The sequence below is a fragment of the Vicugna pacos genome, chromosome 1 (assembly GCF_048564905.1).
Source record: "Vicugna pacos chromosome 1, VicPac4, whole genome shotgun sequence".
Classification (NCBI taxonomy): domain Eukaryota; kingdom Metazoa; phylum Chordata; class Mammalia; order Artiodactyla; family Camelidae; genus Vicugna; species Vicugna pacos.
Window position 1 is genome coordinate 55,076,622 of NC_132987.1, and position 210,469 is coordinate 55,287,090.

The 210,469-nt window shown below is 43.9% G+C and overlaps 1 protein-coding gene, 2 long non-coding RNA genes and 1 other non-coding gene across 7 annotated transcripts; 2 read left to right on the forward strand and 2 right to left on the reverse strand.

Annotated features, from left to right (window-relative positions):
* Positions 1-16,757: 16,757 nt before the first annotated feature.
* LOC107033257 (uncharacterized) lies at positions 16,758-33,148 on the reverse strand. Its single transcript, XR_012073351.1, has 3 exons — positions 32,929-33,148; positions 30,575-31,104; positions 16,758-20,424 (listed from the first exon to the last, which is right to left on the reverse strand). It is a non-coding gene; the product is annotated as an uncharacterized lncRNA (long non-coding RNA).
* On the forward strand, positions 18,466-18,538 carry TRNAV-CAC (transfer RNA valine (anticodon CAC)). Its single transcript has one exon. It is a non-coding gene; the product is annotated as a tRNA-Val (tRNA).
* Positions 33,149-70,656: 37,508 nt separating the features above from the next.
* Positions 70,657-149,270, forward strand: ST6GAL1 (ST6 beta-galactoside alpha-2,6-sialyltransferase 1). Of its 2 annotated transcripts, none has more exons than XM_031682701.2 (7): positions 70,657-70,758; positions 71,301-71,410; positions 117,071-117,707; positions 124,599-124,696; positions 143,003-143,101; positions 144,295-144,469; positions 146,508-149,270. In XM_031682701.2, the coding sequence occupies exons 1-7, from the start codon at positions 70,689-70,691 to the stop codon at positions 146,753-146,755; spliced, it is 1,437 nt and encodes a 478-aa protein (XP_031538561.2). In that variant the 5' UTR covers positions 70,657-70,688; the 3' UTR covers positions 146,756-149,270. The 2 variants fall into 2 exon arrangements, with proteins under 2 accessions (XP_031538561.2, XP_072818669.1); XM_072962568.1 differs by having other exon boundaries at positions 146,570-146,757.
* Positions 137,278-186,215, reverse strand: LOC107033258 (uncharacterized). Of its 3 annotated transcripts, XR_012073349.1 has the most exons (6): positions 186,015-186,215; positions 185,050-185,133; positions 179,385-179,548; positions 149,428-149,532; positions 145,310-145,403; positions 142,239-144,956 (listed from the first exon to the last, which is right to left on the reverse strand). It is a non-coding gene; the product is annotated as an uncharacterized lncRNA (long non-coding RNA). The 3 variants fall into 3 exon arrangements; XR_012073350.1 differs by lacking the exons at positions 142,239-144,956; positions 179,385-179,548 and adding an exon at positions 137,278-137,736; XR_012073346.1 differs by lacking the exon at positions 179,385-179,548.
* Between the last annotated feature and the right edge of the window lie 24,254 nt (positions 186,216-210,469).

Below are 210,469 nucleotides of genomic sequence, written 5' to 3' on the forward strand. Positions count from 1 at the left end.
CTTTGCTGGTCTTCATTATCTCTCTGGGACATGAGCTTCTCCCCTGGCTAAGTATTATCCATTGTCTAAAGATGGATATTATTTCTTCAATATAGCCACTGACACAAGCCAACTATTTTGGATCTACTCAAAATTCTTAAAAAAGGATTGTAAAGGGTAATTTTGATGAATTTGGCTATTGCCTTAAGCACTGTGACAGAGACTACTGGAACTCACTAATATCTGCATGCTTCTCCATATCTCCCAGTCTCCTTGTAGTTACCTTGGACCCATGACTAGGTCTGGCCAGTGGAATGTAAGCACAAATGGGTGCCACTTCCAGGCTGAAGTAATTAAGTATCTCATGTGCCTTCCCACACACTGTGTTCCCCTCCATAGTGAGAGCAGAGGCCAAAGGGTTAATGATGAATGATGATAGTCACAGGATGAAGGATTCTGTATCCCAGAGCCACCTTTTGGAAGACAGCCTCTATGGAGAGATCCCCAACTTACATCAGACTATGACATGAGTAAGTGATAAAGCTTTATTAAGATTTATCATGCTATGAAATTTTAGGGGTGATTTATTACTGCTGCTGACATTTTTTATTCCTTTAGTCTCCCACTTCCCACCTCCACTGTCACTCCCAGGTAAACTCAATACTCCAACCACGTTTCCTAAAGATGAAACACAGCAGGTCCCTGAATGCAGTCCTGGAAACAAACATGTAATCATCAAATACCTGATACCAAGGTTTTTTGTTCAAACGATCAGTTTCAACTTTCTCATTAATTTGGTAAAAAGATTTATCCTGATAAAATGTGATCTTTAAAATACTCTATGTATTATTTGGGGGATCTAATATGATAATATTTTCTGATTCCTGATTTATAAACCTAAATTAAATATATCAATTTCATTGTGTTCTGAAATTAGTACTATGGTTTTTGGATGTCTCTTAGATATATTTGAGAAACCTTGTGTTCTTCCTAGGCTAGAAGGCGTATATAACAACTATACATGTTACATAGTCCTGAAGTATAAAACAGTGACATTATGTCCACTCATCCATTTATCCACTCAACAAAAATGTATTGACCATCAACTATTATGCAGGAACTGTGCTGTCCAATTTAGCAGCCACTAGCCATGTGTGGCTTTAAAATTTTTTTTTAATTTAGATTACTCTAAATAAAATAAAAATAAATCAAAAATTCAGTTCTTTAGTAATATTAATCACATTTCAAGTGCTTAATAGCTACATGTAACTAGTAGCTATCTTATTGGACAACACAGAAGAACATTACCATCATCCAGAAAGCATTTATCTAGAAAAAAGGTAGATACAACACACATAATTTTCCTTAATGTAATAATTGTTCCCATAAAATTAATAAAATATGCTTTAGGTTGCCAGAGAGCTAAGGAATTCTGTGTTTTGGAGATAACATTTGAACTTGGTCTTAAAAGATAAGAAGGAACTTGCTACATTCCAGTAAGAGTTTCGAGCAGGTACAAAGTTGAAAAAGGATAAATGGGCTGAAAAGGCAAGGTTTAATATGATTGGGGAGAAACATACGTAAGAGAAAAGAGCAGAGATGAGGTTAGATATGGCAAGAGCTGGTGGAGTGTTTGAATGTCCTCTTTTGGTGATGGGAGGCCAAAAAATCTTCAAAGCATGTAGAATAACATCAGCCTGGCACTGTATGAAGGTCACTTGCTGGCATTATTGATGTTGAAAGACCAGACTGGAGATCATGAGTCCCAGAAGGTGAAGACAAAAGCAGTAGTAACTGAGCTGAAGAAGAAAGATTCAGTTTTAGAGATATTTTTATATTAGATTTATTAAGTTTGGCTATACCTAATTATAGACTAACTTCTCCTGCTTAACCGTCTGGAGCCTTGGAAGGAGCCAGGTGAAAGAAGAGTATGAGTGTGTGTTGGGTGTGGGTGGGTGTCTCACCTCTATTCACAGAGGATAAGCAATCATTGGGTTTGGCACACTTATCTATCCTGACACATTCAGGCTGTGCTCTTGAGGGAGTGGTGTGTATATCAGTTTATTCAGGGAAATCCTCTGTGTCCTTCTTAACATTGGGACGTTTGAAGTTGCAATAAGGCCACTTCCTCCTAGGAATTCTCTTTTACTAAGGAGAATCTTCGGATGTCGCCTCTGTGTTGAGAATTACTACCTCTTGATGCATTTATTTGTTTATCTTAAATTTCCATAGTATACTCTGAGTTATTTTAACACAGGGCTATCTATATGTCGAGGGATGATGATATGAGTAGTAGCGAGTGAGGAATTTAGAATTTATGGAAGCATGAGCCTGATAAAAATGTCTTCTAAGGCTGATGGGTGCTGGTTGGTGAAGCACTTTGCGGGTAGATCACTGCTGCTAAGAGCCTTGATCCCCAGTTGTGATGAGATTTCTGATTCACTTTTCAGTCTATCCAAGTAAATTTTCAGGTTAATTATGGTTTCTCAGAAAAGGGCAGGAAGTGTTTATGGCAAAGTCAGTTGGCCAGATTAACCAGAGGCACCATTTCCCTTTGTCAGTTTATCACTGAGCCTGGTTTCCTCCTCTACTGGGTAAACATCCTTTTCTTATCCCTGTTTTCCTTCCAAGTCAGCACTTTCCTAATGGTTTCCTTTTTCCGAGCAAAACCCTCAGAGATCAATATGAAATTAAACAGCAGGAGAAATCAGTAAGGCCTACTGTGACAAGAGATTTTGAAGTTTGGGGATATGTGTGGGTTATGGGAGGTTCAAGATTTGAAGAAGGGGGACCATCCCGAGCCATCGGTCTGCTCTCCATCCACTCCCTGCAAGACTACCCGTAGTAAAAGGAGACACTGAGTTCTCCATGTAAAGTTTCTGCATACAGCCTTGTGGAAAAACAGCACGTTACCCTCTCTTCTTAAATGGAGGAGGATTAAAATCATAAATAAACATTTCTCATTTCAGAATGTTAGGCAGCTCCTAATTAGTATAGTGATCATCTCCAAGCTTGAAGACTAAAAATGCTCCGAAGTGAATACGCTTCTGTTGCTTCCTTTATGTTGTAATTTTTCCTAAGCCATTAACAGTTTTAATAGGGGGAGAGCGTTCTCTTAAGTGATCATACATTTGACAGCTTCTTTTTCTGATATGCAGATTGTCTGGGTTTTTTTTTGTTTTTTTAATGCTTTTGTTACATTGTTCATGTCATAAACCAGAGTCTAGTAGGAAAATTCATAGTGAGTTCAAACTATTTATTGACACAAAATGTTAAGCAGTAAGTTTACTAATCCGTTCTTAAAGCTTCACTGTATTAAAACCTGTAAAAACTCAATTTGTCACGGGGTTAAGGTGAACACTTTTCTTGGTTACCTTCTTACCGGAGTAGAAATAAAGTGATTCTATCAGTTTTCCTGAATATTAATCACAGTGGATGACTTCCACTTTGTTTAAAATGGTTTTGACAGTACCTCCTCCCCCACCATCATCCTTTCCTCTGTTAATATTAAACACACAGTGATTGAACTGGTTGTGCCTGCTGAGACGGGTTGTGCTGCATAGATAACGCACAAAGCCCAGCTGGGGGTAGTCAACAAACGCTGTATTGCAACAAACTTCTGTGGGCATCACCTGGAAACCCTCACCCTCGCCTTTCCTCCTGCCTTGTGTCTGTTCTCTGGGTCACTAAACCCCTGTTAGGAAATCTTGGAGATATTTCATTGCAAATAAGACTGTCTGGTAGGAATGCAGTGGCGAAGAGCTCCCAGAGATTCCCAGGTAGGTTTACCCCACTCAACAATTAATCAAGCCATTCAACAGAATATGTTGAATTTCTCCTCTGGGCCTGATGGCTTGCTTGATGAAGAGCAGAAGATGAGATTGGAAATAAGACATGGTTAATGGACAGAAAGACTCACTCTTATAAACAAGTCAATTATTCCCAAAATAACCTATAAAGTCAATGTTATTCCAGTCAAATCCCAACAAGGTTTTCATGGAACTTGACAGGCTGATTCTAACATTTTTATGGAAGAGCAAAGAGCTGAGAAGAGCTAAGATTCTTTGAAAGAAGAACATAGTTAGAAAAGTTGTTCTAGATAATAAGACTTATTATAAAGCTATAGTAATTAAGACAATGTAGTTTAGTTCAGGAATAAAAAAACAAATACAATCAGATATGAATCCATGAATACAGGAAAATTTTATTCACAACGAAGTCTACTTCACAGATCAGTGGAACAACGGTGGCTAATTCAATAAATGATGCTGGAATAATTGGTTATACAGATTTTTAAACTATGAAATTGAATTCTTTCTTTGTACCATATACATGAGTTAATTCCAAGAAAGTTAAGGACTTAAATATGAAAGAGAAAACATAAACATTTTAGGAGAAAATACAAGGAAAGGAAGAATTTTATAAACAAGACTCAAAAGGCATAAACAATAAAGGAAAGATATTTATATCATATTATAGTGACATTAAAAACTTCTATTAACCAGATAATACCCCCAAAGAAAGTGAAAGGAAGAAGCCACAGATTGGAAGATGTTATTTGTACCACATATCACTGATGATAAAAAAATTAGTATTCAGAAAATACAAAGAACTAAAATAGCTCTATAAAAATTGATCAAAATATGAAAGAATACATAATTGGTCAAAAACATATGAAAAGGTGATTATTCTTATTAGCAATCTAGGAAGTTAAAACTAAAATCACAATGAGATGTCATTTAAAAAATAGAATGTGTAATAACATCAAACTATTTAAAATCTCCATATTGAAAATGACAAAACAAACAAACAAACAAAACATAAATACAAAACAGAAACAGATTCATAGACATAGAATACAAACTTATGGTTGCCAAGGGGTGGGGGGTGGGAAGGGACAGACTGGGATTTCAAACTGTAGACTAGATAAACAAGATTATAATGCATAGCATAGGGAAATATATACAAGATCTTATGCTAGCTCACAGAGAAAAAAATGTGACAATGAATATATATATGTTCATGTAGAACTGAAAAATTGTGCTCTACACTGGAATTTGACACAACATTGTAAAATGATTATAACTCAATAAAAAAATGTTAAAAAAATGACAAAACATGCTGATAAATTAGAAAAAAATCGGAGTTCATGGACAGGAAGTTTCATTATTATTAAGATGGCAATTCTTCCCAAATTTATCTATAGATTTGATTCAACCACAGTCAAAACCCCACCAGGCCATTTTGTGGAATTTGACAAGCTGTTTCTAAAGTTTATTTGGAAATATAAAAGACCTTGAATAGCCAAAGCAATTTTGGCAAAAAAAGAACAAAATTGGAGACTTAAACTACTTGATTTCAAGACATATTTGACTACAAAAATCAAGGCAGTGTGGTCTTGGCAGGAGGTTAGTCATATGAGTCAGTAGGTCAGAATAGAAAATGCAGAATTAGATCCACACGTCAGTACACTAACAACTCAAGATTAAGAAGACAATCTTATTTTGTTTAAAGGGAGAAATATGAACAGATACTTCACAAAGGTATATGAATGTTCAATAAACTCATGAAATTATACTCAGCATCATTAATAATAAGGGAAATAAAAATTAAATCATGGAGAACACCACTTCATAAACACCGGAATGGCTACATGGTGTGAGAACATTCCTACTTTGTTGTTAGAGATGGAAAATGGCACAACTACATTAGAAAAGCAGTGGTTTCTTATCAAGTAAAACATACGTTTATCATATAACTTAGAGAAATGAAAACAGCTGTCTACAAAAAGTTCTGTATATGAACATTCATAGCTATTTTATTCACAATTCATAAGAGCCACAAACTGAAAACAGCCCAAATCTTCATCTACAGATAAATGGATAAACAAATTGTTGTATATTCATTCATGCAGTAGACGACCACTCAGCAAGTAAAAGGAACAAATTTCTGATACTTGCAACAGCATAGATCAATCTAAAAAAAGGTTGAGTGAATAAAAGGTTACACTCATAATTGTAAATACTATGTGATTCCATTTATTTTGAGGTGTAGATCTATGTTATAGTAATAGAAATAAGGTCAGTGGTCGCTGCATAAGGTGGTGGTAAGGAGTGACTGACTGCAAAGGGACATGAAGAAAATTTACATTTTGATGCATTGGTGGTTACATGGGAGTATGTATTTTTCAAAACTAATTCCATCATACGTATGTGTACAATTTACACACAAAAAAGTGCATTTTTTTGTATATTAATTTTACCTTAATATAAATTCGATTAAGAACACAATGAGATATACAACACTGTGGATGTACTTAATGCCACTTAACTGTACACTTTAAAATAGTTAAATCATCAATTTTATGTTATGCATATTTTACTACAATAAAAAATGCAATGAGGTACATTTTTTACAAATTTTAAGCTCACACAAAAATGGAAAGAAGAGTGTAATTATTCCTTCTATATTCTCCACATATGATCTAGATATAACCATTACTAAAGCAAATGTGGCAAAATGATTATGTACATACAAGCACACTGGAATAAATTATTAAATTATACTTATTATGATGATGATTACATTTATTATTTATTATTCATTTCTAAATGAGCAATAATTCATTAATATTGGCTTTTATTCAATGTTCAAATTTTCCCAATCATCCTCAAATTTCTCTTTTATATTCTTTTATTCCAAGTAAGAGTTAATCAAGATGTATGTCTTAATAAACCATCTTATGTTTACCAGAGGAAAGGGAGTGCAAAGGGATAAATTTGGGAGTTTGAGATTTGCAAATGTTAACCTCCATATATAAAAATAGATAAAAGACAAATTTCTTCTGTATAGCACAGGGAACTATATTCAGTATCTTGCAATAACCTTTAATAAAAAAGAATATGAAAGCAAATATGTGTGTTTGTGTGTATGTGTGTATGACTGGGACATTATGCTGTACACCAGAAACTGACACATTAAACTCACTATATAATAATAATAATAATAATAATAATAATAATAATAATAATAATAAGTGTATGTCTTATTATGTCCTTTTAGTCTCATTTAATCAAAAACAGTTATCTTCCTTCCACATGATATTGACTTGCTAAAAGCACCAAGCCATATGTAGAGAGTTTCCCATTCTGGATTCATCTACATCCTCAGAGCAAAATTTCCCTTGTTACTCAATCCCCTGGCATTGCCATGCTGGAGAATGTAGGTGTAGGCACTCTGGTAGACAGTGCCAGCTAAGCCCAGCTTTCCAGCCATCCCAGCCAAGGGGCCAGGCATATTAATTGAGAAATCATCTTGCAAGTGGGTTCTTCACCCCAACCTGTTGCAGCCCTCAGCCATTTGAGTCATTCCCAGACATCTGAGTCATCTCAACTGAGACCCCAGACATCATGGAGCAGAGCAGAGCCATTCTGTACCCTCTGTTAAACTCATAACCCACAGAATCTGTGAGCATAATAAAATGTTTAATGCCACTAAGTTTTAGAGAAGTGTGTTATACAGCGTTAGCTAACCGGAACAGCCATCAGGCTTGTCAGGATGTGATACAACTTGTCAACAAATGACAGCCAAAGTTCAAGTCAGGACTACGTGCAAAACTAGTGGAGACCAGGTCCCATGAGAGAGGTAGGTAGTGAAAGTAAATGGAAGAGTCTGAGGGAGCAGGGAAATCAAACCCTGGCAGAATCAACCTTTTGTTTCTTGCAAGTCAGAACTGGCTTTTAGTTTTGTAAAGTGATTGACACTTTGAGAAGGGTGGTGGCATATGAAATCTTAAGAATCGGAATTCCATATCCTTTGTAATTTATAACTTTATCCTAAGCTCTCCTTCCTGGAGCCTTCATTTCTGAGTGTACTGTACGCTTTTTAATACGAAATATGGTAACATCAATATAAACACCCATCATCTCCTGTCAGATCTGTCTCTTCCTGTTGGGCACTGCCATATCCAGGTTCCTCTGTGGGAGGAACTTCATTTGTGTGACTGCATTCTAGCCCAATCACGCAGGAGAGTCCACTGAGTATGGGGCAGGATGGAAAGAGACTGACAATTCAAATACAGCCAGGGTGATCTGGGGACAGAGTACTGAAGTGAAGAGCCCAGGGAACCTGAAACCTTGCGGATGTAACTAGAGACAGGATTCAGGGTAAAATTTCTTCTTTGTAAATAGGCTGAGGCTGACATTTCCTCGCCACCTCTTACCTCTTCAATACCTGTCTCCTCAGAGCTTCCTTCAGCTGTGCTGTTGTCATAATTACTCCAGATGTCCTTGTGACACTTCTCTCTCTGTGGTCCTGAGCTGTTAGTGAGCTCACACCAATTTATAGCTCTGATTTCCAATTAAGCCATAGGAAGTTTGCCCTCAAGTAACATGCTTATCCATTTGTTTAGCTGAGTCCATTCATTTTTATGGCCTTAAGTGTAATAGGGACTTCAGGAATCTTCTTGCCCAAACTTCTTCATGTACAGATGAGGAAATTGAGGCTCAACTGCAATGACATACAATAGGATCTACAGGGGGAGATCTTGGTACCCAGCAAAATGCCAATTACTGATGACATTGAATGGACTTGACACTCTCAGTGACTAGATGACACATTCGATGTTACCTTCTTCAATGACAAGAATCCATTGTACGACACAGTAACCTCAATATGTATATGCAGTCGGTTACGTGGAGTGGCAGGTGAAAGGGGCTACAAGCCTCAGGTGTTTGGGAGCTCAGGGTGAAATGTCTCTGTTTCTAAGAAACAGCCCAGGGAGAATATTTCAGGTCGTAACAACATCACAAAAGCTCAGAGAGGGAAGGAAAAGGTACCAGTTATAATTTCAACGATATCCCCGTTGTTACCCACTGAGAGGGTGATGTTGCCCAGTCGGCCCAGGACAAACCTGGGAGACTTGGGGATGAGGATGAGACGAGGAAAAAATTTCTTATGTTGAAAATTGTGCCAGGACAGAGGGAGGTAAATGGGTCCAATAGGCAATGACTACATGTCCTTTCTCAGGAAGAGCTGGTCACCCTGAGGTTAGTTCAACAGTCAACTGATTAATCAAAATGTACCATTCCACTAAAAATATGTTAACCTTGATGTACATAAATATGCAAGGTTGTTCACTGTAGCAATGATTGGATAATAGCCTAAATGCCCAAAATAGAGAAATAGTTCATAATTTCTAGTAGCTCTAACAAAACAGAGTACGATGTAAGCAGTAATCAGGATAATGTGGTTCTATAGTCACTGACATGAAAAATTTCTGTAAGTATTTTTAGTGAAAATGTTATATCATTTACATGAAATATATAGATATTACACTTATATGGAGTATGTGCATATTCTCTCTATATACACATGTAAAATTTTAATATGTATATTATAAAATTAACATTATGTGCATGTGTTTAGGGAGATCTTTGTAAAGATTTCCAACAAAATATTAGCAGTGGTTAATATTTTTTCTTTTTGCTTTCTTTTTTTTTAACATTTTTTATTGATTTATAATCATTTTACAATGTTGTGTCAAATTCCAGTGTTCAGCACAATTTTTCAGTCATTCATGGACATATACACACTCATTGTCACATTTTTTTCTCTGTGAGTTATCATAACATTTTGTGTCTATTTCCCTGTGCTATACAGTGTAATCTTGTTTATCTATTCTACAATTTTGAAATCCCAGTCTATCCCTTCCCACCCTCCACCCCCATGGCAACCACAAGTCTATTCTCTATGGGTCTATTTCTGTCCTGTATTTATGCTTTGTTTTTGTTTGTTTGTTTCTGTTTTTTAGATTCCACTTATGACCGATCTCATATGGTGTTTTTCTCTCTCTTTCTGGCTTACTTCACTTAGAATGACATCCTTCAGGAGCATCCATGTTGCTGCAAACTGCACCAGAAGGCTCCGAGCTGAGGGCTGTCCTATAGCTCTGGGGCTGCGCTCTCCCAGATGTCTAGTGATCTTCACCTTTGAGATTTTCTCCAACTCCCTTCTTCAAGGACACCTACCTACCTTGGCCATTGTATGTACATTTGCACCTGCCTCCCTCCCTCTACCCCAATTCACCCCCTCAGTCCTGATCCCCTTAATGCTCCACTTTTTGTTCTTTTTCTTTAGCAACTCATCATCTCTTCGTATACTGAATATTTCTATTGTTTGTCTTCTCCAGTAGAATATAAGCTCCATGAGGGCAAGAATCTTTGCTTGTCTTGTTCACTGAAGAATCCCAAGCACCTAGAATCATGCCTGGCACATAGTAGGCACTCAAAAAATATCTTGCATGAATGACTGAACAAATGAATGATGGGTCATCTTGGAGAGGACCTCTGTGTCCCAGGCTTCATGGCTCCTTCTCTCCTGCCAACCCCATTCTGTTACAAAACACGAGTCTCTATTTATTACCATAAACAACTATAGTAATCTCACTTCAGTGTCACTTTACCTGTTATCTCATTAATCCATACAGCACCTTCTGGTTTAGGTATTAAGAAGATGCTTATTGAACAGATGAAGATTTATAGATAATAAATAATGAACTCAGGGTCATCCACAATTAAACAAGAGCCCTGGGCTTTTCCATAAGACTTTCTGTCATAGGCTGAAATCAGAAACTACCTTTCTGGAAATGCCTCAGTCCTCCCCTCCTCTTCTCTCTCTCACTAGCTGCCTGCCTAGCCACTCTTCTAAAAATAAAATCTGCTTTCCCCTTTAACAGGAATTGAATGAACAGGGGTGGGGTGGTTAACTGAATACTGTGATCATCACCAATAGATTTTGTCAGATTTGTGCAGAAGTTTCATTCAACAAACATTTACAGAGCCCCTGCTAGGCACCTGGCCACATGCTGGTCTCTGGATTCTTAAGATGATCCTCCAGGAGACTTAAAAATAATCATATATACTATTCCTCAAACCCTACCTCTAATTTAATTCGAGTTTTCCTGGGCAAGGGCAAATCTGGTCAGATTTAGCCCAAAATCTGAAAAAGCGAGGGGATGTCCAAGGTGCAAGATGCCCCTATCTTCTTGATGGTCAGCTCTCTTGATTTTAGATTACTTCAAGTGGGGATAGGAGTCAGATACCACGGAGCACAGTAGAAAATCTTTAAAACGTCTCTTCCTGGAGAAGGTGTTATGCAATTTCTTTAGAAGTAAATTTACCTTCCTAATTATGGATGCCTGGAGCTACAATTACAGATAAATAGCATTTCTAAAGTCTAAAGATCTTCCTGCTTCCTTCTCCAAAGCCCTGCTGGCAAGCCTCCTGGGCTGTCAGATTGTGCAGAAGTGGGAGAGGCAGGCTGGAAAGAGCAGATTCGACCACAAAGCACCCAAAGCTGAAGCTAGGGGGTGGCTGGAGGGGAGTACGGGATGGTAGTCATGGAAATGCGTGGTCTAGATCCCTCTCCAAGGGGGGCCTGGCTGTCTGGCTGCAGGAATGTTCAGTGGACAGGCTCCAGTGGTCAGTGCTGTCAGCCTCGGCCTCAGCTGTAGAGTAACCTCATGGGTAGCCGTGTCCTTCCAGGGCAGCCTGTGTCCAGCGACTAAGTGAAGGAAGGTACAGAGCCCTGGACATCTGTGCCTGATCTGAGACAGAGACAGACAGTCCTGGACCCAGAGCTTCCCACCTTGGCGAGCAGGATACTCTGCTGTTTGCCTTTGACAGTTTAACAACCCCCCATCGCAGTTTAACTGGATTCTGCTTCCTCCCTCTTTCTTTCATAGGTGTCAATCCCCCCAGACATAGTGCATACCCAAATTCCATGTCAGTGTCTACTTCTGGAACACCCAGCCCGTGATGATGGGTTGGAGATGGGGAGGAACTTGAGATCTGGCCTGTTTACCTATCTAAGCTCATCTCTTGCAGCTCTAAGCTCAGCAAACACCTTTCCCACTTCCTACCAGGTATTTAACAGGTGGAGGGAGGCTTTTCCTGTTGCTTCAGGCACCAGGGACCACAGCTGAGAACAACAGGTGGTGGAAATCCCCCTTTCTAAAGAGAGCTGGGGATTTAGGTACAGCTGTCTTTCCAGGGCTTATTAAGAGGTAGGAGAACCAACCCTGCTGCCTCAGCAGCCACCACAAACACCCCCTCCCCCTACCAAGCCTGAGGAGGAGAGAGGGTGCTGGAGAGATGAGGGGTTGTCAAAGGGAGACAGCAGAGTATCCTGCTCGAGTTGGTGAAGGTCAAGTGGACGTGCCTGGCTGGCACCTTGCCTTGGAGGGCTGTGAGCTGGGCCAGGTTACCTAACAGAGGAGCAGGCTGCTGGGTGAGAGCAGTGGTGGGATGGATTAGTTGAGCGAAGCTGGGTCTCCCATCTGGGGGCCCTTGGAAGAGTTCCCACCTAAGCGCATGGCCGCCTGGCCCCAGATGCCTGCCACACAGAGGACAGGTGGGCCAGTCAGTGTCAGCCAGAGAGGCGGTGACCACACCAAGGATGACCCAAAAGCTGGTTACAGAGAGTGACCTTCTCCCTTCTCGCCCACCCTCCTGGCCACCCCTCACTGGAAGTATCTGCAGTCATCAGAATCCCAGTTCTGATACAGGTGAGTTTGAAGTTTTAAACTACCTTTTAATACACCAGAAAAAAGGACTTCAAAGAATGTGGTTGCAGAGAATAATTGAAAAAGAAAACAATTTTGTGTTTAAGTCCTACTGAATCATAATTTAGAATTACGCCAACTTCGTTAAATTTCAGCTGGACCATTCACCACCTTGTATGTACTCCAGAGAAGGTTGGGGACAACAGGCAGGAGCCAGCTCCACTCTGTCCCTCCAGCCCTTCTAGGAACTTTGCTGGACTGTGGATGCCAGCATTTCCCCTTTCTTCAGTCTCAGCAGTGATGGTCACGGGTCAAGCATTTCCCATTTGGCAGGCAGCAGAGTAAATCCTGGATGTGTATTAACTCGTGCTGGCTTCATAAACAACTCTTGAAGGTAGATGCTATTGCTCTCCGTATTTTGAGAAGAGGAAATTAGGGCACAGAGAACTTGAGCAGCTTGTCCAGTCCCTTTTCTAGAGCCTCAGTTAGCTCCTGCTGTGATAACAAAACGCCATAGACTGGGTGGCTTCAGCAGCACAGGTATGTTTCTCACAGTTCTGGGGCTAGGAAGTCCCAGGGCAGGGCGCTGGCACATTTGGCGTCTGTGAGGACCTGTCTCCTGGTTTGCCGACAGCTGTCTCCTCCTTGTGTCTTCACACGATGGAGGGAGGGAGCAGAGCAACCTCTCTTTCCTTAAAAAGGCGCTAATCCCATCATAAGGGCTCTACCCTCATTCATCATCTAATTATCTCCCCAAAGCCCTACCATCACATCAGGGATTAGAGGGGATTAGAGTTCCGAAATACAAATTTGGGGAGGACACAAACATTCAGTCTCTTGCACTTAGCAAATGGCAACAGCAAGACTGAATCAGACAGTTTGGTTCCAAAGCCCTTACCGGCTGGTCTTCTACACCCCACTGTCTCCTGAGCACTGGAAAATCCTACCCTATGGCCTTCTTGGGGGATCTTGTCCTATGGCTTATATGTCACTTCCCTGGATTTTGAATTTCTGCTTCTCCTCTGGCCGTCCTCCCACACACATATGACTCTCCTAACTTCCACCTGACCTCAAGCTCGTTAAAGAGCAGCCCATCCCTGCTGCTCCACGACTTCTCCTATTTCCTAGAACTGCTCGTAGCTGGTCAGTAACAACCCGGTGGGTATCTTTATACATTTGCTGCCATTGACCCCTTCCTTCTTGAAAATTCTGTCTTGCTCTCTTTCTCTGACATCCCTTTCTGCGAGGTTTCTCTTGCCCTTGGATGCTCTTTCTGACTCAGATTGGTTTCAAGCTGGCTCTCACGCTGTGTCTCAAATTGGGGTCAGCTTGGACTCCATCCTGGGCCCTCTTCTCAGGGCAATTCTTTCCTTTCGGAACACTGTTCTTTCCTGGGCCTTCAATTACGGCAGCTGTATGAACTCACTATATTCAGACAGCTGTATTCCAACCCACAGATCTTTGCTTAATGGTCTGTCCCACCACAGCACCCCTCAGGCAACCTAAACTCAGCATTTCCAAGACTGAACACACCATCGCTCCTTAAAAGCCTGCTCTTTTCTCCCCATCGGGAGAAAACTCTTCTCTCTCAATCCCCACCAATCATTTGCCAAATCCTATTGTTTCTACCTCTTAAACTAGTGACATTTTGGGGTCTCCAAATCCTTTTACACTCTTAAAAATCATTGAGGACCCCCAAAGTTTCTATGTCTATGAGCTGTATTTAGAGATAGTTAGTGTATTAGAAATTAAAACTGAGAAATTTTGAAATGTTTATTTAAAATAACAGTAGCCCCATCACATTAACATGAATAAAACATTTTTATGAAAATAATTCCATTTTCCGAAACAAACAAACAAAAAAACTAATGAGAAGAGTTGCATTGTTTTAGATTTTTGCAAATCTCTTTAACGTCTGGCGTAACAGAAGAGAGCTGGATTCCCGTATCTGCTTTTGTATTCAGTCTGTTGCAATGTATCATTTTAGTTGAAGTAGACGGAGAAAATCCAGCTTCACACTGGTAAGTAGATAGAAAAGTGAGGTTTTTTTGTGGGGGTTGAGGGTCTTAAAACAACATAAATGTACTCTCTCCCAGCTCTGGGGCCAGAATTCTGACATCAGGGTGTCACAGGGGCCAGGGGAGGGTCCTTTCTGCCTCTCCCAGCTGCTGGGGGCTCCAGACTTTCTTGGGCTTGTGGCCACATCACCCTAACCTCTACCTCCGCTGTCCTGCGGGGTCCTGAGTGTGTACGTGCCTTAATAACTTTTTCAGATAATTGTAGATAGTTTTCTTTGATACTACACCAGAGCACAACAGTTACTTTCTTAAAGGTTCACAGCAGTGTGAATTCTGAAACCTTACAGTAAACTTTTTGTACTGTTTTATTAAAATCTATTGGTTATTTTACACTTCAGATGTGTCTTTCAGCCATCCATGATTTTGTGACATTATACATCGAGCTTTCAGAAATATCGCTTCACTGAGTAATACACATCTTTCAGATGTTGACACATTTCCCTCTGCAATGCCAATAATCACATTTGATGTTAGGACCACTGTATTAGTTTCCTAGGGCTGCTGTAACAAAGCACTGCAACCTGGCTGCTGAACAGACGTTTCTCGGTTTGTACTTGCATCGCTTCAATCTCTCCCTCCATCTTCACGTGGCCTCCTTTCATGTGTTTGTCTGTGCCTGTTTATCCAAATTCTTTTTACTTAAGGACACCGGTCATCAGACTTAGAGCCCATCTTAATCCAGTATGACCTCCTCTTAACCTCACATCTGCAAAGGCCCTATTTCCAAAAAAGCTCATGTTCACAGGTACCAAGAATAGAACTTTAACATGTTTTTTTGGGGGGGGGGCGGGGGAACATTTCAACCCAGAGCAACAACTGCATCAGAAAAATCTTAAAGAATTGGGAAGCTGTCACATTCACAGTGGTGGAAACAAGTTTTCCAGAGTTCTAATTTTTGCCTGAAAACTCAAATTCCAGCATCAGCAATAAGCACACCTAGTAACAAATACTAAAACAAAAACAAGAAAAAGTTGTTTTCCCTGAAGTGGCAGTTTTACTTTGTTTATTTCAAGAAAATGTCTCCCCAGTATTCAAATCTGAATAACATGAGTTTACTAGTTTTTTTTGTTTTTTTTTTGTTTTTTTTTAGGTGGAAATAGTGTTCCATGAAAAAAGTGGTCAGTCTGGCTTGCAACTCACTTGCAAAAGTAATTTTCTTTGAGGCAACAATTATATTTCTTACTGCAACTGAAGTGGTTTATGTATGCTTCCTCTTGCATCACATGAGTGTTAATTAGAAAGGGGTGAACACAAAGGTCAAGAGTTAATGAAATCAGTAATGTTTATTGCTTCATCATGGACATTTTAAAGAGAAATTGACTTGTTCTTCTCTGTGGGTGCATGGTGGTGAAGAATGTGTGACTGTTAGTGGACTTCAGTGAAGTTTTGATTGTCCTAACACCAGCAGTTTTACCTATCCTTGCTTTTGTTTTATCAGTGCAAACGTCAACACAGTGAAAAAGCCAAATATTGCCTTAATGTTATTGTGAAAATAGTTTTGATCTCAAAATTTCCCCCGAAAGGGCTTCAGGGACCCCTACTGGTCTGTGGACCACACTTTGAGAAGCACGGCCCTGGACATCTCTCCACCAACTGCCACTGCCTTAGGGCCCGTCAGTTCTTCGGACTATTGCAATTACCATAACCAGCACCCAGTTTCTAGAGTTGTCTCTTCCAACCAGTCCTCCACATGGCAGCCAATACGGTCTTAGAAAGGCATATGTTACTGAGACATTCCTCTGCTTTGAACCCTTTAGGGGGTTCCCTTGGACTTTAAACAGTCCAAATTCCTAAGCATAGTGTGGCATAGGAGGTCATCTCTGATCTAACAGTGACTTACCTTTCCCACTTATTCTCCAGCCACATTTACACATGCCATTCAATCCAGCACCACCAGTTATTTTAATCCATCATGCTCTTCCCTTGCATGGAAGGCCCTGCTTTCCTCACCTCTTACCTGGCTAAGTCTTACTCTTTAAAAGTCACCTTCCATCACCTCTTCCAGGAAGCATTCCTTGACTACATTTTTGGGTTAGCAGGATTTTGCCCTCTACGTTTTCATACCATCATATACTTATTTCATTATAGCATTTATAATAAGGTACTATAGTAGCAGTGAATGATAATAATAATTACCATTATGATAACCACAAATATTTATTGACTATTTATTATTTGCTGGACACAGTGTCAGGCACTTCAAATACATCATCATTTCTAGTATATTTACCTATTACTCACATTAAGACTTTGAGTTCCTTTACTCCAGGGTGTGGGAGGTAAGAAAACAAAATGATTAACTGTGTGGTTCTTAAAGTGTAGGAGACATGAGTTCATATCCCAACTTCAAGCCATGTGAACTCACACAAGTTCTTCATTTTTTTTTTTTCAATTTTTTTTCTTTTTACCCAAGTGCTATATATTCTATAGAAAATTACCAGGAAGAAAGCAAAAAATGACCCAACTCCCACAGTTCAGAAAAGTAAATTACTTGTGAGCATGATTTATAGATATTTCCCAGTGGACCTATATGTCAGAATAATACACAAACAAACAAAAATAGCCATCAGGTTATATTCCATAATCTGTTGTTTATAAGGAAAACAACAACAGCAACAACAATAAATTTTTAAAAACCTAGCGTAATCTAAGGGACTGCTGATGTTCAGATGAATGTTGCTTCACCACAAGGGATGTTGGGATACTGGCTGCTTCCTTAAACCGCTCTAAAGCAGGGCCCAACCTGGGCCCAGCAGGCTGCACATTGACCCTCAAAGGGGCTCTACTTGGCTGCACTAAGTTTATTTAAAGAAATAGAAGCTCAATGCCTTGGTGGAGATAGGGGCGTCCCCACTCTCATTTTTGGGATTTCTGCTCATCCCTTATTATCTTGCCCTGGCCACTTCCCATGCTCATGAGCTGTAAGGAAGGGTGGGGTGAAGTACATGAGCTGGGAAGCCAGACAGCCTGGGTTTAAATTCTGATTTCATGACTTGCTGTCTTTGGGGCTTTGGGTAGTTAACTTCTGTGTTTCATTTCCTCTGTAAAATGGGGCTCATAATAGACTCTAGTTTATGGGGTTATGACAGGATTAAATAAATTGATATTTGTATAGAGCTTAGAACAGTAAGCTGGTAAATATGGTAAATATTCAGTAAATGTTTGCTCTTATTACTTGCTGTCTGGCTCCCATGTTAAGGTTAAGGAATTATAAAAACCATTAAATTGTAAAAACCAAAAAAAACCCAAAGGATTATAAAGCTGAATCAAGAAGAAATAGATAATTTGAACAGACCATTCACTAGAAATGAAATAGATTATGAAGTGAAGAAAACTCCCTGCAAACAAAAGTCCAGGACCAGATGGCTTCACTGGGGAATTCTAACAAACATACAAAGAAGAGCTCATACCAGTCCTTCTCAAACTCTTCCAAAAGATGAAAGAGGAGAGAACACTCCTAAAGGCGTTCTGTGAAGCCACCACCAGCCTGATATGAAAACCAGACAAAGATAATACCAAAAAAGAAAGCTACAGGCCAATATCTTCAATGAATATAGATGCAAAAATTCTCAACAAAAGATTAACAAACTGAATCCAACAACACATAAAAAAAATCATACACCATGATCAAGTTGAATTCATCCCAAGGTCACAAGGATGGTTCAACATAAGCAAATCAATCAGTGTTAGATATCACATTAACAAAAGAAAGCTTAAAACCACATGATCATTTCAATAGATGCAGAAAAAGCACTTGATAAAATTCAACATCCATTCATGATAAAAACTCTTACCAAAGTGAGTATAGAGGAAACATATGCCAACATAATTAAGGCTATTTATGGGGGAGGGTATAGCTCAGTGGTAGAGTGTGTGCCTCACATGCATGAGGTCCTGGGTTCAATCCCCAATACCTCCCTCAAAAAGTATAAATAAACCTAATTACCTCGCCCACCAAAAAAAAAAAACCTAAAAAGAAAAAAAAAGGCTATATATGAAAAACCCAGAGCCTGGCTGCTAAAATCTGGAACAAGACAAGGATGCCCACTCTCACCACTTCTATTCAACATAGTATTGCAAGTCCTAACCATAGAAATCAGACAAGAAAAAGAAGTAAAAGGTATCCAAATCAAAAGGGGTATATGCAGATGATTGATACTATATATAGAAAACTACTAGAACTGAGAAATGAATTCAGTAGGTAGCAGAAATCTGTTGTATTTCTTTACACTAACAATGAAATATCAGAAAGGGAAGGTAAATAAATAATCTCTTTTAAAAGTCACATTAAAAAATACTTAGGAATGAACCTGACCAAAGAGGTAAAAGAATTTTATGCTAAGAATTATAAAACATTAATAAAGAAAATTGGAGATGATTTAAAAAAATGGAAAGATATCCCATGCTCTTGGATTGGAAGAATTAATATTGTTTAAATGGCCATACTACCCAAAGCAATCTGCAGATTTAATGTGATCCCTATCAAGTTATCCAGGACATTTTTCACAGAACTAGAATAATTCTAAAATTCATATGGAACCATGAAAGACCCAGAATTGTCAAAGCAATCCTGAGGAAAAAGAACAAAGCTGGAGGCATAACCCTTCCAGACATCAAACAATACTATAAAGCTGCAATAATCAAAACAGCATGGTGTTGGCATAAAAACAGATATATTGTTCAATGTAACAGAATAGACCAGAAATAAACCCACACATCTATGGTCAATTAATCTTTGACAAAGGAGGCAAGAATATACAATGGAGAAAAGACAATCTCTTCAGCAAGTGGTGTTAGGAAAGCTGGACAGCTGCATGTAAATCATTGAAGTTAGAACGCTGTCTCACACCATACACAAAAATAAACTCAAAACGGCTTAAAGACTTAAACATAAGTCAAGACACCATAAAAATCCTAGAGGTGAACAAAGGCAAAACATTCTCTGACGTAAATCACAGCACTGTTTTCTTAGGTCAGTCTCCTTAGGTAATAGAAATAAAAGCAAAAATAAACAAATGGGACCTAATCAAATGTATAAGCTTTTGCCAGCAAAGGAAACCATAAACAAAATGAAAAGGCAGCCTACAGACTAGGAGAAAATATTTTCAAACAATGTGACCAACAAGGGCTTAATTTCCAGAATACACAAGAGCATGGATATAAGAAATGGCAGAATCACAGGAAAACTGAAGGGCCACCTCAAGGCTGGCATTTCCCCCTTGGACCTGGGCATGCAGCAGACACACAGGCCTGTGGCCAGGTAGTCTTCCCTCTGGCCAGGCTTCTGTTACACAAGGTGTTCTCTCTCCTTTGTGCGGTGATTCATTATGCAAGCTGCAGCATGAGGCCAAGCCTTCAGAACTAGGTGAAGAGTCTCCACATTCCTGCTTTTTATACTTTCCAGGAGGCACAAAGGAATTCCGGTCAGGGAAGGGGGTTCTGGAGCCCAAGAGGGACTCCACTGATTGGAGAGCTTTGGAAGCAATGCCTGAAAACCGTATTTGGTGGACCAGTGTCACAGACAAATTGAAGAGGATAGAGAATGGGGGAGGCCCCTCACTGTCCAGACATGACAAGCCAGTTCACACTCTGACTTGAGGGAAGAAAGATTCCCCACACTGGAGGACAAAAGTGCCAACCCTCAGCAGGCAGCTACATGCTCCAAAATCATGATGGTGTTTACCAGGGCAGAGGGGCTGGGTGTTTGGGCACAACAGAGGCCATGTTTCCATCCATGGTATTGATTGGGCTACCCCGAGATGATGGCTCTGCGGACAGGGTCCCAGGCCTGGGAACCTTCTTCACCTGAGAAAAATACCAGAAGACATGAAAAAAAAATTATTAATTGAACTGTACATAGCTCAGTGGTAGACTGCATGCCTAGCATGCACGAAGTCCTGGGTTCAATCCCCACTACCTCTGTTTAAAATAAATAGATGAACAAACAAATAAATCCTAAAATTACCTCCCTCCCATTAAAAAAAATTAAGAGAAACAAACTATAGACCTGAAAATGGTCAGAATGGTCGATTTTATATTCTCCATTACCACAGTTAAAAACAAAGTATTAAAATAATACATGCCCAGTGTAGACAATTTGAAAAATTAAAAAAGGTTGATTGAAACAAAATGATCCATAGTCCTTCCTTCTAACATTTTGGTAATTTCCTTTTCTTCTTTTTATATGCAAATTGCCTATAATGTGTGTGGTTTGGGGGGGTAACATTATTATTTGAGCATATTCGTCATTATGTATTGTTTGAAAGTATCATTTTAATGGAGTCAAAGTGGTTCATTTTATGAATTCATCAAATTGTATTTGATTGTCTTAGTGGCTATTTAGGCTGTTTCCAATATTTTGCAAACAAAAATAATAATTGGCGTTAAACATGTTTTTGTTCAATAGATCTTTTGAAAGTGTAAACATTTTTGTTTCTTCCTCTTTCATCCTAGTCAGAGCCTACACTTCCTTAAATGCTAGCTCAGGTCTGGCCTCTACTCTGAAACCTTCCCTGAGCTCATCAGCCTGCAAAACTCCCTTTATTCTCTCATTTCAGTTGCATTAATTCATCCATCCATTCATTCATCAAATATCATTTAATGGCATCAAGTAGGTATACATAAATGTTCATCAAATAATAATTTTTCTTTCATAGTGTGATTACTTATATAATAATTATGACTAACGTCCTCTGAGTACTTACTCTGTGCTGACATTTAGAAATATTAGTTTACACTGGGTTATCTGATTTCATCTTTTGCAATACTATTGATGCTTTACCTTTGGGAAGGTTGTGACTGGCACAGAGACACTAAGTAACTTGCCCAAGTTTGCTCAGCTATTCCTTGGGTGACCTGCGATTCAATTCCAGTTACTGTGGCTCCAGAGTCCATTAATTGTATTAAGAATTATATATGCTTCTCAGCCAGACTGTTGTAGGGGCTAGAGATGGAAGAGTGAGCAAAGCAAATACACCTCCTGTAGTATGGAGCTTACTTAGAGCCTGGGTGTCCCTCGAGTTTTGGATCATAAAGGTCTTGAGCTGTTCCTTTGTGGCTGTCTGTGGGTAACTCTTGCTTCTGCATCCTGTGAACCCCTGCAGGGCTGGGGCCCCTTCTCCTTCTGCCTTCCACCCTCAAGAAGCACATAGCTAGTGCCCAAGGGTTGCTCAGTAATGCCTTTAAACTGATGGATGGGAGGTAGCAAAAAGAGATCTGAGCATCTAGAGTCCAGATTTTCTTTGGGCTCCATCACTGTGCCACGCAGGGATGGTTTCTCTGGTGTCTCTTGAGGGAAAAAAGATCATCTTTGACATCCTGCGAGTGTAGTAAAATCTCCCAGGAATACCTTAGGTTTTTCTTACATGATGGACAGCAACCACTAGCACAAGACCTCCTGTGGCCTCCAGCTCTCTGATTCAGCCCGAGATTAATAATTTCAGGGCTAAACATGAGAAAGTTGTCTTCATGTTGCTTCTTTTTCAATATGCCTGGATGTGAGCAGGCGTCTTTAGAAGCTAAACAGCAGTGCTGATTTTCTCGCAGACCTGTGTCTGTTTTATAAAGTAGGTATCTGAGTCTGTTTGGGCTCCTGTAACAAAATACCATAGATCGGATGGCTTATTGAGAACAGAAATTTCTCATAGTTCTGGAGGCTGAGGTCCATGATCAAGGCACTGGCAGATTCAGTGTCTGATGTGGGCCCGCTGTCTGGTCCAACAATGTTCATCTTTTTGCCGTGTCTTTGTGTGGTAGAAGGGCCAAGGGAGCTATTCAAGCAGCTTTCTTAGGTGCACTGATCCCATTCATGATGACTGTACCCTCATGACCTAATCACCCTCCTCCCCAAGACCCCCTGATATCATCCCTTTGGGCATTCATAGGCTTTTTTTCAACATACGAATTTGGGTGGGGGACACAAGCATTCAAGCTGTAACAGCAGATAATCATAATTACAATGTTTACTTCTTAAAGGGATTAAAAGAAGAAAATGAAGGAAGAGGAGGAGGCCTCTTACATAAGACCATAAACATTTGTGTGCGTTTTTAAAATTGGCCATAGGTTAAAAAAAAGTTGGTTTTTCATATTTTTTATTGGGTTCACGTCTAATAATTATAATAGCTTCCATCTTTTGAGTACCCATTAGATGCCTGGCATAATAGCATTATTGCTGATCCTTCAAGGACCCCCATTTCATAGGCTCAGAGGGCTTAATGGCCTTTCTAAAGGCCACCTGCCTAGCAAAAAGGCAGCAAACTCTACTTTGCTCAGTCTCAAAGCCTGTCGAAGTGCCTCCACAGCGGAGTTAGCTACTGTTTTAATAGTTACTTAGGGAATGAGCTGCCTCATCAACACGGTGGAGAGGCACACCGCAGAGGCACGGCCCTTTTGGAATTTTATTAAAGACCTCAGAGGGGATCAGAGAGGAAAGTGTCAGCTAAGAGGAGCATGTCTATTTCCTGCCATGGATGGAGCCAGGAGGGACCCCCACTGCTTTATCCCTGTGATCTTGGATCCAAGTTTGGGAAATGGCTAAGTGAGGAGAAAGCTATCTGAACCGGTTCACATCACCTCTCTGAATCCATTACAGGAAAATTTGTCCTGATCTGTGGATTTATTTTTTTTAAGACAAAGAGGGTTTCTACAAAATACTGAATGCATTTAATTTGAAAGAGTATTCAGCTGTACATTTAATGAGTGAAAAAAAACATGGTTCAGGAAATTCTTCAAGTGTAATAAGACTTTAGAGAAGGAAGAGACTTTTTTTTTTTTTCTGTGGGATGAGGGTGGCAGGTAATTAGGTTTCTTTCTTTCTTCCTTTAAATGGAGGTACCGGGGATTGAACCCAGGACCTCAGCACCTACTCTACCACTGAGCTATATCCTCCCCCTCAGGAAGAGAACGTTTTGGACTCAAAGTTTCCTGGAGAAGCTTAGGATTGAATGAGACCTTAGAGGACATGTTGTGTTCATGCAGGCAGAGCGAGATGAAAGGGGCATTTCAAAGGAATGAAAAGGTATAAGCAAGTCCTAGTGGAAAGATAATGGGGAGATGAGTCAGGTCACCCTCACATCACTTTGCCTCCAAGGAAAAACTGATGAGCATAGTGGTTAAAGAGTGGCTTTGAAGTCATATACGTGTTGGTTCAATTCCCTGCTCTGCCAGTTACGAGACACATGGCCTTTGGCCAATTATTCAAACTCCTTAAGCCTCTGTTATCTCCTTTCCAAATACAGTTAATGATGCACACTGCACCGGGTCTTTGTGAGGATTTACTACCGTATGGTTTAGTTCCTGGTTCAGTAATTTGAGGAAGTCATTATTATCTCCCAGATCATTCTGGAATATCCAGATCCTAATCTTAACATGCTCTATTTCACCTCAGTAATCAAGAGGTAAGAACTACCATCTCTTCTATCTCCTGAGATGCAAGAAGCAGTAAAGCCTCCTTGTTAGAAAAAAAAAAAAAAAAAAGAAAAAAAAGAAGCAGTAAAGCCACCTCCCCCTCTTTGCCAAAACCCTGGGGTGAAGGAAATGTATTATCAGAGGTCTAGCTTCACACAAATCTATCTCAGAAGAGGGACTTCCTTCTTCCCAACCACAATAACATGCCACAGGCTTCTGGCCATTCTCTACAATCTCTGTTTATCACTTTATATGTTTTGCTTAGCCCTTTGAAGAGACAGGCTGAAAAGCCAGCCTAATGGTCCCTGACCACTGAGGGAAGGCAGGCGATAATGAGCGGCCCCGATCCCTCTCAGGGGCCTCTTTACGGGAGGCTGGACTACAGCCCTTCCTGCTTTTTCTCAAGTCTCTGGTTCTCTCTATGCTTTCTGGGCTGCCCTGTGTCCCCTTACTGGCATTTACAACAGAGTCAGAAGATGCGGATGTAGTCCAGCCCCTGCCACTTACTATCTGGGTGCTCCTGGGCAGGACATTTGGGTCTCCAGGTCTCAGTTGATTTATTTGTAAAATAGAGATCAATTGAAAGACGTATTAGGAAAGTGCCTTGGAAGTTCTCTAAGTGCGAAACGCCTATTTCAGTGGGTAGGTTAAAAATCAAACAGGGGCGCTGTGCCCCTTTCTCCTTAACCCAACCACCAGATGAGTCCCAGATTCTGCAAATAAAAATCCCTCCTGAATGTGGACTTGTGACTTTGCATCTCTTTTGGGCAAGGAAATGCGCTTCCTAGTATTCATACTTCCTGTAAGTTTGAGGAAGGCCTCCCAGAGGAGCTGCCAAAGAGAGATGATAGATGCTGTCCCTTGCCTCCCTGGAATTACAGTCCATTTGACGGGATCCCAAGCCAATGCTGATACAACACTTTGAATACAATAACGTGTACTTAATACAAATGCCTGTGTTACCCATCCCCAAATGCTCACACACACACACACACACACACACACGTCTTCTGCCTAGGTGGGCCTGCCCTGGCGTTGCTGCCTTCTGGATGGAGTCATTCTGAGTCCTTCAAGGTCACGGCCTTGTGATGCTCTAAGCCATTTAGGTTAGACAGGTGCAGGCTGTTATTAGCTTTATAGACCACCTGCTTGCTAATTAATGAACTAGACAGTCGAGAGCTTTATGACAGCCCCCAAGGCTGTGATGGCTAATGCTGCATCATTCAGAGGCTACTCCCCGCACTGAACTTTGTCAGTGTTCCCAACTGCTTATTAATTGCCCACACACTTAAACCTTAGCAGAGGTAGTTACCGGTTAATTCAGATCACCAATCTCCCCACTAGCTCCCAGTAGGGGAATGCTACAGCTCTACACTTAGGTTTCTCATGGGAAGCTGCTAAAGGTTTCGCACTGAACCCTATACAAAGAGGGGTTGGAAAACTGAAGGAGGTTCCCAGGAGGCATCTGAACATTAGGAACTACTCCAGCCATGGGGAAATATGAGCTGGGAAAGGTTATTGCCCAGCTAGTAATGATCAGTTAACTATTGGTGATGATGGTCAACGAGATAGTGGCTGAGGCTACACCAAGTCTCAGCAGTCTAAAGCTCATAATCCTTTGGCAAAGGGTTCCTTGCTTGAGGCTCCACCGGTCGTGGAGTGTTACATGCTCAGGCATGGTTGGTGGCTTTTTACCTGTGGAGGAGCTTCTCTGGGACAACCTAGAAAAAGCCTGAGAAGTAACCCAGTGATTTGTCGGCAAATCCTACTGATCATCGACATTGCCTGGGGAGCGTGCCAACAATTGCAGATACCCAGGATCCAACCCCAGCACCACTGGGGGAGAATAGAATTTGTACTTCATATGATTTCTGTAGGTGATTCCAAAGGTCAGCCGAGTTTGGAAATAACTTATTTAGTCCAATTGCCCTCATGTCATAAAAATAGTAAAGGGAAGTGTGTTGGCTGAGGTCTAGAAGCTAAATCGTGAGAACTGGGAGTAGAGTTCAGTCCGTTGATTCCTAGATTGGTGCCCTGTGTGTTGTGTAGCTTTTCTTTCATTGAACTTCAGCTGTCTTTGGGGAGAGATGCATAAAATACACGTGGCTGAATCACAACAAACAGTGGCATAACCCTTTGGGTGTCCGAGTCACCAGGACCTAACACTGGCCACTAGCCTGCTGTCAGGAATCAGACGCCTCTGTTAAGAATCCATCTTCACCATTTATTGTTTGTGTGACCCTGGTTGTTCCTTACTTCTTAGTTTCCTTGTCTACAAAATATGAATAATAAAATTAATAGTATCTCCCTAATAGGGTTACTGCACGAGTTCAATGACAGAATATTTGGAAAGTGCTTGATGTAACACCTGGCAGGTAAGTGCTCAGTAACCATTAGCTTTATTTTCTGAGCATTTACAGTGTGCTGACAGTATACGCAGAGCTCAGTGGCTCAGTGGCCGCCATTCCCAACGTCCCACCCTTCTGTGGGGCAGGCATTCTTTTTTAATGGAAGTACTGGAGATTGAACCCAGGACCTTGTGTATGCTAAGCATGCATGAAGCAGGCATTCTTGATCAAAGCCTTCCCAAGGAGGAGGTGAGGGAGGACCGACCGAGCTTGGACCTTCTGCTGCATTGGTCGTTTGAAATTAGGCATTCTGGAACCTCTGCCCACACGGGTGATAGGTAGAAATATATCATGGTGAAAGCATCCTCTCAGTGGTAACAATTGTGAAATTTTTGTAAATCTGACTAAAGCTCCTTGAGCATGGAACCTGTCCTTTTTTCATCTTGGTGTCTTCTATTCGTCTGGGTGTTCCCTGACCTAGTCTAGACACTTTCTTGGCCCAAAGGGCTCAATAAATGTTTGTCAAGTAGAATTAAATATCATCTCTTGAAGTTCATCAGATGCCACTTCCCAAGAAATATTTTTCTCCTGAATCATTTATCCTGACTTTCTTAATTCTTCATGCCTTATCTTGGCATTCAAGTCCCTTCACAATGGACTTTCAATCCACTTTTTCTCCTGTTATGCATGCAGTAAATGGTTTGTTGCAAGACTATTTATCAGAGTGGAAAAATTGAAAATGACCTTAACGTCCAGCGGCAGAAGAATGGTTGAATAATTCATGCTGCACTCATACATTGCTAATAGCTATCATTTACCTTGTGCTTACCATGTATTGTTCTAAGCATTTTTCATGCAATTAATTCGTTTAATCTTCAGAACCACTTTGTGAAGTAGATACTACTGTTCTTATTTTACAGGTAAGGTAACAGAGCCAGAGAGGTTAATTAATTTGTCCGAGGTCACACAGTTAGGAGCTGGCAGAGTCAGGATTCAAACAGGCAGCCTGACTCCAGAGTCACTACTCTCAAGCCACTAAACTAAACTGTCTTTGAGCCAACAAACAGTACAATAAGCCACTAATAACTTGCCTCAGAATATTTGCCTTGCACCTAGTAAGGGCTGAAGTGAATGAATACATTTATTGTTCGATCTACATAGGAGCTGCTTGGGATCTACTGTAAATAGGATACAAAAGCCGGATATCCCTTATATGCATTATGATCTCAACTCAATGGAAAGAAAATTGTACAGGAAACAACTGGGAGAAAACAGGTCAAAAGGTTAATTCTGCTTGTGGCTGATGGGATGACAATTTCCGCCCTGTCCCCAACCCTACCATCCCCACCTTTTGCCTCTTTATACTTGTCTGACTTTTCTAAATTTCCTAGAGCAAATTTTATCTTTAAAATCAGAAAAAAAAGCAACTATTAAAAATAGATGTTTAAAAACATGAGGCTGTACAGAGGCAGGTTTGGGACAAATCACCAATAGGCATCAATCACTGCTCCCCACACCCCCAAACTACTTGTTAATTTCAAAGACATTTCAGTGGCCCACAAGCTTTCTTGTGCAAAGCCTGACCATTCCTGTAGGTTATTCTGAAGGTCATTCTCAGGTCTTAAACACACAAGAAGCAGCTTCCACTTTGGTTCCGGTACAAGTCCCTTGGGAAAAACCAATTTTCTGGACCTTTTTGAGGGCATTCATTGCAAGCATCTTTGAGTCCTCAGAGTTCCTTTGCTCCTGTATTTCCTGCCATTGCCGGTGCATCTGGCCTCCTGGGCATAGTTTTTGAGTTTTGCCCCCAGGGCAGCAAGAGCAACAGTTTGGGCAGCTGCAGCCTATGAAGTGTCACTAATAGTTTGACAGGCTTGGCCAGTCTTTTGCAGCCTTGGGGACGGATGCAGTATGAAGGAAAGAGGCCTTGGTTTCAAGGCACAGCTCAACACTCACTAGTGGGCTTTAAGCATCTCATTTATCTCTGCGCCTCAGAGTTTTCATCTGTAAATGAGGATAATAAAGAGGCACACCGACCTCACAGGTCACTGGGAGCCTGAAGAGGCCTCTAGTGGGCGAATGCATATGCAAGCCACTTGCAGACGTAAAGGTCTATCGTCCTGTGAATTTTTCCTTCCTTCCTCCCTCCCTCCCTTCCTCTTTTTCTTTCTGGGGCTTCCTTCCCACTTTCTTATATCTTTTGGAGTCATTGAGAAAGGCTAATTAAAATTAATTACAGATTGAATTAATTAACATTAAAATTAAGGGTGGCATCTACAGAGGAGGACCTGGGAAGGGGGTAAGGGCTGGAAGAGCATCACAGGAGGGCGAGGGGTGTTGAGGAGGAGAGGATGACTGGCAGGAGCAGAACTTTGGGGAGAGGGGTGTTGTAAGCAAGTATCTAGAAAGTCTTGCCTCAAGATGTTTGGGTCACCATTTTGTCTCCTTAAGAAAACTTCTGTAAAGACGTCTCTCACTTTTTAATGTTCTTCGAGTGAGATTTGTAGACATTCCCTTACCTCCTAAGCATTAATCTCTTGCTAAGACTGGCCTTAAGGCAGGAACAGGAGAAGGAGCTCAAGATGACTTAGGCACTCTAGGGTTCTAGAATGATACTTCTTCCCAAAGTGAGGATTAAATGAGAACACACACAGGGACTGCCTTGCACACAGGAAATGGTCAGTACATGGCAATTATAATTATTATGAACCAAGAGAAAATTTGCTAAAACATAGGCAATTTAGAATAGAGACTTGGTTTCTCTTTTCATCTTCTAGGACAGAGCCAGACAGAAGCTGACCGGGTAATGTACAGTACAACCACCCATGTGCCCACACGTGTCCATTTCTCCCCTGTCCTGATCACACCAGGCCCGTTCCCCACTCTGAGGTCATGGAGCCACCAGGCCACTGCTTGCTGTACCAGCTGTTTCCTCGTCTTGTGGCTGCGGTCCTCTCACGAGGCCTGTCTCTAGTGTCCAGCCTCTGCCCTCTAGTGTTCTTTCCCCTGGCCCCATTGCCTGCTCCACTGGCCCATCCATGTAGGGACAGCAGGAGCAGTCCCTGGTGCTTAAAGTAGAGATGCTGTTACTCTAGTTCCATTTTCTGACTTGGGTTCTACAGACTTAGGTGTGTCTGAGTATCTTCATCTTTGAAATTGGCATCACTGAGGCCCAAGGCAGGGGATGCAGATAGACCACAGAGCAGTTCCTTTAACCTCGAGCACCTTTATAATGAACAATAGGTGCTGAAAGGTGCAGAGAAGAACTGGGAAGGCTAAGGGTCTTTTTTTTTTTCAATTGAAATATAGGCAATTTACAAGGTTGTGTTCGTTTCTGGTGTACAGCACAGAGATTCAGTTACATATATATATATATATATATATATATATTCTTTTCAATATGTTATTACAAGGTATTGAACATAGTTCTCTGTGCTCCACAGTAGGACTTTGTTATTTATCTATTTTATATATAGTAGTTAGTATCTGCAAACCCCAAACTCCCAATTTATCCCTCCTCTCCCCTCCCCCTGGTAACCATATGTCTGCTTTCTATGTCTGTAAGTCTGCTTCTGTTCTGTAAATAAGTTCACTTGTGTTTCCTTCCTTCCTTTCTTTCAAGGTTTCACATTAAGGGTATCTAAGGGTTTTGGTGAGTGTCTACAGTGGGGTGAATGAAGGGTTTAGAAGGGCATTTCCAACGGCCTGCATCTCTTTTCTTCCTCCCACCAGATTCTGTAATAACCTCCACTTCAAGAGTGCTATGAAAATATTCTTTGCAAGTGGATTGTTGTAAATGAACATTAAAAAGTAGGGCATTATTTGTATTAGCCAGTAAACTGCCTAAAGTGATGCGTGAGAAAGGCATCACCTAAAATATTATTCATGGGCAAAGGCTGAGGTCAGCGCAGGGCAGGGGGCTGAGGTGGCGTCTGCAGGGAAAGTTAGTATTCGTACTGCTAAGGAAAACCAGCTGTCAAGGCAGAGGCCTCAGTGACAATGGGTGAAGGAGGCTCATAAACAGGCTGAGGAGGACAGAATGGTCCCCCACACTGTTGTGAACAGGATGGTCCCCTACACTGTGGTCCAGCCTCCTGCCTCTGACTTCTAGGTTAGGAGGCCCCAACTGAAGACAGCCACCTTGAGCGAATAACCCACAGCAGCTCCCCATCTAGAAACTGGCCAGGGGTGCCCCTGCTTACCTGCTCATCTGCCTCGGAGCCCCAAGAACTTCTTGGGCTTATGTCATCCATGGTCACCTTGGTCCTGTGAGCCAAGAATCCAGAGTGAGCCTGTCCCTTGTCTTTCCCATCATTTGGCTGGAGTTCTTCTGGGGAAAAGAACTGTGGAGTGGGGACTAGACCACCTTCTAGAAAAACCTCTCCTCTGTTTCTTATTCTCGGTTCTTAAGTAGTGTTGACACACAAGTGATGCTGAGGACAGAAACGATTAAGGCTTTCAATGAACGCAGAAGAGGGTTCAAATTCTAGCTCTTCCATTTCCTAGGTGACTTCAAATTCCTCATCCATAAAGTGGGGTAAAGGCGACCATCTGTCTTATGACGAGGAGAGACAATAGAGTAAGCAAAGTGCTTCTGCTCCCCAGATGGTAGCCCTGGTTTGGACATTCTTCTTTCATTCCCTCTGGCCTTGCCACGGCGCCTGCTGTACTTTCACTGATGTCAGTGTCCATACTGGTCTCTGCTCCTGTCATCCATTTTCCAGGATGCTCGCTGTCAGAGGAATTGGTGTAAAACATAAAGAGGTCTGTCATGCCCCTGCACAAGATCTTAAGTTTCCAGTTTTCTCAGGATAAAGTCTGTGCAGCACCCTCCCGGAAACAGTCTTGTAAGAGTCTGTCTGCTTCTCCTCGTTAACTCACACATTTTACTGTTCTGAGCACCTTCTATTTGCCAGATCTACAGTGTGAGGCACTTACACAAGAACATACAGCTAGGTGGTCATGGAGATGTGAATTCACTCTGCTTTTCATCCTTTCCAATTGGAGCTCTTTGTACTGAGATTTCTTTGTACTATATATATATTAACTGTAATGCAACAGATAACCTTTCATTTATTTTTTTAAATGCTTGTTCTCATAGGGGTTTAGAGAGACTATTTTCAAACTAGTACAAATATTTAATAAATACCATCTGGCAGTTTCCTAATCAATAGACTATATTGCACAACAAATCACCTCACATCTTTCAGAAAGAAAAAACCATGAAATTCGATTAATAAAGACATCACTCTCTGAATTAGGACACAATTAAAATTTGCTTTAAATATTTCTTTTGGGGGAGGGGACATACTTCTACTCAATCCTCAGCAGCTGCAAAGGGCCATAAGTGGGAGCAAGAGGGGTCCAGGACTTGGAGTCGGGGGAAGCAGTGTTTGGAAGAAGGATGTTGGGGATGAGAGGAGGAATGCCACCTCCCCTTTCCCAGGATGGTGGTGGGGAGAGGCCACCTCGATTTGGAAAGAAAGCCCTGGGCCTGGGTTTGGAGCACTCCAGTGTGTACAGAACTTTGTGTTTCCAGGGGACTCAGACTACTTTCCATTTTCCCTGCCCCTCCCCTACCACACTCCCTTCCCTCCTATTACAGAGCCAGATGCCAAGTGGGCCCTCGATAGACCTTTGGGAGATTATTGTCTCTGGTAATCATATACTCTCTAAGAAGGACTGCAGTGGTGACCAAGGCAGCTTCTGGCCCTCCTACAGGGATGTTTTCTGTCTTAGGAAAGTGGTTCTGGGGCCACCAGCAACGGTCAGTGTGTGCGAGGGCTCTTGCTCAAAAAGTGGGTTTCCTCTCACCTTTTCCTGGGAGCCTCAGATCGGCCCCAGTGAAGGAAGCAACCTCGCTCCCTTTACCACCCTACTTGAGACCTCCCACCCACCAACCTGCAGACTGCTTGCTCTGGAAATCTCCATCGGTAGGGACTCTCCGACCCTCCTTCCCTTTTGTATCTGCGGTTTTTGAGCACGCCCAACTTTGGGAGGTTCTTACCATACCCTGTGAAATAGATTTTTTTTTTTTTTGGTTTCATATTCTACACGAGAATTCGAGGCTTCAGAGAGGTTAAGCTACTTGCTCAGGGTCACACAGCCAGTCAGTAGCAGAGGCAGGATTTATAGTCTCGGCTCACTAGGATGAACAGCCGGAGAGTGCTGGATTCAACCCTCCGGGACCTGTGCGCTTAGGTAGAGCCAGCATTTGAGGACACTTGCTCCACTGCGTCGCCCCTCCCTCTTGTCCCTCGGCCAGCTCTCCTGGGGGGTGGGGAGCAGGATCCCAGCATCACGCGGGGGTTAGGTGCACCACCTAACCAGGCACCCCTAATCCCGAGGCCCGCTTGTTAGCGACCTCCAGAGGACTGGGGCAGTTTGGGGCACGGTGTGGCGGGGGTTGTAGGGGGGGACCCACTTAGTCTTCCCGACTATTTGCATAACGGAGATGGTTAGGTTCCCCCGCCCCTCCGCCACACTCTTCTTTCCTCTTTCCCGCGTCCCCTCCACCCCGCGTCCCCCGTCCCCTGCTCCTCCCCAGCAGACCCACCTTCAGTTCAGAGACTCCCGGGTGGGACTCCCAGCTCCCGGGCTCTCCGGCCGCTGCCGAACGCGGAGTCTGGAGGCTTTCGGGGGAGGGGAGTCCTGGGCCGGGCCAGGCTGAGGAAGACGCCTGGGGCACCGCCTGGAGCTAACAAAGGGAACCCGCTGCCTGACGGCTGGGGCGCGGAGCGGGCGGAGCAGCCGCTTTCGGCGGCCGAGAATGCTGCGAGTGAGTAGGGCTGCGGCCGGCGGCGGCGCGGCGCGGGCCCCGGCGAGGCGCGGAGCGAAGGGGCGCAGGAGGGGAGCGGCGCGGCCCAGGGCGCGCCTAGGGTGCCGGGAATCCGCGTCCAGCACCCCTCAGCCGCCTTAGCCGCGTGGACCCGCCACCTTTTGACCGAGGGCATCTGTGGATTAATCTGGGTCGGTGGGTCGCCCTGGCTTCTCTCCGGCTCAGCCAGCTTGCGGACCACAACAAACCCACGTGCTGGCGGTCCCCGGGAACCCCACTTTCTCCACCCCGTCGTCAACAGGGGAGGGAGGTGCTTTGCAGGGTCCAGGTTCCTTCAGATCTTGCCTGCTGGGTTTACAGACAGACAAACGGAGGCCCAAGGCAGGGGTGGGGGCACAGGCACCATAACAAACGCACGTGCGCCCAGCCCTGGCATCTGGGCGCACCGCAAGCCCTTAGGAGCCGCCCTGCGGAACCCGGCCATTGTCTCAACTGCCGGGGAGGGAGCGGTGCTGGGGGCGCCACTTGCTGGAGGAGGACGACAGAGACATTTAAAAGGTACCACTTGGGCATCAGACCAAACTGCACGACTTAAAAAGGGAAATGTGAAACGAGAAGGAAGCTACAAAAAGATTACCTCGAGCTAAGAGTGTGTCCTCGGTGCATGATTTGATGTGACCTGGACAACCTCTCGCGTCCACCTCCCGGAGGTTTCTTAGAAATGGAGGTTGAATTAAGGGTCTGTGGGTCCCCCTCCAAAAAAAGACCGTGCCTAGCGCACCATTGTCCCTGCACCGCCTCTGCCGGGGACGGCGAGCGCCTCCTCAGCCTGCAGAAAGAACAGTCTGATTGAAACACCGCCCAGCGCGGTCTTGGGTTTCGCTTGAGCTTTTGCCCTGTAGGTCCCCGCGTCTAGCCTGCCCCGGTGTCATTGGCCCCTTTTGGCTTGTTGTGCGTTTTTACAAAAAAGGCCAGCCTAGGCCTCTTGTTCTAGGTGGGGACGCTATTATTTTTAGTTCTATCCGAGTTCATTTGAGAGAAATTCCTAGGTCCGGAGAGGCCTCTTGTTTGTTTTGCTTTTCCTTTGCGTACGTATGCTCAGCTCAGCTTTCCGTTCATCAGACCTGTTCAGGCAGCAGTGAGACTGGGGGTGGGGTGCGGTGGGCGGGTGATGAATTGGCCTCTTAGGTGATGGTGTGGGTGCAGAAGGAAGCCGGTCAGGTGGTGGGAGTGGGTGGTGTGCGCGAAAGCCGAGGAACCGCCGCCTAAGTGTGCTTGCGGAGAGGTCGGGCTGCGGCCAGCAGATTAACCTGCCCCTGGGGGTCCTCCAGCCCTGCACCTCGGTTGTTGAGGCTCTCAAGAGCATCCAGTGAGCCCCCTTATTTTACAGGCAAGGAAAGGGAGGCCAGGAGAGTTCAGCTACTTGTCCAAGTTTAAACCAAGTGAAATCAGCAACCGAGGGAGAATTGAATATGGGTCTCCAAACTCCCACACTGCACGCAGCTCTGCCGACAACCAAAGTCGGAACCCGGATTCCGTGGTTGGCTGGAAAGGCAGTGGCCTTAGGCAGAATAGAGTTAAACAAAGGAAGTAATTCAGATTGAAAGCTGCACCCTTCCATTATCCCTTTCAAGAGTTCTTTATTCATTTGAGAAAAGCTAGATTTAGTAATTCCTTACTCTCCCAGCCTTTCATAAGCCTCGTTATTTTTCTTTCCTGGCTGCCGGGTCCCCTCAAGATGGACCCGGGCCAGCTGTGGAGACTTAAATGTTCTGCGTCTCATCCCGGTGCCAGGAGGCCTTTGTTTGAGCCTAAGCAGGAGGGGAAGAAAGTGTCTCCCAGGGAGCTACTCCTGAGCCGCTTGTGGCAGAACAAAGCATTGTTTTCATTGATTTTGTTTAATTAAATTTTTAAAACGAGAATGCCTCAGAAGTAGCTACTTACTTTTGTATTTGGCAAAGGAAAAGTTGGAAAATCAAGAAAACACTTTGAGTCTTGAGTTTCCCCAAAGTCAACGTGCTGTTTCACTCTCTCCCTCTTATCTCCTAGTTACACTTGTTTCTTTTCTTAACGGTTTCCAGGGTGTTTTGTTTTTGTGATAATTACACTTGGCGCTTGGGTATAGTTCTCATCAGGATGCTTGTCCTGTAAGGAATTTCCGAAATCATCTGGCCAGATCCTTTGATTTTCTCAATGGAAAAAACTGAAGCTCAAAGAGAAATTACTTGCTTAAGGACACACAGCCAGGTGACTGCTTTCAGTGCCTCTCTTTTCATGAAAGGGAAACTGTTGCATCAAAAGAGTTTTTGTCTTTTGTCGGTACCCCAGAGTAAATTCAAAGTTATGATGGTTGTTATAACAACGCCCTTTAAGTCAGGGAATGAATTCCTTAAGGATTTAAATAAGTTTTGGTTACTAAACAAATCTGTGGATCCCAGTGGTAGATATAGTGAGGAATATTATTGTTATTGGGGGTGGGTTTTCCCTCCTGCCCAGTCTCTGCCCAGGATGTTCTGGTGGAGTGGGAGCTGCTCGGGCTTTAGAGGCAAAGGAGCATGTTTGGTTGACTCTCCTCTCTCCTGTGTTCCATGAGAGCCAGCAGGCTGCATCCACACTGACATAAGGGGAGGAACATGTAAGCATCTCCTGGGGTTGTAATGGGTATTAAGTCACATGACACAGGCTTCCGCCTGTTCGGACCTCTTGGCAGGGTTGGGTGCTCACCAGGTTTTTAGTGGTAGAGAATGATGGCGGGAGACTAACCCCATAGGGGAAGCCCTGTGCTCAAATGCAGAGACCCATCCTCGTCACAAAGAGGTGTGAATGTCTGCCCGACTGGAAAGGGGAGGTCTTTGGGTGGTTGTGAAGTGTGTGTGACTCCAAGGAAAATAAATCTAGTAAAAAATAAATAAAAAACAAACCCAGAAATTTCATATCCATGTGAGTGCTGTCTGAAGTCATTCATTCTGCAGTTACTGACAAATGTGCAGGTCGGGGTGCAGTTGGGGGTGGTTTCTGTGCTCAGCCTAGAGTTACACAGAATCAGACTCACTCTTTGCCCCACCACCCGTGCTGAGAACAAGCACATTTGGACCTCCCCTCAGAAACTGCCCTCAGAAGCTCACAGAAAACAGATTTAATTTATCTCAGTATTGAATTCTGGGGGCACAGTGTTGTCCCTTCAGGAGACAAATCAAGAGCAGGTTGTAAAAGAGCGAGTGAAAGAGGGAAGGCCACAAGGAGAATGTGGAGCTCTACAACTGGGAGTACGTGGTTGCATTAAAAAAAAAGACAGGAGTAATTCACTGCTGAAATTCACAGTAATCCTCTGGAACATTAGGGTCTTGAGGATTTGCTTAGACTTGGTATCAGTGATTTATTCAATTAGGGCTGAATTGGGGAAAAATACATTTTTCTTGTTTGTCTGCATGTATACTGAATATAGTCTGACTCCAACAGATGTACTTTTTAGAGTTTTTTATGTAATAGTAACATGGTAAGCAATGCAGTGTCATCACATTGAAATACTGGGGTGATTTTTCTAAGTCAGCACTAGAAAGGTCAGATTAGCCTTTATTATTTTTATTTTTATTTTTATTATTTTTTTACTAATAGACTTTTTTTTTTTGGAGCAGTTTCAGTTTCGCAGCAGAATTGAGCAGAAAATACAGAGAGTTCACATGTAGTCCTCCCCACCCACACATATATACTCCCCTACCCTCAACATCCCTCATCAGTGTGGCATATTTGGTACAATCGATGAATCAACATGGACACGTTATTATCAACCAAAGTCCACAGTTTACATTAGGGTTCACTCTTAATGTTGTACATTCTATGGGTTTTGACAAATGCATAATGACATGTAGCCACTACTACAGTATCATACAGAATAATTTCATTGCCCTAAAAATCCCTTGTGCTCCATCTGTTCATTCCTCCCTCCCTCCTTCCCTCTCCCCAAACCCCTGGAAACCACGATCTTTTTATCGTCTCTGTAGCTGTGCATTTTCCAGAATGTCATTTGGTTGGAATTGTACAGTTTGTTGCCTTTTCAGACTGGCTTCTTTCATTTAGTAATGTGTCTTTTAAGTTTCTTCCATGCCTTTCATGGCTTGATAGCTTTTTTTTTTTTTTACTGTATATGTATTTTTAAATTACATATATGTACTGTTCATTGTTTCTAAGAACATTTAGAGCTTCAGCTTTTAAACTTACATAGTTATCAAACGAATAAAGCCAACCACAAAATAAGAATTTATTCAAAAAGGTGTATACACCCTGCTATTAACAGCAACATTATTTATAATTGCCAAGATATGGAAGCATCCTAAGTGCACATCAATAGTTGAATAGATAATGAAGATGCAGCATACATATATGTAATGGCATAAGAAAGAAGGAGATTTTGCCATTTGCAGCCTTTCATTCACTTTTTTTTTTCACTTCAAAAACTGGAATTTTATAACTGGCATAAACATTTCCATTACATCAAAAACAACAAAATACCTAGAAATAAACCTAACCAAGGAAGTTACCTATACTCCGAAAACCAAAATGACACAAAGAAATGGAAGGATTTCTTGTGCTCTTGGATTGGAAGAATCAACACTATCAAAATGGCCACGTTACCCAAAGCAATCCACAGATCCATCGCAACCCCCGTCAAAATACTCACGACATTCCTCACAGAACTAGAACAAACAATTCCAAAATTTATAAGGAACCACAAAAGACCCTGGACAGCCAAAGCAATCTTTTATAGGTCTTTTTTTTTTCCTCTTTCTTCTTTTTGTTCTCTTTTCTTATGATTTGATGACTAGAGAAGTTCTTTAACATTTGTTATAAAGCTGATTTGGTGGTGCTGAATTCTTTTAGCTTTTGTTTATCTGTGAAGCTTTTGATTTCTCCATCAAGTCTGAATGAGAACCTTGCTGGATAGAGTATTCTTGGTTATAAGTTTCCTCCTTTCATTACTTTAAATCTATCGTGCCACTTCCTTCTGGCCTGGAGAGTTTCTGCTGAAAAATCAGCTGATAACCTTATGGGAGTTCCCTTGTATGTTATTTGTTGCTTTTCTCTTGCTAATTTTAATATTTCCTCCTTATCCTTAATTTTTGTCAGTTTGATGACTACGTGCCTTGGTGTGTTCCTCTTTGGGTTGATTCTGTGTGGAACTCTCTGTGCTTCCTGGACTTGGGCGACTGTTTCCTTCCACAAGTTGGGGAAGTTTTCAGTAATTATCTCTCCAAAAACTTTTTCAGGTCCTTTCTCTCTCTCTTCTTTTTCTGGGACCCCTATAATGTGAATATTAGTACACTTCTTGTTGTCACAGAGTTCTCTTAAACTATCCTCATTTCTTTTCATTCTTTTTTCTTTTTTCTGTTCTGCAGTAGTGATTTCCCCTAATCTGTCTTCTAGTTCATTGATCCATTCTTCTGCCTCATTTAGTCTATTTATATTTTCCAACTCTTTGCTAAAAACTTCACTTTGTGCATCTGTACTCCTCTTGAGTTCTCTGAACATCTTTGTCATCATTACTTTAAACTTTTTCTCAGATAAATTTCCTATCTCCTCATTAGTTACGTCTTCTCCTGGGATTTTATCTTGTGCCTTGGCCTGGGAGATACTTCTCTTGCCACCTCATATTGTCTATCTTTCTGTGTGTTTGTGGATTCCTTCCACAGGCTTTGGGATTGTTTCTTATTTCTAGTAAAAGCCCCGATGGATGAGGCTGAACTAGAGGCTTATGCAGGTTTCCTGGCAGGAGGAGCCAGTGCCTGCCCACTGCTGGATGAAGCTTGGTCCTGGACCAAGGGGTAGGTGGGCAGGGCTGTGTCTAGAGACCTTTGTGGCTTAGGAAGTCCGCTGATGGGTGTGGCTGTGTTCCCACCTGTTTGTTGTTTGGCCTGAGGCTTCCCTAGAGGCTGTTGGGTGGGGCTAGGGCTTGGTGCTAATGATCCAATCAAGATGTCAGCCTCCAGGAAAGCTCATATACATGAACACTCCCGGAAAGTCCGTCACCAACTTTTGTGTCCCCTGGGTGAGCTGCAGCCATCCCCCAGGTCCCCAGGAAACCCTTCAAATCCAGCAGGCAGGTCTGGCCCAGGTTCCTATGAAATCACTGCCTCTGTCCTTGGACCTGGTGCATCTGGGTTTCCATGTACGCTTCCCAAGCGAGCGGAGTCTCCGTTTCCCCCAGTCCCGTGGGGCTCCTGGAGCCAAGCTCCCCCGGCCTTCAAAACCAGATGTCCTGGGGTCTCCTCCTCTTCCCAGTGCTGGGACCCGAGCTAGGGAGCCTGATGTGGGGCTTAGAGCTCTCACTTATGGGAGAGCCTCTGCGACTTAACAAATCTTCAGCTGGGGTATGGGGCCCAATTATATTGTGAGCACACCCCTCTTATGGTCCTGCTGTTGTTCCCTCTTTATGTTTCCAGTTGCAGAAGCTCTTTTTTTTGCTAGGTTCCAGTCTTTTCTTTTAAGTGATTGTTTGGCATTCATTTGTGGTTTCGTTGTAGTCACATGGAGAGGCAAGCTCGTGGTCCTACCACTCTACCATCTTGACCGGAAAATCCTTAGCCTTTAGAATCAATTTGGTGACTTAAATTTTATTTATCATTGTGATTATAAAAATACAGCATGCCCATTGAGGACAATTTGGAAAGTAAAAAAAAGTATAGAGAAATAGAAAAAAATTCCGTTATTCAAAGGCACCACTGTTAACATTTGGCAACTTTCCTTCTTGACTTTTTTTTTTAAGTGGATTTGTTTTCTCTAAATGATAGAGAACATACTGTGTTTGCAGCTACTCTTGGCTTTCTTGCTTAACCTTGTCATATACACATGTCACAGTTTACATTCACATTAAGCTGTGCCTTTTCATTCATCACCATATCAGCATCTCCAAGGTCACGTGATCCCATGGGCTCTGATCACTCCAGTGATTGTTTCAGTGAAGGCCTGCAAAGAACGGCGCCTCTAGCTTCCCTTCCCTGCCTCATGTATCCAGATGCCAGCCTTTTTTTTTTTTTTTTAATTTTTATTTTTCATGTTAGAAGAAGCCTAAAGTCTAATGGGGAGAGAAGGGCCCTGCCTGGGGCCTTAGGTCCTAGTCCTGCCCCTGTGACTTCCAACAATTTACTTTCAACATTCTGGTTTTTAGTTTACATATGTGTTAAAATAAGCAACTTCAGGGTCATTTACTAATTCATTCCTCACGTACTCAAGTGCCCACTCTAAACCAAAGCTGTATAAGAAGAGCTCAGCTTTTCAGAAGCTCATAGTTCAGTGGAGGAGAGAGGGTAACAAGAGACTAGTGCAGGGTGTTGTGGGAACTTGGCAGGGAAGTGGAGGGCGGCCCGAACTGGAGCTGTGGGGAAGGCTTCCTGGACGAGGGTCACTGTGGGCTAGTCAAACCACTTCTACTTTTTCCCTATTTTAATTGACACCATGATTAACAGTGTTTGTGAATAAATCTCTTTCCATATTCCAGATAATTCCCATAAGATAACAATCCTAAAGTTGGAATTACTGGATCATACTGTAAAGGATATAATTTTTTTAAAACCTTTGTAGATTTAGGCCCAATGTGAAGTCTTAAAGTATCTAGTATTATGTATTGAGGGAACAGCAGAAATTAAAAGCACAAGTCAAATTCAGGATTTGAATGCTTGTTCACCAATTATTGCCAGTATAGAGTTGGACAAGCTACTTAAGCTCATGGAGCTTCAATTTCCTTCTCTGTAAAATGGGCATAACAGCCCTTACTTCACTGGACCACGGTAAGGATTAAATGCAGTCATAGGTAAAGGGTCCAGTACAGAGCCAGATACACAGGAAACACTCTGTGAGTGATAGCTCTTATAATTGGGATTTTCACAAGCTGCAGTAACTTTGAGTCCTAATATTTTTTCTTACCATGAGAGCAGGCAGGAAGTTAATTAAAATGGCACCTCTTACCAGGTGACAAATGGAGAGAGAAATGATCACTTGCACTGATGCGTTATTAAAGTCTTAAATTGTGGAAAATTTCAAACACACAAAAGTAGAAAAAATGGTGTAAATACCCTCTTCCCCCCATTTACAATCACTTACCTTCAACAGTTATCAGAACTCATAGCTGATCTATAACCCCACACTTCACCCCACATGACTTCAAAGTATATCCCAGACATCTTTTCAGCACAGCCCTAAATATTTCACTGAATTGCATGATGCATGTCTGAGGCGTTGAGTCGTGCTGTTCTTAGAGCCTGTCTGCTGTCACTGTTATGGAACCGTGTGTGCGTCTGTGTGAGATTGAGAGAAAACCAGCTTTATCCCATGTCCTGAAGAAATGAGTGAAAGCAGCACTGAATTTGGAGTCAAGAGACCTGATTTTGCATGAGAGCCCCGCCCTTTACCAGTTGTATACTTTTGGCAAATGACTTCCAGAGTTCTTTGAACACATTTATAAAAATTTGGTGAGTAGTGAATGAGGTAATCTGTGTGACAGCCCAAGTATCTCAGTGTTAGTTGGATCTGAATCAGACTTGAACCCAGCCTTCCCTCCCTGCGAGGCAGAGTGCCCATTTGGAATGAAGGTCAGAGACTGAAGGCCTGACCAGACCAGGATGCATTCAAGTCGTGTTGCCGCCTGTCTCATTCGAAGATGTGGTCATTGCTTAGATGAGCACCTGGCACCCAGGATACCCCATGCTTGTGAATCTCTCCCGTTCTCTTTCACTTAAACACTTCCCTCTGATTCATGGATGAGGGCAAGGAAACCCAGAGAAGGGAGGGCCCTGCCAGCCGCGCCTGAGAAACAGACCTTCTCTGATGCCTCTTTCCTCCAAGGGAAGACACGGGCTCCCCTTTGCCCTCCAATTTTGATGGGTCTCAGTCTCCTCACTTGCTGTTGCACTGAGAAGGAATTTTTGACTCAACTAAAAGGCAAAAGTTGATTTGATTTAATAATTAAATTTAAGTCCTCTCTTTAATCCACTGGGACTCCCATTATGTCTGGGCCTGCACTGTGACTTGTGGTCTCCAGCTGTGTGGCCTTGGGCAAGACACATGCCACCCTGGGCGTGCCACCGCAGGGACTCAACTCGCAGCTCCAGGCCTCTTTCAGCTCTGAGATCATCAGATGGGGAAAAAGTATAAGAGGGGGGAAACTATACATTAGGTTAGGGGGCTTCTTCACACAAATAATAAATGTAATCTGTTTTCTTTTCCAATGTCCAAATAGGGGAAAAAAATTAACCCCACATCTTTTGTCTTTTCCCCCAGTCACTTCTCTGCAGAGTGACTGCTGTTTGCAGTTTGTTGTGGGTCCTTCAGCCCCTTTTGGGTGCATTTACGTATGTATTCATGGTTACATGCAGATGCATTTTAAAAACCCAGCAAATGGGCTACAGTATAACTGCATCTTCGCAAACTTGTCCTTTTCACTTTACTATATGTACTGGATGTCTTTCCATATCAGTATATACAGATGATTTTTGCATAGTCACATCCTGTATCATGGATGTGTTTACTTAAGCAGCCTTCTGTTGATGGATATTTATTTATTTCCATTAAAAAAATATATTTTTGAGGGGGGGAGGTAATTAGGTTATTTATTTATTTATTTATTTATTTATTTATTTATTTATTTATTTAATGGAGGTTCTGGGGATTGAACCCAGGACCTCATGCATGCTAAGCATGCACTCTACCACTGAGTTATACCCTCCCTCACCATAAATATATATTTCTAAGTGTATTTTGATCTTGGACCTGTGAAATGATGGTTGCAAATGTCCTGGTTAAATGAAGTCAGGCCATCAAGCTCTGGAAAGGGTGGTGAGAAAATGGATGCAGAGACATTGAGAACCACACCCCAGAAAGCTGGAATGCAGGGCTCCCAGGAAGCTACTCAGAGGCACACTGGATGGAAGATTATTTCTGGAGAGAGCCTGCCTGGTTGGGGGCCCTAGGCTGCATGTGCAAGAAATTGAGCTGCGTCATCACCTTCTCCTCCTTGCACTCTCCGTGGCTCTTCCTAATTTGTTTCTCTTCCCAGGTCAGTGGGATCTGGTGGGAGGACTGGAACTTGAGTGATGGGGAGGGAGGAGAGAGACGTGAAGAAGAGGAGGAATTGACGTCAGGCTCTGGAGGAGGCAATGTGCCAGCTCTCCTCTGTCTGGCTGTGCTGTGTTTCCCTGGGTCCTACAGATCGTGATACAAGGAAGCACACCCCAAATGGGGCTGCTTGGAAGACAGAGGTTTAGGACACCACCGAGGAGGTGGAATAAAAGGAAACTGGGGCGTTCCAGCCTGCAGGAATGAAACAAGAGGCACTTTTTTCCTGTGGAAGAACGATCAGAGTTACACCGAGTGGCATTTGGGAAGGGGAAAACCAGTACAGAGCTGTAGAATGGCAGATAAGGAAGAACTTACTCAGCAGAACCGCCCAACCGTGGAGCGAGCTAGGTCACAAGGCAGTGAGCTCCCGGCCATGGTGTAACTAAGCGGAAGTCCCAAGTGAGCTTCTTTGCCGTCAGAGGATTTCTGCTCTGCAGAGAGGTTGGCCTAAATGCCTGGTAAGGCCCCTTCCAACTCTGAGAGTCTATGACTGTCAGGCCGGAAGCAGAAAGCTGCAAAATGGGACTGAGGGTGTGGGACAAGTTATGGATGACATGACTGGAGCTGTTTTCACCTGCCCTAAAGAGGTGGACTAAAATGGAGGCCTTCAAAGGAGGCTTAGACCATTGTTTCCCTGGGATCTTGGCAACCCTCCTCCTGCTCTGTCCTTGGCTACAGCTCTGCTTGACTTTATATTCATAAATTATTTCCACAGGAATAAATATATCACATACACTTTAGATGACCAGGAAATCTGGCAACCAGAAAAGAACTACATGTCCCAGGAGGATGATTGTACATTTTTTTTTATTATAGTCTTTCTAAATTTGCATCCGTCTCCTGGTTTCCCTAATACAGGACTGAGACGTCACTCAGCTTTAATTTTAGGAGCACTCTATCCTTTGCAGCCTCTCAAAGGTCCTCTGAGCTGGAGTTGACAGCACCCACCATGTTTAATGCTTGTCTCTTTCTTTCCTGTGGATGAGGAAGGAACTCTAGGACTTAAGTCTTGGCCAAGTCTTAGTGAGGGAAACATGGCAAGTTTGCCCTCTTCTGGGCTTTGGCTGTGCTCCTGGCCCTGATGAGACAATACGTGTGTTCTCTTATTCAGTCCTCGTGGCCTTGGTGTCTTGGTGTCATCAGCTCCATTTTGCAGATGAGAAAGCTGAGCTTCAGAGATGGGTAGAGAACCACCCGAAGATTCACTGCTGCCAAGTAGTGATGCTGGCATTGGGTGTAGCTCTTGCCCTACATCATTATGTTACAGATTTTTCCACTGCTAATCATTCCCTGTCCTTTGGGGCTGAGAAGTGCTTCATCCTTGCATTTCACTGGGGTCTTGGCTGAATTTCTCCCTATGGGACTGATGAAAGCTTTCTATCATTCCCCTAGGAATATGTGAATGAAAGAACTCATGGGACAGCCACGCCTGAATAGCTTGACATTTGGATCCAGCACACATTAGCTTCTTCCCTTTTTTGGTAAGAGTTGTTTTCATCAAGCCTGGTTTGCCTTTTTTTTTTCCTGACTTTTAAAGCTATGATATCCACCTGACTCATTATCTGGTTATGAGTGGAATAAACACACTGGTAGTGAGCATGACCACAGACTGATGGGTACCATTGCTCGGCCACCTTAAATGCCTTTAGCTGGTAAATGGAACTCAGTATTGGCATTGTTCAGGGCTTATCTTGCAGCTGTGCTTTTAGGCACTTGAATTTCTTCTTTTGTAAAATGTGTTCAGCATGTGTTTGTTCACCAAATATTCATTGAGTGCCTATTGTGTGCTCAGCTTTGGGAATTATCTACCTAAAGAGTGCACATTGTAGATAGAGACACATGTATTCGGTGTAACTAGCAGAGCCTTGGAAGTTAGAGACATACAAATTTTCTGTATCACCCTCTTCCTCTTTTCTCAGAGTCCTTGCTTTGTCCATTTATTCATTCAACAAACATTTGGTGCCTGCTGTAGCCCATGCACAATGCTCATTTTTAGAACATAGACCCCAATATTCCCACAGTTCTCTTCCTTTAAGAGCTTGGTTGGAGGTGGACATGCGGATATTAATAATATTGTGTGATGAATATTATGATTTGGGTGTGCACCGAGGTTGGGAAGAATGTACAAGTCTGGGAGGGCTTTCTGGAGGAGGTGATGCTTAAGTTGGGTCTTAGAGGGTAGGAGCTGTTAGTCTCTGCAAAAAGGGCATGTGAAGGAGAAGGGGTTGCAAGAGTGGAGGTGTGGGGTGAAAATGGCTCTTTGCATAGGTAGGGGAACCGCATGGCAGGTTGACATTCCTGGAGGGGAACACATAAGGCAGGAAGTGATGGAAGGTGAAACTGGAACCATTACTTGCATCACCAAATGTAATTCTCATAACCTCTCTATGGTAGCACTACTATTATCACCCCCATTTAATAGAAGAGGAAACAAAGGCTGAAGGAAGTTCAGTGACTTGTTCAAAATCAGACAGCAAGGAAGTTGAAGTGCTTGAACATGAATGTAGGCCTGCTCAGCCCTCACAACGGTGACTGCAGGGACAGGTTGAGAAGTTCTCGCTTGCTAAGGTGCTTGTTCACTCTCTATTCATCTTTCAAAGGTTATACTTTTGCTGAATCCTCTTCCTTCCACCTGTCTCGTGGTGTTCTCCAGCTTACAATTAATTGGGGACAAATGGGTCTGCTGCTGAAGGCACCTTCTGAGTCTCGGTTCTAGTATTTGTCCTCCTTTTCATTCAGAGAATCAGTAGCCCAGAAATCTTCAAAGAAAACCTTTATTGTCCCACCAGATGTAACAAGGGAGGAGTAGATACATCTCCTTTCTCAAAAGTTCCAAGCTCACTGAGTAGCCGAGGCATGACCTGTGAATCCTTTAGTTCAAAAAACCCCTTTGGGGGCTGGAGAGGGACAGAGTCGTGTGGGCTGGAAGAGTCTGGGGCAGGTGGGCCTTGAACTATCTGTCCCTTGAAGGACGAGGAGAATCAGGAAGGTGGAAGGCATGGCACATGGGTAATAGTATTTGGTCTCCCTCAGTGATAAATGGGATACCTTTAGCCTGTTCTCCCCATGTCCCAAGATAATTTCTGGGTTGGAGTTGGCTCTTGGGTTGAAGAGGCAGTAGGGGGATTCATTCATTAATTCTTCAAAATAAAGTTGATTGAAAACTAATCAATTGAGAACTTAGGGACAAAATGATGAAACTACAGAAGGAAATGGAAAAGGCAATTAAAGAGCGAAGGAAAAAATTGAGGATACAAACAACATCATTCGAGACAAAGTTAATAAAAGAACAAAGTGGAATCCACTGAAAAGTAAATTACTAACAGAGAAGGAAGGCTTGAGGAAAATCACAGTAGATGCTGAGAAAAAAGATGAAGAAACGAATCCGAGAAAATCAGAGATCTGAAGGTTGTAATGAGATGATCCCTCAGAAGGGTAATTGGGGTTAGCGGTAGAGCTCAGTGGTAGAGTGCGGGCTTAGCATGCAGGAGGACCTGGGTTCAATCCCCAGTACCTCCAATAACAACAACAACAACAATTTCCAGAAGGATAATTGGGCTATCTGTGGAGGCACACATCACTTCGCACGCTCCATTGACCAAAACATAGTCACATGGACACATCTGGCTGCAAAGGAAGCTGGGAAAACATCTCTGCCTGGGAGGCTGTGTGCCCTCTTAAAACTCAGTCTTGGGGAAGGTCTTCTGTTATCAAAAGGAAGATGAGGAAAATGGATTTTGGGAGCAGTTCATCTTTGCCCCTGGGAAGAAGCCATGTTGGTCTCAGACTTGATCTGTAGCAGAAGCAAAACTTGAGAACATGGAGAAGTATTTACAGAGTTGCGAGGGAAAGGTAGTGTGATTGGAGATTTTTCCACTCAATTAAATCCCTTTGCAAGGATAAAGCAGGTAGCCATCCTCACAAGTGCAAGGACTCAGGAAATACAACACAATGATCCCTTCTTGGGAAAACCTACTTGATGATGAAAAAGATTGGTCCAAAGCATACTTTGGAAGGCGTGGTAAAAGGTCATTGGGTGAGCCCTTCATCCACCAAATAGAGAAAAGCTCGGCATGGGTGGGTTGTAAGACTAAGGAACAGAATGTGAGGAAGTAAAAAGATATAATGGAAATGGAGAGCTGGGGGAGGGAGGGAGGAATGGTACGAGCTAACTTCCCCTCGCTCACACTGTCTAAATAGGGTGTTAGAGTCATGGCTCCAAACTTTCAATTGATTTTTTTTCTCTTAAACTTGGAGGGATCTTTAAGGAAATAACGTCTATTCTGATGGGGAAGCATTTATTAAAAGTTCAGCTTTTCCTTTATTTTATTTTTCTGTACTTTCCTTATTTTACTTAATTAAAAAAAAAAACCTAGCTACTTTATTAAGTAACCTCACCCATCCTTTCCTGCATTCTTCCATCCTCCACACTTCTGTTCGTATGTGGATGGAGAGACAGCTGATGAATGATATGAATCTATTTTTATTTTCCTGGGGATCTGGGGTGATTTGTAGCTCTGTATAATTTTGTGTACTGATTGATTTTAAAAAATAATGAGCTGGTCTTATATGAATCGAACCACTAAGGCTCATTTAAAAGGCATCCTTAAATACTAATGCTCAGGGAATGGGGAGTGGGGTGGCAGATACAAACAGATGAACAAGACATTGACTTTTCAGGGAGAAGTTGGTGAGTCAGGTATGTGAACACTGAACTCTAGGCAGAATAGGCAGAACAAAACACTTCGTAAAGCAGGTGAACCGTTGAGTGTTGGGGCTCCGAGGACAATGGGGAAGGTTTTGGAAAGGAGATAGAGTTTGAACTGGATGTTGAAGGATGAGAGGTGGAGAATGGGAGGTGGGGTGTTCCTGGCCGGGGGGCAGCAGGGCCACCTGCAGCGGCGGGAGGAGGGAAAGTCTGTGGCGTGTCTGGGTAACCCTGAGTGATCTGTTGTGGTTGGAGAACAAAGGATGAATGAAAGAATAGTTACTGTTCATTAAGTGCCCACAGCAGTCCAAGTAGGACACACAGCTGTCTAGGCTGACCAACAACACTGTAGAAAGGCTGTCATTGTTCTTGTTGGGCAGATGAGGAAACTGAAGCGGAGATGCGTCTGCCCAAAGTCACACAGCAGTGAGACAGTGAGGGAACCCCCAGCTGTCTGTGCTCCGGAGCCCGCGGTCTCTCTCCCATGCTGTGATTTGTAATGCACAGAAGATCGGAATCAGCCACCTTTGGGGAACATACAATATTAAAAATACAAATAAATATAAAAACATCTTAGCAGGTAAGCAAATATGTTTTGTGTATTTACATACACATAGACCCGTAACATAGCCATTGATTTTACATGTAAATTTTATAGGCGAATTCTTAGGTAAATATCAAAGCCTAAATTGTGGTTCAGACTCTGCTGTCCGGCAGCTGTGTGGTCCCAAGCGACTCAATCCTGACTCCAATTTCCTCATCCAAATAAGGGGATAATTCTTGTGGTGCTGCCAACCGGCAGATTTGTTTTTATGTTCCAGTTAGATCATAGCTGTGAAAAGATGAGAAAATATAGAGGAGCCACCCAGAGGGTTGGTTATTGCTGACACACTCCTTGCTCATCTGAGAGCTTACAGACATCTGTTGGAGCATCCACAGGTGTCTGTAAAAACTCCCACCATCACGGACACAGTCTCAGGTTTGCAACAAACAACTTGGTCAGCAGGCCAGAAGCTGTGCTCTCCTGACTCAGATACCCAGCCAGGGGCTGCGGGGGAGGCAGCGGGGAGGGGTGGGAAGGCAGGCTGTCTGCCTGGCTCCCCCACTGCCAGAGCTGGAATGCCCCTGCCTCCCTTCCTGGTTGCTGGGAAAGTCTGGGCCAGAGAGTGGATGGAGTCAGGCTGACTGTCAACAGCTTGGTGATTTATACGGGGCCAAGGAGTATGTTTCAGACATGCCAGGCTGCAGGAAGGAATGTTGGGGCTGCTAGGCGAGAAAGCCCGTGCCACGTCTGTCTGGTAGAGGCTCGTGGACTGGAAAAGGGACAGGAGGGACTGAGCTGTCAGGGGAATCTGGAGCAGCCTTTATTCTCCAGGAGTACTGATGAGGACATGGCGTGGCCCTGGCCCCAGAGAAACTGGCCTGGGACATGACACATCAGGATGGACAGGCAGCCAGTCCTCAGCCCGAGGCTACAGTGGCCCAAGGCGACTTACATTTGCTCCAGGAAGGATCGGATTGCTCAAAGATCTGGGCTGGGGCCTGGCATGCTCCCGGGGTCCAAAAGCCCTTTTGGGTGTGTTGTGTGTGTTGTGTGTGGGGCGGCGGTGGTGCCGGTTTTAGAGAGCCAAGCTACTCCCTACTGATGAAGAGATCAGTTCCTTCCTGCTGGTCTCTGCTCTGCCCAGACAGGCCTTGGAGCTCAGCCTTCAGCTCAGGGTGAGTCCCTCACTACAGGGCACCCAAAGCAAAGAGAAGACCTTTCATGTCCTACACTGTACTTACTATGTAACACGAAGTTAGCCATGTTAGACAGTGTCTTCCAGAAGGCAGGGACATGGACAGGGTTGTCTGCACAGCGCCCAGCCCTTAGGCGGCTTGGTGGACCAAGCTCAGCCCTCCTGATGCTGCCCCCACTTGCGCAGCTGAGACCAGGATGCATTTAGCCACCAGTGAGCGTGCACAGGTGCGCCCTAGGTAAGGCCAGGGTGTGAGAGCACCAGGGGTCAGCAGGAGCCCGGGGTCAGCAGGAGCCCGGGGTCCGGCGGAAACACCCTGGGGCTCTGGTGGGCCCTTCCACCCCCCCCCCCCGGACAGTCCTGTTTCTACCTGTCACCTCTGTCTTTGGAAGTGGGAGACAAGCAGCACGATGAAATAGGGAGTGCTCTCTGGGCTGATCCGTGGAGCTGAGCCCTGGTGGGGAGTCAGGTTTGGGACCCTGCTTTTCTGTTTCTTCTATTGGGAACCAGGGTCGTAGGATGCATCCCAGGTGAGAGAGGGAGGAAGGCAGTGAGGCAGCTCTCACAAAGGCAGTTGGGCTGAATCATTTTGTGTCTAAACAGACTGCGGGGTTGCCTTTGTCAATTGTGTGATGTTGGAGGATGCTGGCCCAGGGCCTGAGCTGGGGGTGGTTAATGACAGTTTGGGGAATAAATCCCCAGAGGGTGCTTTCTGCCAGAGGGCTTGTGGAGGTTCCTTTTTTGCTGTACACAATGAGCATCTTATTCTGGCTTGTAAATTTGGAGGAGATGAAATAACAGGTAGGGAGGAGATGGATGACAGCTGCCTTCCAGGGAAATGCTTCTGGGCTCGGAGAGTCCCACCCTTGTCTCCCAGCCGATCCAGTTGTGAGGCACCACCCTCACCATCTGTAGGGTCACTTTTCTCAGAAAGTTCTGGGGTTTGGAAAAAAATCACAGGCTTGGCAGCCAGACAGACTTGGGTTTAATTTCAGGTGTGCCACTTGTCAGCTGTGTGAACTTGGGGACTTAACTTCTCTGACCATCAGTTTCTCATCTGTGAATTATGTTAATATTCCTCCCTCATAGCATTGGTGTGAATACTATGTAGTGCTTAACCTAGTGCCAGCATGTGATTAGTGATGAATACATGGTGTCTCTTTTCAATATCACAGCACTTGTTAATGGTTACTCTCAGTGACTGGTCACCTGATGGGCCAGGTACGCTGTAGGCACTGTGGATATGAGGGCACATGAGACTCAGTTTCTCCTGAAGGAGCCTCTGTCTAGGGGGATAGACAGGCATGTGTGATCAGGACCAAATGGACGGGAGCTGCATATGGTGCTAGGGGAGCAGGAGGCAGGGGTGGGGGTCAGGGAAGAAGAGGTGAGACCCCAGCGGGAGGCAGTTAGAGTCGAGGGGACAGCAGCAGCAGATAGAGGGAGGTTTACAACTGGGATTTGGCAGTAGATTCACCCATAAGTGGGAAGCAGGAGCGGACAGTAGGGGCTCCCCCAGCAGGTGAGCCCACAAGGTTTCTGCCCTCTGCTGGCATTTAAGCCCATGCAGTCTGGTTCAGGATAGAGTCTGCAGGCTTTTTCCAGCAGCTGGGTGAACATGGACAGGGACCCAGCCAGGCTGGACTTGGGGAGAGGGTGTTGAGGTGGCACTTAACATCACAGAGATTTCTCCAGGCTCAGGCCTAGGACCGAGGGTGGATCTCCCTGGAGGGAGTAGAACAGATTACTGTCAGGAATTGCAAATGTGGAACCTACTGAAATATGTGCTCCCGGTGGTGTGGACTGGAGGGGGCTTCATGAAACACAGGCATAGAACTGTTATTATCAAATTGGGACACCGGGAGTATGGGTAGGAGCGGTGACCTGTGATTTCTGCAGTTGTTGGGAAGCTCAGTGACCCCATGTGCAGTGCTCAATATCTCAAGAACCAGAATCTTGATACCCAAAGATATCCATTTGTGATTTTACTTATTTACAAATGACTTCAAAATCCTGTGATACACACTAACTGGGTAAATCATTTGGATGAGATAAAAACTAAATTGTATTTGCCCCAAGGATGGTTTATGTCACTTTGCTGGTGATACAATAAACAGAGCAGGTTTCATTCACTGAACTCATACCACTGCGCTGACGGGTCCCACTCTAATTTATGACCATGACCCTTAAGTGGACTTTGGTGGTGATGCCAGGTCATCTTGCTCTCTTCCCTTGGTCCAGTGGTTCTCAGCTCTGGCTGCCATTAGTAGTACCTGGGGGAGATTTTTATAAAAACTACTGCTGCCTGGTTTCCACCCCAAACTAATGAAATAGAAATGTTTGTGCGGTGGATCCGGGTATTAGCATCCTTTTGTTAAAGCTCTCTCTATTCCAATGGGCAGCCTTGGTTGAGAACCACTGCCATCCTCTACAACCTAGATGACTGTTTCACACCTTTTTCTCTCTTTAAATTTTAACACCTCCTCTCCCATCCCTATTCTCAGCCGAGAAATTTATTTACTATGTACCTGAGAAAATAATGGCCAAGGAGAGCTTTTCACACCTTTCTACCCCAATCTATGCCCTTATAGTTTGCTTTCTGCCTTCTTTGTAAGACTAAACCCTTCCACTTGTGTATTGCATCCTGTTCCCTTCCTTAGTTAAAGACGTGACTCCAGCAATTCTCCCTTCTCTTTCCAGTGTTCCTTTCTCTGTGGACCATTCCTACATGCCTCCTCCCCACCCCCTCCCCCCCACCCCCCATCTCTCTGTGGTGGTTGTTTCTTGAACTGAAACCTGCCCCCCTACGCACACACATATGTACTCACATTTCTCCTGATGGCCTCTACCCCTCCAGCTACTGTCTCATTTCCCTGTTCCTTGAAAGAGTCATCTGCACTTGCTCCCTGCAGTTCCTCTTCTCTGATTTTCATCTAAACCCAGGCTAACCAGTGTTTTGTCTTCATCACTCCACAGAAACTTCACCTGTCAGGTTCACCAGTGACCTCCTCATGGCCAAATCCAGTAGTCAAATCTCAGTCCTTATCTTGATTGGCCAGTAGCATTTCATATAGTTGATCACCCTGTTCCTCCTTAAAAGTTTCTTCTCTCAGCTTTGGAACATCATTCTCTTGGCTTCTCCTCTTCTGTTACTGGCGTCTCCTTCTGTTTCTTCTTCTGGCTCATCTTCTCTCGTTCACTTTGGAACGTCCTAGGGAGCAGTCCTTGGACTTGGCCTCTTCTCTGTTCCCTCATTCCCTGCGGAGCTCCTACTGTCCAAATGCTGACCACTCTCAATTTGTAGTTCCATCCCAGACTGCTCCCCGAGATGCCACACTCATATTCAACCATCTACTCAACAAGTGTCCTTAGGTGACTAACAGACATCTCAGTGATGCCAAGTCCATGGCCGAACTGCTGCTGTTCTCTCTCAAACAGCCTTCCCCACTTCAGTAAATGACAGCTCCATCTTTGCAGGTGCTAGGGCTTAAAATGCACGGTCGCCCTTGAATTTGATCTCTGATGCCACATACAGTCTGTCAGCAAACCCCGTCAGCCATACTTGCAGAATCAATCAAGAAACCAACTGCATATTTGATCCACTAAACTCACACTGGTCCGTAGATCACTCTTTACTTCTAATTTTTAGAACAGTTTCATAACTGGGCTGCCAGAGGTAGCGTGTCATTTTTGCACTAAAAACCAACAAAGGCTTCCCATTTCACTTTGCAAAGCCAAAGTTCCTCCAAGGGCCTCCAGGGCTCTGCATGGTCCAGCCCGCAGGTCCTCTCACACTTCATTTCCTACTCTTCCCTACCTCTTAATTCTGCTTCACTCCACTGACCTTGTTCCTTAAACATCAAGCCCATTTTTGCCTCAGAGCCTGTGTCCTTGCTCTTCCCTCCAGCTGGAGCACCCTTCCTTCACATATTCCCATTGTTTTCTCCATCTCTTCCTTTAGGTTCTGTTTAAATGTCATCTTCTTAGAAAGGCTGTTCTGGTCACCTTAAATAAGATAGCAGTCTGGTGCCTGCCTCCTCCCTGTTACACCTGGCTCTGTCTTTCCCTTTTATCCTTCTTGGTGGTTCTTCCATGACATGTATGGTCATCTGACCCATTTATTCTGTGTCTCATCTCACTAGGAAGTTGTTTTGATGAGGGCAGGGACTTCATGTCTTTTGTTCATGATCATTTCCCTAGGACCTAGAGCAATGCCTTAGGAATAATAAGTACAATACCTAATTGTTGACTAAATTCAATCAAATCCACACAACGGCACTTCAAAATTAGTTGGAATAACCCACAATTTATAGATGAGGAACTTGAGGCTCAGAGAGGTGAAGTAACTTTTCCAGAGTAACACAGCTAGCTGGCAGAGAACTGGGACTCAAACCTTCCAAGTGACTATGTCATTAGATTCTCTCCCTGTTCAGACTGGCCTTCTCCCAGCATTCACATCTCAACTTGCCTCATTTTTTCCACAGCAAGCAGGTAGCCCCACAGAGTGACAGAAATCCCTGTGAAAATGCCCCAAATGTGTCTGGAGGTGAAGGAGATGCATAAGGATTGCATATGCAGTCCTTTATTTGCAATTCCCAAATCCCCAAATCTGTGAAAAATTTTATTCTTAACCTATCTGGTGGCAAAGCCTGATTTGGATTAAAGTGAGGTTACTAAATAAATCCTTATTTAACTGATTGAATTAAAATATTTATTTGTTTTGCTGTAGAAACATTAATCCATATAATTATGGAGAAATGCCCTGACCCTGCTGTGGGTGTTGTGTAATGTACGGTTTAGGCAAAATATTACTTTTCCAAAATATGAAGAATTCTGAACTCTGGCCCAGAGATTCCTGATATGTGGTTTATGACCCCGTGTTAATGCTTTCCTAAATGTCTGGCATTTGAAACTATGCCTAAAAAAAATTTTTTTTCCTCTTGTAACTAAAATTTCTTTTAAGGACATTTCTAGGAACAGCCTCAATTTTAAGAGCTGATTAAGATCAGGAACAGCAGGCCAAGCTGAGGAGGGCATGCGTGAGATTCCATTCTGAAACAGAGGGAATGAATAAAAGCCTACATACTGAACAGTGAGCCCACCCTTTCCCCAGCCTTCTTTTTCTGTTAGTTCCCACCATGTGTAAGCTTGGGTTATGAGATTTCCCTAGTCACGAGATGAGTGGAGTCTCTCTGATCAAATTTAACAGCCCAAGAGAAAAGGCCTATTAGGATATTGGTATTTATGGTTCTTCAAATAAAATGGACAGATTATTCTCAGTCCCCCTCAGTAAGATCTACCTGCCCAGCAGCTCTGCCCCAACACATGGAGCTTCTGGTCAACTTTTTAGCGTCTTACTTTTAAATTTAAAAAGACAGCTAAGGATCACCCAATGTTTAAGAAAGTTTGAAACATGAAAGACAGAAACCAAAAGAAACAAACAACAGCAACAACAACAACATAAAAAGAAACTCACAAGAAATAGAAAAAGTATAGGGAACAGAAGAAAATGTCACAAAAACAATTACGAGTGTCATAGAGACAAGTGAAGATATCCCATTAATAAAATATAGTGTGCAATAAAAATATTCAGAGAATAAAAAAGAACTCTTGGAAATTAAAAGTAGGATAGGAGAAAGAAATGAATTAGGAGAGGGTTTAGAATATAAAGTTGAAGAAATCTTTAAGGAAGTTAAAAAAAGGTGAGGGGGCTATGGAATGAAAAATAAGGAAGGATCATCCTACGAAGTTCAACATCTGAATATAGGACTTAACAAGAAAGGAGAACAGAGACAAAGGGAGGGAAGAATGATCAAAGAAACAATCAAGAAAAATTGCAAGAGCTGAAGGACAGAGGTGTCTAGATTGAAAACTGCATTCGAGTGCCCATGGGTAAGAATAAAAAAGGACACACGCCAAAGCATATCATTGTGGGGAGGGGAGAAAGAAGAAGGAAAGCCCATAAGCACAGGAAAACAAAAACAAAAACAAAAACCTACCCCAAACTGATGACATGCAAGAGGAGACATCTGATTCTTCAGCAACACAGGAAGCTGGAAGAAAAGGAAGCCATACCGTTAGAATTCTGAGACGAATTTCTTTTCAACAGAGAATTTACATTCAGACAAATCAGTAATCAAATGTAATGGCATTTTCCAGCATGAGAGGTATCAGTTATTTTACCTCCCTTTCTGAGCATCCTTTCTGAAATGAGGGAGTAAATTAAGACAGAAGAAATGGATTCTTCCTTTAAGGCCAGAGAGCAACCAGCTCAGACTGGAGTATGAGGACAGATTTCCAGAGGGAAAAGCTCCAAAAAATTTAAAAAAAAGAACTGTTGAAAGTTGAGGACTAAATTACTAATAGGTACATAGAAAATTAAGCAAATTAGCAAAAGAGGCAATAGTGGACTCTAGGAACAACTCAGGAATGTACACAAAAGGAATTAATCACCACACACCACAAGGCCCCACGGCTTAGCTGTGAACCATAACTTATCTGGCCGTAATATTGTAACTTCTAGTGCTGACTTAATAAAAAATGATATAAAGCTGTTAGGAGAATGTGGGAAGAAGAGGTATATCGGACGCAGTAAAAGAGAGCTCAGTCCTCATTTTCTGTAATAGGAAGGCAGTGGATAATACCTAACACTGAAAAAAAGGAGCCATGTGAGCACGGTATCTAGACTCACTGATGTAACTCCAGAAGTAGATGAAAGAGTTGAAAGTTGTTGCATCTGAGCAGCAGAAGTTAGGGGCATGGAGGGGTGGGGCAGGGCCTGAGTGTCTCCCCATGTATCCAGATTGGCACCTGAAATGAGCACAGTCTGAAAAGAGTGATTGTTTGCTGCAGAGAATATGTTAATAACACAGCTGAAGGAGTGAGCAGGAGCTCCATCCTTTGGCTAGTTTGCCTACGGCAGTGGCAGAAGAACTTCCTTTTTCTGGTCCTCTGAAAATAAACTCTCATGCCACTTCTCTTTTTGTCAGAGCCTGTGTGTGCTCAGTGCTCAACTCATATTTTTTTTTTTTCCATGGAGGTACTGGGGATTGAACCTAGGCCCTCATACATGCTAAGCTGGAGCTCTACCACTGAGCTAGTCCTACTTTAATTTTAGTTCTTTTATTTAAAGAGTTTGGCCCAGCTCTCTTCTAACACTGGGGGGAAGGCAGGCCAGCCGATGGAATTCTGGTTTAGTCACTCACCCGCTCTGGGCCTGGGCTAGTTACTGAAGCTCTGTTTCCTCCATTGGAAATGGAGACAGCATTCCTTGCCTCATAAAAGCCTGTGAAGAATAAATTAAGTAATTTAGTACATAAAGTGGTACGTAGTAATTGCTAAAAAATTGTAAAGAAAAAGAAAAAAAAAAGAAAGGAACACCAATGAACCCTTGGTCTAGGACAGGAATCCTGTAATGCTGGGGCCAGTTACCACAGATAAACCACAAGGGGCAGGGTGGAGTGGCCGGGGAGGAAATAATCCAGGAAGTCTCCTCGTTTTAGCGGAAGTTCTTACTGTATTTTGGGTGCCTTGTCTTCTGATCAGACTGCAGGGCTCAGCAAACTTGTAGAGACCCAGATGCTAGAATGTTTTATGCACAAGGATCGATGAGAGCTCTTAGCTTGCTTAGGTCCCATATCCAAATGCAGTCAGAAGAGTTGCTCATACCCCAGATAATGTGGAATAATGGATCCAGAGTTAACAGGATTATATTTTACCCCAAAGTTCCTGTGTGACTTGTGGTCATTGCTCATTTAAGCCAGAGACCTGGGGCCAGGGATAAGCTAACCCATTCTCTGACCTAAAACTGAGCCCTTTAGTGCTGGTGTTGCTAGGAGGATGTTTACATCTGGGGATGGTGGGGTATGGAGTTCTTAGGATATGTTCTTGCCTCATTTTATGAACTTCTTTGGTTCTTGATAGAATCTCTAAATCCTGGCTCTGGTCTGAGGTCAGGGCCTTATACATTGTATCTGAAGTAAATGCTTGCTGGAAGCACAATGGTGTTCATGAGGCCGAGGCAGCTTCTCATGTGTTTGTTCTCTTCCCTAGAGTCATATTCTGGTGCTTCTGGGGTTGGACTGAGCACGGAGGAGGGAGGGGATTAGCTGAGGAGCTGCCAGGGGCTCTATGGTGAGGGGACAGTGTGGGCAGGAGTGATGGCAGGGAGAGACCAAGCAGAGAATACAAGGAAAGAGCAGGGAGAAAGTAGTGAAACCACATCTTGATATCAAGCCAATGACCTTAGCTGGGTAGGCGGGAAGTCCGGGAGCAGAAGACACATAGATTACAGTGGAGTTCTGAATTAAATGGGTGCTGTATTAAAACTGCAAGGAAGTGGGGGAGGGTATAGCTCAGTGGTAGAGCCCATGCTTAGCACACATGAGGTCCTGGGTTCAATCTCCAGTTCCTCCATTTTAAAAATGATAAATAAATAAATCTAATTACCCCCATCCCCACAAAAATAATTAAAAAAATAAAATGAATAAATTCAACTTCAAAAAAAAACTGCAAAGAAGCACATTAGTATACGTGGCGCTCAGGGACAGGGGGGCTGCAAGGAGTCTCTGTGATCAGCTGAATGTTTAAGACTCATAGAGTGAAAGGAAGAGTTAGTATAAGCCACTTTAAAATTTTATTTATTTATTTTTTATTGAAGTATAATTGATTTACAATATTGTATTAGTTTCCGGTGTACAGCATAGTGATTCAGTTATATATATATATATATATATATATATTCTTTTCATCATAGGTTATTACTAGCTTTGAATATAGTTCCCTGTGCTATATGGTAGGACCTTGTTGTTTATCTATTCTGTATATAGTAGTTTGTATCACTAATCCCAAACTCCTAATTTAGCCACTTAATGGAAAAGTCTTGCAGTAGGAAAATGTGTAGTCTCTACAGCGCTGTTGTTTATTTCTCATGTTTCTGCAAAGTACAAGTTACACTTGCAGTCTAGGACTGTCCTTTCCAGTTGCTTCATCTATCAAAAACTCAGCCACAAACTTTGGAAGTTTAAAAAAAATGCTTTGGAGCAGGAACCATGGGTGGCTAGAGCCTGATCACAAAGCCGTGGGCTGGATCCGGGGAGGGGCCCCTCTAGTCTCACCGTCAGCTCCCTTGGGCTCCTGTGGGTTGGAGGTGGGTGGGGCCCCTGTAAACAGGGCTCTACAGGGTTTTATGGAGAGAATTCAGGGGCTGTCACAGGAATGAAAGCAGGAAGTGCAGGTGAGCCTCACAGCCACTGGAAAGCCACCAAACATCTGTCTTTTCTGGGGCTGCATGGTTTCCTGCCTGCCTCTCCCCAAGCCTCTGCCCTGTTCTCTGAGGAGACCAGCTTCCTCCCCTTCTGCAGGGCCCAGAGCCCCATCACATGATCTTGTCTCCGGCATTGGTTTCTCACGTTGTGCCCATTACCTTTCCTTTTCGCTCTCGGATCTACCAGCAGCTGACTACAGTTTTTTTTCATAGTTGCAGTAGTGAAAGTGTCTGATTGGTCCCACTCTCTTATTTATTGGTGAATTGCTTATAAGTCAAAGTTCCACCCTTTGTCCATCAGGAGAGGCCCAAGTGTGTGAGTGCATGGTAGGCAGGTAGAATGACTTGCTTATTTGAGTAATATGGGAGGTCCGCAAGCCATCTCCCAAAGGATTTAAAAAGGACTAATGGGACCCCGCATTTCCTCATTAGCCTGCAGATTGCTGTGGCTGGAGTGCAGGGTGCAAGGGGTGGAGTAGCTAGGGGGCTGGTCAGCTAGGAAGGGTCCCCAGGGTCTTTTGCTGGGTCACAGGGCCACAGAAATCCATTCAGTCTATTTAGACAGATTACTTGCTGAATTATCCATTCCTCACTGAAGCTTTGGCCTGGAGCAAAAGGCAGGTTGTGAGAGGCTGGCTAGGGAGAGATTGAGAGTGGGGGCTTCCTTCCTGTTACAAAGCAGGTGGGTCAGCAGCCCTGCAGTCCCGCTACCCCAGGGGCACGTGGCTCCTGTTCCCTGGCGAATGCTCCTTACTGGCAGGTTCCCAGGTGGCAATCAGCTCAGCTTCCATTTGCAGGTAGAGATCTCTTCCTGGCCTGGCCCACTTTCCCCACAGTGGCTCTGGCTCCTGGTGGTTTGTTGGCATTAATTATAGACAGCAGCAAAGTGCCCAGATGCCACAAGCGACTTTTTATTTTTCCATCTCACCTGATGCCTTTGTTGTTTGCATTGTTCTGCCCTGACTCTTTGTGAGACCTTGACATTTCCACCCCCTCAAATGGCTCGCTTCAGCTCCAGATTCATCTGATGTCATTTCCCATCAGCATCTGTGCTCTAACTGGACGGCTCTTGCTTCTCTTAGCATCTCAGGGCCTCTTTCTCCTGGACACTGTCCTTGTGCATTACCACTGTCCTTGTGTATTACCGCTCTGTCTCTCTTCCTTAGTGGATGTCTTGCTTTTTCCCCCTTTACCTGTTCTTCCTCAGGCACCACCCCTCCCCAAGCTTGATGAGCTCATTTTCTCACCATAGATCTTATCTTAGACTTGGGGCTGAGTGTGAGCATGAAACATGAAAACCCAGACTCCCAGAACTCTCTACCCTCACTTCCACTAGAAACGCATGGTGAGCAAGGGTGTGGGTGAAGGAGGGACTCGGGGAGGAGAGGAGTGTTAGAAGAATGGGCATAGTTCTCCGTTGCTGGGAGTTTATGTGGTACAGTAGTTCTAGAGAGCCCGCCAAGACTGTACAAAAGCCTGAGAAACTTGGAAACTCTTTGAGCCTGCTGTTTGACTTCTAAGACTGTGTCTTAAGGAAATAACCATGTATTTTCCGCACAGATTAATTTTAAGTACTATTTGTAATTTGCAAAAAAAGTTGAAGATGACTTAAGTGTCTAGGGCATATAATCTAGCCATGAAAATGATGCTGCAGAAGACCATGCCTAGCTGTATCGAATCTTCATAAAAAATCCGGATAACAAAATAAAACCAGGATGGGTGAGTTATCTGTAGTTATCTTGGTTAGTGAACAGTGGGTAATTTTTCCCCCTTTTTTTGACAATTATGTTTTCTAAAATTTCCATATTAAACAGAAGTTTCTTTGGCACTAGGAAAAACAATAATTACTTTAAAAACAAACACTATCCACCGAGGCAACTATAATATTATATAGGTTGAAAATTTAGGTTTAGTTAGAAGTGCTTCCCAAATAAAGTAGAAATTGTATTCACATTTGTAACATTATAAACAATATACAATAGGTGAAAGGGAGACTGTGAGCAAGCCTGATGTATTTGTTGATGGAAATCAGTTACCCACAAGCCTTAGCTAAACCCAAGACTTAGGGCTGGAACTGTTCCTTTCTTATTGCTTTTCTTAACCAATAATAGCAAGTGGCACAGGATTAAGTGATTGTAGTAGTTTGCTTTGCTTAATCTGCAGCTCACTCTGAAATTGCTCGGGCCCAGAAGGGGTAGGCCTGGGTGAACAGATGGCCAGGTTGAGCCCTGGGAAGGAGGCTGGGGTTCTGGAAGGGGCTCTGAAGTGGCAGGAGTGACCCAGGCCAGGAGTGGGAGGAGCAAGGGTGTTTACCCTTCTGCATGTATTAACATACATGCCTCTGGTGCTCAGCTGCCAACCTGGCTTTGTTGTTTTTTTTTTCTTTTTCCTGCAGGCAGAGTAGAGTGAATTGTGCTGAGATCTGCAGAGAGCAGCCCAGAGACAGAAGTGAAGTCATGGAGCCCAGCTGAAATGAACTGGCCCACCTGAGCCTGCCCAAGCCTTGGTGCAAGGTCTCTGTCCCAGCGCTGAGGTAAGAGCCCTGGAATGCCAGCTTGAGGACAGAGAGGGCAGAGTGCCTCCTGTTGTAGGGGGACAGAAACCTCCTCCTCTCAGGCTCAGGAGAGAAAAGGCAGTTGTTTCTGGTTTAAACCATCTGCTTCCATCTCCACCCAATCGGAGGCAAGGTCATTTAGTGGCCAAAGAGGCTTTGATTTTTCAGAGCGGGGCTTTTGGAATCTTAACAGGAAGTTGTATTTTCTCAATTGCTGATAAAACTTGAACTCCAAAGGGAATGTATTTATCCTCCAGGTAAGACTGCATCAGATTCAGATGACTACTTAATGCTGGTGTACGTGCTCTGTTCTGCAAGGGAAGTCGAGCTTTTAGGAAACATACACACACACTCTCTCTCTAACTGCAACCCAGGGAAGACAGAGTGAAAGAAATTCCTGTTGAGGGGAGGAGGTCATAGCTCAGTGGTAGAGGGTAGGTTTAACATGCACGCCAAGGTCCTGGGTTCAATTCCTAGTACCTCCATTAAAAAAAAAGAGAGAAAAAATTATGTGGGGAGGTAATTGCAAAACATTCCACTAAGTTCACTAAGAAATGACTTGTGGACTGAAATGCACAACCTAAAAGTTGAGAGTTATGGTTTATTCGGCATATTTCATTAGGACTCGAGCCTGGGACACAGCATCTCAGATCACTCTAAGAGGCTGTTCCGAAGTGACAAGATAGAAGCCAGGATATATGAGCTTTTGCAACAAAGCCTAGGTAGTCGGAATATCAAAAGATTACTGTTAACCAGATATCAAGTTAAGGAACTTAGTCCTTTTCTGTGTATGGGAAGGTGCAAAGGTCTGGGCTCATTGAAATCATTCCTTTGATATGCACCTAGCTATCTAGGGCCAGTATCCTGTTCTTCCACATCCTGAGTTCCCTGAGCTCACTGTCGGGGGTTGGGAGGGCTGGGGCTGGGTGGCTGTACCACAGCATCCTTTGTTAACTGATGTGGCTGGCAATATTTTTCATTCACAGACTTTACCTAGATATGTTCTGATTATAAAAGTAAAATGTGCTCACAGGACATTCGGAAAAACACTGGTGTAGCAGAAAAGAAAACGTGCCTGAAATCCCACTCCTGTTACCAGCGCTTTAGGTAGTTTTCAGTAAGTTTACTCTTTAAGCTTCCGCAGCATGTAGGCTCTTCCTGCGTGAAGGAAGAGAGGTGAGACAGAAAGAACACTCAAGTGGGAGCGGGGAGAACTCGCTTCTAGTCTGCAGGATTTCCAGAGCTGATGTTTAAATATTCAGGAATTTTGCAAACTGGTTGTTAAAAGTTGTTGGCAGCTTGAGTTGGCCATGGTGGGAAAACTGACACCACAGAAATTAGCCGATGCTCTGTACTAGGGCTTTTTTGTTTTGGAGATTCAAATTACCAGCACACCAGTGGTTCCAGTGCTAACTCTGCCACCGACAGGCTGCGAGGCATGAGGTGTGGGACGAGTCACTCCACCTGTGCATCCCTCCGCTTCCTCTCCTTTGAACAGGGGGTCCCACAAGACTGAAAATGAAATGTTTTGCATGTTGTGAATCTCCCTGCCTGTGGAAGGAAGGGCTTTGACTGATTGCTAAGCCTTTGGTTTATTGATGGAGAAAAGCTGGCTGGCATTTCTCCCTCTGGCTCTCCCTTCTTGGGGAATCTGTGAATTACTGACACCCTTTCACAAGGGCAGATGAAAACTCTCCATTTACTGACCGACATCTGGGGCAAATTTCCTTCCTGGAGAAATCAAGAAGTCAGAAAAGTGTGAAAAGGAAGCCCCCCCCCCCACCGCTGCTGCATGTGAAGCCAGGACTGAAATGGGAGCTTTTGACTCACAAGCACCAACTGGGGGAGGGGGGCACTGTCGGAGGGGTAGGGGCGCTTCCTGCCAAATGTGAACTTTAAACAAAAGCCTCTTTCTTCAAGGCTGTCAGCAGATTAGAGCTAATTAAATTAGCATCACGGAGCCCCAGCCTCTGCCCTCTTCCTCTGCTTTCTGAACCTTCTGGCTCCTTCTCCCCACCTCCTTTGTGTACCCTGAAGGAGGGGATGGGGAGAAGGCCAGGCATCAGCTAAATACTGGTCGACTGTGCAGATCTGGAGTTCAGAAAATTATAAAATTGGAAGGGGCCATCCGGTCTCACACTTGCATTTTAAGAAGCCAGGTCACACCTTGGTGATTATCGGTCCCTGAGGTGAAAGTGTGTTTCAGGGGAGGGAGGGACACAGGATGGCAGGATGGGCCCCGCTCCGAGGCCACCTGATCACTGAACCTTTGCGTGTGACTGGCTAGGGGACCTGGGAGTGTCCTCCAGGGGCCAGCCCTGCCTCCCCCTCCCCAGCCCCTGCCCTGTATCTGCTGCCTCCGCCCCAATGCACTTCATGACGGGCCCCTCTAGTGTGCTTGGAATTAAGTCCTCTTCCTCATCCAAGTCAGTGAAACCAGTGGAGAAGATCTTATCTGAGGACTTTCAGATATACTTCTGAGGAAGGGACGGGAAGGGCATTGATTGCATTCCGGGGCTGTGCTTGTGTTCCGCCTGCCTGAACTCATTTAATTCTGCAATGACCTAATAAGGTGGGTATTTCTATCTCCATGCGGCTGATGTGGAAATTGAGTCTCAGAGGTGAAAGAGACTTACTTGCCCAAGATTTCACAGTTCATGAGCAACAGAGATGCAAACTAAGCCTGTCTGTGACCTCCACAGCTTCTCAATGTTACTGAATGCTCTCTACAGCCAATCCTTGCCCCCGGAGCGAGAGTTCCCAAATCCAGCTCCCCCAGACAGGGCCCTTTCCCTCGGGGGAACATCCTTCCATCTCAGAAGCTGTGTGAACAGCTGCAGCTCAAAGTGCTTGGAGCTTTACAAAAGGCTGCACTGTTCCCTTCAAATCCCAAGGGCTGTTCCTCATTCAGTAAGACAGCTTCAGAGCGGGCAGCACCCATGGCATCCTTTCGAATAGTCCCCTCATTCACGGGATGCCCCAGGCGGAGAGGCCGCTGCTCCTGGCCCCAGGCCTCTCAGACAGTGAGAAGCAGAGGTCTTCTCAGTCTCTGCGTGCAGCGCTCTTTCCAGGGAAATGTGCAAGTTACATCTGTCTGGTTTTCCTTCATGTTTAAGTAAGAGATTTTTCCTTTGGTGGGAGGGGTTTAATTCAGTTTTATAGATATTTCCTGAAAGCCTACTCTGTACCCAGCCAAATATCCTGACCTGTTCGGGCAAGAGATTCTGGCCCAGCCTTGGGCATATGGATGTGACAGGGGACAAGGAGAGGAGCTGCCTAATCAGGGCTGTACACGACATAGCTTATCCTGTAAGCGCTCAGCTCCAGGCTTTCCTGCAAGAATTCTAAAGGGAGAAATTATGTCTCAAATTGCTCTCTGTGTCCCAGAGTTCCCAGATCCCTGAAAACAGGGGAACAAAGCAGCCAGTGGTGGTCAGGGTCTCTGGAAGACCCCTGCAGAGGGGTAGGGCCAGGAGAGGAGGCAGAGTGGCTGAGAGAGTGATCAGGGCAGGCACTACCAAGCGGAGTGGGTGTGTTCGCCTGTGGGGCTGGGGCTAACAGGGGAGCCGAGTGTACAGTTTTGGAGATAATCTAAAGTTGTTTACATCTGCGGCACCTGATCAACTTCAGAAGGAGAAAAAGCTCACTTTGGCAGGGCACTCAGAATGTGAATCAGGGCTGAAAGCTAGCTGGTTGGCCTTCGAGTCTTACGTCTGAGGGAAAGGAAGCCCAGGAAGGTGATGGGCTCTGTCTCCACACATGTGGAACTGGAGTCTGTTCTTCTGAATGTCTGGTCAGGGTCCTTCACACCAGCCACTCTGGCTGCGGGAGGAAGAATGTTCTGGGGAGAAGGTACAGTCCCCTCTCTGCCTTAGCCTGTCTGGCCCAGTACCCGTGATGGGCTGGGTTTGACTGTTGGAGGAATTTGTGGAATGGCAACCTGGAAGGGAGAGAGTGTCATCACAGTCATGCTGGAGATGCCTTAAAATCCCAGTGATGCCAGCCCTTTACCTCCTCCTTTCAGATCCTTCCTAGAGGTCTTGCCTGGGCCAGGGGCCATCACTTGTGGCTTTCATACTGGAAAGTCACTTTTGTGGGAAGGCGTCATGACACAGAGGAAAGAAAAGTGTGTTAGCTTTGAAGACATTTGATCTGAATTTGAGCCTGGCTTAACTGTAAATACATAGCCTTTCTGACTCAGTTTCCTTGTGTGTAAAATGGGTTGAATAATACCTCCCTTAAGTGAAGATTAATAATTATTTCTATAACATTCTCTCCACAGAGTTGATGCTTATTAAATGGTGCCCATTATTTTTTTTCCCATGCCGCTCTTGAGGTATAACTGACAGACAAAACCCTGCATATATTTAAATTGCACAACTTGATGAGTTTTGTCATATGTATACACTTACGGAATTCTCCCCGCTAGTCAAGTTGATGAACATAACCAGTATCCCACAAAGTTTCTTCCTTCACCTTATCCCTCCCTTCTGCCGCTAGCTGTGCCCTGCCTCCCGTCCCTAGGCAACCACTACTGTGCTTTATTGCTATAGATTGGTTTGCATTTTCTACAACTTTACATACATGGCATAGCACAGCGTATGCTCCTCCTATACTCAGCATAATCATTCTGATATTCACCCATGTTTGTGTATCAAAAGTTCATTCCTTTACTGCTGAATAATGTCCCACTGTATGGAAATACCGCTATTTGTTTACCTATTTATCTATTGACAGAGTTTTGTGGTTGTTCCCAATTTTGGCTGTTAAAAATAAAGTCACTATAAGCAGTTGTGAAAAAATTTTTGTGGGGACATATACATTCTTTTCAGTGAATACCTGGGTGGAGAATGGCTGGGTCATCTGACAGGTGTATTTTTATTTTTAAGAAGCTGCCAAACTTTTTCCTAGAGTGGTTGCACCAGTGTATATTCTCACCAAGAGCATATGACAGTTGCAGGTGCTCCACTTTCTTGCCAACACTTGGTGTGGTCCATCTTTTAAATTTTAACTATTCTAATAGATGTGTGGTGATATCTCATGGTTTTATTTGCATTTCCCTGAAGATTAGTAATGTTGACCATCTTCTCATTTGCTTATTTGACATGTGCAAATCTCCTTTGGTGAAGTGTCTGTTCAGAACTTTTACACATTAAAGAAAAAATTTGGATTGTCTTATGATTGGATTGTAAGAGTTCTTTATATATTCTACAGATAAATTTTTTGATTGGTGATTTTGCAAACATATTTTCCAATTCTGTGGCTTGCATGTGGTGGGAGACAGTAACACATAAGTTTAATCACTGCAGTTTAGTTGAACGAGTGCTGTGCACGGGAAGTACAAAGGAAGATCAGTAATCTTAGGATGGGAGTCAGGGAAGCTTCTTGGAGGTGATGGTATGTGAATTGGGTTTTAAAAAAAATTGTAAGTTAGCTAGGCAGGGGAAGGGCAGTCTAGGTAGAAATTTCTTTGTGCGAAGGCACAGAGATATAGAATATCTTGGTGCATGCCAAATTGTAAGTCATTTGATTGGAGCTTGGGATTTTGGAGAAGGATGTGGTCTGGGATCCCAGATGGCCTGCTTACTGGCTGTGCACCTCTTTTATTTATTTGTAACTTTTTATTTGAAAAAATTATAGATTCTTGGGGAGTTGCAAATATAGTGGAGAGGTCTGGAGTATCCTTCATTTAGTTTCTTCCAGTGGTTTCATCTTACACAGTTACAGTACAATATCAAAACCAGGACTCTGAGGTTGCTACGCTGTGTGTCAATTTCTATGTCATTTTCTCACATGTTTAGATTAGTGGAGCCACCATTGCAACAAAGATACGGAATATTCCATCCCCATGAAGGTCTCCCTCATCCTCCCATTCATTGTCACACAGCCCAGCCCTTTCCCCTTTTCCTCATCCCTATAATTTTGTCATTTTGAGAATGTTCTGTAAATAGAGCCATACAACATGCAACCTTCTGAGGCAGGGCTGTTTTCACTCATAATGCAGTTGAGTTGTTTTCACTCATCATAATGCACTTCAGGTCTAGCCAAGTTGTTGAGAATATCAATATTTGCTCTTTTTTTTTTTTAATTGCTGACGGATATGCCATGGTATGGCTGGACCACAGTTTCACTGCTGACCTATTGAAGGACATTTTGGTTGTTTCCAGTTTTTGACTGTTACAAATAAAGCTGCTATGAACAATCGTGTACAGGTTTTTGTGGGAACATAAAATTTTGTTTTTCCGGGCTAAATGCTCAGGAGTGCAATTGCTGAGTTATATGGCAAGTGTATTTTTAACTTTCAGAAACCGCCAGACTACTTTTTAGGGTGGCTGTACTGTTTCATGTTCCCACCAGCAATGTAGGAGAGATCTCCTTTCTCCTCCTCGCCAGGTTCGGGGTGCCGTAGTTTAATTTTAGCTGTTCTAATAGGTGGTCTTAATTTGCATTTCTCTAGTGGCTATTTGTGTGACTCTTACCCTGTCTGCTCTCAGGATGGCTGTATGAATCCAGACTCAGCCTGGACTTTGTAAGTGTGAGAAGCAGAAGGACCTCGTGCTGACAGCCCCCTCCCACTGTTTCTGGAGCTGCCTTGGAAGTCTGACTTCCCGTGTATTGGGGGATCCAGTTAGCCAGTTACATGATCTGTCTTCATTGTCCTGGGTCCAAAAAGTGGTATGTTATAGAGCCAAGTATTTTTCCAGGGGAGGTTTTTTTTTTTGTTTGCTTGTTTCCCATAGATGAGCAAATAACTTTTAAGTGTTGATGTTTTATGGGGTTGTTGGGTGAGTTCTCCACCCTGTCCTTCCCCGGTGCCAGTGTGCCAGCATCGGTACTTACTGGGAGCTGAGACAGAGACACCTCGGGAGCTGACCCAGGATGCCTGTCCTCAGTGTCTGGAGGTCTGAGGTGCCGAGGGAAGCTGCCATGGCCTCAAGCCCTCCCTACACTCAGGATCCTCTCTTCTTTTCACGTATAGTTGGAGAGACAGCTTTGACATGCTGGGGAAAATAATAATGGTAGCTAAGAATTATATAGTACTTTTTTTGTACCAGGTACTAAATGCTTTCTGTCTATTTATTCATTGAATCCCCACAACAATCCTCAGAGTTAAGTATTATGAATCTCTCCATCTTATGAAAGAGGAAACTGAAACAGTGAGATCTCATAGCTAGCATGTGGCTGCGTAAGTTGGGATTTGAACCCAGATGATCTGACATCCAAGACCGTCCCCTTGGTCATTAAACTATACTGTTTCAGTGCTGGGTGGGCAGAACCTGGCGTGCTACTCACCTTGCTATGTGAACTTGAAGGGCCTCAGACTCTCCCCTGAGGAGCCTGAGGGAGGAGAGGGAGGAGGGCTTGCCACGGGCGTTCTCTGGGGCATCAGCACTTTGTGATGCTGAGATGGGAGACTGAGTAGGTGGGAAGAGATTTCTAGGGGAAACAGGGAGGTTAGTTCCTTGGAGGCCGGCACTGGCATGGGCTGTCCAGGTGTAAGTGGGGCTCCGGCTCTGAAGGCGAAGTCCTGTTTTTTGAGCCTGCTGTGTACTAGGGACTGGCTCACCCACAGAATGGGAAGAGGCTGGAGGAGGACGATATGGAGACTCTGAACTTGGGGGACAGCACGTGACTGCACTGGCTCCCAGACTCTCAACCCCCTGCCTGTGCAGTAGTAACCTTGACCTTGCGCTGTAGGGAGTCCCACCCTACCCCACCCATCAGGGATGACTGGGAAAGAGTGTGGGCTTCCTGGCCTGACAGAGCTGGGTTCCAGGTACAGAGCCTCAGTTTCCTCACCTGTAAATCAGACAGTAACAACACCTAGTGTATAGTTGAGGGGTGGTGTAGTGAGGTCCTCCTGTCTCCAGGGGCCCTCTACAATCACGAACACCAACTACTGAAAGAAAACAAGGTATGTGTATACCATGCCCCAATTCAATCAAAGGAGAGTGTCCATCCACTCATTCAATCAGCTTTTAAAATGAGCACCTACTGTGTGCTTGCTGCTGTGCTAGGCACTGTGAGCACCAGAGCCACAGTCCTTGACCTCTTGCAGCACATGGTCTACAGCAAGAGACAAATATGAATTAGATAGTAACATAACCCAGTGTAAAATCCTGAACTGTGGGATTGCTGTGAAGGAAGTACTGTGCTGTTGTGTGAGTGAGCCACATTCAGCCTGAAAGGATGCTTCCTCCGGGAAGTAATTCTGGCTTAGAGTCTCATTCGTTAGCCTTGATCTACTGAAGAGGACTACATGGAATGGTCTGTAGGATCTTTCTTCTAGGACACTTTCTGCTGTGTCCTTACTATAGACTGACCTGATGCCTGGCAACCCCAGTGCTCTTCCCCTACCCCAGCAACCCAGCCTGTTCTGTGGGGTTACGCGTACCCAACCACTCAGCTGCTGCTGATCCCACGGGGACTGAAACTAAGGTCAGAACCACACCTCACAGGGCCAGGTCATCTTTTCTTGTTGTTATTTTGTTTCTGAATGTGTTCATGACTCAGTCAACTTATTACTCAGCCGAACACGGAACCACCATGGTGGTGGCATTCATCTCAAAGATTAAAAAAAAAAATCTTCATGGAGTTACAATTTATATTCCATGAAATTAACTTCTTTTAGGTATAAATTCAGTGATTTTTAGTACATTTACTGAGTTGTACAACCATCACCAAAATCCAGTTTTAGAACACTTACATCATGTGTTGGGTCATCTTCTAATGGAAAAGGCGAGAAATTATTTTTCCTGGAAATAGTTCCGTAATTATTTTTTGTGGGATTAGCTCTGTGCTCTCAGCAGGAGGATTTCATTAATTAATTCAATTAGTATTTACTGAGAGCCTGCTGGAGCCCACGGCTGGGCTAGGTGCAAAAGGGAATAAAGAGCTGTAAACAAGTGGAGAAGGTAGCTTCCCTGTGGCTGACAAGCCTCTTCCTGAAGACGCACTGTTAATGTAACGCATCTGCATCTGCATGTGTGGGTCTCCTCGCCCCTGCAGGGCAGGTGATTGTTTTCGACCCTGTGGCTCCTAATTGACGAGGCAGGGGCCTTGCTTTTGCAATACCTGATGTTGCACTGAAATTATTGGCCAGGCAGAGGGAGGGACGCGTACTCTCCACCATCTGCAATCAGCTCTAGGCTTTGACAAGCCTGGATGCAGGATCTGGGAAGAGAGGAGATTGGTGTGCTGTTTGCAGTGCAAAGATTCCATAGGCGGAATTGGGGTAAGGGGGCGCTGAAGGGGGCAGAGTTAGGGAGTAGAGGTTCATCAGGTAGCATACAGCTTCGGGGTGCATCTGTGAATGGCAGGGTGTTGCTCGGAGGCTTGGGGGGTGACATGGGCATGTAGGCTTGGAGGCTAGACTGAGGCGCTTGGTGGGGCAAACGTGGGAGATGCTATTTTAAGTCTCCGAGGAGGGGCGTGACTATGCAGAGTGGACTTGGGCGAGAAATCTCGCGTGAGCTGAGAGACGGGCCGTGGGCACAGGTTAGGAGGGCTTGATGTGGGCAGGGGCAGTGGGGCAAGGAAAGAAGTGGATCGGAAAGAAGTGGATCGGAGAGAATATTCTGCCAGACAGGGGAGAAAATCTCTGTCCCAGCGTCTTCTCCCGGGGTCTGTACCCGCCTTGCCCGTCTACCTATTGTCCTTCAACCAAGCCCTCAAACTGCCTGTCTGCAAAGCCAGACTCCACAGCCCCCTGCACCACGGCGTGCTTCCCCCTTGCCTGGCATGAGTTTCTCTCCCCGCCCCTCTCCGCTTGCCCAGGAGGGAGGAGAGACGCAAGAAAGAAGTGGAACACTGTCCTCGTGGAAGGCACTGCCAGAGAAGGTAGTGGTGAGAGATTTCCAGCGAGGGAGATGCCAAATGCAGAGGAGGTGAGTGAGTATGGGCACTGAAGAAGGGCTGGTACCTGCGTGAGGCAGGTGAGGTGCCTCGGGGGCAAAATTTAAGGAGGCACCGGGTGCCAACCCTGTGCTTGCAGAACCCTGAGAGCAAGGGTCCTAGACTAGGTTCCCGGGGAGAACTGGTAATTGGGAGGACGCTGGGGACTTTGGAGAAAGCATTAACTTTCAAAAGGTTAAGGACCGAGTGTGGAAGTGTTTTTTCAGAAGAAAGCCTTCTTAAGGAAGCTTCCTGAAGCTGCGTGGGGGCCCGCCCGGCTGTTTCCTCCCCATCCCAAGATAGCCTCTCACGATCTCCACGGACTCTCAAGGGTTTCTGGAGCACAGTGTGGAGACCACTGATTAGATCTAAGCCCCCACCTTAGCAGAGAATTCTGAGACCCGGGAAAGTACGTGACTTGTCCAAGGCCACGTGGGGCGGAGAGGGCGGCTCGTGACCTTAGGGGTCTTCCTTTCCTTTAATTTATCACCTTCAGTTGTTTTACATTCTCTTCTCATTGTTCCTCTCAATCTCCCCCTGCTTCTGCAACAATAATTGGCAACAGCTGGTACTCAAGTTCTCATCTACAGTAGATGACCGAGGTCTAATTCTGAGAAGTCCGTTGATTGAGTGCCTGCTACCTACTGAGCGTTCTTTTTAGGGGTTTTCCATGCATTATTTTATTCTTACAACAACCTGTCAAAGTACTGGTCATAATTCCATTCTCCTGACGAGAAGGCTGAGGCTCTGAGAGAACGGGTGGCTGGCTTCATTTGCATAGTTACTAACAGGGTGAAGCCCGTGCTCTCCCTCTGCCACCTGTGTCTTCAGTCATTCATACACTGGGTGCCTTGATGCCGGGCACTGGTTTTGTACTGGATACAATACAGTACAAGCAAAGGAGACAAAGGTCCTGCTGAGACCTGCTTGTCCGCTTGTCATCCTCCTTGTGCAGGGGTGGGCTTGCTCTTCCTAAGGCGTCCCTCCTGTCGCAGGTGTGTCTGGGCTGCCTGTGGCAGCTGCCGTGTTTGGGGGCTGTTGCTGAGATGCAGTCCAGAACTGAGTTCACTCCTCAGCCAGCAAGTCTCATGGACTCCTTTCTCTGTGCATCTGCATCCCTGAAACATTCCACTGAAACCACTCATAGGCAGTTTATTCTGCAAGGAACAGTTTCCCCTACATTTCTTAGCTTTTGTGTGTCAACCGTTTCCTTTGGCTACCACCCCTGAGCAGAACTCTGGCTCAGCCACGTAATTTAGCCCTGATAAAGTCAAGTTATTTTGGCCTCCTCTGCCCTTAGTCCCAGGGAGAATTTGGACTCGGTGTTTTTACTTGTCACTTTAGAATGTTTGCCAGAGTTTGTGGAAAAAGGCGTGTATTATTAATGCCCTTGCTGGGAACGGCTGTGCCCTGCCAGGTTGTCATGTGAGCCCTGGGCTGCAGGGCCCTGAGCTCTCCTGGGCCAAGGGGCTCCAGTGGGAAATGTAATCCTATCCTATGGAAACTGCAAACAGCCAACAACGGCAGAGAGAGACTTGGACAGGACGTATCAGAGTCTCACTCCGAAATTCACAACCTCCCAGTGAGTGTCTCATGGGGCTGATTCTAACCCGGTGCTTCAGTGGGACCTGATGTTTTTGAAAGTCTCTTAGCCTGATGGCCTCCTCCCCTGTAAGACAAAAATGAGCATATTAAAGTCAGTTTAGTAATATCTAGAGATCCATCTTGCAGTGAACACTATGCTGGCCACTTGAAATAAGTGATGTAGTTTGATTCTTAAGGACAAGTCTTTGAGGCAGGGCTTGTAATCTCCCTGTTGTGGATGAGAAAACAGCCTCTGAGAGGTCAAATGAATGACACAAGGTCATGCAGGTAGTAAAGAGTAGAGGTGGGATTCGAACCCAGGTCTATGTGGCCAAAAGCTCATGTTCCTTTCAGGACACTGAGCTCCCAGACACAGAATATTTCCCCACTCTCCTCTGGTTTATCCCTGCAGTTGGTCCTAGCTCCTCTGTCTCTCATCTTTTTCTCTTCCCATCGCTCTGGAAACATCTTCTGGAACTTGGTATTCCAGTGGGGACTTGACTGGAGTTCAGTGTCAGTTGGGTCGGGGGTTTGTGGGGTAGATAGTGGGGCTGGAGGCCAGTGCAGGGCTGAGGAGAAATGGTCCCTGGTGCCTTCTTCTCCGTCAACTGAAGTGGCTTCTCTCCACCACTTCATGCCCCATCAAAGCTCCTTTTTAGTGTCTGGAGCTCAACTATGAGTTTAGAGAAAATAATCTAACAACATCACTTGCTTGCTTAGGAACCCTCCATCAATCCTAGTTTCTTTCAGGATAAACTGGGGCAAGATACACTTACGTCTGGAGCAGATAATTCTGTTGAATCTCATTTCCCATCACTGCAGCTCTCATGCTCTCACCCTTCACAGCCTCTCACCATTCCTTGAGCACACAGTCCCGCTTTCATGACTGAGCCTTTGCATTGCCATTTTTTCTGTTGGGGATACTTTTCTCTGCCTGGTAAACTCCTATTCATCCTTCAAAACCCAGGATGAACATGATTGTTTCTGACTTCCCCTAGCAGAGTTAGCACCACCCCAGCCTTTGGTTCTTAATACCTTACATGACCTTTCCACCTATCAATTTATGTGTCTTCTCTTTTCACTAAAGCCTCAGTAATAGGGACTGAACCCTATTTATTTCTATATCACCTGTACTTGGGGCATATTTGTGTGAACAAATGAATGGGGGCTCACTAATAAAAAAACTATTACTTAAGTATGAGTCACAAGTGGCCCCACTTTAACTGAAATGCAAGTCACAGGATTCAGAGAAAGAGACGTGATAGGCTTAGGCCGTGGGGTTGTTGATTGCTGACAGGTGAGCCGGGCAGTGTGGTGAGAGCATTACTGCAAATGAGCCCCACTGCCGAGAGAGAGAGGGGGTCCCAGAGGAGTGAAATGATAAGGCCTTGTGGCTGGGGAGTGAAGCACTGCTTGCCCGGCTCCCCAGGCCAGCTGCTCAGACTCTCTCAGCAGCCTGCTTCCCAGGGGAGGAGCTCCTTAGGGCGGGGCTGGGTGCAGACCTAGAGAAAGAGTGGCCGTTCTGGACAGTCCCAAAAGGAAGGGGAGGGGGTAGCATGCAGGGAAGGAGTAGAAGCAGAGGCAGGAGGAAGTCCAAGGCAACCTTTCTTTGCATAATGTGGTGCTGGGGGCGTCTTGCTGGCCGGGGCGCCTGCCCAGTGGTGGCTCCTGAAGATGCAACGTGAGCTGCGTCCAAGCGTGAGTTTGGAGCCAGGACCTGGGTAGGTAGGTCATTCTGTGCCACTGGGCCTCCTGCCCATTTAATTCCTCCTTCTGTTGCTGCTGGGTACAGGCACTTAGACTTTAGAGATGGTCACATCTAAGTTTAAATCCTTGTCTCAGGCACTTCAGCTGCGAACTGTGTGGCACTGAGCAAGAATGACAGGGTTGCCATTTTTACGGAGTCGTTAGGATCAGCGATGATGACACTGTTGATGGGCCTTGGGCCAAGCGGCTTATGGCATTTCATTTACTCCTCTGAATACCCTATAGGTAGATGCTCTTGTCGTTCTGAAGTCACAGGTAATGGAACTGAGGTTCAGTTTTACAGGTAGTGGACCCAGCTTTGCCACACCTAGTCCACTAGGCCACCAGCCTCCAGTTCGCCTAATCTCAATCACCTGGAGCTCTTGTTAAGCATCTGATTCAGCCCAGGTGGTGCAGGGTCTGGGGAGCAGTGGCTAAAACAGGGACCCAGAATGATATTAAGATCTGGCAAGTTCAGGAAACACTATATTGTGCTTTCCTGCCTGTAAGGTGTGACTCACGGCTGGCCCTCAGTAAACATTAGCTGTGAGTGTGATGACATGAGTTGATTAAAAGGATACCTTATCGTGCAAAACTTTCCATCTTTTAAGAATTCAGTAGTCTTGGGGGAAGGTATAGTTTTCAGTGTTCCCTGGGTTCAATTCCCAGCACCTCCGTTAAAAAAAAATAAAGGATTCATTAATCCTAGAACTAGGTCTTAAAGGTAGACGTCAAAGGAAGTAGACTCTGGATCAGTGAGTCTACGTTCTAAAGCTGTAAACTCAGAACTCTCTGCAGATGGAGTGAACTGCCTTCAAAGATCCCTGTTTCTCGTGTTCAGAGCAGTCGGCGACACCACGTATCGGGTGTGCTTCAAGGGGTCTGCCCTCCTCACGCACACGCCGAGGAGGACTCGGGCTTGTGAAGGTTCCTGTGGAGGTGGCATTGGGCAGCTATGCAAAGTCAGAAAGGATCCCAACTCTGGGAGGGAAAGCAGGAAGGAGGGGTGGCAGAGGCTAAAGTGAATAGGTATTTTGGGGCCATCGCTCTCAGCGTCGTATCCTGGGCAGCCTGGGCTGGTCTGCTTGGTCGCTTCCGAGCCTCTAGACTCCCAGTGCTGCGACCAGGGCACTGAGCGCTTCGCGTTTCTCAGGGGCTGAAATGTGGGGGGGCAGATGTCTTTCTGTCTCATACCAGTATCCCTAGGTCATCTTGTCCTTGTAAGTTCTCAAGGCCCATCCTGGGAGCACATATGTGACAAAATGTAGGGGAATCTTGTCCCATCAGAGCCCAAAGGAAAGGCCTGGTCCATTGACCTTCTGTTTCCAATCTCAACCTTGATGATAAAACTCAGCATCAGCTTTCTTGGAGACTAAGAGCAGTCGATATGACCCTGCTGAAAGCTGAAGGAATCCTACTGAATGATTGCCTTGGATGCTTCTGTTTCTAAAAAACATGATAATAGCTGTCATCTTGAATACTGATCGTGAGCTGGGTGCTTCCTTTCCCCATTTAATTCTCCCCAGAACCTGTTAATATAGGGAAGAACACTATCCCTGTTGTACAGATGGATAAACCGAGGCCGCCAAAATTCAGCCAAGTTGCCCTAGGTGACAGAGCTAGCAAGCAATGTAGTTGGACTTCAAACCTAGCTCTACGTGACTCACAAGTTAGAACTTCTTATGCCTGTATAATTTTACCTTGTTGGAATAACAAAGTTTGGCTTCTCTTGATGAGGAAGAAACTTAGGGATTTGTTACCCGAGTGCTAGAGGGTAAAGCTGTGGACAGAGTAGCCCAGGGATGGCAGATCTCAGCGTTCATGTTTGAAGTCTTCCCTAACCTTTATGAATGTGGACTACTGGGACCTTTCTTGAGTCATCTGCCAGTGACTGCAGCCCAGATAGATTTCTAGCTACTAGTGACTCTCAGCGACGCTCCATTAGTCCTAAGGATGGTGGCCAGCTACGTGGGGGAATGCATGCCTGCGAGCGGCTGGGCTCTGTGGCATACATGTTGAGAGCCAGGAATTTGTTCGACAAGGAGTGAAAACAGGTGGGAAGATGCAGTGGGAGGAAGGGAGCAGGAGCTGCACATCATTAAATCAACCTTGCGCTTGAGAGCAGAGGCCACCTGTGTGTATTACCTTGGACAAGACATCTGAGACCCCGTCTCTGCCAACACAAAGAGATTGCCCCTTCTGATGGACAGGTCTGTTGTGTTAGAAAAACAAAAATCATCCAAGAGTGGTGAAAGCATTTGAGGGCTTGCTTTATTTCCCATAACTGAACAGATCTTATTTTTTGATTTTACATCATTCAAGTAGTCCAGTTAAGATGGAGAGTCCTCCACCACACTCTCCTTTCTGATTGCTTATCTGCCATCCTTTCTTCCAGCACTCAAGCCTCCGGTTTGAGCTGGGCACTCTTACTGCCATTCCTCCCCTCTGCTATCCCTGACCACTGATGCAGCCCCCAGTGGCCTGCCTCACTTCTCCATCTTCTATTAAAGAATCCTTTTTTTCAATGGAGGTGCTAGGGATTGAACCCAGGACCTTGTGCATGCTAAGCACACACTCTACCACTGAGCTCCACCCTCCCCCCACATCTCTTCCTTCTTGAGCTTCTGGTTATAGACAACCATTCCAACAACAGTACCTGTCTTATATTTCTAGCCAAGATGATATCTTTTTCTTGGGGCTTCTTGTGTTAAACATGGTCCATAGCTTGTTCTTTCATTAGCGTGATCTTATTACATTTAATTAGTTGTTTTGTTTTCTGCCTCAGGTGCACTAAGTTGGTCTCAAAACTCTTTGAGGGCAGGAACTTTGGTTTATTAGAGGTAGTAATGGTTGTAGTTGAATTTCAGTATCTAGCAGGTAATAGGTAGCCAATAAAATTATTTCTTCCTTTGTTCACCTGATGTTTATTGGCGACTTAACCATGGTCTGGCCGCTGGATACAAAGGCACTAGGGCTGTGGAGCTAATTATTACTTGGTGATTGAAATGCTTACAGCTTTAAGGGAAGACAGACATGTAAGCAAATACAAATTATATTTTAATTTTATTTGAGCTATAATTGAGGTTTAAGTAAAATTTATTGGGTGCTCAGATGAGAAATAATGATACAAGAGAGGTGGAGACAAATTTAAGAAATGTTCTGAGAGTAGAAATGATAACTTTGTTTCGTGTTGAGTTTGATTCAGTATCTTTTAAGGGCTTGTTCTGGGGGGCAATGAAGTACCAGGATGAACATGTGATCCAGGAGCACCCGGGATGAAGGATGAGTTGAATATGAGGTAAGAAAGAAGGAAAAATTGAAGATACCACTTAGCAAGATAGTAAGTGATGGAGAGGGTGAGGGAGAGGATTGTAATTACTAACATGTTGGGTGCTTATGTGCAAGGTAATTGACATGAATTGCCTCTTCCCCTGATTATTACTGTGACAAGTAGGAGCTGTTATTCTCCATTTTACCGGTGCAGAAACCTGATCAGAGCAGTTGAGTAGCCTGTTAAGGTAATACAGCTGAGAAGTGGTAGAGTCAGGCTTAAACCCAGGAACTCTTGCTCCAGAGTAAACACCCATGTGGTGGGGTAGAGAAAAACTCAGCCAGCTGATCAAGGACCTGCAAAGGGCCCTCCGTGTTGATAACTCCCACAGTTACACCTCCAGCCTGGGCCTTCCTCCTGTGTTAAATGCTCTTCCTGGGAGATTGTAGGGCTTGCTCCTCTGCCACCTTTGATTCTTTGCTCAGATGTCCACTTCTCAATGACGCCTGTTGTGACTGCCCTTTTAAAAATGGAAACCTGCCTCAGCCCAGCACTTCTGGTCCTCCTCTTCCCATACTCTGCTTTGTTTCCTCCAGCACTTAGTATCTTCTGCGATACTAAGTAATTTGCTTATGACGTTTATGGTTTTTCGTTTCTCTGCTAGAATGTAAAGCTCTAAGGGCAGCGATCTTCATCTAGTTAAGTGTCTTGAGCATTAAGAATTATGCTGAGCACATAGTGGTTAATGCATTTAAAAAAATGAGTAAATGTTGAGTGTAAAGTTTCTCTACAGGTGTCTGGTTTAAATTCTTTTAAAAGATGTGATCTGGGGGAGGTGCCAGAGGGCCCTAGCCACATGGCTGCAGGACCGTCTGTGTGTGAGGGGGTACTGAGGGAGGGGAGGCCCTGAGGCTGAGGCTGGACCCCTGGAGGGGTGGGCATTTCAGGGCTGGCAGGAAGCTGGCACCAGAGGAGCTGAGACAGGGAGGGAGGAGGGGGGACCTGGATGGATACCTGTCAGGGAGTTTGAAGAAAAAAAACCAGAAAGGCCTCACTGAGGTAGGCACCACAGAGGAGTCTTTAGATTTTGCAATTAAAAACACAATTTCAGTGGAATGATGTGGGCTGACTCCAAGTATTTGAGGAGCAAGTGGAAAGTGGGGAGGTGTAATCATCTCGAGAGGCCCTGCTGTGAGGAAGGAGAGATTAGGTTGTTGTTTGAGGAAGTGATTTGTTTGAGGGATTTTTTTTTTTTCAGCTATAAAAAAACCCCCCGATCTTTTGGGTGTGGGTGGGTGAGAAGGGAGGGGGAAGTGACAGTAGAGGGTGGGGAAGTGACAAGTAAGCGCATAACATGCAGACCCTGCAAATGGAACACAGAGCAAATTACATCTGGTCCTTGCCAAGAGCTGCTACTGAGTCCAAGCCCCTCGCTCTGTGCCTGGCGCATAGTGGGCCCACAATGGGTATTCATTGATGGTAACATAAAATCCTGCAGAACTGAGCGACAGCTCGCTGTATCAACAACAGCAACAAAGTAACAAGAGTGTCTGATGTAGGGAGGTTGCTTTTGGAGCCCCTGACTGTGGGCAAGTGGCACTTCTCTTGGTGACGCACTCCTCAGTGTTTTGAGCAGCTATACGTGGTTATATTTTGGTTTCCTCTGTACTGCACCATGGTGATGCTTTTAGGAGATAAATCTGCAGATGACTCACTTGGGTGACTAGAGTGACATGTGACCCAAAAGGATGTGAGGGATAGGATGGTGACTTAGTCTATTTGGGCTGCTGTAACAGAAGGCCAGACGGGGTGGCTTTTAAACAACAGACATTTATTTCTCAGGCTGGGAAGCCTGAGATCAGAGTACCAGCATGGTGGTGTTCTGATGAGGGCCCACTTCCTGGTTCACAGCTGGGGACTTCTTGCTCTGTCTTCACTCCGTGGGAGAGGCAGTGGAGCTCCCTGGGGCCCATTTTATAAGGGCACTAATTGCATCCACGAGGGCTCCACCCTCATGACCTGATCACCTCCCAGAGGCCCCTACCTCCTAGTAATTTCATCTCTGGGGGTTAGGATTTCAGCACGTGAACTTGTGGGGCACACAAACATTCAGACTACAGCAAATGGCGAGTCCAGTCCAGGGAAATAAAACAAGTGAGCTGGCTGAGGGTGGCAGAAAGACCACTTGACTCTCGGTCAGAGGCTGGCGCTGTGTGAGCTGTATCTCATACCAAGATGCCTCTGGGAGTTGGATTTAAATAATCTGAGTTTGTTTCCTTTGAATTTTATAAAAAGCATATGTTAGGAAAGGAAGAAATAAGAGGAACCATGACTTGCAAAATGCATCAAGAACCGAAGTCTTTTTTTCCCCCCTTTAAAAAAATGATATGCAAAGAACACATGCTTAATTCCCCAAGGTGGCAAGTGATGTAAAGTTCACAGATGTCCAGGGTGAAGGCAGAACAATTAGACTCCTATTTCACGCCTGCCTTCTCTGAGAAGACATTGGCAGGCGCATAGGAAAGGATGAAAGGAAAGCCCTACTATTTATGAAGTATCCTGTGCACCTGGAGTTATGCTGAGCACACGTGCACGTTCCACTCGTCCCCGTTAGGTAAAGTGCATTGCATCAGTGTTCAGTGTAACCTACCCAAGGCCACCCAGCCAACAACGGGGAGGGGGGATAGAGACCCATGGCTAAAGAGGGATGAATCTAAGAGATGTAGCTACTTGAAGTCAGCCAGAGTCCCCAGCACCCAGCACAGTGTCCTGTTCTCAGGAAAATCTTGAGAAATATTTACTTACTAAAGGGATAGTTGGTTGAATGAATTACCAGGGCCTTGAGAAAACTTGCAGATGCTTTTGCTAAAGTGCTGTTGGAGCTCTTCAGCATCTTCCAGAGAGTGGAAGAAACCCAGGGAGAGGGAAACATTTACGTTTTCAAAAGGGCTAATTACAGGCCATCAGCATCAGGCAATAACGAAGAAGACCTGCATAAAATGCGTGCACGTGGCAGGCTCAGTAAGTGATGACTAGGGCAGGGTGGAGCTCAGTGGTAGAGCATGTGCTTAGTGCGCACGAGGTCCTGGGTTCAATCCCCAGTACGGTACCTCCATTAAAAATAAATAAATAAACTGAACTACGCCCCCCAAACAAACAAACAAAAATTTTAAAAAAACCCCAAAAACCAAAAAAGTGATAACTGTGGTGCATAAAGTAATTATTAAATAAATCCCCACTGCTTCTCCTCACCCTGGGACACAAGACTTAGAGTTCCATGATCTGACACTTGCAATTTGGGGCTCATATTGGAACGTACTGTAGCTTTTCTCTATTTATAATGTCTTATTACATAAGATAATGTCTTTCCCAGTAACTATATTTTAAAGGCCATTCCAAGTATCCCCTCAATGGCCAGGCATTCTTGTGTGATACTGAAGCACAGAGAATCTTTATGTCGATTATGATGAGAATTAACTTAGAACTCTTCTGTCAGGCAATGAACTTATTTGTATCCTCAATAGCTGAGGATTTACATTCTCATGAACAAAATGGAAAGTGTGGAACCACTAACGATGGTTCAGTCGGCTTAAATGTAGTGCCTCTATAACTGTCACTAAAGAATGCTAATTTGTGTCTGTTGTGATGGTCCATATCTCACTTGTGATTTAGAGCAGTACCTAGACAAGGCGTGCTGGTCATATGTATGGATGATTTAAAGCCAGGAGGAGGAGCACATGTTGCATGTGCCAGGGTCAAGGTTCTCTGTAAGCTTCACAGGCTGGAGGAGAGACTGAGTATAGAAAGAGAGAATGCACCAGGATAAACGGAGGATAAAATGTGAGCGCCAGATAGCAATGGCAGCCCAGCCAGACATAGCTAGAGAACAGGATGTGTAAGAAAGGCCAGGGAGCTGGAGTTCAGCTGATCTCAGCATGAGGCTGCTAAAAACTCACCAGAAACTCTTCACATTTGCATGGTAGGGGTGTAGCCGGTCTCCTGTTCCATACTAGTCAGGCCACACCTGGACACTGCGGAGTTTTTAAGAGTGATGTGGACAAGTGGGAACAGGCCCAGAGGCAAGGGAACAGAAAGTGTAGGGGGTTCAGAAACCGTGCTATTTAAGAAATGGTTCAAAGATTGAGACTGTTTAGCTTAAAAAAGAGAGGGTTGAGTGGGGTTGGGGGGCCACAAGCATCTTTTGACTGAACATGTGGAAAGAACCAGTGGGTCTGACTGGTTCTTAAGAGCATGTTGACAATGAGGTAATTTAGTACAGGAGCCAACGTCTCCCTGACCCCCAGTCTGAGCTCCCACAGCACTCTGTGCAGACCCCATCCCAGCAGCCCTCTCCCAGTTTCTATGTCTGTCTTCTCTATGAGGGCATGACCTTCCAGAATGCAGGAAGCATGCTAGTCCTCACTGCAGCTCAGGCACCTACCACGCTGCTAGGTCCAGACAGGGTCGTAAACAAGGACTCTGCACACCCTGAGTGAACAAATCATGCGCCGGCACTAGAAGCACACTCCACCCAGGAGATAATAAATGCCTGGCCTGAATGAAAAGCCAGTTCACCGCAAGTCCAGGAGAAAGCAACTGGCTCGTCCTACCTGCCTCTCCCATGGTATCAACTAAAAGCTTCAATAGAAAGGTCCTTCCCACAAAAGAAAAAGAGCCAGTCAGTTAGTTACCACGAGGCACACAGGGTAGGTGATTCTGTTACTGGTTCTTTCCACATGTTCAGTCAAAAGATGCCATCCCTCCCTGGATGGCCTGATGTAGCCCTTTCACAGTTGTGACACATAAGGCTCATCTCCCCCAGCCTCCCCAGGTCTCACCGGTGACGTGTGTGCTTTTGAGACCTGGGTTCCTTGGAAGCATGGGTTAGTTGCCTGATGTTCTCATCCCCTGCTGGGCAGGGGTGTGAGCTGCCATGGTGCCTTCTGTGATGATCCTTATTCATCTTGCTTCCTTCACTCCCATAACTCCACTGGGGGTGGGGAGGGGGCAGGATGAGCTCGTGGGCGGTAGTGACTTCCACTGAGTACAGAGCCTGGCCTCTGCTCACTTTCCCACACTAGAAGCCAGCGTGGGCTTCCGTTCCCCAGCCACCTCTCCTCCCTTCTGAGGACAGAGGGTGATCTGCCTAGAATCTTTGGGGACATCAGTGCATCCCACCCTTTGAGAAGCCTTTTGGGTACCACTCTTCCATCTCCCTCATCTCCACCTGGACTCCCAAATGGCCCATCGATTCTGAGGACAGGAATCCAGGTTCCTCAAACTGTGCCGTTGAGATTCTGCTGTGGCATCTGAGAACAGTTTCAGTATTCAACCATAAATATCTGTTCTAATTGTAAGCACAGTATGTGACTATGATCTAAAACATCCACAACAAATATCTGAGGCCTACTTTTCTGGGAACACAAAAACAAATTAGACGTGGTCTTTGCCCTCAAAGCACTCACAGTCTGCTATCAGATGGGTCCCACTGCTTATGGGTCAGCACTTGTGAGGCGAACCCTTTACTAACCGCTCCAGCACCACCCATCTCCTCATCTTCGGGGGATGGTGGAGGATGGGCTCCTGTGACGGGATGGCTCTTCCGCCTGCCCCGTACCCACTCCCCATGATGCCTGGAGCTACCCATGGGCTGGTACTCTGACCCCCACAGTACCGAGCCTGGGGTGGGGCTTCCTTTGCAGGCACTTGATAAACACCTGCATGAGGAGTCAAAAGTATCAAGTTCATAAAAGAATTGATTCCAGGGTCAAACTTCCTGTCAGGTCCCTGTGGTCATGGTTTGGCTGGCTCTTGGGCCAGGCACATTCTCTATCAGTTTCACGAAGGGCCAGTCTGACTTAGTTATTAAATTGCCATAAATAACTCAAGGAACTTGAGATTTTAAGAAAAAAAAATTGTCTTACAAGGCCCATTTTATTTTGGAGGCAGTTATGAGGTCACTGGGATTTCCATCATTCCAAAGAAAGAAGTCATTTCCTGTTCTGTCCGATGGAGCCAAGAGATGCTGGAGTAGCAAAGGGAATGCCAGGGAAACTGGACGTGAAGCTCAACAGGGCCACAGACTCGCAGGAGTCATCCCATGGGATCGTGGAGTGGGGTTTTTTGTCTGCTTTTCGGTTAGGTAATTCAAGAGGTTTTTTTTTTTTTTTAAATAATTATTTTAAAATGTTTTAGAAAATAAAAAGGCTTTGTTAAATAACAAGGCCTCAGTTGCAGGTCGGGGGAGCAGCATGCTAGAAAGGGCAAGACTTGGGGAGTGAGATTTGGATCTTGGTTCTGTCCCTTTCTAGCTGTGTGGCCTTTGGAAAGTCACTCAGTTGCTCTCAGCTTCAGCTTTCTCATGTGTGAAATAACCACAGAGTTATTCAGAAGACTTACAATAGGGAGAACCTAGCGCAGACTCGGCGCTCAGAAGTGATGCTTATAATCGTGGTGAGGCATGTAGACGTGGACGTGCGTCCTCGTCAGCGGTGGGCGCTGTGACCTGAGCCGCTCTGCGTGCTCCTTGTCGTGCGTGTATTCTCACTGTGTTAGGCTGTGATTACCTTCTTCCCCTGAATGTCAACCCTAATGATAGAAGCTTAGTATGGCTTCATCTCAGGGAAACAGCATATAAGCTCACAGAGTGGCATGTCTAGTCTACCCAGCACATTAAAAAACATTTTATTGAAGTGTGGTTGATTTACAATGTCAGTTTTGGGTGTACAGCAAAGTGATTCAGTTATATATATATATATATATGTATTTTTTTCATTCAGATTCTTTTCCATTATATGTTATTACAAGAAATTGAGTATAGTTTCCTATACTATACAGTACGTCCTTGTTGTTTATCTATTTTATATGTAGTAATGTGTTTCTGTTAGTCCCAAACTCCTAATTTACCTCTCCCCTGCCCTTCCCCTTTGGTAACCATAGTTTGTTTGCTGTGTCCATACTCAGCACATTTTTATAAAGGGAGAGATTGGGAAAGACAGAAAAAGTAATGGGAATAGTCCCCACGGTCCTGACAGCCACTCAGTCAGCTTACTTTGAGGCTTGCACAAGTGCAGACGGGGAGACAGGAGCCAGAGGTTTCCTCAGTCCCTGTAGGGTGAAAGCATTTTGTGCTGGATGTGATCCCAGTGTTGAAATACTCTCTTTTTGGGGCTACATAGTACTAAACTCAAGGTCATTATTTCTTCTGGTGCCCAGAAGAAGTCGTAATCCCCTCCAGGGCTGGAGGATCACCCAGCACGTTGGATTCACTGAGCAGACTTTTATGTGAATGTCCCAGGGTTGTGTAAACACTCCCCATTCATTGACCACATAGAGTGCTTGGCGTCGTCAGCACTGTCTGAAGTCTTTTATCACGTCTGCGGTTCCAGGTGAGTCCCTTCTCCTTTCCAGGCCCCAAGTTACCAACCTGAGACAGGAAGAAAGGAAACCAGATTTAAAATCAGGAGACTTGGCCCCAGTCCTGGTCTGCCAGTACTCATTAGATAGCCGTCAGCAGGTCGTTTCACTTCTCTGGGCCACAGTTTTGTCTTTTACGAAACAGAGGGCAGTGATATCCTGTTCATGACATGAGAGAACACATGTGATCGTGTTTGATAATCTGTAAAGAACTGTATAGGCCAGGATCAAGTAGTATAATTTGCACAGGAAGGAGGTCGGGCAGTCCTGTCTGCCTCCTCTGATTTTGTCTGCCTTCCTTGTTGTACTGTTTTTTAACTCTTTTCCATGTCTCATGTCTCTGAAAACAGGTTTCCCCAAGAACACACCACCTCCTTCTTGCATGTCCCCCAACACAGCCCAGGCAGAGTGCTGCACACAGACCCCCCCCACCCCAAACCGCCAAACCACCACACAAGCTGGGTGTAACCTGTGTAGCGGGAAGTAAGCTTCAGGATATCAGAGTTCAGTGGTGCAGCGGGCCTTGCAAAAAAAATATAGTGACAGCGCAACATGGGCCGTGCATGTAATGGGGGAACTGAGTAAGTCTAAGGGTGCCCAGGGCCGGGGGAGGGTGCACCTTACTTAGGAGAAGCAAAGAAGGGTAGCAGTGGGGAAGATGTATGAACGGCCAACAGGAAGAACTCTTGGAGGTATTTGCAAAACAGAAGGGCATAAAGAGATAAACGAGCATGGAATGCTAGAGCATTTAATCCAAAGTAAACAGCAGCATAGGATGTACAATGGCCCACCTGACAATATGAGTCTTATCGTGAGAGGTCCTTCCTGCAGATGGAACATCACTGCCTTCCTGACGTGGTCACTTCCGGTTCTCCCAGCTCACCCCAGGATGCGTGCAGTGAGCTCTTAGGAACAGAAGTTCCACCTGTGGCAACTTATAACCCTCAGCTGTTTGCACAGAGAGGCTTGTGAAAACAGGAGCCCCGTCTCATAACATCCTGCTCCTATTTTTACCCAGGAAATACCTCCTTACCATCGACACTCAACCTTCCTCCTCCGAAGACCAACAGGCATGAAAAGCACAAAGTTACACCATCGTGTGGGTGGCAGGGCGGGCTCCTCCGCGTCCTAACGTGCCTCCTCCCAATTCCAAAGTGAGATCCAGGTTGTTTCCAGTTAAGCGAAGCTGCAAACTTTCACTTGATTGAAAAGCAGTGTTCTACCTTCATGGTCCAGGACAAGCAAATAGACAAAGCTTCTTGGTTAAGATCTGAGGCAGAGATTTCGGCAGCTCAACTCATCCTTCACATTGGTATTCAAATATTTAAAGAAGAATCTCAAAAGGTCATCTTTTCATTTAAGAGTGAAAAGATAAAAGATCAGGAAGTGGGTGTTTCTGAGAGGGACGGTTGAGCAATGGGAGTGAATAGGTGGAGATGGCATCCGTGGGCCTGTGTTCACATCTGTGTATATGGATGGTGAAGCCACACCTCACCTGACAGTGCCAGGTGTCAGAATCGGTGCCAGGGCTCAAAAATCCCCCTCTTGGGAAACTATTGATTAAAAGCAGTTTAAGAATTTTAAAAGTCATATTAAGCTATGCAATGTAGCAACTTCATTTTGATCCTGATTTGAATAAATACGCTGTTTTTTAAAATTATGTATATGTGCATATACATATATGTGTATATATACATACACACATACATATGATACTCGGGGAAATTTGAATACTGATTCCATATCTGATGATACAACGGAGTTGTTCATTACTTAAATGTGACAATAGTATATTATGGTTAAGTTCTTTGTATTTTTAGAGTCCCTATCTTTTAAAAATACATACTGAAATATTTACAGATAAAATTAAAAAATAAATTTGAACTAATAAATCTGAATTAGAAGTCAGTTAGAGTAAGTCTTATGTTGTAAGGACATTCATGTGCAGGCTGATGGTGAGGATCAAGCCTGAATACCCACAACCTTCAAGTCTGGACACGGCACTTCCCTGATGCTCAGCCTCCACCTCCCACAGCGGCACAAAAGTGCCGAGCTCCGTTCTGAACTGCACGGAACGTGTGGGCCAGGGCGGACCTTCCTGTTCCTTCCACACCCCCGACTGCACATGCGTCTGTCACAGCTTTGGACTCAGGAAGATGTGACGCTGGGCATAGTACCTGATCTCTCTTTGCCTAATTTCACCTAAAATAGGGACGGCAGTGGTAGATCCCTGTAAGTTTGCTGGGAGATTGAATGGGTCAGTACTTGAAAAGTACTCAGAACAGAGCCTGGCATGTAATTGGTACTCAGTAAAATGTTGTAAAGGTAGGTTTGAATCTAACTTCCAACACGTCCTAGATGCCTTCTTCGGGCAAATTAAAGTCTCTGGCCTCGAGCTTCCTCATTTGTGAAATGGGATTATAGCACCTGAAGAGCATTTAGCACAGAGTTCTGTGTATAAAAGACCCTCCATAAATGTAATGGAAAGAAAAACCTTGCTTTTTAGTTTCATTTTCTGCTCTACAAAAGGGAGAGCTTTGTCCCCTTACGTTGGTCACAGCAGCTCTGTTGTAATGAGCTCAGATTTTGACCAGATGTGTGGTTACAGCGTATTTCTCTTGTCCACATTGTAGGCTTGGGTCCATCCTGAAACAAATAGGAGGCAAATCAGCATTTTCATGTCCCTGAAGCTTTCAACAGGTTTTAATGACATCTTGTTTTTGAGGTTAGCTAGAGCATAATTTCACAGAGAAGGGATGATGCATCATACGCCTGTTGATTTTGTGGCTTTCTCGTACAATCGACATCCAAGGAAGCTGTCAGGTTTATGGAAGGTATCAAATGTGTCTTTACACTCAGAAATACAAATCAAGTTTGTCTAAATAATAAGGTAAAAAAGACATTCTTCAGGAAATGCAAAAAACGACCAGAGAGGTACTTGCGTGCAGCAACTCCCATCCCCCGTCCTCTTGTCTGTCCCTACGACGACTCCTCTTCATGATTTCGTTGAGAGGCCTCCCCAGGCAGGTTCCTTGAACCATCCAGACAGGGTGGCTGGCCTCTCTGCCCGGTGCACACTCTGCAGCTGTGTCTCCTTACCTGTCTCCCTCCGTCTGGAGGCAGACACCTCCATAGTCACCCTGTGCTCTCCTTGCCTAGCAAGGGGCCGGACCAGCTCCATACGTGTATATTGGCTGAATGGATACACTTGCAAAAGTCTGCCTGTGATGTGAGAAGGTATGTGTATCATAGTGACAGGTGCAGCTGCAGAGTGAGGCAGGCAGGTGGGCTGGGGGGAAACAAATGCAATATTATTTACGTTTAGAAGATGCAAAGGACTTTCCTTTGCCTATGCTTCCTTGTACGCCGTGAGGCACCGGTGTTCCCTCATCCCAGCTGTTTCTCCCCGCTGAGCGGCTTCTGTCTCTCAACATCTCACCGACTCCCATCTGTTCCATCTACCCTCACCAGGGAACTGGGGTGAGGATAATTCTGTAGTGTGTTCACATCCGATTTGTAGCCATCCAGTTTTCTGAGTAAAAACTGAACTCCAGGCATATCAGCAGAAAGGAGGAATGTTTCCATCTTTAATCCTCACGCCCTGTGGGTTCAGCTTTCCTTGGATGGTGGTAATTGGTGGCATGGGCTGCCAGGCAGGTGGCGGAGTAATCCTGGAATGAAAGGAACCTTACTATTCAAACCTTAGCTTCGGGGCTTTGGCTTGGTCACTGCTCATTCGGGAAGTCCAAACTAACCTAGTAATAGTATTCTTTACTGAGCATCTGTTGTTATGTTGGACAATATACTGAGAGCGTCACAAATCCTGGCTCAAGTACTCACATTTTTAGGACCAGTGTGAGCCCCCTACATCTTCTGAGAAGCCTGATCAGACCCAGAAGCCAGCAGCATAACAGACACGGTGAGAGAGGAGAACTGCACAGGGAGCCCTGAGATCTGAGCTCCACTTTGGCTCTGTCACAAACCAGTGATGTAACCTTCTCTGGGGCAGTGGGCCTCAGTTTGTTGATCTGTGAAAATGGGATGGGGAACGTTTGATCAGATGCTTTTAAAATTTCCTTCTGTTTCATGCCGTCAGTGTGTCCAGCCCACCCTGATCTTTTCTTTGCCTGAATGCCTTTGGGGTTGTGGGTTGGAATTAGATAATTAGGTAGTCTGTGGGAAACTTTCCTCCTAGGGGTACACTGAAATCTTATCTTGTTCTCATAAATGCTTCCCAACCCTGGGTCTACCATGTTGCTGAGATACGAGGCTGTTCCCCCTGTGTGAGGTCCTAAAACATCGTGTGTGTGTGTGTGTATTCTGGGACAGTTGTTTCCAGGCCTGGATCTTAAGTCTCTTTTTCTCACATTAAAACCTGAAATTAGTTGTCAGGGCCGCTTTTAAATAACTTGGACTTTAAATGTGATGAAGTTCTCATTCATTATTTTCCCTTTTATTTTTAGTACCTTTTGTGTCTTGTCTAAGAAACCTTTACCTACCCCAAGATCATAAAGATATTGTCCTATGTTTTCTTCTGGAAACTTTATAGTTTGAACTTTCACATATAGGCCTGGGATCCACTTTAAACTAACTATATGGATAGAGTGAAGCACAGTTCAAGGTTCATTTTTGTTTTCTTTGCCCCGTATGGAAGTCCAGACATTCCAGAACAATTTATTAAGAAGACTTTGCTTTCGTCACTGAATTTCTCTGGTACCACTGAAAAAGTGAAGTTACTGTTATTTCTGAATTTTGTTCCTTTTCATTGCTCTCTTTGTCTGTCTTTACACCGTTGCGTTGATTACTGTAATTTTAAAATAAGTTTGGTAATGTAAGTCCTTTAACTTTGTTCTTGTCTTTTCAGATTGCTTTTGCTATTCTAGGTCCTTTATATTTTCTTACAAATTTTGCAGTGAGCTTGTTAATTTCTACAAAATGCTTGTTGGGATTTTGATTGAGAGTGAACTAAAGCTATAGATCAATGTAATAGGTAGGTTACTCCAGAGAAACAGAACTAAGAGGGTGTGTGTGCTAATCTAATTCAGAACACCCTTACAGACATACCCAGAATCATGTTTGACCAAATACTTGGGCAACCTGTGGCCCAGTCAAGTTGATGGGTAAGATTTACCATCACAGTCAGTTCAGGGGAAAATTGACATTTTAATAAAACTGAGTCTTCCGATTCATAAGCATAGTCTGTATTCCCATTTATTTGGGTCTTCCTTAATTACTTTCAGTAAGGTTTTGTAGTTTTCCATAAGAAGTCTTGCCTATCTTTAATTAAACTTGCTTCTTGGCATTTGATGTTATTATACATTGTATGAAAGATTTTCCAATCATTTGTGAACTTGTACTTTTAAAGTATACAGAGTTTTTTTGAGGAACATAATCCCCGGTCCATCAGACAGCAGGGATGTTTAGGAACTACAGTTCTGGGCAGAACCATGAATCATGACTGAAACACCCTTTCATCTGTGTGCTACTTTACCATTGCCAAAGCCTTTTCCTCCCTCACAAAGGCTCTCAGAAGGAGACAGGGGAGCTATTATTTTTCCTATTTTCACATTAAGAGAATGTGGCGTCAAGAATATCATCTAAAAGTCCTGTGACGGACAAGAGGCAGTGCCAACCCCAGAACCCAGGACTTCTCCTAAGAGAGAGGTCCTGCTCCTGACACTAAAGTCATTCTACATAAAGGTGGCCTTTTACGGCTCTTAACGGAGAACACGCTGCAAAGGCATCTGGCTTTGTGGAGAATCTTCTGCCCGTGGCCTCCATGGACGGCACAGAAGGAAGAATTCAGCAGAGGGAGACTTGAGCAGTGGACGGAGGTAGCTGCACATAAGCCACGGGAGTGAGGGCGGGGGGAGGACAGGGCACCATCAGCCCATAGGGCGCTTTTTCGTGCATCAGGGAAGATGCCGATCCACCAGGGCCAGGCTCCTGTGCCGTGAACAACTTGCACAATCGTGTGTGGCATCCCAGAGGGAAAACAGCCAACATGGAAGCCTTGATTATTCATGAATTAATTAAGGATGAGGGACATAAATTAGTATTTTTGTCTCTTGAGAAATTTGCCAACTTTCAAGATGATTCAAAGCTAAAAGGGAAGGAACTGTCTCCCTTTTCTTTCCCTTTTAGCACCTCTCCAGTTTCTATCCTCCTCTTTCCTCCTCCTCTTCCTTTCACCACTGAGCACTAGCTGGGCGCCAGGCATGGGAGTGCAGACATCCATGGGGTGGCATCTCTTCCTGGGAACTTGTCTTACAAACTTTTTTTGACTGTCACCAACAATCAGTAATATATTTTAAGGTTATATAATGTATTTTAATGTTACTTTTTAAAAAGTTTTTTATTTTTTAAAAATACATACTGAAATGTTTATGAACGAGTGCCATGATATTTGGGTTTTGTTTCAAAATAATCTCAGAGGTACAGGAGTGGGTAGAAATATAAACAAAATAAGATTGGCCAGAATTGATCATTATTGAATCTGGGTCATGCGTCCATGGGAGTTCATCATCTGCCATCCATCTGAATCCATCTAATTGTCTATTTCAGAGAAAAGTTTCATGAAACACTGTTATTTCTGGTATTTTCAAATCTAATTTATTCTATTTTTAAAAAGCTGGTAGTGATGCTTTAAATTAATTTTGAGACCCACTAATGTAAAATAGTATATATTTTGAAAAACATTAATACAATGAGGGAGAGAGAGACCTACCAAATAAGTGATTACCACCCACCCAACTGTGCTCCCAGAGTGTACGCAGAGGGACACAGAGGAGGAGGAGGGAAGGGGGCTGGCCCAGCAGGGTCCCGGAGCATCTGGGAGAACCTCACGGAAGTCCCTAAACAGTTTCCATGGAAGAGGAGGTATTTACATGTTTGACACGATGGTAAGGAGAAATATTTGAGCTCAAGGATGAGGGCAGTGGTGCAAGCAGGAAATGGTGAGGTGGGGTGGGTGAGCCTTCATTAGGTCAGTGCGTATGGAATGTGGGGGCTGTGGAGGAGTGGCCGGGGATGAGATTACAGATAGCAGCAAAATCCACAAAAGGTTTACAGGACAGTTTAAGGAATTTGGAATTTATTCTGTGTGTTTCGGGAAGGTGTTGGATGGTAAACTGAGCAATGACCCTAGTCCATTTGCCTTTCATGAAGGTCACTCTCAGCTGGGTGTAGGGAGACCAGCTTATCCTATGCAGTCATGATTTAGAACAGAAAACGCAGGCCCAAAGGAGACCCGGTCCTGGAAGCCAGATCTCCCAACTCATCTCGTACAATTATCCTCCTACTCTGCCACATGGCTTCTCAGAAGATCCACACAGATACACAGATTGGGCTCTTTCATGTATTTACTGAAGCAAAAATTATAGTCACTTTCAGGCATATTAAGAGGTGGGAATAAAGCCAGCTCACTGTCTGTCCTGGCTATCAGTCTGGAATTGTTGGTGCTGGGCAGTGAGCACATGATGGCTCATTATACTACCTTCTGTGGTTTTCCATATGCACTTTCAATGGAAAAGCTTTAAGAAATCTTCATAAATGTGACTTTTAATTGTTTAATCATATCCTGTCCATAAAATTGGACTGTTCTGCATTGTTGTGAATTGAGGTTGTTTCAGGATGGGTGTGGGCTGAGACTGAACCGTAGTCTTTGACAGCTGCTCTGGTTATTTCCTTTTTGGAGCTGTAACTACTGAGTTCAAAGAGAACAGACATTTTTAATGCTTTGATACATTTTGCCAAATTGCCGTTCAAAAAAGGTGTTCCGTGTTATTTTTGCTCAAGAGGTGTATGAGAGGGCCCTTGTTGCTCTATGTTACATATTTTTAGCTTCTATTAATTTGGTAGAGGGGGGCGCTGGCATCTTGTTATCTTAATGTGTATGTCTTTGATTTCCAGTGACACCGAATCCCCAGCCTGCCACTGAATTGGCCCCCACCCTTTTAGGGAGAAAGCAGGGGAGAAGAGTAGAAGAGATTTATTGCTCCCTCCCCATTCCTTGCTTTGATGATGAGAAGCAAACGCACACTCAGAGAGCCCTGGGTTCAAATCCTGTCTCTGCAACTTACTAGCTACTGACTGTGCAGCCTTCACCTCTCTGAGCCTCGGACTTTTCTCACTGAAGAGGTAGAGTGGTCATACTGGCCTCCGTGAGGGTGAGGTGACAGAGATTTATAGGGAAAGAGCCTGCTGTGCTGTGGTCAGTTGGAAGATGGGTGGCTCCTGTTTTCTTTGGGAAGCTGAGGCTCAGGCTGTAAAAGGACCTCGTGGTGCACAGAGGCAGCGGGAACTCGGAGCTGGTTCTCCTGTCCTGCAGGGATGGCCCCTGCAAGAACTGCTGCTCGTGTCTGGGTCACCACCTCTGCACCTTTCGTTCTTCGCAGCCTCCTGCTTGGCAGCCTTCATCACTGCTGGGCAGTGGAGGCAGCTATCTTAAGCCAGGAAACCTGTCCTGGGGCATTGGGCGATCTTGAGGGAAGGAATTCTGACTGCTTATGTATTTATCTGATTCCATGGGAATGCACCTTGCAGAGCCTGGCTCAGAATCAGGGTGAACTTCGGGCAGGTGTATTTGGCAGTGTCTCCCATCACTCTTGGAGCAGAATTCAGACTGGGAACGTGCTCTTTCCAGGGCAGCCCAGCCAAGCTGGGGTCTCTGCCTCAATTCATTGTCCCTCTCCTGACCTTTCTTCTTCCTGACACCCTCACTCTGTGCCCCGGCCCAGAGTCCCTAAATTGGACGTGTTCTTGCTACACACCTATAGCAGGTTAAGAGTGGCTGAGACAGAAAAGGGGGTTGTGGCTTTAAATGACCTGTCTGCTCACAGCCCGAGAGAGAACCCAAAGCATTTTTCTATTTACTGCTTTTGTTTGGGGGACTAGGGGGCTTCCCTTTAGATTGTTTGGATGCCGAATGAGTAGGCCATCTGGACCCAGGCTCACAGGTGGGGCCAGAAAACCCTTCAACACTCTCAGCTCAGAGCGTGGATGCAGCTGACTGGGCAGAGAAGTATTTCTCCTGAAATCAAGGTTGGATGCCCAGGCCCCAGTGCTACCAGCCCGCTCTGGTTTCGCTCTGGGACCACCTCATTTCCTGTTTTTTTCCCAGAGCACATTCCAGTTGCAAGAAATCTAAGGGTGTGGCGGGGAGGTTGAGTGAGTTTATTTTCTAAACGGGAGGAAAACTGAGAAAGAAGTCAGCAGGCTTTATGGTGAGAATTTGGGTCTCCTGACACCCTTCTCGGGCAGTGGGCCAGCCCTCCGCTCTGTGGCAGTGACTGTGGGATTTCGGGCGTCTGCAGAAGGCTCGCAGGGGTGTGCACGCTGAGTGCACTGAACAATTTTCTGTTGTCATTTTGATGATCGTAGAGAAATGATTCTTGTACCAGTTATAAAGTCACCTCAATTCATAACTGAATGACCTTTAGTAGAAGAAATTATGAGTGTCCTTTGTTTGTTTGTCAGAAAGGTTTGTCAGAAAACAAGCGTGTCTTTTCCGTCTTTCAAGTGAAGGGGCCCTTGACGAAGTGCAAGCTTTATTTCCCATGGCCGTGTGGAGGTGGCGGTGTCGCGCCCCTGCCCCGGAGCTTTAAGGTTCCTCTTCATCAGTTATTTCCCTTGTGCTTTCATCACAACCCTGGGAAGGGGGGTTATTAAGCCCTCTTTATCCTGAGGAAACAGAAGCTCAGAGAGGATAAGTGGCTTCCAAGGCTGCACGGTGATTTGGCTGGAGAGCTGGGGATCTCCCATCTATGTTATGGATTTAGGCTTTTCCATGAGTTCAGCCTTCCTGGTAACGCCCCCCCCCCCAGTCTCTAACCACTTTGAGAGCCCCCATTTCCGGTTCTCTTTGCTGTGGAGCAGTGTTTGAAATGGTGAACAATGAAAGCAGCAGGTTTCTTTCTTTTTTTTCCCTTTTTTTGTGATGGACATCAAGGTCCCATGTTTAACCAGAGAACTACTCATGCACTCCCCAAAAGTTCATTTCCCTTTCTCAGAAACGAAGACTTCCTCCACCCACAGCAGCTAAGCCAGGACCCAGCCCCTGTCCCTCCTTCCCTGTTCCTGCTAGGTTCAGGTTTACAAGGCGCCGTTTGTTAAGCACCTGCCATGTTCCAGGTGTGGCAGGATCCTTCTAACCCTCACAGCAATCCTGTGAGGTAGGTGGTTTTGCACACATTTTACACATAAGGAAATTGGTGCCCAGAGCATTTGTGTCATTTGCCTAAGATCACACAGTGATGACTAATGAAACTGGGATCCAAATCTAGATTCGTCTGACTCTGAACCTGCGTTCACGTGAAGTTTAACACCACTCTTCCAAACTAAACTGGGTCTTGTGTGGGGGTCTTCCTCATCTCAGGCCTGGTCCTTGTCTCGTCAGTGCTGGGGTCGGGGGGAAGGGGCGCTGCACCTAGGTTTTCCTGGCTTCTGGGCCTAAACTGAGTTGAGATCCTGTCTCTGCTTCTGAACAGTAGAGAGATTATGGGCAAACTCCGCAACCTCTCTGAGCCTCAGTTTCCTCCCTTGTGAAATAGGTTCGACAGTTACCTGCCTCATGGGGTTATTCTGAATGTTAAACAGGTGCTTGGCGCAACGCCTGGCCCGTAGTAGGTGCCTAAGAAGCAGTGGCTATTACTCGTTTGTTGGTTACTTGCTTTCAGGGAGTGGAGAAGGGGCCTGGGCCGCGGCATGCCTCCCCTCCTGCTGCTGACCCTGCACGGTTCTGCCCCCCACGCCGCCCCCACGCCCCCGGCTCAGCCGTTCCCTTCCCTGCTCTGAAGCTTTTTATTGATTTATTTTTGGGGGGCGGCAAGTTAGGTGTTTATTTGTTTATTGTTAATGGAGGTCATGGGAATTGAACCCAGGACCTTGTGCATGCTAGGCATTCACTCTACCATGGAGCTGTATCCTCCTCCTCAAGGAGCTGTACCCGCACCCTTGAAGCTTTTTATCTGCTCTGTGCTACATGCCCGAGGACCACTCAGCTCACCCACCTGATGCTCACAGTCCTGGGAACACAGGTAATTAGGTGGTTCGGGTGCTCTCTGCCTAGCGGGGGAAACGGACAAGATAAGTTGTGTGTTAGGTATTTGGGTCTTTGATTTCTCATGGTATTTGACGGTTAGCATCTTGAGGGCAGGGGGAGTAACACTTACCTCTGGGCCTTCTGTTCTGAGCCCACAGTTATGGGCATCTTGGTTGAATTGATTGATCTGAACAGATGTGGTCAAAAGGTAAGCTCACCACTGCGGCACCCCCAGGCCAGCGCCATTGGGGGGTTAGAGGGAGGGTGGGGAGCCCAGGGGCAACCCTCTCCCTTGTGTGGCCCTCCTCCTTTTCCCTCCACCCTCCTGAGTCATTCTGTGATTAAGTCAGCTTTCAGGGTTTGGTACTTTTTTGATGACTTGCTGTTGACTTGTAGGGGAGGGAAGTGCACTGGCTTTAGAGCTAGACGTTCTTGGGCAAGTCATATAAGGCTCTGCCAGCCTGTTTCTTTCCTCTTCTATAAAATGTTGACATGGTAGATTCAACATTGTTGAGAGGGTTCTCTGGAGATCTTTGAAAATTCTCAGTATCATCTTCATTGTTACCAAGTTCTCATTTACTGACCAGAGCCCTAGCTCACTTGACAGGTGAGGACTTCATGCACGTGCTGTCAGAGCACATAATCCCCCCACGGATGCAGCCATGCACAACTGAGGAGCTGAAGTGTGTTCTGTCCCTTACTAATCATGAATGTGGAGCTGTAGGCATTTATACATCTATTAAAAGAAATTCATCATTGAGTGTAAACTTTCCTTAACGTGGACTAGCAGTTTGCCTTCTTCGGGAGCTGTAGTTCACAAGCAAACAGTTATTTCTTTCACATCCTGAGCGAGAAAGGGCTCAGAACCCCCTGCACCCTGGGTCTCAGGGTGAGCTCTCTCACAGACTGCAGGACTGGCTCCTGTCACCTTTCTGTTGCACATACATCCCTGCTGAGCAAACTCAGACTGTTTTGTGTCCAGGACCTTTGGGGTTCTGAAATTGTCAAAATCCCAAATGTTGAGACTCTGTACATGCCAAAGGTCCACTGTAATGATGACAACCGTCCAGGGCTGCTAAAGAATTCAGTGAGATAACATGTCAAGTGTCTAGCATCCTTGGCATGCCTTGGGCTTGGAACTCTAGCACCGTTGGTTTCCCTTTTAACTGAAACTGCTTGCTTCTGTGATTAGGTGGGTATGGCTGTGGCTGAGAGAGTCACCGTCCAACAAGATCAGTTGGCATGGTCCTTAGATTCAGACAGCTCTAGGGGGAGGGTGTAGTGGTAAAGCATGCTTATCATGTACCAGGTCCTGGGTTCAATCCACATTATCTCCTCTAATAAATAAATAAATAAACCTAATTACCCACCCCCACCCCCAACCAAAAAAAAAAAAAAAACCCGGGCAGCTCTGGGTTCAAGTCTTGGCGCTGCCACTCACTAGCAAAAGCCCCTTCACCCCTTTGAGAGTCAGCTTCATCGTCTGTGCAGAGGGAGTGATAACAGTGCCGGCCTCAGAGGACAGTGGAGGGAGGGGTCTTGGTGGGGGGGATTAGGGAGAGCTGAGGTCTGGCCTCTGAAGACATATCCCAACCTGCCGACTGCCACCACAGGTGCAGATATAAAGTGGTCTTTGGGTATGTGAGGTGGGAGGGAGGGGGATGTAAAACACCCCAGAGAGCTGCCCTGCCTCCTAGGAGGGAATGACCAGGGGCCGAGAGCCCTGGCCTGGGGCCACGCGAGTGCAGCGCGCTCTCCCCCAGGGGATGGGTTCTCAGCCACGCAGGGTCATCTGGCGCCCAGTTCGGGTCATCGCTGGGAGGAGGGAACTGTGAAAGGCCCGCCTCCATGCAAGGGCTGTTAGTATTGACTCCCCCACTTCCCACCCCAGCCGCACAACAGACGGGAATTATTCACACCTCCCCTTTGGGTGGGGAGCCCGGAGTTGATGACATTTGGTCTGAAATTCTTGGAGACTTGACTGAAGCTGAGGCGCCACCACCCCACGTCCCCAGCAGCTCTGGGCTGTCACGGGGCAGTGAGCTCCCTGGACTGTGGGAGAGCCCCTGCTAAGTAGGGACTGAGGATGCCTGAGCCCATGTGTTGACTCATTGGCCAGGCCCACCTGGGCTGAACTGGCATTGTCCCCTCTCCTCTCCTCCCCAGGAAGGCCTGATCCTTCTATTCTGCCTAAGACCACGCTCCTGTGAATGTCACATTCTTCAAGGTCTCTGTTCATGGTTACTGGTTCAGACCGATTAACTCACAATCTCCTGAGGAGAATATTAGGCATCTGTATTGTTTAAATGCTTCCTAGGTGCAATTAATGCTCAGGCAGGATGGAGAGACAGTGTTCTAAGTGGTTCCTTCACCCACACTGAACTTCAGGGCTGTGGGACGAGGGGTCGGGAGCTCCTCCGAGGACAGACTTGGTCAAACTCTTTCTCCTCTATATCCTCTTCCCTTTTCTCTTCACGTGGCGGCCCATTTGGCCTTGGGCTGGTCCTGGGAATGAGGTCAGTTTGCTAAGGTGAGAGGGGTAGACAGTCATCACCCTGGGGACTTTAAGGAGAGGCCGATCACGGTGGTGATTCTGGTGTGAAGGATCTCTGACCCCGACTTCCTCCTGCCCAACAGGTCAAGCTACGTGGAAGGAAAAAAGCCACAGTCCCTAGCCCGAGAGTTTCTGCAGGAAATTATATTTAAGACAACATTAGCAGACATTGTTGTTCTCACTAAGGACACAGGTCAACTGGGCTTTGGAGAGATGTAGGTCATCTGACCCTTGTTACCAAGATTTAAGAGAAAGTTCTTCACCTGTGGTCTCTCAGGAGCTCTCTTCCTGTCCTCTGCTGTTGCCATTTGGTCCTCCTTTGCTCTTTAGCGCATGAGAGTTCTGGGCAGCTAAGTACCGTGCCCGGCTGTCACAGCACCCTGTTCTCTGTCCAGGGGGCATCTTTCTGATGTAACTGCTGCCGTGCTTTCAGCTGATAATGGGAGGGCGGCTTGTGTCTTTGATGTGGCAGGCAGTAAAATTCTCGGTTTACGTTGCTGGTCTCCTAATTTTTAAGCACTGAGGAGCCAGATTATTCCAGATAAGCTTAGACTACAGCCTCAATTTTGTCTAGTCGGGTGCATTTGGGGGTAGTTTTTTTAAGCATCCTTCCATGTCTAGTCAACAAGTAGAACCTGTTTTTTAGGAGGCCAGCTGGAATCAGAAAGTTATGATTGAATTGGGGTAAGTTTCAGGCCATGGATGAACCAGTATTCCTTGTCCAGGGTTTCCAGAGACCCACCAGACACTTTCAGTATTTCAAAAACTCAGATCCAAGAAACACATTTATCCCAACAAACCTGCACAGGTCAAGGAGATCATCGAGTTTCTTTGTATCAAGCTAAACTTGTATCACCTGATTGTAGTAACAGTGACAATCTCAGCTGGTCAGCCTCTTATTGGTGGCAACATTTTTGTCTTTGATAACAAGAACTCCAATTCTTAGTTAAATTTGGCCGACAGCATCTTTCAAAACTTGGATCATAGCAGGGGGAAACAAATACAAGAGGTACTTGATGTGGAGGAATTTAGGAATCGTTGGCTTTGACTAAATTAAGGGGAGCTTCTGCTTCACTGTGCTAACAAACGCTGGGAACAAAGAGAGAACTGTGTAGATGATGAAAAAGCTACAGCTGAGGATTCTGTTGACTTCTCAGAATTCTACTTAACACCGGTAGAAATAAATATAGAGAGTCTCTACTTAGTGGCTCTTTTAGTTACAGTAATGTTAGCTGTCACAACAGGGTCACTTCTTAAGCACTTTGCCCAGAAGTGACACATGTCATTTTTGCTCATATTTTATTGCTAATAACCAGTCAGATGGTCCTGGCCCCACCTAGATGCGGGGGGTGTGTGTGTATGTATGTATCCACATTTGTTGAAAAATATAATTCCTGGCTGGGCCACCACTTTAGGCAACAACTCTATATGGCAGAGAGAGCATGCTTTTGGTAGGGTGATCAGCCGTCACCAATAGGAGGAAACAGGAAGAGGAGTCATTGCAGAGTTAAGTAGCAACTCAGGTGACACAAATTAAGTGTTTATGATCTTAGTGACATGTAAGTCCATTACGGGGAAGTTTCTGGAGGCCAGGCACACGGACAACTTCTTGGAGGCATTATAGTTGGCTGATGTACCTTCTGAGGGCAATGCAGTGTCAGGGTCTCTAGCAGGGACCAATGTTTTGGGTCCTAAAGTATGGATGAGGGTGAGGTTGGCGCACTGAGAGGTTAAGGAGGTGGCGATTGGGGCAGAGTAAAGAGGTGTCACTAGAAGGGCCGACATAGTTCCTGGCAACAGTGGTTGACCTGGTAAAGCAGACAGACTCTTCGGGGCCATCTCAAGGGCCCAGAGAAGAGGAACATATGTTGGATAGGATGACCAAGCTCGTGGGTTAGAACAGGCTGGCTCACACCCCAGCCTGACTGTTTACAGCATCTTGAGCAAACAGCTTAAACTCTCTGGACTTCAGTCTCTTCATTTATAAAAGAGGATAGTTAACACCCAACCCCACGGGGTGGTGCTAAGAATTAAATTTAGTGACATAAAATGCTAGTGCCGAGGCAGAGTTCAGTAAATGGGATCCTGGGCCTTTCTCACTTGGATTGTTGCAATGGCCTCTTTAAAAAAAAAAAAAATTTCGATTTTTATTTTAAAAATTTAAAAAATTCTTATTTTCATTTAAGTGTAGTCGATTTACAATGTTAGTTTCACATGTACAGCAATATGTGTATAACTGAACCACTTTGCAATAGCCTCTTGAAAGGCTTTCCTTTTCTAATTTTTTTTAACCTGCCCCAACCTGCCATCTACCACTGTTGATTCTCAGTGCAGCAGCCAGAATGACCCCTTTCAGGCATCAGTCAGCCGAGTCTCATTGAGAGTGAAAGCTAGAATCCTTACACATAAGACCCTGTGTGACCCGCTGCGTGTGTGAGCCGCATCGTGTGCTGCTCTCCTCGCCGTCTCTCCTCCAGGCCTCAGTGATGTTCCTGTTCTTGCAACAGGCAGGCTTGCCCCTGCCTAGGGATTTCCCTGTTCCCTCTGCCTGGAACCCTCTCCCCTCAAAAATTTGCACGAGCCCTCATTCACCTCCCTGCAGTAGTGGCTCAAATGCCTTCTCAGTGAGGCTTTCTTTGCTGGTGCAATTTAAAATTGATCAGCCCTCCTCCGTCTTCCCTGCTTTAATTTTCTGCATAGCAGTTATCCCCTTACAGGGCACTGCAGGTTTATTTATGTAGTTTTACCCTTTTCTTACTCCTCACCGGAAGACATAGTCTTGGGGGTTAGGGATGTCTGTCTGCTTTCTGCACTGTCATATCTCCACTTTGACTCACAGTACAAAAGAAGCATTTGCTCTCTGAATGAACCCATTGTGAGTGTCAGTGTGTGTTCTTACAGGCTTGGGGACCACGGCAGCTCGGAGGAGCTCGGGCCTGCCTGTTCGCTTCCCCACCCCAAACTCCCTCAGATGACCAGGACTTCACTTCTCTTAAATATAAAAACACTGGGAGAACCCTTGAGCTTGAAACCCCTGAATCTCAGCAAGGCCTGGAATCTAACACTAAGTTCACGAGAAACGGAGAGCAGAGAGGAGTGAGTTAATACCCTGAGGAGGTTGTCAGCCCAGTTCAGTCCATGGCCTGTTCCACAGGACAAGTGACTTAGTTTTTTTCAACAAATATTTTGTTTCTTTTTCATGATATATAAGGGAGTAGGGGAGCTGTTACAGATAAAAGAGAGTTAAGAGGGGCATATCATCTAAACAAAATGTGCCTGCCTTGTTTGGATCTTTATTTAAGAAATTTAGTGTAAAAGACATTTTTGAGAGAATTGGTAAAAGTTTGAAAGTGGAATGGATATTGGGTGACAATGGCAGTGTGGTCATGTGTGTGTATGTGTGTGTGTGTGTATGTGTATGTGTGTGTATGCGTATGTGTGTGTGTATGTGTGTGTATCTGTGTGTATGTGTGTGTATTCTCACATATTTTCGGAAGAACCCAGCATGTGCGGGTGGGGCGATTAGTATTCGCGAGTTCAGCCCCACAGACACTGATCTGAGGGCCCATGGTCTCAGTTCTCCCAAGGATGGTACATGGCTAACACTATTCTAGATGCCAGGGGGCAAGTTAATTCATTGCATAAATGGATGTCTGAAGACATTAAGGCTTAATTTTTTCATGAAACCCCAGCTGCAAAGAGCTGGTGCAGGGAACTGATAGGAAGTCTGGCATTTGCTTTAAATGACTCCAGGAAAGAAAGGGGGTGGAGGAGAGAGGAAACCAGATTGGCAAAACGTCGGTAATCCTTGGAGCTGAATTATGAACACAGGGAGGTCCGATATGCTATTCTCTGTCCCTTTTCTGTATGTGTAAAAACTTCCCATACTGCAGACTTTTTTTCAAGATTAGGAGGAGGCGAAATAGTTTTTTTTTTTTGCTGAGGCCTATTTTCTCTTCTCTCTACGTCTCTGTGGGGTGTGGGGTGTGGAGGAAAGAGGGGTGGGCCTGTTGCTTGGGAGGAGCGTAGTGGTGATTCAACCCTCCTTATAGGCCTGTTTTGTTCCTTCCTCCTCGGCTTACCCCCACCTGCGGAGTGGAGCAGACTGGTCTTAGTTGGTAAGATTGGGGGAGATGCCGGCTGGGGCTTCTGCTGCTTGTCCTGGGGAGTGGGTGTCATACAGAGAGGGAGCTGATGGAGTGTGAAGTGCCTACTTTCTGCCAGGCATCTGTCAAATTGGAAGGCAAATATTACTACCAATACGTGTCTGCTAAAGGCACAAGGTTGAAGACAGTGGCAAATAGCCGGTGATTTTCCTTTGCTATGGCTCCGCTCATCCTGAGTTCAGAGCTCTCCTTCCTTGTTCTGAGTGGCCAGGACCACTGCCCTATCTGTGGTGGGCACTCAGGACCTTCCCCTACCCTCCCCACCCCTGCCAGAAAAAGTTCTGTTCTCCACGTTTTTTGATAACCTCAGGGAAATGTACTCCGCCGTTTCATAATCTTCTCCATCAGTGCCTGCCTCTTTGGGAAAAGATCTAATCTCTGTTAAGAGACCCTTTTTTTTGCAGCCTGGGTCTGGAACAGTTGGGGCAGGCAGGAATGAAGGCACCTTTATCTTCAGGACTTTGATCTGGGCAGGAATTCCCCCTCCCTACCGTTAGCCTGGCAGCCGGGCCGGTCCCCAGGTGAACACTTGTAAAGGCAGCTGCTAAGTCTCCTGGCTTCCTTTCACTCACTTCTTAGATTTGCCAAATACAGGTTGGTTTCCGTTGCTTATTGTGTTTCTGACTTTTTCCTGTCCTTTTGAGTAAAATTGTGATTTGTCAGAAATGTGTTGACACAACTCTTAGTGTTTTGACCTCTGCTGGCTCCCACCCATAGAGCCCAGCAGCCAGGAGCTGGGGGGCCACGAGCGGCAGCAGCCTGCACTGCCTCTGCCCGCGACCGTGGGGCGTCAGCCAGCAGCACCCCCGAAGCACGACCGCTGCTGCAGGGGTGAAGTGAGCTTTGCCCGGTTACAGGAACTCTCCTGTGCATAAATCACTTAGCATGTGGTAAAAGGGCCATAATTCTTAGCCAAAACAGTGATGAAGTCTGTTGTTAAACTGTCAGCACACCCCTCAATTACTATACTTTTCCCATCCTGGATCTTGATAAAGCTTTCTCATACTAGCACTGCAGATCTCACTTCGAGTAACATTGTCCTAAGCTCCGTGTTTCTCAGAGCATGGTGCATCGATGGGACCACTTGGGTCAGAATCACCTGGGGTGCTAAATGCAGGTTTCTGAGCCCCATCCCAGACTGCTTGGATCAGAATGACTGAGGTCGAATTCAGGAATCTGCACTTTAACAAGTAATTTTAATAATGTACTCTGAATCTGATCATCATCCTTCTGTACAATGCTGCCTCCCCTCTACAGACTGGAGATGATAGAGTAAATAGCAAAGTGAGTGCAGTGTTTTATTCTACTGTCTCCCAATCCCAGCCCTACTGTTTTGTCTTTGTTTCTAATTATTAGGGACTTCCTTTCTGTAGAAACTCACGGATGGAACCTGCTGCCCGAACTCATTTTAGTGCCCGTCAACAATCATGTTTTGAATGCAAACTACAGACTGAGTAGAGGGGAAACAGACCACAGGGTGCCCACATCCAGCAGAGAGCAAGTATCGCTGGAGCAAAGTCCAGAACCTGGGGGGCGCTTTAGTGTGTAGCGGTGGGAGAAATGAAGACGGACCAGTAACAGAGGCTACTGAGACGGAGTTACCAGTAAGGTAGACAAAACCCAGAAAAATACAGATTTTTGGAAGCCAGAAGGAGGAGACGACCAACTGTGCAAAATGCGGCTGGGGGGCTGAATGAGATAAAGACTGAACACTGACCATCTGACTGGCAACGTGGAGGACATGGCAGTCTCTGGGAGCATGGCAAGAGCAGCTTCATGGAGATGGAGGAGGCCTGATGGAATGGGTTCAAGTGAGAGAGATCAGGAACAGTGACTCTAGACTGTTCTTTCAAGGAGTTTTACTTTAAAGGAAAGAAGAAGGGCAGGGGCTGGAAAGTGAAATGAGGTCAAGAGATTTTGTGGGAGGGACAGGAAAATGGAGCTTATTTAGAGCTCATGCAATGGCTAAATATTTGACTTCATAATGTCATTTATCTTTTTCAGTTAATCCCTTCAATAGAAAAGAAACATGGTCTACCATAACCGTTTTCTTCAAGCTCTTTCAAGCTCCCCCAATTCCAAATGATACTGTCTAAGAAGAGTCTACAGATCACTCTTGTTCCTTAAGTAGCTTAATTTGAACATATTTGGAAAAATTACATTGCATTTTTTCGTATATGCTTTATTTTCTGACTGAAGTATTTTAAAGTAGATTTCATCTCTTTTCATCTGTTACTTCACATGCATAGGACTTTTTTTTTTTAACATAACCACATATATGATCATAATATAATAATAGGCCTAACAAAACTAACAATGATTTCTTAATATTGCATAATACCCAGTCTATATTCAAATATCCCCATTTGTCCCCAGTATTGTTTTGTTCATACTAAAGGTCTGCAGACTGCATGTGATTGTTTTGTCTTTTAAGCCATTTGTTTTTCATGCCCACTGACTTGTTGATGAAATGAGTTCAGTTGTTCCGTAGAATGTCCCACTTTCTGGATTTATGTGATAACTTATGGTGTCTTTTAACTTGTTCTTCTTTCTCTTTTATTTCCTAAAAACTGGAATTGCTTATAAAGACTTGATCAGATGCAGGTTAAACAGTTTGGGCAAGAAGTTTTCATAGGTGATGCTGTGTCCTTCACATTGTCTCCCATCAGAAGGCATAAACTGTCTAGGTGTCCCATTGTGAGTGATGCTAAGACTGATCACGGTCCGGTGGTGGCTGCCTCAATGAAGAGAGGTTTCCTTTTTTTTAAGATAGGAGAAATAATAGCATGACTATATGCTGATGAGCATGATCTTTGAGAGACGAATACCTATTGAAGTAAAAAGGATTTTAAAAGAATGTCCTTAAGTAGATAAGAGCGTGCAGGATCTAGTGGATTAATGTTGGATATTGCAAGTGTTGGGTGCAGCCAACTTATTTGCAGTAACAAGATCATTTGGGCATAAATGTAGGTATGGTGGGTAGCTGTGGCACAAAGGCATGCATGTGGAAATCCTATTCTGGTAGCTTCCTTTTTTCTCTATGAATAAGTAGCAAGTTCATCAGGGGAGGGTAAGGATAAAAAGGAGTTTTCAAGGGGAGGAAGCCATATAGTCCTCTAGGAGAGTAATAGAGGACCTGTCTGGAAAAATAGCCTATGATTGCTTGAAGCCTTAAGGAGCTACTTGCAGTTTGTGATCATGAACTTGAAGTGAAATCAGTAAGCATCATTGTGTGATACTCTCTAGCCATGTTCAGCTGCATGCTGGCAGGTGTGGAGGAGGACAGAGTTGGATTTAACCAGAATGGGGGTTTCTCCAATCCTGTGTGATAAGAGAGGTCAATTGAGTGATTGACCATGGAATTTAAGCTGGACAGGAAGGGAAGGGGGTATGAAGGAAGCGAGACACAATGAGATGGTGGTAGAACATTGTTGGACTAAGCTGCAGAGGTGGGAGTCATGGTGAGGAAATGACAAGATCAAAGATAGGACCTTGTTACTGAGGTCACAATCATCGGAGTAGAGGAGATCAAAGAACTGAGAGGGGGGACTAGAATAAGTCTGTAAGTGGATGGAAACGTCACCAAGAGTTATGACAGCAATAGTGTTGGAGAGAATGATAGTGAGCCAGGAGCTCGAGCATTCAAGGAATGAAGAAGAGCGTCCTGGGTGGAGGAGAAGATGCAACCAGGCAGTCAGGAGGTGGCCTGCACAGGGCTGCTGCCGGGATGAAATGAGTGGGTGCACGTGAAGTTCCCACCAGCACTGAGCACAGGCTCAGCAAGCGTTCTTGGTTTTCACTCTGAGTCTATGCGGCTCCACAGAGCAGAACTTAAACCACTGGATTTATTTTTACAGAGATGTTGATTAATTTTCATTTTAAGACCTTTCTTCGTAAGAGGCATGCTGCTCACACAGCCACATGTGACCTGGGGAGGTGATGAATTTCTCGTTGCTCAGTGTATCCAACAGACAGAATGAACTTCTGCAGTGACAGTGCTGTCTGGGGGACTCCAGCAATGGAAGGTGATGGCTGGGTGGGTGGTGGGGGTGACTGTAACAAGTGAAGGATGTTGGGAGTGGGGAGGGGTGGTGTTGGCGCTAACTTCGTTCATTCATTCAGATGTGATTGGGCCCTTCCCGGTTATGGCACCAAGCCTGGCTAGATGCAAGGGACGAGAGAGAAATCTTAAAGGCTGGGACAGACCTGCAAACAAGTGGACATCATGGCGTCTGAGGAGAGCACAGGCCTGGCAGAGTCCGGGGCACTTGAGTTGGTATCAGAGGCTGAGTGGTCCTGGCCGTGTGTGAGCAGGGCGGGAGAGGACATTTCATACAGAAGGAACTTTATGTGCAGGCTGCAGATGTATGAGAGAGCATGGGGCATTTGGAATGCCACAGCTGAGTTACTCTGGGCAAATTACTCATCTTCCTTGTCTCGGTCCCCGCATTTGTAAAATGCAGATAGTAATGGTATCCATACAGAGGATGGTGAGAAGTAAATGAAGTGAAGTGGATGGTGTTTGTCACTGGCCATATTGCAGTCCCTTTGGATGTATTATCTAACTTGATTATTTAAAGAATCCCATGAGATAGGCTCCATTACTATTATTCCCATTTTACAGATAAAGGAGCTGAGTCCCTGGGATTTGAATAGCTTGCCCAAGGTCATGGAACTGGTGAGGGGCAGAGTTTGGACTCTTGCCCGGCTCAGTCTTATTTCAGAATTCTCAGTCTTAACCACTAAACTACCCTCAGTGCTCAGCACACTGCTAGTATTCAATACTTGGTAGCTATAATGGTTGTGAGTGCTAAAATTTCTCCCCCAGAGACTTGAGGGTTCTGTTACCTCTTCCGCACCTGGTCGAAGGTCCCCTGCTGTTACTGTCTCATGAGCAGCAGTGACTATTTTTGGAAGGCCCTCATCGCCTCCGGTAGATAGAGATCAACAGTTGCACTGCTTTTGTCTCAATCAGTTGATTTTGGGAAATCAAGAGCGGGGAGTGGTTTTTAAGCTTAGAGGACGAGATGTTCCGAGCTGATGCTGTTGATGTGAGGGAGGAAGATCTGGGTTCGCTGTACTCGTCTGATGTCTGTGCACTGAACCCAAACAAAAGTCTCATGTGCCAGCAGCTCACAGCACTGAGGGCACGGCAGCGAAGCAGCATGTGCAGGCGGTGGGGGGTGGTCATCCACAGTGCGGTGGCTGCCCAGTGTTCTCTGTGAGGGTGCCAGGAAGAACGCTTTCCATCAGTGGTGCCTGAGGTAAGGCCTCTTAAGGGCTGGCAGTACTTCCATTCATTCACTCATTCATGCATTCGTTCAACAAATAGTTATTGAGTAGCTACCATGTGCCAGGCACTCATTTAGGCACTGAAGGTAGGGGTGAAGAAAGGCAGCACTCACAGAGTTTACATTTTTAGTAGGAACACACAAATGGTAATCAGATAAGACTATGAATGTTTGCATAATTACAAACTCTCACGCCACAGAGGAAACTTACAAAACATAGACATAGGGCTAGCGATCAGAGACATTTTTTGACTTTACCAGGAGGCTGCTGGGAAGCCAGGGCTTCTCTAAATTGATAGGGAGAGCCCTGAATTTTCTGACAAAGAACAGAACAGCACCTTTCACTTTTGCCCTGTCCATCATGCCCAGGGCCTGCCCGCCTGTCATGAAAAGCTTAGATTCCCCCAGCCTGAACCTCACACTTACAAGAGAAGATTTCCTCGTCGTGCATGGGACGGGGCCAGTGTAAGACCACGGTGGCTTCCTCTTAGTTCTGTTAGTGCTGCATCTCTGAGGACAGGCTTCGAGACCAGCCCAATATTGAGTATCAAGCTGATATGCGAGGCTGAAATGTGTTTTCAACACAACAGTTTTGCCTTAATTACTCAATTAATATACCCAGAATAACAAAGGAAGTCAAACTGAAAGATGAGAATTTAACCTCTTGTCAGTTTGCTTACCAGCTGTTTTCCGGTCCCAACCATGTACATTTTTTTTTGGCCACTTGGACAGGTATAACTTTTAGTCATAATGATGTACTCCCAGGTGACATTTTGTGTTTCACTTTTTTGGTTCCAATATTTTAAGCATTTTCTTTCTTGTTGCTACTTAAATTCACACACAATCTATCTGGTGGACATACTATAGTTTAACTATTTCCCTATTGCTGGAAGCTTAACTGTTAACCTTAGATTTTTCACCATTATAAGTAACTTTTAAATTGAAAATGGTTTTTCTTTTTGCCCGTATGTATTTCTTTATAAAACTCCTTCTTCATCCCATTAATTCTCTTTCAGTTCTCACCACAGCTGTGTAAGGTAGGGAGTTACTTTACACGTGAGGAAACTGAAATAATGTGATCTTTTCTCCCTTTGAATTATTTACTCAGTTTTATTTCTTGAAAGTACAATAATGGGGTTAATAGTCATGAGCTCTTAATTCTGTGGCCTGATTATTTTCTTAAAAAGTTTAAGTAATTTCTGCGTCTCCCTTGAAATACACTTTTCTCATTACAATCTGTCTGGCAATGAGTATTACTATTTTGAAAATTGCTGGGTAATGTAAATTCGATAAACTAGTATCTTAATGTTCCAGTTGCCTCTTGGTTTGCTCTTAAGAGTAATCATGACCTCATACGCTCACTAATTGTTATTTCTGTTTTGTAATTTGTCTGTTGGTGTTGATTGCTTGTTTATTTCGGGCAGCTTGTACTGCATGAGGCGATTCACACCTTGAGTCCTCTTTTCCTTTTTAGTACAGTATTTTTGATTGTATAGAAGTTGGACTTTTCTTGCCACTGACTCTATTAAACTTTTTCTTTGTTATTTTTCTGCATTCCATTAGAAAAAAAGAAAGCTGATAAATATAGTTCTATTTTTAGCTTTTAAAAATTATATTTTTATAATTTTTTCCAACTCTAATAGTAATGCACATTATGTACATTTTAGAAATTTTGGAATATACAAAAAAATCATAAGAAATGAGAACTCTCATTACTCATTATTTTACCATCCAGGGTTTATTATTTGGCTTTTTTAGTCTTTTCTCTTTCTCACATGTAAATTTTTTAAAATGTATTTTTGCCCTGAACTTCAGTTAACATTATACTGATAGAACTTTCACGTATCATTAAATATTTTTTTATAATAAATATTTTTTTAAAAGTCTGTCTAGCGTTTCTTTAGGAATGAATCGAGTCCTCTCTCCCCCAGTCTGCTACTTCTGTGTGCCCAAACTAGTGCCTGAACTATCCTTTCTTCCCAGATTTGTCTGTGTCCTTATCTTGTATTGGACTGTTTCTGGGCTTGTGCTGTTCGTGGACCCAGAGCACTGCACCTGTAATAGGGTCTTGTCTCTCTTTTTCTGAACCCTTGGGGCTTCCTGGATTGAGCCATACCAGGGCCCCACTGGTGTCCAGCAGAAGTGCCTATCTACCTTGTTAATCTTTAACCCTGCTGAGAAAAAGCTCTTTTTTTTTTCCCCCTTTGTCGATGCTTTTTGATGTCTGGAGGGAAATAAGCCTTGGCCTCCAGAGCCAATAAAACAAACATCCCTCCCGCGGAGAACAGTGCTAGTTCCTGAGGATCTGGAGCCCCTGCAGCCCTGGGGGGCTAACCAGAAGCAGGTGAGGAACACCTGGCGCTGCGGGACACGGAGGCGGCACAGGGGCACTTTCCTGGGTACAAACGATGTGGTGGGGTGGCAACAAGGAGCCACAGGGTGTCGGTGGCTGTCTATAGATTTGCTGTTTTCTTCATGTATTTTATTTTATTTTTTTGGTCCTGATTCAATGAGGGGTGGCAATAGGTGGTTTGCTTATTTCTAGAAACTATAAATATAAGATCTGAAGTTATTCTGTAATTCAGTCCACTGTTTGTAAATAAGCACCTACAATAAGCCAAGCCCTGCGTTTCGTACTGGGCATGTCGTGATATGTAGCCCAGGGTGGGAGCCTGACTTTGGCTGGGAGTTGCTTTCTGTTGGTTCAGTGTTGGCTTGTTCTCTGTTGGTGATAATGTGAGTTGTTGTCATATTCTTCTGGAAGCTTGGTGGACGTTGTAAGGATTCGTTGAGTCCCACCAATGCAACAGTCCTTTATTGGATAGCCACTGTGTCCCAGGCACTGCACTGGGCACTGAAGTTTCAGAAATGGGCCAAAAGGGGTTTCCCTCTAGCAGGGGGTCTGCACGACTAGCAGGTATTACTCAGCAGTAGGTGGGAGCAGCTCGGGGCAAGGACAGTGCTGACGGCAGGCTGGCTCTGCAGGAGGCCAGAAGCAGAAAGATAAGGCTACCTGGTTGCCAGGCAAGAGATCGCATCAAGGCAGAGTCCTAGAGATGTTAAGTCAGTCTGCGACTGGGAAATTCAAAGCTTGGTGTGTTTTCCCAAAGAATGTAAAGAGAAAAATTGACCACTCCTTTCCTTCAGTTTGGGCTGCTTAGATGAACCATCTTCCATCCATGTCTCTCTCGAGTGGCTTGACAGATGAGAAAGGATGTTGGAGCTCTAAGTGCCTGTGACTAGAAGCTCCAGCTAGCTGGTGGACTTGGAACAGTGGGTTCAAGGGAGTTGGGAGCCCAGATTACACAGGCTCTGAAGGCAGAGGCTGTCTTAAAGTTGTAGGACTCAATGTTTGGGGGAACTCTTTCCTGGGAAACTCAACCTTGGAGAGTAGGTGCTGACAAGAAGCTGAACAGAAGCCCTTCTGAGCCTCTGCTGAATGAGACCATGAACTGGGTTCCACCTCCCTACCTCCTGTCTCATCTCACTCCTACACATAAAAGTTAAGTCCTACCTCTACCATTTCCAAATCACTCGTGCAACTTGGAAAATTATTTACATTTACAAAACCTTAGTATCTTCAGCTGTAAATGGAACTGACAAAATTAGCTATGCTCATTTCACAGGGTTATACTGGGTCTCATAAACCTAGTGACTGTGAAAGGGTCACCTGAATGGTAAAATAGTATACATGAGTTAAGTCTGGTAAGCACTCATAGTGAGGGTGTTTTTTGTGTGATTGTCTGATTAAGTTTTCTCTCTAGGACCCTGATTTCTTTCCTTTTTTTTTTTTTAACATTTTTTATTGATTTATAATCATTTTCAATGTTGTGTCAAATTCCAGTGTAGAGCACAATTTTTCAGTTATACATGAACATACACATATTCATTGTCACATTTTTTTCTCTGTGAGCTACCATAAGCTCTTGTGTATATTTCCCTGTGCTGTACAGTATAATCTTGTTTATCGATTCTACAGTTTTGAAATCCCATCTAGGGATCCTGATTTCTGAATCCTGGTTGGTCAACATGGGTTTTTCACTGTGCTTTATCACAGATTCCAGTCCTTTCAGTCAGAGAGATCTGGGTTGGAATCCTGGTTCTGGCACTGATGAGCTACTGGCTTGCTTGTCAATAGCCCTGTAACCTTGCTAAGCCTCTGTTTCTTCATTTTCTCAAGTGGGGTTGTTAATGTCTATTCCATAGTGGTATAGCAAAAATTAAATGAGATAAAGGAGGTAAAGTGCCTACTGTATAGTAGGTGCTTCTTAAATGCTACTTTCCCTTCTTTTCTAGTTTTTCTTCAGCTGTCATAGAGTCCTGTGATTCACTGTGTTGGGTGTCAGGGGAAATTGAATTGTTTAGTTTTCTGATGATGCAATAAGCCCCTCCCCCATTTCATAATCTCATGTTTGAATTCTCCCTCTGTGTACATTTCATCACTTCCAAAACTTTAGCAGCCCAAGGCAAGAATCCGTCCTCCCCAGAGCCACTTGTTCCTGAGGTCTGGGTTAGTGGGAAGCACTGGCTGGCACATCCAGTGGATTCCAAGAATGATCTGGATGTCACTTAATTAAAGAGTCTCAGTGAGGCAGGATCAAGATGGTGGAGTAGGGAGACACTGAGCTTACTTGCTCTCATGAGCACACCAAAACTGAAACTACATATAGAACAGCTTTCTCTGAGAATGACCTGAAGACTACAGAATAGCTCTCCTACAATTAAGGATATAAAGAAAAAACACATCAAGGCGAATAGGAGGGGCCGAGACATGATCGCTTCAGGACCCTCCACCCCTTGGCAGGTGCCCCACAACAAAAGGGGACATCACAAACTTGGAGATCCTCCGTAAGAGCAAAGGGTTCAAGCCCCACATTGGGGGCCCTAGCCCTAGGGACCAGCATCAAGAAGATGATCCCCCTTAACTGGTTTTGAAAACCAGTAGGCTTACAGCTGGGAGAGCTGGAGGGCTGTAGGAAACTGAGACTGTGCTTTTAAAGGGCTTGCACACAGACTTACTTGCTCCCAGGCCCAGCGCAGAGGTAGTGGATAGAAAAGCACCTGGCAATCTAGCCAGCCTGCCAAGACCACACCAGCACACCCCCTAGCCTCCACCTGGCTCCTCCAACTGTCCCCCATGCCAAGGCAGCAGCCCCTGGTGCACCCTGGAGAAGTCCTGGCACATGCCAGGCTGTGGCTCTAGTTTAGCTTCAGAACCCCCCACAAGGTGGCAATCACTGGTGCACCCTGGGGACAGAGCAATATGTTCCAAATGAAAGAATAAGATAAAACCTCAGGGGAAAAAAAACCCAATAAAACTTAGATAAGTAATTTATCTCATAGAGAGTTCAAAGCAAGGGTCATAAATATTCTCACTAAAGTCAGAAGAATAGAGGAACACAGTGAGAACTTCAACAAAGAATTAGAAAATATAAAAAAGAACCAATCAGAGATGATGAAAACACTAACTGAAATGAAAAAATACACTAGAGGGAATCAACAGCAGATTAGGTGATACAGAAGAATGCATCAGTGACCTAGAAGACAGAATAGTGGAAATCACCCAATCAGAACAGTGAAAAGAAAAAAGAATTTTAAAAACTGAAGATTGTTTATTGGAGCTTTTAAAATAAAGGCCATTTATGACAAACCCACACCTAACATCTTACTCAGTGGTGAAAAGCTGAAAGTATTATTTCCTCTAAGATAAGGAACACGACAAAGATGCTCATTTTATTCAGCATAGTATTGGACGTCCTAGCCACAGCAATCAGATAAGAAAAAGAAAAGGAATCCAAATTGTATGGAAAGAATTAAAGCTACCACTATTTGCAGATGACATGATTTTGCATATAGAAAACCCTAAAGACTCCACCAAAAAACTATCAGAACTAATAAATAAATTCTGTAAAGTTGCAGGATACAAAATTAATATACAGAAGTTGTACTTCTATACTAATAATGAACTATCAGAAGAAGAAATCAAGAAAAGAAAACCATTTATAAACCACATCAAAAAAAAAAAAACCTAGGAATAAATTTAACCAAGGAGGTGAAAGACCAGTACTCTGAAAACTATAAGACAACAGGCACATAAAAAGATGCTCAGCATCACTGATCATCAGGGAAACGCAAATCCAAACCATACCTCATACCTGTCAGAATAGCTGCCCCCAAAAAAGACAAGAAACAACAAGTGTTGCCGAGGATGTGGAGAAAAGGGAACTCTCGTGCACTGTTAGTGGGAATATAAATTGGTGCAGCCACTGTGGAAGACAGTATGGAGTTTCCTTAAAAAGTTAAAGATGAGCCACCATATGATTTAGTGCTTCAATTTCTGGATATTTATTCTAAGAAAACAAAAACAATTCAAAAGATGTATGCACACCAATGTTCATTGTAGCATTATTTATAATTAACAGCAGCCAAGAAATGAAAGCATCCTGAGTGCCCAACAGATGAATGGATAACCAATATGTATTTTACATATATACACACACATACGTACATACACAAACACACACACCCAAACATGATGGAATATTACTGAGCCATAAAAAGAATGAAATCTTGCCATTTGTGATATGAATGGACCTAAAGGGTATTATGCTAAGTGAAATAAGGCAAAAACTTTGTTTTCAGGTATATGTGGAATCTAAAAAAGCAAAACAAACAAACATAATAAAATAGGAACAGTTTCACAGACATGGAGAACAAATTAGTGGTGTGAGAGGGGAGGGTGTTGGGGAGATGGGTAACATAGGTGAAGAGGATTTGAGGTACAAATTACCAGTTATAAAATAAGTCATGGGGATGTAATGTACTACACAGGGATTATTATCAATAACATTGTAATGACTCTATGATGCATAATCTATAAAAATATCAAATCACTATGTTTTATACCTGAAACTATTAAGTCAACCATACTTCAATTAAAAAAAAAAGTCTCAGATGAAGGACCTGAAGTTCGGGTTGAGCCACGGCCCGTGTTCCACTCCGTCATTGTTCGCTGTCCTTTGTTGCCTCCACGTGGCCCTCTGGCCTAAGGGGCTGCTCTCTAGCCTCTGATCAGAACATCTCCTGTGCCTTTACATTATCCAGTTCAAAGTCTGTGAACACCATTTACATTTGGTCCTCCCAACACTCGGTGAATGAGACAGGGCAGAGATGACTACTCTACAGAAACTGAGGTGCAGAGGGGCTAAGTGACTTGCCTAAGGTCACCAGGAATGGGGACAAGAACCCAGGTTGTGTGACCACCCAGCTCAGTACTCCTGCCACCTCACCCTGATACCCTTAGGAGCGGGCTTCATGGAAGTGGACTCTAGGTCCCTAATCAGTTAGCAAACCCCTGCGGGTGATTGCTTAGACTCATCACGGTAAATAAACACAGTCACTCAGGGGAGAATGTAATGTTTTCAGAAGGTACAGACATTGTTTAAGTTCAAAGTGCTTCCATTTTCCACTCAGTTTCACAATAAATTCTGGGAAAACAGAGTAGGTCTTTACCCAGAAATAAAGGGGACTGTTCAGGCTCTATTTGCTTAGTGAAATCCATTTTCCAGAACCTTTTCAGCAGTTCTGTAGATGAGGTAGTGAAAGGGAAATGGATTATGGAATCAAGTGCACTTGGATTTGAGCCTCAAAGCTACTATTTATTCACCTGTGCGATTCTAGGCACTTCTTTTAACCTCCCAGAGCCCCAGGTGGCTGATCTATAAAGATGGAGATTATAACACCTTCATGGCGGGTGAATTTCAGGGCCCTTCTGCACAGCTCAGGGGATGCCCTTCTTATCAGATTATTATAAACTTGGTACTCACTGAAGTTACGCATCACAGTGACCTGACTTATGGTGAAGTTAATGATTAAATGCCTAGTGTGCTTCATGCATTTTTGTTTTCATTTCCTTAATTGGTCCCAGGTCTGCTATCTTACCAAGATTCCCCACCTTCCTCAGTGAGGCGAGGCAGTCTCCTGACACATGTTAGATTGTGAAGCTAACCCTTGGTTTTCTTCTCACGCCGGAGTCCAGCACTACTGCCCTTAGAGAGATGAGACACAGACCTATGACACTGTCTATGGTGAGAGGTCCCTTGCAATTTTAAAAAGGTACTGGGCCTTTTTTAGGGAGGTTTGGTACTTGTGATGTAGACAGGTCAGCCTGCCCCTCCTTTTCCTTTTGGCTTTTCAAGCATATATGCTTTCATGGAACAAATAGTGTGAGATGTGGTTCTTGACCTCAAGAAGTCCAGAGGGCAGTCAGGGAGCTAGACCAAGACAGCACGAAGCTAAGACTCAGGGTGTGAGGCGGACTGGTGGAAGGGCGTGTAAAGTGATCACTGTGCAGAGAGGAAGATGGGAGTTTGTCTGAGGACTGCTTTCTACAGTTAAAGCCCAAACAGAGGGTGGATTTTTATCTTTTTTTTTTTTTTTTTTGAGAGTTGATAAAGTTTGCAGACCTGGTGGGAGATAGACCTTGGCTGGAATTCAATTCTTGTCATTCTAAATCCATTGCTCAGTCCACTGTTACATTTAGATTTTCTTTACATCTTTTTTTGCCTTGTCTCTCTTTTTTCAGGCTTGTTGTCCTGCTCAGAACAGAGTGGCTTCCTTGAACACGTCTTTAATTATGATTCACACCAACTTGAAGAAGAAATTCAGCTGCTGTGTGCTGGTCTTTCTCCTGTTTGCGATCATCTGTGTGTGGAAGGAAAAGAAGAAAGGGAGTTACTATGAGTCCCTTAAAATGCCCACCAAGGAATTCCAAGTGTTGAGGAGTCTGGAGAAACTGACCATGGGGTCTGGTTCCCGGTCTGTATCTTCAAGAGGCACGCAGAATCCCCAGAGTCCCAGGGGCCCAGCCAAGGCCAAGCCAGAGGCCACCTTCCAGGTGTGGAACAAGGACAGCTCTTCCAAAAACCTCATCCCCAGGCTGCAAAAGATCTGGAAGAATTATCTGAGCATGAACAAGTACAAAGTGTCCTACAAGGGGCCTGGGCCTGGCGTTAAGTTCAGTGCAGAGGCCCTGCTTTGCCACCTCCGGGACCACGTGAACGTTTCCATGGTAGAGGTCACAGATTTTCCCTTCAACACCTCCGAATGGGAGGGTTACCTGCCCAAGGAGAACATTAGGACCAAGGCTGGGCCGTGGGGCAGGTGTGCAGTCGTCTCTTCAGCGGGATCTCTGAAGTCCTCCCAACTGGGTGGAGAAATAGGTGGGTTCTGGGGTGTTAAGACTGTTATCATCTGAACAGCCAGTGTTCATCTGGGCACATGGACAGGACTGGGGACCAGGGGTCCCAGTGTGGCTCTAGAGGCTAGCAGAGCAGCCCTGGAGCAGTGTTTTCCAACTGTCCTTCATGAGTCAGAGATGCCTTGAGAGGATGGGCACCCAGTCTTCTGGCACCTTTATCAATTAGAATGGCTTCATTTTTTTAATCTGTCTTCAATATTGGTGTTCTACAGAAGAGTTTGTTTGAAAAGAGAGTTCCACTGTGACCACTAAACAAAACACCACTGACATTTAAACATATTTAAAGCATAGATTTCTACCTTCAGGTTCTAGGTGAAATTCAGTAATTTTACTGGTGAATTAGTGGCTGTCTCTTTTGGTCTCAACTACCTGGGCAATTTTCAGCTTTTCTCCTTAAAAAGGATTAATTGGGGGCTGTGAACCAACTCAAGAGGTTCATGAGTCCCTAAAATCACCTGCAAAAATATACTCTGATTAGGTGTCTATAGCATGAATGTATATGTGTAAGTCAGTCTGCATTTTCCCAAAGAGAGAGTCCATGACTTTTAGTTGATTCTCAAAGGTGTCTGTGACGCCCCCCCAAAAGGTTAAAAAAAAAAATCACTGCTCAGAATATATCAATTTGCTCGTCTTGAAATCTTTTGCAGTTAGTGAAGATAGAGAATTATCCAGATTTGTAAACATGTGTACAGCACAGAGCTATGGATTTGCTTAAGGCTCCTTAGTTCCCTTATTTTGGGAGAATGTGCTTTCCATTATTGTGAAATGAATCAGGCTAAAGAAAGCAAAACACAGGAAGCCTTGCTCTTCTGTCAGGCTCTGGAAAGTAGTTGAGCAGGTGAGGTCATATGTCTCCTTTTTTATTTCCTACATGTGACTGCCAGGAAAAATGGCCGGAAACCCAGCACAGGCTCTCACAAGAAAAGTAGACCCAAACTGGATTCTCTAGAGCAGAGAGCAGTGGTGAGATCACATTTAATACCTCCCCACATAGGCAGCACTTTGGAACAGAAGCTGCCGAGGTAACCAACCCCACCCCAGCTTTTGCTTTTCGGTTTCTTTTTTTTCTTCTTTTTCTAGAAACTAAATGTAATTACTTTTTGTTCATCCATAAGAGGAACTAAATTTCTTTCTCTCTTCCCCATTTTTGCTCCTTAGTGGTAATGGTTAGAACATTCCAGGTCCTGAAATGTTAGCTGGTTCTCAACACATCATCGTTGTCTGCCGGACTGGAGTTGTGTTGAAGTTTCAGGCAGAGCCTAACACTTCCATGAATTGGGACTATAATCATTATTTTTATGCACTCTGTAAAACTTCGTGGTGATTTAACGAAACATTAATTAAAATAACCTTTTCCTGTAGACTGCAGTTATAGTTTCAAATACGTGTTTCCATGGAAGGACTTTGATCCTGAGATCTAACACAAATTGCATGGTAGACTTCAAATGTTCTGCATTTTATAGAGTGTTTCCTTTGGGCATTTAGTCTAACAAGTATTTGAAGGAGTTCGTTCATGTCTTCTTTTATTCAATTCATGGATTCATCAACAGTAACAAACAGCAACTTAGACTACAAAGGGGAAGGGGAAAGGAAAGGCCCTCTGTTAATGGCCTCCGAGCTTGCCAGGCCCCCGCATTCCCACTGCACCTGGAATCTGTCCAGCCTGTTCCCAACTGTTGAACATACCAGATGGTTTCACATTGTTTGCTCTTACAAAGAGCTAATGAGGCTTTTGTGCAGATAATTTAAGTGACTACCACTGCCCTTCAAATATTCTCAGGAGTGGGACTAGGATACCAAAGTAAGATACGTTTCATGGCTTCTTTTTTCTTTTGGTCTATTACAAAATTGTTTACCAGAGGGATTGTAATAATGCACTGTTTCCAGCAGTTCCACAAACCAACCAATGGCAGGCAATTGTTTTTGATATGTATGCATGTAAAGTATCTTAGATTTGTTTGAATTTTCATTTCAAACAATAGCACATTTGAAAAATATTGTAACTAATAGGAGTAACACTTTCTGTGCACCTGCTACGGGCCCAAGAAGCCTTGTTCTTTTAATCCTCCCAGTAATCCTACGAGGTAGGTACGATTATTTTTCCCGTTTACTGATGAGCTGAGTGTTGACGTTCAAAGAGGTTACACAACTGGTTCATAGCAGACTGGGGCTTGAAACCTTGGACTTGACTCCAAGGCCCCCACACTTAGCCTAACCTCTGCTTTTGTACCTCACAATGATTGTGTCTTTATAGTAATAAATGAATCCTTTTGTTAGGCTAAAATAATCCCTTGATGTTCTTGCTTACTTGCTCACCTAGAGGAAGGGAGAAGAATGTTCTGAGTTGAGGCAAAAGCAGGAAGTAAAGGCTGCATGGAAAAACGTGCAAAGTATGTTTGGGCATCACAAATAATCCTATTTTGAAATTGACACAACATTGTAAACTGACCATACTTCAGTTTAAAAAAAGGTGGGGGGGGGAACCCCAAAAAGCAATTAATCTTGTTTGCCTGGGAGGTGAGGCCCTGCAGGGTGAAGAGGGCGGAGGAACAGGTCAGAAAGGCAGCCAGGGATCAGCTCGTAGAGAATGCTGATGGTCACAGTAAGGACTTTGGATTTCATTTTTTTTTAGCCACAGAGAGCCCTAGAAGGTTTTTGAGTGGACAAGTGATGGGATCATGTGTATTTTTGAGAGATTTCTCATTTCTCTGAGTCGCCTTCTCTCTGGGCACTGCTATATAGTCTCTGGTTATTAGGGACTATTATAGCCCAAGTGACAAGTGCCAGGCCTGCTGAGCAGGGGTGCTGGTGATGGAAAGACAGGGTCTGACTTGAGAGGCATCCTGAGTTAGAAGAGACAGAACGTTCTAACTAGAAATGACCTTGAGGGAGAGGCAGGAGCCAGAGTCTCTGGCCCGGGAGTGGCTCTGTTGGATCACAGGGGAGCTTGCTTCTGGAGAAGGATCAGTTCCATCCGGGATGTGCTGAGTCTGGCATGTTTGTGGACTTCCCTGGGTAGATCCTGGTGCAGCTCAGTATTTGCTTCCAGGAAAGGGGCAGATTTAGGAGTCATTTGTATCAAGGTGATAGTTGTAGTCCAGGAAATAGGACTGATGAGAAAACCTAGAGAAAAGATTACATTTGAAGAACAGGGAAAGAACAGAGACAAGGAAATAAAAATCAGGAAGGCCAGTGATGGAGGTGGGTATAGCTCAGTGGTAGAGTGCATGCTTAGCATGCATGAGATCCTGGGTTCAATCCCCAGTACCTCCATTAAAAGAAAAAATTAAGTAAATAAACCAAATTACCTCCTACCCCCCAAAAAAACCCTAAAAAGAAAGAAAATAGTAATAATAAAATTGTAATTAAAAAAAAAAAAAGGAAAGGCCAGTGAGAAGGGCTGGAAGAATAGCAGCAGGAGTGTACAGTATGATGGAAGGCAAAGGGGGATCCAGTTTGGGCATATTTGGGGGCAGATGGAGTCCTGGGCAGAGCAAGGACTGGGAAGACACCCTTGGATTGAGTAGCTCAGAAATCATGATTGTTTATATCAGGGCTCAGCAAACTTTCCCTGTAAATGACCAGATAGTAAATATTTTTGGTTTTGAGGACATAGAGTGTCTCTTACGAGGACACAACTCTGCCATTCTAGTGTGAAACCAACCAGAGACAGTAGTAAATGAATGTACTTGGTTGTGTTCCAATAAACCTTTATTTACAAAAATGGGACAGGTCAGATTTGGTCTGTAGGCCATAGTTTGCTAGACCTGATCTATGTCATACCTGGTTCTCCTAACCAGAATCAGAATATAGTCTTCCATAAATGGTTATATGATTCATTAAGCTAACTGGAAAATATGAAAAATGTTTAGTCCAAATAATGATAAAATTTCTTTCACCATAATTTTTAGCTATTTAGAATTATTATACCTGGGGGCAGTAATTTTTGATGTATTTATGAATTTACTAGCAAGCTGAATCTGTCAAAGTTTCCAGGCATGCAGTTATAGCCTGTGCATATCATGGCGCAATTATTTCTTCCTTTTCTCATTCGCATCTTTTTCTGCTAAGTTAAAGAGAAGTGGAGGCCCCTGTCTGCTACAGTCTTCGCCCTTGCAGGTTTGTTTGCTGGGATCTCAGTAGCTGTGGATTTTTCCTGGTGATTTCCTGGAAACCTGTTTGAGTTTGAAAGTCTTTTAGTCTGCGATAGCAATAGCAAAGGACAGTTTGGCAAACAAAGATCTTTCCCCCCCTTTTTTTATGAGCCCAAATTTAGTGGCCTGTTTTAAAATTTTCTCCTTTGATTGATTTTTTTAAAAATCTTAGAATAAAATCCAAACTTCATAGCTGGCTTCTGCAGCCTACGTGATCTGGTTCCTGCCAGCCTCTTTCACTGCAGCTTTATTTTTCCTTCCCTCAATCACTTGTCTCCAGGCAAGTCCTTGCCCTCTTTGGGTCTTGACACTGCTGCATCCTCTGGCTGGAATGCACTTCCCTGGGCCCCTCCCGTGCCCTATGGGTCTCAGCTCAGAGGCAGTCCCTGAATTATCCCTCTGCCTAAAGGACATTCCCCCAGGGTCTCTGGTACACAAACTGCAATTATCTCGAATATAGGTGTTGTGCTTATTTATTTATTAATGTCTCTCCTTGCAGTAGATTCCAAGGTCTCCAAGGGCAAGGACTTTGTCTTTCTTGCTCACAACCATTGTTTTCAGCACCTAGAACAGTGCCTGGCAGGGCGTAGGTGCTGGATCAGTATTTACTGAAGGAACAAAAACATTCTCTTTTCTCAAGGTCAACACTTAGGATCTACCCTAAGCCTCCTGTGTTGGGTGTTCTCCATCTGCTCCTCCAAATCCACTCTCCACCCTTTCCTAGACCCTGTGCCCTGGGAAATTGATATGTGGACTGAGTCAATTGGGCTTCCTTGCCCTCTGGTGTTTAGGGCCTGGACAGTGTTCGTGCTGGTATAAAATGGAGAGGAAGAAGGGGAGTGAGGCAGTGTATCTGTCTCCCCCCTCCCCTGGCTCCCTCCCTCACCCCCACACCTGCCCAGTCTCTCCTTGCAGAGTCACCACCGCTCCTCTCCCTTGACTGAAAGCTTCAGCCCCTTTCATGCTGCCCTTTCTGGCTCTAGTCCTGCTCTCTCCTTTTTCCTCCGGGCGTGGAAGTCAGAAGGGAGGAGGAATGAGCCGCTGGGGCATTGAGTCCCTTCTAGAGCTGTGTTTTCCTAAAGGCCACGGTTCCTGCCAGGTGGCCGGCCTCAGCTCGGGTCTCCGCCCTCTTGCCCTGTTAGCCGTAGGGGTGGGATTGGTCCCCTGCTAGAGCCAACCCCGGGTATTGCCTCATTCTTTACTGACCTCTGCCTTGTTAGATTCTACCTACAGCTTGGCAAATAGTCCTTTATTTGACTGTCAGTGACTCCATTCGGACTTGTCATTCTTTTCTCCTGGGACTCTCAGTGTAATAATTTATTCACCTGTGAAGTTGAATTAGTGACATGAATCAACATTTCTAGTGTGGTTATTGCTGGTCACTTTTGAAACCAGAGACCGGTTCTGACAAAACTTACTGCAGTCTGAGTTGTGTAAAGATAGACTTCCTGTTTTATTTGCAATCTGGTGTGCCCATCCTGTAATCTGATAGTTTGCATATGCACATCTTAAGTAACCTTTAAATCATTTTGATAAAATTTTGTCCTAGGGTTAAAGATAGGGCTGTTTTTGTGAATGAGACGTCTAGATTCCTGAGGTTTCGTATATACGTTAGAATTGAAAGAAAGAGGGGAGCTTTTATCCCTTAATTCTGTGGGTATTCTCTTTCTAAATTATCTTGTATTGAGCCCAGAGCCACCCCTGCCCTTCTCCTGATGCCACCTTTGTGGATGAAGAACCATCCAAAATCAATCCACATGGAGGGAAACAGAACAACAGAGGATTGGGTTGACCTCCAAATCTTGTGCAGATTTCAGTGGTGAACTGAAGCCTGTTGGATCAGATAAGCTCGGGATGAGTGCTCCTGAGGTCACAGAGGCTCAGGGCTAGGATGAATCTTAAAAGCCATCAGTTCCCTCCCCCCACTGGCAGGTGCCAGGAAGAGAAACGTCCCCAAGTCTTCCAATCTCTGCTTGAATAGCTACAAGCACAGGGAACCAGACCCGGGGAGTGAGTAGATTTTTAAAAAGATGGTCTGTTTGATTTTGACTGGATTTAAGACAAAGAGCTTTTTTTTTTTTAATAGAAAATATAGAGTTTAGTTTAGCTCAATGACGTCTTGTCCCATCTCTGCCACCACCCAAGTTTCAGATCCTTCTTGAGCCTTGGGTCCCTACATGAAACACTTAGGGAGCTGTCTTGGATGCCATAGTGAATCCCTCCCATTTGCTGAATGCTGTGAGCTTTTCAGAGCCCTGTGGGTACTTTGCACATGTGGGTTAGCCCAAGCTTATGGCAGTATCTTCATTTTTGTGACAGGAATAGAAGTATGACCCATTTGCAACAGCAAGAGAATATCTGGTGGTAACTGGAATAGTGACTCCACCAGCAGTGCCCTGTTCACGTGTCCCCTGTGCCTAGGCATGCTGGCCTCACTGAATGGATTTCAGGAATGCCATGATACGGACCTCTTTAGCCCTCGTAGTGGCTGGGGAGACAGGCAGCCATCCCTGCTTGTGAACTCGATCTTACTGCCCCATACAGATAAGCTAAATTGCCCTTGGGTACCATGATGAGAGACAGACTGGGAAGTGTTATTCTCTTGCCCCTCCCCTCCTCCTGCCCTCCCTCCCTGCAGACCTTATCTCTTTCTGCACACCACTGATGCTCACCACCTATGTGCTGTTTCTGGTTTATAGACAATCACGATGCAATCCTGAGGTTTAATGGGGCGCCCACAGCCAACTTCCAACAAGACGTGGGGACGAAAACCACCATTCGCCTGATGAACTCTCAGGTAAAATTTCTTCTGTGCAGATACGTGGTCAGAGAAATTTCCTTCCACAAACGTGGACAGGGCTGACTGGAATGTAGTGAGCGGTGCAGGACTCTGCAGTCAGCCTGCCAGGGTTGCCACTCATTCGCTATGTGATCACGCACGCGTTGCTTATGCTTCTGGTTGCTCATCTGTAAAGAAGGGAGGATAATAGTACCTCCCTCCCAGGGTTGCTGTGAGGACCACGTGAGAAAATCCATGGGCTCTGATGCAGAATGTGCTTACTAGGACCACATAAACGCCGCCAACTTAATTAAGTCCCTTGACCTTCCTGAGTCCGGGATTCCCCAGTGGAGGAGAAAACAGCGAATCCGTGATCCAGCCTGGCCCTGGGGTCATGAACAAGCCCCTGGGCATTAGTCTGCCTCAAGGGAGGTGTCCAGCGTGCAGAGAGAGTCGAGCTCTGCTGTCCCTGTGGCTGCCAGGTCACAGCCAGAGTGTGGCCTGAGGGACAGCAGAGCAGAGAGCCTCCAGGGAGAGAAGTAAATGCAGCGGTGAATGTGGGTGTGCTTTATATGCTGCCGAGTGTTAGACAAGTGTTAGAAGACAGTGTCGCCGGTGATTCTGTGGAACCACAGATTCACATTCAGATATTACCTCATGAGTTCCCCTAGGCAGTTCGTTTCCTGCAACATTTTTAGGCAGCCTATGCTGATTTCTCAATACTAGTGGGAACTCAGGAAATACTCTTGCCACAAATTTCAGTTAGATGAAATTAGTGGAACAATTGGATTACACAAATATCAAAAATAGCATGAATGGGCATGATTCGGCTTATATGAGGTACCTGGAGTGGTCAAACCCACAGAGACAGGAAGTGGAATGGTGGTTGCCAGGGTCTGGGAGGAGAGAGGAATTATTGTTTAATGGATGTAGAGTTTCAATTTCGGAAGATGAAAAACTTCTGGAGATGGATGGTGGTGATGGTTGTATAGCATTGTGAGTGTACTTAATGCCACTGCACCATACACTGAAAAATGGGTAAAATGGTATATTTAATGTACATTTTATCACACATGCACATAAGTTTAAGTCAATGAGGAGAAAGCCAGTTGCTAGAAGGAGAAACTGAATATTCTAAAAAGAGGAGATAATTAAGAAAGCGGAGGGCAGTGGCTGGTCCAAAGCCTAGTGGAGGGTGAACCGCAGCAGGAGGGAGTCAGAAGGGAGCAAGGAGAGGAGGGGAGCAGCTGGAGGCAGTTTGCAGTGGAAGGATGGAGGAGTTTCTGTTTTCTCTGCAAAGAAAAGGAGGCTTTTTGAAGGGAGGCTGAGAGGAAGAGAGGCTTCAGCAGAGGAGGTCTGAGCAAAGAAGGTTTGAAATCATTGAGGAGACTGGGAGAGGGAGTAAGCCAGAAGAAAGGAGTAGGATTTCCAGGCCATGCTGGTCACGTGGAGGTTGGGAGCATGAATTCAGAGAGAAATCAAGCTCTGTTTGTTCAGGGGTGGGGTGACTGCAGATCAGTGGGCAGCAGCAGTCAAAAAAGGGAGCATGGAGGAGGCTTGAGAATTGTCTTGGATTCGGGATGCTACCCCCTTCTTGGGCATCTCTTCCTGGTGTTTAGTGAAGAAGTAAACCTCAGTCCTCAAAGATTCTGAAACTGTATTTTCCAGCAATTCCTCCTCTGGGTATGTATATCCAAAGAAAACAAAAACACTTTGAAAAGATACATGCATCCCACCATTCATAGCAGCACTATTTACAATAGCCAAGATACGGGAACAACCTAAGTGTTGTTCATCAATCAACAGATGAATGGATAAAGATGTGGTATGTATCCACAATGGAATACTACTCAGCCATAAAAATGAAATCTTGCCATTTACAACAACATGGATGGAATTGGAGAGTATTGTGCTTAGTGAAGTAAATCAGAGAGAGAAAGACAAATACTGTATGATATCACTTATATGTGGAATCTGAAAAATAAAACAAACTAGTGAATATAGCAAAAAGAAGCAGACTCACAGATATAGAGAACAAATTAGTGGTTACCAGTGGGGAGAGGGATGAGGGGAGGTGCAAGACAAGGACAGGGGAGTAAGAGGTAGAAACTGCTATGTACAAAATAAAAAAGCTACAAAGATATATTATACAGCACAGGAAATATAGCCAATATTTTGTAACTTTAAATGGAGTATAACCTTAGAAAATTGTGAATCACTATGTTGTACACTGGAACTTATATAATATTGTAAATCAACTCTATGTCAATTTAAAAAGAAAAAGAAAAAAGCCAAGGTAAGATTGCCTGGGAATTAAGAGACAGACTTTGTTCAGATTTGTCCCTCAGCCCTTCCTATGTGAGTGACTTGCAAGTTGCTTTGTCTTTCTGAGTCTCAGCTCCTGTATTTGTAAAGGGAAATAAGAAAAGATACCACACAGGGTCTTTGTAGGATCCAGTGAGATTGTGAGCATGGAGCAGGGCACTCAAAGGCCCATATGCTGCCGCAGGGGCTCTCTGAATGGTGGCCGTGGTCGCTACTGAAGCGTGAAGCCTGCCTCTGTATGCTGGGCAACCACAGTCCTTCCCAGATCCCAGGCACGAGTGTCTCCCAGCAGGATGTCAGCCAGCTTGGGGCTGCTTTGGAGGTTGCTTTCTCCCAGCGAAGGGAGAAAAATAAAGGCTAATTTTCAGGAAAATTTAAGCTCATGACTGTCATACAGATAGTCTGTTTTGTCGCTAGGAGGGAACCAGGCAAATATTATAACCGGTTCAGGAGAATATTCAAAACAGTACAAAATTTGAATAAAGGAAAGAAACTGTTTTTTCCATGAGGTGGGCAGGAGGAGGGGGGCATTTAATTGGCACTCTACTGGGCAAGACTGAATAAGCATGTCTGTAGTTAGCTACAACTTATAAAGAGCTGCAGAACAGCTCCCATAGGATCAGAATCTGATAAAGAGGAAGGGCGTCCTGTAGACAATGCATAGTTTTCCACTGAGGTCCGCACTTTCTCCTCCACTTCCAGATCGCGGTGCTCTCTCTGCCAGGGCTCAGAGGAGGGTGGCTGACTTCCCAGGGTACATTTTCCACTCTCAATAAAGCCTTTCCCAGTTCTCCTCAGGCACACTCACCCCCCTTCCTCTCCTGTAAGCGGCACTAAGAACCTCGGCTGGTCCTCTGACACTGGTCACAGGCAGCCCCTTGGCTGGCTCCTTGTGATACTGACTTGTAACTGACACCCTTCTGTTACTGCCCTTTCTCACCTTGGTATCCTAGGAAGCTGGCAGTCTGTCTCCTCTTTTGTCCTGGTTGGTTATCCCAGCTGTTCTGTGTCTGTGTCTGAGCAAACCGAGTCACCACCATGGTGCACGGACAGCACCTGGCACCCCAAGGTCACGGGGGGAATAGCTGTGGGTTTAGTAAATTGTGCAGCTCACTGTCTTCCCTGATGGGAGCTCCTCTGGACAGCAGCTCTCTTCTGAGGGGAGCAGGGTCCGTGCTTGTTTGCTTAGCTCCCAGACTCCTCACATGCAGGGGACAGCCTTTTGGCATCTGGCCGGTGACAGAGCTATAGAAAACAAACAGGCGGTTTCTTATTGAGAAGGTGGCTTTTTATAGAGAACAGTGTCATACCGTGAAGTTTCAGCAGATCTGCTCAGGTGTGTATGTGCCAGGTGTTGTTATGAGATTCAACAGGAAAACCGTTTAGAGCTAAATGTGCATCTTTAAATTCAATTCTGACTCTAAGTGTAAGAAGGTTTTCTGAGACTCTGCTGAGCCCCTGTTATGCTCAGTGGGCCTGCAGGAGGAGACAGTGGGACACCGGGGCCCAGGGGCTTCCTTAGAAGCTCTTGTACAGATTGAGGAGGGGAAACCTACATCCTGTGTGTCCTGAAAACATGTCCAGCATATGCTGACTGGATTTCAACCAGGGCGTTCCCAGATCATATGATGGGGCTTATCTTGAGATGATAAGATGATCTTATTACACACATCTATGCTCTAAGGGCCACGCCTGCCTTTCTTATTTGATCTTCATGACAACCCTGTGAGGTGTGATCACCAACCACCATTCTACGTGAGGACACTAAGGCTCAGAGGGTTGAAGTGAGCTGCTCGGGGTGGTGCAGAAACTAAGCAGTGGAGGTGGATTTGGACCTAGTTTGTTTACCAGCGATGCTTTAAATCCCTAAGCTTTCTCTGAGCTTTTCTAGGTCGCTGATGTTTTTCAGGACCAGAGGAGGAGCTGCGACTTAATACTGGACGCAGCTTGCCTTCCTTTCCAAAGCCCTGGGTCCTAAGTGGTTTTCAACGTGTCAGAGCTGCTCTTGGTCTTCTTTCCCTTGTGTAGCCCATCCATCTGGTGTGCAGTCAGCTACCTAGATTCCATTCAGTCGAGCAAATAAGCTCCCACAGGACCCCGCCTCGAATGAGGGGAGAGCAGGAAAATGCAACGTTCTCCTCCCCGCAAGGGCTTCGCCCCACCCGCCCTGGCCCACAACACACACAAAGCCAGTGAAAGATGCAGTACAGAGCTGGGTGTGTTATTCTTTTTCTATGAGTTGGGCTATTTTAGACACCTCATATAAACTGGAACCATGCAGCATTTGTCTTTCTGTGACTGGCTTATTTCACTGATCATAATGTCCTCCAGGTTCTCCCACGTTGTCAATATATGGCAGAACTTCCTTCTTTTTGAGGCTGAGTAATGGTCTATGGAAACAGATTGTTGAATGGTGGTGGCCAGGGGCTGGGGTGAGGGGCAGAGGGGGAGTTGCTATTCAATGGGTATAACTTTCAGTTATGCAAGATGAATAAATTCTAGAGATCTGCTGTATAACATTGTGTCTGTAGTTAACCAGAATATATTTTGCACTTAAAAATTTGCTAAGAGGTTATATCTCATGTTAAGTGTTCTTACTATAAAATAATAATAATAATAATAATAATAATAATAATAATAGGCAGAGTGTACTCCCGCGTGGGGCTGGTATCCTTTGACCACGCAAAAGCAGTCTTTGGCATGGAGTTCTGCCTGTGAGGGCACTACTGAATCTAGAAGGGAACACTCAAAAACCTATATTTAGTTTGTGGAAAACATCTGTCTTTGAAATAACTTCTTCTCTGACTCCCTCCCCCATTTCAGCTCAGTCACCACCCATAACTAGTGCTTACATCAGAGTCTCACTCAACCTAAAAATGTCTACACTTTGAGGTGATTGCTAGGAATGTTTGCATCTATGTTCATGAGGGATACAGGTTGTAATGTCCCTCTCCTGTAACGCCGGTCTGCATTTCTGATATCAGAGTAATGCTGCCCTTGTCAAGTGACTACAGCAATTGGGAATAGTTTCTCTAACATTTTCTGGAGGAGTTTGTGTAGCATGGTTATTACATTTTTTTTTTAATGTTCGGTAGAGTTTACCAGTAAAGCCACCTGGGCCTAGAATTTACCTTGTAGGGAGGTTTTTAGCTACAAATTTAATTTCTTTAACAGATACAGGGCTATTCATGTTACCTGTCTCTTCTTGACTTTTGAGCTTTGGTAGTTTGTGTCTTTCAAGGACTTTGTTCATTTCTTCTAAGTTATTGACTTTGTCATTCATTGTATTTTCTCACTATCCTTTTAGTATCTGTAGAATCTGATGTGATGTCTGAGGTGACATGCCATCCTTTCATGGTACTGGAAATCACAGAGCTGAAAAGGACTTTGGAGATCAACCAGCCATTCACTCACTGCAGAAGTTCTTATTGATCAGCCTGATCCCCAGTGAGCGGAGCTAGAACTCAGCCACCAACAATGACAGCAGAGCAGAAACAGACATGCTCCCTGCCCTAGTGAAGCCCAGGGTCTTGCCTGATTTTCTTATTTTACAAATGAGATCACTGAGGCCTGAGAGGAGCAGGTGACCCGCACAATAACACAGAGGGCAACAGCAGGCCCACGTGGGCGGAAGCCCTCCCAGCAGCTGGTCTGGGGCTCGTGTCTGGCTCTCTGGTGACATCTACCATGTCCATGTTTTCTTACTCACTCGCATCATCTTGTTTATTCATCTCACTCGGTGCCTAGCTCTCCCATATGAGGGAAGGCAGTTTTGTCTGTTTTGTACCCTGATATGCCCAAGTACTCAGAATAGTGCCTGTTACATAGTAGGTGTGCACTAAAAGTTTGATAAGTGAAGTATAGTCCAGGGACCCTTCTGCTCACTTAGTGGATTGCCTCAAACTTCCTTCAATTTCTTTAAAAAAGTTTTTTTTGAGCTTTTTATTTGCAAGTACTTTAAAACTTCCAGAAAAGTTGCAATAACATGACTAATACAAAGAATGCCTATATGCCATTTATCCAGATTCACTTACTATTTTTTCATCTTACCCCATTACTGTATCATCTGCTGTATTCATCTTTCATGATATTTTTTTCATTTGAGAGTAAGTTATATATATTATAGACATTAATCCCTAAATACTTGTTGCAGACTGAAAGTTTACAGCTGCTCTACCCCCACTCCAATTCATATATTGAAACCCTAACCTCTAATATGATAGCATTTGGAGATGGGGTCTTTGGGAGAGAAGTGTGTTTATATAAGGTCTTGAGGGTCGGGGCCCCCATGATGAAGGGATCAGAATCCTTATGGGAAGAGGAAGAGAGACCAGGGCTCGCTTTCTTTCCACCCTGTGAAGACACAGTGAGAAGGTGGCCATCTGCAAGCCAGGATGAAGACCCTCGCCAGGGACCAAAACTGCTGGCACCTTGACCTTGGACTTCCCAGCCTCCAGAAATATGAAAAAGAGGTATCTGTTGTTTATGCTACCCAGTCTCTGGTTTGTTGTTACAGCAGCCTGAGCAGACTGAGAGATTTTTTTGGTACTGAGAAGTAGAGTGCTGTGGGGACAAATATCTACAAATGTGGAAGTGGCTTTGGAATTGGATAATTGGTAGAATCTGGAGGAGTTTTGAAGGGCCTGCTAGAAATATAGACATAGAGGGGGATTTTGGTGAAGACTGAAAGAAAAGAGGAGAGCTGGAGAGAAAGCTATCTTTTTAAAGAAGATAAAATAATCATGAACAGAACATTGGCAGAAATATGGATGATAAAGGCCATTCTGGTGCAGTCTCAGATGAAACGAGGAACGTGGTACTGAACAATAGAGAAAAGGTGATCCTTGTTATAAAGTGGCAAAGAACTTGGCTGAACTGTGTTCTAACGTTTTGTGGAAGGGGGAACTTGCGAGTGAAGGAACTGGGTACTTAGCTGTGGCAATTTCAAAGGAAACTGTTGAAGGAGAGGCTTGGTTTCTCATGACTGCTTTTTAGTAAAATGTGAGAAGAGAGAAATGAATCAAAGAAGGAATTGTTTAGCAAAAAGGAAACAGAACTTAAAGATTTGGAAATTCTCAGCTTATCTGTATTGCAACAAAATGAGAAGGCTTGTTCTGAGAAAAACACTAAGGGAGTGGTCCAACGAGCATTTGATAAAAGTATCAGTGTGGGAGTAAGTCATGGACCTCATCGGCTCCCCCAGCAGAAACACTGCTAGTGTTGAACTGAAGGAGATGGACACAGGATGAAACGAAGGCAGGCTGCCAGACTTTGATTCTACAGGACCAAGCTGTAGAGCTCTTTGGCTGCAAACATGTACTATGTACTATCCTTCAAGATAAGGAAGAACGATCCCAGAAATCATCAAGGCTGCCTCCTTGGTTTCAAGCGGGGTGGGGGCATTGCCTTGATTTCAGTAGAGCCACATGACAGCTGCCCAGGGCCCTGGGGGAGTGACTCCTGCCTGGCAGAGCCAGGATCAATGCCTCACCACGTCCATAAGACACAGTGTCAAACCAAAGAGGAATATTCTCAAGCCTTAAGATCTAATAGTACTTATTTTGCTTGATTTGGACTTTCTTGGAACCTGTCTCTTCTTTCTTCCTTTCAGTTTCTCCATTTTGGAACGAGAATCTCTATCCTATGCCTGTTTCTACCATTATATTTAGGAAGCACGTAATTTATCTAGTTTCACAAGTTTGCAGCAGAAGAGTTTTGCTTCAGGACGAATTGCTTCACTCTTGTCTGATTTAGATAATACTTAGATAAGACTTTGGATAAGTAAAACAAAATGACAACCTATGGAATGGGAGAAAATTTTTGCAAACGATGAAACCGACAAAGACTTGATCTCCAGAATATATAAGCAGCTCATACGACTTAGTAAGAAAAAACCAAACAACCCAATCCGAAAATGGGCAGAAGACCTAAACAAACAATTATCCAAAGAAGAAATACAAATGATCAATAGGCACATGAAAAAATGCTTTATATCACTAATCAGAGAAATGCAAATCAAAAACTACAATGAGGTATCACCTCACACGAGCCAGAATGGCCATCATTCAAAAGTCCACAAATGACAAATGTTATAGAGGCTGTGGAGAAAGGGAACCCTCCTACACTGCTGGTGGGAATGCAGTTTGGTGCAGCCACTGTGGAAAACAGTATGGAGATTCCTCAAAAGACTAGGAATAGACTTACCATATGACCCAGGAATCCTGCTCCTGGGCATATATCCAGAAGAAACCCTACTTCAAAAAGACACCTGCACCCCAACGTTCATAGCAGCATTATTTACAATAGCCAAGACATGGAAACAGCCTAAATGTCCATCAACAGATGACTGGATAAAGAAGTGGTATATTTATACAATGGAATACTACTCAGCCATAAAAACCGACAACATAACGCCATTTGCAGCAACATGGATGTTCCTGGAGAATATCATTCTAAGTGAAGTATGCCAGAAAGAGAAAGAAAATACCATATGAGATTGTTCATATGTGGAATCTTAAGAAAAAAAAAGAGAACATAAATACAAAACAGAAACAGACTCATAGACATAGAATACAAACTTGTGGTTGTCAAGGGGGCAGGGGGGTGGGAAGGGACAGACTGGGATTTCAAAAGTTGTAGATACTGACAGGCATGTGCAGAATAGATAAATAAGATTATACTGTATAGCACAGGGAAATATATACAAGATCTTGTAGCTCACAGTGAAAAAATGTGACAATGAATATATGTATGTTCATGTATAACTGGACAATTGTGCTCTACACTGGAATTTGACACAACATTGTAAAATGACTATAACTCAATAAAGTATGTTATTAAAAAGCAGACTTTGGACTTCAGATTTTAGAGTTGATGCTGGAATGAGTTAAAACTGGAGGATGCTGGAGTGGAATTAATGTATTTCACATGTGAGAATGACATGATTTGGGGGAAACAAGGGACAGAATGTTATGGACTGAAAGTTTCTCCCCCAAATTCCTATGTTGACTGTGATGGTATTTGGAGATGGGGCATTTGGGAGATAATTAGGTATAGAAGAGGTCTCGAGGATGGGGTTTCCATGATGGGATTGGTGTTCTTATAAAAAGAGAGAGGGACACCAGGACTTGCTCACTCCCTACCACATGAAGACACAGGGAGAAGGCAGCCATCTGCAAGCCAGGAAGTGCGCCCTCCCTGGGAACTGAGTCTGCTGGTGCCTTGAGCTTGGACCTCCCAGCCTCCAGAGCTGTGGAAATAACTGCCTGCTGCTTAAGCCACCCCAGTCTATGGTACTTTGTTATAAGAGCCTGAGCTAAGATAATACTTGAATGTGTACTTCCTAAGAATAAGAAAATAGTCTTATGTAACCAAAATATAGTTATCAACTTCTTGCTTTTACATATGTTAATCTGGCTGCATTGCAGTTTTGTCCACTGACCCAAAACTGTCTTTTATGGCGTACTTTTTTCTTCCAGTACAAGGTCCAGTTCAGGATCAGGTGATGCATCTAATTGCTATGCCTCTTTAGTCGCCTTTCACCTAGAATAGTTCCATAGCCTTTGTCTTTTAAGACATTGACATTTTTGAAGAATAAAGTCCTTTAAATTTCTTTTTTTAATTTAGGGTTTATCTGATGCTTTCTCCGTATTAAATTCAGTTTCTGCATTCCTGGCTGGAAAACGACACAAATGAGGTTGAGCCCTGCTAAAAGCATCACATCTGGAGGCATCCAGTGTCCCTCTGCCCCTCAGCTGATTTTAATTTTGATCACCTGGATACGGTGCTGTCTGATTTGGCCACTGTGTAATTACGTTTTCCCTTGCAGTCTACGAGTGAATACTTTAGTACTGTGCTATTCTGCTCCTCTCATCAAAATTTCTTCCTTTGACATTCATTGATCACTCTTGCCTGAACCCATCTTTATTATGACGGTTGCAAAATGACAGTCTTTTAACTCTAGCTCCTTCTCGACGTCATCCAGTTGGCACTCAGAATTCTACTATAAGCAAGAAGCCTCCCTTCTCTTCCTCCATTTATTTCCTCCCTCCCTTTCTTCCCCTCTTCCTTCCTTTCTGTATTTGTTTTTGGTAAGAACTTATAGATTTCTATTTTTCAATGACTTATAGTTCATTACTGTTCTCCATTACTTTGGGTTCAGTTTGTCCCAGATTTGGCTAGTGGGAGTTTCTTCCAGCTGGCTTTTGTGTCCCCGTGACATGCATGCCCTCATCATTTAAAAAAAATACTTCTATACTTTCTGGCATAACAGATGTTCCAGTTCATTTTGTACCTATCCTGTTGGGTTTTTAATATTTCAGCTTTATTAATTTTATTCTGAATGTGCATGCAAAGTGTTCTAGGTCAGAGATGATTTCTTATTTAAATACCTTACAGTAAATAATAAATGCATTAGTTTCTTTCTGCCCAGATTCTTAGTCCTCGGGCAGTGCAGTAAGAGCCAGGCCAGCTATCTTACATGAGGAGCCAGGTACCCCGTAAGCAAGGGACAAAAAAATGAGGGATTTTTTTCCCCCGTGCTTATAAAAGGCAGGAGGTAGCTGTCCTCTTCCCCTCCTCAAAGAGTCCCTTTCTCACCCCAGGCCTTTGGAATATAAACAAACTTCCCTAGAGATGTTTCTAAGTTTCTGGGCCTCTTCGCTCCTGCTGCAATCTTCCTGGTCTCTTAGAATATCTCTACATTAACCTAGAGAGATAATCTGAGCTATAACTATTTATCTTCTTGGGGAGATAAGTGAAGTTTTATTATGTTTTGAATAAGAACAGAGCAATTAACTAGACAAATAGCTACAGATTTTATTCTCATGGTTTATGAAGAGACTCGGGAGTCTAGGGCTTTTTGCAGGGGCACTGACAGGTGCAGGGGATTTTCATTTACTCATACTATCGTACCCTGGCTCTGGGATATGCTATTCTTCTCCAGGGAATCCCGGTTCCTTTAAGTAAAAGACAGTATTAGAAACCAAGATCTGGCACTAAGTGTGTTCATGCCTACCAACGTGTCTTTGCTTCTTGGCCCTTTCAGCAGGCAGAGCTAGGAACTACGTGCATGTACACACACCGTACACATACATGTGTATTCATTTACATATGCCCGCACCTGTGTGTGTATGTACACATCTACATGGCCATGTATGTACATGTGAACATGCCTGTTTTAGAAATGGTAGACTCAATACCTCAGCCTATCCACAGAAAGGCATTCCTTGCCTGCCCTCTTCTGCATTTGTATCCCCCCTTCTTTCACAGTGAGAATCCTGCTTCTAAAAACAGCAGCAATTGATTTATTTGCTCAGATCTATAATCTATCTGAAATAATTTGAAAATTGCTTTGCATATCTACATAAAACAAGCCTGTTCAAAAGAGTCCAGGATTTGTTTGCGGTTCCCCTCTACACCCTGCTCCAGACTGAGGTTGTGTGGCCAAATGGTGTGCGCTCAGATTATTTCAGCAGGACTCAAAGAGAGTCCTGTTTCTCTTGCGATTATGAATTCCTTTGAAATTCAGCTATATTTATTTTGTTTCAGTTTTAGGTTTTTCTTTTCCTTCCTTAAAAAACAATGCAGAATTTTAACATGCTTCCAAAATTCAAAACTTTCCAAAAAGCTATATTCAAAGAAATGCTACTCCCTCCTGAGTTCCTTCCACCCTGTTTCATCGCCACCCTTTGTAGGGAACCAATTGTACTGTTTTGTGATTTCTCTTCTGTTTCTATGTGTATATATGTTTTCTTAATTTCCCTTATTCCTTACAAAAAGGTAGTGACCATATGTGCACTTTTACACTCTTCTTTGTCCCAGTACCTTCTGGAAATCCCTCTGTATCAGTTCACAGAAATCTTCCTCATTCTTTCTTGCAGCTGAATAATATTCTTTTGTGGGTAAGTTTCATAGCTTCTTCTAGCAATCTCTCCTGATTGAACATTGAAGTACTTCCCAACGTTTACTTCCTCTAATACTTAACAGTTCTTCTGATGACTTTTCCCATGATGCCAGGTAGAATTGGATGCTCTGATTTGCGGTTTGTGGTGGGTTTCAATTTGTGGTGGGTTTCAATTTGTGGTGGGTTTCAATTTGTGGTGCCCTTCTCTCTGTTACAGCACCTCCCTGTCCAGGTCCTGTTTCCAAGCTCAGGCCTTCCCTTAAGGCTCAGGGCCTCCGTATCATTTTTTGTCTCTACTCAAGACCCTGAACACCCCTTGCCTTCCCATAGCCCTAACTGGCTTTGCACCTGTGGCAAATCTGCAACTCTGGCAGCCAGAACACGCACTTTATTTTATCATCACTTAACATTTTTGAACGGAGATTGCGTAGTACAGTGGGAGAAGGTCAGATAGACCTTGATTTGCATCTCAGCTCCATCCCTTCTCAGCCGTGTGATCTTGGGCCAGTTATACAACTTCTTAGAGCTTTCTTTTCAAGTCCTGTTCGGATCTTGGAAATATCGTGAGGAATAAATGGGAAGATGACATTGAACTGGATTGTTGTGTGAGTTTTACAAAACCACTAAATCTAGTTAAGACATATCAATATCCACACACACACAGGGTATGTGAATTTGCTGGGCTGCCATAACAAAACACCATAGGTGGGGTGGCTGGAACAAGAGGCTAGAAGTACTAGATCAAGATGCCATCAGGGTGGTTTCTGAAGGGCTTTCTTCTTGGCTTGCAAATGCTGCCTTCCTTGCCTTCACGTGGTCTGCCTTTCCTCTGAGTCATGGGGTGGGGGGTAGAAAAAGAGAGAGATGTCTGCTGACTTACTGTTTTCTTTTAAAGGCTTAGATTAGGGGCCCCATCCTCGTGATCTCATTTAACCTTAATTAGCTCCCCAAAGGCCGTATCTCCAATATAGTTACACCAGGGGTTAGGGCTTTAACATATGAATTTTGGGGAGGACATAATTCAGTCCGTAACAGAGGGGAAGAAAGATTTGGGAAGAAGACAGACCCAACATATTTACAGTGGGAATATCTGAAAAATGCAATTATCATTGTTTTCTTATATATTTAGATAGGTAGATGTGAGGGTGTGTGTGTGTGTGTATGTGTGCGCACACACACATTTTTTTTTTGAAGAATTGGACTCACTTTTATTTTTTTGGCGGGGGTTGGCAGGTAATTAGGTTTATTCATTTATTTGTTTTAGAAGAGGTACTGGGGATTGAACCCAGGACCTCAAGCATGCTGAGCATGCGCTCTACCACTTGAGCTACACCCTCCCCCCGCACATTCTTTTTATTTCTAACTTTCTGTAGTGACTATTTCTTGCCTTATGACTGGAAAGGTTACTTTAAACCGGTTCTAAAATAGCAACAATCCATCTCCCCAGTGTAGTTTTTTTCCTGGCAGCTGCTCCTTGGGGCTCCATTGCTCTAGCAGTGACTTACTTTCCTCATCATGAGGCCCCCCTGATCCCTGAACTCAGGTCAGACTCTGCATGTGTGTTAGTACAGGGGCATCTGAGAAGAGCCTTGTTCTCTCCTAAGTCCCTTTTGCTGCCGTTAGAAAGAGTGACAGACTGAGACGTTATCCAGAAATGGCCAGTCACCCGGGCAGGCCAGGGCCTTACAGGATGCTAATGCCCTGTAACTAAAGCACCTGGGGCCTGCAGAGGGCAAGTGACCCCCCCGAGACCACAGAGTGAGTTAGACACAAAGTAGTCTCCTAATTCCCTGAGCAGTTTTGTGGCTTTTTTTTTTTTTTTTTGAGGAAATCTTTGAATCTCACATCAGGGCCGCCAGAATTAGTGTGGTAAGTTCAGAGCCACGTCCACGGTAAGGCTGATGGGTTCTTGCTGGTCTCTCCCCTTTCCCTCCACCAGATCCCAGCCCTGGCCGCTCTTTTCCTTCTCTGTGGATGAAACTAGCACTTATCTTCACCTCGTCTCAGTTTCATGGATTACTTTTTCATTTGCCTCAAGTAGCTCAAGGGGATGACCGTTTCCCCGTTGTGTACGGTGAGAACTGAGGACAGCCTCGCTCCTGAGAGTGTGCTGGCTTACTCAGATGTTGTGTGGTTTGTGAATGCGGCCTGGTGGGAACAGAGGGAACACTGGTCAGGGCCAGTCTCTGGCGTCTGGTCCTGGATCTGCCTCAAACTCACCCTGAAGCCTCAGACAAGTCTCTTCTGCTCTCTGGACTCCAGTTTACCCATCTGAAAATCCTGGCTTTGGATCCAGTCCCTTGAGGATTTTCCAGTGCAAGATACTACAAACTTAGGAAGCAAAATTCTCATGACACTTCCATACCCCTCATCAAATGCTTTCTTTGGCATCTGCCACGTGGCCTACCGACCCTCTTTGTGTGAGGCAGTGCAGTGCGTAGACTAGAAGTGTGGACTCCAGACCCAGACAGAAGGGTTTCAATTCAGACTTCCCTACTTACTAGCTCTATGGTTTGGGCAAGCTACTTGCATCTCTGAGTCTATCTCCTAATTTATAAAATGAGTATATTAATAATTACCACCTAAGGCTGTTGTGAAGATGAACTAAGATGATATATGAAAGTCCCTAGCTTGGAGTGGACATCATTAAAGGGCGTCTGTTGTTACCACTGTTGTCATCCTTTGTCGTAAAGGAGAAAACTTTGTGCATCTCTCTTGGGATTTCTGAGGACAGTAAAGCCATAGATCCTGGGAAAGACTCAGGGTACCAGAAGTGCGCCCCCCGTCTCCTGCTTTGTTTACTAAGAAAATTGCCTGAGAGGGGCAGTGGCAGCAGACATTTTAAAAATCCCAGTTATTTCTAATCCTCATGAGTACGGCTAAATCACTTGGCATCAGTACTCTGATTAGAAAGAGCATAGCTCAAGAAAAGACATGCTTTCAATATAACAGCAGTCTTTTGGGGGTGAAATGGGATGGGGACAGGGAGTGAGCTTGTAAAGATCAGTCTTGGAAGTCATGTACAGAGCAGTGGGAGGGTGGCCTGCTGCCCCCTCGGCCTCCGTGGCACCCGCACAACCATGTCTGTCTTGCGAAGCCCCCTCTGCCAGGATGCTTGCTTTGCCTTTGAGCTCCAGCACTGAATGCCTGTGCTGTGAGTGACAGTGTCCCCAATGGGAAGAGGATTGCACTTAACGTTGGCAAATGTGGGTTCCATTCCTAGTTCCTATGGCCTCTCCTCTGTGGGACTCGAGGCTGGTTGCCTCATCCTTGAACTTCAGATCCCCACTCCAGCCCCACAGGCACATGCCAGCTGCTCTCCTTTCAGTGCTCTCATTTTAGGAAATGGCCTGAAGCCCAGGAGTCACCTTGGCCCCTTTTCCCTTCACTTTCAGTGTCCAGTTAGTCTGCGAGCCTACAGCTGATAATCGCAACTCTTTTTCTTCATTCCCCCATCTTTTCTACTTAGGCTACAACAGCAGCTTCTGCCTGATCGCCTTTTCTCTAAAGACGCTAGCCCAGGACACTGGTCTGTTTAGATCCTTCTCCCAAGCCTTCTCTGGCCCCGTAGCCTACTGAGAAAACCCTAAGCTCCTTGATTTGGCCCCTGCCTACACTTCTCTGACCCCTTCCAGCTCTTCCTTTGTACCTGAGCCACACTGGACAACCTTCAATTTCCCAAATAAGCCACTCACTGTAAAAATTAGAATTGGGTTTGGCTGCAAGTGACAGAAACACACTGCCCACCTCTCAACAGTAGCTTAACAAAATAAAAATGCATTTCTCATGTAAAAGAATTCCCGGGCTGGGATGGTGTTCCAGAGAGTCAGGAACCCGGGCTTCTACCGCCTTGAGCACCTGCCATTAATACCATATGGCTTCCACTTCATGGTCCTAGACGGCTGCTCAAGCTTCAGCTGTCACATCCACTTTTTGCTAGAGGGAAGAACACGGAAGGGCATGACCCCACCTCTGAGAACAGGTCCTAGAAGTCACACTTGCCAGCGTTTTGTCACATCACCATTCTTAGCTATAAGAGAGGCTGGGAAAGTTTTATTTCAGGTAGTCTGTATTTTAGATAGCCGTGTGCTGAGGAAAACATCAAGTGTTTGTTACCAAGGGAAAAAGAAAGAAGGGCTATTGGGCGTCACCTAGCAGCCTCTGCCATGTGCTCTCACAGCTGGGGGTCTGGTGGTTTCTTCTGTCCGGGTCCTCTTCCCTCTCCTCCGCACTCCCCTGGCTTGGTCTGTTCTTGCCAGTTAACACTCACTCGCCTCATGGCCATCCTCACTCTGACACCCTGTGACTGCCTGGGGGCTCCTCAGCACCCAGTACCACTGCACAAGCTCTGGCCACAGTGGGCCCACTACCAGTATTTCTTGTCTCCAAGATACACCGAGGAAATGAGATCATGGCCTTTAGGCTCCCAGGGCCTTCCTACATCTGGGGGGAGGGACGGGAATGGGGTCCCGAATGACCCTGGGGGATCGTGGCAAACTGCTGTTCTTGGTTGTAGCCAGACCACCCATCTTCCCACAGTCATTCTTCAGATACTGTGGACACTGATTAGGTCTCGGGGGAAGGGTTCTTGCTTTCAATTTCAGTCAATTCTCAATTTGATTTCTGTCATTTTTTCCTCCCAGTTTCCACCTGGCCAATATCATCCCTACCTGCTTTTTTTTTCTCCCCTCTTTACTCTTCTTGTTCTTTATTGTTTAAATAACCGCTTTGTAATTCACACATCATTGAATTCACTATTTTAAGGGATACAATTCAGTGTTCTTTATGTTCACAGAGCTGTGCAACTATCACTACTATTTAATTTTAGAACATTTTCATCACCCCCAAAATAAACCCTACCCGTTAGCAGTAACTCTTTGTATCCCCTCTTCCTAGACCCTGGCAATCACTAATCTATTTTCTGTCTCTAAGGATTTGACTGTTCTGGGTATTTCATATAAATGTAATCATACAACACACCCCATGCTTTTGAAGGTGAGACAGCTGATCTCACATTAGCAGCTTTGTCCCTTAAGAGGGACGTGGCCCCTTTCTGTCTTTCTCACTCATTCCTGTGCCCCGGGACAGTTCCTGTTAGGGCAGGGCACTGTTCTCTGCACTCGCAATGAGAGCACGAAGGCCTGTGGACATAACCCGACTTGCTCGCAGTCACCAGACAGGTGCGTGGCAAAGCCAAGAACTGAACCAGGTCTTTCTTTCACCTTCTCCTACCACACTTTCCTTATTTTCATAAGTAATTTAATATTTTTGTGCATAGTTTCCCCCCCCAATTCAGATTCTTTTAGGATAAATGCCAAAAAGTGAAATTGCTGAGTCAAAGGTATAAATATATTTAAGGCTGTTAACACATGTTGTAAAACTGATCCTGTAGGGCTGTCCTATGGAGTCTGATCACAGTCACATTCAGCCCAGGCCAGCCTGGGAGTGTGGGGAGGAGGGGGGCTGTGGCTGGTTCCCCAGCAGGGCACACATGAGCATCACTCCAGCCAGGTGAGGTTCTTGTGTTTAAGGATGCATGTTTTTGCACGTGTCATGGCCCCTACACACAAGCCGACCACTTCATTTGGTGCTCAACCACAGGCACTGCCGTCTGCTCCAGTGCTGCAGAAACCATTGCCTGTACGGGACCCTGAGATGCCCTATGTCCGTCTCCATTGTGCTGTGTAATACCTATGTGCTGGACTTTCTAGGTGATGGAAGGGCTTTCCAGAGATTATTTTGGTTACATGAGATTCTGACTTTAAACTTCACCCCCTAACCCCCATATGAGGTGTGAATGCAGGGGACTATATGCCGAGCCATTTTCACTGTACCTTCACCCCAGTAATCTCAAAGTCTGAGTGGAACCCTTTCAGCTCTATGGCTGATGGTCTGTAACAAAATGTCCTTTCAGGTCCACACAGTTCCGGCCTGCATCTTTGCCTTTTTCTCACTGAAGTTAAGTGTTGGCACCAAAACTGAAGCCTCATGAGGCTCTACGACCTCAGGTGGTACTTGTGATGTGTCAGGTGTTACTACACTCCAGCGTTCACATGTAAATGTCCAGGTGACAGCTTGTCTGTTTCTCCCTGCAGCTGGTCACCACAGAGGGGCACTTCCTCAAGGACACTTTGTACAATGAAGGAATCCTAATTGTGTGGGACCCATCTGTTTACCATTCAGATATCCCAAAGGTAAGTGGGTGTCCACGGGAGATTGGGATTGAGTCGTGTTTGTCTATAGATTTTGCCGAGGTCCTGGGTTTTTAAAGTCATGGCTGACCTGGGCCGTCCCTGCAGGCTGGCTGTTTCCATTTTAGGCTCCTTTCCTCTGGACTAGCTGTTCAGGACTCCTGTCCTGTACCAGTGCTCTCCATGCCCCGCCCTCCACTGCCAAGTATTTGTCTCCTAGTTAATCATGGTCTGTTTCAGGAGGAAAGTGGCTGCGTTTCCCACCATCTGGGGTGGGCTGTGTTCATGTAACACAGAGTCATTCCTGACAAGCGTCAACAGGATGGACAGTGGTTACTATTACTCCTGTACGTCGTGTTACCACACTTGCCCCACACTGCCAATTTCCAGAATGCTTCTCATTTTACTCATAGCAACAAAAGGAAGTGGAGGCCTCGTTGTTCCCATTTTACAGATGGGGAAACTGGAATATGAAGGGGGGTCACCTGTCCTGGGACTTGATTCACTAAGCAGAGGGCCCAGATCCACGTCAGCTCTTCCAGGGAAAGGGACAGAGTCTCAGGCCTGCCGGGTTCTAGCTTCTCCGGAACGGCCCTCTCACTATTACACATGTCAGTTGGCCTCTCCCTCATCTGGGCTGCAGTGACCACAGGAGTCTGGCTTTAGGGAGGAGGGACAGAGAGCACTGTTCTTGGGACACTTAAGCTGGACACATCAATAGCTGACAGGCTCTGGTGGTCCCTCCTCTCGTGGCCTCCGTTTCCAGTTTTGCACTGATCTCACTTCAAACTGAAGTGTGCTTGGGTTGGGATAAGGACTGTGAACCTGCAGATGTGGTAAACTGTGCCCAGTGATCACCTCTTTAAAACTGAGAGGTGGGGACAGATGAGGCCCCAGGCCCCTCTCAGCTCTGATGTCATTCCCAGATTCTATGATCCTGAAGTCTGAAGCTGTTCCAGGGTCACCACGCTCAATTCCCCTTGAGCACAGGCTCCATGCTGAGTCCCCTCTACTATCAAGTGAGAGCTGAGATGTGGAGATGTCTGGAATCTGTTTTGATGAAGGGGCTGTGGCTCAGGATTCATCCTGGGTCCTTCCCCACCTCCCTCCAAGTCCTCAGACAAGGTTGACCGCCGGGGGCAGCAGTGGCACTGGGACATTGCTCTTCTTCAGAAGACTACTTCCTTCTTTTTCAGTGGTACAAGAATCCTGACTACAGTTTCTTTGATAACTTCAAGAGCTATCGTAAGCTGCACCCCGATCAGCCCTTTTATATCCTCAAGCCCCAGATGCCTTGGGAACTGTGGGACATCATTCAGGAAATCTCCCCGGAGGAGATTCAGCCAAATCCCCCGTCCTCTGGGATGCTCGGTGAGTCCAGCCTGGGGAAAGACCTCTCGTGCTTGTTTCTAGAAGAGATTAGCTTTCTTCTGGGGTCTCATTCATGTGTGTGTTTGTTCACCAGACAGTTGCTAGGTTTTTGCTGTGTTTGTACACTGAGGCAAGTTCCAGCTAAGACAGAGATCAGTATGACAGAATGTGTGTCCAGTGGGGGAGTGCAGTCAGATGTCTGAGGCAACATTCAGTTTGTGCCAGGAGGGAGCGACCATCCCAGTGGACCAGGCCTGGTAGAGGGGCGGATCTGCCAGGTGGAGTTGGAGTAAAGGGAAGCACAGACAGGAAGGGGCAGGAAAACAGGAGCAGGGCTGGGACTTGGCTGAGGCAGGTGAGGCGCTCGCCTCAGGTACAATTTAAGGGGGCACCCAAAAATTCAGTAACAAAGAATATCTTAAAAAAATATCAAAATTGTAGATCAGGATAGGATCAGGAATAATGTCAGGCTGAGCTGTATTAGAATCTGAGGGAAAAGGAAGAATCAATATTTTATTCAGAATTTCAAAAATTTGCTCACCCTAGTGACCACCCGAGTCATGGCCCTGAGCAGAGAGTGGAGGCTTTACTGGGTTTGGGGTCACGAATGGGGCTGTGGGCACCAATGTGGGGTGGGCTGAGGGCAGAGTACAGAGGGCCCTGAGTGCTGGCCACGGGCTTTCTTCTGGGATTTTCTCTACACCTCCCAGCCCGTCTGCCCTTCCCTCCCTTGACTTGGAGTCTGGGTGGACCACAGACACGTTCCATGAGGTTCTAGGCCCCGTAGGTGCTGGCCCACCGCAGTGGAGCACTGTCCTGGCCAATGGCCCCGCCACTCACCTTGCCTCCCAGACTGCACACTCACTCCTGGCAGGCGCTGTGTTTGCCTCACCCCTGTGGGCCTGGCACAGGGCAGCCCTGAGGTAGGTGTTCCCTGAATAAATGAACAAATAAACGCATAATATCGGGCACTCCTGAGAGGAAGATGTAAGGGCTCTTTCTCACAGTTTTCTTCAGCTTCTGGATGGGTGCGTTCGGGCTCTCCCTGGAGTCCGTTCAAACAGAAGTCAATCGGAGACACCTGGGAACAAGTTCCTGTTGCCCTCCTGCCCTGCCTTCGCCCAGCTGTGTCCTCCTTGGCCAGTCTGCCCCTCTTGCCCGCTCCTCACGGCCAGAGCCCCTACTGGGCCCCACACCAGTGCTCTGGGAGGCTTATCTGAGCCCCCAGAGGGAGGCTCCCTTCCCTCACTTCTAGAAGCACTTCTACTGTGCTTTCATCAGGTGCAGAGATGTCTTTTCTCCCTCTTTGGACCATGGGCCACCAGAGGTAGGGTTTTTCCCATCTGATTCTTCTGGAACAAAGTTGCTAGCAGTTTACAATTTTTCTATTAGTGAGAACAGTTCCAGAGCCATGGCCCTTCCTCTGTAGTAGGAAGAGTGGGTAGATCACCTGCTTGGGCAGGTGTCTCTGCCTCTTATTTGGTTTGGATCTCAGTGTTCTGCATCAGCTGAGTGCAGCCCCAGGGCCCCCGTCTCCTGGCTGACCAAGCAGAGCCCATCCACACAGACCATGGCATGCTTCTGTGCCAGCTGTCCCTCCTCCTGTGAGGGACAGCCAGTCTTCCCTCCCCACACTACTTCTCCTAGTCCTAGTGTAAGAAACACCTTCTCCCAAAGAGAGAAATGCTGGAGAGAAATACATGCTTGGCGTGGCTCTCCTCTGCCGCCTCGTCCTCTCCCACGTGGCTCACCGACAGTGTTCAGGTCACTGGCTGACAGCGCAGCCCGTCAGTCCATGAGTGTTTAGGGAGGCCCCGCCGTGTACTGGGCCCTGACCTGGGTGCTAAGTGTACGAGGGTGTGTGGGGCTCTGTACCTCGAGGAACAGCCTGCTGGACTGGTGACCAGAAGCACTCAGACTGGGAATCAAAGTCATAAATAGGAACTCTAGACAGACGTCTCCCCACATTTGGGGTCATGAGCAGCTGAGCTCTCTGGGGTGGTCGTCGGGCGGGACTCACCTCTGCTCCCCTCCCCAGGCATCATCATCATGATGACGCTGTGTGACCAGGTGGATATTTATGAGTTCCTTCCCTCCAAGCGCAAGACCGATGTGTGCTACTACTACCAGAAGTTCTTTGACAGTGCCTGCACGATGGGCGCCTACCACCCACTCCTCTTCGAGAAGAACATGGTGAAGCACCTCAACCGGGGCACAGACGAGGACATTTACCTGCTGGGGAAAGCCACACTGCCTGGCTTCCGGAGCATTCGCTGTGGAGCCTAAGCTCTCTGGCCAGGCTCCCTCATCCTTCTCCATCGGGCTTTTTACAGCTGGACTCTTGGCCACCGTGGCCCGGGGAAGACCGTGTTCCCAGATAATCACAGCCTGCACTCTAGGCCTTCTGGCAGGAGCTCTGGGGCTTCCAGATCCCAAGGGCAGGGACCCAGGCCCAGCCTGAACTTTTGCCACAGGAGTGTGTGAGCCCAGAGCTTGTCACCCCTCACATGTACACACATACCTGCCATTCCTTCCAGACATGGTCTGCCCCTCTTCCCGTACAGGTAAAGGCAGGGTCCGCCTTTCCCACCAGGGCTGCCAACGCTGGGCTGCTTTTCCCACCAGTATAATGGCATTCTCACAAACCAGGGCTCCGCAATGCTTGAAATCTGTGCCTAGACACTGATTTCATGTTGTAAAGAAATTCTCCCAAATTATGATTGTACCCAGTACAGGGTGCCTCTGTGGGGCAAGGACGCTGTATAGGGTCTAGGAAACAGGCTCAGCTGCTCCAGAACAAAGCTGCTCCCGGGGCCATGCCCTGGGAGAGGCAGTGTTCCATCGCTCTGGCAGGTGTGCTGGCCCGTGGCCTGGGTCCATACCAGAGGAGATGAGACTACAGGAAGAAAGATCCGGTCTCCAGCCTCAAGCTGCCCCCAGGTCAGGTAGGAGTCAGTGCTCGGTGAGCTGAGGGCTTCTAGGGTGGTGGGCTTGCTGTGCGTCTGCACGCAGGAGGGACCGCCCACTTTCTGTGTGGTGGGTCACAGAGGGCTTCACGGGGTGGGGGGGCTATCGAGTGGATTTTAGAAGAGGAAAACATGTCAATTAGATTTTATCTGAGTCATTTGAGATGTGTTTTCCTTTATGACCCATATTTATTCTCTAAGATCTGCCTGAATTTACAGGCTCAAGTGATTTTTTGAGGAAGCCCCCTACTCACGTCTGAGGCAGCAAGTGCAGCTTCACAGCAGGTGCCAGGCCAGCCAGGTGCCAAAACCCTGACTTCCCCAGGCTCGCCTGGCCTGACCCTTTCCTGCAAGCTACGTGTGTGCACCACATCCATCTCTTCCTTTTTGACACCCCCCCCAAACCTCCTCCTAACTGCCATCTCGTTTTTCCCTTTAAAGTAGCCTCCCCACTCCCAAATCACTTTTAAGCCTTTTCCACTTTAAAATATTCTGACCCAATCTCTTTGACCTTCATAAGCCTTCTGTGAAAGGTCTCTCAGGGAGTGGGGATGTGGTCCCCTAGGACTTAAAAGTCACTCTCAGAGGTCAGAACCTTGGGAGATCATGACTGATTCTCACCAGGGTATCAGAGTGCCACACCCTCCACCCCTCCTGTGAGGGAGGGACATCAGAGTCTCTGGGCAGGGGGCCTGCCAGCTGTAGTCTGTCCACACACTTCCTGGTGGACCACTGTGCTAAGTCCCCTCCCCTGACGGGGACCCACACTGGACTGGAACAGGCTTCTGGACCCCTGAGGCTCGCCCCATGTGCTCAAGGGCCTTGAATGTTTGAGCTCCAAACCAGCCATTGTGGAGCTGGAGTCCTCTGGATGCCAAACCACTGGCTTACACGGGCAGTAGAAAAAGCCGTGGAGTGAAGAGCCTTGGGTTTTCAAAGTGATGCTCCCCTATTACTAGCTCTGCTACCACATCTGTAAAATGGGTGGTGAGCCTGCCTCACAGGGCTGTCGTGAGGGTTGCATGAAACACCCGGCACATTGCTGGTGCCCATTACATGCTGGATCCTCCCTTCTTTTACTAGGGACCTGCTCTGTGCTCACATCTGGGCAGCACCCTGCTTCAAAGGAGGCCAGAGATGAGGCCCTTTCCTCAGGGAATTAACTGACCTAGTGGGAGACAACAACTACCCTGCTTGGAATACCCAGGAAACCAAGGCAGTGGAGGGTGCACAATGTGCCCGTCCTGCTCCCTGCCTGCAGCCCAGGCCTGATCTGCTTGGGGATGGGCAGGGCATAGGGCTGCAGGTGGCCTCATCTCTGGGCCCACGGATTCCTGGCAGTCTTTGAGTCATGAGCACTGAGTGCAGAGGAAGGTGGCATTCCATCATCAGGAGAGAGATGTTGGTGTGCCCACTGAGACTACACTGGGTAGATCCTAGCTTTTAATTATTATTAAGACAAGGGATCAAATTAATTTAAGTGTGATTCTGAGGGCTATAGGACTTTTTAATTCTGTGCTTTATATGGAAGCTAGTAAAATACAAATAAGATGTGGACATTATTGTTAGACTGGTTAGATGCTAAATACTGTGACAAATAATTTTAAAATTGTGAGTGAGTTCTGCAGGAAAGCCCCTGTCTCTAAGGGGTTCTGTCTTCTTCAGTATCCATCTCTTCATCTTATATCATGAGGCCCTCAAATCCTTCCACCAATCAAATAAGCTATTGATACTGGTTTGGGGTTGAGACGTCAATCTCAGAAACATGCCTAAGTGAATTCTGAATGACCCAAAGATTATGTAAAATTTTAAAATAAATGTTTTTTTAAAAGCTTGTCCCTCTTTCCTTACTTGCTAAGGGAACGAATTCTCATTGTTAATTCTTGTCTCCAAAGAGGGCACAGTTGGAATCCTGAATCCCCAAATCCTCCCCCACCAGCTTCTCTGGCCCTCGCCTCTTCTCAGTTCTGCAGGAGAGGAATGCTTACTTACGTGGCAGGACGGCATCTTTGAGATAGCGACAGCTTACTGACTCTTCTTCCTTTTGCTCAGAGTCAAGTAACTAAGCTGCTGTTCATCCAACACCTCTGTGAAGGGCTGCAGTAGGGCAGAAAGCAGAATGAAAGGAAGGTCTTCACCTTGGCTTCCAAAAGCCTAAAACCCTTAAAGGAATGATGTCAAGTCAATGATGTCCCCCTGGAATAGCCAAACTGTTTAGATACAAAGCGTGAAGAGGAGCAGGAGTAAGGGGAGAAAAACTAATTCCTCTATCCTATGAACTGCCCCTGCTATGGGTTGAATATGTCCCCCTAAAATTCAACGAAGGATGTGACCTTTGGACATAGGGTCACTGCAGAAGTAACTGGTTAAGATGAGGTCCTGCTGGAGCAAGGTGGGCCCCTAATCCAACATGACTGGGGTGCTTATAAAAAGGGGGAAATTTGGAGGTAGGCATGCACACAGGAGAACGCCAAGTGAAGAAGACATGAGCAGAGATCGGGGGGATTCTTGTACAAACCAAAGATGGCCAGCGAACCCCCAGAAACTAAGGGAGAGACGTGGAAGATTTTCCTTCACAGCTCTCAGAAGGAACCAACCCTGCTGACACCTTGATCTTGGACTTCTAGCCTCCTGGACCGTGACAACAAATTTCTGCTGTTGAAACCACCCAGTTTGTGGTACTTTGTTATGGCAGCTCTAGTAAATAAAAGTACCCTCCCCCACCCCTGCTTGTAACTCCCCACCTACAACAGAGTCCCCTGGATGGGCTGGAAAGAACAGTGAGAGGAACATGGCTGTCTCAGGGCCTAGAGGGAGGGCTCTGGGCCCTGTCCCCAGCCACAGCTCTCGGAAGGACCAGCAAATCCTTGGAGAGCGAGGCTGAACGGGGCCCAGGCAGATGGGACGTTAGGCAGCCTTGAAGAGATCCCATGCCTGGAGAGGCAGAGAAGCAGCTGAGTGAACGCCCCTTCCTGATGAGATGGTGAATGTGGGGCCCCTGAGCAGTGCTGAGAGGCCAGGTACACGGACGACTATACTCCCTGACCCCTACACCTAATGCCTTACGGTTGCAAGTTCCCTGGAACTCAGATGTACCAAGTTAGGTTTCTGCCTGAATCTCAAGAGAATGGGGGCTTAAAATAGGAATGACAGAAAAATAGATTTCAATTAGTTTGGAAACAGACTTGTGCTTGCCAAATTTCCAGTGGCCTTAAGTCTCTGTAGGCCCTGGTGAGTTGGGCCTTGGGGTGGCACTGGGCTTCTCTGGTCAGGTCTGGAGGGGAGCTTCTGCAACCTCCCCAGGCTGTCTTGCCCCAGGTTCCTAGCATGCTACCAGGTATGACAGGGGTGAGGGAGGAAAAATGAGACCCTGGCTCCTCTTGACCACACCAGCCACTCAGAGAAGACATAAGCCACAAAGACGAAGGACAATAGAGAGAGATTCCCCTGCAACCTCCATACCCACCCCACCAAGAGCTCTCCGCACTGACACAAGCCCAGCTCCAGGCTCTCTGTTCTTACAGAATGCGCCACAGCCTGGCCTCGTGCTTCAGCCACTCCAGGAACAGCTCTGCAGCCACAAGCAGGAAGGGGAGAAGGTGCACCAGGACTCTGCCACCCCCACCCTAGTCCCAGCCCCCTGCTCCCCTGTGGCTTTGGTTTCTACTTCCCCTGTGACCCTCGGGGCAGCCTTCCAGGATGTGCTGTGATGTGACGGGGAGTACACTGTGGCCCTAGGAACACTTTCCACTTTATCTGGGGCTGGAATAGTCTAACCCAGAAAATTCACCCCTATGGGCTGGGATAATGGCATCATACCAGGAGAGGAAAAGGTCTCACCTGCACCCATGAAACTCCATCACCCAGTGCTTTCAAGCTGCCATCCATTCCGTCTCAGGACTGACTGGGAAACAAGTTTATAAAGGGAATAGGGATTCCCTTCAGTCCAGCAAGTGCACAGTGAGCACCACTGTGAATGGCACTGGGAGACAGTGACGAAGACTCACAGCACCCGCCCTCCAAGAGCTCAAGAGTCTGGGAGAGTGGGCCCGCCCTGTCTGGGTGTAGTATTATCAGGTTCAAGTGAGAGGACAGAGACACCATTCTCTGGAAAGCTAAACCTGGAAAGTAGGGTTATTGCTGTTAGGCAAGCACTTATGACTACAGAGAAGAAAAATACTATGCAAATGCCAAGTATGGAGGAATGTATGATCATACAAGGTAAAGCACGATAATGAACTCATAGAAAAAAGATTCATTCTGAAAGAGATATGGGGAGCCTTAATGGGTGACAGTCTTGAGGAATAGGCAGGAATATCCTTTTTTTATTTTTTAAGGGAAATGCTTTTTCTGGTTATAAAAGTAATATATATTCATTGTCAAAACACAAAATCATAAAGGGGAAAAGGTCCCATGTCTTCCATCCTATCATCCAAAGATAATCCTACTGACAATGCCCAATTCTATTTTAAAATAGATCTATTTTGTGCAACTAAGACCATGTCCTTTTTTTTTTAAATTTAAAAATATATCATAAAAATGCCTCCAGATCATTAACGCAGTTGGCTGTGTCAGGAACCACCCATCCCAGAACCTGGCTCCACCCACTAGTGGGCCAACACCAGCCCTGGGGTCCCCTAAGGCCCCTGCAGCCAGACAGCTCCTGACCTGGTCCCACCCAGACAGGGCCTGGCAACCAGCTGGATCTGGGACCAGCCGCACCTACCAAACTACCCACAGTAGTCAGGAGTTTTCTTTGTTTCTTCTGCTTGGAGTTATTTGAACTTCTTAGATATATGTGTTTATAGTTTCAATCAAATTTGGAAAAATTTTGGCCATGATTTCCTCAAACATTTTTTCTCTTCCTCTCTCTTCTTTGGAAATTCTAATCACATGAATGGTAGGTTGCTTAATGCTGCCCCATAGCTCACTGATGCTCTTTTTATTTTTTAAAACTCTATTTTTCTCCTGTTTTATCTTGGATAGTTCCTGGTATTACATCTTCAGTTTGCCGGTCTTTTCTGCAATGTCAAGTCTGCCGTTAATTCTACCCAAGTATTTTTCATCTGAGATATTGCAGGTTTCATCTTTCCTCTACATTCTTGAAAATATAAAATACACTTCTAGCAACTTTTAATGATCTTATCTACTAATAATACCAACTGTTTTATTTCTGGGTCAGTTTCAGTAGATTTTCCTCCTTTCTATGGGTCGCTTTTTCCTGCTTTTTTTTTTTTTTCAAGTCCCAGTAATTTTAGACTGGATGCCAGATATAAATATTTTCTTTTTGGGTGCTAAATATTTTTGTAGTCTGATCAATATTTTTGAGTTTTGCTTGGGATGCAAGTAAGTTTCCTGGCAAACCATCTGCTCTTTTTAGATACTGCTCCTAAGCTCTTTTGTTTCTCATTTCTCAGGATCCCTGTTCTTTGTTATCTGACACCCAATGTCTTCAAAACTATTATTCTGCATTTTTTGTAGTTCTTTAGCTATTTCATTCAGGAGGGTAAATCAAGTCTCTTCTACTCTCTCTCGGCAAGAAATGGAAGTATCTCTTCATTAAAAGTTGAAGTGAATAAATATTATAGGAGTTTCACTCACACTGAATCTGGATTCATTCAACCATCTGGCTCTGTCTCAGAGATGGGAGAAGGGATCCTATGGGTCTCTATTTGCTTCATTGGTAAAGAGGCTATAGAAAGGGCCTCATCCAAGGGGGAGGAGACAGAGCTGGGGTGAACCCGCCTCGCTCAAGTTTAAGGGGCCCAGTGGGAGGGGATCAGATGCTGACTGTCCTACAGCCTGTCCTGTGGAACAGGAGGAGAGGACTGTAGTGACAGTATGAGATGACCTTGCAGGTTCTTATTTCCTGAAACGTCTATGGGGTACTGAAAATGCAGTGTGGCGTGCAGTCTGCAGCCTGACAACAATGAACTTGGTGTAAAGGTTGGCAGCAAGAATGGTTGGTGCCTGGCACTGGTGCTCACAGAAGAGGAAAGTGATGGCCATCTTGAAGACAGATCCACTTTAGACCAATTCCTCTCAGTCCTCCTTGGGTAGAGCTTTGAGGGGGCTGGAACTGACACACTGTAACTGACTACACTTCAATTAAAAAAGAAAAACAAGGTCAAAGCATCATGCGAAATTTGGGGAAGCAAAGTGGGCTCTGACAGAAAAGTTCCATATGGTTGTGCATGTGTGTGAACAGGCATAGGTCAGCCAGGACGGGAATCAGGGGCAACATTACAGTGGAAGCCGCAAAGTAGTGTGGCTGCTTTGAGTAACTGACTTTTTAAAGACGTTAGCTACAAAAGGGACCCACTCTCTGCGACGTGAGATCTGGTCTATCTCACTGAGGTGATGAGGTCTGCGTTTGCCTCTAGTGACAACATCTCTGCCCCGGAGAGCCTACAGTTGGGCCTGCCCAGAGAGTAAACAGGGTCAGGGCTGAAAGCTCAGGCGCTGGCATCGCCCAAAGTTCACACTGTGCTTGCTCAGATGTTTGTTTCTACCTCTTGCCAAAGAAAGACTGAAGGAGTCTTAAAATAGGTGGGGAAAAGTTACATAAAGCTTTTTATCAGGAAGCTCTGAGACCCATTTGTCAAAGGTCTGTCCTGAGGCATGATTAGATAAATGGAAAAGGACCAGTCTCAGGCACAGACATGAAAGCAGCTGAAAGTCCGTTACACCCTGCAGCTAAGGTTGAGACAAAGGCTGTGAACCTTCTTGAATCTCCGTGGAAGCAGATCAAAAGGGAAGTATCTGCTAGGTCTTTACATGAATACCTTTTTTTCCCAACAGGAAATATCCCATTCTTGGAACATACTGCACAGGGAAAGTGGGTGGCCTTGGCAGCACTGAGTAAGAAAGCAGTATTCAACTGAGAGTTCCGGGCGAAAGCAAAAACACAGAGAAGCCCTGAGTAGCCACTTTTACAATAAAGCAATCCAACTGTAGTGGCTTATAGTGCTCCAGGCGGTGCTTACCAAGAGAAGGGAGTTGGCGGTCTGGCCTGTGGTGGCCATGCTGCTCTCACTGTCTGCTATACTGGGCTGGCAGTTAGTAATCTCGGCTCTTTTACCTTCAGTTTCACACATGTGAGTTATTGCTCATCAGACCATGGTGAATTCCATCAGAAGCCACAGAGCGGTATTTCATGTTTACCAGCTGGAAGAACACCAGCACTGCCAGCTCACTACTCAGGAGTGGTAACACTTCCTAAATTTGTCCTTACGTTGAAGTTTCTGCCATTGCCGACTCAGCAACCTTCACAGGACAGACTCTAGTCTAGAGCTAACGTTCACTTAAAGCTCTTTGAATATAGTGCCCACCAGTCCTACTAGCTGTCTCTTTACACCCTCTTGTTTTAGAACTTAAAATATATTAAATTTGTTCCTTTATTCATCCACCCACCCATTCCACTGATGAATACTGGTGTGCATACACTGTGCCTCGTTCTGTGACGGAGCTACAAAGATAATACTGACAATAGTGACAAGGAGAGTGATGGCACCAAAATGGTGGCATAGGAGACCCCAAACCCTATCCCCACACAAAGACTAGTAATTAGAAAGCCGGCCATGAACAAAAATAGCTCTGGGAGAGTTCTGGATTCCACTTAAGAAATTTTAGCACATGGTGGAACAAAAGCCCTGTGAAGAAAATTAGTTTCATTCTGCCTGCATCATCCTATCCCCTGAGCTGGCACTTCTCAGTGCCAAGAGGTAACGTCCTAGCTAGAAAGAGTTCCCCTTGCTAGGAAAGGAATAGTGGGGTGAGCAGTTTCTCCAACCTTTCGGGTACCACACAAATAACCTGCTTAGGTTTCACCCCACAGACAGGAGAAGCTGAGATGTATACAGGTGGCTCAGAACAAAAGCAGCCATGTAGCAGGAGTGCTCACAGTTCAGTGACCTGCTCTGCAGACAAACCCAGTGCCTTTGGCCACTGAATAAGAGCCAATGGCCAGCACAGGTGTCACAGACTCCCTGCAGATTTCACCAGCTTTTGTCCTACAGGTATCTGTGTTCGCTGATGCCAGCTGCCTGGATCCCTCCCTGCTCCATCACCGCCCACCAACCCTTGTTCCCATCAGAGCCTGAGAACTGCACTGGCAGCCAGCTCTGGCCTCTGAGGCTGTACTAGTGCAAAACATTGGCTTGGACCCCTGTGGCTGACCCCTGCTGTGCATGCACTGAGAGCGAGCCCCTCCGGTTCATTATTATGATGCTAGACTGACATCCATCGCTGGCCCTCACTGCAGTGTGCACTACTTGTGGGCCCAAATCAGGCCCTGTCTTACGTCACTGGCCTGAACCACAGAGCTTACCTGCACATGCTTTTCCTCCAGCACCTGTACACCCTCATCAGCCTTCGCTGCAGTTCACACGCCCAGGGGAAGATTATGCAGCCATGAGAGAGCATGCTGATAGCCGGCGCCCAGGAGCTGCCAGTGAGCTTGTAGTTGTCTCTGGCCCTTGCTGCCCGTCCTGGACCCCGTCATGTGTGTATCTGCAACCGGCTCCTGCCATGACAGAAGTACCTGCCGCTGGTCCCCACAGCTGAGTGTGTGCACACCACCACAATGCCTGCCCTGGTCCCTAGCTGCTGAACCTGGAGGCACCGCTGAGGACCCCGAGAGCTCTTGTAACTGCTGCATACTCCCTACAGTCCTTTCTGAGGACATACAGTTGTTGATGCTGGGAAGCTCAGTGATGTGAGCTGAAGAGATGGTATGCCCCTTTTGGACCTAGTGCTGCCACATGGCCCCATACTTGGAAACTCGCACACTAGCCCTGGCATCACAGTATCCCTCAGTGTACCCTCACTCACAGGCGAAATTTTCCTTACCGAAGTCAGTCCATAAAGTTTGAAAGAGGCCACTGCTTCTTCAAAAGCACAGATACATAAACAAGGCTACCAGAATCATGAAGAATCAGGGAAACATGACTCCATCAAAGGAATACAGTAAACCTACAGTAACTGGCCCCAGAGAAATGAAGATCCAGGAACTGTCTGATGAAGAATTCAAGATAATTGTTCTCAAGATGCTCAGAGAGCTAAAAGAGAACACAGACAAAAAATTTAATGATATCAGGAAAACAATACAAGAACATATAAGTTCAACAAAAAGACACAAAACATAAAAAAGAACCAAAGTTTGGAGATGAAGAATACAATAACTGAACTGAAGAATTCAACAGAGAGCTTCAGTAAAAGACTTGACCAAGCAGAAGACAGAATAGTGAGTAAGAGACAGACTAACTGAAATTATCCAATCATAGGAGCAAAAAGAGAAGAGAATGAAAGGAGCCTGAGGGACTTACTGGACACCATGAAAAGACATAATGTACAAGACTGGAGTCCTGAAGGAAAAGAGGGGGTAAAAGCTTATTGAAAGAAATAAGGTCTGTGAACTTCCCAAACCTGGGGAAATATCTGTACATCCAAGTTCATGAAGCTAATAGGTCACCCCAAAATTTCAACCCAAGAGGTCTTATCCAGGACCCATTAAAACAAAACTGTCTAAAATAAAAGGCAAAGAGAGAATTTTAAAAGAAGCAAGAGGAAAAAAATCATACAAGAGAAACTCCACAAGGCTATCAGTGGATTTCTCAATAGGGACCTTGTAGGCCAGGAAGGAATGGGATGATATATTCAAATGTATCTGCTGAGAGAAAGAAATTGCCAACCAATAAAACTCTACCCAGCAAAACTGCTTCAGAAATAAAGGTGAGATAATGACTTTCCCTAATAAACAAAAGCTGAAGGAATTCATCACCACTAAACCTACTTTATAAGATAAGCTGAAAGAAGTCCTTGAAGCTGAAATGAAAGGATGCTAATTAGTGACATGAAAACAAGACAGCATCCAACACACTGGGGTAAAGTTAAACTTATAATCAGACTCAAAATACTCTAATACTGTAATGTGGTGGTGTGCTAACTACTTAAGTCTACTTAACTACTTAAGTATAAAGGTTAAAGGACAGAAGTATTAAAAATAGCTATAGCAACAATTTGTTAATAAATACACAATATAAAAAGATGTAAATTGTGACATCAGAAACATAAAAGCAGAGAGTAAAAGGGTAGAATTTTGTACGCTGTTGAAGTTAAAATGCTTATCAGCATAAAGCAGACTTGTTACTTACATACATAAAATATTTTTTATAAGCCTCACAGAAACCACAAGGCAAAAACCTACAGTAGAATCACAAAGCTAAAGAGAAGCGAATCAAAGCTTACCACTAAGGAGAATCGTCAATTCACAAAGGAAAACAGCAAGAGAGGAAGAAAGGAATGAGGGAACTACAAAACTGTCAGAAAACAGTCAGATGGCATTAATAAGTCGGTACCTATCAATGATTACTCTAAATGTAAATGGTGAATTCTTCAATCAAGACATCAAGTGGCTGGATGGGTTAAAACCACACACACACAAAAACTATACACTGGCTGTAAGATACTCAATGGGGAAAGGATAGTCTCTTCAAGAACTGATGTTGGAAAAACCATTCTGTTCACATGCAGAAGAGTGAAACTGGACCCCCATCTTAGACTACTCACAAAAATTAACTCGGAATGGATTACAGATTTAAACATAAGAACTGAAGCCATAAGACTCCTGGAAGAAAACGTGGAAAAAGCTCCTTGACATTGGTCTTGGCAATAAATTTTTGGATATGACACCAAAAGCACAAACAACAAAGCAAAAATAAGTGGGACTACATAAAACTAAAAGGCTTCTGCATATTAAAAGAAACAATAAACAAAATGAAAAGGCAATCCATGGAATGGGGGAAAATATTTGCAAATTATCTATCTGGTAAGGGGTTAATATTCTAAAATATGTTAAGAACTCATACAACTCAGTAGCAAAAAACAAGCAATCTAATTTAAAAATTGGCAGAGGAAAGAAAAACTGAATAGGTATTTTCCCAAAGAAAATGTACAAATGGCCAACAGGTACATGAAAAGGTGCTCAGCATCAGTAATCATCAGGGAAATGCAAATCAAAGCCACAATGAGACATCACCTCACACCTGTTAGAATGGCTCTCATCAAAAAGTGGTAACAAGTGTTGGCAAGGATGCAGAGAAGGGGAACTTTTGTGCGCTATTTGTTGGTGGGAATGTAAACTGGTGACGCCATTATGGAAAACAATATGGAGGTTCTCAAAAAAAATTAAAAATTGAACTACCATGGATCCAACAATCCCACTTCTGGGAATAAAAAAGAAAATGAAAACAAGACTTTGAAAAGATATCTACACCCCATGTTCATTGCAACATTATTTCTAATAGCCAAGACATGGAAACAACCTAAGTGTCCAACAGATGAATGGTTAAAGATGTGATATATAGATCTTTATATTTTGTGTGTGTGTGTATATATAATGTGATATTATTCAGCCATGAGAAAGAAAAAAATCTTGCCATTTGTGACAACATCAATGAAACCTGAGGGCATTCTAAGTGAAATAAATCAGATAGAGAAAGCTAGATACTGTATGGTATCACTTACATGTGGACTCTAAAAAAGTTGAATTCATAGAAACAGAGAAGAGAGTGGTGGTTACCAGGGCCTGGTGGGTGGGAGAAATGGGGAGGTGTTAATCAAAGGGTAAAAATTTCCAGTTATAAGAATAAGTTCTGGGGATCTAATGCACACCATGGTGATTATAGTTAATAATACTGTATTGTATACTTGAAAGCTGTAAGAGAGTAATCTTAAGTATTCTCACCATAAAAGAAGAAATGATAATTATGTGATGTATTGGAGGTTTCAGCTAAGGCTATAGTGGTAATCGTTTTGCAACATATAAAAGTGCATCAAAGAAATTCATTGTACACCTTAAATTTACACAATATTATATGTCAATTATATCTCAATAAGGCTGAGGGAAAAAACATTAATGACAAACTCATACAACCTTTGCCACAAGCCAGGAACACTTTTATGCACTTAATATTTTTAGTCTTAATCCTTCTAACAACTTTATGAGAAGGTACTGGTATTATTCCTATTGCACAGATAAGGATATAAGATTAATAAGACAAGGTCCCTGCTTTCAAAGGCATTTACAGAGTAGTTAAGGAGTAAAATTATACACTCACAAAAGAGTGAAGTTAACATTGTTAGGCCTAAATCTCAACATAAGTTTGCAAAAGTAGTGACACAGATGGTTTCCTATGGCTCAAGGAAGTGTGTCTTAGGTCACTTAGGGTCTCCTAAAAGCAGTCACTGAATTAAGGTGGGTGGTAGTGATTAAGGAATTACTCTCAGAGGAATAGATGCAAGACAGGAAAGGGGGGGCAGCAAAGGGGCACTTCCAGGTGAAGTTCTAGCTTCAGCCTTTATCCCACAGAGATTTCTGGGGTGTAAATTGCACCTTAGTATCTGTCCTATCTAGAAGCAAAGGAATTGAAGTTTTGAAGTCCCCACTGGTTGTCAGGCCTTGGCTAATGAGGTTCCTTGCAGTTGCAGGAATGTGAAACTCCAGACACTTCGTGTCTGACAATCACATGGTGGAAGTGGTGGAACAGGTGAGGCAGCTGCACTGCCCAAGATCAGTCCTTTTCAGGTCTCAGGTTCAAGCCACTTGTTGCAAAGCACGCAAAAGCTGGGGGATGAGTGCACAGAACATACAAGAGGTCTGAGAGGATGTGGAGGGTGGGTCCTCACACTGCTAGAGTCCCCCCTCTTGTACCTCTTATTAAATTCACTCCATCCCATCACAGCTTCTTCAAAATTTTGTTGGTCAGTTTCTGGAGGAAAACTTGTAAGAGGTATGTTAATGAGGTAAGCCACAGCCCTCACTATTGCAGTTGGACCTGAGATTGTACCTAAGATTTGCTGTTTTCCTCCTCCACCACCCTTACTAGAGACCACCCCATTTGCCCTTGGCTACCACTTCTGCTAGTTGAGGTGACTAGCCTGGTGAGATGACCCAGACCTTCAACCCCAGGGGTCTGAGCCCCTGGTCACCATGCCTTTATCAGGCTGTGGCTCTGTAACTACTCACTGACACTTAATACTGGCCGTGGGAGTACCAAGGGGTATCCCTGTGACCCAAACGCATTCCTTCCCACCTTCATTATAGCACAAGTCTACCTCCTCATGATGACCAGAACCAGCTTCCCCAACTGTATGTTAACTCATTTCTGTATCTCTTGCTTTACTGACACTAAGCAGGCAGCAGCCATAGCTTTAAGTTGAAAGGGATTCTTAGGTATGCTCTGCAGAGGCATATCTCCCCTGCAAACCAGACCTTTAGACCCACAGAACCTAAGTTTGCAGGGACAAGAAGTACAAATTCTTCAAGTGGGAGTGATGGTAAGTGTGGCCACTTCCCACTTCTACCAGGTGACTGCCAGACTCACATCTCCTACCTATTGATTATATAGGACTCCACCCTAGCAGGGTATCACCTTCAAGCTGGCATCTCAACTGTGCCTCTAAGAGGCTGATTCAACACACTGTTAGGCCAGCAGCCTCTGGATGATGTAGTATGTGGTAGGACCAGTGGCTCCCACTGTCTTGTGCCTGTGGCCACATGTCCAAGGCATTGTTATGCAGTATTTCACACTGCTAAATCGAATGCTCTGTGAGCCCCTGGATAGTGACCTGAGGCCTGTGGGAAGGAAAGGCAAACCCATTCCTGGAATACTCTTCAATCCCAGTCAGAAGGAAATGCTTCCCTCTTCTGGGTGGACATGTTCAGCAACCCATGAGTAAGGTCTGGTTATCTTCCTCCTCTGTCAGCTGGTCAGAGGAAAATTCCCAGTTGTTAGCAGAGAAGTATTGGTGCCCTGGTGATGAGTGATGAGAGAGAACTGGGCCATTTGTCCATGCAGATTACTTGTGCCCTCTGGACCAGCTCCAGCTGCATCCAGAATATACTACTACTATCACATGACGGCTTGCTGCTGGGCCAGACACTATGATTTGATAGTTAGAACAGCTCTCAGCTTAAGGTGAGCAGCTGTGGTACCAGAGTTACTTGATTTCCTAAGATCAGATGCCCATTTCTATCAGGGCTCAGTGTCACAGTATCACGCTAGGAGCTGTTCTTTGTTTTGAATGGTATATAGTTCTACACTGCTGATGGCACGGCCTTCTCTCTTCAATATATCAAGGACACTCAGTGATGGTGACCAAATACTACCACAGTTACAATTATGATCTCCTTTGTCGCTCTCAAATGCTGAAGATACTGACAAGTTCATGCATCCCCCCTACCTGTGTCCTGTCTCAGTTAACCATGAGTGAAGGATCTGGTAATTGCGAAGCTACAGCATGCCAGGGCCTATCAGCACTGGCTACAGAGACATTTCTGTCTGGCCAATGTAGAATCCAACTTCAGAATCTCATCTTTGAATGTGCTTCCTGGGACCACTTCTGCTACCAACTGTCTTAAATTAGGTTCTCCCAGAACCGGATCCTAAGTCAAGGATTCAGGGGCTTGTGATTTTTTAAGGAAGATACTAGTAAGGACTTGGGAGGTGCAGGAGAGAGAAAGACAAGAGGCCGAGCATGGCTGCATGAAGTGTCAGCTTCATCCTGAATCTGCAGAGACTTTGAGAGTAACTGACTCTCCATGGTTTGTTTCACAGCAAAGATGCTATGTGAGAGTAGACGGTATATCTAAAACCCCCAGGCACCTCCTGCTCTCAGCAATGGTGGGCAGCCCCAATGCCTAGGAGAAAAAGTGTCTTCAGGCCTTCAGGTCACAGTGTTGGCTGTTAGCTGCAAAGCACGTAGAGAGTGGGAGATGGAGGCACACACTGGTAAGGGTGCCCCAAAGTCAAAGTCACACAGAAAGAAATGCTCTGAGTTCAGAGAATCAAGAGATCATGAGGGAGACAGAGTAGTCAGAGAAGGCTCCTTGGATGAAATCAGACTTCAGCTGGACTTACTGAGAGACTGTGGATATGTGAAATTGTATTAACAAGGGCATCACAGATAAGTTCAGTGGGGCTGTCAGTAGTGAGTGGACACAAGATCTGAAGGAAGCAATTAGATTATCATGGTAGTTGCTGCTGAGATTCTTTAACACTTTCTCTAGATTCTTTGTTAGGCTGGAGAAAAATACAAAGCAAAACCACAAACATTTCAAAGATCTCCCTTTGCCCACTAATTCCTCCTTCCTATCTGTTTCAAGGCCCTTTCTAGGAAATATCTTTTGGAGAGTAAGCGCTGAGCACCTTGCTCTAAATCCCCTGCTCCCCACCCCACTCCCAGCCCCTTTTCTTTCCCATCCCTCCCTCTCCTCTAAGTATTGGATGCCGATCACCAGGCTTAGGGTTTTGAAGTAAGACACTGCATCCTCTCTTGGGACATGTCTGAATCTATTGAACATTTACTATTCCCCTGCTTCCTGAGGGCTCAGCATGTGCTGCAAGTTCCAAATCACTGCTATCTAACAATATAAAACAAAACATGATGAGATACCAAACAAGTGTACAGGATAATGAATATGAGAACTCAGAAGCCAATTTTGTCCAAGCAAACAGGGAAGACTTTCAGAAGAACACGAGGCTTGATTTGAGTTTTAGAATATGACACGATGTCGAGAAGGTGGAGGGGGATTGCCTTCAAGGTAGCTGAAGTGTGAGTGTGTGAGTGTGTGTGTGTGAAGGTATCTGATACGGAGGAAAGGGACAGAGAAGGCTACATCAGTGCTTCCTAAGCATGACCCTCAGATCACATCAGTGTCCTAACAAAAGCACACACTCTCCATTTCTTCTCTCCCATCCCACCTCTCCATTCCTGTTCCCCAGAGGCAACAGCTTTCAAATTTTTCAGGTACTTATTATGGTATTTTTTTCCATCTTTCTAAAAATATGATTATATTGCTACTTTTTAATTCATCAGTTTCAGAAATTATTTACTACACTAGAAGATGATAATTCAGCTATCTGAATTATTATCTGATAATTCAGCTATTCACCCCTCACCCATACGCACCAACCCTATACCCTACTCCTAATATAGTCTTAACAGTATCATATTTGGCTAAATCAATATTCAGTGACTACATTTTGGCTGTATAAATGTTATTTGTAGCTGACTCAGAGTGCATGGTTACATTTCCTTTCTTCCTCCCCTCGACCCCTCACCCTAGGGTTAATGATTACATTTGTGCTTACTTAGGTTTTTTTGTAATATAATCAGTTTATCCCCAAATTCTGACAGAGCTATGAACTCTTCTCAGTATATTTATTTATAAATATTAGATATTCTATTTCCTTCCTTTCTTGAGGAGGGATGTGAGGGAGGCATCCCCCTGAGCTGGGGATCTCCAACCCCACACTAAACAAGTATTGTCATACAGCTCCATTTCATCACCGTCATCTTAGAATTCCCCTTTCCCCTCGATCCCTGTTATTTCTGTTCCTTTTTTCCCCCCTACAGCTGCGTTATTGTTGGCTTAAACCTCCTTGTTTTGGTTAGATATGCCAAAACAGTGGTTTCCAGAGAGAGAGGGAAGTAGGGAGTAAGTTTGGGGAAAGCCCAGAGAAAGCACCCCTTAAGGAAATGTGAAGATACCACTCTGGGGTCATGAAGGAAAACTGAGTGCTTTTGGAAACTCTTCCTGAGTCAGCAATAAGTTTCAATCACATTGAACTGGAAAGGTGAGGGCCTTAAGATAAATCTTTATTTTCCTCCGTGCATGGAACAGGCTTAGATCTCAAATACAGAACATATTAAAAACAAGCATTAAAAAAGCTGTACTTTGCCACATTGACAGAAGAGGGCACCATTAAGCTAAGAATCTTGTAAACCATCTCAAAGCCACAAACAAAACTGAAGAAAAAGGAATAAATCTATGCAAAGATACTTACAGGAAAAAAAAAAAAGAGAGAGAGAGAGAGAGAAAGAAGAGAATCAAATATCACAAGTGATGAAAATCTTCCTTCATTTCAAGGGAAATAAAAAGCAAAACACAAAACCCAAACAACCATGAAGTGAAAGAAAACCACAACACATTTCAGGTTGAACTAAATAACCTCAAATAAGCATTTGGAAATATGGAAAACTATGTTCAATCGGAAATTAAAAACATAAATGGATTTGGAAAAAAAATAGGAAGATACTTTAAAAAAGAATTGTTTGAACTCAAGAAATAAGCAGAACAAAAAGAAAAATCATCTCAGAATTGACAAGTAAATTTTAAGAAAGTAACTGTATTTGTTTCCTGGGGCTGCCTTAATAAATTACAACTGGGTGACTGAAAACCATAGAAACTGGTTCTCTCATGTTCAGCAGGCCTGAAGTCTGAAATCAAGAAGTGGGCAGGGCTGGTCCCTCCTGGAGATGCTCCCAGTTTTCATCCCGCTCTCCCAGCTTCCAGTGGCCGCCAGCAATCCTTGATGTTCCCTGGCTGATAGATGATGCATCATTCTAATCTCCACCTCCACCTTCACCCTTCACATTGCCTTCTATTTTAAATGCCTTCTCTCCTTTTCTTCTAAGGACACTTGCCATTGGATTCGGGTCTCATCTCAAGATCCTTAACTTAATCACATCTACAAGCCCCTTTTACCAGATGAAGTCACATTCACAGGTTTGAAGTGGGCACGTCGTGTGGGAGGCCAACATTTAACTCACTACAATACCCAAGGGAGAATGGACTCAAATGGAAATTTAATGAGCAGTACTGAAGACAGACAGCCAACAAAATGAAATGAGATAAAGAGTCAGGAAGGACATAAATGACACAGAAGACAGGCAATGCAACTTAGATATAATTGGAATCCTTAAAGAAATAAAAAGCAATGGAACTATTATTTAAAATTATAGTTGAAGGAAACGTCCTAGAAATAAAACATTAATATACAGATGAAAGGCTTTGCCAGGTAGCTGATGAAATTCATCTGAAATGGTCAACCTAATAAAATGATTTCATTCCTTCATTGTACGTGTCTATTCTTGCACCAAGCCCATGCCGGCTCAATTACTGCAGCTTTATAGTAAGTATCAAAATCAGGTAGTACTGAGGCCTTCAACACTGGTGTTCTTTTTCATTCTTTTGGGTATTCTAGGTCCTTTATATTTCCATATATTCTAGAAGCAACTTGTCTGTTTCTGAAAGCCCACTGTGTTTCTGACTGGAACTGTGTTGAAGCTATAGATCAATTTGAAAGTGACAATTTAACAATAGTGAATTTTCTAACCTGTGAATACAGTATCTCTATCTATTTAGGGCTTTACTTTCTTTCACTGGTGTTTGTAACTTTCAGCATACAATCCCGCACATATCTTCTTAGATTTACACTTGTTTTTCATGTTTTGGTATACTGTAATTGGTACTATTTAAAATTTTTTTAAGTTTCTAATTATTCATTTCTACTATATATGTAATTCAATTGATTTTTGTATACTGTTCAGCTCCTTTAGGGGAGGTTTCTTTCGATATATACGCAAGCTCAGAGGTTCTTTCCTTAGCTGACAATTTACTAATAAGCCCACCAAAAGCATTCTTCCTTTCTGTTACAGTGTTTGGATTGCTAGCACTGATTTCTTAGGGTTCCCATCACTCTGCAGCATTGCTCCTGTCTTCTTGCCAGCTGTCTACTTTAATCATCAGAGCCCTTAGCATGTTACTCATAGTTGTTTTAAATTCCCTGGGCTGATAATTCCAACATTCCTGCCATGACCGGCTCTGAAGCTTCCTCTGTCTTTTCAAATTGTGTTTTTTGCTCTTTAGTACACTTTGTAATTTTTCATGATAGCTGGATGTGATATACTGGTTAAAAGGAACTGCTATAAACAGGCTTTTAGAAATGTAGTGATAAGGTGTAGGGGATGGTGTTCTACAGTCCTATGATTAGGTCTCAGTTGTTTAGTGGGCTGCTACCCTTGGACTGAACTTCAAAGGGTTTCTCAGTTTCTCTCTTTCCCCCCTTAGGTGGAACAGGAAGGCTGGAATGTGCTGGAATAGTGTACTTCCCTGCCCCTGCGGCAGCTAGGCTCTGGTTGACTAGTTTCTCCTGAGGGCAAGCCTTGTTAAGAAGAACAGAGTTCTCTGGCATATTCTGAGATGGTTTCTTTCTCCTTCCCCTGAGGGAGTGTAAGGAGATTTTTCTCCAACATTTATTGTGAAAATATGGTCAAGTTCCTGGAGGTAAACTCACAAAACTCTGCCCACCCGTAACTATTCCCTCCTCCCCTATAAATAGGAATCTCTGGAGTTTTTAATTCTCAGAGTTGTCTACACTGAACTTCTAGTAACTTGTCAAATTACAGTTCATGTTTTCCTTCCCTGGCACCAGCTTCCATGGTTTTTTCCACTGGTGAGCCTCTGTTTAGGTAAGCCATGACTCCCGGTATTCACCCGTGTGTCCAATCCTGGGAGCAACTGTTTGCCCAATGTCTGACTTTCTCTTACAGATCTAAGAGGAACTGTTGACCTTTCAGTATGTTAAGCTTTTTACTTTTTGTTGGGACAACATGGTGACTTCCAAGCTCCTTATTGCACAACTAGAACCAGAAGTCTGTAAAATTTTAATATATTTAATTGTCGATCTAAGACCTACAGTTTGAGTTGAGAATAATAATTTATGTTTTGACAAATAAGAAATAATGCTATTAAAAATGGAAGGTTCAGGAAGAAGTAAAGATGAAAGTAGAGCCTACCTGTTGTACAGGCAATGAATAGAAGTTCAGGGGGTACCACTAAAAAGGAAAACTGAAAGGTAAAAAGTTAAATAAACCCACAGCTAACATTATACTCAATAGTAAAAAGCAGAAAGCATTTCCTCTGGGATTGGGAAAAGGACAGGGATGGCCATTCCTGCCACTTTTATTCAACATCGTATTGTAGGTCCTGGTCACAAGAGTCGGACAAGGAAAAGAAATGAAAGGAACTCAAATTGGAAGGGAGGAGGTAAGGCTGTCATTGTTTGCAGATGACATGATACTATACACAGAAAATCCTAAAGACGCCACCAGAAAACTAATTTTGGTAAAAATGTAGGATACAAAATTAATATACAGAAATCTGTTGCATTTCTGTGTACTAACAATGAATTATCAGAAAGAGAAATTAAGGAAACAGTCTCATTCACCTTTGCATCACCTTTGAATAAACCTATCTTAGGAGGCAAAAGACCTGTACTCAGAAAACTGTAAGACACTGATGGAAGAAACTGAGGATGACAGATCAGATGGAAAAATACACCATGTTCTTTGATTGGAAAAATTAATATTGTTAAAATGACCATACTACCAAAGGCAATCTACAGATTCAATGCAATCCCTATCAAAATACCAATGGCATTTTTCACAGAACTAGAACAAATGATTTTAAAATGTATATGAAAACATAAAAGACCTTGAATAGCTAAAACAATCTTGAGAAAGAAAAACAGAGCTGAAGGGCTCATGCTCCCTGATTTCAGACTATACTATAGAGCTACAGTAATCAAAACAGTATGGTATTGGCACAAAAACAGACACATAGATCAATGGAACAGAACACAGAGCCCAGAAATAAACCCACACACTTATGGTCAATTAGTCTATTAAAAAGGAGGCAGGAATATACAATGGAGAAAGGATAGTCTCTTCAACAAGCTGTGCTGGCAAAACTGGACAACTATATGTAAAAGAATGAAATTAGAACATTCTATAACACCATATACAAAAATAAACTCAAAATGGATTAAAAACCTAAATGTAATACTGGAAACCATAAAAATCCAAGAGAAAAACAGGCAGAACACTCTTTTGACATAAATTGCAGCAATATTTTTTGGATCTGTCTCCTAAAGCAAAGTAAATAAAAGCAAAAATGAACAAATGGGATCTAATTAAATTTAAAAGCTTTTGCACAGCAAAGGAAACCAAAGTGAAAACCTACTGAATGTGAGAAAATATCTGCAAATGATATGACTATTAAAGGGTTAGTATCCAAAAAATATAAACAGCTCACACAACTCAACATGAAACAAAACAGAACAAAACAAATGAAAAAACCAACTCAATTAAAAACTGGGTAGAAGAACTGAATAGACATTTTTCAAAGAGGAAATGCAGATGTCCAACAGACACATAAAAAGATGTTCAACATCATTAATCACCAAGGAAATGCAAATCAAAACTACAATGAGATTTCACCTCACACTGTCAGAATGGCTATCATCAGAAAGAACAGTAATAACAAATGTTGGCGAGGGTGTGGAACCTTCCTACACTGTTGGTGTGAATGGAAGTTGGTGCAGCCACTGTAGAAAATAGTACGGAGGTTCTCAAAAAGCTAAAAACAGAACTATCATATGACCCAGGAATTCCACTCCTGGATATATATCCCCCCTCCACCAAAAAAAAAAAAAAGAAAAAATTAAAGAAAAACCACCAAAAACCCAAAGGAACCAAAACCAAAACCAAAAAAACCAAGAACACTAATTTGAAAAGATGCATGCACTCCAGTGTTCAGAGCAGCATTATATACAATTGTTGATCCCTTCTAGTGTATTTTTTATTTCAGTTATTGTATTCTTTGGCTCTGTTTGGTTTTTATATTTTCTAACTCTTTATTAAGATTTTCACTGTGTCCACCCATTCTTCTCCTGGGTTTGGTGAGGATCTTTATGATCATTACCTTAAACTCTTATTGGGTAGATTACTTATCTTTACTTCACTTAGTTATTCTTCTGGGGTTTTATCTTGCCTGGAACATATTCCTTTATCTCTTCATTTTGCCTAATTCTGTTTATTTCTATGCATTAGGGTAGGTCAGTTATGTTTCCTGATCTTGGGGACGTGATCTTACATAGGAGACAGACATCCTATGGAGCTCAGCAGCACACTCTCCTCTGGTCACCAAAGCTAAATGCTCTAGGGGTGTCATATTATCCAACTTTCCCTAATCTGATAGGTGAGAAATGGTATTTCACTGTAATTTAATTTGCATTCCTCTGAGTAAGGCTAGATATCCATTTCTGTTAATGTGTAAGAGACACTTTTATATCTTTCTTATGTGTATATATAGGTCATCTGTTAAAATCTTTTGCCTGTTTTTCTGTCTTATGTATGTTCTGGGCATAAGAACAGTGCATGAAAATGAGGAACTTGATCTATTATAAGATCAGGGTCTCCAAAAAAAATAGAGAAATCTGCCATTCATGAGACTCAAAATTAATTTTTAATCTGGAGACAAGGAAATCTCCCCATAGGTCTTCATAGAGACATTAGATACGTGTATGAATATGTATCTTTATGAATATACAAACATGAATATATATCCATTTATATTTATACATTTATTTAAATGAATTATATTGAATTAATCTATTGATAGATATACAGACACATACACATATTCATTTTAGCATTTTTTAATGGAAGTTGTAGATAAGATTATTTTATTCCTGTATCACTTAAATTATTTCTTCCTTATAGTTGCCCTTTCACTCCCTTACTGGGTGACATTTGGCTTTATGTTCAAGGCTCTTTTGCAATTTTGGTCTAGTTTTGTCCTAGAGATAACCACTTTGCTGGGGTGAATAACCACAGGGACAGAGGTGTCATAAGCCTTCTCCTGCTGCACTTGTTCAATGTAGATGACACATCTTTCTATCCCCTGGACCACCTTGCCAATTTGCTGTCCTTTGTAGTATGCCCACACAAATTGAACTTCCTCTCAAGTGCATCTGTTAACACTGCTGCTGGTGCTTGAGAGTTACCTCAATTTTATGGGCCTCATCAAAAAGAGAGAAGATCCCAATTGACCACAGATTCCATGAGAAGACATATATGGCCTGTGCTCAAAACATAAACTGACTGAGTCAGGAAACTTACTGTGTTGAGTCTGTATGACTAAAAGTTTTTCAATTGCCAATGCTAGAGCGTAGTCAAAGCCCTTGTTGCAGTCAGAAGACAGAGGAGCTCAGATCTCCACCCAGAAAGACCATTTCAAGGTAGAGATTCTGCCAACCCAGCCAACTAAACCCAGCCCAAAGGCCACTGAAACTCAGCATTTCATGAAAAACATATCCTTTTTATTGCCTCATGGTTTAGAGTTTTTGCTCAATACCTTTCAAGATTCATAACCCATCAAGGAAAGCAGCCTCTAATTTTCAGATGAAATACTAAGACTCGGAGAGGTCTGCTCCAGCTGTCCAGTAAGATACAACTGCTGGGAAGAGCCATAACTTCAAGACACCAGGTCCCTCATTCTTTGCTTTTTGTTTCTGGATTTATTCTGGCAAGATTCTTCCCAGAAGCAGGATCACTCCCATAAACTAAGTCCATGATTTTAAAACGGAGTTGAAATTTTAAGATATGGGAATAAACACTTGTTCAACTAGCCAGGCTCAGGATACAGAAATACATAATCTTATACATGGATCCCTTTTTCCCTCCACCACAGCTTTTCCCAATGTGATGCCCACAAGTTCACTCAACACAATACAACCACCCTCATGATGCACACAGTCCAGTTCCTTCCTCCACAATCCCACCACTGTGTTGTCCTTTATCTACTCTCTCTTACATCTATAATATTGCTCTAATCCCTGCAGATGTAGGATCCATTTTTTTTAAAGTTATGTCCTAAAAATACCTATGTCCTAGGCCTTTTCATTTTCCATTTTTTCTAAGCCTACAATTATACCCACTTATTACTTTGACATCCACCTCAGATACATCTCTGTGTTCAAGGCAACTACACATTTATAAGATAGAGCCTCCCACTCAATTTTGAGAATAGGGAATTCCTTTCTAATATCAGAGGAAGAGATGCTACTGATACCTTGGTACAAAGAAAAACATACCCTTCCTTTAGGAAGATGTAGCCTTGCACAAGGGCATGGCTTGGTAAGGGAAATTCTGACGGGCATTTTAGTACCCATTAACGTCCCTGGCCAGGCATCTTTGTGTAACACTCCAAGTGTACACTCATATCAGGTAGCCCTCGGTCTGGGATCCCTGAAGAATATTACCTTATGATTTTGTTTACTGGCTGACAAGGTAAGTAGACATGGTCATCTCACAGTTTGTAATTATATCTGCAAGATTTAATATTTGCCCCAGTCTAATTAGTTCCACGAGGGTAGGAACTCTGTTTTTACTCACTCCATATGTCAGTGCCTACTATAGTGCCTGGTACATAATGAACATTCACTGTTTTTTATCCTTTTCATAACAGTGGCTTCAATTCTTTGGGCAAAGCAAAAAGGTTACTTTATAACTCAGACATGACCACTGTCCCAAAGTTTATCTCTGGCAAACACGGGGAACCTTATCAAGAAGAGTGAAGATTAAGAGCCAATTCAATTCACTTCCTCAGGTCTACAAGGCTCACTGCCGCTCAGAGCTTTCACACATGCGGTTTCTTATGACTAAAATACCTCCCCCCCGCAAACAATAGCCACTTACCTGACTCTTGCCCCTCCTACAGTTTCAGCTTAAAATGAGTTCTGATTGGCATACGGAGTGCATAATATAATGTGGGTCTCCCCTCTTGCCCCATAACTCTACCTCCAAGCAGCCTATTCTTTTCTTTCAAAGTCTTTATCCCACTGTGTCCCATTTTATACATCGTATTATCTGATTAGCATCTCTCTCCCACACCATGTATGGAATTCCATGAAGGTCTGTTTGGCTCACTGGCATATCCTCAGCATTACCTAGGGGTTTAGCATATAACCCAGATCCTAGTTTACTGAACAAATGAAAGTAGTTTTTGAGGATCAGAGATATGTTCACATGGGATGGGGGAAGGTAACATGAGGAAGTTAAAAAGTAAAAGCGGACTAGAAAGAGCATCCCCAGCAATGACAGTCAGGGCTCATCGCCTTTCAGATCCCACAGCAGCTCAGGAGCATTTCTCGAGCCCACGGTAACCTGAGTCATCCGGCAGCTATGATGGTGTCCCAGCAACAAAAGTAAGTGCCCCTTGGTTCCTGAGGTTTCTGCTATTTATTTCTCAGCAATGCTCTTCTCCTTCTCTTGTTAACTACCCATTAAGAGGAATTTTTTATCTTTAAAAAATTGTTCTTACAAAAAAAGTTAATTCGCTATAGAAAAAATTTTTTAAAAAGAACACTAAAAACTATAAGTCCACTTATCTAGAAATAAAATAGCTTGTTCTAGATAATATATATGTACACACAGATATTAACCTTCTATAAACTGAGACATTTGTAGATACAATTTTATAATCACAATTTTTAATACATGAATTTTTTTTGAACTCTGTAAGTTGTCACAATAACCCTTCGTATTTGGAGATCTTAAATCTGTTCCAGTATTCTACTACAAGTAATACAAAACAGAAATAGCTGGTTGAAAATAAACAAGAATCTAAAAAGAAAATAATTCAGCTCCACAAAACTTAAAACACAAACATATATATTTAAAACTGGTAATATATTGTAAAATCATTTTATGGTATATTCATACTACTATTTTAAAAGCCAGTAGCTATGGATATTAATCTTTTTTAATCTAATTGTCAACAAACTTGCTGTCTACTGAACTGACTTCAAATTGTGTTCCCCCACTCCTCTGGAGGGTTTTAGATAGTCTGTTAGTAAGAAATGTCAACTTCTGAACTGCGGATAAAGAGACCACAGAATTATTTTTACTGGATTTAGATGCAAAAAAAAGTCTAGGTCTCAGATGGTAAGAGTAAATTATGGCAGAACAGTCCTACTGCAAAAGATGTTACAGATACGTGAGCAGTATGGACCTGTAGTGACAAAGGGACTCTTCCCCCTCCAACCCCAAGGTGGCAGGGGTGGTGGTAGTGTGCAAAAATCACGGAGTCTGAGTTCATACTTAGGGCCCATCTGCCTGTTAGCCCAGCCTTTTCAGATGTGACCCAAGCTATTTTCTTGGCTTTCCTCACATGGTCATCTTGTTGCTAGATGTCTATTCTGTCCAGCATCTCCTCTAAGATGCACACAGAAAAAAGGGGTAGAAACTAGGGCCAAGGGGCACATGCCCTGAAGCTATCCCCTTTTAAGGAGATTTACTAGGAACCCCTCTTAACACCATTAGTTAGACAATGACAAGGACTGTGTCACACTGTCATCCTTATCAGTAGTGGAGGATGGACAATGTAGTTTTTTGGCTGAGCACATTGCCATCTCATGCAAATCAGGATTCTGTTAATAAAAAGAAAAAAAGAGTAAAGAGGGGTAGTTAACTAGCAGTCCCTGATATACACAGTTTTGGGAAATATAGCTTAGGAAGACTTCTGGAAATTTCAGTTCCCAAAATAACCAAAGGAAAATGAAGGGAAATGTAAAAAAGAGAAAGAAGATGTTCTCAGTAGAAAGAACTATTGGTCTGGCTATTAAAAGATATGGTGCAAAAAGCCCAAATTAATGGGCAATCCATAAATATTATGGTAAGGAAATGCCAAGAAAACTGATAGAGATTTCCAACCTTACTGTCTGCTTTTGAACCCTAATCTCCAAACTTCAGACAGTTCTGAGACAAATGCCCTAGTAGGGAGGCCAGTGTCCTCAGATTAGGACATTTTCCCCACTGGGAACACAGGGGAGCAGGAGGCTTCATATGCAAGTAGCAGACTAGTGGGTATGTAGGGTGGGGTACAGAGTGGGGTGTGGTTGAGACACAAATGTTTCATGGAAACCAAGCCACAAGTACCCCTGCAGGAGTTTATGGGCTCACAGAGATAAAAGACAGGCCTGGAAACACCAAATAGGTAATAAAGACAGGGAAGACACACTACTGTCTCCGCCCCATCCTCTCCTCTTTTCCCCACAGAAAAAAGAACCTTTAGCTGACTGATCTACTCTTTGGATATGATTTCACCATCCCTTCTGTAACAATTTCTACTGTTGGCTAATTGGCTCCAACCGCTCAGAAAAAGCTTGGAAGGATACAGGGGAAGAAATCAACTGGGCTGCTTCCAAACCCAAGGAGAGTACCATCCACTCCCTTGAGAGTACTGGTTGTACTGGCCAGGGTTCTTGAAATCATTCTCATTTAAAAGTCTTCTCAATGAAAACCTTATTGGAGTCAGACAGAGATGTGCAGTAGGACAAAGATATTTTTCGAACCAGTCCAGGTATTAGTTCCCAGTAAAGTGGGCTAGTAGAGTGCTATCCCCTGGAGACTCTTGGACTAGGAGCGCTTACCCAGCATTGCCCGAAAGTTCAATGCCAATGACATACAGCTGTTAGCTGACACTAACTTGCATGGAAACTTAGAAAGAAATTCAAACAGGTATCTATTACCCTCATTAAAGAGAGTGAAGATAAATTCTAGAAGGTCTGGCTATAATACCAATTTAAATAAGGTTATAGCCAATAAGCCAGAGGTCCTCATTCCAGTACAACAGCACTGGTTATGACAGCAGCTCCACCCTGAAGAAATGATCACATGAGATAGCTCAGGTGATTCAGAACACCTGTAATAACTGACTTTTCTCAAGAAAAGACTAAATTGCACAAATTTGGTTATATGCCAAGTTATCTAATTGGTCTAGAGGCCGTATATACAGAATAATACAGATTCCAATTGTGAAGATACATACTTCATTCCAGAACAACTGAAGGATGGGAAAATATTACTAAGTAAAAAATCAGGCAAATTTCAGAAACTGGACAGCCTATGCAAAGGCTAAATTTAAAAGTAATATTCTAAAAAAAAAAGTAGTAATACATGGAGGCTCTACTGCAGTTATAAGAGAAAATACAGAGGTGCCAAGATGGCGGAGTACAGAGACTCACAGCTCGCCCTCTCCCACAAATCCACCAAGAATTACATCTACAAACCCACTGAATCACACAGAACACCTACTGAACTCTGGTAGAGTCTCTCACTTCGAAATACAGGAAGATTTTCACAAAATCCGGTAAGAGGGAAAAAGAGAAGGAAAACTCAGTGCAGGACTGGTCCTGTGGGGAGGGAGTGGCTGCCTGAGAAATACAGTGGGAGCTGCTATTGAAGACTAACTAGATCAGCATTGGGAGCCACTAAATGGCTCCCTAAAATCCTTATTAGGCTCAGGAAGAGAATTTACTATATAATTTCCAAAGTTCAGGTTGACAAGGCAACCTCAGAGATCTGTGATACAGCTACTGTATATGCAACAGTAGTTCTGAAGAAATGGTAGCCATAAGATACACAGCGGTCCAAAACCACATGTCCTTAATACTATATTCTAGTGGGGAAGGAAGGATGGACCATGTGCTATTGAACAGGGAAAATACCTACATCCCAGACAATTCCCAAAACACATGGGATTCAATAAGATATATCAATAAGGAAGTGGCTAAACTGAGTGAATTTCATGTGGTCCTAGTTCTCCATACCTCATAGTAAAGTAGGAATTTATATTAAGGAAGTTTATTTATTAAATCAATATTTCTATTTTTAAGTGATGAGTTATACAAAAATGACAGCATCACGTTGCTTTAGAGTCAACATGTTGGTCTAGACAAAAAGTTATCAACTAAGGGGTGGATTGTGGTGGCTCCTAACTTGTCATTTAAAAGGTCTTGTGGCTGAAAAGCCCCTATGGAGAGGCCCCCTGTTATTTGTAACTGAACTGGAGAGTTCCTCCATTCTGTGGTTCAATTTGAAAGTCTGTATTCAAAACATGAACTTTAGGTCTAGTAACAAGTTGGCTAGAGTATAGGTTTACTGGTTTACCTATCAATGACATCACCCTCTAAACTGATAAAGAAAAAACAGACTGAGGAGACTTGTGCCCCTCTAAGCTGGTGGGACTCCCAACCTGCACTAGCCCCATACTCCCACAGATTCAAGACTCATCTTGGGGAGAGAAAAGAAAGGCACTGGGGAACAGCACCCGCTCTACTATCTCAAGATGTTTTCTGCTCTAACTAGTTGAGTTATAGTCTTCATCTGAGATAAGCTAATTCTTGCTGCCATCAGGGTTAAATTCTGACTTTTATCCTGACCTACAAGCTTACAGGGGTCGTGGGCTCCGCCACAACCAACCCTTACCACTTTCAAGGAATCCTGGCATCCATCAAGTGACTGTCAAGCATCCTTAAAGACTCTAGGAATAGCTATGAGAGTTTGTTTATTCCTACTCCAGCCTAGCCTACAGGGATTGTTATAAATCCTAATTGTTAAGCACTAATTAGAGTACTCACGATGAAGTATCTCACCAAATCCTAACCACCTCTGATCTCTGAAAAGTCTACCAGTTTACCTTCTAAATGAACAAGTGTGTGATTCACATATTTCCATGTCCAATCCCCTTCAAAATATTTCTAAATATAAGTACAACAGCTTTATTCTGGCCCACAAAGAATGTGTTCTGACTTGGCAGGAATAGGCTGGGAAGGGGTATTTTCTCCTTGAGAATCTTGCCTACCTCAAGGGATCAACCTATCAGGAAAAAGAAATGATGTGACACACTTTCGGGGGGAGATGGAGGTGGTTAAAATATCATCCACCAAATGTTTAGAACCTGACACTAAGTAAAGTTCGCGGCATTCCATGTGCTATCCCAGACAGAAAGCTTCCTAGGGGTAAGAGTGTAAACCATTGATGCTTCCTAAATTTCATGTCTCCAGACTGGTCAAAGCTATTGAAAAGTTAAATCTCACAAAAAGTACCACAAACTGTGAAATGAATCCTGTACTAGGCACATCTCTGCATTTTGTGAGGCTTCCTGAAATTGTGGAGCATTCCTTGGAGCCTACTAGGAAGTACCGGAGAATTTTGGAGTGGTGAAAGGTCATAAATACACAATCCTGGCAATATTTTCACAAGGAGAGTTTGTTGTGCCAAAACAGCCTTGTGTGGCCCATGTCTGGGGAAAGCTGTAAGCTAAAAACAGAAGTTTTTTTTTTAAAGGATATAAAAATCCATATATTTTAATGTTTTGAAAAACCACAGTATTTTGAAAAACTGCTGTGCTTTAATAATGCATACTTTTCAGATTTCCTGTTTCTGCTAATGGTTGTTCAGGTTGTTTGCATCAGTCCTACAGCAGAAAACAACTAAAACACTGGATAAAATATATTTAGAATAATCTTTTTAAAAGCATCAAAGAGATTAAAAAACAGTAAGGAATTATCAGCCAAAAGTAAAGAGAAGTCAAGAATCCAGAGAAGTAAACACGCCTGGAGGGAATCTCAGAAAATTAGAAACTCCAATCTGATGGCCTTTCAGGATGCAGAAGGGAACAGAAAACAAAACTCTGGGTCCACACAAGTTGGGGAGTCCGATGGGAGACCTTCCCCCACACCAGCCAGGGTTCCAGGATCTCAGAGTGAAGGTGAACAAGAATTGGAATAATCTGAAAAGAATTAAAACATAGTAACAATCCCTTGAGTTGTCCAGGAAACAGCAAACTTTGAACAGGTGGCCCCAGGTGCCTGGCAGAAGTAAATGCAAACACTCTTCGGAGCAAAGTATTTTCATTATAGGCCTGATTACTCCTACAAAAATAACCTTTCATGTGTAATGACTAGCACAGAGTCAAATAATACCCAGTATATAGGAAAATTAGAATTAGTGAACAAAACAGACAACAGAGATTATCAGAAACCTAGATGTAGGGTTCAGGATCTATAGCTTAATAGGCCACCCAGGTGATTCTGATATATGCTAACGTTGGAGAATCACTGTTTTACACTTTAATCACATAAATACGCATCCAACAAAAATGCTTAAGTGTATTAGGCCTGAAGGCGGCCCCAGAATTTGCATTTCTAACAAATTCCCAGATGATGCTGATGTTAGACAATCCTTTGAGAACCACTGGTATAAAAAAAGGAATTACTACAAGGGTCAGGATAGTAGTCACCTGTGGGGAGGAGAAGGGCTGTAATTTGGAAGCAACATGCAGTAATTTCCTGGAATGCTGGCAATTTTCTATTTCTTATCTCAGTGGTGATGACACAGGCATAATCATTAAATTATATGTTTATATTTGATTGCACAGTGAGGTCACTGGCTCTCCTTTTTTCCATTCAGTCGTATGTCACGTGTCACTGCACTAATCCTACCCACCATCACCCTGCTGCCCTCATTTAAAGTCAATTCCCAAAGTAGAAAGCGTAAAAAGTCATAAAGTTCTAAGACGTAACTTCCTAAACTTTAGTTGCTAATGTAATTAGCTCACAAAATTAAATAGCTTTCAAAATTAAGAAAAATTGTCTAAGTTTCTGAAAACCTTACTTAAAAAGTTGTTTAAAACTCAGAGATCGATGCTATCTACAGCCTTAGTTCTTCACTCCCAATGTAAAAATACACGCAAAACTAAAAAACTATCTGAAACTTTAAACAAGAAAAAAGCACACAATGTTAAAAATTACTTTTTTTCTCCTTCAGAGAAACAGGGAACTTCCTACCCCAAAGAGGCCAAGATGCAAATACAATCACTTTTCACTTTTGTGAGAATATCAGGTTCTTATGCAAATGAGTACCACTTAACAGCTCTATAAAGTCATCTCGGTCACCCAATAGGTCTATAAGGAGGATGTCGGTGATTACTCTCAGGCTAGGTTAAAAGACTTCACCCCACTCACAGCTACAAGCTATGTTTGTTATAATAATCACTTGGCTTGAAAACCAATCACAAGGCCACAAAGCATCCCACTCTTGAGAAAGTCAAGAGTCCCTGATACAGATTCGTCGAAAGCTGCGGGCATACCTCCTGACTGCCCTAAGCGGCCTCTGGGTTATAAGAACTAGTTTGCAAAGTTGTGAGATTTTCTAATCATTTGTGAATCTTGCTGTGCTTCACGTGCGTTGGTAATGTCCTTGCCACTTTTAAACCAAAGTTCTTTATACATACCATTCATCGGTTTTATTCTTATCATAAATGGAATTGATAAAATTTTTCCGCTTTTTTTTTCTGTATGGCAAATGGCTTCAGTTTTGAAACTGAAAATACTTTATACAGAAAATACTTGACACAGAAATAGCAATCTTCCTGCAAGCTGTTTTTTTCCGCATTTCCACCATTACCAGGTTACCTGCATCAAATGAAGTTTCTATCAAATATGTGATCATGCTTGTCTGTGTAATTCATACTCCACTGACTTGTAGTGAATTCAAGGCATCACTGTACAACTTTCTGAATCCTTTTCCTTAGCATGTCCTCTTTTAGTTTTCTGCACTTCTTTGTTCGGTACACAACCTAAAATCAAAATGTTATTTAAAAGCCTTTTTTCGCATATATAAAACTCCTACGCCTATACACCCTCCTGCAGGTTGAAACATTTCCCTCCTCTGCGTCTTTTTTTAATAGATTTCTTTTGTTGAGGGGAGGCAGTTAGGTTTACTTATTTATTTTTTAGAGGAGGTACGGGGGATTGAACCTCATGCATGTGCTCTACCACTTGAGCTATACCCTCCCCGACTCTTGTCTTTTTAAAAAAATAATTTAAAAAATTATTGAGGTAATGTTGCTTTATAATATAATGTAGGTTTCACGTGTACACAATTATATTTCAACTTCTGTGTACACTACAGCTTGCTCACCATCAAAAGTTTAGTTTCCTTTTGTCACGATTGAGTTGACCCCTTTTACCCATTTCACCCTTCCCCAACCTTCCCCTTCGTCTCTTGTAACCATTACCTTGATCTCTGTATCTAGTGTTTGTTTTTCTTCAATTTGGTTTGTTTATTTTATGCCTTTTTGTTTGTTTTGTTTGTTTTTATGTGTCTTTGGCCACTGTCATAGTGACTAACTCTGGAAACAGACTGCATGGGCTCAAGTCCCAGTGCCGCCACTTGCTATCAGTGTGGCCTTGAACATACCACTAAACCCACTTGTTCCTCATTTTACTAATCTGTAGTATGTGGATAGTAACAGCTAGCATCATAATTATGAAGTTATCATTATGAAGTTTATCTATGTAAGTTTATCAATGAGTTAATGAATATAAAACTCTTAGAATAATGCCTGACACACAATAAACATTATACAAGTCTTAGTTATTATCATAACTATATCTACAACCATATATACCTCATAGCTATTTAGATTATACATCCTTCTGGTCTTATGGTTTCTGTGCTGTTTTTACTGTAGTAATCAAACTATCTTGACCACTTAATAGGAAGAGATCACATACACAGCTTACAAGCTCATCAGAGGCCATAAGTATTTCTCCTGGATACTCAAGGATAATCAAAACAGTAACCAAGAAAATGATAGAGCCTTCCTTATCACACAAAATATGGAGCATTGCCTGGAGGCTGTGTACCTCATAACCATTAATGCTGGCTACAGGGGTCATAAACATTCCTGGTTCCCACAGTATCTGAAACGAAAAACACAAGAGCAGATATACTAGCCATAGCAATGTAAATAAATACGTCCCAGACATTCAATAGCAAAGTTATATGTGCATGTGCACACACACACATCTACCCAGAGGTGGTCAGTATTCTTGCTGTAGAAAGCTTATTGCTGTACTCGGCCTTCTTTCTTATCCACAAAAGACCTTAAGTTTTTAAGTTTTTAAATTTCACTCTAAAATCTATAGGAGATACTTGCCTGCAGGGAGTAAAGCCCAAATTGGGTGCTAGCTGAATGGCAGATAGAGCTGTGGAAAGGGCAGGTGTGAATCCACCTCTTCAACTAGAGTTCATTTAAGTAATCAGATAAATCTGCTCCTGACAAACAAAGGAATGGCAGAAACTAAACTCATGTTTCCTCCTCTCTATTCTAGGAAAGACTTCCCGAGAACCCCTCTGCCTTAGTAAGAACAGATGCTTCCCCATATGGCTTCCTACTGTCTCAAGGACCGTTTTTGTTCAGATTCAATATACATAAATATTTCAGTAATTTGGCTTCTGCCAAAGACGTAAAAATCTAGAAAAAGCATCCCTCTTACCTTAACAACCAGAAAAACAACAAAATACCTTTTCTTGAACCTACCAGAGAGCAGACGTTAGGGTGGCCAAGTGGACATTCCTGTGTTTAGCACTGAAAGTGTCATGTCCTGGGAAACTCCTCAGTCCCAGGCAAGCTGGGATGGTGGGTCACTGCAGCTAGGGTTGCAGACTAATCAAGCAGCCTGAAATTCGAAGAGAGACTGGCCCCACGAAGGAGAGACAGGATGCGAGCACAGAAGAGGAGATATCAAGTACAACACAAGGTGATAGAAGTTCAGCTAAAATCATTAAGTTGTTAAAGGCCAAGTGTGGACTAGCATGAGAGTGCAGAAGCCCTGGGCGCCTCAGACAACGAGTTTGCTCTCATTTTCAGTCTCTTCTCCATGTTCTCCAGTGGATCCTGATGAGAAAGATCTCGGACAAAACAAGAGACCAGAGAGTGCTGGTGGTGAAGGCCTGTTGGAGGGGAGTAAGCTCCCATCGTGGGGAAGGCAAAAGTCCTGTGCAGACCCTTCCTTACCTATAAATAATAGCTTCAAGCCACCGGGGAAGGGACAACAAATTCTGCTGCCTCAAGCATACATGTAAAGGCCCGGTGATACTGAGTAAGGGTAGGTAGGAGTAGGGGAGGACAAACAACCCCTACCTCTTGGTAAGGAGGGGCAGGATCCCTTGCCAATACAGTCAGTGTGCTCCTGCACCCGAAGAGGGTTAGGAGACTCTCATCCCCTCAAGACCCATCAAAGATTCAGGCAGAAATCCTGTCTGCCACAGGGAGACTGAAGGTCTGAGAAGGCCCCCTCTCAAGGCTTAAGAATACAAGGCTTTCCCTAAAAGAGGCTGGACCAGAATGACTAAGAGTCCCCTGGCTCCCACTCCCAAGCTAGCAAGCACCAGGTAACAAGCAGGGGGGAAGGCAAAAGCACGGAGAGAGATCCCCCTGTGATGCAGGTTCGCAGGAAAGGCCAGAAGCTGAATGAAAAAGGAGCATTGAGGAAATCCCTCTAACTCTCCAGCCCACATCCTAAGCATACGGTAATACTAGAGGAATCAAAACTTGTGTTCTGAGGGTGAGACAATAAAGCCCAAACCCACCTTACCTACTGGTTAGACTGATTCGGCACACCGCATCACTGACTTAGCAGAAGAAACGTGCCTATTTTGAGCCCTACATTTTCTTTCCTGTAATCTCTATTCTCCTACACAAGACGCCAGGCATATGAGACATACAAAAAGGAAGGGGAAAAAAAAAAAACCCAACCCAGTGTCAAGAGAGAAAGCATTCAGCAGAGCCAGACTCAGAGAACTGAAGTACTGAAACCATGAGAGGGGAAATTTAAAATAACTTTGATTAATAATTATCATTAATCATATATGTTAAAGGTCCTAGTGGAAAACATGACTGGACAAACAGGAAATTCCAGTAGGGATTTAGAATCCCAGAAGGAGAACAGCAGAAGAAATACTTGAAGAAAGAATTGCTGAATCTTCCCCCCAAATAATGAAATATACCAAACTACAGATTGAAGAAAAAGATTTTCAAGCAGGATAAACCAAAAAATACACACCCTGACACATCAAACCCAAATTGCTGAAAAAATCAAAGTTAAAAAGAAAATATTGTTGATGGCCACAAGAAAAAAACACATTACAGAGGAGCAAATTATTGGACAAATTTATATCTATTAAAGATACTGACTTTGTAGTTAAAAATTTCTAACAAAGAAAACTATAGGCCAAGATACTGTCACTGGCAAAAGTCAAAGATCAGGACAAGACCAAGCCAGCTCTTCTTAGCACACATCTATTTGATAGATATCTTACTTTGTGCTGGGGGCAATGCCTGAGCTTCAGCCTCCTGGAAATTGCAAAAAGTCCAGAATTCTAAGTTATTCTCCCCAAAGCATCACTTCTGTGGATTCCCAAATAGTTCACATTCTTTGGTGGAGACACCTGAATCCTATTTTGGAGTGCTGACTTGATCGTGGTTGCGAGATAATAAACAGAAGCCTGGCCTTTGCAAGCTGGGTGAAATCACGGAAGGCTCAGAAGTTCAGAAGCATTTTGAGCTGAGATTCTCTCCAACTCAACTTGCCAAGGCTTTTCTGCTTAAAACTTTCTTTATCTCTTGTCTAGACATGTCCACGTGATGGTAGGTCCTCCCACACTGATGGGACAGAGTCTCATTTTGGTCATCCACAAGTTTCTGAGGGGCTGGAGATCCAGGTTCTGGGCTTTGGTCAATCAGTGTAGCTCACAAGGCAATGCGGTTCAAGGGCACAGCTGAGAGTGAGCCTCACGGGTGAAGGGGTAAGCAGCAGGGAGGCAAAGCAAACTCAGGTGAAGTAGCTCACAAAGCCCAATCTTTCCAGGGGAAGACACAAACCTAAAACTGAATCACTTCAGAAAATGTAGGCAATATGAAAACAAACAGAACCATGCCGGTGAAGGCACCCCCAAAGGATGGGAGAACAGCAGCCAATGCTCTGGCTGCAACCCCAGCGGCTGGGCAGATCCCTTTCAAGATAGTTCTTTGAGGCAATCCACTGACACTGAGAATCGCACACCGGAACAGGCCTGGGCCTCAGGGCCTTAAATACACATTTAGAGCTACTTTCCAGGGAACGAGAGGCTCTAGGAGGTTTGATGAGCATCTAATACACCTTGGTTTAGAGCTCACATCTTCACTCACCACACTGCTTTTAAGGGCCATTCGAAACTTAAGATGAAGATACTGGAGTCCACAGGTGTGCATTTCACAACTAAGGGAAGCTGCTTAAGTAAGAGCTTCAATTTACAGATAACTTTCTGTTCTTGGCTCTCCTTCAGACTGGAGGACCAGGCAGTTTCTTCACTAAAACTAGTTACTTTTCAAGGTGATGGGATTGACAAAAAGCAGTCAGGCCAAGGCTGCTGTAATCCCATCGTTTGGAACAATGTAACGATTTGGAGTGAAGGCTGGTGAGGTGACCATCCACCCTCACTTACTTCTTCCTTCCTTTTCCTATAGTTTCTCAATAGTTCGCTTCTGCTAATCTGACCAAATAAAGAGCCAAAGTAGCAGAAATACCTCTACCAGCGCCTGAACTGATTCTAGTGGCAACAGCTGACAGAAGTTTGAGCATTCCCGTCCTGTAAGTGACTGTAATTCTATCCTAGACTACTTGCAGTTAGGTGGCACTTCTTTAAATGCTAAGGCCTTTAGCTGGAGGTTAGCTGGGTGATGTGGGTGATATTTTAACAGCAGGTGGGGGTGCTTTCTGGGAGATGAAAGGCAGTGTGAGTTTTTTGAGGGAGACGCAGCATTTTCTGAACTTTTAAAGCAAGTAGCTTCCAATATTCCAAAAACTTTAGAACAGAGCTCTCCAAAAGAAACGTAATGTGAGCACAAGTATAATTCAAAATTTTCTAGTAGTCATGTCAAAAAGTAGAAATGAACAAGTGAAATTTTAGTATGTTCAATATATCCAAAATACCATTTCAACATGCAATTAACTTATAAAAATAGACTATTTTACTCTAAAAAGAAAGAATTTGGAATCTGGTTGCTTTGTACACTTAGAGCACATCATATTTCAGACAGCCACATTTCGAGTGCTCAATAGCCACTTGTAGTTTGTGGCAAGGAACTAGACAGCACAGATTTAGAACCTCCTTCTCTAAGTCTCCTACTCTTGTCAAATTAACACAGCCTCTGTTCTCTGCATCCCCACACCCACCTGCTCCAGCCCTTCCAGGGCACCTGTAAAAGCAGTCTCAGAGCACCCATTAATATATAATTAGCTGATTCCTCACCTGCTTCTCTCCTTAGGCAAGGAGCCAAGCATTGCTGTCCTCAGAGGTGTGGTATTTCCACATTCTGCATATTCTTCAAAGGTCCTAAAATACAATGAGGAGACGTGGAGGGTGAGCCATTGGATCACAAAGATCTCATGATTCCAGGAACTCTCAGTTTAGTCAACAGAATCATCTCTCCTCTGTTTCTTGATGTCTTAACAGCTACTGAGAGGCCTATCTAGAGAACCTTGTAAATATATTTTTATATATAATTGAATGTCATCAAAGAAAACCTTTGGGAAAACATGAGAGTTGGTGCACAATTTGCTGGGCCCAGTGAAAAATGCAAATTGGGGCCCTTTATTCAAAAATTAAGAACTTTTAAGATTTCCACCACAGAGCGTTAAAAGAAGCACAGGGCCCTCTGAGGACAGCATCCTTCTGAGCAGGCAGCCTTGTGACTGCACAGGCTGGACCTCTATGAAGCCGGTCCTAGTTGGGGCTTATGTCTTTGGAGGAAGGAAGGAAGTGGGGAGATTCCCTGGACTATCCCTGAGGACCTGAACCTTAAAGGAGACTCCAAAATCTTAATCTACTGGAATTCACTGAGGAAGAAACTTTTTTGAGCCAGTGAGAACCCTTAGGAAAGAGGTAGCGAGGGGATAAAGTAGGTAGGTAAGACACATTCTTTGTTGATTCAACCACTAATTAGTGTCTCTCACATCCTGGGTGTTCATAAGGTCAGCTTCTGTGGACCCTGATTGGGCAACAACAGACTGACCTCTAAAAAAGGCCTGAGCAAGAATCCCTTCAAAGCTACTTCAAAGTCAGCTTTCTGCCTCTCCAAGCCAGGAACAGGTGGTGATGATGAGTGACCTCCAGAAGCTACTGCTGTGGGAGTTTGAGCTGTGGCATGGTTTGCTGCCTTCAACCCTGCTGGGTGGACCAGGCTGAGGGTGAGGTTGAGGAGGGAACTTTCTTACCCATGCCCAGCAGCGGTTCTTTCAGGCGTCCGCACTTCAGCTTTTCCCAGACGAGGGGCACGCGGACCTCGACGCGTAGATTAGTGGGGGGCCAGTCGGCTAAGGGGAGCTGGGGTCTCGGTGGCTCGGAGCCTCAAAGACCCTTCTTCCTTCCCTGGCGTCTGCGGGCAGCAACGGTCCACGCCGACTACCTGCCGCCGTTCAACGGAAACTGAGGCCGGAAGTGCACGGATGCGCAGCACGTGGTTTCCCAGGCGACAGGCCCCGCCCCTGCCCACGCTTCCGGCCACGCCTCTCAGAGGAGCGGCCGGGGGCGGGGTGATTGAAGAGGATGACGCGCTCTGAGCCGCTGTGGAGTTCCAGTTACTCAGCTGTCCTTGGTCTGGCCTCAGTGCCTCATCTGCCGCCCCGCAAAGGGCTTAGCGCACAGCGCAGACTAGTGTTAGGTAAACTAGTAAAAGATTCTCATACCTTGGGAGGTGAGAGCCAGAGGCAAACAGCCTGGCCTCGAGTGGATCAACAAGCGAGGAACCGCCAAGGCCTCGACGAGGCGCCTTCTTGTCCATGAGCAACCTCAGGCTTTCAGAGACCAGGACCACCATTCTCAGCTCTGTTTCTTCCTCGATCACAAATGCCTTATCTCCCTGCCACGAGTCAAGATGATATGTCCATATCACAGCCTTCTTAGGCAACTAAATTTTAAATGGTACTTTTATTTTAAAATAATGCTAATGCAGTATCTATGCTAATTTAGTTCTAACTTTAAAGGAATATCAAATCTGTTAAATGTTAACAGTTTACCTTGTTCATCTTTGCAGTAACTGCAGTGGTACGCTGAAATCTTTTTCAGATTTGTAGTTGGAGATGCTATATTGTAAGACCCTTCTTTGCAAACAAGTGGATATGAAAGTTTGAATTGTATACACAAAACCCTTCCTCCTTACACCGATTAAATCATACAAGGGTAGACCAGGTATCTTATCTACCTATGTTATCCTGCAAATATTGACTAGCATTTTTACATAATCACAAAAGGATTAATCACACAGATCTTTAAACCTAATCATCATACTGAAAGTCGGTATATTTGCAAATCTGTCTTTAAGCCTATCCTTATTTAACCCATACAAAGATGGAAATTTTGAAAGGTATTGGTAAGTGAGTTTAACATGACATAAATTTGATTAAATCTCACCATAATTTCCTTCATTTAATGAGATTGATCTTATTTTCTTGCAGTGGAAGGACTTTAACTTTCAAATGCCTTTGAAAGATATGTCAATCTTCTACTTTTTACTTTTTTGATTGAAGCAAAGCATTCCAGTTATCTCAAATAGTGAACAAAATTTTTTAAAGTGTTTTTCTTCTTAGAGCTGGTTTTCTTATGCAGGCTAAGACATTCAAACTTTTACTGGTTGTTAATGGGAGACTTACATCATTCAAGGTAGTTCTCCTAGTTTTAGTAATGAATTCTATAATGCTTGGGGTTATGATCGGGTTTTTCTTTTTTAAGTCTTGGAGACAGTGTTGTTGATGAAATGACATGACCCATTGATGTTACATCTTACCACTCAACTGCAGCTAGTACTCAGAAAATGATATCCAAATATGATTCTTTAAATTGTTTTCTTGAAATAACTTGTGTATCAATGTTAAAAACTTCATTGTATCTGTGGTTAGTAATTTTGAAGGCAAAAAATAAACCTATCAGCATTTAAAAATTAAATTTTACAATTTGAGATAATTGTCCTTTCATGAGCAGTTGTCAGAAGTAATACAAGGAGATCCTCTGTGCCCTTTAGCCAGTTCTCCCCAAAGGTAACATCCTATAAACGTATACTAAAATATTCAACCAGGATATTGAGATTGATATAGTCAAGATACAGAACATTTCCATCACCAGAAGAATTCTTCATGTTGCTCTTTAATGGCCACACCCACTTACCACCTATCCCCACTCCATCTTTAATCCATGGTAACTACTAGTCTGTTTTCCATTTCTATAATTATGTCATTGAAGGATTGAAATATAAACAGAAACACTCAGTATGTAACCTTTTGGGATTGGCACTTTTTACTTGGCATAATTCTCTGGAGATTCATCTCCGCTGTTTTCTCTATGAGTCATTTGTGCCTTTTTTGGTGCTGAGTAGTACTCTATGAGGAATATGCCACAATTTGTTTAACTCTTCACCAGCTGGAGGACATCTGGGCTGATTTCAGTTTTGGGCCTTTACAAATGAAGTTGCTGTGAACATTTATGTACAGGTTTCTGTGTAATAAATGCCCAGAAATGCAATTGCTGAGTTGCATGGTAAATGCACGTTCAGTTTTTCAGAAACTGCCAAATTGCTTTCTGGAGTGGCTGTATCATTTTATATTCCCACCAGCAAGTTAGAGGTCATCTAACTTCTCTGCATTCTCACCAGCAGTTGGTGGTGTCACTATTTTTTATTTTATTATTCTGCTAGGTATGTAGTGATACCTCACTGTGGTTTTAATTTGCACTTCTCAGTTGGCTAATAATGTTGAATGTCTTTTTAAATGCTGGTTTGCAATCTATGTATCCTCTTCAGTGAACTGTTTGGGTTTTTTTTTTTTATTATTGTGGTTTCCCCCATAGCTTTATTGAGGCATAATTGACAAATGAAATTGTAAGGTATTTAAAGTGTACCACATGATTTAATATACATATACATCATGAAAGTTTTCCTCTCATTGAATTAATTAAGGCATCCATCACATATTTACCTTTTTGGGGGGGGTGAGAACATTTAAGTTCTACTCTCTTAGCCAATTTCAATGATACAGCACAGTGTTATCAACTATAGATACCATGTTTTACATCAGAGCCTTAGACCTAATTCATCTTATAACTGAAAATTTGTTCCCTTTTACCAACTTGTCTATTTTACTGTTGAGTTTTGAGAGTTTTTTTTAAATACATAGTCTAAATACTAGCTCTTTGTCAGGCACGTGTTTTGCAGATATCTTCACCCATTCTGTAGCTTGTCTTATCTTCTTAACAGAGTCTTTCACAGAGCAAATATTTTTAGCTTAGTTCTGTCATATTATTTAGTTTTATGTTTTTGTATCTTCATATCTACCACGCAGTGTGTTTTGTAATTGTTTAGAATGTGTGTGTTTATTTGAATACTTTGAAAAATATTTATTTTTGACCTAAAATTATTCTGACTGTAACTTAAAATGTTTAATCCTATGTCTGTTTAGACAGAATCTGACTCCACACAGTGGGCAGCCACAAATTAGTGTATTTCCTTTGGCTTCCTCTTCCCCCCTCCATTCAATTTTAGTTGCCATTTTTCTTAGCACTTACCTTTGTATTGCTAAATAAACTTCCATTACTTTTACTTGATTTATCAGCTTCCAATGATATCTTTTGACCTCTTGCTATAAAGCATGAGTGAATTCAGCAAATACTAGTACCTACTAATTCTCCCAATTATTTTCTCAAATCTGTTATATATATGTTGTTTCCATTTCAGTCAGGATTATTACTTTTACATTCTGCATTGTTACCGTAACCCCTGCATTTGCTTTAATCTTTGTCCTACAGTAAAGTAGATCCATCTCAGTGCCAGTCCTATTGTTTTTCTCATTTATCTCTTGGCTGACTGAAGTTCATCTTTCTAGCATTTTCTACTAGAAGGGCTCATCAAATATTCAAAATGTTTATTTCTCACCTTTGCACTTGAGTGACATTTTGAATGTGTAAAATAGTCTTCGGTTATGATTTCTCTTGAGGATTTATAAGCATTGCTCCACAATTTACTGGAATGGAAATTTGCTCTTGAGAAATCTGAGATCAGCCTTGTTTTTCTCCTTTGTAAATGACTTACTATTTTTGCATAGCTCCCCAAAGAATTCTTTGTCTTTGAAGTTCAGTAACTTTGTTTTACGAAAGATCTCGTAAGGTCTGTGTTACTTTTTCCTGGGACATTGTATGCTCTTTCAATTTTGCAATCAAATCTTTAATTTTTTAAACTTTTGTGGTAAAATAGTCATAATTTTCAAGTTATCCAAAGCAACTTTTTTTCCTCTGATAAATGTCCTTTATATCCTGTTTGTTTTCTTTTTCTTTTCTTCATTTGTTTTTAATAGGATCCTGGCATAGATCTTTAGCATAGTTGCTTTGGTGACTTCATTTTTGACAGAGATGAGGTTTTTCTCTGTATCAGAGGGGTTTCTCCTCTTTAGAATCCTTCCTTGGCTGGTTTTTAGGGCAGATGTTGAAACCCGGATTTTTTAAAAAATTATTTTATTGTGGTTAGGACACATAACATGAGAGCTAGCCTCTTAACAAATTTTTAAGAGTGTCATTCATTGTTGTTGACTACAGAGGCAATGCTGGACAGTAGTCTCTAGAGCTTATTCATCTTGCTTAACTGAAACTTTATGCCCATGGTTAGTAACTCCCTGCTTTCTCCTCCCAAGCCCCCGCCAACCACCATTCTACTCTTCAACTCTGAATTTGACTGTTTTAGACACCTCAAATAAGTGGAATCATGTACCATTTCAGTGATTGGCTTATTTCAATGAGTATAATGTTCTCAAGGCTCATCCATGTTGTCAGATATTGTCCTTCTTTTTTTTTAAAGCTCAATGGTATTCCATTGAATATATATACCACATTTTCTTTATCCATTTATCAATAGACATTTGGGTTGTTTCCACATCTTGGCTATTGTGTATAGTGTAGCAGTGAACACGAAAGTCCTAATGTTTCTTTGAGACCCTGATTTCAATTCTTGTGAATAAATCCCCAGAAGTAGGATTAGTGGATCACACAGTAGTTAAAGGTTTAATCTTCAAAATAGGTAAGGAGTTCCTACAACTCAACTAGCATAAAACCCAATAATCCAATTGAAAAATGGGCTAAGGACTTGAATATATATTTTGCCAAAGAAGACATACAACTGGCCAACAGATATTTTTAAAAATGCTTAACATCATTAATCATCAGAGAAATGCAAATCAAAATGACAATGTGATATTATTGTCTTATACCCCCGTCATGATAACTATTAGTCAAAAAAAAAAAAGTCAAGAAGTGTTGATGAGGACGTTGAGGAATCGGAACGCTTGTGCACTGTTGGTGGGAATGCAAAATGCTGTAGCTGCTGTGGAAACAGTATGGAGTTTCCTAAAAACATTGAGTCTCTTGGGTCGATCCTCTGATTTCCTTCTCTTTTCTCCTATGTTCTGTTTGCCTTTTTGTTGTTGTTCTGATTTCTTAGCAATCTCCTCGACGTTACCTTTCAATTCTTTTATTTCAGTTTTGATTTTTCCTAAAGACTCTTAAAATTTCTAAGAATGATTTTTATTCTTCAAGTACTCTATAGCCTTCTGTTCTTGTTTCATGTATGCAATATCTTTCTTTAATCTTTCAGAAGGCATTAATTATACTTTTGAGTTATTTTTCTCTGCTTCTTGCATTGCCTTTCTTCAACTCCTTTTTTTGCAGGGGGGTCTACTTTTGTGACTTTCACATTATATTCTTTCTTCAAATGTCTTGTGATCTTTGGCTGCCTTTTCTTACTTAAAAGAGGTACTGAAATTGGAAGTGCACTGGTGGGGATTGTAGGCTGGTGAGCCTCACTACAGGGTAGCTGGGCAGCAAGAGACCCAGCTTTTTGGGGAGGGGTTACCCCATTATGTCAGTACGTGTAGGCTACTCAGTCTAACTATGGAGAACTTCTCCCATGTCCTGCTTGGGGAGGGAGATAATAACACACTTGCTTTCCAACATTTTGGAAGCCAAGAGAGAGAAGTTTACTTTAATAAGCAGATTTTCCTCTCATCTCCCTGTTTTGAGTGTGTTGACTCATTTTTACTTTCAGCCATTTCTGGTCCTTCTGCCTCAATTCAAGTCGACCCACGTTGTCATTTTCTGAGAGTAAACTTCTTGTTTGTGCAGTTACCAGGCTGCTTGAACTGAAGGAAGAAATCTGGGATTCTAACCCATCTTCAAACTGACTTTCAGTTAGTTCTTTTGAAGTTTGGCCTCACTCAGAACCCCTGTCCTCAGAGAATACCAGGTGCTTATCATTCCCAAAACTCTGGGTTTTGATACCTTACTTATTGCAGTGCTTTTCAAACTTAGTTTGCATAAAAATCACCTGAAAAGCTTGCTGAAGCACAGTTATCAGGACCCACTCCCAGAGATTCTTATTCACTAGGTCTATGGTGGGGCCAGAGTGTTGGAGTCCTAACAAGCTTCCAGGTGGTGCTGATGCCTCAGGTGGGTGATGCATTCTGCTTTTACCTGCAGGCACTTCACTTCCAGTTTTCTGACTACTGATGATTTACTTTTTGTGTGTGTGTGTGTAACATTTTTATTTTTTTAAATATTTTTTATTGCATTATAGTCATTTTACAATGTTGTGTCAAATTCCAGTGTAGAGCACAATTTTTTAGTTATACATGAACATACATATATTCATTGTCACATTTTTTTGATGATTTACTTTTTGTTAGTACTCATCTGACCGATTCTGTTTTCTAAAGTTGTATTAAATTCTCCTGATGTTTATAGTCTCACTTCCCATTTTGTCTGTCCTAATTATATTAAAAAATCATTTTATCTGGTCTTTATGTGGTGTGGGAAGGGAGTAGAAATAAAGGCAAGTATTTAGGTTGCTGCCATTTCTAACCAGAAGTCTAATTTGATTATATGTAAGCCTGGGGCAAATCCTCTGGTGACCTCCTCACCTGTTCAAATAGCTCCTCCTCTATTCCTCCCAAAGGTTCTTCCAAACCACCATCACATCTCCTCAAGCCTTCATCCTAACTTTTCATACATATCTTCCACCAGGTAGAACCTTCTCTTCAACTTCATTCCTTTGGTTTCCTGCCTGCATACCCGTGTCAACCAAAAAACAATGCAGGAAGCTGCAAATAAGCAAAGAGTTCATTTAAGGTCTTGAGAATTGCAATTCAGGAGAACCCGACTTGGGTAAAACCTAAAGAATGTTTTGGGGAAGAGAAAGAGTCAGGGGCTTAGAAAGACAAAAAGCCACAAGGTTGTTAAAAATTGCCTGGCGAGAACTGTGATGACTGATGCAAATCAGGAAATATTTGTCCTTAAGGAATCACAATTTATTTTAGGGTAGGAGTCTGATAAGTAGATAGGCTGTCTCAAGTTATTTTAGGATAAGGATCCAACAAGTACCCTGAGTTTCTGGTAGATATTCTGGATGTCTTTTTAGGATAAGAAAGTAGTCAAAACGTCAGGTTCCATCCAGGCTGAGATGTGCATAAGTCACACTTCCTCAGTGGCCTCCTGGCTCCCTTTTAGCTCTCTTAGCAATACCAACTCCATTTTGATTTTTCTTTCACACCTGAATCTTTGTCTAGTTATCACCTCCTTTTTTGTCTAGTCCCAGAAGAATAAGAACTTACTCTTCTGTTCAGGAAAATTCCTTTATCTTGTGCCATCATTTATTCTCTCGGAATTCTGTCTTTTCAATCCCTCCCTCTCTATGGGTGCTGTAAACTAGTGCATGTCTCTCTCCTATTTATAAAATAGGTAAAACAACAACTGCCTCCCCACCCCCACCAAAATGATCCCTGGAATCTTGGTCGGCCTCTTGCTTATTTTAGCTCTTTCTCTCTTGGGTCTGAACTTTGGGGAGTCTTGTGCTTGAAGTATTTTTAGGTGACGAATAATAGATGGCCACTGACATCAACAAGGTCAGTAGCTGACAGAGGACCCAGTAAAGAGAAGCACATGATGGGCTGGGGTTTGGGGGCTCTGAGCCAAGGTACACATGGTATCCAGCTGTGTGTTCTAAGGTGTCATTCCTTTCATTTATTTTTGAGGTTGGAAATAGTATGCTCATAATTACAACATAAACTAGTCCAGCACTGGCTTAAACAAACAGGAATTTATTTTCCTCACTTAAGTCTGGAGGGAGGCCATGGCTCAGAGATGTCAGGATAAGCAACCATCTGATGCTTTTGATTGCAAGTTGGCTGCTAGCTCCTGACCAACACAGAGGGTGGATCTCAAGGAATGAGAACCAGAGACAGTTAAGTTCAACTATCTCCCCCAAAGAGTAGATTCTTCCTCGCCCTGATAGTTTTGGGGAATACAGTATCAATTTAATAAAGGAAACCCTTTCCCAACAGTCATCTCTGGGAGTTACAAGGGCAGCCATGATTTTCCTGTTTCTGTCCTGGCTCTCTACTGTGGGGCATTGCTCTATCTGCCAACCACCGGCTCTGCTGACACTCGTTCTGGATCTGTCCATTTCACTGAATCCTGCTGCTCCTGTTTCTGCATTGCCATTTTGCAGCTGCACACCATCCTCATTGCTGGATGTTTTTGATACTTGCTTTATTTTGCACTCTACTATCTTTTCTCAAGAACCATCATCTCCCAACAGGTATCACCTTGTCCCACTGGGCATTGCTGCTGCTGTCCTGGGTACCATAGTTCCACTGGGATTGATGATCATGATGCAGTGGAGCTACCATGTACCAAAGCCCCACGGCATTCCATCCGGGAGAACACCCCTCTCCTTTGTGTTTTATATTTGGTCACTGGGTGCTGCGATCATGATGCTGTCTGTGCCTCAGTGTTCAACATGATGAGTAGTGAAATAGTGCTTTTATTTTCATTCCACCTTCTGCTCCACCCTCATTTCCTAGAACATATGACAAACCACTCAGCAGTGAGTTATCCTCAAAATGCTCTCCCCATCTGATTTCACCGGGTCATCAAGTCATTCTGCCCAAACTTGCCCCCCATTTCCCATGATCACTGCTTTCAATGAGCTGGTTTAGCCAGGGAGATGCCACAGGAGGGGATGGGGCAACACTTTTCAAGCACACTTTTCCAATTATACTTGCATCCTGACCTGGAAAATACTGAAGTGGTAATTTTCTATTGTTAGAATCTGATAGCACTTTCTTGTTCACCATCATCCATCAAGTGTGAACCTTTTAAAAAAACAACACAACAGCACAACCTGGAGATATCATTCCTGAAAGAGTCTACAGGGGGTCAACTTCACAAATTATTTGAGATGGAAGAGATTTTAAAGAATGGCCTCTAATCATACTACACTTCACTTCCACGTGGGAAAACTGAGAATAATATCACATGGTGTGTTGGCTTCCTAACACCTAACTTTCTGCCCATCTCATGAATTCCTTAGTTTTTGTTGGAATCACATGAGAGGAAATCTTTTGTAGTTGTTAAAAGCCTGGGCTTCAAAGTCAGACTAGCCTGGGTAACATTTTGGTTCTATGTGGTTATGGTCAAGTTCTCTTTGAGCCTAGGTTTCTTCACCCTTTAAGTGAATGTATTTATGGGATCTACTGCATTGGTATTATATCAGGATTACATGAGATAATGCATGCAAACTCCACATAGCTACTTAATAAAGCTCATCTAATATTAAGTTACACAGATTATTAAATTTTTGCATTGTATATCTTATCTCTCAAGAATTATTAGGTAACCTCACATTGTCTCACAACTATGTTTACAGGGATTATGCTCATGGCTTAAATGACTTCCCTTCTCTCCCGTCTTTCCTTTGCTGGATCCCCCAGCTGCCTAGGACCTGTCTTTATCCTTAGCCCTCCTGCTCTACTTGGTGGTTTTTGCAGATTCTGGCAGGGCTCTTACTCACTTATTTTCCTCTCAGGCCCTCTTTTCATACATGACTATGACTTGGGCAAGATGCTTCTCAATCTCATCCTATCCGCATCATTCTCTGAAAAAATATCTTTCAGTTTCTGGGTCACTGGGGACACTATTCCCTGTGGTCCAGGGCTGTTACAGATGATTACTCAACATTTATATACTTTTTTGGTGTGTTTTGATGAAGTTTGGCCAGAAGGGGTGCTAAGAGTATGAACTCCAAAGAGCATCTTGGCAAGGATGCCTTGGCAGATCCCCAGCCCCTATGCCCTGGCTCAGGGGGTGGAAGTTGGGTTTAAGTTTCTCACAATTCTGATTCCAACGGAAGCCCCCCTCCTCCTCTGGTTCACCCCTCACAAAGCTCTGGATGGCCCTGGGGAGCACATAAACTGTCTCCCTCCAGTAGCACCTATGCCTCCATTCCTTGGCCAATCTGGCCTTTCATGACTCAGGCCAAGGTGTGAATTTTAGCTAGACTAATTATTAGATTCCTCTAGGTAAAGGCTTCTCAAAACAAATAGACTAGGGATTCAGATCCCCAGAGATGTGCCTTTAGATAAATACCCTATGTGGGGAAGACACAGTTTGGACAGGAGAAAGAGGCAGAGTTACATAAGAAGTAAAAATGGCATTTTTTAGACTCCAACTCATGATAATACTTGGAATTTTTCCAAACCGTAGCAACTTTTGTTGCTGAGAAAGCAAACAGTGATAAGGTGCTGAGTAGAGTGTGAAAATTAATAATGGAAACTCCAATTAAAATTGGAGTCAGGAAGGCCTGTAGAGGGAGCTCTCACACCCTCCACTTGTCTTCAATTACAGATCCCAACAGGAAGTTGCATGTTTGTCAGGAAGCGACATTATTTTACTATCCTGGCAGGAGGAAGGAATATTTTCTTCTCGTCCAGCAACAAGCCCAGCCAATGGGAAAATGCCACTGCTCAGCCAATAAGAAGCCATCGTCACCCTGAACTCTTGCTTTCTTCCAATGAATTTTCATTTTTCTCTTGCTGATAGTTCCGGGTCCCACCCTCCTTTCTATAAATAGCCTTTCATTTTGTACTCCTCAGAGTATCTCTGTGCTTGCCAGATAAGATGCTGCCCCATTCGTGAGTCATTTAATCAAGCCAATTAGATCTCCAAATCTACTCAGTTGAATTTTGTTTTTCAATAAGGGTAACTAAAGTTTCCGCTTAACTGATCAACTTACCTCCCTCCTTATGGCATAATTTTGAGTGAACATCTTTCTCTGAACAATAGGATGGATTGTGCCCTAGCCTGTCCCACCTGTTCCCCCAACATGGAGACCATGGATGTCTCCAGTGCATCAGCAGTGTGTCCAGCCTGTTCACTGAGGCCCAGGGGTCCTACCAAGCAATGAGGTGGGCAGGGATGGTGCTGGAGGAGAAGAGGGGAGGTTGTAGACTAAATCTGAAGATAGGCAAAGAGAGAGAGAGGGTTTACATAAACATCTCCAATATGGGCAGTTCTGAAGTCTTGAGTCCATCCCCATAAAGGATGTTGAGGATCACCATTCCTGCTTTGGCCCCAGCCCTGCCTTTCACAGCCCTGTCTGTCCACAGATCTACAGGTAAAAAACTCCTACCTGACCCTGAAGGTCTCTTGGCATCTTCCTTTTCCATCATCATATTCCAGCTGCAGTCCACTGCAAGACTGAACTCCGCCCAGGGTATCAGAGTTGATTGCCCCTCCCCTCCCCTGGTCAAGGGCACTTCCCCTTGTTCTGCTAGATTTTCTGTTTGATATTTCTTCCCAGGAACTCTGCACCTTCATCTTGTATACTCTGTCCTCAACCCTCTTCACCTCCTTCTGTTTCTCCCTTCATCTTTTCTTCCTTCCTTTCCCCCACCTCCTCCTACTTTGTTACATACTCTCCCTCAAACTATCTTCCTTTAAAAATTTCGTTTTGGATTTTCCTGGTTCCTTCTCTCTTTTTAGCCCCTCTCTCAGCATCTCTCTTCTCTTCTTGTGTAACTCCAGGCTTCACTTTGCTACTTAATTTCTCAGTCCCTGTTTCTTTCTCCCAGTCTCTGTGTGTCTCTACCTTCTTGCTCACATTCTAACCTCTTTCTTTCCCTTTCCTAGAGAAAAAAACCTTAATGTGAAAAGTAAACATATACACAAAGGACACAGACCATTAATGTAAAATTTAGCAATTAATTATAAATTGGGCACCTTCTGCAAAGGTGGAAAAGAGATTAATGCTAGGACTTACACCTCCAATATGTCCATCCTGACCATGAGCACCTCAATCCTCACAAGCCTCACTTCTGTGACTGTCATTTCCTTGCTCTTTTTTATAGTTTGACCACCTGCGTACGCCTCCTAAATAATATAGTTTAGTTTTGCCTAGTTTTGAAAGTTATCTACGTGGAATTATGTCTTTTGTGTCTTGCTTCTTTCACATTAGGTTTGTAAGATTCATCAGTGTTGCTGCTTGTAGCTATAGTTCATTTTCTTTGCTGCCTATTACTCACTGGACGGATATAATGAAATGTATACCATCTATCCGACATCAAATGGTAGTTATCAGAATACCTGGTTCGCCTTTAAAAATAAGAGCTGGATTTGCTGCCCCCTTGTGTCTTTCAACAACTACAACAGTGTCATCATATATACCCTTTCTTAATCCTAACAGGCAAACAAAGGGCTCCAAAACCTAGATAGAGTTTCACCAGGCCAGCTTGCTCAAATTACACCTGGGGGCTACGGAGACCACACCTTTCAGCTGCAAAAAGCTTTACTAAGGGAGAGGCTTTCATTACCAGCCTCCAACCTTAGCTCTGACTCTGTTGAGGTTTAAGTTATCAGGACCGAAAGAAATTTAGCATAGATTTACCAAATCCAGGTGGGGGGGGTGCTCAGGCGCCTAAAAGAATGTTTTAGAAAAGATATCTTTTACAATGTTATTAACTCAGATACCACGTCCTACTCTGAAAGAAGGCTGGGGAAATTCATTTCAACAGGTATTTCATTCTCTTATTCACCTGATGTTTACTGGGTGCCTGACATTGCTCCAGGCACTAGAATATAAAGCTAAACAAACAGATAAATAATTATGTAACAGTTATTTTATCACCAGTTAGTGATACGTATTAAGAAGAAAACAAATAAGTGGTAAAGAAATAGAGGGTAATAGGCTGGTTCATGGAAAGCCAGGCAGAGGAGGTGACATGCAGAAAAATGTAAACAGAGCCAGCCGAGTGAGCGTCCGGGGGAAGCGCGTGGGTAAAGGGAACTGCAAGGGCCAAAGTGGAAAGAACCTGATGTGCCTGGAGAACAGTGAGAAGGTCAGCATGATACAAGCAGAGGAGGGAGGCCGAGAGTAGCAGGAGGTGAGATGAAGGTGTGGTAAGAAAGTTGGATTTTACTCTGAGAGTGATGGAAATCCATTGGAGAGTTTAAGCAGGGAGTGATATGACTTAATTTACATTTTGAAATGACTGCTTTGGCTGCCGGGTAGAAAATTGATTCAAAGGGGACAAAAGCAGAAGCAGGGTGGTAAAACAGAAAACTATGGCAAAAACCCTGGCCAGAAATGGGATAGCTTTGGATTGGGTGAGATGGTGGAGACTGAGAAGTGGTCAAATTCAGAGTGTATTTTGAAGATAGAGCCCACAGGACATGTCGATGTACTGGATGTGGGGAATGAGGGAAAAAGGTGTTCACGATGACTCCTGGTTTGGGCTTAGCTGGTAGTGGGGTGGGGGAGATCAGAACAGTCAGGGGGAGGGACACATCTCAAGTTCTGATGGGGTGCATGAACTCTCAGATGCTTGGTACACACCCAAGTGGACATGTCCAGTGGACAGATGGCACATAAATCTTGGATAGATTAGAGCTGGAGGTATACATGGAGGAGTCCTCATGGAATAAATGGAACTGAATGAGATTACATAAGGAATGAGGATAGAAGAAAAGAGGTCTGAGGACTAAACTCTGAGGCACTCAGTATTTAGACAGCTGGGAGGCAGATGGGGCCAGCAAAGGAAACTGAGCAGGAATGGACAGTGATGTAGAAGGGAAATCAGAGAGTTTAGTCCCAGAAGCCAATTTTTAAAAGTAGTTAAAAATGGAAAGAAAGAAACTGCCTCCTACACCCCAAATGATATTGAGACGTCAAGTAAAATGTGAATTGACCACTGGATTTTCCAAGAAGGGAGTCATTGATGACTTTGGCAAGGATGATCTTAGTAGAGGTGATGGGATGGAAGCTTGGTTGGGAAGGATTGAGTTAAGACCAGGAAGGGGAGACATAGAGATTTTGAGTGAAGACATTTAAGAAGTTTTTAAGAAATATAATCCATGCATATAAAATATTGAACTTACTAAAGATCAATTAATATTTCAGAGGGCTTCTGTGTCTTTTGAATTTATATCTGCTACCAATACAAGTAGGCTAAAAAAGAAGTTAAAAAAATGCCTCCATGGTTTGCTGGCAGGAAAATCATAGAAAATTTTTAAATAAATCTTCTCTTTTTCATATAAGTGACTTAAAAGTTAACTAGAAACACAAAACTACCCTAGATATGCATCACTAGAAGACAGAGTACTAACCAGATACATGACATCATCTGCTCTGGTTGCCATTGTGATGGCTTAGTTCAGGAGGGTGCACCAATCAACGGCTGTGATTTTGCACACACTCCCCTTTAAAACACAAATTTAATAACCTTATAGATTTGTTTCATCCTGTTTTTTCATTCTTAATTTCTCTTTGACCACATTTTCTCACCTATTTAATACAACTTTTAAATTATTTGTTGAATTACTTATTTTTAAAAACTACTTTTTTTTTTTTTTTTTGGGAATAAGGGAAGTAATCATTTCCTAGCTGACCCATGTAGTTATTCAAATGTCTGTGACACTTCCCTAAGGAGGGAGGGAGCACCTTTGGAACACAAGGTGAGAGGAAGGCGTAAATAACCCCCCTGCTGGCAGCACCGCTGAATGACAAACCTCAGCCCTGGGAGGAAATCTGCAGCCTGCAGAGTTTTGGTCCTGCAGACAGAACATATCAGGCCCAACAGACATCTCCTGGGGTTGGCTATGGAGCAAAGGTGGGAGAGAAAAGGGAAAGACTCGGCTGTGGCCCAGCCAGCTGTGGAAACCGTTGGGCATATTGTCAGGTTTTTTCTTAGCATCCCTCCATCCCCTCTTTGGTAGCAGGCATGCTGTTTGAGCAGGACTGACACCTCTTACCTCCCAGAGGCGGGCCATAATGGGCCCAGACCAGCGGTGTAATTTCAGCCCCTTTGCACAGTGACTGGACCAGGTATGGGGTGATTGCCTTAGTTGGCTCATCAAAGGCATGGCCAGGACTGTTACTCTAAGATGGGGAAAAGAAGCTTTTCTTCTTCCCCTGGATGTGAAAAAAGAAGCATATATTGTCTGGTTCATGCAGGCATCCATCTTGCAACTACCAGGGCAGCCGGACTTAGCTTAAGTTTCTACCCCAAAAGACAGAACAGAAAAATAAAAGGAAAAAACAAAACAAAGCAAAACAAAACAAAACAACATGGATTTCAATGATTTTGTTGAGCCACTTGGTCAAGCCTTCTTGAAACTCAAACTAACCCTGGCTGAGGGTACCTAAAAGGTTGACTTTTAAGTAAATTCCTTCAATTGTTCATAGTACATTGAGTTAGAATTTCTATCACTTGAAACATAATGTAGAAGCCACTATAAATCTATCCCCCCAGCCTTGCCTTGCCTCCAAAAGAACGAAAGATTGACTCTAGAAGCAGAGGCAGGGCTGAATGTCCAGCTGGTTGGTAATAGGGGCCCAGCTACATGACACAGACTGCAAGTCACATGCAGAGAGATGTGTCTGGAAACTATGAAAGGCGAAGTTCCCAGTGTTTAGAGGGGGTGGGAAGGAGTTCTCAGAAAGCCCGGCTGACATCAGAAAGGGACTGACTGACTCGCTGGAAGAGGACAAGGCAAGGAGGGTTCACCCAGGTCTCTCTCTTCCTCTTCCACCCTCCAGAGCCCTCAGTCCACTATAAAGGACAGGAAAGCTGTGGGTCGAGACAATGGGGGCAGATATGTCAAACTCCAACCCCTCAGCTGCATCTGCCTGTCTATCTGAGCAGAACGCCAACATCAGGTGGACTCAGGAAACGATATGGGAAGAAGTGGACAAAGGAGGTGACATCTCTGGGTCCAACTTAAGGAGTTGGAGTAGCCTGGTGTTACTCTTCCCTCCAAGCCTCTTCCTGCTCCCTCAGAAAGCATCCCTGATCCTGCTGCTGAGGCTTTTTCAGAACTTAGGGCTCAGCAAACTATTGTATGCCCTTCAACTCCCTCTTCAGCCTCTTCTACCCTGTACAGCATTTCTCATCCTCGTGTCTTTCATTTTCCTTCAATCCCCTCTCTTTCCAGGACTGTCTCTCTCTCTCTCTCTCTTTTTTTTTTTTAAGTGGAGGTACTGGGGATTGAACCCAGGACCCTGTGCATGCTAAGTGTGTGCCCTATCACTGAGCTATTTCCCTCCCTCTCCCCAGAATTGTCTTCGTTTTGTGAAAAGAGTGTTGTGCTCAGATCTAGGTCTGTATCCTAGTTCTGCCTCGTAGGAGCTCGGTGACTTTGGTTAGTCAGTTTACCTGTCAGGACACTAGTTTCCTCATTTAAAGAAAAACTGGGGGAAGGGAGAGACAATCAAAGGGACGGTATGAGCTTGGAGGTCATGCTCAGAAAGTGAAGAGTCTGGATATGGTTGAGCTCTCCAGTGTTTCTTGGAAACACCATCAATCATCCTGAAGTAAATATATCCTTGCTTCCAAATTGCTGCTGTATTTCTGAGCAGAACGACTGTTTTCTCTGGGCTGAGTCTTTGTGTGCACGGTGTGCCTTTCCAGATTAGTGTTCATCATGACTTTTTATTATATGTGTCTGTTTCAGCCACCCTGAAGGATGACTGTCTCTTCCGCCTGTCACTCAGGGACCTTCATAATTTTTATATATACCACATAGCCTCGAATTTAGAGCAGACTCTTTCAAACATACCATCCAAGATTGCTGAAAATCTGTCCACTTAGATTTGAATTCTGTAGTTACAGACAGAATCTTAATTTTGTTTTTAGAGATAGAGAATATGGCTGAACCAGTTACTTCAGGTACAGAGCATGCTGAATGTATCTCAAACAGCGCTCAGTTTGGAAGCCACTGGAAAATGTGAGCCCCTGAGGAGGCTCCTTAATAACCCGGTGCTCATTTTTTTCATTAAGAGAGTATTACAAAGGGCCAACTCCCAGCTCTGCAGAGCCTCCCCAGAGGGGAAGAGCACAGAGCCATCCTCGGTCCAGAGCATTTCAGAGAGAACAGAGGGACAGAGTGGGTGATATGTCTACACTGCTTCGCTTGCCTGAGCTGTAGGCATTTCTGAGGGTCCCGGTCTCAGAACTCAGAGAGCTTGTTGGTGAAGTGCGGCCCGGGAGGTCAGTCACAGCCCCAGGGAAGCCTTCCTGGGTTTGTTTGGAACATGTTGTCGAGGATGGTGCCTTTCACGCACCTCTCAGTGGCTCTCTAATGAAGACCCACAGGAGAGGTTTTGCTTAGGCCTCGGCATCAGGAACGGTGCTCTGCCTGAACATCTTGTTTGCTTTTGCTGTACAGACACTGAGAACCTTCTCATTCTTCCTGCTTCCTTTTTCATGCTGGTGGCTGCAAACATCAGGCCAGATTTGTAGCCACTCCTGTAACACATGTGTGGGAATACATGGGATTCACTGGTGCACAAACTCCAGTCCTGGACCCATCTTACAGTTTACTCCTCTTCACCCTCTGTTTTGGTTTTACTGATTTAAAAAATTTGTTAGTATGAAATTGCCAAACATACTTAAAAGTAGAGAGAATAGTACAACAAGCCTCCATATATCCATCCTCCAGACTATAGTTATTAAGATTTTGCCACATTTGCATGATTGCTTCCTTTATTTTTTGTTCATGCCTGGAGAATTCTGAAGCAAGTCCCAAGTCACAGGTCATTTCACTCTTACATACTTCAGTATGCATCTCTAAACATTTTGGACAGGTTCCTAAAAATCCACCATGATGTTATCACACCTAACAAAATTACCAAGAATTCCTCAGAATCATCTAACTCAGTCCATAATCAAACTTCTCATGTTATCTTACATACACTTTTCAACATAGTCTGTTTAATTCAATCAGTATCCAAAGCAGGTCCACACATCACATTCGGCTGTACATCTCCATTCTCTTTTAATTTATGAGAGTTCCCCCTCCCTTATTTTTCCTTTGCCATTTATTTATTTGGGGGGAAAAAACACATCTTGCAAAATTTCCCCCATTTTAGACTTTGCTGGTAGCATCCTTGTGGTAATGTCTGAGATATGCTCCACACCCTGCATTTCCTCTAGGTTATCTACAGGCCTGATCAGCTTCAGATATACATTTTTTGACATGATATCTCATGACTAATGTTGCACAATTCCTCTGGCATTCTATCAACAGGCACATAACACTTGGCTGTCTTTCTTTTCATGATTGATCCACCCTGTTCCCTTTTCCCCCAACAGGCAAGAGCTTTCTTTGTTGTTTTGTTTATTTTTCCATTTACTTTTAATATATGCAAATATATATCTCTCATCCTTAGATCAAAGGTAGTCATCTCTATACACAGTTCTGCCCTTTGGTTTTTTTTTTTTCTTCCTTTTTTAAGTCAAGAGAATATCCTGGAGATGATCATAACAGTTTATAGAGACAATCCTCACTCCTTTGCTCAGCTCCATAGTTCTCCAGAGGGTGGATATTTCATTTTTATTCATCTAGTTCCCTCCTGGTAAGTATTTACATTGTTTTCAATTAGCTACTACAAATAACATTGCAATGAATAACTTTTTGTGTACAACATTTTCTATTTTGGGCAGTATATTTTAGGCACAGATTTCCAAACATGGGATTGCTAAGTTGAAAGGCAATGCATATATTATTCTATTATTTATTTTTAGCTATTTTAAAATATAGAACATACTGTTATATTTTGTGCATCTCTGAAAAAGATTTTAAACTCTTATAAGAAGGTTGGGGGCATAAATTAATTTTTATTTTTATTATTATAATAATGCTTTTTGAGGCAGTAAATACAATGATGATTGAATGTATACCTATCACTTATAGACATAAGACTCTGTTGTGAAAATTAATATTAATCAGAGAGTATCCATATACTTCCTTTTCCCCTTTGTCCACCAAAGCCAACATCACACTTGCCAGGTCAGCCTTTCCCTGCTCCCTCAGGCTTTCCTCATTCCTTGCACTCTAAACTAGTCATTGCCAGCCCAGTTCCTAGACTTTTGTGAGGATGGGTCAAGAAGGATTTTACAGCAGAGAGAAATGACCTAGGGAGACAGGTAGAGGGATGGGGGGCAAATGAGAGGTGCTACAGGGAACAGAAGGTTAAGAAGTGGAAGGCAAGAAAGGTAGGTATATGAGAAATGTTGCTACCTCTTATGAATTTGATCATTTTGTCTCCTTTCAGAAAAGTAAGTGCATGAAATTCTTCTACAATTACTTATTTGGCTCTTGTAGTATGCAGCATGCCCTGTAGCGGTGGACCTGTGTGGATTATAGCACCAAGTCTTTGCAATGTAAACACCTAATGCATTTACAGATAACACTGGATTGAGATTTAAGTCAGCTGTCAGTGTGAAATCAGTTACGTATGAATTAATATATAGGTACCAGCTTATGTACTAACTGAAACCCATCCACAGACTTGTAATGTAGGTATGTCTCTAATTATGAGCAGACCTATAAAGCAAGGCTGGGTCATACCAGTTACCAGATGTCCACCTGCATCCTAATGCTTGAATCCAGGTCTTCTGTATGAATGACTGGCAAATTTTCTAATGAAGAAGAAAAAACTTAGCAATAGGGAAGAAGAGAAAAAAAAAAAGCCTGGCTCTAAGCACAGCGAATGTATTAGCTAATAGAATAGAGACCAAAACACTGGTAAGTGTGGCTGTCATCTAACCAGAGGTCAGGTTGCCCATGATCAATGGCCAGGCAGCCACAAAGCAGCCACATGTCCCCTGCACAGGATTCTTTCATGGGAAAGGAGCCTCTGGGCCTGTCCCTGATGGCCTTGAGGGCTGACTGGGACCCGTTGCCTGAGGGTAGTGCTCTGTAATCCTCTATTTAGTTGATCTCCATCTGTGGAAAACCTAGGGCCTGAATTCAGGATTCTTTCCTCCAGAGAGTTTTTAAACTTCGCTTTGCTGGAGCCTGTGGGAGTTAGTTACAGATCTGTGATTGCTTTAGCCTCTCTCCTTGTCCCAGGCTACATCCGGGTTAATTCTGCTTTCCTTCTGTTCAGAGCTTAGCTCTGGATTATTGTCCTGACACTTACCTTGGAGGAAAATCTCCCTTTTTCTGCCTGCCACTATTCCAGCTCAAGGTTTTAAAAGCAAATGTAAAATTTCCATATATTCATGCTCATAAGCACCCAGTGAGGTAGGGACCATTATCCCCGCACCCCCCCTCCCCCAAATCAGCCAAATGACGAAACAAGGCTTTAGAGGATATAAAGTTACACTCCTAGTAAGTGGCAGAGCCCTGGTTCCATCCATGTCTGTTTGACTACAAAGTGTATGCTCTTAACCTCTGTGCTTCCTGCCAACTCCTCCCAGGAAGAGGTAGACTATGACCTCGGCGTTCAAATGGCCACTCTGTTGTTTCTCCTCATTTCAATCCATTCTTTATGCTGTCAACCAGCTGTTCCCTTTAAAACATGGCTGTCCAAGATAGCATCAATCTAATATCCTTGATACGCCTTTTTCTGCCTTCCCACCAAACTTGTGTGCAAAACCACACAAAGGATGCAACTGCTACAGCACTGAGAATTAAGGATGGCGACAGACCATTTGCTGGTGTCTGAGAAATTTCCCACTGAGATGCTGAGGGGCTTAAAATGACAAGCTTTTCCCTTCAATCTGTGAAACAGAAGCACAAGACTAGTCAGGATGATGCCCTGGAAAGCAGACTTGACACTCCCCTCCCCCAGTTCCTCTCTCCAGGCCATGCCCACCCTTCATCTTTAAGTCACCATGCCCGCTGGACACAGCAATTCCCTCGGTGGGAGGAAAACAGAGGAAGAATCTGTGTTAGTTTCTTCCTGGCACAAGATAAAAAACCAGCCAGGCAGAGAATTAGAGCCTCAGGGGCAGTGCATTCAGAGGCTTGGTTTCCTGAGACAGCACCACCCTGCTCCTTCCTTCCTCTACATGCCTTTGTTGTGTCAATAGAAGTAATGAATATCGAGAAGTGGAAAAAAATTGGGCATAGGGAAGGAACTCAAGAGATTTAGGGAGGAGTTGGGGGATAAATTACCAGGTTTTGTTGAGGGAGGCACTCAGTAGAGCCAGTAAGGGCAAGGTTTCTGTGTTGCTTTGGATAAAGAAGAAACAGATTTTAGAGGGATATGCTATGGTAAATGGGAAATAGATGGGTGAAAAGAAAGTTCAGGACACGTTGCTTTGTGTTACACAATGTAACACCCCATCTGGCACCTCTCTGAGAAATGTCAAGAAAAACAAATTATTTTTCAATGCCTTTTTGGATTGTGTTTCTTTTTGTTGTGGCAATGTGTAATGAATGCCCAGAAGGTGGTTCAAAGCTACCTCCTCCTCATAGTCATACAAATGGGCGATGGGAGAACTGAAAGATTCCTTCTTATTTTGAGTGAGTCACTCGTGATGCACGTCTCCAGGACAGTCACCCGCTCCAGGCTGCGACCTGAGTGAGGGGAACCCCGGTAGGCAGGCAGTGAGGAGGGCATCCATGCCACCTGTCTGTTGGAAAACACTGAGCCTTCCGGATCTTCTTTCAAATTTGAGCAAACAGGAGAACAAGCAAACAAAGCCAAATCAAGCCAAATAAAAATAAAAACCCAATCCAGATGGAAACTATAAAAACAAGCCACAAAAGAGCATAGAAATACTCTAAAGTTGCACAGGAAGTACAAATTTAAAAGAAGTTACTTTAGGAAGCAAAAGCATGCTTTAGAGTAGTCCGCCTTCCTTTCTTTTTCTCTAACTCTGCTTCTTTCTTCCTGTGGCTCCCTTGTTTCTCCCAATCTTTCACTATTCCATCCTCTTTCTCTTTTCTTCTCCTGCCCCCAACCCCGCACATGTCCTCCCTCCCTTCCTTTCTCCCTCTGCACCTGATTTCCCCTGTTTTCCTGTTCTCCCTTACAGTTTATGTAGTCCCTGCTATGGATGACATGGCGGACGTCTTTAAATCTTCCACTCATTCTCCGTCCTGTCTCATGGAGGGAGTGTGGGGGGTCTGAAGTTTCAGGTCCTCTCAGTTCCTAAGCCACCTCAGGTTGTGCCAGAGGGCAGGGGTATCTGTCTTCCTGTGGCTGCCTCCTTTGCAGCATTTATGTCTTACATCACATTCCCTTGGCTCTATGTCCACTCGTTGAGGCTTGATGAGGGAAGCAGGATGCGCCAGGTGTGTCGCAGTGGTGATGCCCTATGTAGGGCCTAAGGGTTTCTTAGGTTGAGTTTCCTGGAAACAGGCTCAGAGGTGGAGAGCTGCTTGCAAAGATTACTGGGAAACGCTCTTGGGAGTTACACCTGCAGGGAGGTGAGGAATCCAGGACTGGATAGACAAGAAGGAAACACGCGGTATGGTTGCAACTGAGTCTCAGTCTACCTTATGGGGGCCTTTGGAAGTGAGATAGCCCTTCAGAGGTGTCTCTAATCAGGCTGGGCTTGGGGTGGACAGGCCTCTGGATGCTTGAATCAGCTAGTCATTGGCCTTTGGGAGCCTACCATGTGGGCTATTTCCAGTGAACCATCAGCATTCGCAATATTCCTAGCTGAGGGATGGGGGCATCTACAGAGAGGAGAGAATCTGGGTGGAGATCTGGAGTGTCTAGGGGGGTTTGGGGGAGGGAAATTTTGCCTTTGCCAAAGCTATAGACGCTCAGAAATATGTGTGTGTGTGTGTGTGTGTGTATGTGTATATATATTTATGTATATATAAAGCTACTTTCTATTTTCCCAATGAATAGATAATGCTATAATCAAAACCACAATGAGAAATGCAAATCGAGATCACCTCACAGCACTCAGAATGGCTATCAAAAAAGTCTACAAATAATAAGTGCTGGAGAGGGCATGGAGAAAAGAGAACCCTCCTACACTTTAGATTGGAATGTAAATTGGTGTAGCCACTATGAAGAACAGTATTGAGTCTCTTTAAAAAACTAAAAATAGAGTTACCATGCCATCCAGTAATCCCACTACTGAGCATAATTAATTTAAAGATACATGAGCCCCAATGTTCATAGCAGCACTTCACAATAGTCAAGACATGGAAGGAACCTAAGTGTCTATCAACAGATGACTGGATAAAGAAAATGTGGTATATATATATATATACAATGGAATATTACTCAGCATAAAAAGGAATGAAATAATGCTATTTTCAGCAACATGAATGGACCTAGAGATCATCAGAGTAAGTGAAGTCAAAGACAAATATCACATAATATCACTTATTGTGGAATCTAAAAAAATGATACAAATGAACTTATTTACAAAACAGAAAGAGATCCACAGACATAGAAAGCAAATTTACGGTTACCAAAAGGGAGAGGGGTGGGGGGAGGGATAAATTAGGAGTTTGGGATTAACAGATACACACAGCTATATATATAATAGACAAAAGACAGGGACCTACTGTACAGCATAGGGAACTATATTCAATATCTTATAATAACCTATAATGGAAAAGAATCCAAAAAAGAATTTATATATGAAGGAATAACTTTGCTGTATACCTGAAACTAACACAACATTGTAAAGCAATTATACTTCAATTTAAAAAAAAAAAGAGGTGGAGTTTATTTCCCAGCTTCTTAACTCTGGCCCTGTGATTGATTTGACCAATAGCATATGAAGGCAGTTGATGTTCTGGGATTTCTGACCCCAGGCTTAAGGGGTCTGGAAGCTCCCATTTCCTTCCTCTTGGAATGCTCCTTCTTGGAAACCATCCACCATGCAGTCTGGAAGCCTAAGCAGCTGAGGAATACCATAATAGAGAGGAAAGCAGTCTGGAAGTCCAGAGATGACAGAAGCACTGTGAAGAAGGAAGGCAAACCTATACCCACAGACACTGCCTCTTCCAGTGAGAACAAAGTTCTGTGCCTTCCCTGATGGAAACGGTCCAATGTAATCAAACTGCCACCAGGTGATTGGCTGGTTCCCCATGGAATCGTGTACCAATCAAGGGTTCAGTGCTGATCTCTGCTACTGTCATTCGGACACTCAGCAGTGAACTTGGAGAATACCTTCTTTACCACTGTGGTATTCTGTATAGCATTGTTTCTGACCAGGAACTGATTTTAAAGAAAATGAAATCTGACAATGGGTTCAAACTCATGGAATTTCTTTGTCTTACTGTATCTCTCATTACCCTGAAGCAGCTGGGCTGACTGAACAGTGGGATGGGCTTTGGAAGACTCAGTTACAGAACCATCTAGGTGAACTGGCACCTCGCAGGCCTGGGGTATCCAGGCATATACCCTGAATTAGCAACCAAGGTTTGGTGCTGTTTTCCTCAGCTCCAAGAATTAAGGAGTGGGAAAGCTCGCTCAAAATTACCCCTGATGATATACTAGTGATTTTTGTTTGTTTATTTTTTGGTTTATTTTTTGGTTCCTATCCCCCACAACTTTGAACTTTGCTGGTTTAGAGGTCTTGATCCCTAAGGGAAGAATGTTGCC

Coding starts and splice junctions, on each gene's coding strand:
- ST6GAL1 (XM_031682701.2), top strand. CDS start 70,689: ATGCAGGATCTGGGAAGAGAGGAGATTGGTGTGCTGTTTGCAGTGCAA. Junction 71,411..117,070: donor AGATGCCAAATGCAGAGGAG/GTGAGTGAGTAT, acceptor CTCTTTTTTCAG/GCTTGTTGTCCTGCTCAGAA. Junction 117,708..124,598: donor CCAACTGGGTGGAGAAATAG/GTGGGTTCTGGG, acceptor TCTGGTTTATAG/ACAATCACGATGCAATCCTG.